Raw genomic sequence first — 266,955 nt, 5'->3', positions numbered from 1 at the left:
TTTTAAAAAAAAAGGCAACAAATTGCTAGGACACATGTTTTGTCTGACTTGGCTTGCTCATTATTTGGTAACTGTACCCTACATGGTAATCTATGGTTGGCTGGAGAGATTTGGAGCTGAAGGAGCTGGAGGTAGAGTCCTCTATGGGCCTGCTTCCTCAAAAGTAAATGGAACTTGCACCCCCTCCACCCTCTATTTCTCAGACCCATGACAGGGATTAACAGGGTAGTGAATGTGGCCACTGTGCCAAGTCATAAGGCATCAGTAAACACCAATGTCAGGAATTTACTCCCCACATATTTCTTTTGTCTCTTGAAAATAGTAACATCCCTGCAAGTTGGAAAGCCCTGATCTTCCAAGGAAGCAAGGTTCTTTTCCAGAGAATTCTGGTGTTGAAAAACTTCAATAGTTTAACAAATTCAACACTTTCCTCTTAGTCTAATGGTGCATTGTGCCTATGGTAATCTGCTAGCCACACGGTGTGGTCTTCAGTAGCCACATGTGGATAGTGAGCACTGGAAACATGTTAGTTCAAACTGACATGTGCTATAAGTATGAAATACATGCTGGAATTTAAAAATATAATACAAAATTAGAATGTAAAATATATCATTAATAATTTATATATTTTACTTGTTGAATAAAAATATTTTGGACATATTGGGTTAAATAATGTATATTATTAAATGAATTTCACCTATTTCTTTTTATTTTTTAATGTGGCTATTAGAAAAATTTAAATTACATATGTGGTTTATGTAATATCTCAATTGGGCAGTGCTGGTCTAATGAATCCTCATCAGGTAGCAAAGATCTTTGTCTTAAGCACAGTATAAAACACCAAAAGAATTGTTAAGTGCCTTGACAGTTGGTATATGGCCAGCCAATGAAAGAATCATGAATTCTGGGTGCAAAATTCTGTGACACAACAACAAAAGGTTAATATGTCAAAAATCCAAGTTCTTAATTTGTAGGAGTATTTTAATGTAGGTCTTCAAAAACCATTTCCCTCTGTCCTCTTGTGCATGTTCTTCTTCCAATATCAATAATACAGAAGCTTGGAAAATAAAGGACATTCTCGGGCAATTATAAATATTTCTATCTTCTTCAGTCCTTAAGGCCACCTTTACGGCAACCAAGAAAAGATCTTCATCCTTACAACATGTCCCATTTTTTACTTAAAAGTATAACTTATTTATACATACACACATATGTACATGGAAATTAACTCAATCTTTTTTTAAAAAAATATATTTTATTGATTTTTTACAGAGAGGAAGAGAGAAGGATAGAGAGTTAGAAACATCGATGAGAGAGAAACATCGATCAGCTGCCTCCTGCACACCTCCTACTGGGGATGTGCCCGCAACCAAGCTACATGCCCCTGACCAGAATCGAACCTGGGACCCTTCAGTCCGCAGGCCGACACTCTATCCACTGAGCCAAACCGGTTAGGGCAATTAACTCAATCTTAATCCAATATATTTTAAATAAAATATTATTAAGAAAATACTCTTTGGAGTATATTGACTAACTTCTGTTATTTAATGTAAACAATACAAATGCATGGTTCAAGATGTGATATAACATTATAACATCTTTCATATTTTGCATATATAACATGGAAAAATGTACACTTGAGACTTTTTTATTTCGCTGAAAAGAAATTTACATGCTAATGTGTAACAAGATTTAACCTCCCCCCACCCTTAATCTTCTATTTGTACATATTCATTACCATAGCAACACTACATCATGACTCCTAGATTCTCATAATCAAAAGAAAGCTTCAACAACAAATAATCGAGGAGTTCATAACCCATCAGCAAAACAGACTTTGGGTGAGTAACTCTTACATAAGCAAGGGAATCAAAAATAGGGACCTGAGATTAAAAAGATCTGATACATTTGCAGAATAGCATTCCAAAACAATAAGGCAAATAAGTGTGTGTGATAATTGAACTTTGAAAATGACTAATCTTTGGATGTGGTTGTTTGGGAATTTTTTTTATCATGCAGGTTTCTTTTATTATTCATTTCTAACTTTATTTTTCAGTTACAATACATTCAATATAATTTTGTATTAATTTCAGTGTACAGAGTAGTGGTTGGATAATCATATATGTTATAAAGGGAACCTTCCAATATTTCCAGTACCCACCTGGGACCATACATAGTCATTAAAATAGTACTGACTCTTTGCTCTAAGCTGTACGTTACATCCTTGTGACCATTTTGCAGCTACTAATTTGTACTTCTTAATTCCTTCAGCTTTTTCACCTAGCCCCTTCACCTTCCTCACCTCTGGGCAACCATTGATCTCTGTATCTATGAGTCTGTTTCTATTTTCTTTGTTCATTTATTTATTATTATTCTTTCCAAAAACCCAAATGTCATGCATCTTACTTTCTTATTTCACTTTGGCATATAAACTTACCATGGAATGAGCATATGGTGAGGAGGCATACTATGATAATTTTCTATATACAATCAAGGTCTAATCTTTCATCGTGTTACTGCATTTTTCCTTCCCTAAACTACAGTCTCCCTGAAGAAGTGCATGACACATTCATCTCCACTCAGCTTATTAGGAAATCTTGGCCTCTTCTTTTCTTTCTCCTTCTTCTTCTTTTGTTAATTCTTTTTCATAAACATAGTCACGTGTTCAGGGACCTTTATTGAGATGCTACCATATGTGCCTTCAATGTGCCTGTATTATGGGACAGCTCGGGTCTCACATAGGGGAAAATAATGATCGCTCTGTGGACATGAGTAATGGGAAATATCAAAGCAGTTTCTTAGCTCATCAGCCACTGTCAAGAGCTTAGTTTTTTTTTTTAGTACTTAAATTATCTTTTTTCCCTACCTTCCAAAATGGCTGCCCCCTTCATTGATTGTCATATCCTTTTAAAACTATTAATATGGTCTTTTCACATTACTCAAACTTTATGTTTTCCCTTCCACTAACCAATGTCAATGTGCTGGGCTGATTAGCTGCATTCAATAGGGGCTCTCTCTGTAAAAGGCAGGTCAGAGAATCAGTTCCAAGTAAGCAAGCCACCACTATTGGATCATCCCTTTAGAATGCGCCTATAATTATGTTGTACCAGAGTGAGGTCACAAAGAGGTAAGAGAGTTAGATGACTCAATACAAAGCTATCCCTTTCTGGATAAGTAACTCAGAAAGGATTTTTTTTTCAACCACAGACAAATCGACATTAGGATTCTGATCATATTGACTCAAGCAAAAGAGTAGCCTAAAGCGGCTGTGTCTAAAACGAGCCACTTGTGGCTATTGAGCACCTGAAATGTGACTAGTCTGGATTGACATGTACTGTAAGTGTAAGATATGCACTGGATTTCAGACTTAGTAACCCCCCTAAAAAAACCAACTCTGTTTTTATGTTAATTACATATTGAAATTATACTATTTGGATATATTGGGTTAAATAAAATATATTATTAAATTTCACCTTTTTACATTTTTAATGCAGCTAGAAGGAAATTTAGAATTACATATGTAGCTCTTATTATATTTCTGTTGGATAATGCTCATCTCATGAATCCTCATCAGATGTTAGGAATCATTTTTTCTGGGCTTAAAATTGTAGGAAAAGCAAGACCTTTCTTCCCGCACATAGGTCCAACTTCAGTTATCTTTACTCCTTTCACCTCTTCAGCAGCAACCATATTCAGTTCATAATAAAGTCAGATTTACTTTCCTTTTGTGCTGTCCATTGTCATTCATACTCTTATTTCCATAGTCCAAGTCCATAATAACGTCATACCTGAGGTGTAATTCCAGCTAACCAAATCACCTTCACAACTTCGTGTTATCCCTATCAAAATGTAACCTCAAGACTGCCATCAGAACAATTTTCTAACATGACTCTGATTATGTTCTTCCTGCCCACACATCTTTAATGGTCACCCTTGTCTGTAGAATCAGTGCGAAATTCTCTAGCACACAGGTTCTCAAATTTTCTGATAGCATCACCCCTTTATACTTTACAAATTCTGAGGACCCCAAAGAGTTTATGTTCCGGTGGGTTATATCTATCAACATTTACCCTATTAGAAATATAAATTGAAAAATCCGTAAAATGCAGGAATATACAAGCACACAATCCATTAATTAGCCTTCAAAGTGATCACATAATGACACCTCATGTAGCTTCTGAAAAACTCCATTGGACATTTGTACCAGAATGAGAGTGGAAAAGACAAATTACATCTTAGTATTACTTATGGAAGTGCTTTTCACCTTTTTGGCCCCTGCAATGGTCTTGAGCACCCACAGGGTCCCTGAACCACACCTTGAGAACTACTACACTATCTCATTTCTCTACATTATTCCCAGGTGTTCTCATCCATGACCATGATTTTCGTTTATTTTTGTGATATGTGCTCAAGACACCTAAATCTTTGTTTATAGCCCTGACCTTGCTCCTGAACTCTGGATTCATATGTCCTACTGTCATCTCTACCTATGTAGCCTGCTCCGCAATCCTGCTTCTCCTCCTGTCTCATGTATCTCAGTAATTGTCACCACTCAAGCCAGATGCCTTGTTTTTCCCCACCCTCATCTCTTCTTTTTCCCTTATCTTTCGCATCCAATTAAGTAGCATTTACTATAGAGTCCAACTTTTATAAAAAGTGCTCATTTTTTTTCACTTCTTTCTACTTTACTGCCACCCTTCTATTCAGATCACCATTTTCTTCTATTTGAAAGTAGAGGCCCAGTGATGAGATTGGTGCACTCGGGAGGGTCCCTCAGCCCCCCCCCCCCCCCCCAGCCTGCACCCTCTCACAGTCAGGAAGCCCTCGGAGGGGAGCGGGCCTAAGCCGTCAGTCGGACATCCTTAGTGTTGCCATGGAGGTAGGAGAGGCTCCGTCATCACCGCTGTGCTCGCCAGCCCTGACTTCTGGCTGAGTGGCGCTCCCCCTGTGGGAGTGCACTGACCACCAGGGGACAGCTCCTGTGTTGAGCATTTGCCCCCTGGTGGTCAGTGTGCATCATAGTGACTGGTCGTTCTGCTGTTTGGTCAATTTGCATATTAGCCTTTTATTATATAGGATGTCAAATGGTGCATAACTGGTCTCTTTCTCTTGAGATTCACTCCTCTCAACCTTTCCACCCAACCCTTCAGCCAGAAGGATCTTTTTATAGCACAAACGTGGTCCTATCACTGAAAACTATCTAAGACATATTGCCAGTTCTAGCACTGGCAGTTCTAATATCAGCATCTGAAATCAGCTTGGCACATAATAGGCACTCAATAAATACTTGTTGAATAAATGACATTTAAGACCCTCAATCACATGACCCCAATTCTGCTTTTCCTAGCATGAAATTTGTTGAATAAATAAGTTAGCTCAACACAGCAGCATTCTTATAACTAAAGATTCATCCCCCGTTGTATTCATATTGCTAAACCAGAGACAGTGGTTTGGGTAGAAAGTGAATGATAAGGGAGAGAGTATAGCTTAAAAGTGACCAAACAGTGTTGGTTAAGGAGCTGTCTGGCTGGACAGTGGATGATTCTGCTAGAACCTCCCAACTGCCGCATCTGAACACTAGCTCTGGCTCTCTTCACCTTCACGGCAGCTTCCAGGGAGGCTTGGGAGCTGAGCACCAGGCTTTTATAGAGAGAGGTAGGGATTTATACAGTAGGTAATTGTCTCCAAATGGGATCAATGTTCAAAGGGTGGGTGGTCAAAAAGGAATGACAAGCTGGGATACAGAAGCCCAGGATTCTATTCAGTTTCCAAAATTTAAGCAAGTTGATTAATTTTTCTAAAGTTACAATTAGAAAGTGAGGTTTCAGACCTCCTCTAGCCTGATTTAGCTACAACTTCACCACATTTTATATTCTTCATTTATAAAATGGGGAAATTATCCTCAAGGCTTATTTTGTGAATGGAATGCTTTTAAATAATTGTGCAAATATAATGTTAATACTATAAATATCACAAAATGGGGATAATAATATTTTGCCATGACAAAATCTTTGATAATATGAAATATGATAAAGATGACATAAAAGTCCTTTCAATTTTGTAAAAAGTAAAACAAATATAAGGAGCAGAATTTTAATCACTGTGTGAGAAAGAAAGAAGTTGAATGCTTAAATATAATTACAATTTACAAGGATTTACTATTGCTGATGAAATTCTTTGGAGAATGCAGGATCTTTGTTTTCCTCTTCTGTCATGATGATGAATGAAATTTATGTACGGATGTTGGTTGCCATGAGAGACCTGTTTCCTACTGGAAGAGACCACATGATTGTTTGTTTCTTTCTATTTGCCTGTTTATTTGTCTGGCCAGGCCTTGGTTCCCCAAATTTTTCAAAAGCAAAATATAAAACATAAAATGTACAAAATAAAAAAGACTGCAAATGACAAAGCCCTGAAAAATGTTTATCAAAAAGTATTATTTTTGCTCACTGTCGTGGCTCAGTAGTTGAGCATTGACCTATGAACCAGGAGGTCACGGTTGGATTCCCAGTCAGGACACATGCCCCAGTTTCAGGCTGGATCCCCAGTGGGGCGTGTGCAGGAGGCAGCCAATCAATGACGCTTTCTCTTCATTGATGTTTCCATCTCTCTCTCCCTTCCCCTTCCTCTGTAAAATCAATAAAAACATCTTTTAAAAGTCTTACTTTCTACCCTTAGGAGCAAGCCACCTGTTTCTAAACTCAGAAGTCAGGGGTTCTTCTAGGACAGCGGTTCTCAACCTGTGGGTCGCGACCCCTTTGGGAGTCGAACAACCCTTTCACAGGGGTTGCCTAAGACCATCAGAAAACATATATATATATAATTACATATTGTTTTTGTGATTAATAACTATGCTTTAATTATGTTCAATTTGTAACAATGAAATTGGGGGTCACCACAACATGAGGAACTGTATTAAAGTGTCACGGCATTAGGAAGGTTGAGAACCACTGTTCTAGAACATAACAAGACAAGAAACTGAAGGGAACAATGATGAAAGCACTGCTGCCGGAAGCTCCAGAGGTACCAATTGGAGAGTGAAGACATATGCTGGAAGATCTCAATAAAACCCAAACTCAATTATTACCTGCTGGATTGTCTGTGACCCAATAGCTTTGACTATCCTGTTGCCAGGTGAGGTACGTATGATAAGGGTCCCCTAAAGTGTCTCTGCTCTTAAAAGTTCATAATCAGCCCTATCAAACCTCCCATTTTCTTTGAGATGATCTCCACATTAGAATTATTAACTATACAGCAAACCACAACATCTTGGGAGATGTGGTAAATTATTTCCTTGTCTATCTACTTATCTACTGTGTTGAGGGTGGTAAAAACCACAGATACTTCTACTTACGAATTGTCTGGGTTCAGATTCTTCCTAAGAAACTTTCCTCATGTTGGAGGAAAAGTCACCCAATACTTGATCCATCACTCAAGACCAAGTTAGCTTACAGCTTATCACTTCCCACACACAGCAAACAGACTCAGAACAGGGCCCGCTGGCCCACATTTAGCTGAAAGTAAATATGCTTTGCTCCAGGAAAAAAAGGCAAAGTGACCCCAGCTCATCTTTGATATTTCTAGTTTCTCTTATTTCTCACCCTTTTGCTCCCTGTCTCCTACACAAAGTGTTCCTTGTCCCTCACCCCTTCCTCCCATTCCAAGAAGAAAGGTTATGAAATCATGGCTTTATTTGTTGATAAATTATATTTCAGACTGAATACAATTCTATCAGGCTGCTACAATAGCTGACTATTTAAGTATTGTGTCAACTAATTATACATTGTACCTTTAAGGTTTTTTCTTTCTTTTTTGAAGAAAAACTTTTTCTTCTTAAATCACTTTCAGATAACAGCAATATGATTAGAAAGAAATCTGAAAGCTATAGAGAAACTCAATTTCTCAATAGATCCTACAGCTATTCCTCTAAGACGACCAGAGCCTGGCTTTATCCATCAAGTCTGATAATTTCTGAGGTTTCAATGGAGAGAATATTGTCATGAGGGAAAGAAGTGAATGGATAACCTTCTCAATAATTAATTCTGACACCACCACATGGGAGTGGGGACATGAGGAGCACATAGAAGAGAATGTTCACCCTATAATATTCCCGTTCAAATGTAAAACACAACTGTTCTCTAAATTCCTAGAACTGGTGTTGACACAGGGTTGGAGAATTGAAGCAAACTCCATTGAAAGCTCAGATATAATGAAAAAGGAAACAAAACCAAATAGGAACATACAACCAAGCAGCATAGTTCATAAAATATCATTTGCTCATTTAACTTGTGGTCTCTTAAAAAGGTATTTCCCTCCAGCTCCAGGCATATTACCCTGTGGACTATTGGGCAGAAATTTTCTTTAACAATGGGCGGGGGCTGACCCAGGAGAACAGTAGACATTTGCTCTTAGACCTTTTCAAAGTCCGTCTTCTAAATGTTCTATTTTTCCCCTCAAGAATCTTCCTCTTCTACCACGTTATTATGAGACCCCCTCTTCCCACCCATATAGATGTGGATTTACCACTTCACAAGGGAGTCATATCAGAATCCAAAGCAAAAAACAAAGACATGCCCAAAACACATGCATATACATGTGCGCGCGCGCGCACACACACACACACACACACACACACACACACACACACACAGTGGTGAGAAATCCAATCACTGCACTACCAGGTTTATCTTTATGGATGATTGACAGTCAAGTCTTCAATTAAAAGCACCAAAGATGAATTTCTCTGAAGAGATTGGCCTGTCCCATTACCCTGGTGCCACTATGCCTTAAAAGACAAAGCCCAGAAAATAAGGTAGAAACAGAGAAGTGAACAACCAGTTGTCATGTCATCTCCTCTTCAAGGTCCTGGAACATGTCATGCTATAGTATAGACACTCTAGCAAGCTCTTATGTTTTTAGGACAAATGAAATGGAGAACAAGGACTTCTTTATACTCTTTCATAAACTTCAAAGGTCAAAGTAGCTGATGGCACAAGCTATAGAAGCAGATAGAAAACTTGCATTTTCTATCTTGATTGGTAAGACTACTTCCACAAAGCCCCAAAGTTTCACTTAAATTTTATATTTTCTGAGTCATTAATATATCCTCAGTGTGTATGTTAAAACACTACTACTAATATCTGTCTTTGCTTCACTCATTCTTTCAATGGAGTGACCATTATGTGAAGAAAATGGTTCCTTGACACTTGAGTCAAACAGACCTAGATCTCAGCATCTTTTTTTGTTAATAAAAATATAAATAAATCAACATAATTATTCCGAATATATTTACTAAATGCCTACAACACAGAATGTATTATTCCACATTCCTATAATACACGAAAAGTTAAATTTGTTCCTGTTGTTTCAAAAAAGTGGAATTATTTTGTTGAGACCTTTGAATTATTGTCATATCGGCCATTTGATAACTGTGTAACTATGATCAAGTTAGTCCTTGTTTCTCCATTTCCTTTCTTATAAGTACCGCGCGCTAACCGATTGCACAACTGGAGCTCCTCCATTTCCTTTCTAATGAATTCTCACTGTGAGGATTACACAAGAATTAATGTCATTTGATGATTTAAAGTACTTGTACATTGTAAACCTATCCTCTGCTACAGATGAGTCCAAAGTCTTCAGATCAGGACAGTGTCTTTTAGGCCACATTAAGGATTTGGGTCCTAATTTTTAAAGTAATGGGAAGTCACTGAAAAATTTCAATAAAGGGAATGGCATAATCATACTGAAGTGCTAAAATATCACTGGCGCATCTAATGTGGAGAGTGGGCTGTGCCTAGGCAAGAGTAAAATCTAGGTCAGTAGCTCGGAGAATTATTCAGTCACCTGGGTGATGAAAATATTTTTGGCAGAAACCAATTTTGGTGGGGAAGATGGAAGGGAGAGAACTGTTTTGAGAGAGAAGGATACAGGAAAGGAAATAAATTATTCATGGTGTTACTCAGGCTTCTGAGGTCTGCACTGGGTGGCCAAAGATGCCATTCACTCAGAGGGAACACTGAGAAGAGTCAGGTTGTATGTATAGGAATTCCATCTCGGATATTGAATTTGAAATGACTGAAACACCAAGTAGAGCTGAGGAGCCTGTAGTTAGATATATAGTTCCAGGGTTTATAAGATTGATCTTGACTAGAAGAAAAAAAAATAAGTTTTCTTGGTGTGCAGGAGGTAATTAAAACCAAGACTATGGGTAAGATGTTATGGATACATGCTTTCAAGCAGACATCCACTGAAGCTGTCTTCAGATCTTTCCGGATGTTTATATAGTCTGCCAGCAAAACTCACAATTGGTTCAACTGACTTAAATGTTTTTAAGAACCATGCTCAAAGGCACGGAGGCTCTTACCAATCACTTATTGCAAGTGCTTAAGAAAATCCAAAGTTCTTTCCTGAGAAATAGTTGACTCTATGTATGAATTTTAGCCTGCTATATTCCCCTAACTGGAAACCATTTCCTTGTATCTTTGAAGGTGAAGGTATTAAAGAACAAATTATGCAAGATTTCAAGGCTCCGCCTCTTTTTAAGCATAGAGTGATTAAAAGAAGGAAGAAGAGAAAGTTACGTTTTTGTTTATATTCTTCCATGTTCCATAAAACATCAGAGATACCTTACAAAAATGCATGGAAATATATACAGATATATTCCAAACAAGGGAAAATACAAGTTAGAGTAAATGGCCATAACTTAGGAAAAGGTAAAATGCAAATATGTAGCCCAAAACCCCCTACACAGATACTAAAGTTGGTGTAGATTTGAATCTGACATTTTTAAATAAAGGGATACACTATTATGTTCTTTATTACTCATAAGGAAGATAATTTTTTCGTCTAAAAGCAATTTATTGCTTGGGGTTTTGTTTAGAAGACACCGAAAGATAAATTTTAAAATACACTTAAAATATTCCTAAAGTAAATGCAGTGGTAGATTTTATTCAGCTATTTTTGCTAGCATTCTTCAATTTAAGACTAGGACATAATTCCAAAAACTACTCAATAGCAGCAATTTTGTGGGGTGACAGAAGTGGAGGAAAGATGGTCAGTGTGGCCCAAATATGTGGCTCTGTGATGGCCTGACTTAATCCTTAACTAAAATCTGGCAGAGTTAAATGACCAACACTTTAGTTTTAAATGAGATAGCCTGAGGGAATCAGAGTAAAGGTCTGGACCTCCAGGATAAACAAATATTGTGTGCACACACACACTCTCACACACACAATGTAGCATATCAGTTCAGAATGTTGTTCACTAGTCCTTTAGAGCCTATGTTGAGCTATGGGATCTTAAATGCTTATTAAAAATTATATACATAAATTAGAGGTGGTACAAAGGATTGCTTAAGAATATATGCTCTGGCATCAAACAGACCTAAGTCTGATTGCAGGCTGTACCACTTGCTAGCTGTAGAGCTTTAAGCAAGCTACTTAACCCCGCTAAAGCCCTCAGATTTCTCATCTATAAAATGGGGTCAATTATTATTTATTTCATAGGTTCAAACTGAAGATTCAATGATATAAAGGGCTTAACACAATGTCTTCAACATAATAAAGGATTAATAATAGCTACTAGCCAATATTAGCTTAATTTAAAAAATAAATAATTGAAACTATTATTACCAGGTATGTTGTTTCCATTTCCCTAGATGAGCAAGAACATTAGAAAAGTCATGATCAATCCATAAAATACTATGCTTATATGTGAATGCAAACTATTTCTCTAGGAAGGGTATATACAATCTTTTTCAGATTTTTAATGAAGTCCATGAATGAAAAATGTAAAGACCACTACAAAAAGGCAAATGTAAGTTGGCTCTGTCCTTTGTGAAGGTACTGATTCCCAGACAGTTCCCCACACTCCATTTTGAGAGAATACTCAGGAGCTAAGAACACATATATATGTTATATGTGGTTTTTCTAAGAATAATAATGGGTCACTAAATGTCAGTAAGCTCTTTTATTGATCTGAAACTATTCTGAACACTCCATCATTGATCTTAATGCTCCAGATCTACCACACGCCCATACCCCCCCCCACCCCCCCCACCACCACCTCTGTAGCCTTATCCCCCCACCCCCACCTCCGGATCCTCGGATGAGTCAAAGATTCATTAACATAAGAACTAATAGAAAACTTCCAGGTAAATTAGCTTAAAATCCCTCCCAAAATGCCAGCAAGCATCACTGCTTCCCCAGTTTTGGGCCACTCTCTCCTTTTCCATTAAGTATGTCACTTAATGCCTCTACTATTGTTTTTGTTTTGTTTTTGTGTAGGGTTTTTTCCTAACCCAGACTCCCCATTTTTGTCCTTTTCAAAGCTAGCATTTGCAATAAGAATTTTTGTTGTTGTTCACCAAATAAAACAATCAGAGTAAATATCCCAATCTTAACTCTTCTCCATGATGCCTATTGCATCATGTTCAAAGAATCCTTTTTGTTTGTTGCTACACATAAGACATTGTTTTATCCTTTTCCCAATTCAGGACTATTTTGGACTCGAAATTGTCTCTTTCCACACCAACAAGAATTTATTGATTGGCATGGAAATTTAAAAGCTTTAGGAATTGGAAACCTTCCAAAAGCCTTGTAAAATTGGGGCTAAAGATGAGACCTGTGGGTATCGGGGTCAGTGAGCTTTGTTTTCTGAAGGTGTGGCTTGCTAATGTATTTGTACATTTTGTGCTTCAAATAAGAGCCATCTCTAGCTGATGTCATTGCTATTTTATCTTTGTTTTAGTATCATAATTTCTGTTTTTAACATTTCATGTAAATGTTATAACCACGAATTTCTTGGTTCAAATAGTTACTGACTATTTGGACAATATTCTCACTGCAGACAAACCAAGCCTCCTATGAGTGCCTACCGTAAAGCACAGATGTGATAGTGCTTACCATCTGCTCGGGATGCGCTCTGATGCTGCTGTACATTATCTCATTTTATCTTTCCCATACTCTTATAAGAACAGCTACCCTTCCCATTTTAAAGGTGAGGTAAACTAAGGCTCAGAGATTTTAACTGACTTGCCCCTGCTCCTGAGTGTAAAGTTTTGATTTTTAACTCGTTTGTCTGACTCTAAAGCCCTTGTTTCTCTGACTAATCAAGAGGGATTCAATTAATTTCATCAGAAACAACAATGGAACTTTATCAAATTTGTGTGTTTGTGAGCCCCCGAAGCTTCTAATTCAGTAGTTTCAAGTGGAACTTGGAAAACTGGCAAGGACTCCATTAACAGTATCTATTGTTATTAGTTATGCTGCTTCAGTTTTTCTAATAGGACCAAGAACATTAGAGAACAAGCTATTGATATTCAAAACATTGTGTGAATATGCAAATGTGAATCTCTCTGGGAAATGTTCCATAACCTTGTTTAGATTCTCAATGAGGCCCTTGAATCAAGAAAGTTAAAAACCACCGGATAAAGGCAAACACAAGTCAGTGTGTTCAATTTTTAACAATTTTTTTACGCACACCTGACTATATTTTACCCCCCATTTAAGAACACCAGCGTGCTCAGAGCAGAGGTGTTTACATTATATATTGTTACTCTAAACTCCATAGGTCACAAAATGTCTCTAACTGTTCAAATTATAAATACTTGGAACCATTCATTCCATTTTTCACACAAATGCTCTTCAACTATCCCATAACCCCTTGGAATTTCAAAGCCCATATGATTCGGATTTATAGCCAGGTTTGGGAACAACTAGTATTACTGAACTTCTTGTTGTAACATTAGTCTTACTGATTAATTCAAACCTCTTTATTAATGAGCACCAGTTACTAGCCTGAAATCATAAAAGTTTTCCGAAATACATATCATTTGTGAATAGACACTAAAGCAGTAATAAGGAATCTCAGAGGGAATTGGGAGGGGGGTGAAGAGATTAACCTGGGAATTTATACGCATCTATGCATACCTATGGACACAGACAATAGTTGGTGAAGACCTGGGGGGATAGGGGAAGAGGAGAATCAATGGGGAAAAGGGGGGACATCGGTAATACTTTCAGCAATTAAGATAAAATTTTTTGAAAGAACACATTTTTACAGCCATTAAAAAGAGCTGAAGTTATGATGGCATAGAATTTGTAAACGAATCCCTTTATCAATTTCATTAATTTAGTAACTATTTTCTTGGGATGTATGGCTTTAATACCTAACACCCACCTTCAGAGAGGGTTCTGGAATCACTGCACCATGTAGTTCCCCACCCCCTCCAACAACAAAAAATAAAATTAAGTAAATAGGATACAGCTTACTACTACAACTAAATCCACAATAGTTACTGTTTTTGTGCACCTTCTATCCTCTTAACTGTCTATGAACATGAATGCCTGATCATTGGGAATGCCATCCTTAGTCTGAGATAACACATCTTCTAAGTACTAAGTCTTTCTTTGAATAGATTTTTTAGATATGATATAGCACAGACTGTTGGTTTCTTCTCCATCACTCATTATCTCCTGCCTTCTGATTTGTTGGGTTGCAATGACTCTGACCCCACAGCATGAATTCTCGTTGGTTTAAGTCACTCCACTTTGCCAATGATGGGTCAGCCGGTGGCCTATGGCATAGTTCTTACTCATTAACAAGGAAATTGCAGGTGAGCAATCTCAGTTTGGGGTTTGATCACAATGTCATAAAGAACCGAGGTCCCATGCTAGTTTAAACTCTATAAATAACATCTACCCCTTCTTTTGTGTTTCTTTTTTGTACCCCTTCTTAAAAGAACTTAGTTTCCTACCATACACTAATCTAAATCTATAATTTTGCATTATTGTTTTCAGTAAAAGCAGAATTATTGTGTCTTCTTCAAAGCTGGAATTATTCAAAGACATTTGATGATACCTAGTAAAACTGGTTAACTTTTTAAAATAGCTATTAAAAACTGGTATCTTTAAAAAACTGATTAATTTGATCATATACATATTATTAGTTTTTAGTGAGTATGGTTAATATGAAATAATATTTGTTAGTCTTGATAGCTGATATTGTAGGCAAGGCAAGGTAATAGGTGTTCTGTTACAGCAAACAGAACATTCTACATAGAGCTGAAGGGATGCACAATTGGTTGCACCACAGCAATGGTAAAAAAATATATATTTTTTTATTTCTCCAGATTAATGAGAATCCTGAACAATTGATTTAAAAACAAGAACCTCAAGAAAATGAAATGCTACAAACAATGTTTAGAAGAATAATTTATTCGCACTATTCACAGTGGTTGTATTGTTCAAATAGTGATTTTAGCAATGACTTGCAAAAGCTTGTCATTTTATACACACACAGTCATTGAGAAGACACAGCCAGGCATGTTTCCCCATGACTCACCCTGGATGGTTTTTTTTAAAACGACTGTAAGCAAACTTGACTCTAAATGTATTCAATGACTAATATAAATGCTTTACATAATCTATCACGTGTGAGGAATAGAATTTGTCTATTCACTTAGTCCAAAATATTTTGTTATTATTCTCATTTTGTTTTGTTTTTGCTGTAGAACACATTCCCTTTATCTAACACATATTTTTTTTACTTTAATTTTATTTTTTCAGATGTTCCCCCCTCCCCTTTGCCCACCTCCACCCAGCCCCCCCTTCCTCTTCCCTCTGGCAATCACCTCACTGTTGTCTGTGTCTATGGGTTATGCATATATGTTCTTTGGGCTAATCTCTTCACCTAACACTTACTTTTAAAGGCTCTAGCAAAAAGTCCTCATCTGAGAAAACATGCTATGTATTAGGCAGTTGGGGACTGAGCCAATTCGAGAACTAGGAACACCTAGCCTGCCATAGAAATTGAACAATTAAACTCTTCAAGTGTCTGCAATGGAAGTCAGAAAACAGATTCTCCTGACTCTTGCACTAACTCCTGTGTTCAGGGGAAAACTGCTTAAACTATTACAGCAGCTAACATTTATTTAGTCCTTGCAACATGATGGGAATGTTACCAAGCATTAAAAAGGGGTTTTCTCACTGAACAAACATACGTATAGTTCCTATTAGGGACCTAACATTATTGACCTCATTCTCGCATCAGAAAACTGAAGCTCATAATTTACATCTAAGTTCACACAGCTAGGAAGTGTGGAGCCAGGCTTTGAACCCAGACAGTCTGATTCCAGAAATCAAGCTTAACCACATAATCTTCCCTCCTCTCCTAACCTCATTTTCCTCTTGTATATAATTGCAGGAGAAATATAGGGTGTCCTGAAACATGCATACATTTCATTTCCAAAATTGAACTATCAGCTGTTATATAGTTTTGGGGACACTTTGTATATTAACAAGATAATGTCTAAAGCACTTTTATGCTTTAACTTATTTTTTTAAGCCTCACGCGAGGATACGTTTATTAATTTTAGAGAGAAAGGGAGAGAGACAGAAACATCAATATAGGTTGCCTCCCATATGCACACTGACGGGAGGTCGAACCTACAACCTAGAATATATGCCCCAATGGGGAATCAAACCCACAACCTTTCTGGTGTATGGAACAACACTCCAACCAACTGAGCCATGTGGCCAGGGCAGCTTTAACTTATTTTTAATATCTATGTTTCCAGGTACCTTGCCCTTAAGGAAGATATAATTCAGCCAGAAAGCTGTCTTCAATACAAATATTTATATATACTACAAGGTTATACATAATTAAAATGGCAAAGTTCAACTAAATAAATATTAATTCAGCACCATGGATGTACCAGATGCAGTTTAGTTATATAATCCGATAACATATTGTATATTTATACGTACATGAATAAAATATTCAAAATGGGAAAGCTTCCGGTTTAGAGAGGAAATGGCAAGTGCAAACTGATCATTTTAATAACAGGAAACACATGTTATGAAGGAAATATTCTTAGGACACTTTGAGGAGGAAGCACAAGGCACTGAATCCATTCTGAAATAACAAGGGGAGAAAGAAAAGGTCAGACAAATCACCCTCTCTAGAAGATGTCAAGCTGAGCCTTAAACCGAAAGTAGGAGGCAGCCAGCAAGGGAGGGGGTGGGGGTGAAAGTTCCACAGAACAAGGAACAGAATGGCCTGTGTGGGAAGCAACAAATACTGTGACGTCGCTGAAGCCTCACATATGAAGTAGAACATAATGGAAAACGAGACTAGAGAAGGGGAGGTCTCACATCATGGAGAGATTTAAATACCTATTACTTTCTACAACATAGATCCTAACCAATGGGTCATGGTCAGCAAAGAAACAACACATGCATCCCATTTCCCCTGGCCTATGCCCAAGGTAGGCATCACTCATCACTAAAAGATGACCGATCTTCTCCCGACAAATCTCATCACAGTCTCATAGTCTCCTCAAACCAGTGCTCTAGGCATTCACCATCATGGGTTGGAATGTGGGTCCACGTTGGATTCCATCTGTGCTTCCAGTTGTAGCTGATGGACAACTGGCCAGAAGCTCTTGTTGGACTCGCTGTAGATTGGACCCTTGCCATTGTCAAAAACAGGAAAACAATGAACAGAAGGCCAATCTTAGAGGCAGATAATTCAGGAAGATTAGAGTACAAATCTCTTTTTCATGAAATTTCAAGGAAGATTAACGATGTCCTTGTGCAATGGCTTTGCCAAACAACTGCAAGACGGTTTCCCAATCCTAATGATACCAGGGACGTTGTATTCTGCCATTGTTTTTCTTATATGCTAAAGAGTCAAAGTTCAGCAGGATTGCAGCAGGGAAAGTCCATCCCAGAGGCTGACAGTACTTGCTGCAGTGCAGAATTTAGCAGGATGAGGCTGGGCGCAGTTTGTCAGCAAAATCACCTCATTATAACTCAGCTCCAATTCTAATGAGGACCACGGCATTTTCTTAAAACACGTGCTGTGGTGAAGCCAGTCTTCAACTTTTGTAGTTTGTGAACAATCCTGTTACACGCCCTGATTATTTGTGATCTCATAAGTGGTCTTCCAACTGTATTCTGAAAATATAAATTTTCTTAAGTGAGGTTTTTGAAGTAATCACTTCATTAAGTTTCACCATTAAATGTGACAGAGTTTATACAAATTTTTAGTTACATAATTATTCAAATACATTCTAATCATAAATCTTTTAAACAACAAAGGGGTAGAGACACACCTCGTTCTATTGCTCTTCACTTTATGGTGCCTCACAGACATTGCATTTTTTACACATTGCAAAAAGATTGCGACTGGCTTTGCTGCAATGCTCGCTTTATTGCGGTTGTCTGGAAAGAAACCTGCAGTATCTCCGAGGCATGCCTGTGGGGAGAATGAGAAGTGAAAATCTCCCACGCTCTCTCTCCTACCTATCGCCCACTGTGCCCACCTTATCAAAGGATCCCATTCTTCTTATCAGAAGCACTCTAAATTAACATTTAGGTGTGCAAACTTCCGGACGTTTTTTCTACATAGGTGTATGTACACTACATACTTTTGTCTGGAGGACTTCTTATCACTATATAACTTGTTCTACAACTTGCTTTTCCATATAATATGTTTGGGAAATCTTTCCTTGTCAGAATTTATGTGATGTTTAGGAGCTGGGAGGCTGGGTGAAAAAGGTGAAGGTATTAGGAAGTACAAATTGATAGGCACAAAATAGTCACAGGGATATGAAGTACAGCATAGGCAATATAATTAACTAGAGGCCTGGTGCACAAAATTCATGCATGGTGAGGGTGGGTGTCCCTCAGCCCGGCCTGCACCCTCTCCCAATCTGGGATCCCTCACGGGATCAGGCCTAACCTGGCCGTCGAACATCCCTCTCACAATCCGGGACCGCTGGCTCCTAACTGCTGGCCTTCCTGTCTGCCTGCCTGCCTGCCTGCCTGATTGCCCCTAACCACTTGCCTGCCTGCCTTCCTGATCACCCCTAATCACCTCTGCCTCGGCCCCCACCAGTGTGACTTCGTCCAGAAGGATGTCCAGAAGGTCGTTCAGCTGTCCCATCTAATTAGCATATTATTCTTTTATTACTATAAATAATATTGTAATAACTATTACAGTGCCAAGTGGAAGGATCACTTCATAAATTATATAAATGCCTAACCACTATGCTGCACACTTGAAACTAATATAAAATACCATTGAATGTTAGCTGTAATTGAAAAATAAAAATAAACAGTGTATTTGATTTTAACCATTATTTAGGATTCCATATTCACATTCCTCTACTAATGGATATTTAGGGTATTTTCACTTTTTCTTTATGATGTGACAATTGATTCCCTTAATCATATATCTCAGTGCACACATGTATGTAGAAAACGTATTTAGACGTGGCATTTGCCTGTTCAAAGTGTAGGTAGAGTATCATTTTCAAGTACTCCCAAATTGCATTCTACCTGCCATGTACCTTGCTTTTGGCTATTATAAATATTTTAAATGTTTGTCTAGCTGAAAGGCAAAAATATATCTGTTTTAATATGCATTTGAACATCTCCACATGTTTATTAACTATTTGTAACTTTTGAATTTCAATTAGGTTTTCTTCCTTTTTAATTTTTATGAAGTCTTTTATACATTTTTTTTTGTCAGGTTGACAATTGTCTTTTAATTTTGCCTTTAACATCTATTGTACAGAAATTCTGGAACTTTTAAACACTAAAATCAATTGATGCTTTCCTTTATGACTTCTAAATTTTCTGAATCCCTGGGGTAATAAATATGCTCACTTTTATTTTTTATACCTGTTACTCACAAGGCCTAATGGCCTGTATTTCAATCTCCTAATGAGATAAGTGTGGGTCTGCAGCCTTCTTGAAAAGCATGGTGAACATAAGCAAGGCTCTTTAGGGCGCAGGTGGCAATGCACAGTGCACAATCAGGGGACAGGCTCTTTCCCGACCTTTCAACATAATCCAGCTTTGAAATCTTGTGGCTTTGGGAGTGTGGGCTGGCCAGAGACAGCCCCTTAGACAGGGACATTTCCACTAGGTGTACCTTTGACATCACTTAGGCTCTTCTTGAGATCAGCAGGAGAAGCCATCTCAATGGGACTCTACCTTCCCAATGGACTTTGATAATAATAATAATCACAACATTATTATTCAACTAGAAGCCTGGTGCACTAAGTTCGTGCGGGGGGGGTGGGTGTCCCCTCAGCCCAGCCTGCACCCTCTCCAATCTGTGACCCCTTGGGGGATGTTCGACTGCTGGTTTAAGCCCGACCAGGATCGGGCCTAAACCAGCAGTTAGACATCCCTCTCACAATACAGGACCTCTGGCTCCTAACTGCTCACCTGCCTGCCAGCCTGATAACCCCTTACTGCCCCCCCTGCCGGCCTGGTCTCCCCACGCAGCCTGCTGTTCTGTCATCTGTCTGATTGTTTCAGTCGTGATGGCCCCTGGATTTTTATATATTAGGATATTAACATCTACATAATAATGATGGTGATAAACATGCCTAACATTGGCAAGAAGTTACTGTGTACCAGGATCTCATGTACCATCTCACTTAATACCCCCACCAAACTTAAGATGTAGGCATTATTGCTACTATGACTATCAGCTACTCACATCTTTTGAAGGTGCCACAGCTTATAAATAGCAGAGCCAGGATTATATCAAAGTCTGTCTCATTCCAGAAACTATGAGTATATGCAAGGGATTATCCTGCCTCATACTCAGATGGTTATGAAATAAGCCTTTCAGAATATCCAAAAAACAACTGGGGGAAATGGGTGAAGTGAGTAAGGCTCTCAAATCTGTAAAGGTTTGTGTCATGTAAATTGAGTGTTAAATCACTATACGGAGAGTCAAAAATTGATACAGAAAAAGAAATAGAATAATTTCAAGATGAATCTAAGATGGAAATGTGAAAAAAAATTAATCCATAAAAGTACTAAAAAGATCAAATGATCTTTTTAAACAACTTGGAAAAGGAAATAAACTTTTTAAATGTCAAACAAAACTCAGAAACCATTAAAAATAGATGATAAATTTTACTATATATATAAAAAAACTTTTAGCATTGCTAAAAGACCAAAGTCAAATGACAAATGACAACTTTGAGGAGGAGAGGGGTGGAAATTTTCAACCAACTCCACTAATTAAAAAAAAAAAGCTAATAAATAGCATTTAATGTAAACTGTTCACATAACTCAGTAAGAAAAGTCCAAGAGTAAAATTGAGAAAAATGAAAAATAAATATTAATAGAAAATATAATACAAATGGTTCTTAAACACATGAATATGCCTCACTGATAATCTTTTAAAATAGTAAACAGAATCCTAATGAGGTGAGAGTTTCATCTACCATTTTGCCATGATAAAATCGAGAGAGGAAGAGGAACAATGTTAGACTTGAAGGGAAAATGCATTATGCAAAATGAATTATAAAAAATGTGTATTCCTTTATACATTGTTGGTTGAAAAGTATATTGGTACAACTTCTCTAAAAAAAAGATTGAGATTAAAAGTTTTTCAAAATAAAGTTTCACATACTCTTTGTTCCAACAATTCCACACTTAAGATGCTACAGATATATGATCACTTATGAAAATGATATGCATATAAAGATATTCACTTTATTGTAATAATCAAAATGAGAAACAAGTTAATAAGGAATTATTTACCACTCAATAGGGTAAATAAATTACAGCACACCAATACAGAAGAATACTCCAAAGTCAATAAAAAGAAATAGGCAGTTTGAATAGACTGATCTATTATTAAGTTAAAAAGCAAGGTACAGAGAAGCATATAGATTATGGCAGCATATGTGGGGAAAATTTTTTAAATAAATTTTTATTTTTCAATTACAGTTGGCATTCAATATTGTATTAGTTTCAGGTGTACAACTCAGTGATTAGACATTTATATAACTTATAAAGTGATCACCTCAATAAATCTAGTAGCCATCTGACACTATACATAGTTATTATAATCTTTTTTGATTATATTCTCTATGCTGTACTTTACAACCCTATGACTATTTTGTAACTACCAATCTGTACTTCTTAATCCCTTCACCTTTTTCACCCAACCCTCCCCTTGCCCCTCCCATCTGGCAACTGTCAAAATGGAAAACTTTATACACACACATACACACAGAAAATCTCTGGAAGGATTTACAATTAAAGGAAGAAAACTGAATGATCCTGAAATAAGGGTGAGAGAGATATTTATTTTTGTCATATATTCATGTATCTTTTAAATTTTGAGTCAAGTATAAATGTAACCTATTAAAATAGCAATAATTAATGTTATTGGAAAATTTACAAGTATGTCTTCAATAGGAAGTATGTTTATTTAAAAAAATAAAGATAATTTCAATGCCTATCAACAAGGGAATGATTTTTTTAAAGGGGATACATGGCGTAATGTGCTGCTGTTAAAAATTAGTGTATTCTTTATACAGGGCTGTTAACTTTTAAGATTTAAAAACATGAGTTATCATAGAATAACTATAATCTGGTGTCAATGTTTTTTTTAAAACAATTACATACATGTATGTATATGCATATATCTAGGTATGCTTGTGAAAGGGCCTGGAAGTTTATGAATATCCAAAAAATAGGAGGAAGCAGTGGATAATCCTCCTTGTTTTTTATTCACTCTGTTGTTAGGTGTTATACTTATCACTAATCATTAAATATATGAATATACTCTTCATAATTAAAATCATTGACACCTTATTTGTATTTAGAGTAGTGGTTCTCAACCTTCCTAATGCCGTGACCCTTTAATACAGTTCCTCATGTTGTGGTGACCCCCAATTTCATTGTTACAAATTGAACATAATTAAAGCATAGTGATTAATCACAAAAACAATATGTAATTATATATGTGTTTTCCGATGGCCTTAGGAGACCCCTGTGAAAGGGCCGTTCGACCCCAAAGGGGTCGCGACCCACAGGTTGAGAACCACTGATTTAGAGAATGGAGAAGTGGTTATATAATATTATTACTTTCTTAGTTTTCTCTGAGTTTCCCAGACATGTATATTGTCTTTTTGGTATACTCAATATACTCAAACATTAGGAAATGTATGCAAAATAAATGAGAAATCTTTACTGAATTACCCTATGTTAATGTTGATATGCTGAAATTAACCTACAGTCCACTCTTAGACTTTAATGAAGTGTTTTATATAAAGAGCTTTAAATAAAAGCTATTTGACTGGGTTAAAAATAAAAACACTAAAGCACTTTTCAAATTAAATTAAGAAAACAGCCTCAATTCTAACTCAGAATTTTTTACTATGTATTTATTCTTTTGAAGCCCGGTGGCAGGACAACTTACAGATGGTCTGATGAGCCACAGGAAAATAACCTCGCTTAGCTCATGAATCATAAACAGTTACTCTAAATAGTCATTAATGCAACTTTTCAAGGCATCTGCCTCACCCCAAGGGATATTTTACCTAAGTTTGCATCTTGCTCAAAAGCAAAATAGGTGGATTGATGCCCTGTTTATAAATGAAGCTGCCTCATAATGAAGTCCTTTGGGTACTTCATAATCTAAATTCCTCACCACAAAGGATTAAAATTAATTTAATTTCATACAGAAATTCTCTTCTGCAATTAACAGAGTTTATAAGAAGGATCATATTTAGTTTTTACAATTAAATACCACTGAGCACCCTAAAATACTAGAAGACCTATACAGCCATATTTTTTAGAATACCAGCCATTAATGGACAGAAAGCATGTTTTCTACACATTCCTTAGTGTACTTGAATGTTTAATTGTTTTTAACACTTATTAATCAACAATGAATTTTCCATTTTAAGCCATGCATTTTTAGTTGACTTTATTGGGGTGACATTGGTACACAAAACCATACAGGTTTCAAGTCTACAACTCAATAAAACATCATCTGCACACTGCATCATGTGTCCATCACCCTTTGCCCACCTCCACCTACTCCCCACCTCCTTTTCCCTCAAAAGAAGTAACTTATCTTACATTGGCCTGAAGAACTAGTCCTGAGTAGGAATAAAATTCTCTAAGGACTGAAGAGGTGAATCAAGTAATATTCAAAGTTGCTCAAGTATTGCTCAACTTGTTCTAAGTATGTGATATTTAACTTTATTTTTTTAGATACAAGGAATGTATACTATATGTTTTTGCAATATAACTCAATGAGACTCATTTATAAATAATATTAAAGAGAGTGAGTGTAATAATACTAGACTATGTCCTTTCATAATTAAAGACACTGGTAATGAAGTGGCTTCTATAAAGGTTAAAAATGGTTGCTATTCTATGCTACCCATGAAATATCCAGTTTAACAGGGCCTGGCAGGTAGCAATGAATATAAAAATATCCTAAGAATCCTACCTCTAGGCTGTCTCCATTCCTACCAAACATTTTATGGAAGAGTAAAAAAGCTTTGGTTTCTGCATTTATTTTTCTCCTGTGAAGTGGACATTCTGGAGAAGATTGCATTACCTAGAAAATAAGGGCCATGAGTACTATTAGAAAGATCAATGTACTGGAAATCAGGAAATGTGAGTTCTAATCAAAGCTCTGTCAAGTATTGGCTGAGTGTCAAAGGAGTGTCATTTCTTCTATGTGATCCTTAGTGCCCTCATTTTGCAAAATAAAGGGCTAAAATTAAAAATTCCCTAAGGTCTCACTCACCAGGTCAAGGCAATGGAGAAAAATGTGTAAAAGAATGTCCTCTTCAGTGATATAAACAAGTTGAGAAAATACAGGCAAATTGTGAACTTTTTGTGCCCTGGTTTCCAGCTCAGGATAATAATAAGATCTACCTCATCAGATAATTGGGAGTTATCAGGGAGTTCATATGTGTCAAGAGCTTAACACATTTTCAATAATAATGATGAAAATGTTGAAGTGACGTTAGTAGTGTTAGTTAGTGAGGATGAGCTTATGAACTGGACGTTATGAGATAAGAAGGTAAGATAAAAATATTTGGATAATCTAAAAACTGTATAAAACCTAGAAAATACAAAATGTGATTATATAGTAGTCAGAGGAGAAATTCAGTTGAGGAATTTTTTAATGTGTCATTTATGTTTATCTTTTTTAGGTGCCTTAGATACTTGATCACTGGGAAAATAAATCTCAAATTCTTTTCATTGCTTTAAGCACATAATTACATTAAACCTAAACATTAGATTTCAAGTACAGGCATTAAAAAAACATCAAATGTAAGGTTTTGCAAAATTAGGCAAAAGGACTTACTGAGAGTGATACCAGATTATTCCTTGTCTTGCTCTCATCCAGGGATTTCCTTCACAGCACGCTTCTCTCACCATCATGACCCAGAGATCGATGTTTTTCAGTCATCTGGCTATAAAATATCAATCTTTGAAGAGCGGGCACCTTATCCAAATGAGTTATAAAAACGGGAGACGAGCATGTAGAACATGTAAGTTCAAGTCAAGACATCTGCATTGTATTTCTAACTCTTCCTAATCTGTCTTACTCTGCTACCCCAGGTTCAGATCCTGAATTGCTCTGTGTCTACATATGTGACTCTTTAAAATGACAAGAACACTACGAATCTCTTGCGTACCTCATTCAAAGAAAAAGAAATTTAGAGTTGCTATCTCACCTTCAGATTTAAAGAGCAACTTCTCCTGAGGTAACTAACACATTATAGTTATTTAAAATATTGAACGTAAGTCCTCCTAGTGCCCTTTTTTTTACTTCTTCTTTTCCCCCCTCAAGCCATCATTGCATGCAATTTTATAACTCTGCTCTCAAAAATAGTCACATGCTTCTTCAAAAACAGATTCTTTACAGGTTAACAAAGTAACCCATGTGCCAACTGGAAATGGAAGTTCTTAAGCAAAGATCCACAACCCCCCTGCCAAGATGGCTAGCAATTTCACACTTGAATTCAGTGTGCCCATTGGTTCCCTTCTGATTCATGGGGCCTTCTTTATCATTAGTGTGGGTGTTCCTTGGAGAAGCTTCATCTAGTGACTGACAGCACGAAGCAACTTAGGCAGGCTTCCAGGAAGTACTGTTTTGCCAAAAGATAACGAAACTCTAGCTTGATGTTTTCCAACTCAAGTCCATGTCCCTGTTAAACTGTGAGGGTGTGAGACTGAAAGCCACTCTCTTTTGGTTTGCAGAAACTTTATAGTTAATGATTGGCTGGTATAATCAACACACTAGCGCCAATGAGAGACGAGAGGAGATGGAGCAAAAGGGTAAAGGGTGCAGTTATTTTCAATAAAATGGATGGTGGTTCTGAAAACAGACTGTTAAACTCAATCGCTCTCTTTAGGGGAGAGTCAAATCAGATGCACATGATTTAAACTCCTCTGTGTTGCTAAAAACACTTTTTGCACTATCCCCCAGATCAGGTGGACAAAATTAGCCCTTAGCAAAATTAGTATGGTTGTGGTTGTTTTGTTTGTTTGTTTGTTTTATAAACTAATTTCTTCTTTTGTCCACCTAATGGCCAAGGATTAATTTCTTTCTTTTTTTTGTTTTTTTAAATTACTGTTGGCTGCAAGTAGATAACCAATCATTTTCAAATTCTGTGTGAGATAAGACTAAATTGGCTCAAAGTGAGGGCGTGAATGTTTCTCCTGCAAATAAGGTAAATAGATGTGGTGTATGTTGGGTTCTTCAAAGGTTCATTTTTACTTATTGGGTGAATTTTATTTTTCAAAATTTGAGATTCTCGGATCCATGCGCTGTTGTAGCTCAAATCAGGTTGCCATTGCCTGACCATTGTTCTGTGATGTCCATGTCTGCTTGTCTGTCATGGGCAAAGCCCATCCCCACAGGTCCTGCTCGGCCTGGGCCATATAGCAAGTATGCTCTTAAAGCCAAGTACAAACAATACAGGAGATTTAAAACGACAAGAAACACAGCAACTCAAATTTATAATGAAAAATAAAATCCACATCGTCCTATTTGGCATAAAGCCCCCTGAGGGCAAAAATAGTGACTCCTCTATCTTTGCATCCCCAACACTGAATACGATGTCTGGCATTTTATACATTAGTTGCCTGAAACATTACTTGTTAGCAATGAATAAATAAAGGAGGTCTTTCCAAGTCACCCATAACACCATGCAGCTTGGTGCAGGGGCTACAGCAGCCTCTGTGAGTCCGTGTCCTCATCAGTAAATTGATGGATAATATCTATCCTCCAGGGTGGCTGGAAGGAGTAACTGAAAGAAAAGGTGCTGACACAGAACCTGGCCCAGAGCAGGTACTATTTGCTGAACTAGGACCTCGGATACTTTTAAATGAACTAATAGGCAAGAAAAGAGCATCAATCCCACTCATTCACAGAGATTATTTGGATAAGGAAGAGAAAGTGGGCATTCCCTAAATATGGGAAATATTTATAGTCTCCAGTCCCTAGATATAGAAACTGCATTTATAACAGCAAAGGATTTCACAAGAACAACTTGCAACAGTCCAGAATCTTACATCTATGTATATGCTCCCTGAGCTACTGGACACCGAGTCATTCAGGGGAACTAGGGAACATGACTGAAATCTAAGTCTGTAAACCTCCGTGGGCAGCGTCGCCAACTCTGCCCAGCTCAGAGACTACTTCAAAGAATCTATACAGACAGCTTCATGTTTCAAGGGCCTGAATATCCATCTTGAGTACCCAAGTCTCATCTCTTTCTCTTTGTTCTTTTAGACGCTATTTTTACTTTAACTAACTCATTCCAATCTGCATTAGGGAAACGGTAAAGTGAGATAAAGAAACGTTTATCAAAATTAGTCGAATTTATTAACTATAGAAATGGGTTTAATCAAGGCAGAAAACCATGGTTGTTAAACCATCTCTGTGCCCTCTTACAGCTGTGCATTGAGAGTGACTAGGACTATTCTTCTCAGGTTGCAAAAAATACAAAGTGTACTTTTATCCAAATGAATAAGCTAATCAATTTAGAGCGTTCTTTCCTCCTTGATAAAGGAATCTGAGGCCAAGGTTAGTAAAATAAAAAATCTTGAGCAAAGCAACAACAACTAAAACAGACAAACAGAATCAGGACAATGTGTGACAGTGATGGACCCACTGATGAGATTTATTAAATTTTCCACGTTGACACACTGGAACTGCTCATTTACCACAAAAGACAGCACACTGTGTCCATGGCTCCAGATTCTATTTTGGATTGTTTGGGGAGGGAAAACACATCTCCTGCTCTGAAGAGGAACACCATGTGCTAGTGGAGACATTTACTGCCTTCCCAACTAAGTAGCTTACAGTAGGCTCTTGCTGGTATTCACATAAAAGCATTGTTTGATGGCAATCGACTTATTTCTGATGTTGGAACAAGCGCTCTCACGTCGTCCCACTGCTCAATATGATTTTACAGGGTTCCAGGAACTGTCCCCAGTGTGATGTCTCAAGAGCAATAGGAAAATAGCCTTGGTTTGCATCACAATTTTTCTTTTCATTGTAGAGCCACCAAAACAAATTATGGATTGCAAATAACTTTCCTTTTAATTAACCAAACTTATCCCCCTCTAAACTATTAGTACCAACTGCAGACATAGGATCAAACAACTCAGAAGCCTTGAGGTGGACAAAAAAGGGTGGGTATTTTTGTCATTGCCATAAAATGGAGCACGACACAGGTAATAAAAGAGCAACTGCTTCTGACCAGCAGCACTAACTCCCATAGCCATCCTTGGGCTCAAAAAATGTTCAAGGTTGGCTTCCTTCATAGTCAAAGTATGTGTATGCCTAATAGTGTGATTTGCACAGAATTTGGAGTGTCCCTGATCCCAAAATATTCACCTTGTCCTAAAATATTCTCTATAGTCCTAAAATTCACTTATTAAGATTCTATTCTTTGAGGTTAAGAAGTATGGTTTGCCCTCGCTGGGTAACTCAGTACGGTACACTAAAAGGTTGTGGGTTTGAGTCCTGGTGAGGGCACATGCCTGAGTTGTGGGTTCAATGCCAGTTAGGGTGTGTGTGGGAGGCAAAGAATTGATGTTCCTCTCTCTCCTCTCCCCCCCCCCCCCCCCCGTCTCTCTAAATCAATAAAAAACATATCCTCAGGTAAGGAAAAATTAAAAAAAGAAGTAAGGCTTGTTTTCAATAGTGATACCCCTAAAATGCATAAATCTCAGGCCACCAACAAACTTTGCATACATGTTAGAGGCAATGCTTTCTTAAGAGTGAGTTCTTTGGTGAGGGTTCTCCTCAGTCTCCTGAGGCTCCTAGGTCAGCACTCTCCGACTTTGTCGTGCACACATATCACCTGAAGATCTTGTTAAGGTACAGTGTCTGATTCAGTAGGACTGTGGCTGGGCTCAAGTATTCTAATAAGTTCCTTGATGCTGTTGCTGCTGGTCTACAGGCCACACTGAAGCAGCAAACTCCTAGACTCTTCCCAAGATCTCCTAGGTTGGGACGCAAGACCAAAGGTCAGCAAACCTTTACTGTAAAAGGTCAGATTGTCAATATTTTAGGTTTTGCAGGCTACAGGGTCTTCCTTCCAAACATTCAACTCTGCCATCACAGAAGGACAGTTTCCATAGACAGTATGTAAGCGAATAGTCATAGCTGTGTTCCAATAAAACTTTTACAAAATCAGGCAGCAGACTAGATTTGGCCCACAGGCCACAGTTTGTGGATCCCTGCATTTCTCACGCCTAATCAAGGCAAAGAAAAATATGTTCAGGTCCTAGCTGGTTTTGCTCAGTGGATAGAACATTGGCCTACAGACCAAAGGATCCAGGGATCGATTCCAGTCAAGGGAATATACCTTGGTTGCAGGCTCCTCCCTGGCCCAGGCCCTGGTCGGGGCTCATGCAGACGGCAACCAATCACTGTGTTCTTTTCACATTGCTCTCTCTTTCACTTTCCCTAAAATATCAATGAAAAAAATATCCTCAGGTGAGGATTAACAATAAAAAAAAGAAAGAAAGAAAATAAAAGAAAAATATGTTCAGAATATAACCAAGAGAGCGGCAACTGGGAAGCAAAACTATGGGTTTGGACATCCTCATGGAAGATGTGGAATTCCCTTTAGAAGCCTTGCTGGTGCTCTAGAGAGACATGAGAGGTGGAGGTGCAAAATCACCAAACCACTTACCTCCTCGCAACTTGCCATGAGCTCATGCTAGGTTTTGCTAGCAGAGTAAGGGACCTAGGAATTGGAAGGAACAAGGCAAGTTTACATCCTGAGATCTCATGCCTCAACCGCCAACCCTTTGTAGATACAGGTAAAATCACACTTTAACAATTTATTGTGGCTGCCAGGAGGAGAAAAGTTATTCCTGACAGGCACTGTGATGTCCATTGTACAGATAACACAGGTGGGCCTCCCCTTTGTCTTCCTATTAAGCTCCTTGTACCTATCTACTTTACACGTGAGAACCTAGATATGTGTTCCCAGAGCAGCACAAATTTAATTCCATCCTGGCACTTGCCACTTTGCACTGTACCGTCTGTTTCCTTGCCTCCTTCTCCACTGGATTGGAAGCCTTTGGTGGCAGGGACTAGTCACTAGATCTTGCTCATTGCTGTGGCTCAGGACCACACGTATAGTGACTGATAGATAATAGACTTCTTAAATATTTATTGAATAAAAAGAGGATGGATGGAAGAAAAGGAGATGTTTAAGGTATTTTCCTCTTCACTGTTCTTCCTGGTATGCTTTTAACACTGTACTTACTGCTTGTAGAAAAGAACAACTCTGCTAAGTGAAAGGAACCTTTGGATTCCAAGTGCTGTGTTGATATTCTGTATAGGTCATAGTATCTGGTATCAGGAACTCTGAAAACTTTTAATTGGCCAAAAAAATTGACTTATAAGAGAAGCCCAGTGGGAACTGAATATTAAATGCTACTCAGAAAGAAATACCTCGAGCAACAAAACTACTCCTTTGGTATCAGATATCATAAGCAAGGACTCTCAGGCAAGTTTCTAGCTTATAACCTTGGCACATTGAATAACCTCTCAGTGCCTCAATTTCCTAATTATAAAATAAACATTTTTTTGGGTGATAGGAATGGCTAGAAGAGATTTGTGTAAAGTACCATCACATGATGGCATAGTCTTCCTCTGTGCCACATCATGGCAATACCCAGTGTAGATAAGGTACCTAATAAATGGTAATTCATAATGTGGACTATGCTTTTAAAATGTGAGCATTACACCCAATGCTCATGTTTTATTTGTTTAGAAAATAATGGCTAGTTGCTCAGTGCTGATAAAATGTGGCATGGACTTTGCCAAAAAAAGGAATAAGAGAAGAGAGGAAATAGAAGTAAAAGAGAAAAAAGAGAGAGTAAGTGTGCTCAAAGTATATTACTAATATCATAAAATGGATTATCGGTGGTTCTCCATTGCAGAAATGTAGATCCCAAGAGGTTAGCAGATTTTCTAGAGGCTACCAAGGCATCCTAGAGAGCGAGGAACTCGAGAGTAGAATGTGAGCTTTCATCCTTTGTGCATGAAGAGGTTCTCATAGAGAATGGACATGATAAGACTGCTACGTTTGACAAGGAAACATCTGGCGCTTGTCTTACAGATCTTTTGTGTTAATTCATGTGTAGCTATTGAGCAGCTCCCCATAGCCTGGGCATTAGATGACAGATTCTAGAGGCAATTAAATTAGCAATTTACTAGGTAAGATGCTGGGGCTGACTGGCAGACCAGGAGCAACGGATGAATAGATTACTCGGACACATGTTTCTATGAAAGAGAGGCTAAGGAGCTGTTTTGCTTTAGGAGCAAATAGCCTTGACTAGGCTTTTATTGTCACAACAGCTTGAACTAAGATTAACTATTAGATACTATCAGTAGGGTAAGCATCCTTGAGAAAGCACATGCGTCGTTTAAACGGGGACATGTCTAAGTAAACACTCGGGGGCTCAGACTTGTTTGGAAAAGTCAAGGCAGGGGCAGCCACCTTCTGCAAGGTCTCCCCAGGGGCCCCCAACCTTTTGGAGAATTCTCCTTACAGAAATTCTAACTAAGTCCTGTGCTTCCCCACAGTAAGGGATATTAGAACAGGAAATGGAAACAATTTTTTATTTGTTTTTATAAGGCATTTAAAAAATATTTTTATTGATTTTTTTTTTAGAAAGAGGGGAAGAGAGACGGAGAGGGAGGGGGAGGGGAGGGAGAGAGAGGGGGAAGGGGAGAACGAGAGGGAGAGGGAGAGAAACATCAGTGTGAGAGTGCAACATTGATCTGTTGCCTCCTGCAACCCTCTACCAGGGTTTGAGCCCCCAATCTGGGTATGTGCCCTGACCAGGAATGGAACCAGCAACCTTTCAATGCACAGGACAATGCCCAACCGACTGAGCCACACCAGCCAGGGTGTACTTCTACTAAAGAACTTGGGCTAGTGTTTTCTTCTAATTACTCGTATTTTAGAAGGAAAGAGAGACTGCATCTGAAGTGCTTCAATCTACCAATTCAGCAAGCTCCAGTCTGAACAACCTTCTTCAGCCACTAGAGTAGCCTCCTTTGACATACAGGAAAGGTGGGCACTCCCACAGAGGTAACCTCACTCATACGGAAGATTAAGAAGCCCCCAATTCCAAGAATATGTCCTTCAAATTTTAGGGGAGTTAAAACATCCCCCACCTATTAAACTTGTAAAGATCTTTCTCAGAAAACAGAATGACATAGAATAGGCACTTAACCATATATTCACTGAATAAACAAATATAACAAATGGGACAGACCGACTGAATAAATAAATGAAGAGATAAATGAGTGAATAAAAGGTGAAAAGATTTTGTGTCCAAAGTACAGAGAGTGTAACAGAATATTAGTTGTCCCAAGCTCCATTTACTCCTCTTCTTGCACACATGGCCGAGAAGCTAGGCAATACATTGTCCAGCCTTCCTGGCCACAGCCACATGTGACCAAGTTTGGGTCAGCTTCTGTGGCCTGTGCCACTTCCAAGTGATCTTTAATTTGAAGAAGACTGTGTTCTTGCTTTTTGGCTTTTCCTCTTCCCATGAAGACACAACATGTGACTCAGCTTCAACCTCCCAGATGCGGACCACACCCAGGGGCTGGAGGAGAAGAAACATGAATCCCTGAATATCTTCGCAAACCGTAACTGCCCAGCCAACCAACACTGACCAGCCTGTCACAGGAGAGAGGGATAAACCAACATCTTATTTAATCCACTGTATTCTTGGGGTCTCTTTGTTATACTAAGCTTTTACTGTAGCTAATACAACTAGCAGCAACATCAGTTAAAGTATAGAAGGCGCTAAGGAGCATTGATGAGAACCTTGACCTTCACAAGTAAAGCATCTTTCTAAGGTTCAAGGGAGAACCAAAATTAATTTATTGCAATCTTTTCCTTCAAGTCCTCTAAAGCTTCTATGGTAAATAGAGGGACTGGATGAGGACATAGCACATTTTGAGGAATTTTGAAGAATCAGTAGCAATTTTGTAAGAGACTTTATATAAGGAATGAAAATGAGACGGAGAAAGTAATTTTATCATATTGGAAAACTTAGGGAAGGAAGTAATGAGTTCAATTTTCTAAATGTTAAGTTGGAAATGGCAGTTTAAAAAATGAACACAGTCCAGGGTTAAGTTCCTTTTGGTAATATGCGGTCAATGGGTTTCTTAACACAGGACTTCTCAGTACCTTTAATACACTTATGTGCAAAGGGAATCCCAAGAGGGAAGACATAGCATATTATCCAACTTAGTGATGGCAAATTATCTTCTAAGAGAAACTGTGTTTGATGTTTGTTCTCTTATTCTATGTTACAGTTTCTACTCAGGTTCATATTTCAGATGCTATGGCAGTGCCATTCAAAAGGAGTGGAGCCTGGCTTTGAAAGTGATTTGATTAATTTCAACTCAGTCAAATGATGGAGAATATTCTAAGATTCCAAAATCTCGGTCCTGACTGAGAGAGACCTACCACTTTGTAAAGATCAGTCCTGACATAAAGATAGCTGCACTCCAGTGTTCATTGCATCTTTGTTCACAATAGCCAAGCTCTGGGAACAGTGTGAATGTTCATCGATGGATGACTGGATAAAGAAAATGTGGCAAATACATACAATAGAATACAATTCAGCCTTTAAAGAGAATGCAATCCTGCCATATGCAACAACATGGGTAAACCTGAACGACATTATGCTAAGTGACATGTCAGTCACAGAAGGACAGTTATTTCATAATTCCATTTATATAAAGTACATAAAATAGTTAAACTCATAGAAACAGAGGGTAGAATGGTAGCTGCTGGGGTCTCAGAGAAGAAGAAAATAAGGAATTGTTGTACAAAGTGTATAAAGTTTTAATTACACAAACAAGTAAGTTCTTGAAATCTGCTATACAACATTGTGCCTATAGTTACAATACTGTATTGCACAGTTCAAGCATGTTAAGAGGAGAGATTTCATCTGTGTTCTTTCTTCAGTAATTAAAAAAAGAAAGAAAAGAGGAGCTGTCACCACATAATAAATAATTAGATTATTTCATTTACTCAAAGTTTCATAACTCTTACTTTGATGTTCAACACTCTGTTAAACTAGGCAAATTCTCTTTTTATCCCATTCTTCCTTGACTTGGCTTCTTGCTATATCTTATCTATAAAAATCTCAAAATTAAAAGAAAAATAATTTAAAGCCCACTGGTGAACCAGGGAAAATATGGAGTCAACAGCATTTACTCAACCCTTATAAGCTGGTCTCAAATGGGACCTTCTCAATGAAGTTTTCTCAAGGCAGGGTGAATCTCTCCTTCCTCTCTGTTCTTGTAGTTCTGTGGCCATGAGTTATGTTAGCATTTACTACACTGAAATATTTGCAGCTCCACATAGGGAAAAATTGTGTCATAATCAACCTTGTTTTCCAGAGCCTCGCACACTTGGCATATAGTAGAAACTCAATAGATATTTTATTGCTGAAGGAAGGAAAATATTTTAAGAGGTGCTTGGAAACTTTGTGTTATTTCATATATTAGAGGCCCAGTGCACAAATTTGTGCACCAGTGGAGTCCCTCAGCCTGGCCTGCAGGATCAGGCTGAAATCAGCTCTCCAACATCCCCTGAGGGGTCCCGGATTACAAGAGGGTGCAGGCGAAGCCAAGGAACCCTACTGGTGCACGATCGGGGCCTGGGAGGGACATGGGAGGTTGGCCAGCTGGGGAAGGACCAAGGGAGGGCTCCAGGGTGTGTCCAGCCCATCTCACTCAGTCCAGATTGGCTGGACCCCAGCAGCAAGCTAAACTACCTGTTGGAGCATCTGCGCCCTGGTGGTCAGTGCACGTCATAGCAAGCGGTTGAGCGGCCTTAGCATATACCTTTTGATTGGTTGACTGGATGACTGGATGACTAGACACTTAGCATATTAGGCTTTTATTATATAGGATAAAGTAGAATCCTTGAGTTGATTAAGTGGCAACTGAAACTGACAAATATATAAAAATTTGTGCACTCTGGGGGAGGGGGCGGGTCCCTCAGCCCGGCCTGTGCCCTCTTGCAGTCTGGGACCCCTCGGGGGATGACCACCTGCTGGCTTAGGCCTGCTCCCAGGGGGATTGGGCTTAAGCTGGCAGTCAGACATCCCTCTGGCAGCCCGGCAGCCCTTGGGGGATGTCCACTTGCCAGTGGGGAGCAGGCCTAAACTGCAGTCGGACATCCTTAGCGCTGCTGAGGAGGCAGGAGAGGCTCCCACCACCACCGCTGTACTGGCAGCCATCAGCCTGGCTTGTGGCTGAGCAGAGCTCCCCATGTGAGAGCGCACTGACCACCAGAGGGCAGCTCCTGCATTGAGCGTCTGCCCCCTGGTGGTCAGTGTGTGTCATAGTGACCAGTCATTCCCAGTCTTTCTGCTTTTAGGGTCAGTTTGCATATTACCCTTTTACTATATAGGATAGAGGCGTGGTGCATGGGTGGCGGCCAGCTGGTTTGCCCTGAAGGGTGTCCCGGATCAGGGTGGGGGTCCCACTTGGTTGCCTGGCCAGCCTGGATGAGGGGCTGATAGCTGTTTGCATCTGGTCACACCCCCTTCAGGGTGGGGGTCCCCACTGGGGTGCCTGGCCAGTCTGGGTGAGGGGCTGAGGGGCGTTTTCAGGCTGGCGGGCAACTGAAGCTCCCAACCTCTCCTTTTTTTTCTTTTTCTTTTTTTTATTCTGGGATTTATTCACCTTCTATAGCTGTCACTGGAGCTGAGAGCCGGCTCCAGCTCTCAGGCCCGGCTCCAGCTTGAGGTCTCGGCTGCTGAAAGCAGGTATCTGGGGTTTGTTTGGCTTCTATAATTGACACACTGTTGCAGCTCCAGCTCTGAGACCTCGGCTGGCTGAAAGCAGGTATCTGGGGTTTGTTTAGCTTCTATAATTGAAATATAGTTGCTTTCGGAGCTGTTGCTTTCAGGCTCAGAGCCCGAACGCGGCAGGCGGGGAACCTTGGCTTCCTCCATCACTGGAGCAAGCAAGCCTCCTGTTCACTTCAGCTGCATGGCTGCCGGCCGCCATCTTGGTTGGCAGTTAATTTGCATATTGCCCTGATTAGCCAATGGGAAGTGTATTGGAGGTAAGATTAATTACCCTATTTGTCTTTTATTAGATAGGATTAGGCAATGGCTGATTGCTAAAGAGCAGTCTGCTTTAATAGTCCTTGTATTTGTTTGGTTACCAAGCACAAATTCTCTCCAAAAAACTCACAAGTGATTTTTGAACTCACTGACATAACCCTTTTAATGTATTTCTTCATGGCTTCCCCCAAGTTCCACCTCAACTAAAATACCTGAGGAATCTACTAATGTGCTTCTCATTTTATTTCCTACAGTACTTGACAGATTAGAGCATTTTATAATTCTGGTTTCCTGCTCCATGAAGCAATCAAAATATTTTTGTTTAGTTTTGAGTTCTGAATATTTCCTTAGACCATTCTATCAAACGCCCTTCAGGGAATCATTGGGCTGTACATCTGCTACGGTGCTCAAGCTCCTGGATGATCTTCTGAGCTAATTACAGCATCCTTCTCCGAGACTTCTGAAACCTTCTCAACACATGTCTCACTACTAAATAGCCAGGGGAAGCCTAAGTAGTATTTCTAATGCTGGAGATTTACATCCATCTACCTTCCAAGTCATGTTTTCCCAATCACTACTTCTCTCTCTCATTGTTTTACCTATGCCTGAGCCACAAACAAACAAACAAACAAACAAAAAACTTGAATCTGGTTATCAAGGTCTTACTTGTTCTGGAATCTTCACCTTTTCCCTGCCCTTTCATCTCTTGCAAGTTTCAATGCCTTGGGTTTTTTGCCTGGACTTTGAAACATTTGCATTCCTCTATCCATGAATATGCTTTTCCTCCTGACATGGGATTCAGAATATTTGATTCTTCAACTCAGGCTACCAAGGTCTTATAGATTGGACTTCAGCTGCTGGGGTCCAACCCCAGCAGGTCCAGGGGTCCCCAAAGGTGTGGACAGAGTCGGCGAGGAAGGAATGACACGGGGACAGTGTTCAGTTGATCAGCAGCCTAGCCAGGATCTCCAGCCAGGATCTCCAGCCAAGTTCTGGTCTGGATCTCCAGAGAGGTTCTGCTTAGGATCTCCAGCCAGGTTCTGTGTCCATGTCCTCTTGCTAGGTTCTCCAGGTTCTCCAGCCAGGTTCTGTAGCCATGTTCCCTCGCTAGGTTCTCCAGCCAGGTTCTGTCCAGGTTCTCCAGCCAGGTTCAGTCACCAGGTTCTAGTCAGGTTCTCTTGCCAATTTCTGTAGTCAGGTTCAGTCCAGGATCTTTTGCCATGTTCTCTCCAGCGAAGTTCTTCTGTCTCTAGGTTCTGTGTAGGTTCTGTCTTCTAAGTTCTGTCTTCTAAGTTCTGTGTGTAGGTTCTGCCTTCTGAGTTCTGTGTTCTAAGTTCTGTCTTCTTACATCTGTATTTATACCAGTTGATTCCAATCCTATCACTCTCTATTCCAAAGGTTAGGGCGTTTTTTATCTCCATTCCAGGGAGTAAAGATTATGTAGCTTAAGCATGATTGTTCATAGTTAAAGTGATGAATTACCCGCCTGGCACTTAGTTAAGAGGTTTTATTCCCCCCCTAACTTCAGGGGAAAATCCCTACCTGGGGAAACAACCTTTCTCAGAGACCTTGATTAAAACACATAGTGCCAAGAAGGTGAGCAAACATATTAAGAACAGTATGCCATATATGCCAGGTCCCTTGAAACAGCAAGCATTGACCGGCTCCCGGCATACAGCATCATCATGAGTCCCGATTTGTTAATGGTCATGATAGGAGCTGGGTCCCCAAGGTGTAATAAATTAAGAGACAATACAAATTCTATTATGCAACAAACACATTGAGGAAACCTAAATTTTCCAAGACACAAAGAATAGTAGAATTACCCCTAGACTCAATTTGGTCAGCACCTCTATTTATTAGAGTTGGTGGAAGAACAGACTTTCAAGTGTACATTTATCTTCCTTGAGAAAGATATTTGGAAAAGAATACCACAAAGAGAACAACAGAAAAGATTGCAGTCAAAATGTTCCAGAAGCTTGAAAAAGATGGACGACATAGTAGGACCAAGAAGTAAAATCCTAAATTTTCAGTGAGGAGAGATGAGAAGGGATTCATTTCACTCTGCAGAACCCCCAATGACTCGGAAATTATTGGGGCTGTACATCTGCTATGATGGTGCTAGGTATTTCCAGAGATGGTGTGAAGGTGGGGTTAAAATCAGGATGTCTGGTTCCAACTCTGTTCAAGAAACAGTCTCCAAGTTCCCCTCTTCAGCTCGGGAGAAGATCAAATGACATCATATAACAAATTCATTTCAGAAATGCATAACATTTTAAATATCAATTGATACAGATCATTATCTTAACAGAATAAGAGAAAAAACAGGAGTGGTCGGGAAGATGGCGGCGGTATAGGCAGACGCGTCCCAGGTCGTGTCCCGGAGCAAATGGAGTGAGCAGCTGAAACTAGTAACATCCACCCCAAATTGGCGAAATTGCTCAGCTGGTGAGATGGTTTGCAGCCAGGAAGAGCAGAACTCCCCTGGAAAGCAGATCCAAGCAACAGCAACCTCCTGAGCACCACACCCTCTGCTGAGGAACAACAGCTGTACGTGAAACCTCGCCCCAACAGGCAGAAGAGTCACCACAGCTGTGAACAGCACCCACCAGAGGAGCTGCTGCCAACTGTAGAGCAGCTGCTACCGCAACCGCCCGAAGAGCAACCATAGACCAAGGAGTCACTGCCACCAAGGGAGCAACCACTGAACGACTCAACATCTAGATATGTCAGTGAGATCAAACATGGGTAGACAAAGAAACCCCCAAAGGAAAGAGAAGGAGGACTCTCCAGAAAAGCAGCTAAGTAATACAGAGGCATGCAACATGACAGAAAAAGAATTCAGAATAAGGGTCCTAGAGTGCATAAACCGGATGGAGGGAAAAATCGACAACCTCTGCAAGAAGCAAGAAGAAACAGATGAAAAAATCGATAACATATGGAAGAAGCTAGAAGAAACTGATGAAAAAAATCAACAACTTAAGTAAGACCCAAGAAGAAATGAAGAGTGATATAGCTGCAATGAAAAACTCCATTGAAAGTATCAACAGTAGACTAGGAGAAGTGGAGGACCGAATTAGTGAATTAGAAGACAAGGAAGCAAAACACACCCAAAATGTACTGCAATTGGAGAAAAAAATTAAAAGACAGGAGGAGAGCCTAAGGGAGCTTTGGGACAACATGAAACGAAACAACATACGAATAATAGGGGTACCAGAACAACAGACGGATGAACAAGGATTAGAAAACCTATTAGAAGAAATAATATCAGAAAACTTCCCTGAGGTGGGGAAGAAAAAAGTCACACAAGCCCAGAGAGTCCCAAACAAGGTGAACCCAAAAAGACCCACACCAAGACACATCATAATTACCATGGCAAATGTTCAGGACAAAGAGAGAATCTTACAGGCTGCAAGAGAGAGACGGAAAGTTACATACAAGGGATCTCCCATTAGATTGTCAAATGATTTCTCAACAGAAACACATCAGGCCAGAAAAGAATGGACAGAAATTTACAAAGTCATGCAAAGCAAAGGACTGAATCCAAGAATACTCTATCCAGCAAGGCTATCATTCAAACTTGAAGGGGAAATAAGAAGCTTCACAGCCAAAAAAAGGCTAAGGGAGTTTATCACCACCAAGCCAGCAATGCAAGGAATGCTAAAGGGACTGGTATAAAAATAAGAAATAAAAAGCTCAGAAAGAAAACAGCACACAAAAACAGAAATGGCTACAAACAAGTACCTTTCAATAATAACTTTAAACGTAAACGGACTAAATGCTCCAAACAAAAGACATCGAGTGGCTGAATGGATAAAAAAACATGACCCATACATCTGCTGTCTACAAGAAACCCACCTCATTAGAAGGGACTCACACAGACTGAAAGTGAAAGGATGGAAAAATATCTTTCAGGCAAATGGAAAGGAAAAGAAAGCTGGGGTAGCAATACTTATATCGGACAAAATAGACCTCAAAGTGAAGGCCATAACAAGAGATAAAGAAGGCCACTTCATAATACTAAAGGGATCAATACAACAAGAAGATATAACCCTGGTAAACATATATGCACCCAATGCAGGAGCACCCAAATTCATAAAAAAACTCCTGGAAGATATCAAAGGAGAGATCGACAACAATACAATCATAGTAGGGCACTTTAATACACCACTGACAACACTGGATAAGCCCTCTAGATAAACAATCAGCAAAGATACAGCAAGCCTAAATGACTCACTAGATCAGATGGACTTAATAGAGATCTTCAGAACACTTCACCCCAAAGCCAGGGAATATACATTCTACTCAAATGCTCATAAGACATATTCAAAACTAGACCATATATTGGGTCACAAGCAAAGTATCCCCAAATTCAAGAAGATTGAAATCATAAAAAGCGTCTTCGCAGACCATGATGGCATAATATTAGAAATAAACTACAATAAAAACAACCCAAAATACTCAAACACCTGGAAGCTGAATAGCATGCTATTAAATATTGATTGGGTTACCAATGAAATCAAAGAAGAAATTCGAAACATCCTGGAAACTAATGACAATGAAAACACAACAATCCAAAACCTATGGGACACAATGAAAGCAGTCCTGAGAGGGAAGTTTATAGCTCTACAGGCCTATCTCAAAAAACAAGAAAAAATGGTAGTAAATCATCTAACTCTACAACTCAAAGAATTAGAAAGAGAGCAACAAGAAAACCCCAGAGTGAGCAGAAGGAAGGAGATAATAAAGATTAGAGCAGAAATAAATGACATAGAGACCAAAAAAACAATACAGAAAATCAATGAAACCAAGAGCTGGTTCTTTGAAAGGATAAACAAGATTGACAAACCTCTAGCCAGACTCACCAAGAAGCAAAGAGAGAGGACCCAAATAAACAAAATCAGAAACGATAGAGGCAAAATAACAACAGACCCCACAGAAATACAAATGATTGTTAAAAAATACTATGGACAGCTCTACTCCAACAAACTAGACAACCTGGAGGAAATGGACAAATTCCTAGAAAAATACAACATTCCAAAACTCAATCAGGAAGAATCTAATAATCTCAACAGGCCAATAACTATGGAAGAAATTGAAGCAGTCATCAAAAAGCTTCCATCAAACAAAAGCCCAGGACCAGACGGCTTCACAGGGGAGTTTTACCAAACATTCAAGGAAGAACTAAAACCTATCCTCCTCAGACTACTACAAAAAATTCAAGAGGAAGGAACACTTTCAAGCTCATTCTATGAAGCCAGCATCACCCTAATACCAAAACCAGGTAAAGACAACACAATGAAAGAGAATTACAGGCCAATATCCCTCATGAACATAGATGCCAAAATCCTCAACAAAATCTTAGCAAATCGGATCCAGCAGTACATCAGAAAAATCATACACCATGACCAAGTAGGATTTATCCCAGGGATGCAAGGATGGTACAATATCTGCAAATCAATAAACGTGATACATCACATAAACAAATTGAAAGAAAAAAACCACATGGTCATATCAATTGATGCAGAAAAAGCATTTGACAAAATTCAACACCCATTTTTGATAAAAGCTCTCAGCAAGGTGGGAGTAGAAGGATCATACCTCAACATAATAAGAGCCATATATGACAGGCCCACAGCCAACATCATACTCAATGGACAAAAACTAACACCATTTCCCCTAAGAACAGGAACAAGACAGGGATGCCCCCTCTCACCACTCCTGTTCAACATAGTACTGGAAGTGTTATCCATTGCAATTCGGCAAGAAGAAGAAATAAAAGGCATCCAAATTGGAAAAGAGGAAGTAAAACTGTCTTTATTTGCAGACGACATGATATTATACATACAAAACCCTAGAGACTCCATCAAAAAGCTACTAGACTTAATACATGAATTTGTCAATGTAGCAGGATACAAAATTAACCCCAAGAAATCTGAGGCATTTCTATACACCAATAGTGAACTTTCAGAAAGAGAGATTATAAAAACAATCCCGTTTACCATCGCACCAAAAAAATTAAGCTACCTAGGAATAAACTTAACTAAAGAGGTAAAAGACCTCTACTCAGAAAACTACAGGACGTTGAAAAAAGATATAGAGGAAGACATAAACAGATGGAAGAACATACCGTGTTCATGGATTGGTAGAATCAACATCATTAAAATGTCCATACTACCCAAAGCAATCTATAAATTCAACGCGCTTCCCATTAAAATACCAACGGCATACTTCAGAGATCTAGAACGAACTCTCCAAAAATTCATCTGGAATAAAAAAAGACCCCGAATAGCTGCAGCAATCCTGAAAAAGAACAAAGTAGGTGGGATCTCAATACCAGATATCAAGTTGTATTACAAAGCCACTGTTCTCAAAACTGCCTGGTACTGGCACAAGAATAGGCATATAGATCAATGGAATAGAATAGAGAGCCCAGAAATCGGCACGAACCAATATGCTCAATTAATATTTGACAAAGGAGGCAAGAACATACAATGGAGCCAAGATAGTCTCTTCAATAAATGGTGTTGGGAAAATTGGACAGATATATGCAAGAAAATGAAACTAGACCACCAACTTACACCATACACAAAAATAAACTCAAAATGGATAAAGGACTTAAATGTACAACAGGAAACCATAAAAATTCTAGAAGAATCCAAAGGCAACAAAATCTCAGACATATGCCGAAGCAATTTCTTCACTGATACAGCTCCTAGGGCACTTGAAACTAAAGAGAAAATGAACAAATGGGACTACATCAAAATAAAAAGCTTCTGCACAGCAAAAGAAACCATCAACAAAACAACAAGAAAACCCACTGTGTGGGAAAACATATTTGCCAATGTCATATCTGATAAGGGCCTAATCTCCAAAATTTATAGGGAACTCATACAATTTAACAAAAGGAAGATAAACAATCCAATCAAAAAATGGGCAAAGGACCTAAATAGACACCTTTCAAAAGAGGACATTCAGAAAGCCAAGAGACATATGAAAACATGCTCAAAGTCACTAATCATCCGAGAGATGCAAATCAAAACAACAATGAGGTACCATCTCACACCTGTCAGACTGGCTATCATCAACAAATCAACAAACGACAAGTGCTGGAGAGGATGTGGAGAAAAAGGAACACTTGTGCACTGCTGGTGGGAATGCAGACTGGTGCAGCCACTATGGAAGACAGTATGGAGTTTCCTTAAAAAACTGAAAATGGAACTCCCATTTGAGCCTGTGATCCCACTTCTAGGAATATATCCCAAGAAACCAGGAACACCAGTCAGAAAGGATATATGCACCCCTATGTTCATAGCAGCACAATTCACCATAGCTAAGATCTGGAAACAGCCTAAGTGCCCATCAGTAGATGAATGGATTAGAAAACTGTGGTACATCTACACGATGGAATACTATGCTGCTCTAAAAAGGAAGGAACTCTTACCATTTGCAACGGCATGGATGGAACTGGAGAGCATTATGCTAAGTGAAATAAGCCAGTCAATGAAGAAAAAATACCACATGATCTCACTCATTCATGGATAATAGAGACCATTATAAACTTTTGAACAATAATAGATACAGAGGCAGAGCTGCCTCAAACAGATTGTCAAACTGCAGCGGGAAGGCCGGGGAAGGTTGGGGGGCAGGACGTAGGGGGGTAAGAGATCAACTAAAGGACTTGTATGCATGCATATAAGCATAACCAATGGACATAAGACACTGGGGGATAGGGGAGGCTAGGGGACTGTCTAGGGCGGGGGGATAAAATGGACACATATGTAATACCCTTTGTAATACTTTAAGCAATAAATTAAAAAAGAGAGAGAGAGAAAACATATGATCATATTAATGGATGTAAAAGCAAACATTTGACAAATTTTAATATTTATTCACAATAAAAATTCAGCAATAGAAAGATACTTTTTCAGCCAAATAAAAGGCATCTCCAAACAACATACAGCTAACAACAGTAAGATACTAAATGCTTTTTCTCTAAGATTGGGAATATGATAGTAGCACCTTACCAGTTTTCTTTAATTGTTGTACTAGAGGTCATAGTCACTGCAATAGGCAAGAAAAACAAATAAAAGCATACATATTAGAAAATGAAAAGTAAAATTGCCTTTGTTTGTAGATGAATCATTGTCTATGTACACATACTGAAAATTCCACATAAAAAAATCTCCTGGGAGCAATAAGTGAATTCAGCAAGGTCTCAAGAAACAATAATAATACACACAAAAACAATTGTATTTAAACATTCTAGCAATCAGCAATTAGGAGGCGAAATTCTAACAAAAATTAAACCATTTAAAGTAACATATAAAACATTTTGGAACAAATCTTTCATGAGTTTATGTCACATATATCTACACTAAAAACTGAATTATATCACTAAGGAAATTAATAAGGTCTAAATAAATGAAGAGATATGTCATGCTTGGATAGGAAAACAATATTTTTAAGATGCCAATTTTTCCTAAATAGATTCAATGTAATCCCAATGAAAATCACAGCAGGCATTTTTGTAGAAATTGGCAAGCAGATTCTAAAATTTATATAGAAATACAACGGACTTAAGGTAGCCAAAAGATTATATTGGACGAAGAAAAAAGTCTGAGGTCTTACACACTCCTGATTTTAAGAATTATTATACAGTCACAATAATTAAGAGAGTACATTGTTGGCATAACATACAGATAATGGAACAGACATAGAGCACATATATATGGTCATACAATTTTTTACAAAGGTGCCAAAGTAATTCAATGGGGGAAAGAAAGACTTTCTAACAGATGGTACTAGAATTGGGTATCTATATGGGGGAAAATGAACTTGTACCTTACATCATGTGAAAGAATTAACTTGACATGGACTACAATCCTAAATGTGAAACAAAATATATGAGAAAATCTTTGCAACCTTGGAGTTGCAAACGCATCATAAATAATAATAACAATAATCATAATAGATTTGCCTTCATCAAAATTTAAAACTTCTCTTTGAAAAATCATCTAAAGAAAATGTATGGCAAGATACAAATTGGGAGAAAATATTCATAATTCATATATCTAAGAAAAAAGCTTACATCCAAAATACACATGAAACTTATAAAATTCAGTAATAGGAAAACAAGCAATGCAATTAAAAATGGCCAAAATAATGTTACACCTCTGCGTGATCTCTACTAATGAAACTTTGAATTGTTTTAGCTAAGTAATTTTAGACATAACATTTATTATCACTGCGGATCCAGTATCAGTTATCAGTCTTTGAAGAAATCCATTTTGATTAGGTGTGGGAGGAAGGAATACATTTTGTAAAATCTTACAATGAAGCTCACAGCTAACCTTTGAATAGCAGGAGTTTGGGGTATGATATTAAAAATCTGTAATGGACTGTTAAGGGAATTACCAGACAAAGAAACATGTGAGTTTGCCAAGCAAGGTTCTCAATGTAGATTTTGACTTTATTCAATGATCTTAAAGGAACAAGTTATAGTCAAAGATCAAGTGGAAGATCCTGGCATTGTTGTTCCAAGATTGGTTGTTGCTGTTTCGATTGCTATGTTGAGCTTTATCTTCATAAGCTTTTTAGCAGGTACATGTCATACACTTCTCTTTTATGGTCAAGACCATGGATACTGACAACTGATTTGTCTGTTTTATTCTATCTTTTTTATGACCATGTCTATTGTCTCATCTTGATTTATAAGCAAAACCTAAAAAATGTACAAAAATGTGTTTTGTGGTTGTTTAGGAATAATACAGAAAATAGTGCTATTATTTTTGGTGAAGAAAGTTAATTTTATATAGTTTATTTCAACATAAATAAAATGTGAATTTTGTTTTTAAAAATGGGCAAAATATTTTAAGAATTCTACAAAAAAAATGCAAAAGGCCATTAAAGCATAAAACAATGCTTAACAAGTTAGTCATTGGGGAAATGCAAATTAAATCACAATGAGACTTTTCCTTCACACCTTCTAGGATAGCTAAAACAAAATACTGGCAATGCCCAGTGTTGCAGAAAATGTGGGACAACTGAAACTTGCATACTATTTAGGTGGAATACAACATGATATTGGCGTTATCTTATAAACCTAAATATACACTTAACATCTGACTCAGCGGTTCTTCTTCTAAATAAATGAAGGCATATATCCATACACAGACTTGTACATAAATGTTCATAGCAGACTTATCACAATAGCTGACATTTAGAAACAACCAATGTCCGACACCTGGTAACTAGAGAAACAAATTGTAATACATTCATACATAGAATACTGCATAGCAATAAAAGTACTGCACACAACATAGATAATCTCAGAAATATTACATTGAGAGAGAAAAAGCCAGATCCAGAAGAGTACATACTATAGGATTACATTCATATGAAATTCTAGAAAAACACACACAATCCAATCTATGGTGATACAGAAAGCAGACCAATGGCTACCTATGCTAGGAGCACAGGGTGAGGATTCACTGGGAAGAAATACAAGGGCAAGGCTATCTTTTATGGTGATGAAAATGTCCTATATCTTGATTGTAGTGGTGGATCCACATGTGTATACATTTTTCAGAACCCATCTCCTGCACAGTTAAAGTGCATCCACTTAATTACATATAAGTTATACTTTAACAACTTTGATTAAAAGACTAAGTTAAAATTAAAAGGAGGTGACAAATGGAGAGACAGAAAAGGAAGAGGGAAAGGAACATGTGAAATGAAAGAAAAGACCATTAAACCCAGCTTAGGAAGATGAAGAAGAAAAAGAACTGGAAGGAAACAAAAAGGTAACATAGAGAGAACCTCAAATGACCTCTTACAAGGATCATTGCTATGGGGTTAGCATTTTACTATTTCCCTTACTCCTCACAACAACCTCGCTCGTTAAAGATAATTGCCCTTATTTTATTGTTATGGAAACTGAGACCCCAAGAGATCAAACGCTTTTCCAAATGTTTATATTTGTCAATGGCTCCCAAACTCTTTCTACTACATGTTACTAACTCCCTTTGGAAGTCAATTTTCATAGGGTGGATTCTCTAGACGCTGAGGTGGAGTTTATGTGCGGAGTACTTATCATAGATCAACCTCTGCAGGAGGGAGAAGGAAGAAGCAGGAATAGGCAGAGGCAGAAGTCAAACTAAAGTTCAAGCCCAACAAAGTTTCTGCCAATACCAGGGGCGTCACGAAAGAGTGTATGACCCTCAGAGTGTTCCATGTGGCATCGGCTGCCATGCAGGTCCATGTGGGGGAAATTCTCTCCAGAGGTGACCCACCTTTCACTGAAATCATTCTGAAAGGAAAGGAGAAGGAATCCTATCGATAACTACAGTAACAAAAACAGTCACTGATATGTCTTATGTGCCAGGAATGGTCCAAAGCACAGTACATGTTTTAATTCATTTAAAACTCATAACAACCCTCTGAGGTAGACATTATTTATTATCTCCACTTGACATCATAGAAACCAAGGCAGAGAGATATTTAGCTTCTAAACCAAGGCCACATAGCTGGAAACTAGAGATACTCGGACAGGATTCCACAGTCTGGCTCTAGACTATGCTTTCCCAGCATCAAAAAACACCTGGTCCTTTTATTGACATCCTCTAGATATGCCCGATCCAGTGCCACGTGGGCTCCCATAGCTCCTTCTCAAAGAAAAGCCACCCACCAAAGTCCTCAGGTTGTTCCTCCATTTGAAATAAGAACCTTCTAGTTAAATGTATCTTCCTCCTCAGGCAGTTGGTTCTGACACACTTGGCCTTGAAGACAACAGTAATGGTTTTGCACATAGTAGCTTCCTGCAGTAGTGAGGGAGAAGCTCTAGCTAAAGCAAAGAGCCACCTTGAGGGAAACTAGAGTGAATTTACTTTGAATTTGAAATGAAGGATTTGGGGTGCTGATGCCTTGATTTCACCAAGCCCAGATTGGTCTGGAACGCAATCTGACTCTTGAATACTTAAAAATAGAGATAATTGAACACCCCACGCTGTGATGTGGGGCCTTGAAATTCAGTGCTAAATTCAGTGGTGGGAGTGCTGATTTGCATTAATGTAGTCATGCCTACCTCATCAACTTAGGTAACTGATGAACATCCTAGGTACCTAAGTGTTCCTAGTAACACACTAGACTAGGACTCAAGTCAGGATCTTATTACTAGTTCTGCATTTAACTAGATTTATAACCATAGACAATTTACCCAGTTTCTCTGGGCTTCAGTTCTTCATCCATGGTCTTTGTGGCTTGGATTGAGTAACATCTCTTACAGTGATCCTGGAATTCTGAGAAATAAGTTAAGAAACTTAAAGAAGACTTGAATAGAAGCTAAGAGGCTTCCATTGGCAAACTGTTCTTCCCTAAAATGTTTTTCTGGGGCTTGATTTATAACTACAGGGACACAATTCACTCTTCCACTTCATAATAAGCTTCTTAAAGCAAACAGTATCCTCAACATTCCTATGTGGAGACAAATGACAAACCCCAAAGAGTCAACATGTGGTAGAGAGGCAGCATGAATTTTAGGAAGAATCAGGGTTGGAAAAGAACTCTAACATAATCCTGCCATAACTCAACTTAGTTCCCTCATTATTAAACAGGCTTGAAGGTAACTGTGTCCTCCAAGTAGAAAGGATCACAGAACAAAAAGAAAGAAGAGATGAAGAACTCTTAGAAAATACATTTTGACTATGAAATGATTTGAGTTCCAGAACAAGCTTAGGGAAGTCCAATAAAGTCCAGAGAGAACCCTCCCCGCTCTGCCTTAATGGAGCAATTAAGAGAATGCCTTCAAAAACATACCTCCTGGAGGAGGAAGAAGGAGGGAAAGGAGTGCTAGGTACCTATTTCATTACTTAGAGCACAAACAGCAGGAAGGAACTCCAAAAATTGGCAATAGGGCTGAAAACAAACCCAAGATGATAGAAACCATCTCTTCAATGTTCAATAATAGAGATGTGGCAGAAGAAAAAAAAAGATATGAAGATGAAGAAGCGGGCAGCTTTGTTGGTGGTAACCCTTTCTTCAGGACTGGGTAATCCTGGAAAAGAGAAGATGTGTCAGGTGAGTAACCAGCCCCCAAAGGTCCACAGGCCCCTAAGCTAGGGCAGAACCAATGTCATACATCAACCAGCAAGGGCACTGGAAGAGGAAATGCCCCAATGGCCCCCAAAGATGGAAGATGGGAGGTGACACCGGTCTCCAAATGTGCCCTGAAGATGAAAATTGATGGGGCCAAGGGATACCAGAAAGGCTCTGGGGAACAAGATCATTGTCTTCCCTGAGGAGCCTCCAGTTACTTTAGAAATTGAGAGAATTGGTAGAATTTCTGCTGGACATTGGAGTCAGTTATTCTGTATTGACCACTAAAATGGGCACCCTGTCTGGCAGGTGTTGTGATCAGGAAAAGGAAGGGCAAAATGATTTCTGGAACCTTTTACTTGTGAAATAGGTTCCCAATCACTCACCCAGTCTCTCCTATAGGTCCCAGAATGTCCTGTCGCTTTACTAGGAAGATACTTATTAACTAAGTTAGGAGCATCAGTCAGTCTATTTGGACATATCGTTAAATATGGAAGTCCCTAGAAACAAGGGAGTAGATCTCCTGATGCTCCTTCAGACCCAAAAGCTACAGAAAAGTCAGCGGCTTGGGCAAGCCAACAGCCAGGAGGGGAGGCTCTGGTCCAGCCGTCTCTGTTACTTCTACCTAATAGCACTGGCATTAAGAAACAGCCCCTCAGCCCCCGACCCTACCCACTATGGGCAACAGATCTACAGTTTCTCTTGACATTTCCGTTTTTTCCAAATAACTTCTAAGGCTGGTGGAATCCTGTCTGTCACAATCTCATTCCCAAGAAAACTTTGAGAAAGTGTGGGTCAGCAGGAAGTTGGTGCCAGCACAGCTTCCATCTGACCTCTGGAAGTTGACTTTGGAGGAACACTACACCTTGTCTCCACTCCACTGGGAAGTACCCAACAGCGCTTGAGCCAGCCAGATGTGATGCCCTTCCTCTTTGACCTTTAACTCCAAGAAGTAAGAGTCAGCCTTTATTAAATTTACCTTCACTAACACAACAAAACAAAACACCCTCATAACTGATCGATTACTATTGTAGAGCAAATGCTACCATACCTGAGTATCCTATTAGGAATGAATGTGTTCCAATATGTCTTCAGTGCACCATATTTGGCTTGCCTTCCCTTTATCTAAACCTTTCCTGGCCTCATAGCAGCTCTGTGACCCTACCAGTGATGGCAAACCTTTTGAGCTCGGCGTGTCAGCATTTTGAAAAACCATAACTTAACTCTGGTGCCATGTCACATATAGAAATTTTTTGATATTGGCAACCATAGTAAAATAAGATTTATATTTTTGATATTTATGTATATATTTAAATGCCATTTAACAAAGAAAAATCTACCAAAAAATGAGTTCATGTGTCACCTCTGACACGCATGTCATAGGTTCACCATCACTGCGCCTAGGCCCTAGGGGAAGTCATTTAAACATTATGAACCCCACTTCCTTCATCAGTAAATATGAAGATACTGCTACCATCTCCACTTGTAAATATGATAAGGAAGAATCCAATTAAATAATTTACATGAAATCACTTTGTGAACTGCCTAGTGCCAGAATAATTATTTAATAATTAGTACACAAACGTTAAGGCTTAACCAACTAATATTGGGCAAATTTTTCAAACTACCACCTTTGTTTTCTTTTCTTCTACCCCTCCACCCAATTAATCCCTATTCATAATCCCTCCTACACAGACACACAGACACCCCCCCCCCACACACACACACACACACACTGAAGCACCACATGAATAGCATAATTTTCTTATCTGCTTGGCCCTCTTTTCCCACTCACACCCACCAGGCTTGATCTTTGCATGCTCCCTCTCAGCTGTCCCTATTCAGATTAGACCACTAATGACAGAATAAATATCATGACTAGCCCAACCTTCTTTCTTGAAGGAGTGATGTGTTGATAAATGGCTTGCTCAAAGATATCCTTGGAGCATCTCACAGTCTAAAAATTCAAGTGAAGTATGTGATTCTTTGTAGGGTACGTTAAATTATTTCCGAGAAACTCATAGCCCCAAAATAACAACTCAGATCTAGGAAACCAAGAGAAGTTTGTGTTCAGAGGATGCCATGTGAAGCTACTTGTACACACAGAGTTGCATTTACACAGTGGGAGCCATTGACATTGTGCAAAGCTGAGTCTGGGCCCAGAATACCACCTGTCAGTTGCTGAAGTGAACAAATTAAAAGAAACAGTGGGTTTGTGGCTGGCAAACTGGCTCCCTAGAGGAAAGCAAGAAAGCAAGCCAGCCCTGTTTGTAGCATTTATCAATCTCCACAGTATAAATACTCCAACCACAGATGATATCAAGCGCCTAATGATTTAATAACCAGCTCACAAAATTGGTGATAACTTTCTAATCACTTGTTCCTGCTAGGTCTGATACATCACTGGCTCCTTGGCAATGTGGATAAATTTACCTCTCATAGTCCCTAGAAGAATAAAGCCCCCCCCAATTTTCCAACGAAGACCAGAGAAGTTCACGGGCAGTCTTTCTTCCATTTCTGGATCCTTGGTTCTAAGAAAATACACAAATATTAAGCTCTTTCTTCTTCTGAATGAACTAGTTAATAAACTATTTCATCTACACACACACACACACACACACACACACACACACACACACCTTACTACATTCTTCATGAGCTAATGACTTGTTTCTCCCCTAAGTTACACACTCCATCTGTTCTTTTGTGCATGCCAGGAGGATTTTTGACAAAAATCTTGGTCCTTGCTATTCAATGGGTAACCCTCAGCTAAGCACCACATCACCAGAGAGCAGATTAGAAATCAGAATTTCAGATTGTACCCATGACCTAAAAAATCAGAATCTTTATTTTAACCAGATTTGGCATGCATATTAAAGTTTGCAAAGTGCTGCTCTACACTCTATCAATTTACACTTAGGAGAAAGACAAAATCCCAGAAGAGATTTGCTATTTCCCATGCCACAAAAACAAATAACTATCTTGTCCCTTTGCAGTGATAATTTGAAAAATTCTACATAGATTTTTTTCACTTAAGACATAAAAATATTCCAGAATTAGTCTGACTTAAAACATGAAAACAAACGGACCTTTGCAGAGTTGTGACAGTGTACTTACTCTTGGGTAACTACTGAAAATAAGGCAAGGTAGAGAGATGCTCTCATCTTTGTTCCAACCTTCCTCTTCAGTCTTATGATCGTCATTTAATTATATTCTGTGATAGAAAGAATAGTGACACTTCTCCATGACCACGTCCTAATTCCCCAAACCTGTGAATATGTAGCCTTGTACAGAAAAAAAGAACTTTACAGATTAAGTTAATTAAGGATTTTGAGAGAGAGAGAGTACTCAGGTGTGCCCAGTAGAATCACAAGTTTCTTGAAAGAGAAAAAGGAAGGCAGGAGAGTCAGAGATGTGAACATGGGAGCAGGGGTCAGAGCAATGCAGGAGCACAAACTTAGGAATGTGGTCTCTAAACACTGAAAGATGGAAAAACAGCAATTCTTCCTTACGATCCTGCCAGCACCTTGATTTTGGCCCAGTGAAACCTGTTTCAGACTTCTGACCTCCAGATCTGTAAGTTAACAGATTTGTGTTGTTTTAAACCCTAAACTTGTGGTCATTTGTTAGACAAACACACATGGCTTTCTCCTCAATTAGACTGTGAGCCTGTCAAGGGCGTGACTCTTTCCTCTATATTGTGGTTGACTGCAGTGCCTGGCCATTAGGTTCTTCATAAAGATTTGGAGAAGAAATAAGTGTATGAGGTAGCTAAACCTGATCTTGTTTTTCAGTATCCGAAACCTTTCAGTACTGGAAAGCTATGACTTCCAGGACCATGTTGAATCGGAGTTGTCTTGTTTCTAGTCTTGGAAGAAAAGCTTTTAACCTTTCACCATTAAGCGGGGTGCTGACAGTGAGATTGTCATATATGACCATTATCATGTTGAGATATGTTTCTTCTATACCTAATTTAGGAACTTTTATCATGAATAGATTTGAAATTTTGTCAAATGATATTTCTGCATCTCTTGAGATGATCAAGATGTTTTCTTTATTCTCTTAAGGTAATGTATTGTGTTAGTTTTTTGCATGTTGCACCATCCTTGCATCCCAAGGATAAGTCTCACTTTATTTTGGTAAATGATCCTATTAATGTACTGCTGCATTCTGTTTGCTAGTATTTTATTGATAATTTTTGCTTCTATAGTCATCAGAAATATTGCTCTGTAGTTTTCTTGCCTTGTGGTGTCCTTTTCTGGCTTCGGTATTGTAGGATTGTTGACCTTATGAAATAAATATTGGAGTGTTTCCCCCTTTTATATTTTATTTGGAGAATTTGCAAAGGACTGGTGCTATTCTTTAAATGTTTGGTAAAATTTGCCAATGAAAACATCTAGTCCTGGGTTCTTTTTTAATTGGAAAAGTTTTGATTGCTCATTCAGTTTTATTACTGGTAATTAGTCTGTACAGATTTTTTTATTTATTCCCGGTTGAATCTTGGTAGGTTGTATGTTTTAAGAATTTATCCATTTCTCAAAGGTTGCCCAGTTTGTTGGCATAGAGTTGTTCATAGCAGCCTCTTATATTTCTTTGCATATCTGTGGCATTGGCTGTAATGTCTCCTTTCACATTTACTAGTATAATCTGGTGATTTGGGACCTCTCTCTTTTTTCCTTGATTAGTCTAGCTAAAGATTTGTCAATTTAAAAAAAATATTTTCAAAGAACCAACTCAGGTTTATTGATTTTTTTTTCAGTTTTCCTGTTCTCTGCTTCATTTATTTCTGTACTAATCTTTGTTTTCTCCCTTTTGCTAACATTACAGGGTATACTCTGTTTTTGTTCTTTATCTAGTTTCTTGAGGTGTACAGTTGAGATATTTTTGTTTTTAAAGTAGGCATTTATTCCTATAAACTTCCCTCTTAGAACCATAAGTTTTATGTTATGTGTCCATGCTCATTTGTTTTAAGATAATAGTACATTCTTATTTACCCTTTATTTTTTTCTTTGATCCATTGGTTGTTCATGAGGGTATTGTTTAATTTTCATGTGTTTGTGAATTTTCCAGTTTTCTTTCTGTTATTTATGTCTATTTTCATATCACTGTGGTCAGAGAAGATACTTGGAACAATTTCACTTTTTGAAATTGCTAAGACTTGTTCTGTGGTCTAATATATGGTCTATCCTAGAAAAAGTTCCATGTGCACTTGAGAAAATGTATTCTGCTGTTGTGGGATAGAATGTTCTGCACATGTCTGTTAGGCCCATTTCATCTATAGTGTTGTTTAAATCATCTGCTTCTTATTGATTCTGTCTATCCATTGTTGAGAATAGAGTATTAAATTCCCCAGCTATTATTGTATTGTTGTTTAATTCTCCTTTTAACTCTGTTGGTTTTTGCTTTATATATTTACTTGCTTTAATATTGTGCATAAATATTTACAGTATATATATACTGAGTGGCCAGACTATTATGACCACCTGACGTTTGTAGGAAAATTAGCTATAATTTCGAGCTGAAGTTGCTAGAGGGCAGACGATTACAAATAGGGAAGCAGGTTGTTTACCACGACAGTAGAAGTGATTTTTTTCTGAAGATATGGGTAAACAATGGGATTTAACAGCCTTTGAATGTGGGATGATTGTTGGCGCTCGGAGCCATTGAGCGAGTATCAGCAAAACAGCCGAAGGCCTGTTCAAATACCTTTGCTGTCTGCAGTTACCAAGATAAAACGACTCCAATTCACACAGGAACACAAGGATTGGACAGTTGAACACTGGAAAAAAGTCATGTGGTCCGATGAATCACGTTTCCAGTTGCATCATGCAGGTGGCAGAATGAGAATTTGGCGGAAACAGCATGAAAGCATGCACCCCACATGCATGAGTACAACCCTTCAAGCTGGTGGGGGCAGTGTTATGGTTTGGGGCATATTTTCCTGGCATGATTTGGGCCCTTTAATTCGTGTGGAACCACATCTGAATAGCACAACATACCTAAGTATCGTTGCTGATCAGGTTCATTCTATCATGTTGATGGCATATCCAATGGAGATGGCTTCTTCCAACAGAACAATGCGCCATGCCACTGTGTTTGTATTGTGTAGGCGTGTTTTCAAGAACATGAGGGAGACTTTACCTTGCTTAGGTGGCCCCCACAATCACCAGATCTCAATCCAATTGAGCATTTGTGGGATGAAATTAAAAGAGCCATCAGGCAGCTGGTTCCACAACCATCAAATCTCACAGAACTGGACAGTGCTATTCATCAGGCATGGTGTCAGATTCCCTGCATCACCTTTCAACATCTCGTGGAATCAATGCCAAGAAGAATCGCCACAGTATTGAAGGCAAAATGTGGCCCAATGAAGTACTGATGGGGTGGTCATAATAATCTGGCCACTCAGTATATATATATATATATATCCCATGTTCAAAGTCTGTTAAATCGTGTTGTTTACCCATATCTGCAAAAAAAAATCACTTCTACTGTCGTAGTAAACAACCTGCTTCCCTATTTATAATGGTCTGGCCCTCTAGCAACTTCAGCGTGAAATTATAGCTAATTTGCCTACAAACATCAGGTGGTCATAATAATCTGGCCACTCTGTGTGTGTGTGTGTGTGTGTGTGTGTGTGTGTATGCCTGCATATGCAAATTAACCTCCATCTTTGTTGGATTAATTTGCATAGTCACTCTGATTGGCTGGTGGGTGTAGCAGAGTGACACCAATTTGCATCTTTCTCTTTTATTAGTGTAGAAGATATATATATAATTTTCTTGAAATAATGTTTCTATCCCTTTGCTCCTGGTCTATGTGTGCTATTAAGGCTAATGTGAATATCTTGTAGGTATCATAATGTTGGATCATGTTCTTTCATTACTCAGCCACTTATGTCTTTTGACTGGAGAATTTAGTCTATTTACATTTAAAATAATTATTTCTAGGTAAGGAATTACTATTGCCATTTTATTAGTTGTTTCTGGCTGGTTTGTAGTTCTATTGTTTCTTGATCCTTATCTACCTCTCTTTGTTGTGTTTTGATGTATTTTGCTATCAGGATGCTTTGACATCTCTATCATGCTCTTTTGTGTAATAAATACACGTTTTCCCCTTTGCTTATCATGAAACTTACATAAAATATCTAAATTAAAACACACCATTTTAAACTGATAACACCTTAACTTTATTAGCATTCCTAAGTTTTACACTTTTACTTCTCCCCATCACACTTTAGGTTATTGATGTTACATATTTTTATATTGTATAAGTAATAACAGTTTATTGTTGTCATTGTTATTTTTACCACATTTTAAACTAAAGTGGTAAATGAATTATGCATCATTATTACCATACTACAAACTTAAATTTTGACTATATACTTATCATTACCAGTGAGCTTTATTCAACCTTCTTATTCTTTTATGATGTTTATAATTGTTCTTTTACTTCTACTCAAGGAATACCCTTTAGCATTCCTTGTAAGACATATCTAGTGATAATGAACTCCCTCGATTTTTGTTTGTTTGGGAAACTCTTTAGCTCTCCTTCATATCCAAAGGATAGCTTTGTCACATATAGAATTGTTGTTTGATGGTTTAAATATATATATATTATTGTTTGGTGGTTTTTTTTAATATATATTAATTATCCCATTCTCTCCTGGCCTGAAACATTTCTGTTGATAAATCCTCTGATATGTTTTTATTTAAATATATGATTTCAGAGAGGAAGGGAGAGAGAAATCGAAACATCAATGATGAGAGAGAATCATTGATCAGCTGTTTCCTGCACACCCCCTACTGGAGATTGATCCCACAACCCTGGCATGTTCCTTGACCAGGAATCAAACCATGACCTCCTGGTTCTTAGGTCAATGCTCAACCACTGAGCCACACTGGCTGGACTCCTCTGTTATTCTTTTTTTTTTTTTTTTTTTTTTTATTGCTTAAAGTATTACAAAGGGTATTACATATGTGTCCATTTTATCCCCCCGCCCTACACAGTCCCCTAGCCTCCCCTATCCCCCAATGTCTTATGTCCACTGGTTATGCTTCTATGCATGCATACAAGTCCTTTAGTTGATCTCTTACCCCCCTACCTCCTGCCCCGCAACCCACCCCGGCCTTCCTGCTGCAGTTTGACAATCTGTTTGAGGCAGCTCTGCCTCTGTATCTATTATTGTTCAAAAGTTTATAATGGTCTCTATTATCCATGAATGAGTGAGATCATGTGGTATTTTTCCTTCATTGACTGGCTTATTTCACTTAGCATAATGCTCTCCAGTTCCATCCATGACGTTGCAAATGGTAAGAGTTCCTTCCTTTTTAGAGCAGCATAGTATTCCATCGTGTAGATGTACCACAATTTTCTAATCCATTCATCTACTGATGGGCACTTAGGCTGTTTCCAGATCTTAGCTATGGTGAATTGTGCTGCTATGAACATAGGGGTGCATATATCCTTTCTGATTGGTGTTTCTGGTTTCTTGGGATATATTCCTAGAAGTGGGATCACAGGGTCAAATGGGAGTTCCATTTTCAGTTTTTTAAGGAAACTCCATACTGTCTTCCATAGTGGCTGCACCAGTCTGCATTCCCACCAGCAGTGCACAAGTGTTCCTTTTTCTCCACATCCTCTCCAGCACTTGTCGTTTGTTGATTTGTTGATGATAGCCAGTCTGACAGGTGTGAGATGGTACCTCATTGTTGTTTTGATTTGCATCTCTCGGATGATTAGTGACTTTGAGCATGTTTTCATATGTCTCTTGGCTTTCTGAATGTCCTCTTTTGAAAGGTGTCTATTTAGGTCCTTTGCCCATTTTTTGATTGGATTGTTTATCTTCCTTTTGTTAAGTTGTATGAGTTCCCTATAAATTTTGGAGATTAGGCCCTTATCAGATATGACATTGGCAAATATGTTTTCCCACACAGTGGGTTTTCTCGTTGTTTTGTTCATGGTTTCTTTTGCTGTGCAGAAGCTTTTTATTTTGATGTAGTCCCATTTGTTCATTTTCTCTTTCGTTTCAAGTGCCCTAGGAGCTGTATCAGTGAAGAAATTGCTTCGGCATATGTCTGAGATTTTGTTGCCTTTGGATTCTTCTAGAATTTTTATGGTTTCCTGTCGTACATTTAAGTCCTTTATCCATTTTGAGTTTATTTTTGTGTATGGTGTAAGTTGGTGGTCTAGTTTCATTTTCTTGCATATATCTGTCCAATTTTCCCAGCACCATTTATTGAAGAGACTATCTTGGCTCCATTGTATGTTCTTGCCTCCTTTGTCAAATATTAATTGAGCATATTGGTTCGGGCCGATTTCTGGGCTCTCTATTCTATTCCATTGATCTATATGCCTATTCTTGTGCCAGTACCAGGCAGTTTTGAGAACAGTGGCTTTGTAATACATCTTGATATCTGGTATTGAGATCCCACCTACTTTGGTCTTTTTCAGGATTGCTGCAGCTATTCGAGGTCTTTTTTTATTCCAGATGAATTTTTGGAGAGTTCGTTCTAGATCTCGGAAGTATGCCGTTGGTATTTTAATGGGAAGTGCGTTGAATTTATAGATTGCTTTGGGTAGTATGGACATTTTAATGATGTTGATTCTACCAATCCATGAACACGGTATGTTCTTCCATCTGTTTATGTCTTCCTCTATATCTTTTTTCAACGTCCTGTAGTTTTCTGAGTAGAGGTCTTTTACCTCTTTAGTTAAGTTTATCCCTAGGTAGCTTAATTTTTTTGGTGCGATGGTAAACGGGATTGTTTTTATAATCTCTCTTTCTGAAAGTTCACTATTGGTGTATAGAAATGCCTCGGATTTCTTGGGGTTAATTTTGTATCCTGCTACATTGCCAAATTCATGTATTAAGTCCAGTAGCTTTTTGATGGAGTCTCTAGGGTTTTGTATGTATAATATCATGTCGTCTGCAAATAAGGACAGCTTTACTTCCTCTTTTCCAATTTGGATGCCTTTTATTTCTTCTTCTTGCCAAATTGCAATGGCTAACACTTCCAGTACTATGTTGAACAGGAGTGGTGAGAGGGGGCATCCCTGTCTCGTTCCTGTTCTTAGGGGAAATGGTGTTAGTTTTTGTCCATTGAGTATGATGTTGGCTGTGGGCCTGTCATATATGGCTTTTATTATGTTGAGGTATGATCCTTCTACTCCCACCTTGCTGAGAGCTTTTATCAAAAATGGGTGTTGAATTTTGTCAAATGCTTTTTCTGCATCAATTGATATGACCATGTGGTTTTTTTCTTTCAATTTGTTTATGTGATGTATCACGTTTATTGATTTGCGGATATTGTACCATCCTTGCATCCCTGGGATAAATCCTACTTGGTCATGGTGTATGATCTTTCTGATGTACTGCTGGATCCGATTTGCTAAGATTTTGTTGAGGATTTTGGCATCTATGTTCATGAGGGATATTGGCCTGTAATTCTCTTTCATTGTGTTGTCTTTACCTGGTTTGGGTATTAGGGTGATGCTGGCTTCATAGAATGAGCTTGGAAGTGTTCCTTCCTCTTGAATTTTTTGTAGTAGTCTGAGGAGGATAGGTTTTAGTTCTTCCTTGAATGTTTGGTAAAACTCCCCTGTGAAGCCGTCTGGTCCTGGGCTTTTGTTTGCTGGAAGCTTTTTGATGACTGCTTCAATTTCTTCCATAGTTATTGGCCTGTTGAGATTTTTAGATTCTTCCTGATTGAGTTTTGGAATGTTGTATTTTTCTAGGAATTTGTCCATTTCCTCCAGGTTGTCTAGTTTGTTGGAGTAGAGCTGTCCATAGTATTTTTTAACAATCATTTGTATTTCTGTGGGGTCTGTTGTTATTTCGCCTCTATCGTTTCTGATTTTGTTTATTTGGGTCCTCTCTCTTTGCTTCTTGGTGAGTCTGGCTAGAGGTTTGTCAATCTTGTTTATCCTTTCAAAGAACCAGCTCTTGGTTTCATTGATTTTCTGTATTGTTTTTTTGGTCTCTATGTCATTTATTTCTGCTCTAATCTTTATTATCTCCTTCCTTCTGCTCACTCTGGGGTTTTCTTGTTGCTCTCTTTCTAATTCTTTGAGTTGTAGAGTTAGATGATTTACTACCATTTTTTCTTGTTTGTTGAGATAGGCCTGTAGAGCTATAAACTTCCCTCTCAGGACTGCTTTCATTGTGTCCCATAGGTTTTGGATTGTTGTGTTTTCATTGTCATTAGTTTCCAGGATGTTTCGAATTTCTTCTTTGATTTCATTGGTAACCCAATCAATATTTAATAGCATGCTATTCAGCTTCCAGGTGTTTGAGTATTTTGGGTTGTTTTTATTGTAGTTTATTTCTAATATTATGCCATCGTGGTCTGCGAAGACGCTTTTTATGATTTCAATTTTCTTGAATTTGGGGATACTTTGCTTGTGACCCAATATATGGTCTATTTTTGAATATGTCCTATGAGCATTTGAGTAGAATGTATATTCCCTGGCTTTCGGGTGAAGTGTTCTGAAGATGTCTATTAAGTCCATCTGATCTAGTGAGTCATTTAGGATTGCTGTATCTTTGCTGATTATTTGTCTAGAGGACTTATCCAGTGCTGTCAGTGGTGTATTAAAGTCCCCTACTATGATTGTATTGTTGTCGATGTCTCCTTTGATATCTTCCAGGAGTTTTTTTATGAATTTGGGTGCTCCTGCATTGGGTGCATATATGTTTACCAGGATTATATCTTCTTGTTGTATTGATCCCTTTAGTATTATGAAGTGGCCTTCCTTATCTCTTGTTATGGCCTTCACTTTGAGGTCTATTTTGTCCGATATAAGTATTGCTACCCAGCTTTCTTTTCCTTTCCATTTGCCTGAAAGATATTTTTCCATCCTTTCACTTTCAGTCTGTGTGAGTCCCTTCTAATGAGGTGGGTTTCTTGTAGACAGCAGATGTATGGGTCCTGTTTTTTTATCCATTCAGCCACTCGATGTCTTTTGTTTGGAGCATTTAGTCCGTTTACGTTTAAAGTTATTATTGAAAGGTACTTGTTTGTAGGCATTTCTGTTTTTGTGTGGCTGTTTTCTTTCTGAGCTTTTTATTTCTTATTTTTATACCAGTCCCTTTAGCATTCCTTGCATTGCTGGCTTGGTGGTGATAAACTCCCTTAGCCTTTTTTTGTCTGTGAAGCTTCTTATTTCCCCTTCAAGTTTGAATGATAGCCTTGCTGGATAGAGTATTCTTGGATTCAGTCCTTTGCTTTGCATCACTTTGTAAATTTCCGTCCATTCTTTTCTGGCCTGATGTGTTTCTGTTGAGAAATCATTTGACAATCTAATGGGAGATCCCTTGTATGTAACTTTCCGTCTCTCTCTTGCAGCCTGTAAGATTCTCTCTTTGTCCTGAACATTTGCCATGGTAATTATGATGTGTCTTGGTGTGGGTCTTTTTGGGTTCACCTTGTTTGGGACTCTCTGGGCTTGTGTGACTTTTTTCTTCCCCACCTCAGGGAAGTTTTCTGATATTATTTCTTCTAATAGGTTTTCTAATCCTTGTTCATCCTTCTGTTGTTCTGGTACCCCTATTATTCGTATGTTGTTTCGTTTCATGTTGTCCCAAAGCTCCCTTAGGCTCTCCTCCTGTCTTTTCATTTTTTTCTCCAATTGCAGTACATTTTGGGTGTGTTTTGCTTCCTTGTCTTCTAAATCACTAATTCGGTCCTCCGCTTCTCCTAGTCTACTGTTGATACTTTCAATGGAGTTTTTCATTGCAGCTATATCACTCTTCATATCTTCTTGGGTCTTACTTAAGTTGTTGATTTTTTCATCTGTTTCTTCTAGCTTCTTCCATATGTTATCGATTTTTTCATCTGTTTCTTCTAGCTTCTTCCATATGTTATCGATTTTTTCATCTGTTTCTTCTTGCTTCTTGCTGAGGTTGTCGATTTTTTCCTCCATCCGGTTTATGCACTCTAGGACCCTTATTCTGAATTCTTTTTCTGTCATGTTGCATGCCTCTGTATTACTTAGCTGCTTTTCTGGAGAGTCCTCCTTCTCTTTCCTTTGGGGGTTTCTTTGTCTACCCATGTTTGATCTCACTGACATACCTAGACGTTGAGTCGTTCAGTGGCTGCTCCCTTGGTGGCAGTGACTCCTTGGTCTGCGGTTGCTCTTCGGGCGGTTGCGGTAGCAGCTGCTCTTCAGTTGGCAGCAACTCCTCTGGTGGGTGCTGTTCACAGCTGTGGTGGCTCTTCTGGCTGGTGGGGCGAGGTTTCACGTACAGCTGCTGTTCCTCAGCAGAGGGTGTGGTGCTCAGGAGGTTGCTGTTGCTTGGATCTGCTGTGTTGATTTAAAGGCACAAAATACAACACAACAAGGCACCACGTACCAGGCACTATACACAAATATATTCACGATATTAATAACCCCAAATAAAGGTGACCACCTGAATTAAGAGAATTAGGGGATAAGGAAGAAGGAAGAGAAAAAGAGAAAAAAGAAAAGAAAATTAGGGACCAAAAAAAGGAGTGCAAAAATGAAATTGGGAAAAAGGAGGGGGGGAAATAAAAGCGAGAAAAGAAAAGAAAAGAAAAAAAAAGAGCGAAAAGAGAGAATGAAGTGGAAGAGGGGAAGAGACTTTTTTATATGAGGAGAATACTCCTATAGAACAGCCATTAATCCCAACAAATTCCAGCAACAGCTCCCTGGAGATGAATGCAAACTAGAAACAACCAATAATATAACGATGAAAATAGAATGGAGAACACTAATCCCAAAATAAAATAAAGAGAAAATAAAATGGCACTTTAAAAAAAAATGGTAAAATGGTAGCAGTAATAATACTGGTTAAAAATAAGAAGGTAGTAATTAAAAGGGTAAAATCAGGTGATGGAAAAAAGAAGAAAAAAAAAAAGAAGAGGAAAAGAAAAAAAAAGGAAAAAAAGAAAAAAAATTGGTTTCTTAGTTAAAAGGTGAAAAAAGAAAAAAAAAATATTGCAGTAGTGAAGGTCCTTCGGTTCTTCTATTCTTCAGTGTGGCTCGCCTTAGACCTGCCAGGTATTCAGGAGAGTGTTGAGTTTCCCTGCGATACACTGTTCCTCTGTGTTGTAAACCACAGTCCTTATTTTAAAGCAAGCCGCATTTGTTTCCCAGACTGCCTTATTTTGTGTTTAGCAAAGAGTCAGTTTGTGGGTCAGCCTCTGGGTGGCAGTGTTCTGGGGTTGGCCTCTGAGGCTACAGGGCCTCTCTGTCCAGTGGAAGTTCACTGCCCAGAGCTGGCTGCGTAAGAGTTACCAGTGCTGTGTTGTTGCTGGGATTGAAAATCCCTCTATAGGCCAGACCCTGTTAACTCCCAGGGACTGATCAGGTTATTTTAATCCTTGATCTCCTACAGGGTGGAATCTGGGTGTGGCTGTGCTCCTTGCCTGGGGGCTGGGGGGAGGAGTCTCACTCTCTGGAGAGAATGGCTGCCTCAGTCCTGGGCTCAGGGGTGTCTCAGCACTCAACTCGCTGCCACCTCTCCCGGCCCCCCCTCTCTCCTCAGTCTCTCCCCAGATTCCACTCCTCCGCACACTCTCCCTCTCTTCAGCACAGTTGAGTGTCTGTATCCGAAATGTCCCATGAACAGGGTTCAGTGAAAACAAACAAACAAACGCCGGCCGCGGTAACGGGGAAGGCTTGGTTTCTGTAAGCTTCTTCTCTTACCGGGACTGAATGGTCTGGTCAGCTCTTCAGGCTGCCCCCTTTAGGCTCAGTCCTCTGTGATCACAGAACCCAGCTCTCAACTCCCCCGGCGGCGCCAGGAATCCCGCGGTTCTCCTTTCCCCAGTCAGGGGCTGTGCCTGTCCCAAGGGACGCGGCTGTCTGCCACTCGGTCTCCCTCCGACTCTCTGGGCTCAGAGATCTGGCAAACTTTCCTGTCCAAAACCCTGGTTTTTTTTTTACCTTTCCAGGGGAGTTCTGCTCTTCCCGGCTGCAAACCGTCTCGCCAGCTGAGGAATTTCGCCAATTCAGGGTGGATGTTACTAGTTTCAGCTGCTCACTCCATTTGCTCAGGGACACGACCTGGGACGCGTCTGCCTATACCGCCGCCATCTTTCCTCTCGAGAACTTTTCAGAATGTAGATGGTATTCAAAGTTTTAAGCTGAGTTGAATTCTTTAAGAAGGAGGACACTGAGAATGCTGCAGGCCAACATTTTGAAGCAAGCAAATGGGATTGGGAAGGACTAGCCTGAAAGTCCTCCGAGCCTGGTCCTTCTGGGTTTAGCCAGAGCTTCATCAGGTGGTCATATTTGTTTAAACCAACGAATGATTAATTCTCCTCTGTTATTCTTATGTGAGTTCCCATCTGTGGAATTTCTCTCTCTTGCTGCTTTCAAAATTTGTCTTTGACTTTGGACAACTTAATTACAATGCATCTCAGTGTAGTCCTACTCAGGTTCAACCTATTTGGGTCTTTGGGTTTCATGGTTTGGGGTGTCCATTTTTCTCCCCAGGTTTGGGAAGTTTTCAGTTATTATTGCTTTGATTATACCTTCTGTCCCTTTCTCTTTCTATTCTCTTTCTGGATTCTACATTGTGGATATTGTTTCTTTTGATTATCACTCATAACATTTTTAGGTTTTCTTCATGGTTTTTCTTTTTTCCTTTCTATTTCTCTCACTGGGTAACTTCAAATGTCCTGTTTTCTGGGTCACTGATTCTTACTAATGCATGGTCAAGTTTTCTTTTGAAGCTCTCTATTGAGTTATTCAACTCAGTCATTGTATTTTTTAGCTCCAGAATTTGTTTCTTTTTCTTTGACTTTTTCATTTTGTTCATTCATTTTTTAGTATTTTTGTTTAGTTGTTTGTGTGTTCTTGTCATTCACTAAACTTCAAGATGATTATTCTAAATTCTTAGACATTTTATAGGCCATTTATTGGAGCTTTATTAGTTTTCTTTGCTGTCATGTTTACCAGATTTTTTTATGATCTTTGATTCCTTATGTTGTTTATCTGTGAATTTGAGTAATCAGTTACTCTTCTAGACTTTAAAGGTTCAATCTAGCAGAGACAATTCTGAACCAGCATGCTCAGTTTGATTCTGGACATGTCCACTAATAACATCCTTGGGAGCATATGGGGCTTTATCGGGGTCTGCTATTGGATAAAGCCACTGCCTGGGCTCTCAGGTTGAGTCAGGTGCTGCTGGGAAGTGTTGGATACAACTACTTTCTTGATTCTGTGCTCAAACCAGGCTGTAGAATGGAAACCTGGCTGCTTGGATTTTCTGGTTATAACCAGGTAATATACTCAGTAGTAGGTGGGGCTATGAATTAGCTTCCTTGCCCTGGCATATGCCCCAGGGCCTGCATGATTTGTTGCTGAGGAACCACATCAGGCAAGAATATACACCGAACTCATTGGACAGATGGGGCCACTGGTTTTGCTCTGTTGATGGGGAAAGCAACAGGCTTTGCTATCTTTTCAAGTGCCACTGTGTAGGGCCATTTGATAGGCTAAACAGCTTTCTGTGTGCTGTGCTCAGGTCCCCTGTTTGGCGGTGGAAGGCTGTATTCCACAATGGATAAGTCTAAAAATTAGTTTGCCTATCCAGGCAGAGCAGGATAACCAACTCTAAGCCTAGAATGGCATTTTTTTAATGGGCTTGATTCAAGCTGACCCGTGTCCCAATGTCCCTGGCTAAGCAAGTCCACTGGCTTTGCTCTGTGCATGATCAGCTGTGCCTGCCAGACTCTGTTCAAGTGCTGCCAGGCTTTGCAACTTTTAGATGTTCTGGCCAGTCTTTCTGGTCAGGACGGGCTAAGAGTAATACTCAGCGGTGGACCAGGCTACCACTCAGCTTTCCAGAGACATAGAAGCATCGAACAGACTGTACAAACTCAGAGGGAAAGGAGGGGAGGGGTAAGAGAGCAACCAAAGGATTTGTATGCATGCATGTAAGCATAACCCATGGACACAGACAGTAGAAGCGTGAGGGCATGTGCTGGGGGGTCGGGGGGGGGGGGGTTGGGGAATAGCCAGGGAGAGGTGAATGAGGTAAAAAGGAGACATATGTAATACTTTAAACAATAAAGAATTTTTTAAAAAGAAAGCAGATTAAACCTAAAATAAATTAATTAATTAAAAGGGAAAGAAATCTGACTTTGTTTTGAAATATTGCAAGAGTATATAAAGTAAATAATAAGCCTTGGTGTGTGAGGAGAAATTGGCAGAGAGGCTCTCAGTCAAAAGTCAGAATATTTGTTTTCTTCTGATTCTCTCCCCTCCTTTTTCTCATTTTGCAACTCCCTTGAACGTACTCCCCTGTGGCTGGCTCCATTTTCTTTCCAAGCCAATTGTACTTTTCTGAAAAGATAGGCATCACAGCTTGTATTCCTTGTTATCCATTAGTTCTCAGCAAAAATTGCTTTACAACTACACCTGCTGCATAACAGACATTGAAGATACATTCATAAAATCAGAAAATGCTTCTGACCCTACTAAAGATGGGGTCATCTTCCATGAAATACTTAACACATTCCATATGAACCTATGGTATTTTTTAAATCATGTGGGTTTTGTGTGAGAAAAATTATGTTCCCAGGCCTTGTGTTGTTATGGGGCTTGCTGATAACCTAAATTAATAATGATTATGGATATGACAGGCAAAGGAGTTTCTAGAAAACTCTTCCACAAAGCAACAGATTCTCAAACAAGCAATGCAGCAAAGACATTCCCCAGAAATCCGAAACAGATTTAGTCACCACCCGGTCTCATCGATACCACAATGGCAAAGTATCACAGCGTTTTAGCTCTATCCTATGAACTGCAACTTTATTGAGAACAGATTTTCTAAAAACCCTATTGGGACCAGTGATTAGATTTTCTACATTTTGCCTTTATCCCAAAGCTGTTCCCATTGGTTTTCATTATTCCCCACCTTTCTTGTCCCTCATTTTGCAATCTTTACCTTTACCTACTAGCTTCATGACTGCTTCACCTGGGTTGGTTCTATTTCTGGACATGTTCATAAACTACCATTTTCTGAGTGTTCATATGAGTGTCTGTGTCTTTGTATGCTAAGCAAGTCATTTGAAAAGCAATTATTTAGCTTCTTACAAAAGAAAAACATGTGGAACTCATGTAGACAATTTGGACCTCTGAGAAATTTTCTTGATTTGGCAGATTTTTTAAAAATTATCAAATCTTGCCGAAACCGGTTTGGCTCAGTGGATAGAGTGTCGGCCTGCGGACTGAAGGGTCCCAGGTTCGATTCCGGTCAAGGGCATGTACCTGGGTTGCGGGCACATCCCTAGTGGGAGATGTGCAGGAGGCAGCTGATCGATGTTTCTCTCTCATCGATGTTTCTAACTCTCTCTCTCCCTTCCTCTCTGTAAAAAATCAATAAAATATATTAAAAAAAAATTATCAAATCTTTATATAACAATTCAGTATTCCAACTTAAATAACTGGAAAATGTCGCTACACAAGTCATCATTCTTGTGTGGCAGCAATTAGCTGGAAGTGAGTAATAGTTGCCTCCATTGATTGGACCCATGCTTCCCCATATGTCTCAGTCCCCCATTACTCTCTCTTGTGTTACTCTCAACCTACCTAATGCATTTAAGTAAGAGCCCTGTACTATATGAAGCTGCCAAGCAAGGCAGGCACTATACAAAGAGCCAGCATCACTTATAGCACATCTACTGTAAAAGAAGGAGAAAAAATAACATTTATTACGTATCAAGTGTGTTCCAAGTGATCCCTGTCATCAAATAGCTCACATTTGAGAAGAGAGGAGACAAAGCGTTTGAGGCCCAGGAAACAAAGACCCCAAGTCCAACAAGATACACGCAGTCTTAGTAAAAAATGGCTTCTTGTTTGCAGTGAGCATTCCCGTCGGCACGCAGTGACAGTGATTGCGGCAGCAAGTCTAAACGCAGACACCAGAATCTGTATTCAGGACTGAACTCCAGAAACGAGAGGAAACTGTCACTACAAGGCAGGGGTGGAAACGACCTCATTTCCCCGCACCTCAATTTCCTCATCCTTAAATGGGGCTGCTAATAGCCTCGTAGATGGCTAAGCTGATATATTAGACGAGTAAATGTTAAGTCCTCAGAGAGTGTTGGTACATATTAAATGGCTTACAATACTAGTGATTATTGCGACTCTTGTAACTTTTATAACTTTTAAGACAAGGCTCTGAAGTAGGAACCGGATAATGGTGGTGATGGTGAGGTGAAGGACTGTGGGGACAGGAGACCAAGAAAGGTTTAATGACAGGAAACATACACAGGGCTCAGTGACTGCACCCAGACTGAAGAAATGATACAGACCTCGCAGCAATGAAAACCCCTGGCGCAGGACTCCTGGTACACTGAGAGTGCCCACCGCACGTTTGCATGGCTGTCTTCATTGAACGCAGAATGGCACCTGTTGTTTGATGCTGCCTAGACTGGTTCCAGGTTGCCTCCTGGTAGATCATCAGTAAAAAATTACCAAAAGAAGTACATATTTTAAAAGTATATGAATAATTCAGGACACCTTGAACTGGACTGATCCCAGAACTTTGGGACTGGCAGGGCTGAGCCTAGAGGGAAGGAGAAAGCGGCCCAGCTGGAGGTCTGAATCGGTCTAGGGGCAAAGAAAATGTGGTACCAATCGAAAACAGTTCCTTACTACTCACAATTTGGGGGCAATTGTGTCAACTGTGTATCTTGTTCAGCCCTTAGCAATATCCACATCTTTTTCCTTAATAGATACGATCACTTTTTCACACAACCCAAGGTGCTGCTCAGGCTAATGAACAATCTTTCCTCCTAAAATTATATCTGTGTAAGATCCTGACCATCTAAATACGAATGCACTTACTCTACGGCAAAGAAGAGACAAGCCACTTACAGAAACAAAGACAACAGCAAATTTTGTCTCCTCTTCTTTGTCCTTGTCCCATTTTTGACGGGCAGAGAGGAGAGGCAGGGCCATCATGTGGCTGAGAGAGAGAGTGAGAGGCCAGAGCGAGTCTTCAGGACAAGCAACTGTGCCGGTCTGGGAACCTAGCCCACTGCTGTCAAAAGGCCATTTTTCTCCATATAAACGCTTTTGCTCAACACTGCTGCAACTCTTCTCCAATACACGCTGTCCTATGACATGAACTCCTCTCCCCTTTTTTGAGGCTGCCAACTTCCCCTCTGGAGCCTATTTACCAGACATGGCATCAGAGACCAAGAAATCCCAAAAGCTGGTGGTGGCATGGTCTCTGTGCACAGTCCCTTAGCACATTTCCCTTAAAAACTTTATGTACAATAGGATTACTTACTGCCAGAGCCCAATCTCTGCCAGTGCCCAACCCGCTCATCTTCCAAACTCCCTCTGCTATGAGGAAAGAGGGAATTTGGAACAAATTTTCTTCAAGAACATTTCTAAGAGGAAATGTCAGATACAGGTATTGGCATAAAACCAGACACATAGAAGCACTGGGGCAAAATAGCCCAGATATAACCCTTGTATATATAGTCAATTAACTTATAACAAAAGAACCAAGAATATACAATGGGGAAAGGACAGTCTCTTTAATAAATGGTGTGGGGAAAAGTGGACAGGCACATACAAAAATATTACATACATAAAAATTAACTCAAAATGTGTTAAAGACTTGAATGTAAGACTTGAAACCATCAAAGAACTCATAGAGGGTAAACTCCTTGTTATTGGTCTTGGCTATGCTTTTTTGGATTCAACATCAAAAACAAAAGCAAAAATAAATGGGTAGGACTATATCAAACTAAAAAGCTTCTATATGGCAAAAGAAACCACCAACAAAATGAAAAGGCAACATTCTAAATGGGAGAAAATATTTGTATATTATATATCTGATAAGGGTTGAATATATAAAATACACAAAGTAGCAAAAAACAGTCCTATTAAAAAATACGCAGAGGATCTGAATAGACATTTTTCCAAAGAAGACATATGGGTGACCAATAGGTACATGAAAAGGTGCTCAACATCACTATCTGGGGAATGCAAATCAATACCATTATGAGATATCACCTCCCACCTGTTAGAATGGCTATTTTCAAAAAGATAAGAAATGTGTCGGCGAGGATGTAGAGAAATAGAACCTTGTGTACTGTTGATTAGGGTATAAATTGGTACAGCCACTATGGGAAAGTGTGACAGCACTTCAAAAATTTAAAGATTAATTTACCGTATGATCCCAAAATTTTACTTCTGGGTATTTCTCTAAAGAAAATGAAAACGCTATCTTGAAATGTACCTCCATTTTCATTTTAGCACTATTCACAATAGTCAAGATATGGAAACAACCTAAGGAACATCCCATCCTATCCATGAATAAATGAATAAAGGAATTGTGAGATTATATATATCCTGCTGAGGATTTATGTGTCTGTTTGCTAATTTTTTGTTGAGGATTTTTATAGTGTATATATCTAATTCAGCCATAAAAAAAGAAGGAATTCCTGTCATTTCAACAATATGAATGAACCTTGACTGATCATGCTAAGTGAAATAAGTCAGAGAAAGAGAAATATATGATCTCAATTATACGTAGAATCTAAAAAATCATAAAACAAAAACCATACAACTGGGCTAACAGATACCGAAAAGAGATTGTTGGTTGCCAGAGGTGGGGGATGAAGGGTGGGTGAAATGGATGAAGAAGTCAAAAGGTACAAATTTCCAATTATAAAGTAAATCATGGGGATATATTGTATAGCATGGTGGTATTGCATATTTGAAAATTACTGAGAGTAGACTATGTTGAATACAAACATATTTTTACCATTGAGTATGTTAGTTATGGGTTTGTCATATATGGTTTTTATTATGTTGAGGTATGTTCCCTCTATTCCCACTTCGCTGAGAGTTTTTATCATAAATGGGTGCTGGATTTTGTCAAATGCTGTTTCCACATCTATTGATATGATCATATGATTTTTATCCTTCATTTTGTTTATGTGATGTATCATGGTAATTGAATTGTCTATATTGTACCAACTTTGCATCCCAGAAATAACTCTTACTTATTCACAGTGTATGATCTTTTTAATGTATTGCTAATTTTTTGTTGAGGATTTTTGAATCTGTGTTCATCAGGAGTATTGGCCTATAATTTTCTTTCTTTCTTCCTTCCTTCCTTCCTTCCTTCCTTCCTTCCTTCCTTCCTTCCTTCCTTCCTTCCTTCCTTCCTTTTCTCTCTCTCTCTCTCTCTCTCTCTCTCTCTCTCTCTCTCTCTCTCTCTCTCTCTCTTTCTCTTTCTTTCTTTCTTTCTTTCTTTCTTTCTTTCTTTCTTTCTTTCGTGTTTTTGTCTGATTTTGGTATCAGAGTAATGCTGGCCTCATCAAATGAGTTTGGGAGTCTTCTCCTCATCAGTTTTTTGGAAAGGTTTGAGAATAGGTATTAATTCTTCTTTGAATGTTTGCTAAAATTCACCTGTAAAGCCATCTGGCCCAGGACTTTTGTTTATTTATTTTGTATTACTGATTTAGTTTTGTTAGTAGTCATCAGTCTGTTCAGATTGTGTTTCTTCTTGAGTTAGTCTTGGAAGATTGTATGTTTCTAGAAATTCATCCATTTCTTACAAATTATATTATTTCTCGTAGCATTTTCTTATATTTCTGTTGTGTCTATTGTCATTTCCCCTTTTTCATTTCTGGTTTTTTATTTGAGCACTCCCTCTTTTTTCAGTGAGGTGTCTGGTGATTTATCAGTTCTGTTTATATTTCCGAAGAAACAGCTTTGATATTTTTTTTAGACTCTGTTTCACTTATTTCTGCTCTGATCTTTATTATTTAATTTCTTTTACTCACTTTGGGCTTTAATTGTTCTTTTTCTAGTTTTTGTTTGTTTGCTTGTTTGTTTAGGTATAAGTATAGTTTGTTTGCAACTTTTGTTTTTTCCTGAGGTAGGCCTGCACTGCTATGAATTTCTCTCCTAGAAATGGTTTGGCCATGTCCCATAGATTTTATTTAAATGTGCTTTTATTTTCATTTGACTGAAGGCATCTTTTGATTTCTTCCTTGAGCTTGTTGTTCACCCATTTATTGTTTCTTAGCCCATTATTTAGCCTCCATGTGTTTATTTTGTCATGTTCCTTACTGTAATTGACTTTAGTTTCATACCATCGTGATTGGAGTAGATGCTTGATAGGATTTCAATCTTAAATTTAAAACTGTTTTTGTGGCCAAACATGTGATCTACCCTGGAAAATTTTTTAAATGCACTTGAAAAGAATGTATATTCTGCTGCTTTGGGGTAAAATGGTCTAAAAATATCTAAGACCATAGCTCTACGTGTCATTTAAGGCAATGTTTCCTTGTTGATTTTCAGTCTGGATGATCTATCCATTGATGTCAATATGGTATTTACGTCCTCTAATATGACTGTATTACAGTCTATCTCTCCCTTTATGTTCATCAGTATTTGCTTTGTATATTTAGGTGCTCCTTCATTGGGTGTGCAACTGTTTGTAAGAGTTATGTACTTTTGCCCTAACTGGTTTGGCTCAGTGGATAGAGCGTCAGCCTGCAGACTGAAAGGTCCCAGGTTCGATTCCAGTCAAGGGCATGTACCTTGGTTGAGGGCACATCCCCAGTTGGAGGTGTGCAGGAGGCAGCTGATTGATGTTTCTCTCTCATCGATGTTTCTAACTCTCTATCCCTCTCTCTTCCTCTCTGTAAAAATTCAATAAAATATTTTTTTTTTAAAAAAAGTTATGTACTTTTGTTGGGTTGATTCCTTTAACATTATAAAATGCCCTTGTCTCCTGTTACAGCCTTTGTTCTTAAGTCTATTTTGTCTGATATAAGTTTTACTACCTCACCTTTTCCTTCATTTCCATTTGCATAAAATATATTTTTCATCCCTTTACTTTTAGTCTAGGTGTGTCATTATCTGAAGTGGGTCTCTTCTAAGCAGCATATGTAAAGCTTTTTTAAAAAAAACCATTCAGTCACTCTATGTGTTTTGATTGGAGCATTTAGTCCACCTATATTTACAATTATTTCTATGTAAGTAGTTATTGCCACTTTACTGTTTTCTGATTGTGTAGTTTTTGTTCCTTTCTTATTCTTTTGCTCTTTCCTCTTCTATGTTGATTAGTTTCCATAGCGCTGTTACCATGTGCTTCATATATATACCAAGCTATGTTTATAAGTCTATTTAAGTTGATGGTCACTTAAGTTTGAGATATTCTAAAATCACTACTGTTTTTACTCACTCTCTCCATGCTTGTTTTTGACATTATTTTTTACTTCTTTTATGTGTGTTTGTGTGCATTCCTTATTGTTTTGATGGTACACATAATCATCCTACTTTTGCCTTTTAACTTTAGCACCAGCTTTACTGGTATAGTTGGTTGATCCACTATAAACGGGAATTTTCAGTTATTATTTATCAAGGAGATTTTACTGTTTGTCTTTGTCAGTGAGATTTTTTTTCTTTCCTATATTTTCTTGTTCATATTTCTGATCTTTTCTACTTAAAGAAAACCTTTAACATTTCTTGTAACACTAGTTTAGTATTTATGAATTACTTAGCTTTTTCTTGTCGGGCAAATGTTTTCTTTCTCTCTCTTTTGATCCTAAATGATAGCCTTGCTGGGTAATCTTGGTTCTAGCTCTTTTTGTCACTTTGAATATTTTGTGCCAATCTCCTCTGGCCTGCAATGTTTCTGTTGAAGAATCAGCTGATAGTTTTATGGGAGCTCCCTTGTAATTACCGTTCTTCTCTTGCTAATTTTTGTCTTTAACTTTTGGCATTTTAATTATGATGTACCTTGGTGTGGGCCTCTTTGGGTTCACCTTGTTTGGGACTCTCTGCAATTCCAGGACTTGTATGTCTATTTCCTTCACCAAATTAGGGGAGTTTTCAGTCATTATTTCTTAAATAGGTTTTCAATTCCTTTCTTTCTTCTCCTTCTAGTACCCCTATGATGCTAATGTTACACCTGGTGTTATCCCAGAGGTCCCTTAAACTACCATTATTATTATTATTATTATTATTATTACTATTTTCTTTTTCTGGCTTTCTGATAGTGTATTTTCCACTACTTTGTCTTTCACATTGCTAATTTGATCCTCTGCTTCATTTAATATGCTATTCATTCCCTCTAATGTATTCTTCATTCCAATTGTTCTTCATTTCTAAATAGTTTTTTTAAAAATATATTTTATTGATTTTTTACAGAGAGGAAGGGAGAGGGATAGAGAGTTAGAAACATCGATGAGAGAGAAACATCGATCAGCTGCCTCCTGCACGCTCCCTACTGGGGATGTGCCCTCAACCAAGGCACATGCCCTTGACCAGAATCGAACCTGGGACCCTTCAGTCCACAGGCCAACGCTCTATCCACTGAGCCAAACCGATTAGGGCTGAATAGTTTTGTTTTTGTTTTTTTTGTGTGTGTGTGCGTGTTTTTTAATGTTTTGTCTTTGTTGAAGTTCTCAGTGAGTTCCTCTCTTCTCCTAAGTTCATGCGTATCCTTAAAACCAGGGTTTTGAACTCTGTATCTGGTTGATTGCTTCTCTGCATTTCACTTACTTTTTTTCCTGGAGCTTTGTCATGTTATTTCATTTGGAACATGTTTATCTCATTTTGGCTGAATCCCTGTGTGTGTTGTTTCTATGTACTAGGCAAATCTATATCTCCCAGTCTTATCTTTGTGATCTTAGGTAGTAGGTGTCCTGTGGGGCCTGGTGGTACAGTCTCCCATGTCACCTGAGCCAGGTGCTCCGGAGGTGTCCTTTGTGTGGGGGTAAGTGGACTGGCCCTCAGGCTGACTGGCTGTGAGGACTTGCTGTGACTATAGCAGAAGAGCTCTCTGGTGCCAACCTAGTCTGCCCTCAAGTGTGTCATTTGTGGTTTGTTGGGTGGTGCTCTTATTGTATAGGCTACCCACTAGGTGTGTTGGTTCTGGAGCCTCTTTGGAGGGGCTCCAGAGCAAGTCAAGATCAGCCACAGCTTTTAACTAGTTTGGGGTTACCTGGCAGTAGATACAAAGTGACATGTAATTTATTGCTGCTTATGCTGGGCTTGAAGGCACTAAGGAGAGGCTATGCTGCAAACCAAGGCTGCTGCTACTAGTGCTAGGCTTGGGACCCTTTGGTAGGCACCACAATGTGAGCTGAGGCCGGCTGCGACTTGTGCCGGGCTTTGGACAATTATTTGAAGCTACGTTCCAAGTCAAGACTGGCTGCTGATTATGCCAGCCTTGTGGCCAACTGATGGGAGTTACAATGTAAGTTAAGACAGGTCACCACTTGTGCCAGGGTTGGGGCCACTTAGAGAGAGGTACAGGGGATGCTGAGGCCAGCCACTATTTGTTGGGGGTTTGTGGCCTTTGAGACATTTTGAGACAGTCCACAGTATGAAGCAAGGCAAGCAGCTTTTGTGGAGCTGCTATCAGCAGAGGTTTGGGCCAGGTGCACAAGTTAGGTGGGACGGGATCTCAGAGAATCCAAGTAAGAAAGCATTAGCCAGGTGAATGAGGAGCTCAGATTTGGCACCAGTTGATCCTTCAGAGTGAGTGGAAGGAGCATTCAACAAGGGAACAATGGCGTCTGCCAGCACTTCCATCCCAGAGAGCTGCCTTGACCACTGTCCCGCCAGCCCTTGTCTTGTAGCCCTTGTCAGTCCCCATATGTCCCTGGTACCTTCTGAGCTGTTGCTCCTGTGCTGGAGCCCAGAGGATGTGAGTTCATGTGCAAGTCCATGAATGGGCCCTCAAGAGAATCCCTAGGTCTCCAGCAGCCCTCTGTCTCCCAGACGCAATGACCACTGGTTTTCACATCCAAGTTATGAGGACTCCTCTTCCTGGCACTGGTGTTCCAGCCTGGAGTTGGGACCCCTCAGTCCTCAGGGGAGACCTCTGTAGCCAAGATATCCCTCCAGATTCTTAATTGCCACGCAATGGGTGTGAGACCCGCCCATTCTGCGTCTGCTCCCCTACCAATCTGGATGTGGCTTCTTTATATCCTTAGTTACAGGACTTCTGTAACTACCCACAGACTACCCTATTCAGCTAGTCTTCATGAGGTTCTCAGTGGTAGTTGTTCTATAATTTAGCTGTAATTTCGATGTGGTTGTGGGAAGAGGTGAGCACAATGTTTACCTACCCTGCCACCTAGACCGAAAGTCATGCTTTGATATTTTTCATAGTGTCATGCACTTCTGCTTTCACATTTCAAGTAGCATGCATTTTCCTTAGTGAAGGATTTGTTTACTTTGGCTGTTACAGCTCAACAGGTTGGTAATTAAAAACCGCTTTTTGTATTCCAGAAGGTGGTGCTATAACTCAAGGTTTTGGTTTCTCTTACCTAAGCAGGCTCTCCGGGCCGCCCTCCTCTGACAGGGCACAAAGAGAGCTGGCAGCAGCATGTTGGGAGGTGTAGACTTTATTTCTGAGGCTTTGGGGGTACCCATAGCCCAACAGAACGACCCATGAGTTGGGTAGTCCCAGAGGTCTGTGGGTAGACCTCCTGCTGAAGTCCCAAATTTCCTTCCACCCCCTCAACCCCCTCTCAGAGAGCCCTCCTCAGTAATTCAGGTATTGCTAGAGAGAAACAGGTTCCTCCAGCTGCAACCCATGCAGCCAAGCAGCCTGTCACTCGCTACCTCCTATGGCAGAGAGGTGGATGCTGTGCTTTGCAATGTCTCCTGGGGGACGGGGGCACCTCAGTGAGCTCCCCCACCTCCAAGCTAATTTCCATCTCCCTCCTATGGCATGCCAGACTCTCCTGCCAGGTTGGTGGATCTCTACAAAATTTCTATCGCCCAAGAGTGTCTGCCCAGTTTGGCATTCTCCCTTTTCCAATCATGGCACATGGGTGTTGGGTAGGCTCACTAAATCCTTTGTATCCACAGCAAATCTCCCTCCTCTGAGGTCTGATCCACCCACATGCAGGTGCATGGGTGGGTCAAAGTTGCCAGGAGTCCTGGTGTAATGTGCAGAGGCACTTCTGTTCTGTAATGGATGTCCAGTTACTTATAAACCAAAAAGAAATGACTCATGCTGCCATGAGGCTGACACTCTAGAGAAGCCAATGTTCTGCTGCTTGATCTGGTGCAACCGATATATAAAATTGATAAAAATGCATCAAGCTGTACACTTCTATATATATATAGTCTTACATATGTAATACTTCAATGAAAGTTAAATGCGACTTCATCCTACTTTTGGGTATACAGCCAAAAGAATTGACAGCAAGAACTCAAAGAAATATTTATACACCCAATGTTCATGGCAGCATTTTCAGAATAGCTAAAAAAGTGGAAGAAACCCAACTGCCCATCAACAGATGAATGGATAAACAAAATGTTGTATATACATACAAATGGGATATTATCAGCCATAAAAAGAAGTAAATTTTAATATATGCTACAATAAGAATGAACCTTGAAGACATTATGCTAAATGAAAAAGCCAGTCTCCCATGAAAGGAAAAATACTGTGATTGCACTCATATGAAGTATTTAGAGTAAACTCATAGAGACAGAAAATAGGTTGAGAGTTGCCAGAGACTAAGGAACAGGGACCTATTGTTTAATCAGTACAGTTTTAGTTTTGCAAGAAGAAGAGTTCTGGGGATGGATAGTGAGACGGCAGCACAACCCTTAAGCTGTGCATTTAAATGATTAAGATGATCAATTTTATATCTGTGTTTTACCACAATTTTTTAAATACAAGAGAGGCCCGGTGCATGACATTCATGCATTCTTGCAGACCAGGACCTCTAGCTCCTTACCGCCTGTCTGCCTGCCACGGCAGGAGAGGTTCCTGCCAGCCGTGAGCCCAGCTTCTGGCTGAGCGGCGCTCCCCCTGTGGGAGCACACTGACTACCAAGGGGCAGCTCCTGCATTGAGCGTCTGCCCCCTGGTGGTCAGTGCAAGTCATAGTGACTGGTTGTTCCACCTTTGGGTCAATTTGCATATTAGGGTTTTATTATATAGGATAATAATACAGGTAAATGTATTGGTAACTTACCTCTGGTGAACTTTTCAGAATCTTCACACTTCTTCCCCTTTGGGGATACTCTAAACCCAATCTTTTCAATCTTGTTGAACAGAGTTAAGTGAAAAAAGCCAACAATGGACTCCCCTCAAACATATGATGAGATGGGTAAGACTGCTTTCCACTTGCATATGGCCACATACTAAACAAAATGCTTTCACATACTCCCTCCCATATCTACTCACAACCATCTTGTTAGGAAGGCGGGTCAGTTATTTTTTGAGCAATAAAAAAAGTCACAGCCAAAAAAAGAAACAAACAATGTTCAAATTATCTTGATACCAAATTCAAGCTGGAAACATCCTCATAGAAGAATCCCTCAAGTTCATTACTGGACTTGAAAAGCAAATTCGATTTATGATGTTTTTCTATTGTTCCCATAAGAAAATGCTCTACATTATCTAGATCTTTTTTATACACTCAATATAATTCACTTCTTGACTTGAAAACATTTTATTTAATTTATACAAATAACTACTAAATACAAAAAGTAGATTAAAACAAAATAGTTATTTTTTTTTCTGGCAGAGTTTAAATGCACATAATGGATAATTCCGAAGAAAATGCATTTTCCCCACAGCGTTCAGGACTAAAATTCTACTGAAATCTTTGCTTCTAAATCAGTAATATATTCAGTGGTGTCACATGGGTAATGGCTAAATACGTTCTGCATATGAACTGAAAAAAAGTTACAGTCTACACACATACAAATGTGAAGCACTTAAAATGTGAATTTAACTGAGGATAAAAGAAAATGTCCATTTCAGAGTATAGTGTTAAAAACATTTCGGTAATAAAATCATAAGACCACATAAAAATAAGCTTTAACGTATGCACAGAACAGTTTTGTAAAAACTGCTCTGTGCACAAGTAATAAATAATTTGCAAAGTTGTGTATAAACAATTCCTAATGTTCAGCATCATTGTAAACATCAGCACATGTGTAAAATGCAGCAAAGTCTGACATTACATTTTGTTTTGCCAAATTGAATTCCTATTATCCAAAGACAGACCAATGGAGTATGCAGCCAATGTTTTGGCAAGTTGGATCTTTAAAATTAAGAGTAACAGTGCAAGTAAGGAATGCAAAGAATTCCTAGTGCAATACAGAAGAGAAGCACAGGCAATATTGCTGATTAAAAATTCACCACCTCCTTGAATTTCCCGTGGGGAGTGTCTAGGAGACTTGTGAAAGATAGGCAAAGCCACTGTCTTAATGCCCAGATCTCTCTTAGGATTTCTCTGTGTTCCTCCAGTTCCCTACCTTTGCAACAGTGTCCGTCCAACATCAGTCTCTGCGGTGTGAACAGTTGTGAAATGCCCAGTTCACAGTCATTGAGCGAGGTTAGGGTGGTTTTGGTGTCTCCCCAACACGTGGCTGGGTGAGATGTCTGCCTTGTCGAAGCAGCCACCTGGGGAGGGAGACAGACGGATTCGGTCTGACAACCAGTCAGGCCAGCATTAGGTCCCAGCTGGACAATGACGACAACGTCAAATCTTCCTTCTTGACACCATGAAAACGTCAACAGTCAGTTTTCAATTTGTCTAGGGAATTATCAATTTTGGTCAAAGTCTTTTTGATACGCAGAGCTGTGAGTCTTGCGGACGGATTTTGATACCAGCATTCTTTCATCAGCTTGGCCAGAGAAGTTAATGTCTGCGGAGAGAAGGAGCAAACAACACAATGAAAAAGTGGTCTTGCGGGGTCCGAGAAGCTGGGCAGATGTATTAGTTATGCTGCAGAGCTCTAGGTCTTGTGAAGTGAAAGTGGTGTCACTGCCATCTTTTTAAAACCAATAATCGAGGCCTTGACCACTAATAAAAAAGCCACTCTTGAGTTTCATGGCATCTGTCCTTTGGACGGCCTAGAATACCCAATGACTTTATCAAGTCAGTTACACAGGTCAGGCTAAATCCCTTGATGGTTTTATGGGTGCTACAAATGGCAATACTAACCCAGAGTTAAAACTGAAATGCGCAGAAAGGGTGACTTCTCAATGTCTTAGATTTGCTACTACAGAGCGGACATAAGGACTTCCAGCATTGAATAACTTATGTTTGCAATTTCAGATATGCAGAGATGGAAAAAACAAAAGTTAAAAGCATCACTCAGTGTCTTGGTTTACACATGAAACTACAGTCCTAGGGCCAGTGGTATAGTAATGAGACTCCCAATTTCTGAAGCTCATCAGTAATATAAATTTTTGTGAATACTGTCAGTCGTTAGCAAGATCTATCAGCTATGGCTCTTTAAAGAAAGAGACAATTTTCTGTACCTACTTAACTAGATCTAAGGCCTTCTGCATAAAATCGGGAGAGAAAGCAATAGGTAGTTGAGGCAGATCACTTAAGAACCATACCAGATGAAACACAAGAGCAAGCAAACAGCTGAGGACAGCTGTAAAACGAAGAAAAGTGGTTCTTACCGGGTCTGAGAACCATCTGTTGGGTATGTTTGGCCTCTGTTGATCCACACAGACCACCTTCCTCATATCTTCAAAACTTGGGTCATTGGGAACCACATCATAGAATGGTGGCTTGTAATCTTCCACAATACCTGCACACATGGACAAGAATTATTGGCTTAGCAAGAGAGTAGAGGTTCCCTCAGGGTTTTTATTGATGGTATCACATTATAATGTGACAGGAAAAGTACTGCTCACCCTCCTCATCACCCTTCTCGCACTTCAAGGAGATTCTGAAACCTACAGGTAGGTCTTAAAATAAGTGGAGAACAAGGCAATAAATAGATGCCCTGCAGAGAAACTGGAGGAAAAATAATTGTTACAAGAAATTGTGACTACTTCTCATGTAATTACAATTAACAGAATGCTCCGAGAGTGTATATAAACAGCTCTGTAAGATCTAAGACAAAAATTCCTTTGGTGATCAAAAAAAGACACAACATTTTTTGACATGAATCTAGTAGTTTCAGACCATAATAGAAATAAAAAGTTACCCACAAACTAGAGCTACAGGCAAATAATCCAAGAACATTGTCAAAACACATCTTTTCATTATGATTAGGAAAAAAGTCCTTGCTATAAAATAATTCCTCCTATTGAGAGGATGCAGATAATTAATACAAATTATAAATTTCCTTATTCATTCATTGTACGTGGACTGAGTACATGCTAATTGCCAGATATAGCTCACTGATGGCTCAATTATTTACTCTCAGATTGGAGCACAAAATGTAGAGAAGGGTAGTCATTTGAGAAAAACAAGAATGACTGAGAAGGATAAACTCTTCCCTTTTTCCCAAGCAAATATGAAAGAGGTTAATTTCAGCAAAATTACACCAACTGCTTATTTTTCAGAAGAAAGAGTAATTCCACAAATAGAAAATTTTTTTACTTTATCATGTGGGGATGGGGGATCCAAGACAGTAGCATAGGAAGACCCCAAATTCACCTCATCCGAGGGACACACCAAACATACACCTACATATAGAGCAATTCCTCCTGAAGAACAACCGAGGGCTGATTAAACAGCTCTACACAACAAACGAGAGAGGAACCACAAAAGGAAGAGTAGGAGAGATGGAGACGTGGTCCCCGTGGGAACCCTACCAGAGAGGGTGCTCTGCAGTAGGAAGAGATATCACTGAGGGGCCAACATGGGAGATTCACCTGGTCTGGGCATAGCAATAAAGCAGCGATTAAAAAGGTACCTTACCATTTGCAACAACATGGATGGACCTACAGGGTATTATGCTAAATAAATAAGCAGACAGAGAAAGACAAATACCATATGATTTCAATTATATGTGGACTCCAGAAGAAAAAACTGAAAGACTCAAAGATACAGAGAACAAACTGATGGTTGCCAGAGAAAAGGTGGGTGGGTGGATGGGTGAAGGGGAATAAGAGGTACAAACTTCCAGTTATAAAATAAATGAGTCACATGGTTATAGCAATGTGCAGCACAGGGAATACAGTCAGTAACATCATCACTTTGTACGGTGACAGATGGTTACTAGGCAGATCGTGGTGGACACGTTGTAAGGTATATAAATGTATCACTAAGTTGTACACCTGATACTAATACAACATTGTATGTCAACTATTTGTTTAATTTTAAAAACTTCATTTGGAATTAGGAAATTGGTTCTTCCCCTTATACAAATAAAAGGAAAAAAATCCTTCTATCATCAAAGGTTTCAACCATGAGGACAGTGGATTGCTTGATTTTCTGCCCTTTTCCCTTCCTCTAAGTAGCTTTCTTCTATTCCTCCATACTGAACAGGTTGTTGGGGGAGACAGGAGGAGGCTGTGAAGAAAGTTATGATTAAGTTTTGCTAGTTCCTACAAGCCACCTGAATAGCTTCAATTCCCTTTTCATTTATCAAAGAAATTAAACTACTTAAGAAAGAGTATCCATTCTTATAAATCCCATATGAATACAAATTGTTTACACAAAAGATTAGCTATGATAAAGAGCCTCTGTTAAAGAAATACTAGATTTTTTCCTTAAACTTCACAAATCCAACAGTTTATTTTTAAAAAAAAAAAATAGAATGTATTCTAGTTATGTAAAAATAAATTTCTAGTTGATACTATTTTCTAATTAACTTTTCCACACTACAAAACCGCACTGTAATATTTCAGTCCACGGATTAAAAACCTTTCCTGGTAAATCATAAAGAGCTCATATTAGGCTTAACCCCTGCTCAGAGAAGACGCCTGGAGCCAGCTCACCTCCAAGGCCCTACCTACTTCTCTTGTAAGGATCCCTAGAAGCATTCAAACAAAAATGGTTTAATTCTTTTCATTACTAACAGACACCCCTTAAAATAACCCTGGAGATGGGCCTGCAAGATAATTTATAACTGTTCAAGGACCACATTAATTAATAGGAAACATAAGAGATATACCCTTCCCCATCTCTCAATTTTTCTGAAAGAGAATATATTTAATAACCTGGTTTAATTCTTTTTAAAAATCTAGCATAATAGCTAGCTATTTGTGGTAATTTGCCTGGCTAGTTTGGAAAGGGTTATGTGATTGTGAACAATAACACCAGTTGGATTTTCCTACTATTTAAATGCAAAAGAAAAAAGCATGGCAGGATATTTAAAAGTGATACCCAACAATGAATTCCACCTTATAAAGCTGAGGTTTCCCCTTATGTTTATATTTACCATATTTTAACTTTATTAAATGCCCCCATGTTTTAACAAAAGGAATCAAGTTTAAAAACAAAGACCATCTAATTGATTATGCCTGGGACTTAGTCGTGCCTCTTTCTTCAAATATCGGTCAACTGTTGATTGTTTCCATCTGACACTGGCCATGCTTCTCCAGAATAAAATACACCTGGGATTAAACTCTGGCCACCATGTGAAATTCCCTCTGGTGAAGGAAAGCAATTATTTCAAGCAATACAAAGTACATTCTGTACCTACTAAGTGTGGAACACCACGTTAAATAGTGAGGGTGATAAAAGTGTAAGACATGCTCTTGGTTTTCAGGGAACTCAATGTCTAGTGAGGAGGAGGAGGAGGACTAGCCCTGTTCTTTGTGGTGTTGTTTTTTAAAGTCTGAATTTTTTTCCCCTTCACTAATTACTTTATATCTTAAGAGGCAAAGATAGATTAGAAACCATCACTATATTTTTACCTGTTGGTTCCTAACTTTACTCATACCATTCTGATCCATTAAACTGTGTGTATCAGAGGTTTTGTTTGGCCCTAGGGATACAAAAATGAAAAAGATGCAATGTGGGTGATGAGGAGCAGGAAGAGAGAAAAGGGAGATGAGAAAGTAAATAAAGCAAACTAGCGTTAGAGGTAGGGGCAGGGAGAGGGGGCAGGGACATGGTATTCAGAGAAGAAAACACCTGTGTGGTTTATTAAGAACCTGATAATTGGATGTTACTGAAGTATAAGTAACCTTTCCAGAAGGCTTGGGAAGGCTAGGGCTTGGGAAGACATAATAATGAGTTTTCAAGGCAGAGAAAAGGATGAGGAAGAGAAAAAACCAAGGAAAGGGGGCATTCCAGGTGTGGGGGTCAGGAGGAGTGGGGCAAAGATAAGGAGTTACAAAGGACACTCATCCACATAGCTGGAGAGATGGAAGGAAGTCTCTGTGGCTGAAATCGGGGGCACATGGGTAGTGAAGAGAACAGGCCAAGCTCCACCGGTGTGATTCAGTGGTTGAGCATCCACCCACGAACCAGGAGGTCACGGGTCAAATCCTGGTCAGGGAACATGCCAGGTTGCTGGCTGGATCCCTAGCGTGCAGGAGGCAGCTGATCAATGATTCTCATCACTGATGTTTCTATCGCTCTCTACCTCTCCCTTCCTCTCTCTGAAATCAATAAAAACATTTTTTTTAAAATCATTCTTATAAAATAAGAGAGTGAGAGAGAACAGGTCAAGGCCAGACTGTGAAATGATTTGTGTTGTTAAGATAGGAAGTCGGGTACAACTGTTCCTCGCTTCTGCCAGAAAGTGACAAACAATCTGGTAGCCAGGCAAAGAAAAGAGTGAACTTGATGTCCTTTAAAGACAACACCCAATGAACAATCTGCCAAACCGTGAGCCAGCATGAATTCTGGAAAAGTGACTAAAAATACAAAGCACTTCAAGTGCCAAATGTGTGGTACAAACAACAAAAGGCACAAAAATGCAGGGAAGAGGAGCTCTTGCATGGGGGTCAAGGAAGGGGGAGCTGAGCCAAGCCTTGCTTTCCCATGTCAAGTTGTTGGTGTGACTCAAAGGGCCACATGAAAGAAATCAGAGGCATTATTCATTACCAACTCCCCCACAACCTTTGGCTTGTGTATCTCAATTATACAATCATTTGTTCCTGGGCGTATGTCTAGTGGAAAGTTTTCTCTTTTCTGGGACAAATATATCTTTACCAACCAATATCCCTACCATTAATTTGCTGCTTGGCTCTGGCTAAACCCCTTACTGCCATGACTCAGTTCCAACACTTCTAAAGTACAAATCTCGAAGCTGATGTTCAGATAAACAAGGAAGTCCACAGTACTTCAAAAAGCATGACATGCCACTGAGAGGTCTTCCCAAAATGCTCATCTCCAGAAACAAGGCTTTCCTGGTGACGCTCCCCAAGGCCTGAGACCCTCCCCAGGGCCCCCATCTCCTACCCCCTTGAAAGCTGCATCTGGGACCTACAGGTCTCTCTGCTTCAGGTCCTCACCTCCACCATATGCCTCTGCCCCCAGCAATATATCTTTAGGAGAAAACTAAGGGAAAAGCTCATTGGGTCCCTCCTCTACGTGTAAGCCATCAGCGTTGCCCATGGGATGGTTGGTGCTCATTGCCCAGTAACAACCATTCCACACCACTGCCTTCCTTCATGTACCTGGGCATCAGCCTCAGGAATTACTTACAGTTGCATCAATAGGACACCTTTACGACTCCCCACAGCTCTTCCTTTTGCCTGGGATACCAATCGTCATCATTGTCTGATGTTATTTCTCATTTCCACCTACACATGCTCCCAAGCTGGTCCACCTGAGTAGGTCCTACTATCTCATTTATGACTCAGTTCATGCTTCTGTCTTCAGAGACCCTCCCACCTTGCTGCCAATACTCCAGGCCTTTGGCCAAGTTCACTGTCCACCCTGCACTCAGTCATCACCTTGTGTACTTCAACCATAGTGGCTTATACTATTAATTTATAATAATGTGTTTGACCAAAATGTGCGTACCTTTAAATTGGATATTTCTATTTTTTTGCTCAACTGTTTCCCAGAGTGTAATACTCTACCAAGCATATTATAGACACTAAATACATATTAGTTAAATGAATATTGATTATATGTCCACAATCCTCTATCCAAACCCTTGAGGTTAGATATGCTTTCAGAAATTGGAGCTTTTTACATTTTACAATGGTAGTAAGAGGCACACGCTATCTTTATGTGCTACCCTAGCAGAGTCAGAAGAATACCCCACTGCCAAACACATTCCTGCAGTGAAATATATGAACAGTCATATTACATAAAATAAAGGCTACAGACGGACACATGGCAATTCAGGTCAGGCCTAACTCCTAAATGAGTTCAGCTCATGTGTTCTGCCAAATAAGTTATAAAAAAGTTTTGGGGTTTCAAAGCTTTGAGGATTTCTAAATTGCCAAACATAAGCTTATTAGTATTTTCTAGTCCCCACCCCATACAGTTTAGCCACGCAACATTTTTTTCTATGAGACACAAATATTTTTTGACTCATTTTAACAATGGATTCCATCACAAAATAAAGCCAGTAACAGTGAAACAAGAGTGGGTCCACACAGCCCCGCTGTGGGCACTGAGAGAAACAAATGGAGTATCAGAAGGATTAGCTCAAGGAAAGGTGGGGAAAGGGCAACCGAGCTCTGCCAGCACACGTGTGACCTCCGCCACTCACCCGTTCCCAGTGGAACAGTAACGATGCCAGTGGAGCACTTACCATATGCCAGACACGCACCGGGTGCTTTACACATGTTATCTCATTTAACCATGAGAACTATCTCATTTAATCATGAGAACTCATTAAAGTGGATACTATTGTTATATTTTTTTAAATATATTTTTTATTGATTAAGATATTACATATGTGTCCTTGTCCCCACGTTACCCTCTACCCCCCACCCCCGCTCGTGCCCTCACCCCCCCGTTGTCCATGTCCATTGATTAGGCCTATATGCTTGCATGTAAGTCCTTTGGTTGATCTTTCCCCCTTACCCCCACCCTCCCCTACCTTCCCTCCAAGTCCCGACAGTCCAATCAATGCCTCTCCGTCTCTGGATCAGTCCTTGTTCATCAGCTTATGTTGTTCATTATATTCCACAAATGAGTGAGATCATGTGGTATTTATCCGCTCTCCAGTTCCATCCATGCTGTGGCAAATGGTAAGAGTTCCTTTTTCTTCTTCCTCTTCTTAAAGAATACCTTTCAGCATTTCATATAATGCTGGTTTGGTGGTGATGAACTCCTTTAGCTTTTTCTTATCCGTGAAGCTCTTTATCTGACCTTCTATTCTGAATGATAGCTTTGCTGGATAAAGTAATCTTGGTTGCAGGTTCTTGCTATTCATCACTTTGAATATTTCTTGCCAGTCTCTTCTGGCCTGCATGGTTTCTGTTGAGAAATCAGCTGACAGTCGTATGGGTACTCCCTTGTAGGTAACTGACTGTCTTTCTCTTGCTGCTTTTAAGATTCTCTCTTTATCTTTTGCTCTTGGCATTTTAATTATGATGTGTCTTGGTGTGGTCCTCCTTGGATTCCTTTTGTTTGGGGTTCTCTGCGCTTCCTGGACTTGTAAGTCCATTTCTTTCACCAGGTAGGGGAAGTTTTCTGTCATTATTTCTTCAAAAAGGTTTTCAATATCTTGCCCTCTCTCTCCTTCTGGTACCCCTATAATTCTGATGTTGGTACGCTTGAAGTTGTCCCAGAGGTTCCTTACACTATCTTCATATTTTTGGAATCTCTTTTCTTTTTTCTTTTTCGGTTGGGTATTTTTTGTTTCTTTGTATTTCAAATCTTTGACTTGATTCTTGGGATCCTCTTGTCTGCTGCTGGATCTCTGTAAATTATTCTTTATTTCAGTCAGTGTATGCTTAATTTCTAGTTGGTCCTTTTTCATGTCCTCCATGGTCTCACTATACTTATTGAGGGATTCATTAAATTTATCGGCGGTTTCCATAAAATTCTTGAAAAACCTTATAAACGTGGCCTTGAACTCTATATCCAATCGTTTGCTTTCCTCCATTTCTGCCATTTGTGACCTGTTTCTTTGTCTCCGCATTTTGGCAGCTTCCCTGTGTTGATAGAGTGGCCCTGCGCGCCAGGTGTCCTGTAGGGCCCAGTAGCTCAGCCTCCCCAGTTACCTGTGGTGGACACTCTTGGTGCACTCTTGGTGCCTTGGTTGTTGTAGGATCACTGGGAGGAATTGACCTCCAGGCCAGTTGGCTGTGAGAATCAGCTGTGTCTAAAGTGGGAGAACTTCTGTGCTGAAGACACCCTTCTGGGGCAAGACTTGCTTCAGTGGGGCTTTGGTGCTCACTGAGTCTGCTCCCTGAGTGTGTCCCTTATGGATCTGAGGAGTTGCAATCTGGATGGTCCCCCTCTGACCACTGGGTACAGTGGCTCCTGGATCTAAGGAGGTGCTAATTCAGCCTCTGCCTGAGGCCACACAGCAGGAGCCACGAAGAGGCTCAGCTGTGAAGCAATGCAAGCCGCTGCGGGGCCTTGGGCCTTCTCTTGGAAGTTCCGGGTCTGCCTGGTTCGGCTGCAGTTAGGTACATTCACATGCAAAAGCCTCTGCCGCAGCCTGAGTGGGGCGGGGTCTCAGGGAGTCAAAGGGCGGAGAAAGCAGCTATGGCCGATTCTCCGCCCGGAGTCGCGCGTCTCAGTGTCCCGGTAGCGGCTGCAAGCACCTCTGAGGGAAAGCCGCCCTCAAGTTCGCCCGCTGCCGAACAGACCAGCCTCTCCCCGTATGCGTCCTGGGTCCCCAGAGACTTCCCGGAACCGGAGTTCAGAGCCGTCGGGAGCTTGTGATTCAAAAAGACAGCCGCGTCCTCAGGCGCCACCCCCTTTCCTCGCGCGCGCGAGCCGCCGTACCTCTGCACTTGTACCTCTGCACTTCACCTCCGCAGCGCCTCTGGCTCTCAGCGTGCTTTTCTTTCCTTCTAGTTGTAGAATTTACACTCAGCCAGGCTTCCTGTTGTTCTGGATGATGTTTGCTCAGTCCTTTGCAGTAATTTTCAATTGTTGTGTGAGGCGACAATTTCCCGGTGTTTACCTATGCCGCCATCTTAGTTTTCTATCAATATTTTTTGGATGATGAAACTTATGTTATCAAGTCAGAGAGTATAATTTCAGAGCCAGTTAATGACTGTATTTCTCTCCCTCTGGTGGGCCCGGGAGAATCTGCACAACTGTACAGAGGGTGCCACCTCAGAGGTGTCCATGTGCCGAGCTTTGGCCCTGAGGGGAAACACAGCAAGGAGAGACAGAAACACACCACAGTGTGTGTGGCAAACAAACACAATAAAGGAACGGATAGGTCCTATTTTTAAAAGTGTGTGCCTGTACCATCTAGGGACACCGCCTTTTCAAAAATTCCACTGTACATTCTGATGGGAACCCTAGCACCGGATTTCCTCTGGGTCCTTTGAAGAATCACTGCGTTATTGATAACAGTGAGGTGCATCGGTCACAGAAATGACAAATTTATATGGCATGTAAATCACAATGAAACTTTGTGTTAAAACACACAGGAGACTGTGTGCTAAGGAGATGCTGTAGGGAAATATGTGCTGGACAGTAAAGATTATTGTATTTAGATTTTAAATCCATGAGCAGACAACCACAGTATCAGAGCAACAGAACTATGGAGTTTCTGTACACAAAGGCCCACCGAAGGCCGAAGCTCCAGAGGAAGGACTTCTAAACTCAAGAGGGCACATGCTGAGGGGTGCCTGGAAGACCTTCTGATCACCACAGCTAAAAGGCACTAATCCAGTTACAACGTCCCCATGTATCTATTCAATCCCTACATAAGGCCCTCTCCTCACACTGCACTGAACTCGGGTAACCAGAAACAAATGTACCTGCAGGACTATAAACAGAGGAAAAGAAGAATACCAGCAGAGATATGCAAAAATCTAGAAAGAAAAGCTAAGACTCTTAAGGGAGAAATAAACCCCTTAGATAGAAGCTTGAAAGGGAACGCAAGTTTCATCTAAAGCAGTGGTTGGCAAACCGCGGCTCACGAGCCACATGCGGCTCTTTGGCCCCTCAAGTGTGGCTCTTCCACAAAATACCACCTGCGGGCGCGCACGTACAGTGCGATTGAAACTTCGTGGCCCATGCGCAGAAGTCGGTTTTTGGCCTGGGCGAGTCTATTTTGAAGAAGTGGCGTTAGAAGAAGTGGGGGGTGTCAGTCGGGCGACTGGAGACGCGGCACAGGCGGGGCCGGGGATACAGCTCGGGGAGGCGCGCGTGATTCAACACAAGTTGAGTGAGCCAGTCAGTCAGCAGACTCATTGTGCAGTGGTTAGTGCTAGTCGCGTCCGCAAATCGAGCGCGGGTGACAAAAGTACCTACTCAAAGCATAAAGTTACCTGTATTTTTCCAACCAGCTGCAAACCCTACAGGTATTTTTGTCATCAATTTAAGAATTGTAATTATTTTGTGTTGGTGGCTTTATTATTATAAAATGAGGACTTTTTTTTAGCAAAGGCCAGCTTAGGAGTACCCTAATTAAGTTAATAACAATGTGCCTACCTATATAGTTTAAGTTTAAAAAATTTGGCTCTCAAAAGAAATTTCAATCGTTGTACTGTTGATATTTGGGTCTGTTACTGAGTTTGCCAACCACTGACCTAAAGTATCAGGACAAGGCACGGACATCTGCTCGGACAGGATCCAACGGCATCCTGGGGCAACTGATCTACTGCATTCCATTTAACACGAGATCTCAAGAGTACAGTCCCTGATCCAGCAGCATCGGCATACCCGGGGCCCTGTTGGAAAGGGAAACTCTCCATCCAAGCCTAGACCGACTAAGTCAGGAACTCTGGGGTGGGCCAGTCCTCTGTGCTTTAGGTGATTCTGATGTTCACTCCAGCTTAAGAACCACTGATCCGAGCAAACCCTGCCTTAAATTTCTATAAAACATTCACACGGTCAAGGTGAGAAGACTGTTTTTTCCTGCCTACCAATTCCAAATTCAGTGTCACACTAAACACGGAAAGTAGAATCCAAGCAATGCCACTGAGCAATTTGCAGATGTGAGACGGACTGAACTCTCATTTCCTGTGCAGAAACAGCATGAGGCTTACCAGGCGTAGCAAGCAGATGTAAAACCCCAGGAAAATCACTAACTGCAATGCAGTTTTATATTCATGGTCCACTTGGGGGTCCCAGTGCTCCAGGAGCGCTATCTGGCCATCAGTTTTTACAACGGACTCAGGAGCTCAAAGGACGCATAATTATAATGACCTTCTGAAGATAAGATATTCATATATTTAAATGAGGTATATTTTATAGGCTGTAATTTCAAAAATATATACTTTTAATGACAGTTCCTAAAGCTGGTAAGAAAGTGAAATACGTACATCACACCCTGGGGTGAGTGGGATATTGTGAATTAGTACAACTCTTATGGAAAGCAATTTGGCAATATATAAAAACATCCATAGTCTGACCTATTAAGGCTACTTTTTTCAGAATAAGAATTAATTCCCCAAATGAAAAGTTATATGAACAGAGAGTCTACTACAGGCCCCAAAGGGAGGAAACAGGATGTGTAACAATATGGAAATGGCTAAAAAAAAAATCACGTGACCATTTAAAATAAAAACAGGCTATTTAACAACATTAAAACACACATATAAATGAAAGAGAAGATATAGAATTGCATCTAGACTATGATTACAAAAATATATACATAAAGAAGTGAAAAGAAACATAAAGAAGTGAAAAGAAACATGAATTTTATAATACAAGGGCAATTTTTTTTTCTTTTTTTTGTTTATTTTCTACTCTACTCAGTTCTTTCTATTTTGGTAGTAATAACTAGATGTTAATATTAACAAAACAGGTTTGCAAGCAGCATGGAAGACTATCAAGTTTCAGTTTAAGCATTTCTCTGTATGTGCATGTATGTGTGGTGTGCATGTGAGCACATGAATATTTATGGAGAAGAGGGACTAGGGCAAAAGGAAGGAAAATATCAAATTAGTCATGGTCAAAGGACAGTAGCTGATTTCCAATGAGACACGACATACCCTTACCCGCCACCCCCCCCTAAAAATCAAACCATACCACAGAACAGAAGCTTAAGCCCCAACATTTTAGGAACCAGAAAAAACACCTAAATAATGACATAAAGGGGAGATCAAAAAGCAACCAAAATATTCTCTTCTTTTCTTCATCTTTTTTCCCCAGAGGTAATGTTAAACATGGGACAGATCAAGCAAACCACCATTTGTCGAGCTACACTTTAAACTGATGATGTTAATTTCACACCAAACATTAATCGCAGCTGATCTTTAAAAGCCCTTTGGGCCTATGCCTGTGACACAGGGACCTGGTTTGCAACATAAGTTCTGACATAGCCCTAATCCCACGTTTCTGCCGCACTAGGCTTCCAGCTCACAGGCTGGCCTGGCACCGCTCCAGCACCCCTCCCGCCCCCCAGCTGGACTGCCCCCATCCTGGCCCTGGAATATTAGCTCTCTCTTAGTCGGGGCAAGTTCCCCATCACCTGGTTTATTATGACACCGATCCTTCTCTAAAATGTCTGTTAAGAGAAACTAATTAGAATTCGATTTTCAGTTCGAAGGAGCTCAAGAGGGGGAGGGGTAAATAAAGTCGATGTGCAATTTCAGGCAAAGTTCAGAACATTATAAATCAGCAAAACAGTCTCTCTGTTGCAAACAATTCTCAAGGCGCTCGAATGGCACAAAATGCAAGTCAGAGCTCCCAAGGATTGAGAAATAATTACCAAAAAAATGTTCAAGATCCTATTTTCTTTAAAGCACTTTAAAAGAACTGTCAGGTTATAATGCATGTGTGTTTATGTTTGATCTGAAACATTAGCTTTGATATCCTTAGAGAGTTTGTTAAAAGCAAATACTCTGCTGCTGGGGCAGGGGGGGGGGGAGGGGGGCAGGGAAGCTATCATGAAGACATGCCTATGTTAATTACTGCACACTAAAACTACATTAAGTTATCCAGATCCACTTCCCTCTCAGAACCTCCCATTCTCTGGCTGTCGGTTCATGAAAATTATGATTGCCACAGGAATCTCGATCCTTGCAAGAAAATATCAGTGGAAGGTGGGATGGAGCACAGATGTTACAGACTTCATGTATTATTTCTTTCATACTTCAAATCCAAGATTCCAACAGGTCACAGGAGGGTGAAGTATCTTTTGGAAAGAAATATTAATCTAAATACATGGCACTGTCTTCTGTTTTCCTGGAACAATTTCAGACACATCCTCAGTGAAATAAGATTTCCAGTTGTGAAGGTATTTCAAGTTGTGAAGTGGTTGATTTAGTCGACATAAAAGATTCTGCTATAATAACCACTTTGTGGGTAGATGGGGCATGTGCAATTTGAAAGAGTATACTTAGGGCTTTCAGAATAAAATGTAGTTGAAGTTAAGTTCAACACTATATTTGTGGTTGATCTGGATACATGAAAGACAAGAGTAAGAGTTTATTGTAGGGGACGCAGGTAAAAATGATTGGCATATGCTTCCCTAACTGCCAAGGCGACACCATTTCATAAAACTTAACTTACAAGAGTACCAGCATAACCACCTACTCAGGGCTTCCTGAAGATGAGCTTCACTTATACAGCCTGCTTCTTACAAAGGAGTGGATTCCAAATGCATCACCTGAGCCTTTTCTCAATAATCTAAAACTTAAGTAAAAATACCTAAAATAGCAGAATTCATTTACCCTTAGATTTACTTGTGCATTCTCCTCACATTAAACTTCACTTGTGAGGCGAGCAAAGAAGAAGGGAAAGTGGAAAGAAAGGCAGAATAGGAAGAAGGAAGGAAGGAAGGAAGGAAGGAAGGAAGGAAGGAAGGAAGGAAGGAAGGAAGGAAGGAAGGAAGGGCTAATCAAAAGAAAAAAACAAGGAATGACTAGTCTCTTCCAGAAAGCCATTATTTCCTCTTTAAAATACAATGCAGTTAAAATACAATGCCATTGCATGACACCTACCAGTTAAAATATAAATGCCAGCCGCATGACAAGGAACCATGTGGACTTAAATATCCCTTTTGCCCTTTTAAGGGCAGCAGAATCAACAGGGCTTGAAAATGGACATTACATTAGATCAGATACCTACCGTTGCTCACCATCCGCCTGGCCACTTCCCACAAGACAAGTCCGAAAGCCCAAATATCGACTCTCTTGTAAGAATCAAAGCAGTCCACCTGGATGGTTTCATCCAGGACTTCAGGGGCCATGTAGCGCTTGGTGCCTACGCGTGGGTTGTTCCCCACGTCCAGCTGATTGGTGCTCTGGGAATGCATGACTGCCAGGCCTGAAAGGAAGAAGACAACAGTGTCCATCAGCTCACGTCCTTTCTCAGAGAGAGCTGCTGGCCAAGTTTCAACCCGTCCCAATCCTAGCAGAGAAAATGGTAAATTGGTTCAGGGATTTTCTTCCCTCATGCTTGATTGATAATTTTGCTGTGGTTATAGAAGAACAACTTTAGAAACCATTTTTAAGACAAACTCACTTCATATGCTATGTATGTGTACCTACTTTGTGTAAAGAGCTGTGAAATCAGAATGGCCTCTGAGGGTGGGCTGGGGCAGGGTCTGACTGAACAAGCATGAAGTGATGGTCTGGGATAATGGGAAAGTCTGTCTCTCAATAGGGATTTTGGTTTTACAACATTTGTCAAAACCCTTGGATTGTATACTTAAGATTTGTGTATTTCCCATGATATTTAAATTTTACCTATTAAGAAAATAAATAATGAACTCTAGTGAGTGATACACTGGTGTCTTTGGACAGAAGAGCTCTTTTGTCTGCAATTTACATTGAAATGTGTCAACGATTAAGAAGGATTGGTGAATAGGGGACAGACAGATATGTGATAAAGCTTCAGAATAGTAAAATATTAATGGGAGAATCTAGTGGTTGTGATACAGTTGTTTACTATCTTCAATTTGTCTGCATGCTTGAAACTTTTCACAACAAAAAGTAAAAAAAGTAATTTAAAAATATTTCTAAAAATTTACCCAAATCTGCTATGCAACACTGTCCATTCTTCTTCACCAGGATGTTTTTGCTTTTCAAATCTCGATGAGCAATGGCTGGTTTCCCTTGGGTCCCAAATATCTCTATGTGCAAATGTGCGAGACCACTAGCAATGGACAGCACTATTCTCAGGCAGCTAACCGTATCCAGAGTAGTAAGCTGGAGATAGTCATACAGTGACCCCATTTCATGGTAATGTGTGATCAACCACAACTGGGTACTGGAGTGTCTTGATGTCATGTCTGAAGCAATGAAACCTGGAGCGAGCAAGAACAAAATGAACAGACATGTGAGAATTCCACACTGTAATTTTTAGTATGCAGAAATAGTGACCCATGCAGTAGACATCGTCTGTAACAAGATATAATTAATCTAACCAACTACCATGGAAGAAGGTTTACAGAATCATCAACAAAGAAACATTATAGTATTGATCGCTTAAAGGGTACTGTCAATGAATAGAAAAATTTCATATTAATTTCTATGGTAAAATAACCCTTTAAAAATATTTTACACTGCATGAACATTTAAATAGAAATATTTTTTGTGCTTACCCATAATAACAGTGCCAAATTCTTTATCACACTGATATTCCAAGCACAGATTATTCATCAACTACCCAAAAAGAACAGGAAACTGGAACCTAGACATCTGTGTTCTAGTCCTGACTCTGCCTGTGATTTGCTGTGTAATATTGACAACTCATTTAGGCTCTTTGGAGTCTCTCTGCTCAGTTATAAAATAAAAGGATCAGTTTATGTTAAATGACTGACAGATTCATCAAATAAAAAAAGGAGCCAATGAAATATAACAAGCAAATGATGCTCTCTGTCAGTCACACAGGAAAACCAAGATGATAATGTTTGTTAGCTACAAAAGAAGACAGATATGAAAAGGAAAAAATTACAACATAATGTAAAAAGTATTATAATATTATCTCCAAAGGGCACCAGGAGCCCGGAGAAGGGAATCATAATAATTCAGACCAGATGTTCCAATAGGCTTCCATCAAAAGTAACCACTGGTCTTGAAGAGAAATGAAATACTGACAGATGTAGATAAAGAGGTAGGAAGAAGTTTTTCTAGATATACTGTGGGGACTTTTTGGGCATAATGAAGGAACTATAGAAGTCTGAGGCACTTCCTAACCTAGGGAATAAATTGTGATATGTATGCTTGTTATTTTGCTAAAGAAGTGCTTTTCTAGCATTGCTTTTCTATATATATTATATTATCTATCTATCTATCTATCTATCTATCTATCTATCTATCTATATATATATATATATATAAACTGTTAAGTGACCGACCGTCCGTCTGTCCTACCAACTGACCAGCAGGTACACATGACATGCACTGGCAATTTAAAAATAAATGTTGACTTGCGCATGCACGATACATTTAAAGCTCTCACTGGCACCAATCGCATGCGTGTGCACGAATCCACGCATCAGGCCATCTATACATATAAAAGGCTAAATGACCGACCGTTTGTCCATCCAACGACCGGTACATATGATGCACTGGCAATTTAAAAATAAATGTTGACTTGCTCATGCGTGATATTTGTCCCCGTCTGACACTGGCCTCCCATTTAAATTAATTTGAAGACAGTTTCACATGATGCCAGCATTTGTGATGACTATTAATCAATCACAAGGACAAAGTCTAGACAGAGCAGGAATATTCCTACCTGAACCCGTTTTCAGACATGGTCAGTTATACGTTGCTATCTCTCGAGTTTGACAAGCGTGTGACATTAAAGTTAAAGTTGTAAATATTTCATCACAAGGGAAAATAGTCAAGCACTCTGAAAGAGTTTTTACTCTTAATGTGGTATACAGGGAGATATTAGAATAAGTTTAATCCATTTATCAGTCATTGTTTTTATCAGTGTTGTTTTATATCATGTTTGTTTTTATATCATGTTTTTGTTTTTATATCATGCCTTTGTTATATCATGTTGTTATTTATTAATCAATTTATATATTATTTTCTTATACATTTTACTAATTTTCTTTCATCTCTGACACTTCTATTATAGAGAAAGGGTGAATAGCAATATTAAAATATTTCTTCTAATTAACTTCCTTTTAATGTGCATGAATCCGTGCACTGGGCCACTAGTATAATAATATTCTTCTATATATTATATAAAGAAGAATGCTAGAAAAGCACTTCTGGGCTTTTAATATATATTTATATGTAACATATAATGTACATTACATATCTGTATACTATAATATACAGGGTTGATTTACAATTGCTCATATGCAAAAACTACAATAATTAATAATAATAATAATAATAATAATAATAATACAAGAATACACTGTGTCGCGTACTCACAACTGTAAGCCTACTTTTGCCCTGCCCTGTGTATTATAATATATTTTATAATATACTGGCAGTCCAGTGCATGAATTCGTGCATGGGTGTGGTCCCTCAGCCTGGTCAGCAATCAGGTGGATAGGGGCCGGCAGGCCCAGGAGAGGGACCATGGGAGGTTGGCTGGCCACAGGAGGTTGGCTGTGGGAGCATACTGACCACCAGGGGACAGCTCCTGCATTAAGTGTCTGCCCCCTGGTGGTCAGTGAGTGTCATAGCTACCGGCTGATCATCCGTCATCCCGTTGTAATGGTCACTTAGGCTTTTATATAGAGAGTTGTATTTATTAGAATATATGTTACATATATCATATATATGAACTTTATGGATAGTAAAGTTTGGGACATATAAATAGAAGATAAAAATTTTTTTAAAGACAGATATGGCTTGAGGAAGAATTAAATATCTTGCAAAAGTATAAAGTAAGAGAAATTGCATAAAACGCCTTACCATCACATAGTACATTGTGTAAAATTTACTCACTTTCACATATATTTTTTTCATGGGATTTTCCTCAATAGAACAGTGAGATAGATATATATCATTATAGTCACTTTAGAAATAATGAAGTTGCTGCTGGGAGATGCCAAGAATCACAAAGCTATTAAATTGCAGCCAACCCCAGGTTTGGAGCTGGCTGCCCTGGTACACCCTACCTCGCATAGGAAGCTCTAGGAACAAAGAAAGGTCTTCTATTTGATCAGCAGCATCAACAATAGAAGCAGCTATTATTATTGAGTGCTAACAACGCACCAAGCACTTGACACACAGTCCTCCAACAACCGCATGAAGTAGGTAGATTACATCCCTGACATGAGGTGTGCTGCAAAAATTTTTAAAACATTCAATTCCTGACTATTGAGTCAGAGGCACTGACCTCTTTCCCCTTAAATTGTCACATTTTTTAAAAAAAGTGACAACAGGCAACAGTATGCTGTGAATACCCTGCCTTGAACCATAAATACATAGGCCATATAATAGTGTTACATCTTATTGGTCACATCGCATAATAAGGTTGTGTTTGATTGGTTAATTTCTGGTACCAAAAATCCTTATATACAAGTGTATGAAACTGATTTTTTTTTTTTTAGTTATTTTGGAGCAAAAAGGGTAGGTAATTACTATTATTGTTGTTATTATTTTGTAAATCAATAAAAATCATACCTATTTTTTTGTCAGATTGGCAAAAAAATACATTTTTTGGTATGCTACAGAATTTTAGTAATTAGTTTTTGTGTGCCATGAGATGAAAAAGGTTGAAAATCGCTGCTCTAGACCTTCAGGAAAAGTAACTTTTAAATAAGCAAGGTTTTAAAAAGCTGTATTTCAGGTGTGAATTATATTACTCCACTTTCTTCAAAAGGCTAGAGCATTTTTATAAGATAACTAGAGGCCCGGTGCACGAATGCTTGCACTGGTGGGGTCCAGCCGGCCCACCCCAATGGGGGCCATCAGGGGCGGGCCGGCTGGGGCTAGGGGCCACAGGCGGTTTGCCAGCTGGCCCCACCCCCACTCAGGGTCCAGCTGCCTGCTCAAGGGGCGGGGCTGGCCGGGGTGAGTGGCCAGGCGCATTCCGGTGGTTCTGCTGTTCAGTCAATTTGCATATTACCCTTTTATTATATAGGACTGCATTTTGAGTCAAAGTTCTTCTGTTTGTGGAGAATGAACAGGTGCCTGTAGGTTGGAACTCTGGCACAGCCCTGGATGTGTTCATAACAGGGACAGAAGGTGACCAGGGCAAAAGCCTCTTAAACAACGAAAGGCATCCTCCAGGTTTCTTGAGAGCTAAAATAAAACCCCAAATCTTGAGGGAAGTAATCAGTGCTCCTTGGGAGCCGCTCCCTGGCGATCTCCCAGGAACCAGGCATGGGCAGCTCTGACGGCTGCAGAGGGAGACAACCACACAGTAGAGTGAGGTGCTGAGTGTTGGGCCCCAGAAATGAACTCCTGGGTTCCCATACTGGTTCCATCATTCCCAAGCTGCGTGATCTAGCACAGCTCACATAAAATCTCTTCCTTCTAAGACATCGGTAACATCATCATCTACCTTAAAGGGCTACTGTGAGAATAAGAGTTATTAGAAACAAAATACTTCAGATGATGCCTAACACATAGTAAGTGTTCAAGAACAGTTGTTTATTATTATATGTTAAAATAGCCCAAGATTCAATGACAACCACAATGATTTTGTAATGTAGTATCTTTTGTGGACAGTTTCCTTTACTTCCCATTGATCTCCAGAAATGATGACTGATGAAAATCTTAGGCAGTACCTTTTAAGAGTATGAGAAGGTTCTGGAGATGGAGGGTGGTGACTGCCACATGACGTGCACGTGCTCTGTTACACTGAGCTGTACACGATGGTAAATTTCGTGTTATGTATATTTAAAACAATTTTTTTTTAAAAAAAAAACAAAAAACAGTGTAAGGTAATTCTCAACCTCTTTGGTTTTAGCAGTGAAGAAAAGAATGTGCCGAAATATAGAACTTTGGCCCCAACTCACAAAGTGGGCCTCCAATGGTGCTGAGAGTAGAAACCGGTTTTCCAAATTTCCACTACACACCAGGGCTTCCCATTACTCACTCAGCTGTTGACTTCTACACCAGTCACAGCAAAAGGAAGAGTTGAAGTCCAAACTAGTCCATTTGAAAGATACTGTTTTACAAGTTTAATTGGGAGGATAAACAATGAGGGCCCAGAGTTTTACATGTATGCATGTGTATACTGTATATATGTATGTATTTGTGTGTGTAATTTAATTATGTATTTGGGGAGCTAGAGTTCGTAATACTCAAGGATGGGAGGAAATCATGGTCTGATATTCAAAACACAATATGCTCTTTCAATGGAGGAGAAAATGATCACAAAAAGCCTTAACTCTCTACATCCAGAAAACTTGTAAAGCAGGAAAAGAAGTTTAACAAAAAAGTTTGTGCATTTCTACAAGCTTTCTCAATGAAAAGGCTACCCAGTAAGATCAGTCCATTGGCTGTAATTATGATGAGGGTGGCAAGAGCTCATGAATTCAGAATTTCCGTGAATCGTTGGTAATAATAAATGGACAATGTTTTTCCCTCTGTGATCACACTACGGAAACTTAAGTTCTCTCACAGAAATCATACTGCAAATGTGACCTTCAAATTTTCCTTGTGATTAAACCCAACCTAATAAATATTTACCGAGCACCTTCCATGGGTAGTGTACTGTCCTCAGTGTTGAATGTGAAAGCCAAAACAATGGAAATAATTCTTGTCCTCATTGCAATGAAGTGGTATCATAGGTCGTTTAACTTAAGTGCATGGGTAAAGTGAGTATTTGCATAGCACAGTGATATCCAGAGCACTTTGCTCAATGAGGCTGCGGGCCCCAGAGAATGAGAGGGGATGCCCAAATATGTCCTTCCTTCAATAAGTCTCAGACCTGCATGCTTCTTAGCAATGTGCATCTGCCCAGTAAGAGTAATTCTAGTGTTTAAAGCTAAGTACTTCTTGTACCTCACAGCTTCTAACACAACCAATGCTCTATCTGTTGCACAACTGCAATCTGTTCCAGTTTCAGAGGAAAAATTGGTACACTAGAGGGTAATTTTGACGGTTGATGAATTTTCACTTCATACCCTGACTAAGAAACACCTCTATTAGTCTATGACCATCTAGCCAACTACAGTGTAGAGTACACACCTGCGGTTAAGTGTTAGAGTTCCCAGTGTGATTTTCAGTTCTACTATTTCGTCGTCTGCTGGGTGATGTTAACCTCTGTGTACCTCAGTCATCTCATCAGTTAAAAGTGAGAAACAAGAGTACCTAGCCTCTTATGGTTGTGATGAAGCTTAAATGAGAAAACACACATAACTGCTAGTAACTAGTCATCATTATTGCTATTGCCACCATTACTGTTGTTACACACATGCATCCAACCACAACACAAGACAATGTGTGATAAGACTTACAGCAGAGGTTCAATGTGAGGAGTGCAGAAAAGCACAATTAAATCTACTGGGAGATACTGGAAGGGCACTGAGATGTTCTGATGGAGGAAGGGGTGGTTGGAGGGTGGGACAGGAAGAGTGGGTGATCAAAAACAATGTGAACAAAAGCAGAGAGACTTGACTGTTCATGGCAATCCCAGGAAGGGCAAACATCAGAAGTGGCTGCATGTGGGTACATTTGTACAGGATGCTTCAGAGAATCCTTGGAGCCCAAAATAGGGAGTCTGTCATGTCAGGCCCAGAAGTCACGATTGCTGCAAGCAATGTGAAAGTCAGCAGACACATAGAGCAGAAGTATCTCAGCTCCCCAGGGGAAGATATCTCATTATAGAGAGAAGCATTGGAAAGGGAAGACCAAGAACCACAATACAAGGGAGGAGGATTAGGTGATGACTAGGGAAGGGCAAAAGTCAACAGCAGAAACTGAGATAATTCTGAGATGGAACATACCACTGTACTGATGAAGCAAAGCTTTGGACAACTGTCAAACCATTATTTGCAGACACCCTGGCTCAGGTTTAATACTAAATTGGCAGTACAGTCAAACACTGCTTAACGATGGGGATACATTCTGATAAATGTGTTGGTAGGCAATTCTGTCACTGTGAGAACATCATACAGTGTACTTAGATGGTATAGACTACCACACACCCAGGCTATAAACCTGTACAGCATGCTACTGTATTGAATACTGTCGGCAATTATAACACAATAGTATTTGTGTGTCTAAACATAGAACAGGTACAGTAAAAAATGTGTTGTCAAAGATAAAATATGGTCCACCTGTATAGGGTACTTACCATGAATGCAGTTTGCAGGAGAGGAAGTTGCTCTGGGTGAGTCAATGAGTAAGTAAATGATGAGTGAATGTGAAGGCCTAGGGCATGACTGCACACTACTGTAGACTTTATAAACACTATACACTTAAGCGACACTAAATTTATAAAATGAGATTAAATCAAGCGCAAGAAAAAAATGATGCAATCAAGAGACATGGTAAACACGGAAACTATGAGGCTGTTGCTTGCATAACACGGCATACTGTTTTACAGTAAACTTTCTTTTTATAAGTAGAAAGAGTATACTCTAAAATAATGACAAAGTATAGCATAGTAAACACATAAACCAGTAACACAGCCATTCATTATCAAGTATTATGTACTGTGCATTACCGTTTGTGCTATACTTTTATACGACTGGCAGCACAGATTTGATTACACCAGCATCACCACAAAAATATGAGTAATGTGTTGTACTACAACATTTCCATAGCTACAATGTCCTGGGCGACAGGAATTTTCCAGCCATTATCATCTTATGGGACCACTGTTGTATAGGTTGTCCGTCACTGACTGAAATTTATACTGCGTATGACTGTACCGGAATAGAAATAAATTCTGCAAATAGCTTTGTGTATGCCAAACCTAATGCAATAGTCACAACGTGTCCAACACTACCTTCTACAGGTCAAATTCTATATGAACTTTATATCCATCAGTTAAAAAGCACACCATGCAGCATTCGTCAAGGATGTATTAGTATAAACACATTTACAGAAACGTTTCAAAAAACATATACGCTAATGGACGCAAGGAATAGTCTCACCCTTTATAATTCCATAGCAGTATTTTCAATGAGCTCTCCACATATTTCACAAATGTTTTTAAGCTTTAGTTTCCAAATTAAAATGTATGCTAAATCCCTCTATAAATCTGGGCTTTAAAAAACGACGCCTAGTTTGAGGGAATGTGCATTTAATTACGATGTCCCTGGGAGCTGTGAATCTCTAGGAAATCATCCAAAGAGCCTTCTTAGTTTGATTCATGTAATAAATATTCAACAAGGGTGTGGGATAAGTAGAACCACCGAGGAAGCCTTGAAGTGAACAATAAGGGGCAAATTTCTGTTGTTTAAATGACAACCTGCAGAATGAGAGGGAGCAATAACTATTTCCTTTTCATCATTGGGAGAACCTTCCAATTTCACTTCTCTGCAGATATAAACAAGAAATTAGTTTTAAAAAATTAAATAGTATATAAATGCGCAAGATCCCTATATCGCTTTTCAGGAGAGACTGGAAAATTCACAGGCACCCCATCAGAGAGGGCAAAGGCAAGCAAATGATTTCTTTCTAGACAGAAATCATAAGGGGAATTACCCTGGTACTTACCTAAAATATTTTCTTGCCTCAGCATCACAGTGTTGTACAATTCTGTTTCCCTGAACCACGACTTCTCATCCCGGGAGGAGAAGATCTTCACAGCAACATTCTCCCCTTGCCAGCTGCCCCTCCACACCTCACCATACCTGCCTTTCCCTGTGGAAAGCAGCACAGAGGTGACATTAGACAGGACAGAAGAGGTTGCCAATAAAGTGCATACCTGCAACTCTTAACCATGCCCACTGTTTACTGGGAAAACAATTTAGGGGATATAAATACCAGGACCTTTTGCCTGCAAAGGCAGAACCTGCCCCTCCCAGCCACTCCACTGTGATAACAAGTTAAACACTCTCAGTATCTGCACGGTACAATTAGCTGCACACGATAAAGTTTTACATTTGAATTCCTCTATTAAAGGGTCTGAAACACATAGTTTTTAAAAGCACATGAAAATTAGCGAAACTTAGAAAATGGTACCGATCACTAGATTTCAGTGTGGTGTGGAAGGACAAAAACATGTATACGGCTTTACATAGACATTTATATGTTTCAAAAAGGAGACTGTTGAGTTTGAGATGTGTTGTTCTGAAGGGTTAAAAGGCAATCACACACAAGCACACAAAAAACAATGCTGAGAAGGGGATCCACAAGCAGCCACTGCCATCCCTAAAGGATTTCTTGGTGGAGGATATAGTTCAAAAGAGGATTTGCAAAGTCTTAAACACGTAATCCCAGAACAGTCCTGATTTCTGACATTGGTCATGGGTATTTGCTTGTGAGACAGCCCCTGCAATGCCGCCCTGGGCCACACGGAAAAGGCCAAATGGAGAAGACATTCTGCAGAATGTGGTGACTGGCTGTGATGATTCTGCTGGGTGCCTGTCCTCTCCGGCAGCAGCAACACAACTATCGGCTTGTCAACTCCATGCGCCCTCTGCCACCCTTCTCCTTAATTATAGGAAGGGGTGAGCAGGGAGGTTGGGAGGAGGAGGTAATTACCACAAGACTCTGGGGATCAACACGGGGTATAATCAAGGGGTACGTGTGCGGCACCTAGATAATCATGCAGCAGGAGATACAAGTTGCAGCGCAGTGGGGCTTTCTACCCAGGCAAGTGCTGCTGGGAGTCGCAGCTGGTAATAAGCAGCTGTGGCACCACCTGCACAGACAGGAAGACAGCTCTTTGCTGAACAACTAAGCCGCCAAAAACCCAAACAAGGAGAGAGAAAGCATGTCTGTCCGGGTGACTCACCTGAAACATGATCAAAACCACTCAATTTAGATTTCCTTAGAACAAACAATGTCCCTACTAAATAGCAATTACTAATCTGAAAGGATGTCAAATGTGGTCAGTAAGTGGTCACTGGGAACCCTTGTCAGGTCACACAAAATAGCACAAGATTAATTTTAATAAAATCAGATAATAAAGTCAACTGCCCAGCATTTGTAGCTCAAGATGAAGGCTGGGGGGAAGATATTACAAATCAGCTGCTAGGAAATGATAGGCTAATCTTTTCCTGCCTTAGTTCCCTTCCTTATCTTTAGTTGCCCTTTGTCCTCAGAGTCTCATCAGGAAGTAGAGAAAATTTTCCCAGAGAATTGTGGCCATTACTAAAAAGTTCCCTTAAAGTCTTTTTTTTTTTTTTTTTTTTAAAGAAAACAGAGATGAATGTCAGGATAAGTAGAGAGAATTAAAATAGAAACCTATTTCAATGGTTCTCAAACTCTTTTATGTTGTCAAATGCTTTCTACAAATGCATCCTTATGAATATATCCCTGAAAACAGAAGCAGAGCTGCCTGCAAAGGGGATCCCTAAGGCCTCTGAAATTTAGGGGTTCACTGGTCATCGCCTGGAAAAGAAATGATCTAGTTCAGCTTCTTTGCTTTTGAACCAATCATGATAACATACTATCATTATTAATTAATTATATACATTTTTATTTAAACTATAGCATATAAAGACGATAAGCTACTAAAAAAGGTATTGCTTTTACTCAAGTCTTCAGCACTAAACCAACAAAATGCTATATCTGAATTTACATTATTTCAAAAATGACTGAAGAATATCTCTATAACCAGAAACAGTATATATGTTTAAAGGTGCAACATTATTTTGCCCTTTGACCTCTGGGATCGATCTCTGAGGACTGACCTTGAGACCTACTGTCCTGTGAATGGTGAGGATGGGGGTGAGACAGGCACATGTCTCCCTTCACTGCCTTCTCACCACTAGCCAGAATCCCTGGTTCATAATCCAGTAAGATGTTAACTGGTCCAAAAGGACAATGCTGGCTGGATGCAATGAGCACATTTGGGACATTTTTATTTCCTCCACTGCGGAGAAGTAGAGTGAGGTGGTGTTTGGAAACAGTTGAGTAGCTGCAGACTTAGAGAAAAGGCAACAGGCTCCAGCTGACCGCCTGTGTGCCTGAGTTGGGACTTGCTGCTCTTACTATCCCTGTCCGTCCCCCCTTCTACTACTGGGTTTGAGGGTGTCCTGGTTTCCCGGAAAACAGCGAGAAAAGCCAGAGCACAGCAGTCAAGTGGTGGAGGGAGCCACCTCCCCCAAAGCTGCCGAGTCCAGCCCAGAGGAACCAGGAGAATCAAGAGGAGAGGACAGAGATATTGCCAACCCACTAGCACTACTGTGGTCATCCCTGCATGGCGTCTAAAGGAGAAATTAATGAAAACTATCATGTGGCTGGCAAATATCCACCACAACTAATAAAAAATGAAACTTTGAGATAAAAACATTAGGGCCTTAGCCAATGTGGCTCAGTTCATTGGACATCATCCCCTGCACTGAAAGGTTGCCAGTTCAATTCCTGGTCAGGGCACATGCTCAATCCCAGTAGGGGCACGGGGGAGGTGTGTGCAAAGGCAGCTGATCAATGTTCTGCTCTCATATCGATGTTTCTCTCTCTCTCCCTCTCCCTTCCTCTCTCTCTAAAAATCAACTTAAAAATCTTTTAAATTTTTTAAAAAATAAATAAAAGCATTTGGCACCATCTTTATAGGGGGAAATCCAGTAATATATAAAACAAGCAAAAAAAAAGTCATAAATTTTGACCCAGAAATCCTAATTCCTAGGAATTTATTCTGAGGACTCAAAAGAGTGAAGCAGTGTGTGCAAAATCTTTCTCAAGTAGTACTGTTACAGAAAAATGAACATTCAATAGATGATTATTACACAGTCTTTAAAAATATTTACGATGTGTACAAAAAGGGGAAATGTGTGAGCTTAAAACTAAAAAAAGGGGGCACAAATTGTACACACACTATGATTACATCTATGTGTAAATATGTTTCTATATGGAAAAACTGTGAGTGGCCATAGAGAAATACATATATCTTGTTTAAACAGATTACTTCACTATTTTTAAAGGCAGGGGAAGAGTGAGAGGGGTTAGAAACTTGCAATAAGCAAGTTTATGGTCCTAAAGCCTACTTACCTCGGATCACCCAATACCGACAATGAGGAGCAGCCCTATTCATTCATGTTGCAAGCATTTCCGTCATCCCAAAGGGTGGACTTGCAACTGAAAGCTTCTGACTAAGCATGGTCTCTACTAACTAGTGACGGACTCCTTGGACAAGGACTTGTGCAAGTTTAGGTGCTCCCACACAAGTCACACAGAGAACAGAGACAAAGCCACACCACATAGCTACCCCCCATCTCCCGATGTTAGGAAACAAGAAACAGATTTTTCCAAGTGCCATCCTACTTCCAGAACCACAACTAACACTGCACATAACCCGCAAAGGAAGAGAAAATGCATTACCAACACACTCCAGCAGTGTGATCTGACGAGCCACTGTTCTCTGAACCAGAAAAGGAAGGCCAGAGCCGCTTCCCGACGTACACGAGTGATCCAGTAAATCCTGTGGTTCGAGACAAGGAGAAAAGACACTGATGAGAAAGAGCCCTCGAATTAGAGCACGAGCATGCATCGCGTTATCACTCACACAGTAGCAGCACCCTGGCCGCCACGAGTGTGCGTGAACAGCCGCCATCAGAAGCACTGGTTTTGTTAGAAAAACCAGAAGCCCATCCTCTCCCTAATACAGGATAGGTTTTCCTGAGGATCACATGGTCCTTTCATGCACCCACAGTTTTAGAATTAAATATATAAAGAAGCTGAGTGGACAAAATCGAAGACGGGAATTAGCAAGTCCAGGCTGAGCACAGGGAAAGTAGCAGAACAAAGACCAAGTGGAGCAAAGAGAAGAGAAAAGAGCTTCAAGTCCCAGGCTGGGCCCAACTGACCATATTCTACTCTGCTTGTCATTCATTATCTAGCAGAGGATCCCCTCTAGCTGACATGCCAACTAAGGGGCTCTCATGAGAAACGTACGAATTAGGAATAAGGAACAGATGGCGCTCATGTAGTAGAAAGACACACCAGTGGCCACCTGGGTCATCCAACTGGCCCACTCCAGCAGAGAGGGGCTACCTGGATGGAGGTGTTACCCTTTTTAAGTGAGTGAGGAGCAAAGGGGTAAAAAAATTAACACCTATGTGTCATCTCTTGATGGGAGTTAGCCACGACTCAGAAAAGCTAAAGCTTTCATTGGAAACATAAAACCATGCCCCAAAATCTACTTCTAACAAATAACATATTATGAAAAAGATTCCCCATGAGTTCATTCATAAATTTTTCCTTCTTAGGAAAAGAAGAAAGCAGTCAAGAAGCAGAGGTCTTTCTGTATGGATTGTCTGCAATATACATTATTGTGCCCCCGTGTGATGGTGGTAAGGGTGCAGTCACAGTGAGCTGACATTCCTCATCCTTTCCCAAACATTTTAGCTGGCCTGTTAATACGATACACTGATTTGTTTGAATTTCACCTTTTTTTTTCTTATTCTGAGTTCCACTGTGACATACTGTTGATCAGCAAAATTACCAAAAGCTGAATATCCAAAAGAAAAAAATTTAGAATCCTTAAAACCACAAAATGGATAATCAACAGGAATTGAGTAAGATGAAGGGAACTTCCACATCCCCCTAACCATCTATTTGATGTTCTTTTTTTCTCTTTATTTATTCAATATTTTGAGAGAATAATCCAGAAAATTAAACTAATATGTTATTTTTGCCATAATATATAACCCTGGTCCCCAGGATGGGGGTGGGGAGGAAATCAACCAAAGATATCCAAACATCTACTTCAACTCTGGGACCCCAAGGCTGCTTTTCAACGTGGGGGAGCTGTTTAGTAAGATGTGCTTGGTTGAATCATACATGAGCATATTGCTTAAATGAACAAGTATGAAGACCAATAAGGACAAACTTGTTTTAAATAATGTTGTTTACTGTGTTGTTATATCGCACTATACTGTCATCTAACATGGTTGAGTTGGGAAGTATTTTAGCATATACTCCCATCCCTCTTTCAAAATTATAAAAACTATTTAAACAGTAATTTGCACAAGATATTCCTATTATTGTCCATGGTGATTAGTTATGTTAGCTGTTCTGAGGAATGAAGTTCTGACAAATCTATTTCTGAATCTTGCTTTGTTAAATCTTTGTCAGGATTTATCCTTCTATCTTCTTTTTTAAAAAAAGATGTTTTATTGATTTTAAGAGAGGGGGGAAGAGAAGGAGAGGGAGAGAGAAACATCCATGTGAGAGCATAACATGGGTCAGTTTCCACACACTCCCTTCTAGAGATCAAGCCAGTAACTCAGGCATGTGCCCTGACTGGGAATCGAACCAGTAACCTTTTGGTACACGGGACAATGCCCAATCAACCAAGCCACACCAGCCTGGCAGCCTTGTATGTTCTTGCTGCTAATTCAATAAACTTATTTAATGTTCCTCAAAATGTGAAATTAACCTGTAAGTACTTTTTAACAAAAAACTGCAATCCTCTACTTTTTGAAATAAAACGTCCTCTCTTTTTTCCCAGTTTTGCTGTACTACAATTTAAACAGGTAGGTAACAGGAAGCTCAACAAGGGTCTTCCCCCTTTTTCATACCAAAAAGTACATCTGACGGGTGGCCCAGTACTGGGGAAGGCAGCAGGATGGGGTATTTTCCAGCCTGGCTCTGCTCGTACCCAATGTTTGAACAGCTCACCAAAAACAGTCCAGGTGCAGGACCTGCGCTGCAAAGATTGTCAAGGGCACGTCTTCTCCAGTAAAAAGGAAGTGGCAGGTCAGGCTTAACTACAGAAATGTCAGACACTTTTAAGCATATTGTCTAGAAGATTTAACACAGAGGATCTTAAGTGACACATGATCATGGCATTAAATAACATCGACTCCCATTACAAAATGATTACCTTGATTATCTTTCAAGGTAGCCCCTTGCAGACAGACATTATGCTCTACTATCCCTAGGAGATAGTGCTGAGTTAAGACCAAATTGCCCAATCTCTCCAACGTATCCTAGATGTTTGTTGCTGAATTCTCATTGATCTTTTTATCTCATGTTTTCACCTAGGAACCTATTCCTTCATCTGTTCTTTTACTCAATGTCTTCAACATCCATTCATTCCAGATTATGAAAAGGAATCTTGATTTGGTACGAGTAGGTTTTTAACACCTCTCTAACACTCACCAGTGTGATGCCTTTTTTAGAGTAGGCACCAGTCTCACTCAGCATAGGATCCTTTTAGAACATTAATGCTTTTCTTTTTTGCACTTTACGATAACCCTTTTATAGCAAATAATTCCCGTTTCCATTTTTTAAAGTCTCTTTAAAATTAACACTTGAGCCCAGCTGGCATGGCTCAGTGGTTGAGCATCGACCCATAGGAGGTCATGGTTCGATTCCCCATCAGGGCATATGCCCAGGTTGTGGGCTCGATCCCCAGTGAGGGGTGTGGGTCAATAATTCTCTCTCATTATTGATGTTTCTATCTCTCTTTCCCTCTCCCTTCCTCTCTGAAATCAATAAAAATATATATTTTTAAAAACAATAACACTTGAAAAACAAATTTAAATTGTAAAAAAAAAAAAAGGAAGACAGTCACTTTTTACTGTGATTTCCTCATTTAAAAATTCACAAGAGTACTTTTAATGCATATAAATACAATAGTTTCAACCCTGTGCCATTCACTAGGGTAGCTGCTAGTCACATGCTGACACTGAGCAAGTGAACTGTGCTAGTCTGAACTATTGTAGGCTGTATGTGTAAAATACATACCAGATTTTGAAATCTTAGTTTTAAAAAGGAGTAAAATATCTTATTAGTAATCCTTTATGATTATATGTGGAAATTATAACTACATATATTAGGTTAAATATATTGTTGAAATTAATATCATCTGGGGTGTTGTTTTGTTTTTACTTTTTTTAAGGTAGCTACTAGAAAATTTAAAATTACATACACAATATGATGCACATATTTCTCCTGGGCATCACTGGGTTTAGCCACATGACTGCACTCCACAAGGGGGCAGCACAGGAGCGTGAAAAATTTAATAGCTTCTTTTTTGAATGTCAAATTTTAAAGTCTTAAATTACAGGGTGTTAAAATAATCTAGAAGGAAGAGTGATTTTTAATACTAAGCAAAAGGTGCTTGTTATAAAAGCACTTTTATTGCTAAAAGGAAAAAGTAACTGAGTACCATAAATTCCAAGGCTCTCCTCTCACCCCCACCGCCTACAGGGCACTTTTCCCTTACTCCCCCAAAATCTGCTAAAGTAAACCACATCTCTCATTTAATATAAACACTGTCTAAAATGAATGTTCTCCAATAGGGGAGACCAGACAGGTGCCAGCACATGCTTGCTTAGGATGTGCATGGCCAGTGCTATTTGTGCACACTGTCCAGTAACCAGTTACTATTAGCTCAAAATAAGAAGGCATCCTCAGCCATCTTCCTTATGCTTGGGATGCTAGGGTGACAACTCACTGCTAAAGTGCTGTCTCCAACATTGGTGGTGATGAGCCCTTCGATGGTGCCGTACTCCACATCTCTGGGATTGAGGCGTTCTTGGTTGCGCCTTTTAAATTTTCGGAGAGCGACTCCCAGTAGGCAAGCTAGAAGGCATACTGCGAACACTACAGACAGAATGATGAGGCCGACCTCCAAGTGAAAATTCTGTGTTCCAGAAAAGGATTTCCCTGGAAATGGGGGTGAAAACGGTTGTAAGGATCAATGTTTACTTATTATTTAATATTGATGACCAATACCCTAACAGGTAGCTCCAGATCCTGACCACAAAGTCTCACAAGTCACAAAGTGTTAAAACTAGCATACTTCCTAACACCTGGCCAATAGCCCAGTCATTTCAGCTAGTATTCATTTAGACCCAACTGGAAAAATTCCATTGAGAACCAACTGTATTAATGCACATATATGAGAGTGCTTTTAAAATATAGAGTACTATACAAATCTCTGGTGCTACTCTTATTAACTTGGATTTGATTTGTAAGGATATTTTATCATCAGCCCCTTGCAGACAGACATTATGCTCTACTATCCCTAGGAGATAGTGCTGAGTTAAGACCAAATTGCCCAATCTCTCCAACGTATCCTAGATGTTTGTTGCTGAATTCTCATTGATCTTTTTATCTCATGTTTTCACCTAGGAACCTATTCCTTCATCTGTTCTTTTACTCAATGTCTTCAACATCCATTCACTCATTGAAAACATCCATTCACTGACTCTTCGGGCGTTCTTACATTATCCATCCAAATGTTCATGACTCAACACTTATACGCCACTAAAGCAAACATTCTCAAAGACTTTCTACCTGCCTAGTGAGTTCAATCAAATTTTCTTACTTGGATAGTGAAGGTCCATAATTAAAAGATCACAAAACAATAATTCTCTCTGAATTTCAGATGCCTTCATGACATTGTCACCAAGCCCCGTTCTTCCCAACATATGACTTACTATTTTCCACGTCCCTGGCCCCTTCGGCGATCCAATCTCAAGCCTAGTTTCCTTTATACATTTCTTTTAACTTTCCGAATCCAACTAATTTAATCAACCACTTGGCAATATACCCCATGGCACGTATCACTTGTACTATAAAGTGTAAAACTAATTATATACAACATTAAATTATAAATATTACACCTCTCTAATTAAATTAGAAATTCCTTAAGTAAAGAAAATAACTTTCCTATTACAACTCAGAGGCTAGGAACTTTTCAAACTAGAGATATAATTTTTGTGTGAATGCAGACATTTCTTCATGTCTCCCCACTCTATTAATAGCATGTAAACTCACAAAGTTTAAGAGTACAATTGTATTCCATCAGGTAAGCGTTTTAGCTGTAACCATTTAAGTACCTAATCTCTCTTTTAAAAACTGTCTTTTATTATTCAAGCCTATTTGCTTATCAGAATTTAACCTTTTCTGTATGCCTGAAGGTCATCACCATGTTTTCAACAATTACTGTAACGTGACCATGCATCAGTCTTTTTCATTTTTTGAGTCTCCTCCCTTGCTGGCTGACATTTCCAGCAGTGGATGCTCCCACTAGCTTCTCCTACTCCATTTTTTGGGTTGATTCTCCTTTTGTGAGAGCAAAATTAAATAACCATGCCTATTAAAAATGTACGATATTATTAAAAGTAAATTTGCCTTAGAGTGAATCTACACAGACTAAGATACTTTAATATTTGTAGGAACTCTGAGCTAGCAAGTTCAGGCTCATTCCATGGGGAAACAATTTCAGAGGAGGACTGACTTTCATTGGCTTTAGAATCCACATTGAATATGACACAGAGAAGATTCCACATCAACTCCAAGGTTCATGGGAAGTCTCACACAGCTTCATGATTCAGTGGTCATAGGACATGAGCTTTTAGTGAGCCTTTCTTTGTCTCCTTCCTTATAAAGAAGAGGTTTTCCACTCAGGCACCTACGTCTTAGGTTCCATTTTCCTCCCTACACACTCAACTCTTTACTAAGCAGAATGTTTTCTGAAATGTCGAATGGCATCCTGGCTCATTAACTGAAAGGACATCAGGAACTGTTGTCCACCTGCGTGTGACTGCTGAGAGAGACCTGGCCGGCCAAGATGTCCCTGAGGTGGACATCGCCTTGTTGACTTTCCCCCCAAATGTCCATCCTTCCACCCTCCTCCTTTTAGATTCTACAGGTTGTGCCTTTCTCTTCTTCACCCAGAACCACCTTCCCTGTCACCCACTGCCTCTGGTTCAAAGAGTTGGAGGAAAGCCTTGGAGCCACTCCCATCTTTAACCCACAGAGAATCAGCCCGACACTAACAAAAACCCTTGATCTAAAAGCAGACAAGTGCGTGAGAACCTTTAGTGGGCAGCTGGGCCGTGATGTTCCTGTTGCACCAGTCCCCCTGGCAGCACTCCACGGCCTGGCCAGGCGATGGCGGGGTCTTACAGGTCATCTTCCCCTGCTCGTAGACCTGGAAGCAGCCTTTCTGGTAGACGTGGAAACCATCGTTTATGCTCAGTGAGGAGAAGCACTGCTGGCCTTCGCAGTGGTCCTCGTTCCCACAGGAGCGGCCTTCACACACACACATGTACAGTTTGGGGTTCACCTTGGGCTTCTCATCTGTAGAAGGATAGAGAGGAAGAGGGGGAGTCACTGAATGGATTATACACCCATGGGGGGAATAAGAGTTTCTCCAAGACCATTGTCCACATTCTGTGGTCTTGTATCTCTCACTTGACCAAGTACCAAATGATAGTCACTACTCAGTATATAAACTCATTTATATAAGCTGTGTACTCTTTTAGATTCTACTAGGCCAAAGAGTGGTTATCATTTGTCCACAGGCTCCAGAAAATGAGTTTCTCCCACTGTGGTTTACGTGTTATCTTCAGCCCAATGGGCTCGCATCTCCTAATTCCTTCATCAAAATAAAATGTTTTACCAGAACATAATGCTCATCTCTTTTATTTTGTGTAAGAAAAAGGATGGTTCCTAAATATCGTGTGTGCCAAAAAATGAATACACACTTTGAATAATTATAAAGGCAGTGTTTATTAAATTACATTTCATTTTGAACCTGGAGAATATTATGCTAGGCAAGGTAAGCCAGTCAGAGAAAGACAAGTATCCCATGATCTCTCTCATACATGGAATCTAGTGAACAAAATAACCTGATGAACAAAACAGATCCAGAGACATGGAAGCATGGAACAAACTTCTGAACCTCAGAGGGAAGGCAGGAGGGGAGGGTGAGTGGGAAGAGATCAGCCAATGAACTTGTATGCATATATGCATAACCCATGGACACAGACAATAGGATGGTGAAAGTCTGGGGTGGGGGGTCAGGGGTGGGCTAGGAGAGATCAAGGGGGGAAAAGGGGGCATTTATAATACTTTCAACAATAAAGCTTTAAAAAAGTACATTTCGTTTTCAAAATTGAGCTATTAGCTGTTAAAGTGTGTATACGTTTTTTGGGGACAACCTATTTATGGCAGCTGTTAATGCCCATTCCTGCTAGTTCCATACAAATCTTCATCAACCAGTAATACAAGAAATGGTCACAGTCCTGCTGTTACCGGTCTGCTTCAGCAATATACCACATGGTAAGAGTTTACAAGTCTAAAATTACAAACCCATATTATCAATACTTTAAGCTAGATGCCTAGACTAATTTTTTAACAGTAATAATACTGAATTTTTACATTAATTACAACGGAAATTCATAGCTGCTTACATATTTTCAAGTGGCAGAAAAAAAGTTTGGCAGCACTTATTGAGGATGAGGGCACAAGAAGACAAAGGGAGCAGAACAATGTCTGAACAATAAGGTCACAGATGGGATCCAAGGCACAGCCCGCACCTGGTGGGTCTACGACGCAATGGAAAGAGGCAGAAATGTATCATCAGGGAAGCAGACCTCAGCAGACTCCTGTCTCTTTCTGAAACCCTCATTTGCAGTTTCATTTTTCATATGCTCTTTCGCCCCTGGGCCCTCTTGTTAGAACGATTAGTTCAGACTTGCTGGTCACAACAGTTTCCACTAGTTACTAGCGGGGAAGGAAAGTGAAGATATAATATAAACAGCCACGTCCTAGAAGCCACTGATTAGTTAGCTGTGGCCACATTCACCCTAGCACTGTTCATATAAGGACATTCCAAGCTCCCTGGGATGGTCGAAGGCACAGACCGTCTGCCTTCTCATCCTGAACCCTCTGCCACAGGTCTGCGAGATAACTGCTTCTTTCTTAAAATAACCGGTCGGGTGGCTGTGCTTTTAAGAGACCTTAAGGTAAGGTCTTTGAAAATGTCAAGTTCATTTACACAGATTTGTGTGGGTGCGCGCAGAGATGTGGGTTATCTCAAAAAGAGGGAAAAATGGCATTCTTAATCTTTCTTCTTCCCTCTTCAAAGTGAAAATAGTTCACTGCCCACTGAAATGTGGGTGCCTCGTCCCACAGAGTAAGTGCATGCAGACACAGACACAAGGCCTTCTATTTATAATTGACTTGCTAGTTCTTTTGAAAACCACAAGGGGCTTATCCAAGAGCAAAGACATGCCTGGAAGCAGAAAATCCAAAATAGCCGCTGACAGTATATGTATGTCACCAACTCACCCCCGAGACTCAAAAGCCCTCAGACATTTTTAATGAGCAAAAACTGTAATGAGCCAAGAGATGGTCTTTATTTTCCCTGCCTAGAGAAATCCAAGAGAAATTCCAACACCAATTTATTTCGATGAGGATGAGAAACATATATATATATCTGTTGACATAATCCAGCAAAAAGTTTACACTTGCCAAAAGCGAGTTGAAAGATAATATTTCTAGGGAGTCTAGACATGCTTGCCACTCTCGAACGGCACAAAGCTGGCTGAGGGCTGCCAACAATGTTGCCCGACAGGTGATGATTCTTTGGAGGGAAACGGATGGGCAGAGGGAGGAGGGTGCTAGTAGGTCGTATTGACCTGTTTGTCATCTACAGCAGGGAATTAGAAAGGCTATATTTAAAAACGGTGCAATAACGCAATTTCTGTAAATTCAAACATAAGCATCTATTTTAAAACCCTAAGTATTTTTTAAAGACTACATATATCCAAGAATACATACCTAACACATTGAAGAGGTTGTGTCTGTTGACAGTAAGTTGGAGTTGAGGGGTTAGAGTTGGGATGAAGAGGTAAAATAAAATAGGAGAGTGATTAGCTGTTCATAGACTGATAATGGATTAAAGAGTACAAATTACTTAACTCGCTGTACCTACGGTGCACTAGGAACAGCTATAAACAAGCACCGCTGGCCCTCTATACCCGCGGGTTCCACATGTACAGATTCAATTAACCTCAGAGAGAGATATTTGGAAAAAAAATGTTATGTTGTTGCTGATGTGTCTATACCAGTGATGGCGAACCTATGACACGCGTGTAGAGGTGACACGCAAACTCATTTTTTTGGTTGATTTTTCTTTCTTAAATGGCATTTAAATATATAAAATAAATATCAAAAATATAAATCTTTGTTTTACCATGGCTGCAAATATCAAAACGTGTTAGGTCAGGATTTTTCAAAATGCTGACACGCTGAGCTCAAAGGGTTCACCATCACTGGTCTATGCTATGTAGTTAAGCATACAATGATTGTACAGACTTTTTTCTTGTCATTATTCCCTAAACCCGTGGTCGGCAAACTGTGGCTCATGAGCCACATGCGGCTTTTTGGCCCCTTGAGTGTGGCTCTTCCACAAAATACCATGTGCGGGCGCACATACAGTGCGATTGAAACTTCATGGCCCACGCGCAGAAGTCGGTTTTCGGCCTGAGCGAGTCTATTTTGAAGAAGTACTGTTGATATTTGGCTCTGTTGACTAATGAGTTTGCCTACCACTGCCCTAAACAATACAACTATTTACATAGCATTTACATTGTATTACGTATTGTAATCGAGAGAAGACTTAAAGTGTATAGTGGGATGCGCATAGGTTGATAGGTTGTATGTAAATACTTTGCCATTTTATATAACAGACCTGGGCATACACAGACTTGGGGGGTGGTCCTGGAACCAATCTCCAGAGGGTACCGAGGGGCAGCTGTAACTCTAGACAACAGAGGGCTCACTGATCATTGATCCTATGGAAACGGATGGTCCAGAGGACCAAGGAATTAATGACACTTTGTGGTTCTAGTAAAAACTGTCAAATTTTTAAACACACAATAATAATAATTCTTCTAATGTGCTCTCAGAGCGAAGTCTACTTTTAAAGTTCCAGCCCAGACTGAACTCTGCATCCACAGATGCAAGACCTTTCCAAGGTCGGTGGTTTCTAACAGGACGAGGGGACTATCAGAGGTTTGGACTGTAACCTAAAGAATTTTGCCAGAATTGAACAGCCTCGAGTAAATATGGTCTTTAGTGAAATTCAACCCACTGTACTCACTATGGGGTCATAAACTAAGACAAAGGGGTTCATTCATTTCTCAAACAGTCTCCGTGAGTCTTTATATTCCTATGGTGGCGGAGTAAAGATGATCAGGGTTAACTACTTCTAAGTTAGTGATTCTTTTCAGTAAGATGTCAAAAAAACAGAGTTTTCATATCCTCCCCTCCACAATCAAGGGAAAAAAAGGGAAGAAAGACAGCTGTTAATGATATGTAATAATGAACTCAAACTCGGATATAGAGGAGCCCTGAGCTCAGTCCAGCAGTTAGCTCATGGGAAAATATAAAACTTGCACCAACTTTGTCCTATTTTGTTTCTCATCCACATTTCACCCCTGAATTTGTACATTCCCACATAACTAATGAGCAGAGCCCTTCATGTATCTCTTTTTCATATACAGACAAATATAAAGACCCTAGATTCTTAGGAACAGAAAAGTGACCACATGCGCACGCCTGCGCACACGCATACACGTTGGTTAAATGCCACTTTGGCAACTTGATCCGGCAAAGTGGATTAGTCAAAGAGATGCCAAAAGGATTTTCCGAGCTAGGATTACTAATTCAACAAAGTTAAAAGCAAGGTAGCAGCACTTTCAGATCTTAATATTCACAATTCTAAGGAACACAGCTGGCCCTAGAATGCCCATGACTCACTGTTTTATAAAGTCCTGTCAAATTTTGGGAATAACCATAACATGTGTGGGCCTGTGATATTTCACTTGGGGCGGGATTGTGGTGGGAGGGGAGTAAGGGTCCGAGAATGATCACAAAACCCCTCTTAGGGCCAAAGGCAAGTGTCTGCAGACCTCTCACCTCCCAGATTGTGATATCAATACCGTGCACAGCAAAAATAATCGCCTTCTCTGACTGATCTCCCACCGTACTGACAGGAGGCGCCACATCTGATAGGAAGTATTTCACACTTGCCTATTAAATAACCAGGAAGTGTCCTGGCAGAAGGCAAGCCTACTCCACCTAACCGACAATCATTTCAATAATTTAGTCATTTAAAAGTCAAGCCAGAGGTATTCCCTCTCTGAGGAGCTCGCCCACATTGTCTGTTCTAGAAGGCACCTCCCGGCATTACTCAGTGTTATGGCTGGCACCGCGCGCCCTTTGTATCCTGAGCAAGGCCCCGGAGCACACTTGCAGCCTGCGTCTGGCTGGGAGCAGCAGAGTTCAATGCCCCTTGGGAGGATCCAGGGCTGGCTCCCCAACCAGAGGTGCAGGCTCAGGATCCAGGGGTTCTCCACAGCCAAATCTTTGAAAAGATCTGCTTTGTTCTGGGTAATACCTCGCCGTCTGGGCACACCTAGTCGCATGGCCCTGGCAGAGGAAGAGGCAGAGCAAAGAGCGCCATGAACTTTTCAAACTTGTCCACAGTCTGGGATAATCTTGTACCTCATAGTAAAAGCGTTCACCTGTGCGTTTTGAGTGGGACTTGAGCAATCCAGGCACAACAGGACGAACTTGGACTTCTTCTCCCCAATGTTCTCCCTCTCTCCCTCACACCTGTCTAGTCATGCACTCCCTGATGCTTTAAGGCATTTAAACTGATCATCATTCTAAATGGTGCACAAAACCCCACATTTCCCACTAACATCTGTGACACAACAAACAAATGAGGAAATGCTACAAGGAAACCAGCCTCTAACTGTGATCCCAGGAACAGCCTCAATTTCTTAATGGCTCACCTCAAAGTAGCACAAAAAAAAAACACAACACACGTGGTTATTGGAGGATGGTTATAAAAGTCCAACAGCTCAGAACTTTATAGGCTAAAAAAGGAACGCCAAACATCCCTGGACTCCTTCCAACAGTATCAATGATTCATTCATTCAAAATGACGGCTTATATGAGGGCTTATAGATATGGGAGTCCTTCCATGGTCTCCTAATCCGAGAGTACAGTTTGGCACCTCTCCAGAATCTAAAAGCATTTGAGGTCTCTGGCATTAAACAAAGGCTTAAGGAAGGATTTTGCAATGCCAGGTAGCACTGCCAGCAAGCCAGCTCGTACGGCAGAAACACAGAGGTCCGTCCCGAACGCCTCGTGAAGGGCATCTGACGGTCTGGCAGCCGGCAGGCAGGCGATGTGCTCAGGGCTCAAATACACCAAGTGCCCAAATGCTCTGATGAGAAAACACTCATGATAAATCACTCTTTTTTTTTTTCCTGATCAGAGAAGTTGATACTTGGTGAAGTTGGAAAGCCAAGAAGAAAATGTGTTCTAGGAGTTAAGAGAGAGAAGAGAAAAATTTGAATGAGATCATATTATATTCAAAGAATAACAAAATAATGGTGTTAGGATTTCCAAGATTTTGAACTCATGATGCCTCCACTACAGGTGTGTTCTTCCTCAAGGTTCCCTAAGTCAGCCAATACCACCCTTATTCAGATGTACAAGCCTGATGCTCTCTGGCTTCCACTACTCTCAAAATTGGCAAAATCATTCATCTGGCCTACAAAAGTCCTGGTGGACATGACCTCTGCCTCTTCAGCCTTCCCCCAGATCCCTTCAGTTCTTGGAAGGCCTCTTCCTGCCTCAGGGTCTCAGGCCCTTTAGGTACGGAATTCCCTCCACCTGGATGCTTAGTTCCCTTCCTGCCGACACCCCCAACCCCCTAGTTAGTTCTTATGCTCCCCTCAGATTTTCCTTACACATCATTTCCTCAAAGAGCCTTTGCTCACACAGCCAAATTTAAAGTAGAAACCACCTGTCCACACTCACAAACATGTGTGTACGCCTGTTCAATGTCTAAGTCTTTCCTCACTGTGAGCCCCATGAGGGTGGGAACCGAGCCTCCTGTGCTCACCATTCCAGACCCCTCAACGGCCTCAGTACTTGGCAGGAGTACCACCAGCCTGAGGACTATCGGCTTCAGAATGAATTTTCTCTTCACAGAAAGGATTCAGAGGTGGGAAGAGACATGATGCTGGTTTTCAGAGCAGACTGAGCCCATAAAGTCTTTAAATGTCAGCAGAGATCTTAAGGCAAGGCTTAGTCACCTAGCCAGCATGTCTGTGCAAACCACTCCCTCTGAGAGCAGCTTGCCACGGCCTCACATCTGCTCTCCTACCCGGGCTCACAAGTGTGGCAAATCCATCCTTCTTGGGGTGTGCTGGGTTTTTTGTTTGCTTGTTTGTTTGCTAGGAGAAAGAGGTAAAACACAGGAGTTCCTAAAACGGGGAATTAATACATTATAGAGCAGCAGGGCTGTTACAAGTGGTCCTTCCTTGGATGGTTGATTTGAGGACTTTTAGCTGCTACGGTCAAAACACAGTAAGTGCCTGACTCCAGTGGGCTGAGAGGGGTCATGCAGGGCTCGCTGCACGGCAGTGAAAACCATGCCCCTGGTCTTTGCTGCCATTTCTCTCCTATTGGGAAAAGAACGGCGTGCTCAGCAGGCAGTGGGGAAGAGCGAATTACATCATTTTCCCCCTCTTGCTTTGCTGAAGGTGATAAGGATTCCGAAGTCATACTGCACTTGAACTGCTAGAGCTGAGAGAGGGAAAAAGTGCCATCTGTTTATTTTGTGTCTGGCTGACTCCCTGTCTGTGAAATAATCCCTGTAAATGAAGCCTATTGCAGCAGCCACACCTTCCATTTCAAAGCCAAAAACGCAGTCTGTGTTTAAGTGACTAACATTATGGGGCACTGACCTAAGACAATATGGGTCTGTCTTTTCCATGTTTTTTATGATCCCCTGAATGGATCAAAGACTTGCCTTTCACCCAGATGCCGTGTCTGTGAAGCAACTCCTGAAGAGCTATGAACATGGAGAAAAGAATGACCCCTTTCTTCATTTGTGTTTTCAAACTTCTCGAATCTGCTTCAGAAAAGCAAACAATGGCAAGGCCTAATGGAAATGACCTACTGAGGAATTCTTGTGGCGAGAACATACCCCCACCCCATCCCGCATACTGACAATGCCCGTGTCTGAGGGACGCTCCAGCCAAGGGAAGTAATTGTACCGCAGTCTGAAGGAGGAGGGGAAATGTCCTGGTGGGTTATACACATTTCATAAAGTCACTCCCTGTTCAGATTTAGGAGAGAGCCGGGGATATGGCACCATCTACAGAATGCTCCTGGCTAGGTCTGTTCTCAGTGTGGAGAGGTGTTCCTGACCCTCTGGATGTTCCTGCTCCAGAGAAGACTGCCTACCCAGGGTCTACATGGAAAGTTTTGGTTTTAAAGGAAGCCTTAAACAAGGGCTAGATGGGAAAGGACAGTGGAGAAGGAACTCGGGGGCAGCCTCAGCACCCAGCGCCCACCTCTACTTCCCCTCGGGTGCCCTCCTCTAGACCTTTTTCTCGGGGACTCAGGGAACAGGCCTCCAAGGTAGCCAGTCTTTGCTCTGCTTAGCATCTGTAAGCCGCCACCCCACTGCCACACCCTTTCCGGAAGCTTTCAAACCACAGAGATAAACCCTTCAAAAGATGGGCACTGCGCCAATTTGTTGAACAACTGTCTTACAGAACCAGCCTCCAGGCATTATGGAACCCAAAAGCTAAAGGTGAAAACTGCAGAATTCCTTCAATTTCTCCTTCCTGGCTCCCTACCCTACCTGACTCCAGAGAAAAGCACAGAGGGAACAAGGTAATTTCTAGACTGTTTTCTCTCCTGCCCAGATGAGGCCACAGACAGTAAGATACTCAAGGATGAGAAACTGGGCAGAGCCCAAGCATCTCTCATAGTGCTATTCCCTATCTCCCGATTTCCCAATTCATGTCCCAGGGCCCTAGCAGAACTCCATGAAAGGTTAATGCAGAAATGAACCCCATGCCTTCCATCCCATGAATATAAGCCTTGTGCATCTGCATTCATTGTATATCTTCTCTCCCCTATCGGTCTAATTAATAGGATTCACAAGAATTCGTTAACTCCTAAATTTAAGACCCTTAAGGAGGCTTATTTGCCATAAACTTAAGATCCAACAGTCACCATGAGCGGGTAGAGTTTGGGTCATTCTCCCTGAGCCCACAGAAAGGCTCCAAGTGTTGACCCTGAAGGTAGAAACCGAAATATTTCTTTGTGGTTCTGTGAACCAGAACTGGCTTTTCAAACACACACTCCCTCCCCCGCCCTCTCTGTGGCAGAGCACACCATTCCCAGCTTCCACAGTCATCGTGGGCCTGGGCAGAAGAAAGGCAGCTGAAGCCGAGACGTGTCACGAGGCCACTGGCAGGAGAGCAAGAATATCTAAACACAAACCACGGCGACAGCCACAGGCCAGCGTTTCCGCAGATTCTCTTGGGCTCCTGGAGCTGCAGAGCACTGACGGCCTAAAGATAACCCAAGTATCTACGAAGGGTCACTTTTAAATAGTAGCTTTAATACCACCAGTCATTTCAGAAGTATTTCCTTCCAGAGTCTGCTTCCATCCACACTGGCGTGCCAAGCATGCCCAACAATGGCAACCCGCTGAAGAGATGAAAGCCCAGAAGTAAATGGAAGGAGTCCCAAAGGGGAACAGACAGCTCCCAACATGCTGGGACTCTATTCTGTGCCCAAATTTGGACTGCTGAGAAAGAATAATTTAGCTCAGAGACACCTTGTAGAAGTGATTGGCTGACAATCATTGGGGATTAAAGAGCAAATAGGAAATTAGTTTATCTCAACTCGTTTCTAAGCGGAGGCAGCATAAACCATGGATGGCTACTATCCAGGAGTGCTTGTAGGAAAGCCTTTCCCTCCAAGAGAAAACTCTACTTCTCAGTCTAGTGGACCACAGTTTGGCTGAGCAAAGAGAACTGTGTGGATTCTTCACCACATACTGTACATACACAGCCACTGTGGCCACCCACTAACCACAGAACCGCCAAATAGAACAGCTCCGAAGAGCCTACTGATTTTTTTTTTTCTTCCTTTTAAGCCATAGCCAAGGTTCCCAAGATCTTCCTAAACACCATTAAAATCTACCCAGCCCCTCACCTATCCACCAAGTGAGTCCACACTGTCCTCAATGGCAGTGAGCCAGGGGCTGGTGTACAAGGGACAGGTGCTCAGTGAGCTATTTTCAGTTGCTATCAGATCAATCTGGAGCTGCACATGCTCAGTAGGCAGGCAAGTTTTGGTTGCATTTCAAACTCTGGGCAGCCAAGAGACATGCACCTTTCACAGCTGCCAGGGCAACCAGCTGCCCGGTGCTCCTCCCAAGATGGGAGCAATGAAAACAGTGTAACCTGGCCAGCCAACATGCCAGTGAGCAAGCTGTACTCCCGTCTCACTGCCCGGGTTATTCTGAGCTGGGCTTATTGACACTCCATGGCAACACAGGAACAAAGGGCCAGCGAGAGGGATTTAAATGTCTCCCAAAAGTTGCTAGAAAAGTCAGCAGCTCAGACATCTGCTTTCATAATAAAAGTAGCCGTGGAGTTATTACTAGATGAGCGTTGTTTGCCGCCGCTGTTATTGTTTGTGAACTGCCTGGATCAAAGGTCTACTCTTTGAACTAAGGTTTGGTTTGTTTTCTTGCTTCTTTTTGTTGTTTGCCATCATTGAATTGGAGGCCTTTGAAAATGCAGCGTGTGGGCTTCCCTGACGCACACTGCAGGGGGACCACATTTTCTCATCCCTTTACCTCTCATCTTGCCATGGCCTGTGATCCACTTTCACCCACAACTCTTCCAGAACACACCAACTGCCCCTACTTAATCTTTCAAGAGCTCTCACTGCCCCCACGCACAAGACCCTGCCAAGCTAGTAAGGCCTCAGCTCTCAACCGGAATCCCTTCTCCAGGCGGCTCAGCCGGTGGGACTTCCCAGGCAATATCCAACATCGCCTCACTTCTCTGGGCTCGATCCCTGCCCTGCCTAACAAGTCCTTCTCTGTCATTCCTTCACTGGACTCATGCCTGTTCATCCTTCCGGACCTCATCTCCCTGGGCTGGTGTCCCCAGCCCAGCCCAGTGTGATATGGAGGCCCTTTCTGCCGATGTTCCTTGTGCCGTCCTGTGACCTTTGCCTTATCCAACAAGACTGTGACTCCTTGTCATCAGGAACCACTTCTAGTTATGCTGACATCACCAGTGCCTGCCAGTGTACTCATGCTGATTTATCAATTAAAACAAACTGTCTTAAGAAATAACAAGTGTGGGAGAGGTAGTGAAGAAAAAGGAACCTCATGCACTGTTGGTGGGAATGGAAATTAATACAACCACTACGGAAAATTAGCATGGAGGTTCCTCCAAAAAACTAAGAGAGCTACCATATGGCCCAGCAATGCCTCTTCTGGGTACCTACCTGAAAATCTTGAAAAACATGGTAGAAGAGGGTAAAGAGGGTCAAATATGTGGTGATTAAAAGAGACTTGACTTTGGGTGGTGGGCACACAGTGCAGTAGACAGATGACATATTATAGAATTGTATACTTAAAACCTATATAATCCTATGTCACCCCAATAAGTTTAATAAAATTTTTTTTAAAAATGTAAGATTGTCTTTTAACTGAGTCTCTGCCCCCAAATTCAGAATAAATGCTTTGAAAGGATGTACTCTCTTAACTCCTCAGCCCAGATCAGATCCTGTCTCATAATATTATCTTTTTTTATGTTACAATAATAATTATCATAGCCAACATCATTTATTCATTTGTCTGTCAAATATTCACTGCACACCAACTACATGCCAGGCACTGTCTTAGATATTGGGAATAAAGCAATGGACACCACAAAGTCCCAGCCTCTTATACTCCGGGGCTCACTTGGCATGTATTCCCCATGTCTCCTCACAACCACCCTGTCCTGTCTCCGCAGGCCACAGCGGTAACAGACCCTGAGGGGTGGAGTAACACATACACAGAGAGACACAGTAAAGAAGACAATAGCTCATGTGTTTGACTTTGTCTCTCCTGAAAAGGGCCTGATTCTTATGCATGACCAAGAGCCCTCCCTTCAGAAGACACTCTTTGAGTAGCAACACCATTTAACCATCAAAAATTTACCCTAATCCTCTGCAAATCTGACATTATGAAGCACATGAACGAGGACATGATAGGAAAAATAAAGAGAAGCCACGGCCGTGTAACTCTATATGGCATCTGTGTGGTCTTCATCAATAAGTCAACTTCTACACTGGATTGTGGGCATTTTTCCCTGTTTTTTAATTTATAACTTTCCTGAATAAATTGGATTTTTTTTTTTTCATTCAAACAGACTTAGTGTAGGTACCAGAATTCAGGAAGTAAAACAAGGTCAGCAAAAAAATAAATAAAAGAGCCCATTTCATACTCCAAATCACCATTTGAATAAAAAATATGGAGTTGTGTTGTGTGTGTGTGGTTTTTTTAAGGTGAATTTCACCACCCCATTCCCAAGAGGACTTCCGTGTTCTTCCTCCTATTCCTTCTCTCCTTCCCACATCCCCCACATGCACAGATCCTAGGAAAGTCCATGCTCTGCTCTAACCCATAACAAAGAATTAGAAGCAGCATTACCATGGATCTGCGAAACACCGCTCTGCAGAGCTCAGATTCAGCCGATTAGAACAGCCAGCAGCTGCTGCGGTGTTATGACCAAGGCTGAGAAGGCACAAAGGTAAACTTCCCTCTTCCCGTCAAATCCCCAGCTTCAAGAGAGAGGATTGTCAGGCCACAGGAAGTTATGAAAAAATAAAAGGTCCTAGGCCAGCTGTCTCAGAAAATATACCAGTGAGCTGTCAGAACCCTCACCTGCAGGGAGTGGGGACTTCTGGGCAGTGAGTTCTTGGGAGGAGACTGGAGTAATCTTTTTAAAACTATGGGTAACGACCCATTTGTGGGTAGTGAAATCCGATCTAGTGGTTCAAGACAAGGTTTCTTCCTTCTTTTTAAATGAAATAAAATGGAATAGAACAAAAAAGAGAAGTAATAGGAGAGGACCTTAAACTTAGCAAGTGATTACTTGTTTCATGAAATTTTTGTTTCATGCGTGTGCGGGTCCTACTCTAAGATGTTTCTAAATGTAGATGCACTGGATCTAACTCTAAAATGCTTCCTACTGTGAGTCACTGTGAAGAGTTTGAAAGCCACCCTGCCCTGTGTCTCACACTATTTTGGAACTGACATGCGATCTGAGTAATTATGACTATTTCACATAATCATTATCTGTGGAAGCTTGCCTGAGGTCATGCAGGCAGCAGAGGCAAGTTTTGGAGGACAGTTAGCAGTGTTTTGAAAGCTAGAAATTAATTTTCAATATCTTTTATTTTCCTTGCTGTTTATTCCTTTTGCTGTTTATTTCTTTTTAAAAGTTAAAGTTGCTTAAAAGTTCCTGGACCCAATTTGTGTGTGTGTGTGTGTGTGTGTGTGTGTGTGTGTGTGTGTGTGAGAGAGAGAGAGAGAGAGAGAGAGAGAGAGAGAGAGAGAGAGAGAGAGGAAGAGGAGGGGAGGGGGGGAGGGGGGGGGGGGGGGGGGGGGGGGGGGGGGGGGGGGGGGGGGGGGGGGGGGGGGGGGGGGAGGGGAGGGAAGGGAAGGGAAGGGAAGGGAAGGGAAGGGAAGGGAAGGGAAGGGAAGGGAAGGGAAGGGAAGGGAAGGGAAGGGAAGGGAAGGGAAGGGAGAATTGCCTCACATCAACAAGCAATTCTCAAACACCAGCAAAGTATCTGAGAATTCAATCCTGGCACTATCTATCCGGAGACAGAATCAGATTCCACAGGTGAAGAGCTCTGTCCCACAAGACCACTTTCCACTTCAGAAGCCAGTCTCAATCAGAGATTCCCACCACCCCCTCCCTGGGTTCAATTAATTTGCTAGAATAGCTCACAGAACTCAGGAAAACCCATATACTCACTAGATTACCGATTTACTACAAAGAATATTAAAAGATATGAGTCAATAGCCAGATGAAAATATACATAGGGTAAGGTCCCAAACCAAGGAGCTTCTACCTGCCTGAAGTTGAGGGCCCACCAGGGTGACACACAGAAACAATCTAGTTCCCCAACATAGAAAGTTTCCAAAAAGGAACTGACAAACTGTCCTTTTTAGGTTTTTATGGAGGCTGCATTACATAATTATGATTGACTAAGTCACTGACCATTGGCAATTGATTCAACCTCAATTTCCCTCTTCCTTCCCCAGAAATCAGGGAGTGAGACCAAAAGTTCCAATAGTCTAACCACATGGTTGGCACCTACCCCTTAGGTGGGTGGGATCCAAAAGTTATCTCATTAACATAACAAGAAATGCCATTCTTGCTCTCATCACTTAGGAAATTCTAAGGGGTTTCGGTTCTGAATATGAAGACCAAATATACCTGAGAAATATATTCTGGTCATCTGAATGATTATAAATCACAGTACCACAGTTGAATGTATGACTACAAATCTCCTGCTGTGCTAGCTTTTCCATAGAGAGAAAATGGCATCCTTCCTTTCGCTCTTGATGCCAAACTTTATAAAGGAAAAAGCTTAGAAGCTATTGCACTGCCCACTCACTGTTGACTATAAAGAAATCATTTAATGAGCTAGGGTCCTGGATTTGTCTTCCCTTCTATTCAATACTTGACTTGATTAAATTTTTAGAGTCCTACCCACACCCCACTGCTACTTCCTCTTACATAAATCTGCATTGAATATGAACATTTTCTAAGGTCCACTGGGGGGAGAAAACTGGATGTGGCTTTAGTTTAACTACCCACAGAAGAAACAAACATTTCCCAGGAAGGAAAGCTAAAAGGAAGCTTTGTCACAACTCACCTTGCATCAAATAATACACCATCATTCTATTAGATAAGAAAATGTGACAATAAAGAAGTATCTTTAAATAGTACAGCTTCATTAGATATTTACATTTTAGGTCCTAGTAGTGGCAAATAGCTCAGTACATCTCAATTATCTCCCCCCAAAAAGTCTCATTTGATGATGAGTCAATGAAAAAGATTTTGTTCTGAATAAAAGGGATAAATTATAGCAATGAGAAATGAGAGCAACAAATTTAATACTGACACATTTTTCTTACATTCACTCACCCCTTCAAGAACTTTCAGAATCCTCAATCATGAGAAATTCAAAGAAAGGCTCATTATATTCTTCCTCGACCAGTGGCAAAGAGGGGTACCTTTATGGTCCCTAACAAAAAGTCCATTGAAGTTATCCCCGTCCTCCCCTCCTTGGGTAATTGGGCTGGAAAGTCTGAGTGGTGATAGCTTTGGAAATACTAAAATCTGTAAAAATTAACCAATTTTCAAGTCAGCACTGAAAATTATTTAGGCCAAAATCTCTTGCTCAAAATTCCGCAAAGTCCAGGCTCCTTTAGTGTAATAAAATCTAACGACGGCTCACAAATTTAATAAAATGTGGGTCATCTTAGCTCTGAAATATTTCTGACGAAGCAATATTGCATTTGAAGCACTTGTGTTGTGGTCACCACCTGCAAATGCTCACAGGGACAACGGGAAAGCCAAACGTGGAGGTGCTGGAACAAAGATGGACTTCTCGCTGGAGGCATAATAGCGGTGTTAGAGCATGATTAGTCTTATTAATGGGAAGGGAAAGGAAGGCTATATGGGTAATTAGGCCTCAAGTGCTCTTCTCTGTGAGAGCAAATAAAACTCTTCCTGCAGCTAGAGTTGTATATATAATGAGCATGAAAAATGAATAGTGGTATGAGAGACAAGACGAAAAACACAAACTCAGGTGAAGCAGCCTCACCGTTTGCTATTACAAGATGTCATCTCAACCTTTCCAGCAGACTGGATTACACTGGATTCTAGCATGCACCAGATACAACGTGAATGTGGGTGTAGCTAATTTAAGGTACCTGAAAAATGCAAAATTCTGAAGAAGGCTGATAATGGTTGAAACTCCTACACACTATTCCTCAAAGTATATCAGACCTTTCATTGGCTCTAGCCTTAAGCAAGAGTTTTAACCAATTCAAAAGCACATCGCTCAAAACCTACCTCATTAGGGTCATCATGAGGATTATGGGAAATAATGCATACAAAGAAGTTAGTCCAACATTTAACACATATTAACCACTCCCTAAATATTACTTCTAGTCATCAGAGGGGCAGTTATAGTAAAGAGTATTTTCCAAACTTATTTGGTCTTTATGGCCCCAGAGCATTTAGGATTGCATAGAATGTGAGAAATGTTCTAAAGTACACTGATACTAGCCAAATTCTACCAAAATCACTGTTTGGGGCCTATTATTTGAAGAGATAAAACTATTTCTAGCCAGTATTTAAGAGACATTTGGGAGTCACTGGGAGACAAAGGAGAAAAAGCTTGTTGTTGTTGTTTTAAAAGGCAACGAAGAGTAACTACCACACAAAGTATATTAGAACAAAATCTCTATGAGTTTCTTACTTATTCCCCAAGAATGCCATCAGCTTCAATGAAGCACAGTTAATAAGGACCATCATAGCTGCTCTGTAAATATCAAACATAGTTCTGCTTCCTTTTAAACTTGGTAGTCTAAAGCTCTTCACTAGACAATGGGGCTTGTATAAAGATTTTCTGTATCTGCCCTATTATTTACCTCTTTTGGTTAAGTATTTTGTACTTAAGATTTGCTTTATGGCTAATGTTGAGTATATTAGAGTGTATTACAATTAGGGGTTCTCAGTGGCTTTAAAAAAATTCCTAGTAAATATACAAAAACAAAGAGTCTTTTCATAGACTATGTGTTTGACAGTTAACAAGTTGAGTTATGGAGCGAAGACAGGACTAAGGCAACTGCAATTATGATCAGAGCCCTCTCGGTTGTAGCACTCACTGGATATTCTGTTTTAAAAAAAATAAAATAAAAAGCTACTGCAACTAAAGAATGTGTGTTCTTTTCCTTGTTTGTAAACATCCTAGAGGTGGTGGTAGATAAAATGGCAAAACCTTGGTGGTAATCTGTTTCCATTTCAGCCAGACTAACTCGTGTCATTGTATACGAGAGTCCTGGTGCATGGATTGGTGCACATGGAAAGGAAATTAATTAGAAGAAATATTTTAGAGGCCAGGGAGGGACAGCAGGAAAGATTGGCCGGTCAGGGAGGGACCACGGGAGGTCTCCAGGGCATGTCCACCCCGTCTCGCTCAGTCCCCATCGGCCAGACCCCAGCAGCAAGCTAACCTACCGGTCGGAGCATCTGCCCCATGGTGGACAGTGCGCGTCATAGTGACTGGTCGAATGGTTGAACGAACAGTCGGACACTTAGCATATTAGGCTTTTATTATATAGGATTGTTACTGTGGCATTAAAAAGACATTTGCTAGATTCTTTGGGCAACTTAAGAGCTAAAAGCAAGAAAAAGAAACCAATGTTGTGGTCGATAATATTGATCCATAAATGCCCTTTCCCCTTCTCTTTTCCTCATTCCTTCACTACTTCTTCTCTATTCATACTACATTCCCACCTCAATTTCTCTTCCACATTCTTTTTCTTTTGACCATGCCACATCCATGAAATCAAATGAAATCCAAAGGAACTTCTTGATATCACACAGAACTAAAGGCATAGAATTTGGAGGAACTTCATTCCACGACATTCTTTAGTTTTTATTGTAGTGATCAGTGTTTAGCAATTAAAAAGAGAAGGAAAATTTCTAGAAACTTGGCTGTCATATCTCCAGACATTGTCAAATGTCCCTGGGAAGGTCATATAATTGAGCTGAGAACTACTGTTAACCCATCAAATCTTTCCATCCCATTTCTTCTTCTTAATCCCTTCAACCTAGGACCCAACCTCTCTTCTGGTTAAAACACCTCTAATTCCTTTAAACTTGCCATGCAGGATCTTTATTTCATACCCTCTTGGCACTAATTAAAATCACTGCAATATTAGTAAGATGTTTTTAACAGCATTGCTTAGCACCGGAACCTACACTATACTAGTAGACACCCAAATTATTTACAACACAATGTCCAACAGAAATTTAATGTAACCCACATTATGTAATCTTGCATAATGTAATATTATTGGGTAACAAGAGAAAACCTAGATGACCTTGGGCATGGCAATAACTTTTTAGAGGCACGATCCATGAAAAAATAATTAAGGTAGACATTTCATTACAATTAAAAACTTTGTTCCGTGAAAGACAATATCAAGAGAATGAGAAGAGAAGCAAAAGACTGAGAGAAAATATATGCAAAAGGCACATCTCATAAAGGACTGTTTTCCAAAATATATAAAAACTCAAAAATAAAGAAACAACCAACCTGATTTAAAAAATGAGCCAAAGACTTCAACAGATACATCATCAAAAAAGATACACAGATGACAAATAAGCACATGAAAAGATGCTCCACACCATATGTCATCAGGGAAATGAAAATTAAACCAACTCCTATTTGAATGGCCAAAATCCAGAACGCTGACCATGCCAAATAGTGGCCGGAAGTGGAGCAGCAAGAACTCTCATTCATTGCTGGTAGGGATGCATAATGGCACTACTACTTTGGAAGACAGGTTGTAATTTCTTACAAAACTAAACCTACTCTACCACACAATGTCGCAATCATAATCCTTGGTGTTTACCCAAAGGAGCTGAAAACTAATCCCACACAAAAATCCACCTACCAATATTCATAGCAACTTTATTCGTAACTGCCAAAACCTGGAAGTAACCGAGATGTTTCTTTAATAGGTCAATGAATAAACTGGTACATCCGGACAATGGAATATTATTCAGTGCTTAAAAAAAAAAAAAAAAGAAGCCATGAAAATATGTGGAGGAACATTAAATGCCTATCAGTAAGTTAAAGAAGTCAATCTGAAAAGACGATACACTGCATGATTCCAACAATACGTCATTCTAGAAAAGGCAAAACTATGGAGGCTGAAAAGATCAGTGGTGGCTAGTGCTTAAGGGTAGCAGGGGAAAGGGAGGAACAGGTGGAGCACATAAAATTTTTAGAGCAGTGAAATAGTGTGTATGATACTATAATGATGGATACATGTCGTTATACATCTGTCCAAACCCATAGAATGTGCACCATGAAGAGTGAACCCTAATGTAGACTATGGACTTTGGGTGATTATAATGTATCAATATAGGTTCATCAATTATAACAAATGTACCACTTTAATGGAGGATATTAATAATGGGAGAGGCTATGCATGTGGAGGTGTAGGGGTATGAGAAATCTCTGTTCATTCCTTTCAATTTTGCTCTGAACCTAAAAAACAGCTTTAAAAAGAAATAATAAAGGGAGGGAGGAGAGGAGTGCTAAATCTGATAGGATTAAGAACAAACAACTTGTTTGGAGTAAGCCAAACCATACACAGAACATTCATGCACCACTTACAGATGGGGGTTTGTTCTGAGAAACGCATCCTTAAGTGAGTTCATCATTGTGCCAATATCATCGAGTGCATGCACACACACACATAGATGGCATAGCCTACTACACAACTCGGCTACGTGGTATAGCCGATTGCTCCCAGGCTACCCGCCTGTACAGCGTGTTACTGTAAAAAACAATACGAGGTTAAGTCAAGTGAAAGAGAAAATGATGCAATGAAAAGATGTGGTAAAGACAAGGTATATGGTTTTACAGCAAACTTTTTTTAATAAGTAGAAAGAGTACACTCTACAATAATGATAAAAAGTATAGTAAATTCATAAACCAGTAACAGAGTGTCATTTATTATCATTATCAAGTACCATGTACCGTACATAATTGTATGTGCTAACTTTTTTACGACTGACAGTGCAGGATTGTTTACACCAGCATCTCCACAAACATGTGAGTAATGTGTTGTACTATGACCTTTCGGTGGCTATGATGTCACCAGGTGATACGAATCTTTCATCTCCATTATAATCTTATAGAACCACCATTGCATATGTTTATCTGTCCTTGACCGAAACGTCATCATGTGGCACACGACTGTACACTTTGAGCTACCCAAACAGCTGTGAGCCTCTTACCTTCCATACTTGGGGAAGGGAAAGCCATCATCATTAGCACAGGAAGAATCATCACTCCATCTACCATTGTACAACTGTGGAGGAAAAAGAGAGATATAAGTAAGACAAAAAATTTAACTGCAGGATGACAAGTTAAATTAAGCATACCATTTTCAAACTGCCATTCAAGGCCTTTCTTACAAATCCCCCTCACATATGTTGCCTTTTTTCTTAGTATATTTAAACACATACCCTTTACATAGATCTAAACAAATCATCTTAAGAAGTTAATCAGATGTACCTCCTGCTGGTGGCCACTCTAAGGTGATTTTCTCTGAGTCTACCCTCTTACAAAGAACTCAACAGGGGCAGGAAAAGTTCTCAGCTATATAAAGCTAGGCATTCCCAAAGGATCTTAGATTTGAATTTTATCTTACCCTATTGAATGCAGAATTGGCATTAAATTAAAACCTCTGAGAAGCATGAATAGACTGCTCTTACAATATGATAAAGATTAAGTGACTGAATCATTCAAGCCAAATTACTGTGTTTGAGCCTTACTTCTCCTTGCTCTTCATACTGCCCCAAGGGGAAAAAAGCAAACCTACAACATATCCCTCATCTATGGCAAAACAATGCTTTCCTTTATCAACCTCAAATTTAACAGAGGACAGACATAACCAAGACAGGAAGAAATCATGTAAATGTGCAATATGTAAAACTATAACTGAGAGAAAATAAGATACCTGATAAAAATTTCAAGTTGATACTGCTCTGAAACTACATTGGCAAAAGATCAATGTTATGGGGTAAAAGACTACAAAAGAGAACTTTTCCATTTGAATAAACTTGAAAAGCTTCAGGAATAGGATGACCGTTTGGTTATATGAGTTCTTTATTACAAGAAATAATTTTTAAAAATTAAACCTTTGTCTAGTTGTGATTTTCTGGAAAGGAGAAGGAGAAGGAGAAGGAGAAGGAGAAGGAGAAGGAGAAGGAGAAGGAGAAGGAGAAGGAGAAGGAGGAGAAGAAGGAGAAGGAGGAGGAGGAGGAGGAGGAGGAGGAGGAGGAGGAGGAGGAAGGGGAAGAAGAAGAAGAAAATGGGTAAAGTTCTTTAATAAATAGGTTAGTGTGCTATCTCACTCTTACAGCTTCAAAGCAAAGAGCAAAAGCCTGTTGCTATGTAAGCAGTTTAGAGTGGATTCCTGACTCATCTTCTGAAGATCACATTCTGAGGTTGGTAGTCTGATTGTTCATTCCCCACATCTCCATCCTCTGTTACCAGCCTTCATTCCAATTTGTTCATAATTGTATTTCAACCTCTCCCTTCTCTATTAACAAGATGAGGAAGGGGAGAAAAGGAGATGTGTTTGTGTACCTTCCTTTTATACTAAAAGAACATGAAATTTGAGTGAGCCCCTTTTACTGCTGTTATTATTCCCATGCTCACGTAGATCTTGTCTATAGTGAGCCCTTATTTGTGACATACAAACTACCTCATCTTGGCCCTCACAACCAGATTCCTCCAACACCATATCATGAACATGAACACTGTGTTGGTTCCGTCTGCCTCAAATGCCCTGAGTCTTCTCCTCCACCCCTCTCCTACCCAACTGCCTCCTCCTGCATTCATAATCTAGCTCAAAAGGCAAACACTTGGTGGAACAGCTCTCTGTCAGCAGATTTTAACCCCCCAGTGGTCTAACACCACTTGGAATGAATTCATTGTTTATGTCTGTCTCCAGCACAAGACCACTTGTCTCCAAAAGGGTACATGTATCCAATGGTCATGTAAGACAACTCACTGACTTGTGGAATTAACGTTCAAAAATTTTTACCTTACAGCCCTGGCCGGGTAGATCAGTTGGTTAGAGTGTTGTCCCAATACACCAAGGTTGCGGGTTCGATACCCGGTCAGGACACATACAAGAATCAACCAATGAATATATAAATAAGTGGAACAACAAATCAGTGTCTCTCTCTCTACAATCAGTCAATAAATTTTAAAAATATTATCTTATATTAAATGTGTTTATCTAATAGAGCCATAAATAACTTGGGCCTTTATTTGGTCTCTGTCACAATTCCTGTTGACAGTCTAGTATAAGAGGTATCTTTCAGAAAGAGTGGGAGACATAATGTGAAAGTGTGGAGACTACACCCCCGTACTATCCTTTTAAGGTTCCATTTAAGTAGAATTACAGGTTGAATTGGCTAGTTATAATGAAATGAGCCCTCCTCCAATGGGAAGGGTTCTAAAAACATTAAAGAAACTACAGATTAAATATGGTATTAATTAATATGGTAGAGAAGAGTAAGAAAATGTGAAGCTGATTTCTCTCATCCAAGTAGTTTTTCCATTAATCACATTACTAGAACAAAGCAGTTAACATTCAGTTGAATCTGACATAAAGTTGTCTCCCCTCCTGGCTAGTGTGGCTCAATGATTGAGCATTGACCCATGAATCAGCAGGTCATGGTTAGATTCCGGGTCAGGGCACATGCCCAGGCTGTGGGCTCAATCTCCGGTGGGGAGCATGCAGGAGGCAGCTGATCAATGATTCTCTCTCATCATTGATGTTTCTATCCTCTGTCCCTCTCCCTTCCCCTCTCTAAAATCAATAAAAACGTATTTTTTAAGAAAAAGAGAATGCCCAACTTCAAAATAAAAAAAATACTTAAAAACTGATTTACATCCAGTATCATAAACAATAAGCATTACCCTGAGTGATCTGAGATTTTCATTAATAAGGTGTCATCACCATTAGCAGTCCCTTAAATATTTCATCTTTAATCTTTTTAAAATTTCTATCTTATGTATGTTTTATAATAGTTTTTATTTTACATAAAACTTATAACCAACATACATATTGAGGGTGCCTGCTCAAAACACTTTTTAACCAATGGGACATGTTATCAAAACCTTTTTAAAACTATTGGACTATCTTAGTTTTATCTATGAATTCCAGCCCTCCTTTCCTTCCTGCTTTTTTTCCTTCCTTCCTTCCTTCCACAACTAATGAGAGACTACTGTTTACTAGACTTTAGAAACTTAGAGTAATCTATATATATAAAAGCCTAAGCAACCAAACAACCGTTTCACTTGTCACTATGAAATGCACTGACCACCAGGGAGCAGACGCTCAATGCAGGAGCTGCCCCCTGGTGGTCAGTGCACTCCCACAGCGGGAGCGCCACTCAGCTGACTGAGGGGCACCAGACACCAGGCTCACAGCTGGCGAGCGCAGCTGCAGCCGCACAAGCCTCTCCAGCCTCCATGGCAGCGTGCTACCGAGTGGTGGTGGCGGCAGCAGGAGCAGAGGGGCCAGCATGAGTGAGAGCGGAGCGTAACCCAGCAGAACGACATCCCCCCAAGGGTCCTGGATTGCAAGAGGGCGCAGGCCAGGCTGAGGGACCCCACTGGTCACAGATGCACCAGGCCTTCTAGTAAAGATATAAGCATGGTTCTTACTATCACTAAGCTTACTCTCTATGTTGGTAATCAAATAATCATCCAAAAGATTGTATAATTAAATACTGGATTAAATGTAAAAAAAAAACAACACAAAAAACCATGGTTAAACATGAGCGCTAACAAAACAACTTGAGACTTCCTGAAGGATGGAGGAACTTCCCTGGGAAGGTTATATCCAAATAAAAACCAGACTAGAAAAAGGATAAGCCTGGGTGTGTGTGTGAGAGAGAAAGAGAGGTTAAAGAGAGAGAGAATTGGGGTGGGTACACCCTGTGTTGGAGACAGGTAGCATTTAAGGAAATAGATACAGCTTGTCAGTTTCCATAGAGACCCTATGGCCAGGGCAAGCAAGGTGTGTCCTCAGGACTTAAGATATATTGAGAAGTACACACACACACACACCAGGCTAGGATGCAGAGAGCCTAGAGAAAAGAGTTATAAAGAAAGAGGAGAAAACCCAAGAAGACTGGAGGTAGGCCAGCATCAAACCTCGGTAATATCCGGGTAAGCCCTAGCAAGCCTTCTCCTCACCTCTCTATATTCATTGCCTTCAAGGCCCCTTACCCTTAGTTCTCACAACTGGCCCCTCACCACCCCATTTTCCCAGGCACTGCAGCCAGCTTCCTGCCTATCTCGGGACCTTTGTGTACAAGACACTCCTGTGCTTGGGCCCTTCTTTCAGGATCCAACCTGGCAAATTCCTACTCATCCCTCAAGTCTCACCTTAAATTCACTTCCTTCCAGAAGCTTGCCTACACTCAGATGCCCTCTTTACACTCTCATGTACCACTGTTAACTTTCACCCACTGCATTTATCATAATTAATAATTACTTATTCATACCCGTGTGCTTTTGGATATCTGCTTGCCTCACTAGACTGTAATCTTTCTTTCTTTTTTTTTTTTTTTTAATATATTTTATTGATATTTTTTACAGAGAGGAAGGGAGAGAGATAGAGAGTTAGAAACATCGATGAGAGAGAAACATCGACCAGCTGCCTCCTGCACATCTCCTACTGGGGATGTGCCCGCAACCAAGGTACATGCCCTTGACCGGAATCGAACCTGGGACCTTTCAGTCCACAGACCGATGCTCTATCCACTGAGCCAAACCGGTTTTGGCTAGACTGTAATCATGATGGTAGCAAAATCTATAGTCTATTTTGCTCATTGCTAACAGAGCCAAGGAGGTGCACATTTAATACTTGTTGAATCTGAATTTCCTCTAAATTAATGAGTTCAATTTAAATTTAAATTCTAAAGACACAGCAATCTCTTCCAGCCCTTTCCTACGCATAGGCACATATACACCTGCAAAGAAATGGTGGGATTAAGACATTTACCATCTCTCTAACATTAATCTGTAAAATTTGTTCAGTTAATAGTAAAAGTTAGAAGTTAACAAGCTTCAAATTTCAAAATCAAGAATCCTTTCACTATTAAAAAAATCTAAAAGACAATCACTATTGGCATTTTTTCCTGGGACAAAGCCAAGAAAAGCCCATGCCTCAAAATATCCCTTAACAGATCATAATTGTACAAGCAAAACTAAAATATTAATTTAGGCTCATAAGTATAAAACAGAAAAAAAAGAGTTAGAAATTCATTCCCCAAGATAATCTATTGTTTATAGACAGAAAACTCAAAATCTGCCAGAAATCTCTGGGGAAGAAATATCATCATCATTGCCTGGTTGCCATTTTGCTATGTTTGGAGTGTCTGTGCTGCTCAGTTCATTCCGCTATTAAATACAGACGGGAAAAGGGGGAAAGAATGTAGAAAGAATATTCTGGAATAAATGTCCTCATCATATTTTAATTATTAAGAAATATCAATATGCTACCATCCCAACTTTAAGCCCCAAGGATCTATTTCTGATTTTAAAATATACTAAAAAGATAATACTGTCTTTAAAAGTAAAAAAAGAAAATGTTAAAGTAAAAAATGTGGGTTGGCAAAAAAAGAAGTGCTGGTAGTGGAAAAAGAGAGTGGTAATAATTCCACAGTTCAGAGATGCCCTACTCCAGTGGTTTACAAACGTTTTGGTCTCAGAATCTTTTTATACTCTTGAAAAATATTGAGGCCCATAAGGAGCTTATCTCTGTGGGCTATGTCTATCAACATTTACTCTATTAGAAAGCAAAAGAGAATTTTTAAAATATTGTATTTCTCTTAAAATAATAAGCATACTAGCTTATATTTTATAAATTAAAAAAACAACTATACCCCCCCCAAACAATAAAGAAATAAATATACTGAAAAAAGTAGCACTGTTTTGCATTTTTGCAAATTTCAATAATGTTTGGCTTAATAGAAAACAACTGGACTCTCGTATATGATTCTACATTCAATCTGCTATAACATGTATCGGTTGAAGTACATATAGTGAATCCAGCCTTGAACATGTCACTGGAAGAAGGAGGATCTCACGGAACCCCTGAGGAAGTCATGGGAGCTCCACTTGGACCACACTTTGAGAACCATCATCTTATTCTTTATTTGATCAGTTCTTCTACCATACAGATAACCACACGGTACATTTTAGGCTGAGCATTTACCCACTACCTGAGAAAAATGCTACTGTTCCACAGGTTTAAAAATCTCATTAGCCTCCCAATTAACATCAAGGAAGTCAACAAAATCTATGGTCAAGAAATAAGACATTAGATTTTTTTTAAATATAGGAATATTTTATGTACACAACTAAATATTTTTTAAATGAGACATAAACTTGTCATAAGGAAATACTCAACTGCTCATCTTGTTTAGGTTCAACCAAATCCTTATGTAATGTTCTAAGGCCAAAATCCCTAACTGAAAAATCATAGGCTACTTACTGGGGACTACAGAATATTATCTGAAAGGTTCAGAGCATGAATTTTTGCCTGCAGTATATAAATCTCCTTTCTGCTCTTGGATAAGGCCCTATATCCCTAGTAACTGATCTTGATACTTCAGACATAAGGACCTTCTGACTCAACTAAGCTACCCCCTTTAGGTCAGTACCATCTCTTTCAATGTTCAGGACTACAATCTAGGGCAGTGATGGCGAACCTTTTGAGCTCGGCTTGTCAGCATTTTGAAAAACCCTAACTTAACTCTGGTGCCGTGTCACATATAGAAATTTTTTGATATTTGCAACCATAGTAAAACACTTATATTTTTGATATTTATTTTATATATTTAAATGCCATTTAAAAAAGAAAAATCAACCAAAAAATGAGTTCGTGTGTCACCTTTGACATGCGTGTCATAGGTTCGCCATCACTGATCTAGGGAAATAGTGTATTCCCATGATAATTCTACTAAAAACAGGCATATCACCAGGGCAGAACAGAACTGCTTTCCAAATCCCATGGTACTTTTCAAACTCCATTTATAGATCAGACTGATATCCAGTTAAGGAGCTAGTGTTTAGCTCAATTTTTAACATGTGTGGGCTTGAGACCAAGTTTGGCACTTCTTTTGCTCATCACAATTTTACAGCTGGATAAAACCACAGATACACTCCAATACATTACCCCCACAAAAAAATCACAAAGCATTTTGATATTGGTCACAAAGTAATCCAGAGTGTAAATGTACTTTTATTGTCAACTTTTAGTACTCGTATTAAGCAATCTAATTAATAATCTATCTACGGCAAAAAATAAAGGCTATTTCTAAAACCTATACTTATGAACAGCATACAATTTGTTATCCATAATATTGTAGATGAAGAGAAAGTTGTAAGATGAACCCTATGATTTTTTCCCCTTCATAAAATTCTACCAAATATTCATTTGTCAGGGCTGGTAACCTAAACTCATTTGGTTTGTCCATTGGTTCAAGATATAATTTACTTACTTGTACCTACTCATATGATAAGGACTTTCTTTTTTTTTTTTTTAAATATATTTTATTGATTTTTTACAGAGAAGAAGGGAGAGGGATAGAGAGTTAGAAACATCGATGAGAGAGATCAATCAGCTGCCTCCTGCACGCCCCCCACTGGGGATGTGCCCGCAACCAAGGTACATGCCCTTGACCGGAATCGAACCCGGGACCCCTCAGTCCGCAGGCCGACGCTCTATCCACTGAGCCAAACCGGTTCGGCAGATAAGGACTTTCTTGATACTCTTAATTCAACATCTAACATTCTCCGAATTAGAAAGAATCTTCAAAGACAGGTTGTACATTCACCCATCCATGCTTTGAATGACACTATCCAGCTGAAGTCCCTCACCACTGGTGGGGGTTGTCACTACTCTGCCAGGACAATTTTTCCTTTATATCTCTTTATACAGTCTATGCTATACCTTCAGTAAGAGATGGGGGGGGGGGGGGACCTCATAACCTCATTCTTTTTAAATGTCAATGATAGAGGCAAAGCAGAAATGAGAGTAATTCTGCTTTCTCCTAGTTATCTGTCAAAAATACATCCTTATCACCCTAAAGATAGCAGCACTAACTAACCAGCCAGGCACTATGCTTAGGGATCATGTGTATCATATCATTCAATCTCTCCCCATAATGCTCTAAAATAAATATTCACATTCACCTCATTTTACACATATAGAACATCTATAAAATTTTCAGGGGGTAGAATTTTCAGTGGGTGGGTAGGAATAATCAGAGTTCAGCTCTTAACCAACCACCACTCTCACACCTTCACGACACTAGTTCAGCTGCTTTCGTCTGCTTTTGTCATCCTTAACATTTTATCCATGCCTCAACACATTCACTTTAACCACCTTGATTTTCTTCTTAGAAAACAATCTTTATTCATGGTTATTTGGGTCACTTTTCAATCATGACCTCTTTCCATCTCTCTAAATTCAAAATTAATTTCATATACTCTGAAAAGATCTTGGTGTGGAGAAAAAATAAACCACCTTGACAATATAGCATTTCTATATCACACCCCCCACCCCCACATTTCAGTTCTCTTATAACTCACATCTCAAAATAAAAACAGAAATTAGTGTATGTCAGGCACATTTTAGAACAAAGTTAGATCCAGTAAGACAAATTCTAGACAGGAAACTTTGAGGGAAGGTATACTTACAATAACCACCTCCAAGTGGGACAAAAATCAGCCATTATGTGAGAACAGTTATGCCTCTTCTATGCTCAAAGGCAGAGAGAGAGAGAGAGAAAGGGGGAGAAAGAGAAAGAGAGAGAGAGAGAGAGACCGACCGACCAAGGGCAGCTTGCTCCACACTACCTGGGCCTTAACAGGGGTGAAAATGACATGGGCTGTCAGTTATAGCTGCAAAGAAAGGCTAAACCGAAGCCATCATACCATATAAGTTAAGTCAGGGTCTTTTCTCCAGTTCACAAATGACCTGTGAAATATTTTTAACACCACACTCTGTCTGAACTGGTGATGTGCAAGTTGCCAGGGCTCGGTTTTATATAGACTTCACTGCTGCTGGAGGGTTCCGGTGGGTGTTACTTTCAGAATATTAGCATGTAATTTGATCTTTGGTGATAGATGAATACAAATAGCTTCTTGGACAAGTCCTATAGAACTGAAATCCAGTCCCTGGATCGGTTCATCCCATAGTTAGAGGAACTAATTACAGATTATTTCAGGGGGAAAAAAGGTTTTGACTGAAAGAGTTACACTGCAAACATTCCAGCTGTGACAAGACATGGTTTGGAAAGGAGAGGGAAAGACTGATTTTATCTGTGAAGGGCTCGGGGGAGATCAGGCTTAACTGAATGAAAGCAAGTGAACGATTTAAGTTAGGCTACCATGTAAGAAACCTTGAATCCCCAGTAAATTTACTTTAATTGTCTACAGAATGAAAGTGACTTTATACACTACCAGATACATAGATATTAATGTTAACTACGCTAAGCTTCTGAGATTCCAATGTTTTGGTCACCCACTCCATGCCTTACTGGTATCTCAAGGCGGGTTTTATTTCTACACGCTTGACTACATGGAAACTGTCCCTCGTTTTCCACTTCATTCCCTCTGTATCAAATAGCCATGGCTCTCCTGCTTTGTTTCAACTGATAGGACCCCATCATCTCCCAGCTGTTTGGTGATATTCTCCTCGGCAGCTCAGGGCTCACTCCTTGCCCTCCAGTTTTCCAACTGTGGCTGGAACCATTTTTTTAACCTACTGGTAGGAAGGAGCCTGCTATCCCCCCCCCCCCATGCCCCCCCCCACACACACACACAAAACTCTTAGACATGTAACTGTACAGTCCATTTAAAATCCCACTTCCTCCCAAAATCCTCAGAATCGGTCTCAGCCCACTAGCTCCTTTCTAACTATGCCTCAACTTTCCCCTTTTATCAAATAGTGCAGACTTTTCTAGTCCTCCCATTATCAGACAAATGGCGTTTCAGGCACCTACCATCTGACACAACTGTCCCACTTCTAAGGCTACTAGGATTAACCTATCATAATTTGAAGGGTGATAAATGTGAAAGGGACATCAGCACCAGGGAGGTATATTTCTTTTCTCTCCTTTTCTCTCTCTCTCTTCCCCCCAAACCCACTCTCTCTTTTATTTATTTTTTTTAAATGGGAGACACTAGAGCATATTTCTGTGGAGGTGAGAAAAGCACCCTTTCTGCACCAGCCTCGCCAGGGCCGTCCTTCCCATCCACACTCCACCTCCCCAGCCTCGCCCCTGCATTCTTCATAGCACTTACCTCGGTGTGAAATGGGTTGTTTGTCAGTTGATTTTGATGGTGTTTCCCCACCACCTTCCTCCATGCACCAACATATAAGCAGCATGGAAGTAAGAGCTCAGCCTTGCTCATGGCTCCACACCCAGGCCTGGCACATACTAGGCACTCGATGTAAATTAAAATGCATATGTCTTAACTTCTTAGTCTATGCTACACTTTGGTTTGGGTAGAAAGAGGAAGGTGAGGTTTAAGGAATTTTGTACAGCTTGGCAAGGAAATTACCTTGGGGGGGAGGGGGAGAAGAGGGGGTTGCTCCATCTCCTCAATTTAATATAGTAGCAACCAGGTATTTGAGATAAATTAAAACATATCATCTGTAACTTGGATTTCGGTTTTCAAGGGTGTCATCCAAGAGAAGCAGCCAAACAAAAAGACGGCTGGCAGACTCCGGGCAGAGCAGACAACTCCCTGGTGGACAATATCCCATTTGGAAAGGACTCCTTGGATCTCTAGTTGCAGACACCAGCTGATCCGCCCAGAGCCACCCCCAGTGACCTCTGAGACAGCTTCTGTAGCTTGAAAATATATCTCCTACAAGTCAGAAATTGACACATTATCTCCCCACCCCCTGTCTTCTAACAGTTATTGACGTTATTTGGAAAGCCATACTTCCATGCCTATTAATAACCCTCAGAAAGAACCCCGAGGAAGTGTCAAGAGAAAAATAGACTGGCTGATGGGAGCCAAAGACTCAATCAAGGCTACCACTAGCAATTAATACATTTGAAGAAAAAGAAAGTTGTAACATCTTCTGTATCACATGTTATGTATTCAGGAGACTTCAAACAAAATACTTAGCCGATGAATTCAAAGAATGCTGAGTCAAGAACACTAGACTTTACAGAAAGGAACTCTTTTACAGACCCTTTATCTATTTAAATAGAGCAGCACTAGCAACGATGCCAGGGATTTATGCCTACCAAGCTACCATTAAATCTTTATGGTTATTTACACCTTTATAAGGCTTCTCCAGGTGACACCTTTTTTAAAAAAAGTTTAATATATTTTATTGATTTCAGAGAGGGAGGGAGGGAAGGAGAGAGAGAGAGAGAGAGAGAGAGAGAGAGAGAGAGAGAGAGAGAGAGAGAGGAGAGAGAGAGAAATATCAATGATGAAAGAGAATCATTGATTGGCTGCCTCCTGCATGCCCCACACTGGGGATCGAGCCTGAAACCCAGGCATGTGCCCTTGACCAGAATCGAACCCGGGACCCTTCAGTCCACAGGCCAACGCTCTATCCACTGAGCCAAATCAGCCAGGGCTCCACGTGACATCTTAAATAGCATCCAAATCAATCTACTCTAACATCATGGAATAATGAATTAACATTAATCTTTAAAAAGACTTTTCTTTTTTTAAATTTATCTTTATTGTCGAAAGTATTACAGATGTCTGCTTTGTTTTTTTTTGTTGTTTTTTCCCCACTGACCCTCTCCTCCCCTCTCCCCGCTCCCTGCCCCACCTTCCCTCTGAGATTCCATAGTCTGTTCCTGGTTCTATGTCTCTGGATCTATTTTGTTCATCAGTTTATTTTGTTCATTACATTCCACATATGAGTGAGATCATGTGATACTTATCTTTCTCTGACTGGCTTAGTTCACTTAGCATAATGCTCTCCAGGTCCATCTATCTGTAGCAAATGGTAAGAGTTCCTTTTAAAGAAGGAACTCTTAAACTGACTTCTCACCGTGGTCTTTCTCCTCTCCCCTCCCCCATCTAGAATGTGATTAATGGAATTCTCTCACAACTTAGCCTAAAATATGTTTTTGCCAGTTGAGCAGCTAAAGCAGAATCAGATAATTGTGGTATGACTCAACAAACGCACAGCTGTTCATTTAAATATATCCATCGAAAGTATAAATACAATCGTGAGAAAGAAAATGGCCATGTCCACAGGGCCAGTGCAAAGTTGAACAAGCTAGCATCGAAGTGACCACCCACCTAAAACCACCCACCCCAACCCAAACACTAAATAACAATGACAAGGTAAAAGTGAAAAGAAATGCACTCTACTAAGTGGGGAGAAAGAAACAAAATTTAGGAAATAGATGATGCTCCCAAGAGGCAGACATATTAGAGGGTAGAACTGATGAATTCGATCTGTTATTAAAAACACAAGTAGCCTTGGCTTGTTTGGCTCAGTAGTTAAGAGCACAGGCCCATGAACTGAAGGGTCGTTGGTTCAATTCCCCATCAAGGGCACATACCTCAGTTGCAGGTTCAACCCCAGTCGGTGAGCATGCAGGAGGCAACCAATTGATGTGTCTCTCTCACATTCTCACATTGATGTCTGCTTCTCTCTCTTCTCTCTTCTCTCTCTCTCTCTCTCTCTCTCTCCCCACATCCCATACACACAAAAAAAAAAAAAAAAAAAAAAAAAAAAAAAATCCTCAAGTGAGGATTAATTAAAAAACTAAAACTAAACAAAGACCCCGAGGCAGAGGACAACAAAAGGAGCAGTATTCTCACCTCAGTCCTCTCTCCACCACCTTCCAACTCGGGGATTATGAAATCATGAAAACATGAGAATCCCTCCAATAGTCCCAAAGCTAATAACTGAAACACACCACCCCGTACCAGGCAACCCTTTCAGAGTTGTGAGAGTAACATAAAGAAGAGGAAACGCAAAGAGAAGACAGAGAATGTGAGGAGGAGCAGGGAGCACTGATGAAGGAGAGTGGCTAGGTCAGCACTCCAGACCCCACCTGCCTTCTCTGCAGGGAACGCGGAGGCCCTGTCAGGACAGGAGAAGCAGAGGCATTGAAAAGACTCGGTGGCTTTCTTCTTTTAATATGGGATTCAAAATAATAACAAATAAAAAGAACATCTAATTCATGATGACAGTTTCCAAGCTCCCTGAGCCATCAAGTTCTTCCCCCAAAATAATCTCTCTGGTAGGGGTTGGGAGGAAGTGGACTTAAGCTCATGCTTAGCCTGACTACTCAGTCTTCCTACATGGAGACCATTCACATTCTCCACATTTACAGGCAAATCTGTCTTATATTATTATGAGCAACAACTATTTCAACAACCACCACCTCCTCAGCCCCAAGTCCTCCCATCTCTCTCTCTTCATCCTTTCACAGAAAACTTGCTAGAAAGAGCAATCTACACAGCTCCCTTCATGGACTCCCTCTACTCCTCCTCTCCATCACTGAAACACCTCTTGCTAAGGTATCTGACTCACTGTAGATGCTACCTTATCTTTCACATTTACACGGGAGCTTCCTCAGAACTGATTCCCAAGCCTCAAGCCCAGAAATTTGATGCGATTGACCTGAGATGAGGCCTAGAAATGCCCCAGTATGACAGCCCCTCAGTAATTCAGGCGATGCTGGGAATGCCGAGGGTGGTCTCACGCGTCCGCTCTGCAGGATGGCAGTGCCGATAACCCCCTTCGTACCCCGCATTCTTCCCTGGCTGGGGTTCAGAGGCCCCACTCTCTCTCTGGTGTCTACTTTTAGGGTTTGGATCTTCTCAGTGTCCTTGGATGGCAGTTTCCTCTTCGGCCAATCACCCCTTAAACCTTATTCTCACTCAAGATGTTACCTGGTTTTTAGCTTCAGGGTCACCAAGGTAAGACAAAACAAGCAGGTTAAGAATGGAATCACCCATTCAGGATAATTTTCCTGCCTCCCTGTCTACTCCTTCCTTATTGCCATCTTTCCCTACTGTTTATAAAATAGATTTTTTAAATTTTTTATTCCAGATATTTCATTACATAGAAACAGAGAGAAAAGTATAATAAACCCTATTTTTGACCTCCTAGTTTCAAAAATAAACAACATCCTACCACCCAGTTTCAAAAATGAGTAATCTTATTTCCTCTATTCTGCCCATTTTCTCCTGGGGTATTTTAACAAGAATCCCAAATGTCACGTCATCTCACCCACAAAGTCTCTAACAAATAAGGATTTTTTTCTAAACATAAATATAAAATCAACATGTCACCTAACAAAATTAAAAGCATTCCTCTTCCAAATATCATCTAAAAGCTGATCAGCATTTTAATTTGCCCAATTTTCAACAATCATATACACCTCCCCCCCCCAAAAAAAAAATAAATAAATGTGGGGACAATGGGATAGCCTACCAGAGCGAAATTGTTTTTATTGCTTTTCAGGTATCATAACTAGCATTGTGTGGTAGCCCTGTGGCAGTGTTGAGAATACTGTGTGTATCCCATGGAAGAAAGCAAATGAGTAACTAAGACATACTCGAAGTCTATCATCCCCTGCTGTTCCGGAGAAGCAGAACTCTGTGTGAATTAAGGAGATACAGATGTAATACAGAAAAGGGTAAGTGAGAGCCTTATCAACTGAATTGGAATTGGAAGTGTTTAAATCCTCTCTCATTAAAAAGGCCTAGAAACAATGATCTACCAGCAGCAAACACACCCAGCCCAAACTGTAATGTAAAAATACTATTTCCTACTAAAAGAAAAGGTATTGGCCCAGCCGGTGTGGCTCAATGGTTCACCTATGAACCAGGAGGTCACGGTTTGATTCTCAGGGCACATGCTGGGTTATGAATTTGATCGCCAGTGTAGGGTGTGCAGGAGGCAGCGAGTCAATGATTCTCTCATCATTGTTGTTTCTATCTCTGTCTACCTCTCCCTTCCTCTCTGAAATCAATAAAATAAAAACTTAAAAAATGTATTGGACTATGAGGTTGCAATCATTGAATCCAGCCAGTGGGAACACAGAGATCAAATGATTAGGTTCTTCAACAAACTGTAAGGAAAGTAAAGGAGTGGAAGAGGAATCTGAGGTTTAAGAGACTTAAAGACATAAAAAGATGGGCAAGACTAAGCTACAGTAGCTAGATATGTGCACGTGGGAAATAAAACCATAAAGAAAGGCCAGGAGGCAGTTACTATGGAAATCAGGAAAGTGGTTACTAACCGGGGGAGAGGGGTATGAGTGGCGTGGAATATGCCAATGGACTAAGGAGGCTGCTAGCATTCTGTTTATTGACCTGCCTGGTGGTCACAAAAATGTTCACCCTTTTATAATTTCACTAAGTTATGTATGCTTTGTGTGGATATCCGTATGTGCATTTTATTTTACAAGAAAAATAGAAAAGGAGAACGAAGCTGTTGTCTTAAAAAGGTACAGATTAGCACACATACACACACACACAATGAGGAAATAACAGTATTCCGTATCATAAACAAATGCAAAAAATTGACAGATCTGTGTTACAAAGAAGTTTATGTAAAAAACTCCTGAAATATCAATTTTTTTACTTTCAAAGAGAAAAGCTGTTTTTTCAAGTTCCAAGTTTATTAAATTTTAAGAAAGAAATAGGCATCAGTCATAATCAGAAGTCAAAATAAACTTAACACAACATCATATGATACAATGGTCCTCCCTCTCACCAACTTCAATTATATAAGTTTCCTGGCTCAAAGATATAGAAAGACTGGAAAGTCCAGATAATTTTTCCCAAACACTGTGCACCATTATCATCAAATAAGAAAAATTAGCACCATAAAGATGTGAGCCCTTTCTCACAAAGTACATCTACACATTTTACACCCAATCCCAATAATAATATTAACAGGTTTTAAGGAGGAGGAAGTGATGACTAGATATGTTTATTTAAATGAATATGATTTTTTTGAACACACATACACAAATAAATATTAAAATTCTATAAAATGGAACTACCCCATCAAAAATAAAAAAAATCATATTGAGCGCCAATAATTAAAAAAAAACAAACAAAAAAAAGTGTGATCTTGGTACACACATAGGCATAGAGATCAATGAAAGTAAATGGAGATTCCCAGAAATAGACCAAAATGTGTTTGGGAATTTATAATTCAAAAAGAAACCAAAGGAGAAAATTGTTGGGACTATTCAGTAAAATCAGTTTGACTAGTCAATGACAGACTGCTAATTTTCTACTAAAATTCCCTCTTTGTTTTTTTTCTTGGGCCCACGCTGACCAGCAGAGCCTGCAGGCCCCACCCTCCCTGGCAGCCAGAAGTGCCCACATGACTTAGTTCTCACCAACAGCGATAGAAGTGATGTGCGCAACTTCTGATCACTTGACCCGGACTTTCTCCTCTGTCCTTCGCAATGAGGGAACCCAGATATGGTAGCAAGCCAGCTATGACCATGCAGATAACTACAGTGACAATTAAAGGGGCCTGGGAATATTGGCTATTTTGCTGACCTGCTCTGCTCCCACTGGGACTGTTAAATGAGGAAAAACTCAACATCCATGTTCTTTGAACCATAGCATATTTTAGTCCCTTGGTTACAGCAGCTCAGCCTTCCCTTAATTATTAGAGCACCTGGAGAAAAATTAAGTTGCATTCATACCTAACATGCAGATGGATCAAAGAATTAAAACTAAAAAATAAACACACCCCCAAAACACATGACACTATAAGGAACCATGAGGTAGGTTTTTAACTGTAGGAATGGAAAAGGTCTTTTAACTGTGATTCAAAATCCTGAAGCCACAAAAAGTTTGATTACATATTTATCTCTATAATCCTTGTTGAACATCTTTTTTTTTTTTAAATCTTTAAATTCTTTATTAGTTAAGGAATTACAAGGAGCAAGAATTGGGATCTGTTTTCTTTACTACTGTATAGCCTGCTGCCTAGAACAAGTGCCATGACAGTATCCAATAAATACTTGTTAAATTAATAAATTGGTAAACTTAAGGATACAAAATTTTAAATAATCTGCACAGCAAAATAATGTTTATACAAAATGCCACATGAATGTCATATATCACAAGAACAAAAGACCTGGCACTAATTTTGTTAATACGTAGGAGCCCCCATGAACGGAAAATAAAAAGCTTAAAAACCCAATAGGAAAATAGACAAAGGACACAAGCATAAAGGGAACAGAACAGGAAATAAAAATTGCATTCAACTTATGAAAAGATATTCTATGTCAACCGAAATAAGAAAAATGCAAATCGAAGCTACCTTAAACTGTTATTTTTCACCTCTCCATTTGGCAAAGAAAAAAACAAAAACCTATCAGTTTGACAACTGTACTGTGACCGGCACGGGTGTGAGGAGGCAGTGTTCTCATCCACTGCTGGTGAAATCTGAAACTTTGCAAGCTCTATGGCTAGAGCATCTTGGCAATAAATTTCTACCAAAATTAAAATGTCCATACCCTTTAACCTATCAATTCCACCACTAGAAATGGATCCTACAGATATGCCCATGAACGTGTTTGAAATGATATATGTACAAGGTTATTCCCTACAGGCTTGTTAATGAAAATAAAACTGAAAATGACCTACATGGCCATCAATATAGTACTGGTTAAGTAAATCACAGTGCAGCTCCAGCCAGTTTGCCTCAGTGGATAGAGCATCAGCCCTCAGACTAAAGGGTCCCGGGTTCGATTCTGGTCAAGGGCGCGTAACTCGGTTGCAAGCTCTACCACTGGCCCGGGTCAGGGTGCATGTGGGAGGTAACCAATCCATGTGTCTCTCTCACATTGATGTTTCTCTCTCTCTGTCTCTCCCGCTCTCTTCCACTCTCTGTAAAACTCAATGGAAAAATATCCTTAGAGGAGGATTAACATAAATCACGGTGCATCCACACAGTGGAATACTAGACATCCATACAAAAAGAATGCAGTATTAATGAGGAATAACTTCCAAGAAATAGTATTTCAATGAAAAAAGGGGTACAAAACAGTGTATATCATTACTATTTGCGTTTAGAAAAATTGCAATAATCTATAGGTTACATGCTGGTATATGATGTATGACCTGAAATCTCTGAAAGAATACACAAGAAACTGGTAACAGTGGTTGCCTCTAGGAAGGGGAACTGGGCACTTGGGAGACTTATATTTCACTCCTGTCCCTTTCTAATCTTTTTTTTTAAAATATATTTTTTATTGAGTTTTTACAGAGAGGAAGGGAGAGGGAGAGAGATAGAGAGTTAGAAACATCGATGAGAGAGAAACATTGATCAGCTGGCTTCCTGCACACCTCCTACTGGGGATGTGCCCGCAACCAAGGTACATGCCCTTGACCGGAATCAAACCTGGGACCTTTCAGTCCACAGGCCGACTTCTCTATCCACTAAGCCAAACTGGTTAGGGCTCCCTTTCTAATCTTATAAATATTGATTATATTACTTTCCTAAAAATAAATATTTTATAAAATAACAACACCACAAACATTCATTTCCAGCCCCAGATATCTGAAAACTTCTCTGGTAAGTCCAACCATCAATTACCTCATAAAACTACTGAGCTGGACAATTTTAACCCTGTTTCATAATTAAGAATCAAAGGGTTAATTGCAATTAACTACCACCACCATCTCCTCCTCCTCCCGCAAATAAGCATATATGCAAAATATAAGTCAGTTTCTTAATTCTATCCCTATTATTCATTACTTCCTCTTAAAACTAATTCAACCTCATGCCACCTTAAATGGGCATGAAAATATCTCAAAACGCTCCAAGGATGGTAGCCAAAACTAACAACTATGGTAATATATTAATGCAGCCCAGTGCCAAAAAACTTCCTTCCAAACTCCCGAGATGAAAATTTGACATAAGTGACACCTCAGCAACAGCCCCAAAGCTGTGTAACATCTGCCTTTGAAAATAAAAGCTCACATCCTTAACGACTAAAAGGCCAATGTCAACAGTCATGACTTTTGTTTTTTCCTTAACGTGAGGTCTCCCCCCACCCATATCCCCCTTTAAATTACAGGCTAACGTCTCACTTGAGGACTGGTTATTATTATGTTACAGCCATATAAAGAGCATTAAGCAGTCATTACTTAGACTGAGACTCCACTAAAAGGAAAAATTCTCCTTAAAAGGGAAAATATCCACAACGTATGAAATAGAAGGAAAAACCAAGTCATAAAATAAAATGTACAGTCACCATCGATTTTTAAACATAATTAATATGCCCAGTTTGTTTGTAGAGGAAAAGATCTGTATGTGAAAAAATGTGTCTTCAAAATTATTAGCTACAGGTAAAAGAGAGAAGGAATGGAGAAAATTATATATATGTAAATACAGGCACTTATATATAGTATATGCCTTACTTTACACTGTTTTGTGATATTTGAAATTAAATAATCAAAAATAAACTTTTATATAAAGAACAAGGTTTTTTAAAACAATGAATTAGACTTCCCTTAAAAAGAAAGCACTTGACAGCTACTACAGTCCTTCTCCAAACAATGACAAACTAGGGAGGCTGCATAGAGCAAACCTGAGTTCCTTGCTTCTGTCTACACAAGTTTCAAATCTTATCTGAGCAATCTCAACATTTAACTCAGAGAGGCACACACGTTTAGCACTTAAGGCCTCCCCTCAGAAACATTTTAGACTCTAGTCTAAAGCATGTATTTGTATTACCTCCATAGCTTAACACAACCTAAATGGCATTTCATCCTGATGGCAAGACTTCTGTCCATAGATTTCAAAAGACTCCACAGGGAGCATAATATTAAAATGTAGTTCAGGAAAGGTAAAAGTATGGAGATAACACAAAGATCAGTGGTTGCCAGGGGCTGGGGTGCGGACTGAGAAAAAGGTGGAGCACAGAGGATTTTCAAGGCAGTGAAACTATTCTGTATGATACAACAATGGTGGATACATGTCATTATACACTTGCCCAAACCCATCGAATGCACACCACCAAGAGCAAACCCTAATATAAACTATGGCTTTGGCTGATGATGTGTCAATGTAGGTTCATTTGTTGTAATTAATGCACCATTCTGATGTGGTCATTAATAGTGGGAGAGGTTGTGCATGTATGGGGACAGGGTATATGAGAACTCTCTATACTCTTTGCTCAATTTTGCTATGAACCTAAAATTACTGTAAAACATAAAGTTTCTTTAAAAGGGCAGGGGAGGGAAGAAGAGTGGACCTATAAGGTGAAAAGAATGGCAGAAGCATTTTACATGTAGGGAAATGGTAGTAGTTGAACAACTTGGCCAAAGTTGAAGAATAACTGTGCAGCTCCATTAAAAAAAAAAAAAAAAAAAAGCCTACCTTCAAGGCCATGCAAGAATTAAGGCTGATTCTAAACTTTTTTATATTACATTCATATAAACCGAAGAAATGATCATTGTGGCTAAGAAATTACCGTGTAGATTTGATCTCTGCCGAAGAGCATTAAAAGAGGTGATTTGTTGAAATGGCTCTACTGCTGGTTCCAGCAATGCTGCTCTGAGCTCCTGGGGAAGCTGACGCAGCTACCTTAGAGCTGGTTCCAGGTCATATCTTCCTGCCGCCCTTCAAGCGCTGTGCTCTTGTGCAGAGCTTCGCTCATTAGTTCACCAGGGACGTGGGGAGGGAGGCGCGCGCCTGGAATCTCCTGGAACAATGAGAAATCCCCAGGAGCTCCAAGGCGAGGCTCACAAGTGACTCGGCGCTGCAGAGGGGAAGAAGAAAGAAAAACCGTCTAAGCAAAATAAAATTCTGCAATTGGGAATGTACTGGCTAAAGGAAGTGCATACTTGACAAGCCTTTCAATTGGGACCACAAAACTAAAGCTGATTTATAGTTAAAGCAAGTACGGGGAGGGTTGAAAAACACCGGCATGCAGTATGTTGAGGTCATAGATCAGTGATGGCGAACCTATGACACGTTTTTTGGTTAATTTTTCTTTGTTAAATGGCATTTAAATATATAAAATAAATATCAAAAATACAAATCTTTGTTTTACTATGGTTGCAAAGATCAAAAAATTTCTGTATGTGGCACGGCACCAGAGTTAAGTTAGGGTTTTTCAAAACGCTGACACGCCGAGCTCAAAAGGTTCGCCATCACTGTCCTAGATCCATACTGCTCTCAAATAATTTTCCACATGACACAAAACCAAGTAAGGCCTGCCGTTGGTGAATTTCAAGATCATGTTCTTTTAAATCCCATATATCATTACAAAACAAACAAACAAATAAAACCAAGGGCTTTGCATATATTAATTGTTATATGTAGTTGGTTTGAAAATATAAAGTTCAAGCGGTGCAGAGAATGGAGTGAAAGTCTCTTTTGGACGCCCGGCCGCTTGAGAGGCACCCCGTGTGCCCGAGCAACTCGCCTCTTGTTGTCCACCCACAAACAATCTGGTTGGGTCCGTTTTCAGGCACCATTCTCAGCTGCTGGTAGATCTAGTTCAAAGGCTCATAAAACAATGAAGGAAAAGGAGCACAGAGCGGAAGGGAAGGGGCTCTAGATAACTGACAAAAAACAAAAAGCCTCCCGAGCTCCCTTTTCCTTTAGGAGGACTTTCAAAACATCAACAGTGGCCAAAGGAAGAGGAAATTTTTATTAGAACCAAACTTTCCCATTCGAATAGTTAAGTGACACAAAACACTGAGAAAACTTACTCCTTTCGGAAAACAGTGTGTTTTTTTTTAACCTCAAGGAACACGTTGCCAAGAAAAATTTCACGTAAATACATCTAAGCAGAAAACAAGCCCAAAACACAGCATTCCTCAATAATTATTTGGAAGGAAAATCACATCAACCTTGAAATTCAAGGAAATGCTTTTACAAATAATGTCAAACCTGTCCTCGCTTCGGTTCAAATTGAAGCTCGTGATCAATTTGATTTTAAAATTGTAAGGTGCAATAAAAATAAGGCATACAAACCCCCCCGCCACACACACACACACACCTCTATAGAAAGGTCAACCAGGAATATGACATTTTCAACAATCATTTAGTGAAGTTAAAGAGTAGAAATTCACTTACAGAATGGACATCCTTAAAAACAAATTCATCAGCTAAGCAGCATTCACAAACCTTGAGTTTCAGAACAAACTGTTGAAATCCTGGTATTTTCCAAGATGCTGGGCCAGGGAAATTTGGCAGATTCACACTGAAGTTGCTTTTCCCGCTGCCAAAGACCAACTGCATTTTAGGAGAGGGCCAGTGCTAAGCTGCCCTGCCCAGGGCTCTCCGTGTCTAATTTATAGGTACGTACTGTTTAGGAGCAGGTTGAGATAAGCAAGAAAATAAGAAAATGCTGGTGCATATTTTTCTGATTCTGTTTTTAAAACCCAGATATGGACTTTTAAAAAAGTTACAAAGGTGCGTATACTTCCCTAGCCCTACCACCTTCTCATTCTTCAAAACTATGTCCAGGTTCTCCTGCCTCTGTTCAGCTTTCTCTAGTGATTCTTCTACTTTCCAGATCTTTCCACTCTAATTCTGCTGGTACTTATAGTGTATATGACTTAACCTGGCATTTAACCCTCTGCCTTGACCTGAGTTTATCTCAATTTATCTACTTTATACTAGATGAGGGTCACATATTCTTCTGCTGCTGCTATATCCTTTCTCCACAGAACATAGCATCTAGCATATAGTTGATGTTCAAGAGCTACCGAATAAATATCATGTCTCCAAATTAAACATAATTTCATATCTTTTTTAAAATTCATCAGCTCTCACCCCATGAATGGAAGTCAAAACCGTGGTGTCCTGCAAGGAAGAACTCAAGTTGGTAACGTGGGAGCTCAAGTTGAGAGGAAATTCTGGACACTTAACTCTTCAAACGTCCTAGTGAGAACCAGTCTCCCCACAAACACCCTTGATGCCAGTAAGCAAGCTTGGCAGAGCCTGAAAGGTAGTGTAGAGCAGTCATGTTCAAACCCCCAAGTGTGATTTTTCAAATAATTTTTTTAAAGACATCAATGTACCAATTAAAATCAGTGCTATAAAATAAGTATCTATATAGCAAACTCCAGCAACATGTCACAAAACTTTCACTGAGCTGAGTTTTTTCCAAAACCTTAGCCAACTCATGTGTTTGGCTCTGGAGGTTTAATTATTGGCAGCTAATCATGCCTCGTGCCCTGTGAAAATGTGACCCATAAAGGTCAGAGGCACATTCCTGGGAAGTGGTGGAGGCTGAGTGTGAGGAGGGGGAAAAGGAGAAATCCAACTCCAATTGCAGGCTTACCACAGCACTACGTTTTTGTGTAATACAATTTAAAAGAATATGCCTTGAGTCATTGTCAAATGATGGGAGCTGACTAACAGGCAAGCATAAAAGGCACTTAAAATCAAACGAGTTTTTGGCACTCAACATAGCAGCTAAGCAACAGGAAGAGAAAAAAATCCAGGGCAAGTTCTTTCAACTTTTTAGCCACAACTGTATCCTTGGCCTCTAGAAATCATGGCTTCCAAATATTGAAAATCCTTGGCCTTTCAAGACATCACCCCTCGTATGGTGACAGATGTTAACTAGACGTATGGTGGTGATCATTTTACAATATATACAAGTATCAAATCATAATGTACACCTGACACCATACTTTCTCTTCTAGCCACTCAGACCCCACAACCCAAATCAATCCTGGTGTATCTTGCTGTAGGATTACTACTAACAGACACTACTATGGGCAGCAGCACATGCTAGCAAGCGCAGGGACTGAGGAAACAGCCACACCCAGTTTTCCAACCTCCTAAATATGAGCTTCCACAAATCATTTCACCTCTGTGTTTCATTTTCCTTTCCCAGGGACACACAAAATACCTCCTATCTTCCAGTGTTACTCATAATGCCAGCTATCATTTAGTGAGCCTTTGGTTCTAGAACTGTGCTTAACCTCATTTGTTTTATCCGATTTAATCCTAACAACACAAAAATTGAGAGGAAGATAATATATTCCCATTTGAAAGATAAACCCAGCCGTTGTGATTCAGTGGTTGAGCGCCAACCCATGAACCAAGAGGTCACTGGTTCGATTCCCAGCCAGGGTACATGCCCTAGTTGCGGGCTTGATCCCCATTAGCGGGTGTGCAGGAGGCAGCCTATGGATGATGTTTCTATCTCTCTAACTCTCTCCCTCCCTCTCTCTCTAAAAATCAATAAAAACATATTTTTTTTAAAAAAGATAAGAGCCCTGGTGAGGTCGGGACGGCCCCAGTGAGGTCGTGACGGCCCCGGTGAGGTTGAAACGGCCCTGGTGAGGTTGAAAGGGCCCCGGTGAGGTAGGGATGGCCCCGGTGAGGTTGGGACAGATAATGGGGACCAGTATAGACTGATGAACAGGGGTAGATGCAGAGGCAGAGCAACATTGAACAGACTGTCAAACTACAGTGGGAAGCCTGGGGAGGGTTTGGGTGGGGGATTAAGAGATCAACCGAAGGACTTATATGCATGCATATAAGATTAACCAATGGACACAAGACACGGGGGGGGGGGGGGGGGGGGAGGGAATGTCAAGGGGGGAAAAAAAAGGAGACATATGTAATACTCTTTGTAATACTTTAAGACATAAAAATTATTTAAAAAAAAGAGTTAGATATTGGATAAGCTACTTAAAAAATAAATAAATAAATAAATAAATAAATAAATAAATAAATAAATAAAAAAAAAGATAAGAAAGCAATGTTAGATGGGTTAGGTAAAACTGTCCAAGATCACACTTTTTAAGTAAGTGGCAAATCCAAGAATCCAAGTTTTACTGACTCTCAAATCTGTGTTATTAATTACCAGTAAGTTAACTTCCACCTTGACTGTTTGCAAGAACTGAACTGCATGCTCATAGCAGACATTCTTTTTTTAAAAATATATTTTTTATTGATTTCAGAGAGGAAGGGAGAGGAAGAGAGACATAGAAACATCAATGATGAGAGAGAATCATTGATCAGCTGCCTCCTGCACAGCCCCTTCTGGGGATCAAGACTGCAACCCAGGCATGTGCCCTTGACTGAAATTGAACCCGGGACCCTTCAGTGCACAGGCCGACGCTCTATCCACTGAGCCAAACCATCCAGAGCCATAGCAGACATTCTTAGTTCCCGTTCCTGTTTTCTACCCCTGAGAGAATAAGAGAAGTGCTAAAACCGTGGCAGAAAAACATAAATCCCAAACAATAACACAAATCACCTGCACGATACTACAAATATCCTCTTGTTCTGGCTCTAATATAATATCGTCACAACAAAGAGTATAAAATGTTGTGTATCCTTGAAGAATAATCTACTCCAGGCACCTGGATTTGGGGGGGAAAACAGGTTTGATCTACTAGTAATTCTGGAGAATTCAGCTGGTTTCCAAGCTGCCCAATCTCCCAGTGGGAAAGAAAGTAGGTCATATGCCGAAGACAACTGATAAACTCAGGGGACACCACACAGCACAAAGAACAGGGAGCGCCACTTAACGTTGGGAAAAGATAACTGCTGATTGAACCAGGAAGTACGGAGGAGCAGGGAGATACCGCAGATCCTGTTCTCTGGGTGCTTCCAAATCAGAAATATAAATACAACAGGCATTAACCTTTGGGACTTGGGAATGAGAAGTGAGAATTCCCAGGAATTTCTCTGGAATCCCTCCAATTATAAGTTATTCTTAAAATACTTCCCAATATTTCTTACTCATTATTATGGATATCTAAACATAATTGTTAAATAAGTAAGAAAAAACTTAATAGAATTTACAAAGAATTGTAGCCTATAACAAATATTCGAATGCCAGAAAATGCCAGTGAACAGCCCTGGGTAGTAGTCCAACAGCGGGCCCCATCCAGCCCTCAGTCTGTTTGGTAAATAAAACTTTTATGGGAACACAGCCCACTTGTGTATTTTATGTATAGTCTATAGCTGCTTTCACACTGAAACGGCAGAGCGGATAGTTGTGACAAAGTCCATATGGCTTGCAAAGCCTAAAATATTTACTCTCTGACCCTTTAGAGAAAAAGTGTGTTGACCCCTGCAATAACCTGCATTTAGATGTACAAGCAAAGTTAATAGCACTACCCAGAATCACATGTTGAAAAGGCCATTTTAAAGACTTATTTTGTTTTGGAAACGTATTTCTTGGAATACTACTCATAGGATTTGTGTACTCTATGCTGTACATATAAACATATTATTTTATTTGCATGGATGACTCACCAGGAGCAGCAGACGGGGCCACGTAATCTACAACATAGCAACATCAACATCTACCAGTAATCATGACCGATTCTCTCCTCTGGGCTCCCATCCTGTCCTGGGTCTGGGAAATGTCAGTCTTATCCTTCAACTCCATAGGTTAGCTTTCAACTTGACCTCAGTGGATTCCTCAGCTCTACAAATGACTCTGTTGATTGTTTAATTCTCACGGGAGAATTACAACACTTTTCCCTATTTACCTGATTAACTGTTTTTTGTGTGTGTTTTTTTCAGAATTTAGAAACGCTCAAAGGAACCCTGGGAAGGAGTTCTGCATTGGAAACACTATTTTCTCAGGTATACACACACACACACACACACACACACACGCACGCACGCACGCACGCACGCACACATGCCTAAGCGACCATTCGACCAATAGCTATGACATGCACTGACCACCAGGGGGCAGACACTCAATGCACAGGCATGGAAACATGGAACAGACTGATGAATCTCAGAGGGAAGGGGGAAGGGGGGGTGGGAAGAGATTAACCAAAGATCTTATATGCATACTAAAGGCCCAGTGCATGGATTCGTGCACCAGTGGGGTCCCTCAGCCTGGCCTGCAGGATCGGGCCAAAACCAGCAGTCAGACATCCCCTGAGGGGTCCCAGATTGTGAGAGGGCACAGGCCAGGCCGAGGGACCCCACTGGTGCATGAATCCATGCACTGGGCCTCTAATATGTATAATCTCAAACATCCTCATCTGAATCCATTCATCTGTCCAGCCAAAGACTCATTTATTTGTGCTAGAAAGATGAAGCACAAGGATCCAGGAGAAAACCTAAGGGAACAATGGCTGTGGGATTCTATAGCACTAAGAGGGTTCTAGGCTTGAACCAAAAAGTCCTGGATTGATCCCAGCACTGCCAATCACTACACATGTAATCTTGGGCCAACTGTGGGAGCCAAGTCTCTCACAGGCCAGATGGGCACCATGACTTTCTTGTAGAGTTGCCACATGTGACATACATCACATACAGTGGGTGCTAATAAGTGGGAACTATTACTATAAACGCAATAGTTAAGGAGCAATGATGAAAACTGAGAATCACGAGAATTGAATTATTAGGTTGAGTCATAGAAAGGTCAAAATTTGACCACTTTGTCTCATAAAAAATAGCAGTTTTTAAATAAATATAAAGGTCTGTGCAAGAGAAGAACATGAAGAAATAATGCCCCATACTCACCACCCCACTAGTGGCAACTTAGAAGAAATCCAGACACCAGATGGGAAGGCTCGAGTCTAAAATAGAATTCCCTTTTGTCAACTCCCACTAGACAGGAGGTGTGACTTCAGGGAAAAGATTCAACAAAAGACAGACAGGGAGACAAAGAAACACACACCTCACTCCTAAGTATCCCACATAATTCACGCATTCTCTCCCTTCTCCCTTCCTGCCTTCTCCTTTTCTTTTCTTATTTCTTTCCCTACACAATGCCCAATGGTGTCTTCTGTTAATCAGTTTGGAAAGGAAGGAGCATTTCTGGTCAGCTAACGTCACCAATTGCATAGTAGACCTTGTAGAGCAGTTAGTAGCTCAATAAAGAAATTCAATGGATCTGTCACATTTCCCCCCTTATTTTCCTATCTTCCCTCATCCCATAGGTGTTAATTTTTCAAATCCTGTTAGTCCTCACCCAGTTCATGAGTCTGTGGCTGCTCCATGGAGTCATGTCAACTCCTGGATGAGTTCTGAGTTTCAAGACACCCCACCAGCCCAAACCCAAGTGGCTCTACCCCAGCTGTATCTAAGCCTCAAAAAGGTTCTGAATGAGGAATTAGCACACCTTACGTAGAGAGGGATGGAGAATAGGCAGAGGTAACAGAGGAGGAACAAGCCATTTCTTCCATCCTCCCAACCCACTCCTCCCAAAACAGATCCAGATTTCCCTGGTAACTGGCTGGTCTTTCTCAGTGTACCGGGTGCAGCTTGTGTGTGTGTGGATCCCACTCCCACTCCGCAGTACTCCCACGCTCTCATCACCGGGAGACACCACTTTTTATCTGTGGTCTCTCAGTAGCGTGTAATCCTTGATGATTACCCTCACACAGAATGCTGTAAAGGCTTTCATCATCTAATGATCTCAAAGCACTCTGTAAGCATTCACAGGGATGCCACCCACAGGGCCAGACCAGATGTTCTGGTTTTCTAAAGGGGTGTCTGCATTGTTACTCCTAACCTTTGCGCTGGGGTTCCTGCGTATACATACCTTCACTAGACCACTAGACCAATAGATATTAGCAAAGCTTCTATGGGGAGCTTCTTCACAGTAGGGACCCCTGCATCCAACATCCTCCTGTATGCCCAAAGCCGGCTCTGGCGTCATACCAAACTTATTTAGGTATCTGTGGTGTGAACGAAGCTTAAAATTACAGAAGAAAACAAAAGCATTAACAAATTCAAGCTCATAAATTTGGTCAAGAAAACTTCTTTGTCAGTAAATGGCTAAGTTTCTACCCTGGACTTAAATTCAAAACAGTACACAAAGTTCCAAATACTCTTATTTGAGTGAAACAGGTTAACACAAGAAACATAAAAAAATATATCAAGCCTTATAGAAAAAGTACTACTTCATAAAGGCAGTCTTTACTTTAGAATGGCAATACGTTTTCTTAATACATTTGTCCACTAAACAACTACTCCAAATTAAAGTTAAGTTTTTCAAAACTGTACCTACAGAAATTTCCAGAAATATTGAAGAGGGATGCTACAAAAGAGGGGGTACCAAAACAAATGAACAGAAAACTAAAGCTTTTAAAAACCATTCCTCCAATGCCCTCTTGCAAATATTTATGCCCCTTAGCAATCTAAATAAAATTTTCACCAGAGCACTTTCCCTAATTAGGTTCAATGAGAAGAAACTGAATTAAAGACATCAGCATTCTTTTTCTAATTGTTTGGTCCAATATATTTAATCTGTCCACAGGCATAAAGACATTTCCAGACTAGGAATGAAACTGCTTGCCTCCCATGCAGAGAAAACAAGGTAACAAACAAACAAAAACGGCTAAGTAAAGTAAAAATAAATAAATAAATAAATAAATAAATAAATAAATAGTAAACAATATATTGTATGGCTTTATTTTCTTGTTGTTATTGTGTGTCTGTGTTCAGACTACACCTCCATAATCATGTCAGACAAGCTACACATTTTATATAACATAATTGCCAGTCCTGTAGTGAGTGATCTGAAAAGTTAACCTGCAAGTTTGTTGAAGAGAAAAACAGTCTCTTATTTATCTTTTTGGTTTTATAATAACATCTCTCTCATACTAGATAGTCAACAAGTATTTGCTGACTGATGAACAGTGATGTTGATTTAAAATAAGATTAAAGTCAAGAAGTCAGGAGATTCTGAGTCTACACGGAGGGAGCAGCCTTGAGTTCCTCATACTCTGCCCTATAATCTTGATGGTATTCTCGCAGGGATTCGTCAAGGTACGATGGAGAGAACACTGAGCTAATGAGTTAGACATACCCTGTTACTACAGTTCTGTGACTGGGAAGTCGCTTATCCTCTCTGGCATTCATTTTTTCTGAACTATAAACTGAGAATGGTGGCCCAACTTGCTAAGCTTCCCTCCAGCTCAAAGATCCTCTGTTTAGATATGTCTTTTACAATTTCTAGCAGGATTCCTTAAAAATTATGCTAACAGGAAAGGCTACCTCTTTAATTAGAGATGGTTTTTCCACCTACTCTTCAACTAAGACGGCATCCAACCCATTCATTAAGAAAAAAAGTAAGAGTAACATTTCTCATTTTATTTAGCAATTTAGTTAGTAACTCACAGTAGGTTGCTTTCAATCTGATTTGTGTATCAATAATTTATAATTGAATAAGAAAACACACAAAAAGGAATAGAATAACTGTGGGGTCTATTGATACAGCCTCTCAAGGGGCATGAGAATACATCCAGTTCCCAAAGCAGGGAAACTTGATGAACAAAACTAAAGTGAGCATGTCCACCTCACCCACCACCTCAAACCTGCTCATCTTCCTTTATGTTCTATCTCAGGCAATGGAACCACCGATGACCAATCCTACGACGGAGACATTTACCTTCCAAAGCCCACCCCTGCCTTTGTCCCAGCCCTACCTTTTGCCACCAGCAGCACTCCAACTGCCTCTCCCATGATCTCCTCCGTGTACCTGCCACAGGGCAGTCAATGTCCCTTGAGCTGCCTGTCCTCAGCTCAGCTGTCAATGGCTCTCCTTAGTATGTGCAAATTCCCTGATTTCCATGACCCGGCCCAAGACCTCTCCAACTTCATCTAGCCATCACCCCACAGGTACCCTGACCCTAATCACACCTTACAGCTCCCTGAGGACACCACAATCTTGTTTACCTCCTGCCTCTGCACTTGCTTGCCTGAAATGCTTGCTTCCCTCTGACAAACTGCTATGTTTCAGGATCAACTCAAGAATCACCTCCTGATGGAAGCCTTCCCTGAAATCCCCAGGCTCACACCCTGTCTGAGTTACATGTACCCTCATCTATAATCCCAAAACTGAATGATCACAGAATCTAAATGGTACATTTCATTTTTTTTATTTATTTCACTGCCTAGTGAATCTGCGGGTTCCTCAAAGTAGTATTTTTTCATCTCTGAAACATCAGGTATAGTCTTGTAAGCATAAGGTCCTTAATAAATGTTGATGGATGGGTGGGTGAACCATGATAATGAATTCAAAGCATAAGAGAAACCCTCCACGGGAAATGAACAATAAAAATTATGCTAATGGGGGAAAAGGAGGCAGGCTTACCAGAATCCACTCTCAGTGTTGTCATAGCTTTTAATTCAAAGCAAAAAAAACACACACACACACACACAAAAACTCCCTCAAATCCTAAATTATAAAGACTAAGAGAGAAGTAAAGTGTTTCTTACAAAAAACAATGTGTAAACAAAACGTGTACTCTAAACCCTAGCTTCCTAATGACTTACATATAGAAACTAGGAAGTATTCCCACTCTGATACTATAGGCACAATCTTTTTCTAAATTACATATACAGAGAAGTAACTTGAGAACAACACTCAATGCCATGCTAACACTGTAATATTACTGGAAATTTCAATGTTGTCAATAAAATGTAAGAAAGAAGATGCCTCATCTTATAAGAAAAATGTTAATTTTTTTCCCAGAAAATTATCCCCAAGATTGTCACTTGGCACCAGGCCCTGATACAATTCCCGTGGCTGGGCTCTAACTCACTGGCTTCCTTCCAGATGTCATCAGTCAAGGTGCCAGGGACCAGAGTGGGGAAAAGATGAGTTCTTCTCATGACAATGCTATCTTCTTAATGGTCTTCCCCACCCCACCAGCCCTTCTCCCAACCCCAACCTTTTTATACCACACAGTGAAAAGAACAAACGTATAAATTGCTATATAATGTAATTCAACTTAATTTAATAAGAAGGTAACAGAAAGGAGGCAATGGACCAAGTTAAATATTAAGTAGGAAGATCCGCGGAATAAACTTGCCTGTTATTAGCACTCACTGGCTGGGATCACTAAGCTTACACATGGAATTGCTCAATGCATGAGTCATTTCAAATCATGACTGTACTGATTCATTTAATATGTCCAAGCAAACCTGCAATAAAATGACCTAGAAGTCTTGAGATGCAGCTGATTCTCCAATCAAAATAATGGGGGTAGCAGATATATTTTAGAAAAATCCAAAACATAAATGTGTTTAGAAAAAAAAGTCAAAATCCTATTGTTTTCACAGTAGAAATGGGCAGAAGAATGTGAGATTTTTGAGTTTATCAAAATTGGGCATGTTTTTAAGAAAATGGTTGAGAATTTACTGCTCTGGAGGATTCCTTTATGGGCAATCAACACTGGTATCCACTGTGGGGCTGGTCCAGGAACTCAGCTTCTGTCCCATTCACGTCACAGGATGATTGGGAGCCCAACCTTTGACTTCAACTTGAGTGATTTTAGCTTTAAAAATCAGTCTTACATGCTGATAGATTCTTTTGGGGGTGATGAAAATGTTCTAACAGATAGTGATGACAGTGGCACAACTCTGGATTACTAAAAGCCACTGAACTGCACACCATACAAGGGGAGTTTTGGTAAATGAACTAACTCAATAAAACTATTATTTTAAAAACTAGTCAGAAAGCTCTTCTACCTTTTTTCTGTACAACTTTAGCCCTTGAGTCTATGCTGTGCTGTGCCTGTTAATGGCAGGGACATACTGTATCCAGATTCATTTTTGTGGGAAGAGCCGGAGGCTTGGAATCACAGTTTGGAAGCTGGACCTATGTCTGTCACTTCCCAGGCTCTGGAATCTTGAGCGCGTTACTGTCTGAACTCCAGTCCCCAACTATAAAACAGGCAACCACCACCCACCTAGCAGATGAGGAGATGGAGAATCTGCAAATCACCACCCAGCTCAGACAGAGGGTAACATGGCAGAAAATTAAAATGGAGCAGGCTCTAAGATGGGAAATGTTAGGTGTCGGGAGAAAATAAAAGGGAAGGTGCAAAAGCAGGAAGGATGTAGCAAGTGAAGATCACGGCAGAAGCCAGCCTACCTAGAATCAGGGCAAACCCCTGTAGAATCCTCCTTTAGGTCCCAGGATCCTTTGGGGTGGGAGTGATGAGGAGTGGGAAGGTGGGGATGAGTCCACTCCCAGGAGCATGTACTAGTATCAAGACTACATTATCTATCATACTTAAATCTTTGGATTCCTTACTTCAGTAATTTACGCGAGTAACCACAAAGTAGAGACATTTTCTATATTTTTAATCTCAAGTATCATTAAGCACTCAGTCCACTAATGGAATTACAGCTTCTTGATTTGAGTTGCTATTAATTAGAGCACATAGTTTTGCACCAAGATTCATTTTTATAGATTAATTCTATACAATAAAACATGCCTGAAGTTGATCCTTAGCAGTCTTTTCATCACAAGCCTCAAGATTCCACACCTGTGATTAATTTACAACAGCACAAGTTGAAACATCAGCTTTTCGATCATTTTGTGATATTGCAACTCTTAAGAAGCCACTTCCCTGACAATTAATACAATCTATATTTACCATCAAAACCCAAATTCCCAACTGACCCAGAATTTAATGTGAAATTAAATCTTCATCATGGTTTTAATAACACTACTCTCACTTAAAATGTGCTCTATTTGTCCAAGCAACAATAAAGGGGGGGGGGGACACAAACCTTAAAAAAATACATATAATGTGTGTCTATGAACATGTGTATGTACACACACACACACACACACACACACACTGATCGGGCAGGGCCAGCCCCACCCCCTGGTCAAACTCCCGATTGAACCCCCAGTCGAACTCCTGGTTGAGGGAACAATTTGCATATTACTCTTTTATTATATAGGATATAAAGATATAAACTTTATGCCACACATTGCTTGCCTTGAAAAGCAATTCAAGACACGCTAAGAAGACGAGCAAGTTACCAGCCCTGTCCTCCCCAACGTGGAACACGACAGCCCAGCAGAATCCTGTCACTCCAAGTTCTTCCAGAGACAAGATGGGTTAACTAACCAGTCTTCCTCAACTGCATGATAAAGCGCCTGGAAACTGCTCTCCATTGGAGCTGGGAAGTGAGCTGAATATCGCTGAGATGGGATTCTTTCAGTCAGAAGACAGGACGCTGAAAGTGCGACATGAGTATAAAAAGGAAATAAAAACATTCGCAAGTGCCTGTATTTACCCTTCACGCTGTCAACAACTCTGAGAAAAATTCCACTGAGTTTCAGGTCACTAAACTCTCATCCATTTCATAAGCACTTGTCTCCCTGATTCTGCTTTTTAATTTCATAAATCCCAGAGGGAAATGATACTGTTCTGGAAGTTTAAGAATGGCTTATTTTCTAAAATTGGCAGGAAGGAAAAAGCTAGCTTCTGTTAGTTCTAATTTTGAACGCATTAAGTATTGGAGAAGGGAACTCTTCGATAATAACCTTTTTTTTTTTTTAACATTTTAGTTGTTTCATGTGCAGCATTTTTGTTGGTTCTACCAGCATTGCTGTGCAGTCAAGTTTATTTTAAGACAACACATCCTGGCATAAATTCAACTGTGTCTCCTAGACTCCTAGAACTTTTAACCAAATTTAGACTGGTTTAACACAACCGTGAGGTGTCCTTCCCAAGTTTTTCCACTTTGGACATATGAAGAGTGGGTCAGATACATGTCTATAAGTTATTTTATTTTAAATATCATTTTACATAAGCTTTTAGAGCGCGCGCGCACACACACACACACACACACACACACTTCAACTCCTCCTTCAGAGTCACAGTCAATACCTAATGCCTTCAGTTAAGGCAAGATCCAATATGGAAGGTAATTTGGGGGGGGGGGGGGGAGCAAACAAATATGAATATTCCAAGGAAGTAGGGGCACGCCAGGGTTGGAAAAAGCTTGCATAGCTTCCATATGTGAATATGTCTCTCTCTAGCAGGAGACGTGAGGTTCCCAAATGTAAGGTTTATTATACATCCAACAGCAAGAATAGTAAAGAAACTATCTTATACACGTTTACTGCCATTTCTCAAATACAGTATGAATTCATGGATACAGTACATACACACACATATGTAACACATATTTATGAATATATATTCAATCCACATACTATACTAAAAATGTAGCTACAACCTTCAGTGAAGGCCCTAATTTTCTTTATTTTTTAAAGAAATTATCAGCACTCCATGCCCTACCCCATGCCAAGGTGTCCTCAATCAGTATCATCTTACTGCCCTATGCTGTAGTTAAACCCAGAATTGGGCCCTGGCCAGTGTGGCTCACTTCGCTGAGCGTTGTCCAGTGCACCCAAAGGTTGCCAGTTCGATTCCCAGTCAAGGTACGTGAGGGAGTGCAACTGATCAATGTTTCTATCTCACATAGAGTTAGGATTCAGGCCCTGCCATTTGCTACCCTTAGAGCCTTAGGTGCATAACTTAATGTGCCCCCATTGATTTCATCTGCAAAATCAAGATTTTAAAAAGTGTGCTTGTCTCCCAGACTAATTATAAGAATTGAATGAGTGAATATATGTAAAGCACTTAGAATAGAACATGATATATAACCACCTTTAAAGGGTAAGCCCTAACTATTATTGATGTTGCTCTTAATATCAGAAACATAATCTTGACTTTTGTGATACACATTTCCTTCCTTTTCTTAATAGCTCTTACATTGTAACAACTACAAAATACAGTCACTTTGTCATGCCTTTAAATTCAATTCTTTTCTCACTCTGGAAGGCATAATAAAAGGCAAAGGAGAGTGTATTGCGGAATTGGATTTGAAGTGTGTCAAACTTCTTTACTTCCATAACGAACAATAAATCACTTGTAATAGTCACAATGGACTGCAATCCAGCTCTGCCCCACAGCAGGACTGAAAACCAATGGTGAAAGCAAGGATCCTTCAACCAGTAAAGTTTATGGATAGACTAAAGGGAAAATTTCACATTGATGACAAGTATATAGACTCCATCCCCCTAAGGGTTATCTATAATGCAGAGAAAACTGAACACAAGTCACCACCAACCAATCAGCCAATAACACCTTTAATTTAATATAATGTATCTATTCTTTATCAATATGGATGTATATGTGAATATCTATCAAGAATACTATGGAGTCCTGGCTGGTTTGGCTCAGTGGATGGAGCGTCGGCCTGCGGACTGAGGGGTCCCGGGTTCGATTCCAGTCAAAGGCACATGCCTGCATTGTGGGCTCAATCTCCAGTGGGGGGTGTGCAGGAGGCAGCCAATCAGTGATTCTCTCTCATCATTGATGTTTCTGTCTCTGTCTCCCTCTCCTTTCCTCTCTGAAATCAATAAAAATGTATTTTTTTTAAAAAAGAATACTATGGAATAATTTATACTATAAAACCCAAGAGTCACATCTAGAACTCACTCAAGTCCTTTAAACACATGAAATTAACACAGTGATGCCCTGACATTTAGAAAAAGACAAGCTGGCACCGTAGCGCAAGCAGGACATGTCAAAGGCCATTCGGTATCTACTATGAATCGCCGAGGAATTGTATTTCCACAGAACAGCCTCTCAAGTTGGCCATCTAAAGAAAAACTACAACTAATACTTTTTTTAAAAAAAATGACTAACATAAAGGCTCTATCTAAAAACACAGTTTTTGCCTGGATCTCACTTTGCCATCTTTAGTCACAAGAGAGAAGAAACCACACTTGAGATACTGTGGCCACTGGCCACGTGGTGCGGCCGGAAGTGGCCTGCGAGAGAGAGGTCTGCAGCTAGGATCCTTGAGATCGCTCACAATCCACAGGTAGTTTCTAAAGGGAAACACGGGTTACACTAAAATCATGACTCATTGCTCTGCCCTGCTCTTGTATCCACTGTTTTCACTTTGAGCTCCAAGCCCTCCATTTCTGGATGGTAACCTGGACAAGCCTCCCTCCCAGCCAGGCCAGCACCAGGGACTCTTCTCAAGATTCACACCCATCCTTCTTCCCTCTGCCCCCAGCTTTGCCCACCAGGAAATGCTGTGACCCTCTGACAGCAAGACTTTGTCCTCTTCAGTTCTGAGTCCCCACCCCCAGTCGTGTGCATGACGAAGGGCACGTACTCGAGGGAGTATGCTGAAAAATAAAGGACTGTCTCTCCCCCTCCGCAGAGACCTTCCAGGATTTAAAAGCAATGTGTGGCCAGGCCAGCATGGCTCAGTGGTTGAGCATCAACCCATGAACCAAAAGGTCATTGGTTCAATTCCTGCTCAGGGCTCAGTCCCCAATGGGATGCATGCAGGAGGCAGCCTATCCATGATGATGCTTCTCTCTCATTGATGTTTCTATCTCTCTAACACTCTGCTTTCCTCTCTCTCTACAAATTAATAAAAACATATTTAAATACATAAATAAAATAAAAGCAGTGTGTGCCCCTACCCCGACCACTAGCATTCTGATGGGTCTAGATCAGTGGTCGGCAAACTGCAGCTCAGCAAACTGCGGCTCGCGAGCCACATGCAGCTCTTTGGCCCCTTGAATGTGGCTCTTCCACAAAATACCGACTTCTGCGCATGGGCCACGGAGTTTCAATCGCTCTGTACATGCACACCCACACATGGTATTTTGTGGAAGAGCCACATTCAAGGGGCCAAAGAGCCGCATGTGGCTCACGAGCCGGGGTTTGCCAACCACTGGATAAAGCCCCACAGCTCCTCTTTGGATGTCCACTGCAATTATGGGCAATGAATAACATACTGTTGGTTCATATCACTTGTTTCATTCCAGCTGCACCCAAGCATGGGAGGAACAGACTCTACAGCCTTGAGAAACTTAATTCCTCAAGATTTCTGTCCCTTTTACCTGAAAAAGGAAGGCTGCAGGTACCAACTTTCTCATACAGTGAGGCCTTGACTTACGAGTGTCCCGACTAACGAGTTTTTCGAGATACGAGCCGTCTCTCCACCGATTTTTTGCTTTGAGTTGCGGGCTAAAATTCAGGTTACGAGCCAGCTTCAGATACCCCACCGCTAGCTGGCGCAGCGAACGTCACAGTGAACGCCACAACATCAGCCCAGCATCACGTGTCTCACTCGTTCACTTTTTGATTTGACATACGAATAATTTGAGTTACGAGCTCCGTCACAGAACGAATTAAACTTGTAAGTCAAGGCCCCACTGTATATGGAAAATCTGTGGCACAGGACATGGCAGAAAAGTAAACACTCAAATATGTATCTACTCTCTCCCCCTCATACACCAAAAAGTAAAAAGTCAGAGTGATAGATTTTAACTCACAGGAAATGAGTACAGGACTTAGGTCGACAGGTCACCTCTCTTGAATTTTCAGAGCTGCCTTTCTATTCCTCTCAACTAGCGCCTCTTTCCTTCCCTCTTCTAGTGACCTGAGGCTCACCTGGCCAGAAGAGAGAGTAAGTTCCCCAAGTTAGAGTGGCTTTGCTGGCCGAGGGTCTGAGCAGAAGGCTTTACTCAGAAGTACATGCAGAATAAACATGACTTAACCCAGCCTTTGGCCACTCTCCAAAATGAGATATGACCAAAAATAAAAAAAATAAAAATTTTGTTACTAATTTTAAGCATAGAAATTCAAAGATATTTGGAGGGAACTACAGTGTTACATCTTTGACAAGTGACTATTCTCCTGGTTCTTAACTAGAACTATCAAACTTTGACAGTAACTCTTGTATACATTTTATATAAATTAACAATTTCTGCTGTCATAAAATCAAACTAACCCAAAAAGATAGGCTTGGAAACCACCAGCCAGCCAACTTCATTCTGCAAGTAACCATTAAGCTTTAATCAGATGTGGTTCAGTTTCTGGAACCTCGAGCATTAAGAAGGGCTCATCAGGAAAAGGGGGAAAAAGTAGGAAAAGGAGGAGGACGAAGGAGGAAGAGGAGGAGAACAAAAGAACCGCCCCCAAGCCAGTCACTTAACACAGACTCTTGACTGAATACTTCTGCCCCTCTTTGCAGCTGTTGTCTCCTGCAGTTGGCACGGGCGCTGCCAGTCTGGAACCGGTTTCCAGTGAGGACAGCATTGTTTTATTGGCTACTTAGGCAGTGCACACACCATTAATGGAGTTTTTATCTCTCCATTTTCCTGTCAGTACAGAACCAGCCAGTCTGACTCTGTTATTATCATTAAGAAAGCTTTTTTTTTTTCCCCCTCCCCACATACACACTCGTTAATCCAAACAACATCTGGGAACTTCAGCCTCTATCATATAAAAGGGAAACAGATTTAGAGGGAACAGGGGAAATGCAGCTCCAGCCACACTGAACAACAACTAAATTCCAATAGCCAAATTTATCTTGCGCCACCAATATCTCTGAAATGCTGTTCACTTCAAAAAGGCAAAATGCTTCCCACCACATTTCTTTAGACTTCCTCTAGACATTTGCTGTGTGTGTGTATGGCAGGGATGGGGGAGGGGGGGGAGGGGAGCCTATTTTGACATGTAGCTTAAAAAAAAAAGGAAAAAATATTACTGCATCCTAGATGGGAAGTTCAGTTGTGAAATAAGTCAAGCATATTTAGATGATTGTTAAAAGAATGCTTTTTTTTTTTCAAAAAGGAAAATAAAAAAGACCCTTTATGGGACAATACCAGTGAGTGAGTACATCTCTAGTTTACAAACTAATAGGAAAAAAATTGGCGCCACCGAACCCAGAAAACATGTCCTCCTGTAACAGACAGCTGTCTCCTCTGTAGTTTAAGTGTGCTTTCTGCTGAGATCATGCTCCGTGAGTCATGGAATCAATACAGGAAAATGCACTGAGCCAGCCACACTGCAGATTCACAAGGCAGAGCTGTGTGGCTCAAGCCACCCAGCAACCCTGTCCCTTTCCTGCCCCCAGCACATGCAGTGGGGACAGTATATATGGGCTTTCTACTTCATGCTTGAACATGGCTCCATGGGCCCTCAATGTGGGTCCTTCCAGCATTGCTTCTATATCAGTAGAACCTAAAGGTTGCAGACCTCAAATGTGCTGATGTCAGGCAACGCCTTAGGCACTTTATCCCCACTCCTTTTTCCAGGTTTCTAAAATGCACCTATAGCTGCTATACCTAAGTTAGAAGGGACTGACTTTCCCACAAAAGCTCCTGACCAAGTAGAAGGCACAATCAGAACATTTAGGGAACGCCAAAATGGGAGAGTCCGTGAAGGTTAATAGTTTATTTTTAATTTATCTTTTTGTTCCATTCAGCAAAAAAATAAATAAATAAAAAGGGAAAATCACTAACTGTCTGAGCCACAGGCTCCTGCTCCCTGGAAGTTCGCCTCGCAGCCCCTGGCAGTCTGTTGTTAATGACAGTCTCCGAAACCTGATCCTCTCACAGTGGGAGATTTGAGTAAGCACTGGCCTCTCTCTGGTCTCGCCTTTCCATTGTCCCACCCTGCAGGGCCAGCTGTTTCTGACAGCCAAATTGCTGCGTGCTAAGCAATGAAGGCTGTCAGAGAAGGAATTTTCATTTCTATAATGCATAGGCCTCTGTGGACAAATTATACAGCTTATGGTGCTGGCTGCAGGATGCTGCTCCAGGCTTGAAGCGCTGCCAAAATGCAGCCTTCCCTCCCCTCTCCTCAGCCCCAAGCCGACAGGACAGTCACCCAAAATGAATCTGAATGGCCAGAGAGAAACAGAACACGTGTTTTCCGCGACATACAAAATATATGTCCAGAATGGCTGTCCAGCCACAATCTTTGATGTAATGGCAAATGGTGGAGGCTAACAGCTAATGTCACACCATGGAGCTACCTAGCAGGGCAGCCATTAAGACCTCCTGCAATTTGATATCCTGCAGTGAACATCCCTGGGGCATCAGCAAAATCACTGGCCCTCAGCTTCTAGGGGACACCAGGCTTACCTAGAAAACACACCCAGAAGGTATCCCTTCCTGAAAGCCCAGGTGATAACCATTATGCAACAATGCAGGAGGTCCAAGAGCAAGAGACTCTATCAGGAGGACAAAGCCTCCAATATGTACTTCATAGAATCGTTTTGTAGGCACTGCTTGCCTCCCCGGCTTGGGTACTCACCACTCCTACCACCACCCATTCCTACCACCACTGACTTTGGACTGGGGATATGCCCCCTCCTAGTCTGCCTGAACACTGGGGCTACACCAATCAGCACACTGCATTCGACTGTGGGGTAGGATGTAGCCTCGGCTGGTCAAACCAGATTGGACCTCTCTGGATTTTACAGGAACTGCTAAAAAAAAAACAAAGTTTGATTTTTCTCATTATACTTGAACCTGAGAGAATATGCCATAGCCACTTCGCTACCACAAGGGAGAGGCTGCATGAGAAAAGAGCTGACAGAGAAAGAATAATAAGGAAGGAAGAACAGGGTCCCAGGGACACTGCTTGAGTCCTGGGTCAACCCAGATCAGAAACCTACCCTGCCCAGGCCTCCCCAGAATGGCAGCCATTAGTGTCTTCGTCTTATTAAGGCTAGTCTAGGCTGCATTTTCTGTCACTTGCACATGCGAACTAACAGATGAACCATCACGCCACCCACAAAACACCCACCGGTTCATACAAATGCGCATGTTATACTTTATCACATAAACAACAACAAAACGTTGCATTCTGGGTTCTTCCCTGTTAGAACTTACTCTTTCACTTTTCTCCTCTAATCCTTCTATGCCAATGGGAGCTAAAATATGCAAACCGTCACCTGATTTTGGCTCCTTTTGCAAGGCAAGTCTAAATATCTGACCTGAATTCAAGGAGAAATGAGCTAAATTCATGACCCACGTTTTCTTTCGGTGTCATAAATCTCAACCCCACCTGGACCTTGTGGCACAGGGAAAGTGGACTCTGGGCAGTGAGTGGTCCGTCAGCACCATGTCAATGGAGCCAACTCAGGGAAAGGCCAGGCCACCACTGCAGCCCTGCACAGAGGTGGGGGAGGGGGGGACACCTGCTCTTCCGCTGGAGGTTCAGGTCAGACAAAGCACAAGCACCTGCAGGCCGACAGCCGCCAAGGCGATCACGCGGGCCACATCCTGCAGTCCTCCCGGCTTCATCATTAACTACTGTCTGGCCAACAAGGGCAGGGTTTGGTTGAAGAACACCGGGGACTTTAAGGCGGGCGGCATATCCAGAACCAGGGTGGGCTCTCAGCCACTCACTACAACTATAAATATCCTCCTGGCTGCTGGCCTGACAGCAACCACAATTCCTGCTCCCCTGTGGGGAATAGAACTGCAGGCCGTTTCCCCCAAGAGAGTCAGCACAAGCACGCATGGCAAAAATGACGGAATGTGCCTACGAGCTCACTCCATGCTCTGGCAAGCCATGCTTCTCACCCTCCTCTTGTCCATACTTGGCTTCCAATCCTCAAAGATCAAAGGGAGACTTCAAAGATGCAAACCACAAGAATGAGATCCCAGTTTGGTCCTTAGGAAAAACTGCAGAGCACAAAGGCTCAAGATTGTGATAGAAGGGAGGGAGGGAAAGAACAAGGGAGGGCATGAGATCAACTCACTCTCAACTCCTTTCAAGCATGACAATTAGGAGGAATATCAAACCTTCATATTAATTCTTTAATACCAGGAATTTAGGACATAGGATGGGGGTGGAGGGAGCTTGCCCTGTCTCCTTATGTGGGGAAAACAGAAAGAAGGACAAGAAGAGCACTGAGACTGCTTAGACAAGGAAGTCATGTAAATAAATAAATGACCATATTTAGCTGGATGCTTCTGAGAGACACTGAAGTACACCAAAATTCTCAGGACTGGCTTAGGCTTAATGTCTGAAAATCCACCCTATCCTCTGAACCCAGAGGTCACCCCACCACTTTGGGAAAAGTCATTCTAAAATAGCCCTTGTTCCAGCCACTGTTGAAACTACCACGATCCAAATACTGAAGAGGGCCCTGGATTAAGGTCTGGTGTACCATTCATCTCTGGGCAGTGAGTGGTCTGTCAGGGCTAGCATACAGTTGGTGTCCCAACATATAAACTGCCCCACCTGCATAGAGCACAGAGGGTATTCTGAACTGAGTTCACTGCCTTTTCTTCCTATCATCATCCATGTACTTAACCATTAAGTACTGAGCACCCACAACTAGCCAGGCACTGTTTCGGCCATAGAGGTACAACAGCACATGCAATGCAAGTCTACATGCAGCCAGAAAACTCCACCTGGAAGTTATTTCTTTCATTCATCTAACCACGTCTTCCTGCTATAAGGCCCCAAATCTGAGAAGATTCCCTCCATTGTAAGAACATATGCCCTTAAGTAAGGAATTCAACTCATAAACCAATTAACTCTAGAAAGTCTTCAACAGCCACTCACACCACCAATATTCCAGGTCACATGATGACCCTTTCTCCTCAATTTCTAGCACTTTGTACCCTGACTTTTATTTTCCCCCTGAAAATCCCAGAAATGATCTCATATACAGAGCAGCTTAGGAGAAGTCATTTTAATTCAAAATATTGATTCTGGGCAGGGGACTGTTCTAAGGTTCATCTACTATGATTTTTTTTTCCTTTATCTGAAAACTAGCAAGGCAGTGTATGAATTCAAGGTTTCTTAATACAAAGAATAATATATCTAATTACATCTCTATTATAAAAGCCAAGTGATATTGAATAAACCTCTCAGATTTTAACGGTCATGAAATTATTCCTATAAATACAAATTTAAAACTAATTAAACCATAGTCTAAATTATATCCTTCCTTTGAGTTTGGAGGTACAGACCTTGAACTAATGGGAAGTGTAGCTTTAAGGAGCTGAAAAATGATGAATGCTCAGGCTCAGTAATATAGTCAGTAAGTGTGTTTTTATTCATGTCATTTTCCTATCTTTCTACAAACTAATCCAATAAATACCATACAGCCAGATTGTAATGACCGGTGTAGTCAGCACTGCCTAACACAACACACTCATGTTCTGCTGACTAAATCCTGCAAGTTAGATACTTACTGTGGGAGACTTGGAAACATTCCTAAATACTGCTAGTGCCCTGGTTTTTCCTGCAAAATAAATAGTAATAGCAGCCACAATTTTTTGAACACTTCCCAGGTACCAGATACTGCTACGCTAGAGATCTGCATACATATTACCACACTCAATCCTCCCCACATGGATAGTAATACAATAGGAATTATTATCTACATTTTGGAAGCTCAGAGAGGCTAAGTAACTTTCCTAGTGTCACCAAGCTGGAAAGTGGCAGAATGAAATTGAAACCCACACTTGCCTGACACCATCACCCATTATGATACAGTCTCTGCATTCCTTTCCAGCCACAATATTATGGGAGAGGATTAACGCGCCTTGTGGAGCAACCTTGCTATAGAATGCTGCCCCTGTAAGTGATGCTCACATTTCACAGGCTTCTGCAGTGATACTAGGACTCGTGGACGTAAAAAAGAAACTCCAAAGGAAGGTATCACCAGCTTGAAAACACCACAAGGGCTGAACTCAACCACCTTCAAAATGCTTAGTAAAAAACACATCAGAGCACAACTTAAACTATTATAGGGCTAGACGCGCCAGCATCCATTCAAAGGCTGAAGCTAAAAGAAAAAGATATAATCTGATAACCTTGAAATTCAGCCAAATGAAGAAGAGAAAATGGTTGGGGAAGCAGCCTCAGACCTGTGCTGACTGCTGAGCTTTAAAGAGCACCTGTGCCCAGGGCAGGCCAAGCAGCACCAGCCGGCAGGGCAGGTGAAGCTCTGAGGCATCTCCGCAGGGACAGCGAGGTCAGGGGCTGCCCTTGGCACGGCCCTCCATTGTGCTGAGGGGGATCCAGTTCAGGCGCCTACAAGGACTGTCTTCTAGGTTTGTAAAACCCACTGGAAAGGATCCCAGTGAAGCTAAAGGCTCCCGGGAGACCGGGCACGACCAATTTCCAGCTAACAGTGACGGATCTGCCCATCAGCCTGGGCCTCTCGGCTTCACCTGGCAGCCCTCCAAGCCCATGGTCCCTGCCGGGCCGGCCCTTCCCTGCAGAGGCTTCGTGCTGCTGTTTCAGCTCCGCAGTGCCCATCAGCTCTGCTCCCTCCCAACCACTCACTTATCTTCCTGAGGAAGATACAGCTCCCAAAAGAAAACGGCCAGAAATTAATAAACAAAAGCCTTGCAGGGAGAAAGACCACTTCCTGTCTTTTAAAATAGCACCCTCACAATCACCATGCCAGCACTTTTACATCCCATCTTTTGTTTCATTTTTCAGCTTCTTAAGCACCATGTGGCTAGCCAGGAGCTCGGGGCTGCAGAGCAAAAGAAACCTCTGGCCCTCAAGGGCTTATCGTCTATAACAGTGGTCGGCAAACTCATTAGTCAACAGAGCCAAATATCAACAGTACAACGATTGAAATTTCTTTTGAGAGCCAAATTTTTTAAACTTAAACTATATAGGTAGGGACATTGTTATTAACTTAGTTAGGGTGCTCCTAAGCTGGCCTTTGCTAAAAACGTCCTCAATGTGATTGAGTTACGTTCGCTGAGGTCGACCCCTTCCAACTCTCCCATCCACACTCGTCTTGTATACTTGTTTCGTCTATCTCCTTTCCAAAAACTGACTTCTGCACAATGGGCCACGAAGTTTCAATTGCACTGTATGTGTATGCCTGCACGTGGTATTTTGTGGAAGAGCCACACTCCAGGGGCCAAAGAGCCGCATGTGGCTCACGAGCCGAGGTTTGCTGACCACTGGTCTAGAAGACGAGGCAGGAGTTATCCACTAAAAGGGCAGAAGAATGGGACAGAGATGAGGTGTGTCAAATCATGTAGTGATGCCAGTCATGTCAAAAGGTCAAAGAAAGACTCTATGGCTGCGGGCTGAGGTGGTGTAGTTTGTTGAATGGTGCCCCCCCACCGCCCGCCAAAAAAAAAAGATATATCCATACCTAACTGCTAGAACCTGTGAATGGGGTTTTATTTGGCAAAAAGGTCTTTGCAGATGTAATTAAATATGGATCTCAAGATGAGATTGTCCTGGATTATCCGGGTGGGCCCCAAAACCAATGACAAGTGTCCTTATAAAGGACACACAAAGGAAAACAGGAGAAGGCCATGTGACAATGGAAGCAGGGAAGGGTTGGTCATGCAGCCACAAACCAAGAAACACCAGGAGCCACCCAAAGCTGGGAGAGGCTGGGAAGGACTAGAAGGACTGTCCCCTGGAGCCCTCCGAGAAGCGCGGAGCCCTACAGCTTGACTGGAGACGTCTGTTCTCCCAACTGTGAAAGAAAACGGCTCTGTTGCTCCCAGCCACCAAGTATGTGTTCATTTGCTATCCAAGCCCAAGGAAACTAGTAGAGATGGTGAGAAAAACGCCGCTGGGGGGAAGGTCTACGAAGGTGGGCCCAGGCAGGAGGAAGACACCACACCAGGAGAGAGACAAGCTGGTGGTGGAAGAACAGTGAGGAAATGCAAGCTGCTACATTAGAGATGAGAGAAAGAAAAGCTTGGAATGTAACTTGGGGTGAAATAGCGACTTGAATGTGTATCTAGGTCATATTAATTTTATTAGCTAATAGAGGAGTCACCAAAGACATTTGAGCAAGGGAATAAAATGTACAATGTGGCATTTAAGAAAAATTAATCTAATATTTAAAAGGAAAGGGAATCCGAAGCAAATATTCAGCAGACCTTCCTTTTGTGAGGAAAGATTGGGGAAGAACAGAAACCAAGTATCCAGAGTCTAATGCCCAGAATCTGTGACTGTTACCTTAGGTGACAAAGGCATTTTGCAGAGGTGATTAAACTAAGGGTCTTGAGACAGGGATGATCCGGGTGGGTGGGCCATAAACTAAAGTGTCCTTTTAAAAGGAAGGCGGGGAGGGGGGGAGGGGGGGGTTAACTACATAGAGAAGGCCATGTGACTAATGCAAACAGAGAGAAGGGCTGGGCTTTGAAGATGGAGGAGGGGGCCACAAGCCAAAGGAAGTGGTCTTTCCTCTCAAGAGTCTCCAGAACTACAAGAGAATTAATCTGTGTTGTTTCCAGATACTAAGTTTTTCATAGCGTGTCACAGTGGGAATAGCAAACCACGTTTTATGTCTTCTCCTCTGAAATTCAGATAAATCTTTCATCCCCTAAATTCTTTCAGGAAGGATTCTTGGTTGGTTTTCCCCTTGGCTCACCCTAGCTGCTCCTGTTGTATTCTTCCAAAGTTCACGTTCAACATCCTCTGTTTCAACAATTCCTAACTCAGTTGCTTTAAACCTTTGTGCTTCTTAAAACTCAACATGATCACCTACATATGCCCATACAAGGAAGGTGGAGAGAATCTTCTAACTTACCCACCCACCTCACTCCAGAAAGGGTTTAAGAATAAGCTGTTTCCTTCTGGGGTGATGAAATGTTTTAGATTGTCATCTGTGTGATCCTTACATAGATGAATACAGATGTAAAAATGCATTCAGCTGTGTGCTTAGGATTTCTGTATTTTGTTGTATCTGTGCTCTACCCCAATAAAAGCACAAAAGAGGAAAAGGGAATAAGCTGATTCCATCTCTTCTCCTCTTGAGAACAGGAAATTAGGCTTAAAGTCTACAAAGGAGAAGAAGGAAAACAACATATGTCACACTGGGGCACTGAGGTTTGTGATAAAAAGAGGTTAGATGGGCGAAGAGAAGACTGAGTATAAAGGATTTATATATATGGTCCCCAGGAGGATTTGCAGTTAAGCCCTGAGAAAGGCCACCAAAGGAATAAACTAAAAATACAGAAACATAACAAACGAACTAGCATACTAAGACTTTAGAGGGGGTTCCATAGGAGAGTGCCTTTCAAAGTTTTTTAACTCCAACTATAATTTAAAAAAATCTTACATTTCAATTTATTACATGCATACATGTATAAAATTAAAAACTTTCATAAAGCAATTCTTACTCTTACAACATGGTGAGGGGTTTTTAATCCTCACTCAAGGATATGTTTTTACTGACTTTTTTTTCCCCCGAGGGAGAGGGGAGAGGGGAGAGGGGAGAGGGGGGGAGGGGGAGGGAGAAACCGATGTGAGAAACATCAATCAGTTGCCTCCTGTACCAGGGATGGAACCCACAACCAGGGTTTGTGCCCTGACTGGTAATTGAACCCCAGACCCTTTAGTGCACAGAACGACACTCAACCAACTCAGCCACAGTGGCTAAGGCATAACATGTGAGTTTTCATTCCCAACTTTTATTTCCTTTTATTTCCTTTTACTTCTAATGGTGATGGTGACTCACTAAATTGACCCAGTAAATCATGGATAGAGATTAAACTGAACAGGAAGAAGATGTTGATAATATTAAAAGGGCTAATCTCCCCTAATTTTATGACTACAGGGGAGAAAAATATAGAAATTTTACTTTACAACAGAGAGTTTGGAAACCATCTGTATTAAAAGGAAAGTTTTTAATTTTCTCATTAAAAATTTCTACTTAACCACTGCCAAGTCCCAACCCATCTGGGTCCCAAATTTGAGACTCAGTTAGATACTGAATGTTCAATTCACGGAACCTATCTGCTATGAGCTATGCAAAGGAAAACAAGATATGGTCCTTACTTTCAAAGAGTTTACAATCTATTCATATAAAAAGAAAGAAAAATAACTTCAGAAGAATATAAATAGTGATGAGTGCTATGGAAACACGGAGGAAGGAGAAATTGGTTTGGGCCAGTGGAGGAGCTATGAGAAAGGCTGTGTGGAAGAGAAATGGCATTTGAACTGGGAGGGGATCACGGAAAGAGGAACTCAAACACAGTTGAGTACAGAGGAAGTCTGGCGAACAGGAGGCGGTGGCAGACTTAAAACATGGCCCCAAAATTAGTCTCTCTTCCCCCTTGAGATGGATGTATATCCTCTCTTCTTGAGTCTGGGCTCTGTAACAGCATGACCAAAAGATTATGGTAGAAGTGACACCGTAACAGTTTCTAGGATCAAGCCTTAAGAAATGAGCCGCTTCTGTTTCCGGTCTCCTGAGACACTTACCCTTGGAACTCAGCGGCCATGCTCTGAGGAAGCTCAAAATAGCCTACGCAGAGACCACATGTTGGTGTTCCGGCTGACAGCCCCAGCTGAGCTCCCAGCCGACTGCCAGCATCACCTGCCAGCCATGTGAGTGAATCAACCTTCAGATGGTTCTAGCCCCCAACCTTCAAGCACTCCCAGCTGAGGCCCCAGGCATTGCGGAACACAGACCAGCTGTCCTTACTGCGCACTTTCCAAATCCCTGACTCACTAAACTGTGAGCATAATAAAATGGTTGTCGTTTTATGCCACTACATTTGGGATGGTGTACTGTGCAGTTGTAGATTGACTAGAACTGTATAGTTAGTAGAAGAGGACATGGAGAAGCTAACCCTGAAGAAAAGTCAGAAGGAAGATGCCACATGTCTTAAAAGCCAACCTAAGTGGTCTTCTCTATACAAGGGTGAGAATTGATGGGTTGAAGGTCAAGTCAATTATATGATTAGGTTGGAAGGTAATATTAGCAGCAGCATTCAAGGAAATTTCCAGCAAGCTTAGAGAAGCACTTGAGGTAGATACAACACTCTTGAGTGCAGATCTCGTAACTGTCCAAACAAAATGCTTAAGAGGGAAAGATAATCTAAAATAATCTGACATTTAATCTAGTAGCAAATCCCACTGGCTCTATCTTCAAAGTACATCCTGATTCCAACCAACCTCTTCTCATACCTCCAAGCCTGGTCTAAGCCATCAGCATCTCTCACCTAGGCCAGTGCTTATCCAACTAAATTTACCTTCCAAAACCAACCAGAGCTTTTGTAAAACACTGTCCTGTGAGTTGGGTCCACTGATCACATGTTCAGTCATGGCAACGTCAAAGTGCCGTAACAGTGTCTAAACACTTCATCTCAATGTCTGTACCTATCACATTACAGATCAGGAACAAACTGTACTTGGGACAAGCACTATGGACCATTGTTTCCAAATTCCCTACACACATCAAACATTGAGATTTGGGAACAAGAAATTGAATTCCTAGAAATTTTGAAAATCAAACATTATTTTTAAATACTTCCAACGTTCTTCATTCTTTACTATTATGAATATCTTTTAAAGGTTGCTTAGTAAATAAGAAACATTTAGAAGTGCTTACAAAAACTGAAGCACATAAAAATTACTCCAACACTGGAAAATGACAATAAAAGTTAATGTGTAGTAGTCAAATAACCTAGCACTATTCAAATAACATCACTTTGCAGAATCACAAGTCAAAACTTAAGGACTTGTTTTGCTTCCAAAGCTTATTTATTAACTCTTGGCACACAAAACATAGGATTTTTATTTTTAAAATACTCTACACACAAATTTATTAATACTTATTTGTAAAGTGACTCCCTGTTAACAGTAGACAGGGCCACAAATAATCATGTATAACCTGGCAACAGCAACAAGCAAGTTAAATCGTGACCACTTACTTCTCCGTGTTCCTCTCTTGAGTCCCAGAATAGTCAACCTTAACCTTCTACTCCATGTGTCAGCGATTCCTGCTCTGGCTTTCAATTTGAAGTCAGTAGATTCCTTAGAGGCAATTACATCTCTATGTAAATTGTGACTAGTGGCTACCATAATGGACAATTCAGGTATGAAGAATCTTAGAGTAGGAAGACTAAAAAGAGAGGAACAAGCTATCTCGGAAAAGCCCAGAATTGGGGGGTGGGGGGAGGGAATGGTCCCCAGGGAAAGGAACAAGGAAGTCGAAGTCGGCAGAGAACCAAGTCTGAAAGGACTAAGCGATCAATAGATGCTTTGAAAAATAAAAATGAGGAAATAATGAAAACAGATGAGAGACACAGGGCAAAGTCCCAGACAAATTTTGAGACTCGATTTTAAACATTTAAAAAGTAATAATCCCTGGGGACCCGAATACTAAGAGCAGGTCATATAAGATTAACCTAATTTCCTTTTTCAATAAGCTTCGGAAACTAGAAGTTCAAGGAAACACACCCTTCTAGATTTTAGTGAGGCATTTGATGAAGTCTCTTATGAAAGATCCAGATGGACAAAAAAGATAAGCAGATGTATCTGTAAGTTACTGCTCTCTGAGGGCGCTGTATGTAAAGAACTCGTGTCTTCCCAAAGTTATGGAAATGGAACCCAGCGTGTGCAACTGGCTATTGGTGTAGGTGAGACCTGACAAACTGAAAACCAGTCAAGTTAAATTTAAGGTCCTACATGTTGTAAAGGGAATAAAAGACAAGGGCACAAGTAGACAAGAAGAATGCAAGGGAAGCGAGACCTAGCAGCAGCATCTGTAATAAAGACTTTGAGATTTTTGTTGGTAGTCAACTCAGCAAGTATCACAATGTAGCTATCTGAAATGCAGCACTTTGGCAAGCCTGTATGTCAAAAAATTAGAGGAGAGAAAAATCCAGTCAGGAATATGGCAATAGGTCTAGACACCAATTTTAAAAGACTTTCAATGAAACAGAAGCACGAGGGACTGTGGGCAGGATGGTGAGGACCACTTGGAAGCTCTGGAGAGATTTTTGCTTGGATAACAGAAAATTGGGGTGTATATTATTACAGCTTAAATCAGATAAATATAGCATTATACTCTAGTCTGTATAGCTTAAAAAGAACTATAACCAAAAAGGATAAGCTCAGTTGGTTGAGCTTATTCCATGCACTGAGAGGTCACAGGTTTGATTCCCAGTCAGGGAACATGCCCGGGCTGTGGGGGATCAATTCCTAGTGGGGGGCATGCAGGAGGCAGCTGATCTATATTTCTCTCACATCTATGTTTTTCTTTCTTTCTTTCTTTCTTTCTTTCTTTCTTTCTTTCTTTCTTTCTTTCCTTCTTTCTCCCTCTCACTCTCCTCCCTCCCTCTCCTTCCTCTCTCTAAAATCAATAAAAACACATTTTTAAAAAGGATAAATAGAAGTTGCATGCATTGCAGACAAAATAAATTTTAAATAATAAAATAATAACCACCTTATAACAGTCAGAGTTGTCCAAAGGCTGAGTGAGGTCTTAATAGATAGATACTGCATCTCCTAACTTTGCAGAATTTCAACAAAGCCTAGGGGTTCACTCAGAGGGTACATATAATGCAGGGCAACTGCAGGCCCTGGATGGTGGGACTAAATAACTCCTCCCAGCCCTATGAGTCTACCACTAAGAAGAGACCCCCACAGAAATCAAGGACACACCTAAGACGCGTGCATCGGGTCCAGCCCATCTCTCAGAAACATTTCATGAACGGAGCAACTTTGAAGGATATGGGCAGAGAAAGAACGATGACCACAGGCTGAAGAGGTGGCAGTAGCAATGAACGTGGACTCGTTTCTAGGAATGCTTCCTTAGGAAGCATCGCTTTAATGATACAGAAGATATAAGCCTGTTTCTAAGCGCAAGAGGAAAAACAACAAAGAGTAAATTGGAGAAGGTTGAGGGAGAAGGGCAGAGAAAAAATAAGGAGCAAGCAAGGCCTAGGGAAAGGAGACGAGACTCGACCTGAAAATGCTGGCACAGAGCAAGTGCCGGAGAGCATGTTGAAGACACATCCCCACGTGTACAAACACCAAGTACTTAAAAGTATTCTCTTTAATAATTATGCAAACACACAGAAGACAGGGACCGATTTTATGACAAATATCACTGTCTGCCTAGTTCAGTGATGGGGAACCTTTTGAGCTTGGCGTGTCAGCATTTTGAAAAACCCTAACTTAACTCTGGTGCCGTGTCACATATAGAAATTTTTTGATATTTGCAACCATAGAAAAACAAAGACTTATATTTTTGATATTTATTTTATATATTTAAATTCCATTTAACAAAGAAAAATCAACCAAAAAATGAGTTCGCGTGTCACCTCTGACACACGTGTCATAGGTTCACCATCACTGCTCTAAATGGTATTAATTCCCAGTAATACAGTTTACATGGAATCCCTTAAAATCACACAAACGTCAATTCCTTTGAAACAGTCAAAATGTCATAGTGCCAAAACTAGACAAAGCAGGGAAGGACTGCCTAACAGATTTAACCCTGAGGTACATTAGGTAATGATAATCCGGCCGTACCAAGATGCAGAATAAAAGACAATAAAAAGACTGGGCATTCATAGATTACTTTAATAAATAGCATGTCACGATGTTTGAGAAAGTTCTCCCACAGACTTATCATAGCAGTGACATTTTAACAATAATAACTCAAAACTAGTGTTTAAGCTACAATGAATAGTTCCATGCTCCAATATTTTTCCAAACAGACCACAGCAGCCAAATGATTGTTACTTATTTGAATTACTGTAATATCCTTCCTGTTCCTAGTTTCACAATTACCCAGATAATAAAATAGATTGTATTTAGTCTGCTCAGAATGCCCTAACAGAATAACATAGGCTGAGTGGCTTAAATAACAGAGATTTATTTTCTCACAGTTCTGGAGGCTGGGAAGTGGGAGGTCCAAGACCAAGGTGCCGGCCAGTTCAGCTCCTGAGAAGGACTCTCTTCCTGGTTCACCTTCTGGCTGTGTCTTCCATGGCAGAGAGAGGCAAGCTTTCTGGTATCTCTTCTTATAAGGGCCCTACTCCTATTATGAGGATCCCATGCTCAACACCTCATCTAAACCTAATTATCTCCCCGAGACCTCATCTTCAAATACCATCCCATTGGGGGTTAGTACGGTACTTCAACACATGAATGTGAGGAGAACACACACCACTCAGTCCACAGGATGGATAGATAGGAAACTTTAAAGATCATGCTCAAAAACTGCCAGCGTTTGTTTCAAAATCCAAATCCAATCAGATCTTTCTCCTACCTCAACTTCCCTACTGGCTAGCATAGTTTGGTAGTATCATGTAGCCTTCGTCCACCTTTCACATTGATCCCCATACGTATCCTAAACTGTAATTAAACTAAACTATGTGCCTTCAGCCCTACCCAGTTTGGCTCAGTGGATACAGCATCAGCCTGCAGACCAAAGGGTCCTGGGTTCGATTCCAGTCAAGGGCACGTACCTTGATTGCAGGCTCCTCCTGGCCCGGGCCCTGGTCAGGGCTCGTGTAGGAGGCAACCAATTGATGTGTTTCTCTCACATCAAAGTTTCTCTCTGTCTTTCCCTCTCTCTTCCATTTTCCCTAAAAAAATCAATGGAAAAATATCCTCTGGTGAGGATTAACATAAAAATAAATAAATAAATAAATAAATAAACAAACAAACAAACTACGTGCCTTTGACCTTTACACCAAACGTTCCCTACGCTAGAATACCCTGCCCTGACATTGCCAGGATAATTTGCAGTGAATCTTAAAGTGTGCATTTAATACCTCCTTAGGTCAGAACCTTCCCTACATCCTCCTCACCACACCAGATTAGGTGTTCCACCTCTGACCTCACGGCTGCACCTGCCACAGGCCATGGTGATAGCATGTGGTGAGCTATACTGTAACCGCTGATTCACGTGTCTCCCTCACCAAGCTGTGAATTCTCCTTGACGCTAGCAATAGCACCTTTGGCCCCTGTTTCGCCATCACATATCAGCACAGGGCCTAAAACAGCATTGGTAATAAAAATAAAAAAAGTAGGTAAAAGCATGAATCAAATAGACCACAGAAGAGTTTGAAGAAAGAAAAAGAAGATGGAAGCATTTTTTATTCCTCACATTTCATATCCATCTCTCTTAGATACTTCTAGTTAGTTAGAAATCTGCACCACATTTTGACTTACCTCCATCACCAGGAAAATGGGACACAATGTAGAAATAGCTGGAAGAGCAAAGAGAAAGGAAGAGAAGGGTGGCACTTTGCCACAGAACTGGCAAATACAAAATGCACAGCAGTGTTTATCCATACAACAAGCTATATACCTGCCCAATGTTATGGAGGTTACCACCTTCTAACGGGCTTCATAAATGCCACTGTCCAACTTTGGCACCCCCCTCACAAAAAACTCTGACCCACTCAGCTCGCAGATGGCTGCAAACTGACTAAAGCCCCTTCCCCAGAAAAACAGCTCTAACCTGTGCCCGCTCATCAGAAGCACCAACTTTATATACAAGAGTCAGAGCAAAACTCTGAGTGGCCTTGGGGAAAGGCTTTAGAAGCTGTAAAGTCCCCGCCATGAAAGCCAGCGGTCATTACCATCTCACTTACCCTTGTGAGCTGATGGGCCTTCGGCAGGAGGGTGGCTGAATTAAGTGCAGGGAAATGACTTTATGCTCTGTCTGACTCATATTTTGCCTTTCTCTCCTCTCAAGAGAAACAAGCTCCTAATGGTACATTTTGTGATGACCAAACATTAACTCATCTGCCTAAATCTCAATGACTAAAAAGTTCCTTGCTTCATAATGAGAAAGTGACTTGACATTTTAATGTAAATACAAGAAAGGGAGTCAAATTTTCATTCCTCTTCCTCAACTCACCGCACCCTAAAAAAACAGTAAGTTTTAATGTAGGCTGAAGCACAGATTCTTAGATATGACTCTACAAAAGCGATGACATACCAACAGCCCTAAGAACAGGAAGAAAAGAGTGCTGTAACATGCTTTTGTCCTGTGGCTATAATTAAGGTTGAAGAAGCCCTCTGTTTTCCCCTCTAATACAGCACCAGATTTGAATGACTTCTGTGTTATCCTCATCTCCCCTGTCTGTGCTCTGTTAAGTGTCTCCATATCTTTCCAGTTTCCCCCGAGGGACTCCTTCCTGCTTTCAACTTTTCACACTCACTCAAAACCTCTCGGTCTCCTGTCCTAAAACTTGCTGATTCCATCTCTTTATTCTCTTTCATCATTCCCCTTCCCCATACCCTAACACCGTATCTTCAATGATTCACAGGAAAGATCGTGTGTGTTTTTTTAAATCGACAGTGGTCCACTAGGATAATAAGGAGAATATGTAACCCCAAATAACATCTCCCTTGATTCAAAATAAGAAGTATTTACTGCGTGTCCATTGTGTGCCATGTAGGGGCTACAAAACAACATCAGCTTTACTGGACTGCGAGCTCCATGAGAGGCGCGGACTCAGCTTCACATCCCCGCACACACGCACCAGTGTCTCAGTCACCAAGGAGGGCCCCTGTGAGTCCAGAGGGGTCTGAGACTCTTTGCTGGTAGATGCCATCTGGTATCTATATATATAAAAGCCTAAGCAACCGAACGACCGGTCACTATGATGTGCACTGACCACCCAGGGGACAGATGCTCAACACACAGGATTGGGCTCCCTCCGTCTGGATTGGGCCTGTGGGGATCAGGCTCCCTCCTGTCTGGATCGGGCCTGAGGGGATCAGGCCAAAACCGGCTATCCGACATCCTCTGAGAGGTCCCGGATTGTGAGAGGACACAGGCCAGGCCTCTAGTCTATAATAATAAAAGAGTAATATGCTAATTAGACCAGACAGCTGAACGACCTTCTAGACGTCCTTCCAGATAAAGCCACCATGGCGGGGGCCAAGGCAGAGACGGTTAGGGGCAATCAGGCAGGCAGGTGAATGGTTAGGGTGATCAGGCAAGCAGGCAGAGTGCTTAGGGGTGGCCAGGCAGGCAGGTGAGCAGTTAGGGGTGATCAGGCAGGCAGGCAGCGGGGTTAGGGGTGATCAGGAAAACAGGCAGAGTAGTTAGGGGTGATCAGGTAGGCAGGCAGAGTAGTTAGGGGTGATCAGGCAGGCAGGCAGGTGAGTGGTTAGGAGCCAGCAGTCCCGGATTGCAAGAGGGATTTCTAACTGCCGGTTTAGGCCCAATCCCACAGGGGTCCTGGATTGCAAGAGGGTGCAGGCCGTGCTGAGGGACACACATCCCTGCAGGAATTTTGTGTACCAGGCCTCTAGTTAAAATATAAAGAAATGCCAAAACAGAGCGACAAAAACCGTGTATGATTCAAATATCTGTAGAATGTAACAGGCAATATGATTAGGCTAGTCTCAAGATAGTTATATGGTCCAATAATGAGACACAAGTTCATAGTTGTATGATCCGCCTTCTTTCAGCCCTGTTGGTGTATTTCTAGGCCAGGGGTCCTCAAACTTTTTAAACAGGGGGCCAGTTCACTGTCCCTCAGACCGTTGGAGGGCCGGGCTATAGTTTAAAAAAAAACTATGAACAAATTCCTATGCACACAGCGGCGGCAAAAGCACCCAGCGGGCCAGATAAATGTTTCCGGCAGGCCGCATGTGGCCTGCGGGCCGTAGTTTGAGGACCCCAGTTCTAGGCCTTAACATTCACAAGTAATGGCAAGACCCATGGGAAGCCCCTTGCGAGTGGGAAGCCTGGGCCAATGGACCCTCCTGCCCGCCACCACCTCCCAAGGCCTCCACATAGCAGTGAGTAAAGGAGTCAAGAAACAACTCCACCATGAACACTTGGTCTCAGCCCTCAAGTAATTGACAAACTAACGGGGGGGGGGGGGGGGGGGTGCAGAAGGACATGCTGTCCACCCACACCCTCCCCAAATATAAGGGAAGTACATATAAGGGAAGTACTATTGTGCCAGGAGACCAGGATTCCATGCTGGATCCATCACTAAGTCATTCATCATAGGCAAGGCCTTTTGCATATATTTAAACATCAAGGTCTTTCCTTTTTTTTTTTTTTTTCTGTAAAATGGAATAATACTATTTTCAGCCCTGTCTACTGTAAAAGGTTAAGAGGCTCACATAAGGATTTGGAGTTGCTCTGGAAAACTGAAAAGCCTACCACAGAGGTGAGCTGCATAAGAACAAAGGTTGAATACTGAATCACATGCTGACTTATCGCCATTAAAAAAAAATTTTAATGACATTTATAAACATATAAATTCAGAACATGACACTGTTGTGTCCAGGGAATAATAAGGGAAAAAGGGGACAAAAGGTGAATGGCTATGATTTGAAAGTAAAGCAACTTTATGGAGCCCCATAGGACTCTGGCAATTTTTCTGTGAATATAGGACTGTGGATGGTACTGTTTATTCCTTGTTGAAATAATTTCCACGAGTAACGAAAAGATGACTACTCTACAAACCTTATTCCCTAAGGTCCCACACTATCCCAGGCTTTTTCTTCAATTAAAACTTTCTAAGCAAGAGTCACTTGCTCTAGCCACCTCCTTCCTCGACCCACTATAACCTTGTTTCCTCCCTCCTGCTAAACTTACGCAAACATGACTAATGACAGCCTAAGTTACCCAAACAAACTGCCCTCTAGACTAGAGCTTATCTATTTGGTTCACGGACGACCATGGAACAGCTTTCCCTTTCTCTGGGTGAGTGAAGGAAGACATACTCTCTTTAGCATCCCTCCTACTCCTAGGGTTGCTCCCACTCTTCTCTTAGGGGACTTCTGCCTGCACTCATCCTGTGGACCCGGGGGGGATCCCCTTCTCCCCCTTCTCCCAGGCAATCCAATCCCCACCTTGAACTTCACTGCCACAACTGGGAGTGACTCTCATCAGTCTCCAGCCCTTTCTTCTGAGCTGTAACTCTTCTTCTGATTACCCATCACACAGCTCTACCTGGACATCCCACAGCCCCTCAAACAGGACTTGTCAAATTGAGCCCCTCACTTCCCTGCATTCACCACTCCTCCTTCTTCTGTCATGTGATCACCATCCATCGCTCAATTCTCCTCCTGCCACCCCAGCTCAGATCAGTTACCACAACTCTGAAACTTCCACCAGCCTCTCCAGCCACATTTCTCACTATTTCTTGGCCAAAATGTTGCTCCCCCCGGCCTCTCCATGAGTGTTTTTCAAAGTGTGGAGCACGTACTACTGATGATCCCCCAAAGTGATGTTACATGGTTGTAAAACATTTTCTTTTCCTTTCAATGATTAATGCTTTCTTCTGATGTATATTAAAATAAATTGGCAAGGTGCACATTGAGGCTGCATTGGACAAAATTTCACGCACATTAGAATAACCTGGGGACCTTTAAACATGCCACCAACTAGGGGACATCCCAGACCAACTAAAGCAGAGCCTTGTGGGGTGGGGATGGGCCTCAGCTCTGTAACTGCCCACGTGCTTCCAAAGTGCGGACATTAGAATAAACCTGAGACGGGCATTTAAGGGAAAAGGCTGATCCCTTCTAAAGAAAGTAAATACACAGCTATACGTATGGTGAGCAGAAAGGGTGCCCCAGTCACCCTGGTCTGCCCAGGACATTAGCACTGAAAGTCTGTCATCCTGGGATACCCCTCCGTCCCAGGCAAATGGGGCAGCTGGTCACCCTACTCAGAGAAGACAGTGTTGGAAGTTCAGACATGAGTGCCAGCATTTCCAAAATGTGTTCAGCAAAATGCTATCCACACTCCCCAGGGCATTAACAGCTGTGTGGCTACAAATGGTTCTACTACGGAATGAACTTGAGAGACCCCAGGGATATCCCAGGATAAATGATTACGTTAATGGTTTTCCTCAATGCCCGCTTCTCAGAACGTCCAATACACTATGGTCTTTTACACTGTCTGAGAGAAAGATAGACTGTCCTGCAATCCTCAAAATATTTGAAGCCGGATTTTTTGTGAAGCACTTAATTATTTAGGTTTTGAGAAATTTCTTGTAAATGTTGCCTTCCCATACTTTTAGACAATTTCAGGAAAATATAAATCTGATCATGTTACTTCTTCATTATCAAATCCCATGCTTTAAAATAGTCCAGACTCCTTAGCAGGAGGCCCGTCCACTTTCCCAGCTCTCCTATCTTTTGTCCCTTCTTGTGCTTCAGTCCAATGTTTCTCAAACTTGTAGAAGCATTTCAGTCACCGGGGGAGAGTGCTGCAATACTGGCTCTGATTCAGGACTGGGCTAGACCTGAGACCTGCCATTTCTAGTGATGCTTGCTCCCAAACGATGCTGTCACTAGGGATCCAGGATCACACTTTTGAGTAGCAGGGCTCTGGTCATGTTCAAGGACGCTGTCTTGCCCTAGCTGGTATGGCTCAGTGAACAGAATGAGGACCGAAGGGTCCTGGGTTCAATTCTGGGTCAAGGGCACATACCTCGGTTGCAGGCTCAATCCCCATGCGGGAGGCAACCAATGGATGTGTCTCTCTCACATTGATGTTTCTCTCTCTGTGTGTCTCTCCTCCTTTCCACTCTGTCTAAAAATCAAGGTATATACATTTTGTGTATTTAAAAATGTGTCAATAATTATAATTGGACACTTGTGCTAGACATCATATACATTCACTACCCTTTAACTCCAAAATATCCTTGAATGAAGATTAGTGGTACATTGTGGTTTTCCTTTAAAAAATAAATTACATAAAGGACGCTATCTTTCCTGTAAGCCACTGTGCCTCAAAGGTGCTTTTCCCAGCGGATAACTTCCTACTTACCCTTCCAGGTGGTCAAGAGCATCATTCCCCAGAGAAGGTGGCAGCTCTGTTTTATGTTTAGAGCTCTGTTTTGCTGCTCTGCTCTGTTGCAGCTTGATTGCCTATTTCTCTGCCTCTCCCTAGGCAGCTGTCTGACAGCCATCCTGTGCCCAGTGCCTGGCACACTGTAACTACTCAGCAAATCTACATCAAAGGAGGCCGTGGCCACGCAAAGGAGGTAACGCATGGACTTGGCATAGCAAAGACTTTTCAAAAATAAGGCTGTTCTGCAGAATCAAATCTGCTGGTTGGAGTTCTGTGGTTGGGGACTTCAACCAGAGTCATAAGTAGAATCTATGTTCACATTGCAGAGTTCAGATCAGAAGGGAATAGCATCATCTGTTATTTACACACAAAAAATAAAATTTCCCTGGTTTCTTGCAATGAAAATGAAACCCAGATAATCTTCTGATTAACATTTAACAGACTAAAATCACCAGGCACAGTGGGAAATCAAACACCATTTGACCTCTAAACCTGTGTTCGTCTACTTTGTAGAGAATCCTTCTGACAATTTTAAGTTTAAACAAACCTTTGTGAAAAGAGTACTCCAGCAGGTTTAATGTGGTCACAGCTGTCAAAATCATAGGCAATGCATCACACTCAAAAGAGCATTTGAAAATGTGTCAATAATTATAATTAGACACTTGTACTAGATCTAATATACTTTCACTACCCTTTAACTCCAACTGATGTGAAATTAAAACCAGTTTCTTAAAAGTGCAACTCGCAGATCATAATTTAATTCTAAAGCAGATATAAAACCTGTCACACTACAGAGATACAGTACATTTTACGCAGGAGGAGAAAAGGGCATGATATTGTAATACATCATTTTAGGTAAGGTGACCACCTTTAATACTGAAAGGGCAAAATACATTACCGAGGTGACATAATCTTCCAATATTTACTTCACTCCTTTGTATTTAAACATTTCTCTTCAAAATTATGTACGACTCACAGCCCAGAGGTGATAGCTGTTAATATGTTAGTATTCTTTCCTATCGGTCTTTTTCCTCCTCTCTATATCCATTTGCATATAACTACAAATCTGGACTTGTACTATGTTTTATGTCTGTTTATGTTTATGGAATTGTACTATGAAACTATACATAACTTATGTATATGAAGTTGTACTGTTTGAGTGTCCTGCTTTTTCTACGGAACGTCGTCTTGTATACTTCCCATCATCATTCATTCATTCCAAAAATTTCTGCATGCCTAAGGTAGTATATACAAGGCACAGGACACACACACACACACACACACACACACACACACACAAACATAGTCCCTGGTCTTGGTATTTATCTACAGATATACTGCCAGCATATATAGAAGAACTAATATATGCAAGATAAATATACAAAAAAAAGAATCAAACTAGATAAAAATGCCAACAAAATCCTCTTTGCGAAGGTAATTTTAAGGTAAGATCTGTCCCTGAAAATTCATGTAAAATAATATTTTAGTAATTACATAATGTTACATGTTATAAATATATAACATAAGTTATATATGTAGGTTACTGTAGAAAAATTGTTTCCATTTTTCTTTGCTACTCTACAGCTAGATGAATAAATTTGTATACTTAAAGAACTTAAGTGATTTTTTTCTAAATGAGTAACCAAGAACTCAAAATATTTTCAGGAAAATTACATTTACATTAGCAGCCCCAAATTTCCAAGTCTTTCAAATGAAAATATCCAGGACATTGCTTAATTTTGAGGGGCCAATTCTAAAGAAAAAAATGCAGTACAGGGAATAAACATGAATGCTACATTAAATTTTATTTACTTGGGTTTGAATATTTAAGTACATCTAATTTGGTAACTGCCAGAAACGCCAACCATCTTATTAAACCATACCAGGTAAATACCTCAGATTTTCCAATAATCCCCATTTGCCCTCTTCATATTACAAAATACTGTGAAAGATCAAAAGCTGACTGCTCTGGTCTACTCCAAAGTCATAAATAAAATGTTGCTGTTTCTTAAAGACTGTCTATCATTTGCCTATTGCTTTTTTTTTTTTGGGGGGGGGGGCTATTATAAAAATAAAATTTTTCTCTAAGTCTAAAAATCCATTGCCTCTATTCTTGATCAATAATAAAATGCTGACAATATGAGTTTCTTGGCCCACTTACAACTCACTGTATTAAAAAAAAAAAAAAAAGGAAAAAAGATAATCAGCCATATAAGGTCTGCTTTTAACTCAAAGCACAAACCAGACAGAGTGCTTTAAAACAATCAAAGTAAAGCTGTGGTTAGCAAGGCTTCTGAAGCCCAGGGCTCTTCGCAGACTCAAAACTTTCACAAGGGAAAAAAAACCCATCAAGCTCCATTTACTGGAAGGACCAAAAAGAAGGGAGATTGAAAGTGAACCAACAAATTCTCAAACTTCAGAAATAGCTGAGCCTATGCCCTTCTTGACAGATAAGAAAAAGATAACAAATAAAGAGTTTAAGAAAGTGACTTTCTTGGGCCACAAAACTGGTTTACACCAGAGATCAAACTAGTGGTTGAGTCGTATTGCTTTCTCATTTCCATCAGGCCACGCTGCTTCACTAATACAACTCCAAACCCCTAGTCATAGCACAACCTGTTACTGTAATGAAAAATGTAAATGGCCTTTGCTTCAGCAATTTCAATTCTTGATATTTACCCCAAGATATATAAGAGAAAGACAGATAGATCCACATCTACATCAATATATAAATCAGTAAGAAGGTGGAGTAGTGCATGTAAGAACAGTCACTGCAACACTGTAACATAATATTACCTAAAATAGCAAGTAAAAGACTAGTTAAATAAATTGTGATACATTCACACAATGGAGTCCCTTTTAAAAGAATAAAGGAAATGTTTATACTGATAGGAAAAAATTTCCCAGATACATTGTTAAGTGAAAACAGCCAGGTACAGAACTGAAATGTGTACAATATGTATAGGAAAAATACATTAGTATATGTTTGCAAATGTAGAGAGCACCACAGGAAAACTATATTAATTTTAGTAATGGTTTTTCTCCAGGAAGGCAAAGGGAAAGACCGGAGGACAAAAGTTACCTTTCACTATATACTTTTCCTATCTTTTAAATCTCTTATTGAGCACACGTAACATAACATAAATATCTTTCCTAAAATGTAAAATATCACAATGAATAAAAATATATGATTTGAAGGAAAAAAAATCATAGAAACCCATGTTAGCATGCACATGTAATGAAATAAAGCTATCTATGAATTAGAAATAAAACCACCAATTTGAATTTTTCTTTTAAAAAAAGTTGTATGGTCCTGGCCAGTGTGTTAAGTGGTTAGAGCATTGGCCCACGCACAGAAGGGTCGTGGGTTCAATTTCCAGTCTAGGGCACGTACCTGGGTTGTAGGTTCGATCTCCGGCCTCAGCTGGGGTGCGTGTGGGAGGCAACCAATCGATGTGTGTGTGTGTGTGTGTGTGTGTGTGTGTGTGTGTGTGTGTGTGTATATATATATATATATAGAGAGAGAGAGAGAGAGAGATATCTCAACCCCCCTACCTTCCTTCCACTCTCTCTAAAAATCAATGGGGAAAATATCCTTGGGTGAGCATTAACAGGGGAAAAAAAAAGGTATGTGGCCCAAAAAGACCAACATTCAAGACAAAAAATGTCCCTGAGAACAAATGAAATGCCCTCCTGGAAGATTTCCATGCTCAATACCCACATCTGAGAAGGATTCACTCCACCTGTGCTGAGAATGGCCTAAAACAATAAGCCCTTTAAGGATCAAAACAGAACCAAGTGGGAGAAGGGGAGCAACTGGGGTGGACCTCACTGATTAAGTAACAATGAGTTGGAGAGAATCCCAAATAAACACTCCAAGATAAAGAAGAAAATCATCTGAAGTTTAAAAGGACATTCCATTCTAAACTGGCTAAAGGCAAAAATAAATGCCAGGCAGTCATTCCCCATCTCCGGGCTACAGCAACCACTTTGTCTAGCACCTGTGACACAAAAAACATCATTGTTAGAATCCCTTTCACCTAAATAGGTAAGGCTCTTCGAAATAGGCATAAACGTAAGGTACAGATGTCACCCATCAAACAGGAGACCTGTCTTTGATTCTGTAGCAGATGTTTATCAGTTCCCATGTTCAAATGTCGCAGACTGGTATTGCACTCCTTTATTCAGATAAACATTTGATTATTTGCAAGATAGGGCACTTGACCCAAAAAAGTCAATAAGAGACTTTGAACTGTTTGTAGCTGGTTCATTTTATCGTTCAAACTTTAGCCCACTTCTTCCCATTTCCAAAAGGGACCTCTCCCCTAGATCCGATGCCCCAGTATATATGGCCCTTTTTTTGCATCCTCTCTCACAAAACTAACTGCTAATACAAAGCCACAGCTCCCATCCTTATCCACCAGGGCTCCAGTGCCACATTTTCCACGCCTCACTAGACTCAGCAAGCCCTTTTCTTTGTACTTATTCCACCAGAAGCTCAAGCTCAACACCATGCCCTATCCCAAACCAACTCCTCCTAACAACCTACTGGTTTTGTTTTGTTTTTTTGTTTGTTTTTTAAGATCAATACCATTCTCCCAATCATCCAGGTTCCAAAGTCAGATACGTTTGCTCCCCACCCATCCTTCCGTCTTTGCAACAACAACAACAAAAAATGATTTATTCACCCTATGGCTTCTGCAGCCCAAGGCCAAAACCCTGATTCTACCCACTCTCTTGTACCTTTAGCTCCTGGGCATCCACTCTCCACTAGACTAATTCATCTGAGACCAACAGAAGGCTATCAATCTGGGGTCTCAAACTCATATGCCTATAGGGACAATGCAGTTAGCACGCAGGAGTAAGGCAGGCTAGGAAAGAAGGAAGAGAGCGAAGCAGGGAGGGAGGGAGGGGGGTAGGGTTGTTTGTGATGCTGGGGCCTCCGTGTCTGGGAGAAAACAGGAATGAGCTGGGGCTGTGGTGAACACAGCATACATGTCTCCTCAGACAGACATAATTACAAGGAGCTTCGGCAGGTTTCTGCAGGAATACGGGCCTGGTGCTGCCAGAGCTTTCAACTTTGCAGGAGCAGGTGGAAATTTGGACTTTTAGTGGGAAACTTCCCCATATTCAAATGTTGGGAACCATTTCAAAATTAAAGTTTTAAATGCATTATCAAACAGGACACGGCCATGAGGTATAGTCAGCCCTGGCACCACCAGCTATAGAGCATGATGACTTGGGAATGTACGGCCTGGGTTATAAGTTCAGACATGTGACCTTCAACATTTTCCATCACCCTTCTGCGTCTCAGTTTCTCCTGTAAAATAGGCATAAAAAGAGTAGGTACCTCAAGGAGTGGGTGTGAGCATTCAAAGGAGAATGCAAGGGGCCTGACCAGAGCCTCCTTCAGATGTATTAGGTATTATTATTGTTGCTAGCTTTAGAATCAAGTCTAAAAACATTAGCCTAGCATTCAAAATCAACCATAATTTGGCTCTAAATCTCCATTGCTAAGCTTTCTTTTACAGTGCTCCCCTTAAGATATTCTATACAGTCTTGTCACATCACAAAGAACTTCCAGGAGTTACCATCTATGTTTGGGGGTGGGGTGGAGAAGGTGGGAAGGATGTGCAACCTAATGACTTAAAAAGTATTGGTCACCCTACTCAGTATACTTGGCCCCTGGAATTAGTGCAAATCAGAGACATCAATCTGCTGTTCCTTCCAGTTGTCTCAAGTCTTGATGTCTTTCCAAGAAGCTGCACCTCAAGGCACTGTGTCTGATTCTACTGATTAAAAATATGTGCAACTATGTTTTGTACAACTTGGCTCCTATACAAAAGCCAACTACTCATGCTTACTTGCCCCATTCCCTTGTTTTGGAATGTTGCCTATTCCGCAACCTACACACATAGAGATAACTCTCAAAACGATAACATCAAAATGGTATCTTTCCGAGGCCGGCCAGACAGCCACTTCCTCAAAGGTGTTGGTTGATCTTTATCTCTGTATCTTGTGACCAAGGTACTCAGCATCCTGCCACACATAGATGTGTGATCCTTCAATCTCTTACTCAAGTGTATCTGAAGTTCGATTCAGTTTTACTCAACTTGATAAATGCTTAAGACAGGAAGGACAAAGAGGGGAAAAGATGAAGGGGCAGCGGCAAGGCAGGGAAACCTTAATAAGGACCATGACGATGATGACTGCTGCCACCAACTAAGCTCTTAGTTACATCTTTCAATGCAAAGAGCTGTTTGCCTTTCTGAACGGCAGGTGTCTGGGGTCATCTTCGCCAACTCTCTGCTATCCTTTCGGTGTACCTGGCCTGTACAGGCACTCTCGCTGCCCCCGCATTACTGAAAGCCACCATCCCATTAAAATATCATCTAAATAAACACCAGCTTAAATTAATTAGCCCCACCTTTGATGCTGATTGGGATCAAGATGAGAATGAACTCTTGGAGCTGGTCCAAAGCACATATTAGTCACTTTAATCTGATTTAGAGAAACAAGCAGAGACCCCTACACAGAGAAAAGAACAATGGGGTGGGGGGTGGGGGGGGAGCACTGGGGTGTGGACCTTCTGTAGAACGACTGAGACTCATACAAAAAGAAAAACAAATTAGCAACTGTTCAATAAAAAAAAATTAAGGCTGATTTCCACAATACCTAGAATAGTTTTGTTTTGTTTTGTTTTGTATAGTTTTGGGGAGAGGAGTTCAAACTGCTGGTTAGAACCCATTAGCTAGTTGTAAAATCAATTCAGTAGACAGAGACCAAAAATTTTTTAATAAAAAATTGAGTAGAAATTGGGAAGTACTGCATTATTAAAATTGCAATTCTGCTTTATTTTTAATATGTATGTATGTGTGTACTCAGTCATGATGAAAAATGAATTGCTGAGAGTCAAAAATGTTTTCAAAACACTGAAATTGAACATTCATGTTTATATAATCGAGACTGAGATTTTCCATTTTTTACTAGGCCATACTCATAAAGTCGGAGAATAGTTGTTCTTGCCACCTGTTGTGCACAACGGTTCAGTTCTTCAAGTTCAAAAGTGCATAAAAAGAATTCCGTTTGGCACACTAGTCCCTTACCATTTGCCTTATTCCCAAAAAGGAAGGTAGGGGTCACTCTAGAAAACCACCCACTTTTTCTTCCTACATATATTTCTATTTTGTACAAGTCCCCAACATCAAGTTACAAGTGCAAAAGCTTCAGCTTTCGGGTGGCATCTCCTAAGAAGCATTCACATACCACTTAAGGAGAGTGACAAGTACATTGTATTTTCACCCAGAGTGCAACAGCATTCAGTCATAGCTCCAATAGTGGTGGATGCAGAACTTGGTTTAAAATATCTCCTCATGCCCGGCTGGTATGCTCAGTGGTTGAGTGTAGACCTATGAACCAGGAGGTCAGGGTTTGATTCCCCGTCAGGGCACATGCCCAAGTTGCGGGCTTGATCCCCAGTGCGGGGTGTGCATGAGGCAGCCGATTAATGATAATGGTTTTCTCTCATCATTGATGTTTCTCTCTCTCTTTCTCCCTCTCCCTTCTTTGCTGAAATCAATAAAAATATCATAATATTCATACATACATACACACACACACACACACACACACACACACACACACATACTCAATCCGGCCCCTGTACACCAAAAATGCTTTTTCTCAAGTTCTTTTTATTGCACATTTTTCTCAGTACCCTCTCTCTAATCACCAGGTATCATCCCATATCGAATATCCAGTTTTGTCCAAGATCACTCCTACCTTCCTTAATATCCTCAGTGCATTTCTCATCAAAGTCAAGGTTACTTTTTAGAACTTGGATCAGTAAATGTTCCATAATTGGCTAAAAAAAGAGCAAAAACTAGAGCAATCTTATTTTCACTGGCATCCATGCTGCATGGTGGCTAGCAAAGGCCCATCCTGCTTTCACAGATGAGCAAGTCTCCCGGCCACCCAGTATTCAAGATCTTGGTTGCATGCCCACTCAAATTAGCCCTTAAAACCTATCAAAAGAGGAGTTCACTTTGGTTCTCAACCATTTCCAGAGAGGTTGCCCACATTCCACCCCTCACATGAGCTCTGTCTGCTTCACTGTTTTCACTGTCAACTGTGTGAGAACATGCACAACAGGAGAAAGTCAGTGAAAGGGAGTCAATGCACCAGGTGTGTCGGTCCCAGCCGTACACCTCGGTGGCTTGCTCGGTGGGACATAAAACATTAGTTGAGGTATTCTTCCTAAGACAGGAGGTATCACCCTTAAATCCAAATACAATCAGAAAAGGAAACACATACATATAGATCTTTGTTGAATTCACCAAGTACAAGTTACAATGTTTTGTTTTAAAAGGGCCGTATAAAAAAAAACAGTTCCTTCTACCTAGAATGTCTTTTGTCCCTGCTTCCTAAACTCATTCCTAAGGACCACTGTGTCTGGTATCATCTTCTCTGAGACGGATTCCCTAGAGGACTGGGTTCCTATACTCCCCTAACGTGCAACCATCCATTCATTCTCCCCACAATTAAAAAACGATTTATTGACTGCGTGGTCTAGGCCAGACGTTGTGTTAGGTGCAAGAGATAGACAAAAGATGAATAAGACACAGTCCTTGCCCTCAAGGAGCCCAGTGCGAGAATTTAAAAGGTTTTAAATTGGTGAAGGGGAATGAATTGCGTGGAACAAATAAATGGAGGAATAAATAACTTGAAGTCCTTGCCCTCAAAGAGATCAATCCTGTCCCAGAATAAGCCGTGAAGATGATAAAATGCTAGAAAAAAAAAAAAAAGTCAAAAAGGCAAAATCCGGGCAGCATTCTTGCTTGCAATGAGATTATTCCGAGCCCTGAAGAATTGGGCTCTCCCCAAAAGTGGGGGGAAGGGCAACGCAGAGGAACAGCAATGCCAAGCTGGGCCTTGTGACGAGGGAACTAAACTATCGGAGACACGTCAGGGCCTGTGCTAAATGGGACCACTGACCTTGCCCCATCCTCCAAAAAAGCAACCTTCTCACAAATTGGAAAGACTGAAATGTAAAGTCACTTTCCCAGTCACAGAAATAAAAGCCAAATACCCAGAGCAAACAATGAAGCAACCATAATGGGCAGAGTGGAATGTTGGTCAGAGACGAAAACCCCAAAATCAAACAACTGAGTGGTGGTGGCTCTGGAAAACAAAGTTCTCCTGGATCCCAGAAGAGGCTTCCGACGTACAAACAAGCTCGGATTTCCAGAAACGCATATAAGAACACAGGAATACTATTCAGCAGGGCCGTCGGTTTGAGCACTGGGGGCAGGGAGGTATTTGCTTTAACTCTGAAAAGGAAGCCGCTGGGTCTCTTATTAATTTTGAGAGCGTAAGTTCAAGCAAAACTACATCCCATCTGAACCAAAGGCCACGGAGTGCCAAGCACAACAACTTGATGAAGCTCTTTCAAAAGGCGTCTTTAATTGGAATGCCCTTTCCAACAGCCAGATCCTGGTTTGGAACTTCTGATTCTTAAACGAGCATGGCAAGCGAGAGCAGTCCATGGCCAACTGCTAACACGAAGAGGCGAACCTTCCACTCGGTTCTCCCGAGCGCTGGAACTGGCCGCAGAAAGAAACACAGGGTTTTCACTCCAGGAGATCAAAGAAGGCATTCTGTACCAGGAAACCCAGTTCAAATCCTCATTTCCAGGAATAAGGCCACCGTGCCCAATACTTGCTTTGGCAAAATAAAACAAGAGACTATGTGAACTCCAGTTAAAATCGCCAATGGCTTCATTTCCCAGCCTCACCAGTTGAATGCTGTTAACAGTTGACCCAGGCACTGCTTTAACTTAAATACCAGCTCCCAGGTCTGAATAGTCACCCTTACCACTGGGTAAAAGCCAAAGCATTTGAACATGTCATGACAGCATTCTTTGTCCCATCCGGAGCACTGGATGTGTAAGACAAGGTGATGCTGAGAAGTGCCAGCTCTCCCATAACCACAGTCAGAAGCCCCGCTGCAGCACATGCTATTATTTTAGTCTCAATCCAGGAATCCCCGGCTTTTCAAAGTTCATGTTACGCCACTTTGCTTTTACAAAAGACCTACATTGGTACCTGTTTTTACTAACAGGAAGAAATCAAAAGAGGATTTTTGCTTTTATTAAAAAAAAAAAAAAAGCCCAAAAGAAAACTAGCATTTTCTTTTCAGGGAGCCCTTATAGAGGCAGCAGCACCCCGAGCGGCGATGAGTGGTACCCCCACGCTCCTTTCCCAGGAACCAAGCTCAGCATCCCAGCACGGGCTGCCTGAGCTCTGAACTGTGTCTATGAGCATCTATGCTTTATCTCCATTTATTCTGTGCATTCCTGCTTTTAGTAGATGATAATGTTATTTTTGGTTTTATGTGTTATTTGGTATGATTTAGTAGGTTATTTTGGGGGCCTGGTGATGTTCAAAAATTTTTCCATATAAATGAATGGTAATTGCTTTTTTGCTTTATGCCATTTCAGCTTAGGAAAGCTTTCATAGGAACGCTCCAATTCAGAGAGCAGGGAAAACCTGTATTGGAAGTGAGAGTAGAAGCAGGAGAAAATAGAGGGGATATGCCTCAGTCTTACTTGTATAACAACAATCATCTTTGCTTTAAATTATCACCTAGGGTCTTGTCAATCAGCCATTTGTTCTTATGTGCCTACTTCACACAGGCACCACGCTAAGTCAGAACAGTGCAGTGAAGTATTCCCCAAGTAATCATTATGTTAATGGTTATGTTTAATTATCTTCTATAAAAATTATGTATCATGTATGTAGGTGATAAAGTCTAAAGTCAAATTGGCACCCATGAACCTATTACTGAACCCCAAACCAGAATATCACCAATACTGTGTCATCTATCTACCTCCTCCACATTATCCCCATGTTTCAACACACACCAGATAATTATCCTGAATTTGGGGGTTCAATAGGAGTAAATGCATCTTTATAATTATCTCCTGTTCCTAATAAGTGAGTTGGCTTTCCAATATGACTATGATATAGTTTCCTCTTAAAAGATGTCTTTGAAAAGGTGCTTGCTATTTAAAAAAAAACAAAAACAAAAAAAAACACAAAAAACAACTTACAATAGAGTAAGTGAGACTTAACATAGCTATGGTAAACTCCTGAAGACAATGCATGAATGAATGAAATGTGGCAAACACTGGAGAAAGTGGCAAGATCATGGGTTCAAGAATCCCACCAACTCCCAATTCAAACCCCTAGTCCCCATTCACTAGTTCTACAACACTGGGCAACTCAATGTTGCCCAGCCTCAATTTGTTATTGGAAAGGAGTAAAGTAATAATAAAACATATGGTTATTGTAAAATGTAATTAAAAAGTACATGCAGAGAGCTAAGCACTGTGCCTAGTACTACATACCTAGTCCCCCTTCCCCAATCATCCCCTCTGTCATCAAGTTCACTCAAAACATATCAAGGGGCTTTGCCACTGTCAATAGTTTACATCTCCCTAAATTCTAACAAGTTGTGTGCTGATGCCTTCCCGTAAAAATCAATCCAGATGTAGGGATCCAACAGAACAAGCACAGAGGACAGTTCCCAGGTCCCAGCTCCTTTTTGCCTAAAACTCCCTATAAGTGCATTGATTCCATCTTCACCTCATGACCTTGAATAGCAGGATCCTTTTTCAAGTCCATTTCTGCCCAGTCCCTCCCTCTCCCAAAAGGCTTCACTACTCAGTCTAGCCTTACCTAGAAGCCTATCATGATCCTCAGGGGACTAGCTCAGTGCAATCTAGGGTGAGATAGAGACCTAGTCTCTCTGTACTAATTCAATCGCTGTTATCTGTTCCATGGACAGGTGCAAAAATTTTGGAAAATCATTACTTTGTGGGGAAAAAATCACTGTTACTGGAATTAAGTTCCTCATGTCTGAAATTTACAGGCATACCTCGTTTACTGTGCTTCGCTTTACTGCGTTTCATAGCTGCTGGCTTTTTCACAAAGCGAAGGCAAGACCCTCCTCCTCCACCTTATTGTGATACTGGCTTTGTGATGGTCTGGGAAAGAACTTGCAACAGCTCCAAGTTATGCCTGTAATTACATTCCTCAGTGTGGCATACTCCTCCATCTTTACTCCACATCCTTACTATTCTTAGAGATAACGTGAAACTTACTGGATCCAAATGATCACTCTCTCCCAAGGTACAAAAGTTGTACAACTACTACCTCAATCAAATTTTATTTAAAACCACTCTCACCATTTCAAGTAAAACTCACCTGTGTACTACTGGAAAAGAAGAGCATGAACCTAATCTATACCCATCCCAGCCCTTGATTTGGGGCATCTCTACAATTTATTGCAACATCATTCACCACCTTGGAGTATCTGCATGAGTAACAGTACAAATGCTATTATTCAATGCGCAATTCCACCAATTTAAGGCGTACACATTTCAGCTTCAAAGGACTTCTGTTGTTGTTTTTTAATTCCAGGACAGAAACTGAATCACACATAAAAAGCGATTTCGTGTGAGAAACCAGATGACCCAAGCCCTGTCTAGGCCCAAGATATCTTCCTGACCCCTGTGTCCCCATCAGTGAAATGGGTGAGGCCCATATTTCACACTTAAGCATACTGTAAAGCTGGATGGCAAGCCCAGTGTCTGAGGTCAGCACAAGTCTAGTGTCTGCTGGCTGCCCAACCCTGGGCCCCTAGCCAGCCACCCACCTCCAGAGACAAGTGCCAGGGCATACTATAGTGTTTCCATTTAAGGCCTGCCACTTGGATCAGCCCATCTCTGAAATTTCTTACCACCACCTTTCCAGGAAGAATTTTTTTGGGGGGAAAGGGAGGTGGTGTCTATTTTTTGGGCTGTCTGCATCTCTCCAGCAGGGTTCTTTAAAACCACTGGGTCATGTCTCAATTTGAAGCCTTTTTTCAAAAAATCTACAAAATATATACGAGATCAGTCCTTTCTTCTCATGTAACTCCCAATTAACACAACTCAAAAAAAAGAAAGAAAGAAAAGAAAACCCAATAAAAGTAAAAAACCCATTGTATGACTTGGCTACCTCTTTCCAGAGCCAAATTAAGCACAACTTTTTAACCAAGGCTTTTCTTCTTCTACTAAGTGGAATGTCTTCTTCCCTAAGTTGCTTCCTCTCAGAGAGTCTAGAGAGCTTTTCTCCCATGCAAGGGGCGTTCAAACCTCCAGGGACATGGGGGTGGGAGACTTTTCTGGCACAAACTGGACAGAGCCGAGCCAGTCTAGAAGCAGACGGAAGTTAGGGGATCAGGCGGCCCCAGAGGCCCACATCTCTCCCCAGCGCGCCCCGGGTTCTAGCCTCACTGTTTTGGTTACAGTGTTGAAGGCAGGGTTTTAAACTTGGCGAAGTACCGTACAACATCTGTAACCACATTTGCCTTCTGGGGATCCGAAGATGAATCCCACATTCCTGGCTTTGAAGCTTTTTGAAACTGCAGCTAGGAAGAACGGAGGGAGGGAGGGAGTTGAGCAGAGTTTATTGGCTGTCTCTCCAACAGAAAATTCTTCTTGGAAGAGACGGATATTTTGAGGGTGGGGGTGTTTCGCCCATCCCTTCACTCCCTACCCAGATCAGCTAGGAAGGTGAGCCCCGCGGCGCGGAGAGACAGATCAACTTACAAGTCACAGGCGCTCAGCCTGGAGGAGTTCACCACATACATCTACATACACCCAGACACACAGACACAGACACACTGCACGCCAGCGACCCCCCGCTCCATGCCTCTGCCCTCTCCCACACCCCAGCAGCAGTTCAGGCCCAAAGCCAGGCAGTTTTGCTCCGAGGCTGCTTCCCCCACCGAGAGGGGATCGAGCTTCGGGGAGAAAAGAATGAAAGCGAGGGGGAGGCACCGCAGACGCCCACCCTCCCACCCCCAATCCCTGCCCCTTCTCCCGCCAGGCTCCCTCCTCCCGCGATCCCCCCGGCTCCCGGCGCGGCCGGCGACCTGCCCTCACCTCTGGTCCCGCCGCGGCTCGGGGCTGAGCCGGGGGAGGCGGAGCGCGAGCCAGCCGGGCGCTGCAGGTCGGCGCGGCGCGGCGCGGGGCGCGCTGCCCCGGCGGGCGCGGGGCGGGGCGGTGCAGCCGGCGAGGGAGCCCGGAACTCTGCGGGGCCGAGGGCCGGCGGCGGCCCCGAGCGGCGGCTGCAGCGGCGCGGGGCGCGGAGCCAGGCGCTTTCCAGCCCGCGGACCGGCGCGGCTGGCCGAGGAGCAGCGCGGCAGCGGCGGCGGCGGCAGCGGCAGCCACCGCGGGGACAGAGCCGAGGGAGGGCGGGGAGGCGGGGTGAAGAGGAGAAGGAGGCGGAGGAGGAAGGGGAGGAGGGCGGGCGGAATAAACTTCCCGAGGCGCCGCGGCACGAGCTGGGAGGACGGCCGCGGGCGGGGCGGGCCGGCGCTGGGGGCCGGCCCGGGAGTCGGTGGGGGAGGCGATCGCCGAGAGCAGCGTAGTTCCCCCGTGCGGAGCGGGAGGCTGCGGCGGCGGCGGCGGCTGCACGGAGCAGGAGCCGGAGCGGGAGGAGCGGGAGGAGGAGAAGGAAGTGGCTGCGGAGCGCTCGGCCAATGAGTGTCTGGAGCTGTGATTAACCAGGCAGCAACACATCATTTCCTCCCGGCGCAGATCCAGGGAGCCGGGAGGGAGAGGGAAGGCGCGGGGCGGGGCGGGGCCGTCCCCGCGCCCCCTGCAGGCGCCCGGCCAGGGGCAGCCCGCCGAGCCCCGCCGAGCCTGACCCCGCCGCCCCCGGCGCACCCCGCGCTGTCTCGCCGGCCGGGAGGAGGCTGCGAGCGCACCGCCCACCGGGCTCCTCGGAGGCGGGGAAGCTGCGGGGCAGGCCGGAGCCGGGCTCCCGCGGCCGGGGTGGGCGGAGGAGAGGCGCGCGGCGCGGGCGAGTGCCCAGGTAGGCGCGGGCGGGGCCGTCTGGACAGCTCCCGGGGCGGCGGGCGGGCGGGCTGCCTCCCCGGCCCGGCACTGCGGGCGGCGCTCTGCGGACGGCGCTCGGCTGGATCCTGCCTGTCAGCCTTAGGCTGGATTCTCAGAGAAGCCTCGGCATTCTCACCCAGGCCCTTTCCGATCTGCCTTCAGATGCCCTTCCACTCTGCTCATTTCCTCGGAGCTTGCCATTTTCCCAGTCCGCCTCATTAGTAATAAAGATATGCGGGGTTGAGAGGAGGGGTGGTATGGGGGGTCTGCAGTCATCGAGCCCTGTCCTAGTCGCCATGGGAGCTTACAGTGGAAAGGAAGGAACATTCCCCGCCGAAGAGAGGCTGACAACCCCGGTCCTGAGGAACACAAAAACACTCCAGTGGGCTAATATTATCCAGAGCATCAGAAAGGCAGGCAAGGGTCAAATTTTGCATGATGCCTGCGAGTGTAAAGAAAGCACCAAGCCATTTTCTCTACCCTCTAGACTAGCGTCTCTAGAAGCTTACAATGTACAGTCCGATCTCAAAGCAAAATAAGAGCAGGAAAGCCATAAATGGAAATACCATAAAGTATTTTTATTTCTAGATTCATGTATGCAGCAGGCATTTATTGGGTGACTGCAGTGCTGCAAAAGGTTGCAAAGGAAATGGAAGATCTGGGCCCTGCCGGTCAGGAGTTTACAATCTAATTAGGAACACAAGGCACATATACATGGAACAGCTAGAAAAGAATCCCAGGTGTTACAGAAGCAAGAAGATGGAGAAGGCCGGGCACATTTTTTTTTCATAAGGGGAGGGCTTTGTTCCTATGTGATTGGTGCAGATCAGGGGAGAAGATTCCAGGTCAGATCAAGCAAGAGTACCTCTCTGTATCCTTGCTCTTTAGAAAAATATAACAGGGACTGCAGTGTTACTTGGCCAGTTAGAAACTGTATGACCTTGGGCCCATTTTTTACCTCTCTAAGAAGGGAATAGAGCCTGTCTCACGAGACTTGTTGTGTGGTGCCAATGAGATTACACATGTGGGGAGGTTTTTCCAGCTGCTGTGTAAATGTTCCTCAGTCCTGTGCATTATAGTCTTCATTTTACTGGCTTCTTGTTGGTAGCCTTCTCTATAGTCTCCTCTCTGCTGTAAGCCCCATGAGGGCAAGGGCCAGGTTTGACTGCGTTCGCCGTGTATCATCTTGCCTAGCAGTGGCACATGTGGGTGCTCAATAAAGTTTTGCTGAATAAATGAACTAGTGAATCCTGTTTAAACTTACTTTTATCTGTTCCTTCAGCACTGGTTCCTTCTTATTTGTGGCTGGCTCAATGCAGAAAATCCTTTAACTCACCCTTTTGTGACTAACTTGTATTCCAGGAATCTATCTGGGAAAATTCTGGGTAGTTCTTCTGGCCTTGTAACATAAATTGATTGAAGGATGGATGGAGTGTGTGTGTGTGTGTGTGTGTGTGTGTGTGTGTGTGTGTAGCTGGAGGATACAGCCCTCCACACAAGCCTCATCTACACAAGGACACAGTCCTTTGGCTTTGGACACCTTTAATGCAGGGTTTCTCAACCTTGGTACCATTGACATCTTTGGCTGAATGATTGTTGGGGCTGTCTGGTGCATGGTAAGATATTTTGCAGCATCCTTAACCTCCATTCATTAGATGCAAGTGGGATGCCTTTTTTCCATAGTTCTGACAACCGAAAATGTCTCTAGACATTGCCAAATGCCTTCTGGGGGCAAAATAGTCCCCTATTGAGAACCACTGCCTTACCCTAACATATAATCCATTGATTTAACTCAGGTGGAAAACACGCCACTAAAGAAACTTGGAAGAACTGCATCTTCTGTTATTCTAAGAGTCTCAGATCTCCGTCATATGTTTCAAGGAGCAGGACTCTTGTTAATTAATTGCCTGCTGCATTGTGAGTTGGCATCTCTTCTGTTTTCTGCATATCCTCCTCCTTTACGCCCAGATCAACATGTTCATTTCTAAAAGTCAACAGCTTTCCAAAACTATTGGGAAATGGGGTCTTGAGCAACCTAAAAGTCCCGTACAGTATTTTCCTATAAAATTTAGGGAATTTATTTTGTAGAATTTTGCAGAGAGCTTCCTTGTTATGGCTAAGCTCTTAGACTTACAGACAATAACTATGGCTTCTCTGCACTTAGATGTGATACAGAATATAAATTGTAATTTTAAAAAATGATTTCACTTAAAGTATTTAAGCAGGCAACTACATTGAGTGATTTTCTTTCATCCTGAAGCTATTTTATTTTTGGTTCTAGAGAGTTTTTCTTTTACAGTGGTAGAAGAAAGCATGGTTTATTAACACCCATAAAGCAAAACTTAGCTTAGTTGTACATATCAACTTCCATCAGCAATTTGGTAGGGTGTTTGAGAGCTGTTGTTGTTGATGAGAATCCTGATTGATTAATGTACTGCTATTCAATTTCTAAAGGTTTCTTGAAGAAAAATAAAGATTAATGGTTGAAGAAATGAACAAATTCTGATTAAGTCTGTTCCTCAGTATGGGCACAGAGAACTAAAAAGCCCTGCTCCTAGCAGGCATTAGTACTGTGTTTATGATGTGAGCAGACACTTTTGTTCAGCAAAACAAAATCATCTATCTCATTAAATAAAGTTATTTGAAGCATGGGTTTTATAGTTGCTGTTTATATTCAGTTTTTGTATAGTGGCGTAATGGTCACAAGGATATGGAGATTAGTTTACGTCTAGTTTAGTGATTGTTCACATTTAAGTTAAACACTGAAGACTAGGTAGGCAATCAAACTACTTAAAAAACGGAGAGAGTTTGAGGGTTGGATGTAGTTTATGGTAAACTGATTCTACTAGTGCAGTGGTTGGCAAGCTGCAGCTCGCGAGCCACATGCGGTTCTTTGGCCCCTTGAGTGTGTCTCTTCCTAAGCCTTAGGAGTACCCTAATTAAGTTAATGACAATGTACCTACCTATATAGTTTAAGTTTAAAAAATTTGGCTCTCAAAAGAAATTTCAATCATTGTACTGTTTATATTTGGCTCTGTTGACTAATGAGTTTGCCGATCACTGTACTAGTGGCCCAGTACACAAATTTGTGCACATTGAAAGGAAATTAGTTAGAAGAAATATTTTAATATCACTATTCACCCTTTCTCTATAGTAGAAGTATCAGAGATGAAAGAAAATTAGTAAAATGTACGTGAAAATAACATAAATTGATTAATAAATAAACAATAACAACATGATATAACAACAAATATTTTCCATGAAATTTTTACTGTCAGATCTTTATCATTAATTTTAAAAAATATGCTGAGTATTCTGGAAAATTTATATCATTTGGACAAATTTCGCCTTTGCTACAACATCGAGTAAATTTCCCATCAGATGGTTTTTCATTGGAGAAATTTAGAGATAGGCAAAATTGACATGTAACAGTCTTTCCACCACAACTGTGTTCGATAATTGCATCCTCATTTACCTCATTTTTGCTATGAAGGCAGTTCCTACCAGTATTGGTAGTACTTGTCAATGACTGTTCTTCAGACATATTCTGTCGCCGACGTCGCTTTCTTTCAGCTTCAGAGGTAGGTTGTGCCAATAGTTGGTCTTCAGATACATTCTGTCAACGACGATGACGGCCTCTTTCGGCTTCAGAGGTATGTTGTGGCAATAGTTGGTCTTCAGACATATTCTGTCGACAATTTTGGCTTCAGAATGTCAACAAAAACATTACATCATTACCCACTGACCACAGCCACCGTTTCCGGGCTGGGCGGAGCTGTGGGCCACATTTTGTGCCATGGTAGCATCGGCTGCTATTTGGTGGGCTGTTGTTCTGGGGTAGTGGCGGGGCCTGTGTCATACTTGGGGGAAGCCGAGTGTTGCTTTGTGGGCACCAGGTCCGTGGTGCCATTTTTCTGTGCGCATCACAGCAGCTCCTGCATTAAACGTCTGCCCCCTGGTGTTCAGTGCGCATCATAGCGACTGGTCAGACACTTAGCATATTAGCCTTTTAGATATATATACATATTTTTAGACTGAAACTAAGACCCAGACCCTTAGGAGATCTCCATGTTCTTAAAGAAATCTATGAAATTTGTGCTTCTGCTTTAGTTATTATATTTTTCAAAGAAATTAATATCATATTGGAGAAATTAATGACATTCTGGATCATATGACTATCATGCAACTATGACCCTAGTACTCTTTTTTGCTATGTATCTATAAGAAATGCAATTTATTCAAATGCTCTATAATAATAAAAGCATAATATGCTAATTAGACCGGACATCCTTCTGGATGACCTTCCAGACAAAGCCGGGGCTGCAAGGGACGCCTGGGTCCTGGGAGCACGAGGGCCAGTGCCGGCAGCCCTAAGAAGGAAGGCCTACTCTTGCACAAATTTCGTGCATCGGGCCTTTAGTATTATCATAAAAATAATTGAAGGCATCACTGAGGGTCTGTGGGAATTTTTTTGCCTTTTAAAGATGTCTGTTCATTATTCAAGCATGAGAAATACTGACCCAGCTGCATCATAACTTTTCTTGGAGAAGATGAATTAAAAGGCCTTGACATCTGGAATTTGTCCTAATCCCGAGGCCCATAACAAAACCAATACTATGTTCCAAAGATCAAAGTGACTGGATCAGAATAGTAGGGGGTGGAAGAGAAAATCATAACCTGAAGGGGTCACTAAAAATCCTATCAGACCTAGCACCCTTTCCCCCAAACGGTAAACATTTAACCAGTCAGGACAGACACTTATTTATCTTCCAGTTAAACTTTCCCAGGTGTATGAATGACTCATTAATTGTTTATTTTATACAAGACTTTATTGGCCATCTACCATATTCAAGGAACTGTGGGAGCTACACTACACAGGGAGTCCTCAAGCTGCCTACAGTTACTAACCACTTGGGAAAGTTAAGCCAGTCACTCCTGGCACAGAAGGTTACATGCAAACCAATGTGTGGCTATGGGCCAACCATGTGTTAAAAGAGTCGTTACAAAACCATTGCAGAGAGGAAAGATTATTCATTAAAACGACGTTGAAGTACTTGGGGGAAAAAATCCTCTCACATCTTTTCTGAAAATATTTCCAGGAGGAAAAAAAGAGTCAAAAAATGTTTTAATTATAAAATTAATGCAAAGCAAATATAGGTAAATACTTATCTTTGGATGAGAAAAGGACTTTCTAAATAAAAGCTATAGAAAAAAATTAAAAAGATTGGCCGGCTCAATTATGTAAAATTTTTTTCCTAAAAATTTTTTAAAGAAACAATCAAAAGAAGGGCTGGGCAGGGTGGTTCAGTTGGTTGGAATGCTGTCCCATACACAAAAAGGTTGCAGTTTGATTCCCGGTCAGGGCACATACCTAGTTTGCGGGTTCTATCCCTGATCCAGGCGCCTATGGGAGACAACTGATTGATGTTGCTCTCTCACATCAGTATTTCTCTCTCCTTCCCTTCCTCTCTCCCTAAAATCAATAAAACTGTTTTTCTAAAAAAGAGAAAGGGGGGAAAGCCAAGTAGTGAAGCTACTTACAACATACACAGAGTGGCCAGATTATTATGACCACCTGACGTTTGTAGGCAAGTTAGCCGTACACTGCATCGTATGGGATATGGAAGCTGAAGGCCTATACGAACACCTTTGCTGTCTGCAGTTACCAAGATAAAACGTCTCCAATTCACACAGGAACACAAAGACTGGATAGTCAAGCATTGGAAAAAAGTCATGTGGTCCGATGAATCACGTTTCCAGTTGCATCATGCAGATGGCAGAGTGAGAATTTGGCAGAAACAGCATGAAAGCATGCACCCCACATGCATGAGTATCACCCTTCAAGCTGGTGGGGCAGTGTTATGGTTTGGGGCATGTTTTCCTGACATGATTTGGGCCCTTTAATTCGTGTGGAACAACGTCTGAATAGCACTACATACCTAAGTATCGTTGCTGATCAAGTTCATCCTATCATGTTGATGGCGTATCCCAATGTAGATGGCTTCTTCCAACAAGACAATGCGCCATGCCACAGTGCTCGTATTGTGCAGGAGTGCTTTCAAGAACATGAGGGAGACTTTACCTTGCTTAGGTGGCCCCCACAATCACCAGATCTCAATCCAATTGAACATTTGTGGGACGAAGTTAAAAGAGCCATCAGGCAGCTGGTTCCACAACCATCAAATCTCACAGAACTGGACAGTGCTATTCATCAGGCATGGTGTCAGATTCCTTGCATCACCTTTCAACATCTTGTGGAGTCAGTGCCAAGAAGAATCGCCGCAGTACTGACGGCAAAAGATAGCCCAACGAAGTACTGATGGGGTGGTCATAATAATCTGGCCACTCAGTGTATACTCAAAAGGTTAAAATATTTTAGTTTTTTTTTAAAAAAAAACTTGTACAAATCAACAAAATGCACACTTAAATAGAAAATTGAGCAGATGTTATGAATAGCCAAAGACAAAAGTATTACATATGAACATTAGGAAAAAGTTTACAAATTGAAGAAAAGGTAATGCAAACAAAACTGAGATAAAATATTTCACACAATTTGTCAGCAACTGAACATATTCTCTATTGGTAAGACTGATTTTATAAAGGACACTCCATTGCTATAGAGAATGTAAACTGGAAAACAATTTCTTGAAAATAATTAGGTAATATGTATCAAATGTCTTAAAATGTCTATACCGTGGTATACTTTAATCCCATTTTAGGAATTTGTGCTGTGAAAATAGTCATCAATTACACAAAAATTTGTATAAAAGAATAATTAACAATTTTGGAAATGCCAACAATAAAGCATAAGTTGAAAAGAATAAAATTTGAATGTAATATTCCAGTTCCGTAACCCGCATAAACACATGAATCCCTCCCCTCACATATACATACACAAAGATGAAAGACTATAAGAAAATATTCCAGGATGTGCTGTAATTATCTTTGGATCATGGATATGGTTGACACTTACTTTCTTTACACATGTCTGTGTGTTCCAACTTTTCTATAACATTACTTTTATAAATAGAAATAATAAACATTATAAAAATAGAAATTCACCTATTTTTAAAGGGTCTGACAATCATGGAACAAAACCTAATTAGTGAAGAATGTTTATGGATTTATATTTGTGAAGTGGGAGGTAAGGTGTAGAGAATGAAATTCTTATTTGATATGTTTGTGCTCTGCTGTTAGGTCCATTTTGTTCTGAAGAACATTTCCCAGAGGATTCAGCCTTCTCATCCTCTGCCAGCATCTTTGTGAGCATTTCCTTGTAACCTTGATGGCTAGATGGCCACCAGGCCTGATCATGGTCTTGCTCACATTCTGAAGGTGTTTGAGTTTCTAATATACTAACTATGGTTAATTTGTGGATTTTTTAAATTTTAAATACATTTTTATTTATTTCAGAGAGGAACGGAGAGGGAGATAGAAACATCAGTGATGAGAGAGAATCATTGATTGGCTGCCTCCTGCACGCCCCCCACTGGGGACTGAGCCCACAACCCAGGCATGTGCCCTCGACTGGAATGGAACCTGGGACCCTTCAATCCGCAGGCCAACGCTCTATCCATTAAGCCAAACCGGCTAGGGCTAATTTGTGGATTTTTAAAAGCTAGTCCATGTATGAATGCCCAAGTATGATCAAATTAATTTCTTCCTCAAATTAAGCAAATATACTTCAAATATAATCTCAGTAAATCCAGCATTACAGTGGCTTTTCATTTTTAGGGAACATTCTTTTGCCTGATGGGTCCCTCCTGAGCATTGGCATCATAAAGACATTTTCATGGAGAAGAAATCAAATTAATTTTCCAAATTTTTGTGTAGCGCCACTCTACCAATATCCAAAATCCAAAGGCTGCCTTTTTATTAACCTACTTTTTAAAATAAATTACTTTTGCTATTATTTAAAAAGTGTGTTTTTATTGATCCTTTAGAGAGAGAGGAAGTGAGAGGGACAGAGGTAGAAACATCCATGAGAGAGAAACATCAACATGAATTGGCTGCCTCCTTCATGCCCCTTACTGGGAATCGAGCCACAACTTGGCCATGTGCCTTGACCAGGAATTAAACCGGTGATCTCTTGGTGCATGGGACAATGTTAATCCACTGAGCCACACCGGCCAAGCTTATTAACCTACTTTTGTTTAATGAAACTCCAGGGAGCAGCTGCTAAGATTAATTACATATGGCGGAGGACTTGCTGTATGACCTTAGGCAGATAACTTCAAGTTATAGAGCCTAGCTTCTCCACAGGTATGAAGTGAGGAGTGGGTTGCATTTCAGAGGTCTTTCAGTTTTGAAATTCCGCGAGTTGAGTTGGAATTCTTAAGAAACTTGTTTTCTGAAGTTGCTGATACTGCACTGGACGCGGAGCTTAAGATTTCAAGGAACTGACAGGAGGCTAGCGTGACTGGAATGAAAGGGACATGTGGAGAAATGGCCATAGAAGAGGACTGAGGTGGCTGGCCCAATCACAAGGGTCTCACAAGGACTGGGCAAGGGTAGGGATTAAAAGGTCTTAAGCAAGGGAGTGAGTGACAGCTTTGCTTAGGATCATTTATCATTACAATTTATCATGATCCTTTACCCAAGACCTCCACATTCCTTTGTTAACAAAATTTTTTTCCTAATAATTATTTCATACTTCAAATATAATCTTGGTAGAATCCAGCATTACAAAATACACAAGTACTAAAGGATATATTGCATAGTGGAAAGTAAGTTCCAGAAGGACCTGTTGCCCAGCCACCCAGTTCCCTCTCCCTAATGCAAGCTTCTAAGTATGTGTCCCTACAGAAATTTGTAGACATATGAATGCATATGTGTATTCTCTTTTGCTTTAGCAAAGATTAGTAGCATACTGTACACTCTCCTTAGCTTTTCTTTTTTTTAAATCAGCATAACAGTGTATCTTAAAGATTACCAGTCCCTATTGATAAATAGTCTTTGCTATTACAACGAAGTTATTACACGCAAGTTTTGACTACTGTTATTGTGTCCCCACTCAGGGAAGCAAAGACTCACAAAACTTGAAATTTGAAAGCTACCAAAATCTCATGTAGTCCCAGCCATTCTTTTTACATGTGAAAACGTTTGTCCCAAAAAGATCTCCTCAAGGTCTCCCAGGTGGCTCTGACGCTGGATCTGGAGAGCCATTTCTCCACATGCCCCTTTCACTCCAGTCACGCTGGCCTCCCGTCAGTTCCTTGAAATCTTAAGCTCCTCATCCAATGCAGTATCAGCAACTTCAGAAAACAAGTTTCTTAAGAATTCCAACTCAACTCGCAGAATTTCAAAACTTAAAGACCTCTGAAATGCAACCCACTCCTCACTTCAGCTGGGTTCTCCTAAGTACCCTTCAGCCCGATTATACTTTCTGATCATAAAGTTATACACGTTGTAATTAAACACACGTTTTAAACAGTATGCATGGTATGATCCGATCTGTATTCTTTAAACCAGCGTGTATGATGCACAGAAATGAGTTTGGAAGGCTGACAGTGGTAATCTGTGGATGTGGCAATGCGGAGATCATTATACTCTTCCCTTTTTTATAGCTGCTTCATTGAGATATAATTCATACCACACAATTCACTCATTTAAAGTGGAAATTCAGTGGGGAAAGAGAGGAACTTTTTACTGAATATAGTTTTGTAGTTTTTTAGTTTGAAACATGTGAATGTATTGCCTAATACAAACTTTTAATTTAAAAAATAAAATAGAGTGAAAATTCAATGGCATTTAGTAGATTCACAGAGTTGTCCAACTATTTCTGTAATCAATTTTAAAGCATCACCCACCCCAAATAAAACACTATAGACATTAGCAGTCTGTCATCATAATTATGCTTTTTATTCTTAAGTTGTATTTTTCTAGAAGTTTTGCAGCAATTGTTATTTTTATAATAAAAATAAACAAATATAAATTAGAAGTAAAATTCAAATAAACCAATGTTTACTATAAAAATAAATATACAGAGGTAATAGAGAAAAGTATTTCAAAGATGGTAAAATCGCAATTTTACTATTTCTAATAAGTAAGTAGGCATATGTACTTTAGATAATGTCCTATTGGTCTTTTCTATGCGTAGTCATATATATCAATAACATAGTTTTCTTATACTCTTCTTAGTTATATTGTTAACATTTTCAAGGCATTACATATTCTCTGAGAGTATGATTTTTATTTTACTGATTTAAACCTATAGATATACCACAACTTTTAGCACCATCTCATTATTTCCTTAGGATAGATTTCTAAAAGTAGGAAACTATATCCTATTTTCAATTACCAAGTAATTTAAATTGTTTCCAATGGCTTGTCCAGTTCACCACACCCTTTACTCTCTTTGTCACTATACCTCTTATCCTTGCCAATGTGGAAATTTAAAAAATTCTATCTTTTAATTTGCATTTATTTGATTGCTAATGAGGCTCTCCCTTACTCATACATATATCAACTGCTTGTATTTTTCTAATTTTCTTCTCAGTTAATGACCTTTACCTCTTTTTCCATTAGAATATTAGTGTTATTTTTATTGATAAGAGTATAAAGAGCTTTTTTTCTTTTTCTTTCCTGCTGAGCACTGAAGGTAGGAATTCCAATCTATACACACTTTTAAAGATTAACTTGATTTCACTTATTATTTCCCTCATTTTTGCAGTGGAACTGACTCCCTTTCTCAAGGGGACTCTTCAAGTCTGTGGTACCAAAGAAATTCCTAAGGATGAAGGAGGGGGCAGTCTGTAAAATTCCTTATATTTTCATCAAACACTTGTTTGCCAGTTTCATTCTAAAGCTCCCAAAATTGTACTGTATTTATTATCAATAATATAAAACCTGCCTTTGATTTTCCTAAGTAGCCAGATAAGTTGTATTCCCCCAAATTCATCCATCCCTATGAAGGGTAATGTCAACCCCGGGCCAAATGGTACGAGGGTATATGTAAAATGCACCAAGCCTCACTCCACGTCTCTCTTTGACAGACAGGAGTTTTTAAGCCAGTGAACAGTCTGAACTTTAACTATGACTCAGTTCCTCCTAGTGCTCCACCGCAGAGCACAAAAGGTTACCAAATCCTCCAGTTTCCAACACAGAGATCCAATTTGGAACTAAGGTCATAAATGTCTCACTTTTTAACAGCTAAAGATGTTATACTGATCACATCTAAGAAACGAGTTTCTAAATGTGAAAACACTTTAACCTCTTTCTAATGGAAAGGACCTTGAGAGGGAAAAGAAATACAAAAACAGCCAGGAAAAAAGTGTTGATGACAGTGATTATTTCTGGATTTAAAAAAAAAAAAAATGTCCACATAACCTATTTGGTGAAAAGAGTGAGAGGAAAAGGCAATTTATTGATCTCAGTGAAGACACAGCAAAGGTGGTTACACACAACCCCTCATAGAGCTGAGATGCGCCTTCAGTTTGGAAAAGCTTACTCCTGCTGCTAGAGATCTAGGTTCCCTGTTGACAAAAATAAAAATATTTTAAAAGTGTAGATTTGTTGACAAATCAAGTATTCATCAGAAATTCTTCCACTGTGAATTGTCTGCTTCCACTTGATTTTCAGTTATGTTTCAGGCACCAGTAACACTGAATAATCAAACACAGCCTGAATTAGGTACTATTTGATTGTGAAAAATTTTTAAATTGCTTTATATATTAACAGTCATCACTCTTCAGCCATTGAAGTACAGTGGTGGGGTTTTCTGTTCTGAATGCAGGGATACTATTTAAAAATAAACTTCAGCCCTGACTGGTTTGGCTCAGTGGATAGAGTGTTGGCCTGCAGAAGCAAGGGTCCCAGGTTCAATTCCGGTCAGGGGCATGTGCCTTGGTTGCGGGCACATCTCCAGTGGGGGGTGTGCGGGAGGCAGCTGATTGATGTTTCTCTCTCATCGATGTTTCTAACTCTCTATCTCTCTCCCTTCCTCTCTGTAAAAAATCATTAAAATATATATTTTTTAAAAAAAATAAATAAATAAAAATAAACTTCAGCCATTATGTTGTTCAATTCCTTCATATTTCAACAAGCATCTCTAAAACAATGGGCATTTGCTTACCCAATCATAACGTCGTTATCACACCTAACAAAATTAATGGATTCCTAACAAAATTAATGATTACTTGGTATGTCCAATCCCCAGGTCAGATTCTAATTGCCTAGATTTTCTCAGAAAAGTCTTTTATCAAATGAGAATCTGGATAATGGTTACCTATATCATTTGGTTGTATGGCCTTTTAGTAAGTCTCCTTTAGTTTTTGGATCAGTTCATCCTCCCCGTCTACCCAACCCTCTTATTTTTGTTTCTGTTGTTGTTGATGATGATGGTTCCATTCCAGTCAGGGCATATGCCCAGGTTTCAGTCCCTGGTAAGGTAGGAAGGAGGAGAGAGAAAAAGGAACATTGATGTGAAGGTGTAACATCCCTACCTTACAAGGTTATGCTTTCAGAATCAATGTTTCTCTCTTTCTCTCCCTTCCTCTCTCTCTAAAAATCAATTAAATATATATATAAATAAATATAAATATAAATACACACACACACACACACACACACATAGAGGCTTAAAGAATTTGAGTGAATTCCCACAAAAGAGGTAGTTAATCAGTACAATGTAGAATTCAGGTCTTTTAATCCCATTCTAGCACACTCCTTCCCATATATCATGTTGTCATGCCATCATTTTACAGTATTTATGATTTTAGCAATCTGGTGGTTCAGAAAATGTTTTTTTTAAAAAAAAAAAAAAAAAAAACACTTATACCCTACTTCTTCGATGTTTGTTTACATTTAAAATTCTTCGTATTTTCATAGTCAGAATTTAGAATTTGTAGCTTGCTTTTCCTCATTGCCTGCCCCATTGAAGTTACTCTATAAATGTTACTTTCTGAAAATATACCAAAATTAATTGAAAATCTCAAGTTTTTCAAGAATAAAACAAAGCATAAAATCTTATAGCAGATCAATAAAAAGTTCTAGTGCTTCCACTAGAATTTGAAGCAAAACTAATAAAAATGCACATTCAGCAAAAATTAGGATCAACTATTAAAAACTTAGAAGACCTCAAAAACAAATTCACTTGCTGTAACCTATTTTAGTTAAGCAGAGCTTATACTAGTATCTTTCTATTGGTGATAAAATTAGTACAGGAAATAAAGTGTGGCCATTGGTAATCTAGATGTTCCCAGGAAGCACAAAGGTGGAGAAGACACAGGGGAAAAGAGAGTGGAAAACACATCCTTTCTCCTCTATTTCTTACAGGCTCCAGAGAAAGAACCAAAAGTTAAAGCCATTTCAATAGCTCCAGCTTTGTCCTTTTTATTATTTTTTAATAGATTTTTAAAAATATGTTTTTATTGGAGAGAGAGAGAGAGAGGGAGGGAGAGAGAAACACTGATGTGAGATTGGCTGCCTCCAGTACTCACCCCAACTGGGGTCCTAACCCAAAACCTGGGCATGTGCCCTGACCAGGAATCCAACTGGTGACCTTTCGGTGCATGGGATGATGCTCAACCAACTGAGCCACACCAGCCAGGGTGAGCTTTGTCCTTTCTAAAAAGTCAACCAACAAAGCATTTTTTAAAACCAGTTTTAGCTCATAGGGACTCATTATTCAAATGTGCTATATGCAAACTTCCTGTCTTCTAGAATTCTGATGAGAAATAGTTGCTTTCAAACAACACAACTTCCTCACATAAAAATGACAAATTCTTGGCCACATTTTCCCCACAGCCCTTATAAGGTTGTTAAACCAGAGGTCACAAACTCTTGGGAGTTTATTTCAGTCCTTAATCTATCTGAAGAGATTTAAAAAATATTATTTGTTACCGTGGAATATCTGCAGGATTGCTGCTGATTTTTTTTTTTTAAAGAAAGAGAAAAAGCCACTTGTTTTGAAAAACGTGTTTTTAAAATAATTTTATAGATTGCAGATTTTGTAAATGATCCTGTTAATTGTTGGGAGGGGGTTCTCAACCTTGTTAATGTCCCCTTAGCATTAGGCTTTTGTTCCCCCGCATTGGAATATGTCATTTTCTCCAGCAGACTGCATTTCTAGGGTATAATTGCTGTCTCGATGTAAAAGACAACTCATGTGCATAAATTTCCACTCATGAAAACAAGCCTCCGCCGCCCCTACTTTTAATGCAGATGTGATCGGGGGGGGGGGGGGGGGTAGGTAGAGTTGCCCTTCCTTCCCCAAGCAAAAGGAACAGATTACACATTAAATATTGTCTTTGGAACCAGGTGCACAGAAACAACCAATTACCTAGACAGCTCATCAAGTCCTGATATGTTTACCACATTGTTTTTGTTTTCTCTTTAAACATTTGGGGAATTATTCTGAGGCTTTCATTTCTCTTTAATGAACAAAATATGCTTGTTAATAAAGGCCCCTTTTGTGTGACTCACTAACAGTTGACTCACAAAAGCCTTTTAAAACCATGTTTGAAAGTTTCTGAACTGAACTGGATAGAGTTCCTGAGAAGACGAAGCCTTCTTACTACAAAGAAGGACCCTGCTTCTGGTTCTTCTCTTTGCTAAATAATCAATATCTCGAGACTACTTGAAGGAGGAGAAGGGACATGAATTTGTGAAGAAGGGAGGGGGAGGGAGGGTGCTTCTGTCCCTCCTTTTCATATGTTTTGATTGTGCATCCTTAAAGGACTTGTATACATGGGAATGTATCAGATTTCGGTCCCTGGTCATTAGATCATCTTGAATTTTTATGCATGTCATTACTTCTTAGGGTTTTTAATGGAAAATGCTGATGCATCCAAGACCTCTTTTAAGACTTGTTTCTGTTATTCCAAGAGACTTTTACCACTTCCTGAGGAGGGGCTGTTTTAGATTTCCACAAAGCCATTAACCTCCCAAAGAATGTGAAGCATAAATAGAGTGGCGTGGCAGCAGAGATGTAACTGGTGCAAACTATTCGGAAGGTTGGAGGCAGGAGGCTTTGTGGCGGGCATGCTTGACAGTGGAAGGAGATGTTTTTGGAAACCCCGTGGAAAGGCTCAGTGGTAAATGGCCTGGCGATGGATCATCTGCTGGTGGAGTGGGGAAGCAGGCCCCCCTTGCTGAGAGTATCCCAGCCATTAAACTGTTTACCCTCCAACCTTCCGTTGGAAGCTAGGGGGAGCTTTAAGCAAAGTAGGTGAAAAAAGCAGGGAAAAAAATCTGTGTGTGTGTGTGTGTGTGTGTGTGTGTGTGTGTATGGGACCACGGGGCAGAAACAAACTGTAAGTCTTATGTTTTTCTTTTTAATAAAACAATGTGAGACATTTTAGAGAAAGTGAAACTTTCAGACGCAGGAGTAGAAAAAGAACTTGAAATCGTCAAGAATACTGCAAGTTATTCCCATACATTATAGTCGAATTGGAACTGTGGAAGGCAACTTGATATTATAGTGCAGAATTACAAGTGCACATGCCCTTTGACCTTGCAATTCCATTCTAGGAATATTTCCTGCACATATCCTCACCCAATGTGCAATGATGTACATACACGGTTTTCATTCTAGCACTATATGTAAAAGGCAAAGGTTGAAAACAACCTAAATGTATTAATAGGATACTGAGTCCCTAATGTATGATACATCCTTACAATGGAACACTATGAAGCTTTTTTTTTTTAAAGGAAGTTCTTAATATATTGATATGAGCTCCTCAATATAGTAGAAACTGGATTGAGGGGAGCAAAGCTCAAGAAATTGGGTCATATGCTACCATTTGAGTTTTAAAAAGAAGAGTCATACAACTATACTGGCTGGTATAATTGGACAAAAATTCTTGGAGTGGTAGGTGGTGGGGGAGTGGGTGATGGAAGCAACTGAAAGACGGAGACGGGAATAAGATGTTTCACTACTCTGAGTAGCAAAGAAGCTCAAAGTTTAAAAAAAACAAGTTGCTAGGTCTGAAGTGAGGCAGTCCTGGTGCTGTGCATGGGTTCTAGCACTTTCTGACTCTATAACCTCGGTCTTCTTTTCTTTAAGTGGAGGAGATACTGCTACCTGCCTCCTGAGGGAGCTGAGGATATTAGACACGAGCACATAGGGCATGCAGGGGAGGTGGTACCGGGCCTGGGTATGTGCGGTTACCACCACGCTTCTTATTAATCTTACCACCACCTTTCTCACAAATAACTGGGTATTTGGGGGAGACGGGGGAAGTGACAGTGGGAGTTATGGAAGTGATTACTATCCCAGAGCGTCTTCAGTTCCAAAGGGGCTGCTGGAGGAGTCAATGCAGATCACCTCTCTGCACCTGGCACTCTTAACAGCAGAATTAACAAATAAGGACCCTGTCCTGAGTTTTATATCTCGCACCTCTCCTTCCAAGCTCTGATGGGAAACGGAAAGACACTGATGGGTCTGGCTTTGGGGCAGGAGCCCTTCGAGAATGAGGACAGCACACTGTGGCCCAGGGATGATGGTTCATCCAACATTGGAGTCAGAGGCCCATCCAAGAAAGCTTTCCACTAAGGAGCCACAGAGAAGAATCGAACCACTGCTCTGCTACAGTCCTCCCACTCCTGTTTTTGTTCTGCCATATTCACTTTTATTGTTACTGAATTTTTTTCTTTAAACTTGTTCACTTTTTAAAGGCAAATGCCTCATTTAGCCTCATCCCATGCAAAAATGTCTGTGAAATCATGGGTATATTGTGTCATTTGTACTTTCCCCCCTAATACATTAGAAGAAATTTCTTGCTTTTAAAATTTAAAGATTCCAAAATCATTCATACATACACAGAGGTGGGCTTATGGCACTTTGGCAAACCCTGTCTCTAAGGATTCTAAAATTCACATCACACATTCCATTTCATAGAGAACGAACTGGAGGCGTGAGGCAATTAACGAAACTTATTAGAGATTCTAAGCAAATGTGGAAAAACTTTAAGTCAGGTACTGGGCAACGCTGTGTCTGCTAATGACTGGGCCAGGCTGTCGATCTTATTGTTATGCAGGCAGTTTAAAGAGATTTTCAAATGCGCTCATATTTCTACACATACAGAGAATCAACTAGACCAGAGTAAAAACTTGATCGATTTAATACTCTGGTAATGATCCCAGTAACTGAGGAGGGGGTGGGGGGGGCGGGGGTGGGGGAAGCCAATGAGTTTCTTTCTACTCAAATTCCATCTCATTTTTATTTTCTCTTAATGTTTTTTTGAATCCCAAGTTCCAAAACCTGTCTCCTATTATGCAGTGCAAACGAGAACAGATGGGGAAAAGTTATGTTGGAAAGGGCTTTGGAGGGCCACGGGGAAGAGAAATATGACTACCCAATGTGTCACACACCAACGTGCAGCTGCCACCAGGCCCTCCGCAGGACGCGCTGCGTATGGAGCCCGGGTGGGGCTCAGGAGGCGCAGGCAGACTGCAGGGAGGGGGCACACTTACGGAACAGTCACTTTACTTGTGTTTCCTTGAAAATATGAATAAAGAGCACAGCAGCCGCACAGCCAACAAAAGAGATCAGTCCAAAGGCCAGCCTGGAAAATGGTTAGCTGTTACCACCCTCCCCTGCACCGCCCCTCGAGTTTCCTAAATGTTAACCAATAATCAATCAGCTTTATGCCTTAGCATTTCTCAAAGTCAGCATTCAGGCCTTCTCTCCGTCCATGAGTTATTCTTCTAGAAAGGTCTTACCAGCTTACATGCATAATGTAACCTTCCAACAAGTATTTTTAATACTCACAGGGTGCCCGTGCGTTCACTAAATTTTTCAAGGGCAAGACAGCGGACCTACCTGGTTTCAGGTCTGCAGTTACTGACTGTGAGACTTTGGGCAAGTCACTAATTCTATGAACCTGTGGCCCATCATCTATAAAACAGAGCTAACGTGACTTACTTTGTGGGTTTGGGGGTTCAAGGTAATGTATATGAATGCCTGGCACAAGAACATTGCTCAATGTATGGCAACTATTATTACTGCAATTATCAGAAAGCATGGAAATTTGGTTCTCTCTTTTCTTTGAATTCAATATAAAAATACTGAAAGTGTGTGTGTATGTGTATTTGTGTCTAAGACTCCCTGAATCTATGTTGAAAGTAATTATAAGGTTAACATGGTTTAAATTATTTGATTTAAATGGTGATTCAGGTAATACAGATGGTATCTGGGAGCAAATCTTCATGTTGTAAGCAGTTGTGTTATTAAGTCCTGCAGGGAATTCCTCTGAAATTGCGCTTGTCTTTGTAGAGTAAGTATGCAAAGTCTTCTTATCATAAAACACTGTTTTCCTTCCCAGAGTAGTTCATAACTTACTATGGGGGGCTTTAAAATGCAGGTTCCTCAGCCTACCTCGGACTATATTTTCAATATCTCTATGGTATGGAGGTCAGGGATCCTCATCTACTGGTATAAAAGGCTAAGTGACTGTCTGACCATCGGACCGGTAGCTATGATGCACACTGACCACCAGGGGGCAGACGCTCTACGCAGGAGCTGCCAAGCTGCAGTGACTTGGTAGCTGTGGTTCTTGGGTGACACACCCGAAATCGAAGAGGAGGGAGCCTGATTCCGAGGTGTGTCATCCAAGAACCGACCTCTTGCGATCCGGGATCCCTCAGGTAATGTCGGAGAACCAGTTTCGGCCGAATCCCCTCAGGCCAGGCTGAGGGACCCCACCAGCTGGAGGAACCACACTCACTCCGCAGATGCCCTTCAAGCTATGGCACCACCCCAGGTGTGACCGATCCGGGGAGTTTGGCTCCAGGGCTTGTCTGGCCCATCTTGCCTAGTCCCACCCTGCAGGCCACCTTCTAATTAATTTCCTTTCAATGTGCACGAATCTGTGCACCGGGGAACTAGTTTTAAATAAAAATGATGGCTCTGACCTGAGTGGCTCAGTTGTTCGGAGCATTATCCCATACACTGAAAGGTGGTGGGTTCAATTCCTGGTCAGAGCACATACCCAGGTTGCAGGTTTGATCCCAGGTTGGGACCGAGTACAGAAGGCAACCAATTGATGTTTTTCTCATTTCTCTCTCTCTCTCTCCCTCCCTCCCTCCTCCTTCCTTGCTCTAAAATCAATAAAAACACAACTGTTATAAAAATAAGTAAATTTTAAAAAATGATGATTCCTAAGCAAACTGAAGCTTGAGAACCACTTCCTTAAGGAGTAGGGACAACGATCATTCTAATTTTGAGTTATTTCCAGCTTTCCTTGCTCTCCCATTACACACAGCCAGGCCCAAAAATGCAGCAATTGCTTGTGAGACAGAGGTTTGGGTCTGGTAATTCTAGCTTCCCTCCCTACACCCTTTCTTCTCTTGTGTTGCTTAGTGTCTAGTTAAGGCTGGACTATCCATACTCTCTTTGTCCATAGGAGGCATTAGCTTGATTATAGTTTGTCCTATGAGGGTGGACATATATCCCAGAGTGCCTGGGACAACCCTGGGTTACCCAGAATAGTTATTAATAGCACTCTTTTTCATTATCAAAAGTTCCAAGTTTTTTATATCAATCATACCATTACATTAGATCTACAGAAACTTTGATTACACATGTAGGACATGAATGAAGATTGGCAAAATGTCTAAGATATGTTATTCACTAATGTGCAAAAAAACCCTCCTAAATACCATCGGAAACAATGAGGGCATGCTTTGGGTTGAAGTGACATGGGAATGATCAAAGGAAATTATACTCTTTCAAGTTGCTCCATAAACTGGCATCTAGAAATGAAGGGCATGGGAACACTAAGAATTCAGGACTGATTAATATCTTCTCTCTCCTCCAAGTAGTTGAGCAAAAGGCATGGGTGTTGGTATCATATAGAGTTAGCTATTGTTCTCCTTCCTGCTTATTAGCTGTGACCTTGGGCAAATTATTCAATATCTCTGAACCTCACTTTTCTCATGTATAAAAAAGATACTAAGGCTTATTTTAGTTATGAGAATTTAGTGAAATGTGTGTATAAAGCACCTGGCACTTTGGTTGGGTGATGAATAATGGTAGTTCTGCCATTATTCTTTTTTAAAAAATATGTTTTTATTGATTTCAGAGAGAGAAACAAAGAGGGAGAGAGGGACAGAAACATCAATGATGAGAGGGAATCCTTGATCAGCTGCCTCCTGCATGTCCCCTACTGAGGATTGAGACCAAAACCTGGGCATGTGACCTGATAGGGAATTGAACTGCCACCTCCTGGTTCGCAGGCCAATGCTCACCCACTGAGCCACATCGGCCAGGCCTGCATTATACTTTTCATCAGGACAACTCTGCACTGCAGTTCTTCCAAAGGCACATGACTTTTAAAATAAAGAGTCCTTGCAAGAAGAATCGTAAGGATTCTGCTGTGGAAATGGGAAGAGATTCTTTCTCTTTTCTTTCCTTCCTTCCTTCCTTCCTTCCTTCCTTCCTTCCTTCCTTCCCTTCTTCCTTCCTCCCTTCCTTCCCATCTTTGTTTTTCTATTTTCCCCCCTTTGTTTGACAAATTCAAAGTCAAAAACTCACTTTTGGATAGAAAAAAAAAATAAAGGATTAAAGGGACAATAGTAACTGAAGACTGATCAAGAAAAGCATAATTATATTCCTAGGTGAGGCAAAAAGAAAGAAAGAAGAAATGAAAGAAAAGAAGAAAAAAAGGAAGAAGGGAGGGAGGCAAAGAGTGGGAAGGGAGGAGGGAAGGAAGGAAGAAAGAAGGAAAAAAAGAAGGAGGAAAGGAAGGAAAAAAAGAAAGAAAATAATTTCACCTGAAAATAGGGGAGGAGGAGTGCATGGTGGGGTGGCATAGTCCATTTTATGGAAACGATGTTACTGTTCATCTAACCATTGCCTCTCACCAGACTGCCGTTTGGGTGGGCGGGATGAAGAAATACTATTCTGTTAAAACTAAAAGCTTTGAAGTGGAGACAAACACAATCTGGTAGTATTACAGAGGTATTATTCACCCTGATGACTCACTCTCTTTGGCTCCCACACAGCAGAGGCAAATAACATCAGTGACCTTGAAGATGTTGGCCAAGTATAGATCCAGCATTAAGGCCTGATTTTTCAAATGAGTGTGTGTGTGTGTGTGTGTGTGTGTGTGTGTGTGTGTGTGTGTGTAGAGAGAGAGAGAAAGAGAGAGAGAGAGAGAGAGAGAGAGAGAGAGAGAGAGAGAGAGAGAAAGAGAGAGAGAGAGAGAGAGAATGAATAGGGGAATACATGTCAAAAAGTAAGAATATAGGGTGAGCAATTCTAAAGGGCCTAAATAAAAACTCAATGCTTAAACAGCTAACTTAACTAGCAAGTACTTATAAGGAAATAACCATTGTGTGAGTAGGTTTCAGATCAAAGCATTGAAAGGTGGGAACATTTAAAATAGTCATTCTTAGCTAGGAGTTGAATATGGAATTCAGTACCTATTCCCGGACTCAAATTCCACTCATCATTTTAATTTATCATGACTCCCTGAATCCAGTTTTCTGAGAGTAATGTTGTCAGTGTTCCAAGCTACACACTGCTCTGTACTCAGAGACCCACAAACCACATTCAAGCAGATGCAGTCCCCAGGCCTTTGCCAGCATGCAATGGGCAGCAGACCATAATCAAAGGGTAAACCAGAACATGCAGATGTGCAGGCAGCTGCAGAAATGGTAAGCAGAGTCATGGCCTTAGACTAGATGGTCCTTGTGGTCTAGTGAAAAATTATCAGCATGGAACACAGCGACAATGTCAGGTTGATGGAGAGAGTGAGTTCTCAGAATTGTACGTGAAAGCCTCAGTAAAACAAAAATAAAAGCATGAGCATGCAGTGATTTGAAGCTAATACCCCCATAAAAGAACCGCAAGAGTTAAATACAGAACAGCTAAAAGCAGAAAGGGTCTTCAGTTATGGAGTCTGCCACCTGGAATAACCAGGGATGGTGGCAGAGCACAGCACTGTAACTCTGGAAGAATCTCAGGTTAGCCCTCACCTTTGTATGAACAAAGAAAGGGGTGGATTGGAAAGGCTGTAAAAGATGGACACAACCTGGCCTCATATAGCTTGTTCATGGTGTAAGTTTCCAATGGTTTACGGTTATGTTTGGGGTCATATTTGTCCCTCTGTGTTTCCACTTTATAAAAATGTTTTCATCTACAGAGATACATATGAGTTCTAGGAAGTAAGGAGTAGTTTGCTCAGAATTCATAGCTATAATTTTTAAAACTCAGAATCTTCTCTCTGTAAGTAGCAGGGACCCAATTCAAAATCCCTAAGGAAAAAGGGGACTGGATTATTTTAAAAATCGCTGTGCTTCCCGGATCCCAAAGACTGAAATGTAGGTGGGTGTCAGAAACAACTGGAACCACACTTAAGTATTATGAGCAGTCTGTCTCTTCCTGGTCTTTGTCCTCCATTCATCTGCTCCGGCCTGTCCTCGTGCCGACTGCTAACCTGTGTGTGGTGCTCCTGAGTACAGCCAGGAAATACAACTGCCAACGGGTCGCACGTTCATATTCCTCCTATTTCAAAAAGCAGCAAGACTGAGCTTGAATCTCTTAGTCTAACTCCAAATTCCTGGAGAAAGACTATGATCGGCCCAGTGTGAGTCAGGTACTCAGCCCTGAATGAATTAACTGTGGCCCTAGGCAGTGATGGTGAACCTTTTGAGCTCTGCGTGTCAGCATTTTGAAAACCCTAACTTAACTCTGGTGCCATGTCACATATAGAAACTTTTTGATATTTGCAACATAGTAAAACAAAGATTTATATTTTTGATATTTATTTTATATATTTAAATGCCATTTAACAAAGAAAAATCAACCAAAAAAATGAGTTCGCGTGTCACCTCTGACACACGTATCATAGGTTCGCAATCACAGCCCTAGAGTCACACTGTATTAACTTAGTTCCTATCACAGCTATGGTTGTTTAGGTGTGAGGGATTAGGAAAAGGATGGCATTGTCCATACACATGGTATCTGTACACCAAGATGCTTTTGGCTACAAGTAAAGATTTTCATTGCCTCATCTAACAAAAAGTCTTGTCTGAAATTTGGTGAGTCTGGGATTCAAGTCAACTCAATTCAATCCATATTTACTGAATACCTACAATATGCCAGACACTGCCTTAGGTGCTGGAGATGTTTGAGTGAATAAAACAGAAAAAAAAAAACCCTGCCTTCAGGGAGCTTATGTACTAAGCTTTGCAAATTTAGTGACTCAACGACATTAACAAATTCCCAGGTTCTTTGTTCTTTTAAACTCTGCCAAACCCAGTGTGTCAGCTATAACCATCTCTGACAAGAAGGCTCAAGCTGAGACCCGGCGTTTTTGCAATTTACCTGAAGTCACACAGCTGCTAGATGAAGGAATCATGAGCCCAGGTTCTGGCCCAGTGTGCAGTGCTCCTCCTTGCTGTAGGCGTGGGGAGGGGCCTGACCTCCCTGAAGCACATGGCTACCTGCTGCCTGGGTAAAAGCAGGGTTTTAAGAGCCAGGAATCAGTGGGGTATGGCTTCTAGAGAGGGAACTGCCAGGATTTCTGCACCTGCTGCATTGGGGCTTCTTGGGTCAAATGGCTCTCCAAGGCTTAGAACTGACCTCTTTATAGTCTGGTTAGACCTTCTCCCTGGGGTCATGGTTAGGAGATCAGGAGAGAACCTCAGTCAGTGTGCCTGTAAGTCAAGGCTTCCAGTTGCAAAGGCCTTGATCAGCACAGAAGGAAAGAGGCTGATGGCCATGTCAGTAGGCAGCTTTCCTAAACTGCAGAAGAGGAAGGTTGGGCAGAAAGCATAAAAAGGCTGGAATTTAGAGATTCTGGGCTCAGTCCCTACTATAGAACAGCCAGAAAGTTCCTAAGGTGTGTTAGGGCATCATTTTGACAGTGGTTCAGTGGTTGAGGAAAACTGTCTTCATTTCACTTTAACCAAGAAAAGTACCTTTGAATCTCAAGTTCCCAACTTTGATATAGGTGACTACTGTTCAGTGGTAGTACCTAGAAACCTGGGGGGGGGGGGGGAAGCATAAATTTAAACAGAATTTAGATAAACTTTAATAATGTAGAAGGGAGAAGTAATCATAGATAATCTATATAATAAAAGCCTAAGTGACCGTTACAGCAAAATGACCAGAATGACTGGTTGCTATGATGCGCACTGACCACCAGGGGGCAGACGCTCAATGCAGGAGCTGCCCCCTCTTAGTCAGTGCGCTCCCACAGGGGAAGCAGCGCTCAGCCAGAAGCTGGGCTCACAGCTGGTGAGTGCAGTGGCAGTGGCGGGAGCCTCTCCTGCCTCCACAGCAGCGCTAAGGAGCAACAAGCAGGCGGGCAGTAAGGAGTGAGTGCTACAGGACTGCGAGAGGGATGTCTGACTGCCAGCTTAGGAGAGCGGGCCTAAGCTGGCAGCCGGACATCCCCCAAGGGGTCCTGGACTGTAAGAGGGTTCAGGCCGGGCTGCGGGGACCCCCCTCCTACACAAATTTTGTGCACTGGGCCTCTAGTTACTTCTATAAAATACAAACTGGAGACATATTCTATATAAAGAGACAACAATAAACATTCATATTAAGAGACAAGGAAATCATCAAAAAAGGTGATAAACACATGCAGGAGATTTCAATTGTGTTTGTAGTGTTTTATTTCATATACTGAGTGATGGGTACATAGGTATGTGATATATTATTCTCTATGCCTTCCTTTAATTTTCTGAAATATTTCATTAAAAAAATAAGTTTGGCCCAGCCAACATGTCTCAGTGGTTGAGCGTTAACCTATGAAACAGGAGATCATGGTTAAATTCCCAGGTTGTGGGCTTGATCCCCTGTGTGGGGCATGCAGGAAGAAGCGGATCAATGATTCTCTCTCATCATTGATGTTTCTATCTCTCTCTCCCTCTCCCTTCCTCTCTGAAATCAATAAAAATATGTTTTAAAAAAATAAGTTTGGTGTCATTCTATTTTGGGTTGTTGTTTTTTTTTTTTACTCTATCACTTGTAATTGGATGAGTTGTCATTAGTGAGCAGGGGAGGGAGGAGGGAAACTCAGTTCTGATGTCTTATTCCTTCCAGAAGAAAGAACCAGATCCTGGGTCCCTGAGCTTAGATCACCAGCAATATTCCTCAAATCTTTACAATCGTGGTGCCGCCTTCCTCTCCCTGTCTCCTGCCCCCTTGCCATTTTCCCCTTTACATTTGGGAGCTCAGTTGCCTCCTACAATTTGCCACTGCCCCGTTTGCACATATCCATTGGTATGTGTCATTGTTCCTGACTCAACTTTGCTTTTTCAAAACATAATATGTTATTAAACAAAACCTTTCCTCTGTTCTGAACAGCAGACGAGTGGTTGGGGTTTTTAATATAGACTGAAGAAAATAGTATACATGCTTAGTCCATTCAAAGGCTAATCACCTGCTAGGGTTTCTTGAGTCCTGCTAGTGTGGGTTCCCCCCACCCCCACCCCAGGACCCGCTTCTGAGTCACATAATGGTAACACATTGCTATAAAAATGCTAACTTCTCTTCTGTTGTGCTTCTGCTGTTATTCAAAAACAGCCAAATGGATGTTATTGAAATCCGGTCCCAAAAAAAGGTTGAAATTGCTCCCCAGCTGGGCCTAAGACCCTGTGTGCCAAATTTCAGCCTAAAGAGAATTCTTATATTTGAGTCACTGAGCAGCTGAAAATATGAGGTTTGAGGTGGAAATGCTAACAGACTCTTTAACTATCATTTTGCAAACCATGTGATTATAGCACAATGCAAACCTCCTCTGGAGCAACTCCCTGGCAAAGGCGACTGAAACAAGACGTCTGGGCCCTGCAGTTCTGCCTTTACAAGCTTCTGCTGGGCTAGCAGCAGGCAGGGAAGCCTGGCGATGACACCGCCGACATTCCTATTCTTGCTGAGGTTAAAGGATGGGCCCCGTGGTGAATTTCTGTTAGCTGATGGAAGTGTGTGCAGTTCATTCCTTCACAGGGCTCCTTGGAACACGGGCTCATGGTCACCCTTGCTTGCTCTGGAAGTGTTATCGCCAACACAGTGCGTGCTTCCAACCAGACACGAATTGTTTGCCACCTCTAGTCCCATTGGCTTAGTCACACTTGCTCCCATTCCAACTTGGCAAAAATGCCCGCACTGCTTTGCCACTTGCTTCTATCATCTGGCATTTAAATGTGGGCTGAATCGCTCCTCAGTAATGTCCGGGCCACAGAGATGCTCTGGTTCCAGGCTTCAAACACAAGTTTCAGGCGGCGAGTACCCAAATGTAGGTGGTCCCCACAGGCTGACCCATTCATGAACCCTTCTCAGGGTGGAAAGGCCATCGGAGCTTCTTGAGGTCAGGCCCCCAGAGTGCTGTTTCCAGAAGAGTTCCTCATCACACCTCCCACAACTCAGCCCTCCCTAGGTGCTGACAAAAAGCTTTGCTCCCAAAGCCCAGTCACAATGTGGCTAACCTGTTTCTACCACTCACCAGATGGTCTACTGTAGGCAAGACATTAACCACACTGGGCCTCAGTGTCTTCATCTATAAAATGGGGAGGCATCTGCCTTCTGTCCAGTGGTAAGAATCATAGACTGTGTTTCCTACACTGCAATGCATCGTACACCTTTTGGGCAGTGTTATTAGCTCCAGAATCACATTATAACTTCAAAATTCTAATCTGAGTTAAAACTACTACTGCTGAAGTCCATAGGAATGGATGTAAAAGATCTGCTCGCATTAGAAATAGCAGGCCACAGATTCTAAGAATCAGTAAGTATTTAGCAGATGCCTCAAATGTCCTTGATTCTCTGTTAGGGGTTACAAAGGGTACACAGAAAGTGAAGACATGATCCCTAAGTTTAAGAAGAATATAAGTTAGCATGAAACACACAATACGTGATAGATAATCCAGATACAGTATCAGTTCAGAAGTGAAGAGGAAAGGTGAGGGCTGGAGGAAGAAGGGTGGCCTCCCGGACCAGGCATGCGGTGGATAACACTGCTTGTCCTAATCAAAGATCCCTTCTTTAGGGGATTTGATCTTCTGCCTTCCATGTGGTTTTAGCAGGTTTGCCAGTCACAATATCATGTGGTTATAACAATGCAAAAACCTCCTGTGAAGCAACTTTCTGTCTACACATGCGAGTATATGCCCCAGGCTTGGCTATCACTGCATCATATCCTTCTAGCCGGAATGACTGAACAAAGGAATGGTGTTTGACCCAAATTATGCCAATGAGTCATCCTCCCCACCCCCCCACTCCCGGCCCCCAACCAGAGATTACAAATAGCGGAGGAGGGAAGCTCTTTCTTGTGGGTTATGCATTAGAGGGATGATGTAAGCTTGGAGCTTTCTGGGGCCCTTTGTCACCCCCTTTAGTCTAGAAGAAGGATGTCTGTAGAAGGAGAGATTAAGTTCAAGGCAGGGTGAGGTAGAGACTGGACATGAAGAGAGGGACCTAGTAGCACTGTTGGGCCTCTGGCATCCCTGAGACAACAAGCTCTTCTGTTCTTCCTGAAACCAGACTTCCATTTTGTGCCTACAGAGGTTGGGCTTGGATTTTCTTCCATTTGAACCAGGAGTCATAACTCTTAGTGGAATTTGCATTGTGTATTTAAAAATAGGTAGAATTTGGATGTGCTTAGGGGGAAAGACAGGGTATTCTGGTCAAGGTCCGGAGATGAGAATGAACATGGTTATGTTTGAGGAATCTGAGACAATCAGCCCCAGATCAGCAGAGGGAATAGTTGGGAAAGAAGTGAATAGGTGAATCATTAAGGGAAAGGCTAGTTTGGGAGTTTCTTCGAACTAGATAATAGTTGTGGTTTGATTAAGAGGAAACAAAGAGTTTCTAAAAATAAGATAAAGGAAAACTGCATCTGTTTAAAGGCAAAAATTAAAGTCTGTTTATTAGTCTTCCTGGGCTGCCATAATAAAGAAACCACAGACTGGGTGGTTTAAACCACAAGCATTTATTTTCCCACGGTTTTGTCAGCTAGAAGTCCATGATCAAGGTACCAGCAAATCTGACTTCTGGTGAGAACTCACTGCCTTGTAGATGGTCACCTCTCACCATGTCCTCCTGTTCACCAATGGAAAAAGCAAAAGCGAGTTCTGTTGTCTCTTCCTCTTGTCTTAAGGTCACCCATTCTACCAGATTAAGACTTCACCTTGATGACCTCATTTAACCTTAATTTCCTTCTTAAAGACTCTATCTCCAAATACAGTCACATTGGGGAATGGAGCTTCACATATGAGTTTTAGGGGAACAAAATTCAGTCCATAACATACGTCAAAACTAAGAATAGGAGAAAGTGAGAGTAATGAGACTCTCCTCCAGTACTAACGGGAGGGTAAATCGTTGCAGCTACTTAGGAGAAAAATCTGGCAAAATCTTGTCATGGTGTCTCATTGAATAGCTAAGACCCAAGCAGTTTCACTTTGAGATTTGGAGTCCTTTGTGCCAGTGCACCAAGAAGTGCATTCAAAAATGATTTTTTTTAAAAAAAATGATTTTAAGATTCCTATGTATTATTTTTAAGAGTCCAAAAAATGGGAGCAACATAATGTCCATCAAAAGGAAAATGAGCCCTAACCAGTTTGGCTCAGTGGATAGAGTGTCGGCCTGCGGACTGAAAGGTCCCAGGTTCGATTCTGGTCAAGGGCATGTACCTTGGTTGCGGGCACATCTCCAGTGGGAGGTGCGCAGGAGGCAGCTGATTGATGTTTATCTCTCATCGATGTTTCTAGCTCTCTATCCATCTCCCTTCCTCTCTGTAAAAAAATCAATAAAATATATTTAAAAGAAAAAGAAAAATAAATTTTAATACAATTAATCCTATATAGAAGAAGTGAAAAATCTTAGAAATATATGTACCGATATGAATACATCTCAAATATAATAATGTTGAGAGAAAAATCAAGTTACTGCAGGATGTATAGAAGAGTATAACGAATCAGTCAGTTGCTGGAGCTCACCAAGTCCTTGTTCACTGGCATCACATGTAGCTTGAAAGTGGCCATGGTGGGAGTATTTACACCATGGAAATTGGCACATATTTTAAATCAGGGTTTTGTTTTGGTTTTTTTCCTCCTTGGAGAGCCAGTTATTAACATTTACCATGATACCATTGGATAACATTTTTATAAAATATTTAAAACATGACATACCATAATAACTACATAAAGACAAGTATTTGGTATAAGAAACAGCACATTTAGGACAGTGATCACTTCTTGAAAGGAAGGAAAGGAATGTGGTTATGGAGAGATATGACAGAAGCTGCAATTGATTGTTAAATGTTTTTGTTTGTTTTTTTCCCACCTAAAGGTAGGAGCAGATACATGAATATTAGTTATTTTATACTCTGAACTTTTGCGTTTTTCTGAAATATTTAGTAAATCAATGAGAAATGGAAGCCAGTCCTCCCATATCGTCAGGTTCTGGGGACCAGGCAAGGGGAGGCACCAAGTCTCTGACCTTAAGCTCAGCAGCCAGGGGGAGATCTGAGGCTCTCAGATGTGGCCATGAGGTGAGACCAGATGAATCTGTAGCATCTTTGGGGGCTACACACATTTGATCCTGAGGTTCTAGATGATTTCTGAATAACCCTTCAGCTCTAACTGACCTCTGCAGTCCACCCAGCAGGTAGGGCACATGAGCTACGGGCAGCAAAACAGAGCTTGTATTTGATAGGTGCTTGTTTCTAGTCCACGGGGGTCATAAAAGAACTTGGTACTCCTAGAAAGGGGCATGTATAGGAAATGTTAAGGGCAGATTTACAGCAGACATCGGTGAGGAGATGCTTGGGGGGGGGGGGGGGGGATGACTTGGTTCCCAGGGCAAAAATTTTTAGCTTTTGTGTTTAGATTTCTGGCGTGTTTTCATTCCTAGGTGAGGTGAACTAAAGTGCCCCACTTTAATGACGTCCCCCTCGCTCTTGAAAGCAAGTTAATAAAGCATTTATAGGCTGGTCTGGATTGAGTACCTCTGCCTGACCTCCCTCCTCCCCTTCACATTTAGCGATACAGTTTGCTCAACACACCATGCTGTTTCTGCACATGCTGTTCTCTCTTCCTGGAATCCACTCTCCCACCCACAGTCCTTCTCTTTCTTTAAGCTCCTCCCGTGTGAAAACTTTCCTCCCACCCCTCCACATGAGCCGGGTGTATCTCTGTCTCCTCAGGACCCTCCTCTTCCTAGGAGTACGGTAGCTGCTGCTCATCTGGCCCTCTCCCCCGCGGCAGTGCTGAGCCCTTGGTGACAAGGAGCCTGTGTATTTTAACTTCCTATCCCAGGGCCTACCATCTTCTCCTTGGCTCCTTTTTTTTCTCTTTAAAACTACCTGTTAACACCCGTGCAGAATTCACTGGTAGGCAAAGAAGCAAGGCAAGAGGGGTGAGGATGCCAAAGGCTAGGAAACAGACACTCGCTGGCACAAAAGGCGTATTTCCATTCACTTATGGAACTTCATTTGACCTAGTGCTGTTTGTAGAAAATAAACCACCCAAAACACAAAGGCTTGAGGTGCATAGATGGCAGGGGTCAGGGGTGATAAAAAAGCTCCTAACACCTCCTTCCCCTTCTGCTGGAAACCTCTCCTCCTTTTCTTATGTCTCCGGACCTGGTCTGCAATCTCCTGAATTGTCAATAGCTAGCTAGTTCATGTGTGTTATGCCCTGAGTTCTGTTCTGAATACAACACTAGTAGGTTCTACTAATTAATTAAATTGTACTTCATAGACTTGGAGTCAGGGCTCTTGAATACAAGATGCAAATTTATGCAACATATGCAAATCACTCATGTTCTCAAATTCCATGAACAGAATCTGGTAGCCTTGAGATTAAAAAAAAAAAAAAAAAAGCCCCTGCCAAGCATCATCTCTTCTAATTATTACTTAATTCCCCTCACCCCCACCCTTTAACATTGAACTAACACTTTCAGGCTTGGCAGAAACTGGTAGTAATACAATTGAAAATTGGTTATAAATGGGGAGTTCCTTAAGGGCAAAGATCCTGCACTCTATTTTGATGTTCTCCAGTGGCTCCTAATATACTATTGAGCACACATATTCTTTTTATTCCCTATATTTTATTGATTTTTTTTTTACAGAGAGGCAGAGAGAGGGATAGAAAGTTAGAAACATCGATGAGAGAGAAACATCGATCAGCTGTCTCCTGCACACCCCACACTGGGGGTGTGCCCACAACCAAGGCACATGCCCTTGACTGGAATCGAACCTTTAGTCCACAGGTTGACGCTCTATCCACTGAGCCAAACTGGTTAGGGCTGAGCACACATATTCTTGCATAGGGCACACCACCACCAGTCCTGACTGCTAAATTACAAATAATTCAGGTAAACAAAAGTTGAGAGCCTTGAAAGCTTTGTAAAACATGGCATTTAAGTGTAGGAGCAAGGAGATGATGCCCTGTACTAATACCCAGGCTATATAAAATTAAATTAATTAAAATTAAATAAAACTTAAAAATTCAGTTCTCAGAATAGCAACATTTCAAGCGCCTAATAGCTACATGTGCCTAGTGCCTTTCGTGCTGGACAGCATAGAACATTTCCATCCCTGTAGAAAGTTCAACTGGACAGTTCTGGTCCAGATACTTGCTACTCAAAGTCTGGTCCTTGGGCCAGCAGTTTGGCATCATATGGGAGCTCCTTGGAAATGCAGGATCCCAGGCTCTACCACAGATCTGCTGCTTCGGAAACTACCTTCTACCAAAATCCCAGTTCATTCACATGCTCATCAGAGTGAGAGGCATTGTTTTAACTCTAGAATGGAAATCAGGTTCTTAAATTTTAGCACGCATCAGAATCACCTGGCGGGCTTATTCAACACAGATTGCTGGGCATCAATATGAGTTTCTGATTCAGTAGGTGTGTTAGGTTCCTAGGGCTGCCATAACAAATTACCACAAACTGGGTGGTTTAAAACAAGAGAAAAGTATTCTCTCTCTCAGTTCTGGAGGCTAACAGTCTGAAATCAAGGTGCTGGCAAGGCCATGCTCCCTCTGAAACCTTCCTTAGGTAGGGAAAATTCTTCCTTGCCTCTTCTAGCTTCTGTGGTTTGCTGGCAATCTTTGGTGATTCTTTTTTTTTTTTTTTTTTTAAATCCTCACCCAGGGATATTTTTCCCATAGGTTTTCAGAGAGACTGGGAAGGGAGGTGGAAGTGCGGGGAGAAAATGTGGAGGGGGGGAGGGGAGAGAGGGGAGGAGAGAGAGAGAGAAAGAAACATCAATGTGAGAGAGACATATTAATTGGTTGCCTCCTGCACATATACCAACCAGAGCTGTGGATCAAACCTGCAACACAGGTATGTGCCTTTGAGTGGAATTGAGCCAGTGAACCTTTGGTGTGCAGGCTGATGCTCTAACCACTGATCACACTGGCCAGGGCTATTTGGTGATTCTTGACTCGAAGCTGCTTAACTCCAGTCTCTGCCTCCATCACCATATAGCATTTTCCACTTGTGTATCTGTGTCTGTGTATCTGACTCTTCTTCTTGTAAGGACACTAGTCATATTGCATGAATGGCCCACCCCACTCCAGTGTGACCTCATCTTAACTTAGCTAATAACATCGGCAATGACTCTATTTCACATTTTCATGTACTGGCATTTAAGACTTTATTTATTTTAAATATATTTTATTGATCTTTCTACAGAGAGGAAGGGAGAGGGACAGAAAGTTAGAAACATCAATGAGAGAGAAACATCGATCAGCTGCCCCCTGCATACCCCCCACTGGGGATGTGCCCGCAACCAAGGTACATGCCCTTGACCGGAATCGAACCCTGGACCCTTCAGTCCACAGGCCGACGCTCCATCCACTGAGCCAAACCGGCTACGGCAGCATTTAAGACTTAACACAGCTTTTTGAGAGGGACACAATTCAATTCATAAGGAAAGGTCTAGGGTGGCACCTGGTAATTTGCATTTCTCACAACTTCCCAGTTGACACGGATGCTGCCCCAGGGACCACACATTGAAAACCACAAGTCTAAAATATCTACAAAACAGGACTCCATAGAACTTAATGTTGGATTATACTATAGAAATAACGGTGTTCAACTTCCCAAAGGTGCAGAATTCCATTTTAAAGCCTGCATGAAAGATTGTCATCCAGTCTTTGTGTGGATATATTCGATGACAGGGTTCTTATTACTAGCAGAGCAGCCTTCACAGCTATGCCTGGGAAAATTTGCACCCTTTGAACTTTTAGAAAGCCTGCTACATCTAGGCATCTGATGGCAGCTGATGTCTCAATATTGAACTCTTCCCTTCCTTTGTGTGACAGAGTTCTCAGAATCCTAGATGCTGGCTTGCTCCTGAGGGCATACTTGTTGAGATTTTTTTTAGGAATGATAATTATGCCTTCCATTGGTTATGAATTAATTAAAAGTAGACATAAGAATCCAACAGATGAAGAGCAAAAGGTCATCCTTATGCACAATCAGCCTTCCCACTAACCCGGCCTCACTGAATTTATCGACACAGTCAGACATAGAGAAGCAGGACCATTGAATCTACGCCACTGTGCAAGGCTCTGAGGGTAAGAGTTACCGCTACTACCACAGAAAGCCAGGCACCACCACCAGGAGAAGACAGGTTTTCCTGAAATAGAGAAAGGAAAGCTGTCTAGTGTCTCTTCCCCACGCTAACCAATCCAATGAGATCTTTCTCCTCTGGTTCCCTGTTTAGCATCTGTTCCCACAATTTCCCTTCTTTCAAACAGAACCTGAATAGTATTTACACAAGTCCTCCTCTTCCATGTTGCCCAAACATCTCAGAAAGCTGACCCAATTCTCAACTCCAGCCAATCATAGTGACTCTGATCCCCTTGCAAGTGATTGGTTCCAGCATGTAGGCTTCAGCCAATCAGTGCATTATTCTAGAGCCTGCTGTTGGACCAGGGATGAGCATGTGATACACATTAGCCTAATCAGACTAAAGGTGAGCACTTTTGTTCAGTCGTTGGAAGAGAGACTTTCTAATGTAGAAGCATTTTGTCCCAGGACAGATGGTAGCCATTTTCTGACCATAAGAGGAGTCAGTCTGAAAAAAGCCTCCACTGAGAGGCTGAAAGAGTTTAAAGAAGAGCAGAAAAATAGATTCCCAGCTCCAATGGCAGCGTGTTTGCTCTACATTCATATTTTTTAATTACAAAAGATACTAAATTGTCTACTTGTCTAAGCTAGTTATGTCGGTATTTTTGTCATTTCCAAGTAAAATAATTCTTGCCAATAAAATACTCATATATTGTTCTCATGGGTTAGTACAAGTGGCCTATTGGAAACTTGAAGAAATAGAACTAAGTCCTTCCCCCCCCACCCCCAGTTCTCCATTTTAGGTCATTAAGTATGTGCACTTCACTGGAGAGATAACTCCAGACACTGTGCCACCACCAACTCCCCGGACTCCACACACACAGTACCTGCCACGGAACACACTCTCAGCGATCATATACTGTACTGAACAAATGCAGCTGGAGACTGCATTAACATTTTTATCAGACACATAATTGTTGTCATGTTAAGTTCAGATGAACTAAAGCCCCTAGAACATTTTTATATAAATTGATGTCAAAGCTGTCTGTCTCTACCCTGTATCTGAGCGATTGCATTGTATATGGAGTTTCCTTTTTAAAACTTTTTAACCTCAATAAAGGCCGTGATATGTATTGCTATTCAGCTGTATCTGGACAATTCCAACCAGGTTGCATTCAGTTGATGTAATTTTTAATTAATTGTGGTTCCATCATTTGTCATATCAGCTATTCTTCCTATTTTGATATCATCTTCAATAAAAAGATATACATTCCTTCTATATCTTCACATAGCAAAATGTTGGCTGAAACTGCAGCAAGAAGAGAAGACTGACTCTAGCTTCCCTCACAGTTTGCCAAAGCAGCCACTCTATCCCTCTTCTTCCTAACTTGGCCGGTAAAGTAAGAACATCTGCTCTTCCAGAAATGCCGGGATCATAACTTCTACCACTTCTGGTTCACTTCCTCTATCTCCAACCAAGCTTGGTGATTGGTGAATTTTGGAGAAGGCACTTAACATGCCTGACCAAGTTCTCTCTGAGTTCTTTGAAGTTGTCTTTGTTCAGGAGCATGAACTGTCCTCCTCTACCAAGCACTGAGGTGCCCCCTAGAGGGTGGCCCACAGTAGTGCAGCTGTGCCCATGACCAGATGGGGAAGTTTCACTGTGTGAAGGATGGAATATAGAATAGAGGACAGATTGTGGGCACATAATCAACCGTATTCTCCCATCAGTTTTACCCAATGCTGAGATATATTTTTTCTCTGTTGGGTTGATTCTTTAGTTTACTTATTCAATATTTCAGAATTTAGACACATAAGAGCAATGTATTATTAATTAACTCTTCCCACAATTCAAACTTAAACAACACTCTGATTGTTCAATGGCTTCAAATCCATAAAAATGTATTACTATTGAAGCCTTCCACACAATCAAAATTAAAGCAGGTCTAGAATATTCCCCTAATCTGATAACTTAATAGTAAAACTAAAAAGGGACAATAAATGAGTTGGGTATGACTTATTTTCAGCAAACTGAAAATATAATTTGAGGTGATTATTGTTTTAATGCAGATTGCTATAACAAATTATCATAATCTGGTGGCATAAGCAACAGACATTTATTTCTCACAGTACTGGAGGCTGGGCAGTCTGAGATCAAGGTGCCAACATGGTCAGGACCTGGTGAGCTCTTTTTCTGGTTTGCCATCTTCTCCTTACGTCCTCACATGGGGTGACACAGAGAGAGAAACAGTGAGTGCATGCTGCCTTTGATGTCTCTTCTTATAAAAGCACTAATCCCATCATCGTGGCTGCACTCTCGTGACCTAATCACCACCCAAAGGCCCAATCTCCACATACTATCACATTGAGAATTATGGTTTCAACATCTATGCATTTTGGTGGGAACACAAGCATTCAGTCCATAACAATTGTTATGTCCTTTTAAGAAGTTATATATTATCTATTAGTAAAATCTAGGTGAGCACTACAATGGATCAGCCTCCAAGTTACACATTTGTGGTTTCCATGATTCTCACTTTCCCCCTTCTGAAAATCAGGCTCCTTCTCCTTATCTTGTCTTTTGAATCCACTCCCATGATCCACAATGCCTCTGAGATTTCTGTGGTTATTTAATGACACTTGAATTCCCTTGGGAATGTAATTCCCAAGGTCCAAAGACTTGAACTCATTGAAACCACCAGGTCAACTACTACCAAGTCTTATTTCTTGAAAAATTAAAACAAACAACGGCAATTGTCACTCCAAATTTTCAACTATGTATAAGAGATTCAGAGACCCACAGTCAGTAATAACTTGTTATTTTGCTGAGGCATTAGGCTCTGGCCCACTTTCAGAATTATAAGTGGCATCACCTTTCTTAGCTAGTGACAGACTAGTCAACTGGCCCACATCCCCATCTCAATTTTTTTAAATTGCTTTTAGAGAGAGGGGGGGTGGGTGGGTGGGAGAGACAGAGAGAGAAAAACATTGATTCGTTGTTCCACCTAGTCATGCGTTCATTGGTTGATTCTTGTATGTGCCCTGACCAGGGACCAAACCTCCGACCTTGGAGTAATGGAATGACCTTCCAACCAAATGAGCTACCCAGCCAGGGCATGTTCTGTGTTCTTACTCTTTATACCATCATGGTGATTATGACTTCTTTGTCTTTATGAAAATAATGCTGAAAAATAGGGCTATTTCCTTTTCTTGTAACTGAAGTAAAAAAACATCTAAAAAAAAGATGACTTTCTTGAATTTGAAAGTTTGAGTCAAATGTCTCATGAATGCACTTTGGTGGCATGGGGGGCTCGTGCACTTTGGTGGCATGATGATTAATTGAAATATTGATTTGCATTGTGCTGTCTGTATTTTTATCTTCCATTCATTCCAAGAAGGTGGTTGAGTCATCAATTGACTGAAGCTGAAGTTGTTTCAAGGTATCTTTCCTTCTTACCTTATGTGAAAGGCTGAGCATGTTGAAAAGCTTGTGCTAGGAGTTCTAGAGCAGCGGTTCTCAACCTGTGGGTCGCGATCCTTTTAGGGGTCGAACGACCCTTTCACAGGGGTCGCCTAAGACATATATAATTACATATTGTTTTTGTGATTAATCACTATGCTTTAATTATGTTCAATTTGTAACAATGAAATTGGGGGTCACCACAACATGAGGAACTGTATTAAAGGGTCTCGGCATTAGGAAGGTTGAGAACCACTGTTCTAGAGGAAGATCAGAGAGAGAGAAGGAGAAACAGATTTTTTTCTAAACAGAGAAGGGTTAGAATTTGGTGGGTCCATGATGCCCCAGAGCAGGGGAAGCAGAAAGACCACAGCGGGTACAGCCTCCAGCCTCACTGAATCCCATTGCAACAGAGAACACCAGGCTTCTGTGAACCAATGGAGTGAGCAGAGATAACAGGAAAAGACCATGTGACCTGAAGATTAGCTATGTGGTAGAAATTGCTAAGTTTCATCAATAGCTACTTTACCTCCCCTTCCTGGGCACACAGGTCAGCTCTATTTCTCTGCATCTAAGTGGAGCTAAGTGACTGAGCCTGGCTGAGGAAATTGGGCTGCAGTAATGTGCACCACTTCCATGCCTGGCTCTTCAGGATGCCTCATGCTCTTCCCATCGCCACCTCCAATCTCTCTCTGGTCTGAGGGGCATGAACAAAGGATTGTGGTGCACAGAACCTGGCTGGAAGAGCCGTGCTGGATGGAACCCAGATTCCTGAGTTAACACTTGAGGAGAGCTGCCCTGGATGGCTCCCTGACCAGGACGGTCGCGTTACACTTGGTGTGAGTAAGAAATAAACTGATCTTAAGACACTGCGATTTGGAGTTTTCTGTCTAATAACTAGCTTTGGTTACCCTGCTCCATTCAGATGTTTTACCCCCACTTTCCCAGGCAACACAGATGCCCCCCCTCCCCCCCCCTCCCCTGCTCATATCAGGAGTAGAGGAAAGAAGGGACCCAGAGAATAGCTCAGATTGAATTTCTTGCCAGCTCACCGGGATCCTGCTAGTTGCATTTCATTTGATTTAAAGAAAATACATTATTTTGAAACAAGACTTGACATTGTAGACTAAGAGCTTCACCTCATTTCTCTATCCGAACTCCTTTTTCTTTCTGGGAAAGGCATAAATTGAGGAATCTGTCTTCTCTGACAAATGAGGTTCCTCGGTACACACCTTCCCACCCAGGCACTAGCTCCCTGATCCCCCACTCCCATCCTTTTGCTTCCAGCCCTCCTCGGACCTTCCAGGGGATGGTGCAAGCCTTAGGGAACTGGAGAGCAAAGAGGAAGCCTTTATTTTTCTTTCTTTCTTTTCTTCCCCCCAGGTCTTTTGCTTCTTTCGTCCATTAATTAGATTGAAATTTCACCGTCAGGCTGCTCTGCTGGTCTCTAGCTAGTGCTGTCACCTGAAAAGAAACGCTGCCCGCCACACGCACGCTTCTGACAGCAAGAGCCGCTCAAAGCCTCTCCACGCCTCTATTCCAGGAATAATCCGAGGAGAGGGCTGAGGCCCGTGAAAGCTGAGTGCTGCGGCCCTCTCTGTCCGCGCTTCAAAAGAGGAACTGCCCTCCGTCTGTCTCCGTTTTGTGTTAGAGCTCTTCTTTTTCCGTGAAAAGCCCCTGCTCTCTATTCATTATCAAGAATAAAGAGCTTTTCAAGTGCGAGTGGCTAAACCCAGAAAGGCACCGAGCTATTTTTAAGAGGGTTTCAACCCTGAGCGGTTGCACCAGGCCAGCCTGCGGGCAGCCAGGTCCGCCAGGGAGGCCCGGGGCCATCTCAGCCTCTCCTCGGGAGGCCACCTTCAGGCAGGAAGCTCCTGGGGCAGAACCATTCTAGTCTCTGGCCCGCAGACAGCCCTGCTGCCTTCCTACCTGGCTTCTCCAGGCAGAACCTCGCCAGGGAGTGGGGGGAGTGGTTTTTCTTCTCACCCGTTTGAGGTTTGCCTGCTGCCTTAGGTTTCTCACATCCACTTCCTCCAAATAGGAAACAATCTGCTTGATTCCCATCGGGGCGCAGAGAGAGGAGGGGGGCCGTCTCTATGTCCTCTCCTATCTTCGTCAAGCCATATGCAACTGGCAGCCGCCGCGCTTCTCTCTGTGGGAACAGGATAAGCAGGGCTGGATTCCCGAGTGCGAGGAGGCACATGCAGAGTCACCTGCCTCCTGTCCATCGGGACTGGAATCGCTGTGGCCGGGTCAGTCTAGAGTTCTCCTGGACCCCGTGCACCTTAGGGGTGAGGGTGGGCTTTCGGATTCAGAGTGAGAGGATCCGAGTTCAAGTCTCACCTCCCGGAGCCTCTGCTCCCTTAGTTTAACATGAGGATAATACTCCATCCTGTCAGAGGTGCTGTGGGGAGGATGCCCTTCTCGTGTGGGTCTGGAAAGGTTGGTCATCCCTGTGGTGCCACATGCATGCTCACTCACCATTGATTTGAGGGCTGGTGAGATATGTGTTCTAACTCTTCCCAGAGCAGAAAGTGGTGGTGCTGAATGACGGAGGGGATATTGATAATTTGATAGAAACTATTAATGATTCAGGAAGATGAGATTATTTTTCCATCCTCCCATTCTGTTAAGCTTCTCCACCAGAAACAAAACAAAAAAAGGGGAGGGGGGGGCGTAGAATTAAAATGATTCCATTGTTTTCGTAGCTTTGGTGAGTAAAAGACATGCATGTATAATGAAATGGTGAGAGGGAAGAAAAATGATTAATGTCATACAAAGAATGGCTAAAGGAAATAGAAAAACAATAAACCCTGTGCTATGGAGTATAGAGGTACAGAGCTTACAGGGATATACTTCATTAAAAAAAAATTTAGGAGAAAATAATATCCAGGAAAAATATAGGCAAAACATAATGATCAGATCTAAGGGAAGAGATTGTGCACATATATGCAGCCGATAAGGTTATACTGTTACACAGATGAGGCAACCAACTAGGCTCTGAGCTTCCAGGAGGCCAAAGCAAAAAGGGATATATGATGTTACTAAATATATATCTTTCATGAGGAACCCCCTACTGCTACCAATTCCTCATCCTTTTTTATCATAAGCCTCATAAGCATGGGTATTTATCTTCAGGAAGAGAATACTTAGGGAGTTTTATTATGGCATTCTTCAAGTATTTGATGGGCTGCCAAATAGAAAAAGGAAAGACTGCTTTGGGTAATTCCAGATCACAAAACTAGAATCAACGAGTGTAAGTTAAGAGGAACAGATTTTGGTTAAAAATAAAGAACTTTCTAACAATTAGAGTTGTCCATAAATGGAATGAGCTGTCTGGCAAAGAAGTGAGCTCCCTGTTACTGGAAGTGATCAAACAGAGGCTGGCTTACCATCTGTTAAGGATAAAAAGGATTTGTGCATAATGAGGGAATTATGCAACAACATAATACTAGGCTCTTTGTGACAGTTTTATTTATAATAGTAGGAAAGAAAATAGAACCAAGCTAAGTGTCCAACAAGAGGGTAGTCAGATTATTTATGGTACTCTCATATGATTTATCTTTTTACAGATGTTAAAAATAAAAAAAAAAGACATGGGAAATGCTTAAAATCTATTACTAAGTTTAAAAAAACAGGCTACTAAAACAGCATATACAGTATATAGTATAAAGGAAATGTATGTATGGAAAAATAACACTACAGAGGACATTCAAGAAACATTAATAGTGATTACTAATCGTGTTGAACTATGGGTGATTTTCATCCTCTGGGCTTCTCAGGGTTTTACAGGTTTTCTACTTCGAGTACTTACCACTAGGTAATTAGGAAAAAAAGTAGTAAAAAGAAAAAACTCCAAAAGAGTCTCTTATTAACTTGTAGATTAAACTAGATGATCCCTATAGTTTTTCAAACCTAAGATTCTAGAATTTTTATTTTAAATTCAGGTTGATTATTTTTCTCTTATAAAATAATGTTTTTTAAAAAGATTTTAATCAAATATAAACACCTCTCCACTAAAAAATACTAGTTTAAATAATAAGGTTTTAGTATAATCTAATGCATTTCTGACTGTTATAGCCATTTTCACCTGAAGTCTCTTATGGAAACACTAGAGGCCCAAAGCACGAAAATTCTTGCAAGAGTAGGCCTTCCTTCCCCCTGCTGCCAGCACCGGCTTCCCTCTGGTCCCCAGGACCCAGGCAGCTTCCCTCCAGGCCCCGCTTCGTCCGGAATGGTGTCCAGGAGGAGGTCCGGTCTAATTAGCAAAGTACCCTTTCATTTTTATAGATGTGGGATATGAATTTAAAAGTTAGCACATTAGCCTGGCTAGTGTGCATCGATGGTTGAACGTTGATTTATAAACCAGGAGATCACGGTTTGATGCCCAGTTAGGACACATGCCAACGTTGAAGGCTCAATCCCTGATAGGGGGTATGCAGGAGGCAGCCAATCAATGATTCTCTCTCATCATTGATGTTTCTCTCTCTCTCTTCCTCTCTGAAATTAATAAAAATATGTTTAAAAATAAATAAGTAAAAGTTAGCACAGCAGAGTAGAAAGAGCTTAAGAATTGGAATCAGAAGCCCCTGGGTCTCAAATTTTGGCTCTACTGCATACCAGTTTCCTCAAGTTGGTTATGGAATAATAACAACAGTAAATTTTGTACATGATCCACTATGTGCCAGTCAGTGTTTACATGCTTTATATGCAATGGGATCCTTAAAGCAATTTCTGAGGTGAATTCGATTCTCTTTATTTTTAAGATGATAAAACTAAAGCACAGGGAACTACAATATTTTGTCAAGGTCAGACAGCTCTAAAGGATGGCAACCTTAGGCAGTACAGACATCCAACCTCAGGATCCATGGTGTTAACCACTGTACTGTACTGCCTTAGAGAGCTATGGACGGATTGATTCAATTAACACACACAGAGTACCTAACAGAAAAGTGGGCAGTCAGTGTGTTAGGTTTCTCCCTAACCTTTTCCACAGCTATGGGAAAGACTTGTGGTTATCTTCCCTAGAATTGCAAGCAACCAGCAGGGCAGTGTGGCTCTGTGGTGGGTCGTCTTTGTTATCCACGGCACTCATGTCAAACTTGGGGTATTAGAACTCATGTCCCACAGAACTCCATTCTGGAACCGGTTCTTTAATATTTCATCAATGATTTACATGGGGAGAACAGAAAATAAGCTTCTAAAGCTGACAGATGATACATGCTGTTAGCAGATGACACCCATCGTCAGTTAGGAAGGCTAGCATCCAGGACAGGATTAGAATTCCACATGGCCTGGCAAGATGGAGAAGAGGTGGAGGCAAGAAGAATGAACTTCATTAGTGACTAGCACAGAGTAATACATTTATTAAGAGGGACACTTTATACCGGCACAGGAAGGCCAGTGACTAACAATGAATGATTGTTGCTGGAGAGAGTTAACGGTTAAAGTTTCTCATAAGGTGGAAATAAGACAGAAAGTCAAGTATGATTCTGGAAATGTACTAAAAAGAAAAGACTATTTGGGGAAAATCAGTTTTTCCATTATATGTCATATTTTAAAAAGTCTTTTTTGGATGCTGTGTTTTTTTCCTGGACATCTTGGAAAAGACACATGGAAAACAAAAGAAATCTTTATGATTGCGACATACAACCTGAGGAGATAGTGAAAGAACTGAGATCGTTCATTGAAGAAGACAAGTCAATTGCTGGCAATTCTTTTAAGAATTGTGTTCTTTGCAGCATCTATGTGCCAGCGTTTGTGGTTTGTGCCGGATGCCAGGAAACAGAGAACCAAGACCTGGTGTCTGCCCTTGAGAAGCTCAGAGATAAGAGGATAATCACTTTTAAATTTATAGAGGCTGTTATTTAGATCTCTGGTATATGTGTCATTCCTGGCTAATTCCTATACATCCTTCTCTTATCTCCTCTTCCTTCCCTTCTTCCCTCATTTCTTCTTTTCTTTCTCTTCCTTTCTCTAAACGTTAGGTCTGTGATTGGAGCCCACTAGCATGGCAGGGTTAGCCAGGTATATTCAGTGAAGTCCCCTTTGAGATTTTGCCAGTATACCAAGCCCCTCTCTTCTATTATGGATGATATAATAGATTTCAAGGCAATTCTATAAACATACCTTTCATCCTCTATATACTCCAATAAAATTGCAGGCAATGAAGCAAGGCTGGGAGCGAGAAAATAGGTTTTTAGATGCTAAATAGATCAGTTTCATTGGAGGGAATGCTGGAGTAGATATATTCTAAATTTTTAATATTAAGGAATTTGAACTTTCTCTGGTTGATGACAGAGAGTCAATAAAAGTTTATGAGAAAGGAAGTGATGAGATCAATGTAGGGTTGTAGGAAGAGTAACCTGGTGGTAGGTTGTTAGGGAATGACTGGAGGCAAGGATCCTGTTGGACGGTGGTTATTAAGCTATAAATAATAAGAACCAGCATTAGGCAGTAGAGCTCGAAGAGGCAGAAGATATGTGGAAGTGAGAGACACTGTAAAGGAAAAATCAATAAGACTTGGTGCCTAACTAAACCCAAGCATCAAAGGAAAGAGAGGAATTGAAAACAACCCACAGGTATTAGAAGAGGTGTTTTGGAAATGAAAATGTCATTAACCAAAATGGAGCTGTGGGAAAGTGAAGGTAGTTTGTGGTAAGGGATCATGATGGGTTCAGGACTAGACAGGTTGTCTTTCTGTTGATGAAATATACACATAAAAGCCACATATCCAACTGGAAGCTGGAAATTGATTTCCTAGGAGATCTTCGTCACAGAAGTAATAGTGTATTTTGGGCACCTCCACCTGTATATCCCACTGACACAACACACTCCACATCCCTAAGAATGAACTCTACTGTCACTCACAAACACAAATTAAGCATTGGTTAATTTTCTTTTAAACTCCCGGGCTACCAAACTCAAAGTCATTTCTAGTACCTTCATCTCCCACCCTTCCTGCTCCCACAAGCAACTAGTCACTGAAACCATTGATTCTAAGTGCAAATATGTTGTGTATCAATTCCTATGGCCCTCGTTAATGCTTGCATGCTTTGTTCCTTTAACTACCACACAGGTGTTTTTAAACAGGTTTTCTCATAACATAAGTCTATATTTTTCTACTGCTTACAGAATGAAATTCGAGGTCTTCCAGGAATAAACATACCTGTCCAGCATAATCACTGGCACTATCTAGACACACCCACCCTGAAAGCGCCACCTGCTTCCTTGCCCTTCTTTAATGATACCAGGCATTTTTGCACCTGTGGTGCCTTTAATGATGCTGTACCATTATTTTGAAGTAACTTTTTCCACTTAAGGAGAATATCTTTCAAGTTCTGAGTCACATGCTAGTCCCATTGTGAGGGCTTTGAGGGCTTCTCTGACTTTCTATTGCTTGTCTCTCTTCACTCATGATACTTTTCTTTTTTTAAAGCAAGTGCCTGAACCAGAGAGATGGGAGTAGACATGGGAAGATGCAAATGTTGTAATAAAAATATAGGCAAAGGATTATGGGGGAAGAGGGACACAGAGAAGGGACAAGTTAAGATAAAGGGATGGTCTTGGCCAGCCCTGGTTGGGAAGAATTATGATGTACAAACAAACAAACAAACAGATTAATTTGGTGTTGAGCATGTTTGGGTTGAGATACCAGCAATGAACCCAAATTGAGCTCATAATTGAAAAGTCTTACAGAAATGAAAAGGATGGCTGGGGCTAGAAAAATGTATTTGGAGATTATATGCCAATGATGCATGGAGACGGAAGAAGAGAGGGGGTCTCCTAGAGGAGGTCTCCACACAAGACCTGTCTGAAGACAGAGCTGGAAACGTGACCAATTTCTGAGGTGCGAGGAGGAAGTCCGACTAGCAAAAGCACCAAAGGCTGGCTACCGAGCTGAAACTCCATAGTTTAGTTTTCCTAAAGTACATTTTTGTCTTTAAACTTTAGTGGGAAACTTCCCATTTCTGAGATGTTATTTCTGATTTGAGGAAACTGCTGATTCTCTGCTCAAATTGGTTCCCTTTTGATTGTAACTCTTGATAACCAGCAGTGTGAGAATCAGTCATTGCTCTTTCAAAAGAGGCATCCCATTCTTGTGCATGAGTATCTAACCCAAACCAACAACAGCCTAATATGAGGCTGTAGAATTTAAAGGGATGTAGTTTAGTAGGGGCTGGTTTTCACATGATCTGATAACATATTAGGGGGGAGGGGGGAAGGGCCTGGAATAAGATGTGTTAAAATGGATTCAATTTGACCAAATCACAGCTTTTAAAAAAAGGGGTTCTTTGTTGTTTTTGGAGAAATTTATTGAAATAAAAATATTATTTAAAAAAAGACATGTTTGTTGCAAAAGTACTTCAAGCAATCTACAAGTACAGAAGTAAGTATAAAAGCCCACCACAGTAAACATTTTGACATATATCCTTTTAGACTTTTTAGAATAGATACACAATCATATCTGCACATATCTTTTCTGTTCGTGACTTGCCCAACTTCCACCATCTCATTCCCTCTAAAAATAACAAGCTATAGCAATTAACAGTTACATTAATAAGGTTACATTTGTCAGCCCTTCCACACATATGCCATTTCACACGACTTATATCCTGGATCCTCATTCTGCTGTTCAGATGTAGGCAGGGTGGGATAGTTTGTGTCATTTTATAGAGCATTTCATTTGTCCAAACTCTCAAAGCTACTTGTGCTGAAGACGTTTCAACTGCACATGGTTCCTGCATACCAAACAACAAGTTTATTTCCTACACCACACTGTTTCCCACGGGGGATTCCACATCCAGGTCTCCCCAGCCTCAGCTAAAGTGCCCTACAGAGTAGTTAGTTCAAAACTGAAATTAGGAGGCAATTTTGGATACCATGATGCACTTGCCTAGTAGTTTTCTTTCGAAGAGAAAAGGGTGGTTTTCCAGCTTGATCTGCCAAGTATCTGGATCACATCATGAAGTAATGAAAATGGAAAGTAAAAAAACAAAAACAAAAAAAGTGCCAATGGAACCCCACAATGACATCTTTATATATAATCTAGATAATAAATAATGCTGGCAATGGGCACATCCATTATTGGACAACATGCTGTTAAAAAAGAAAAAGAAAAAAGAAAAAAGACAACAGGCCCCAAATGGAGGTGCTCCTGCTGAGTCCCATGGCACCAAACTGACACCTAACAATTTAGGTACCGTTCTGACTTGCCCAGAAATGCATTAAACCAGTCGATCAGGAGCCATCTGATCAGCAGTAGTTAGGTGACCTGCTGGAGAGACCCTTGCCATCCCCTAAAAGGAAAGTAACCTTGCACAAAAAGTCTTTCATTTTGTTCAGCTCTTCAGCGCTCCTTTCTATCTGCTAGATTGGATTGCCAGATTAAATTATTTTTGCTCAAATGAACTCAAAATTTGTAATATTACCCCAGCCACATGGCTGGATTGGTTGCAGTGGTTCTCAACCTTCCTAATGCCTCGACCCTTTAATACAGTTCCTCATGTTGTGGTGACCCCCAACCATAAAACTATTTTCGTTGCTACTTCATAACTGTAATTTTGCTACTGTTATGAATGGTAATGTAAATATCTGATACGCTATATGTGTTTTCCGATGGTCACGACCCACAGGTTGAGAACCGCTGGGTTAGAGCATCATCCTGTATACCAAAAATGTTGTGTGTTTAATTCCGGTCAGGGCACATACCTAGGGTACGGGCTCGATTCCTAGTTCGGGTGCAAATGGAAGGCAACTGATTGTTGTTTCTCTCTCACATTGATGTTTCTCTCTTTCTCCTTTCCTCTCTGTCTAAAAACAATAAATATATCCTCAATTGACATTTAAAAAAGTTTAAAAATGTTTTTAATATTATGACAGTTTTAATAAAGGAAAATTTGAGGGAGAGCTCCAAGTTATAGTGTATTGGAATCAGCATTACCACATTTCCCTTCTGAGAAATACATTTCCCCCCACATTTTAATACTTGGAAATAGGCATTCATCTTGCAAATCCATGGGTCTTTGATTTGGTAAAGAGCAGTAAGTGGACATTCATTGAAACAAGATTCTTGTCTAAACTCCTGCGTTTCCCCATCTTGGGCAGATCATTTAACCTTCCAGTGTCGTGAACACGAGGCAACACATATAAAGCTCACTACAGATTACACAGGAGGTGCTCTTAATAATAAGTAATGTTTTCTGAGGGTTTACCTAGTTCCAGTTACTGTTCTTAGCATATTGAGAGAATTGTCTTATTTAATCCTCACAGTGAATCTCTGAGGAAAGTCCTATAAAAACTCTAGTTTTATAGCTGAGATTTAGAAAGGTCAGATAAAAATAGTTATAGGTTAAAAACTGGTCATGGCAAAGCTGGGAGTTAAACAAGGAAGTACAAGGCCAGAGGCTTCCCAACTACCCCCAATACTGTTGACCTACTTGTTACCTATAATTTCACATCATCATCTTTTCCTTCTTCCTTTTCCATTCCTTTATGGATTATTAGCTGATTTTGAATTTTTATAAACTCAGGTATTTTCAGGATTATAAACACTGAAACTGGTGAGGTATGGCAAACATTAGGAATGGTAAGTAATATGATTCTCAGCCTGTACACACACATACACAGACACATGCACACACACATATACCACCAGATTGACCTTTGGCTACCTTATGCACAGTGGCAAAACAATTAAACAACACATCAATGAATCCAAAAAAAGAAAAAGAAAAGAAAATCCCAACAACCTTATATGGACTCTTTAAAAAGTAAAGCAAATTAAATTTATTAGAAATTGTTGTGGTGTCCAAAAAAAATGGGTTAACTTGAGCTATCAGTTTAGGGGACTTCCATTAAGTTTCCAAGTAATAATATACATTCAGGTAGATTTCAGAAATACCTGTACAAACTTTAAAAGAGCTGAAGGACATACTGAAGAGGGGGGAAGGTAGCCTGGAATGTAGCTATAACTTTGTAGAGAGCAGGTGTTTTGTTGCTTTGAGAAGAGGTGGCAAAGTTATACTCCGAAATTGATTTTGTCTTTGTCAGCGCTTTATTTAACACAGGTTTGTTTTGAGAATTATACAACTTTCATAAGACAGTAGCATACAAGATAATATCTCTTAATAAGCCAAATTAAAAAAAATACTCCATGGCAAAAATGGATTAATTATGCCATTTTCCCAGGCGGTGGTGGTAGAGGAATAAAGTCCAAATTTAGAGGTGTACCTTCTATACAAGTTTGGTTTCTTGGAGAACTGGCTTAACCAATGAGGAGCTGAGTATCAGCTGCCACACAAAAACTAAAATCCCTTGTTGCTAAAATATGACGCAAGAAAACACAGCTGCCGGATTGACGGCAGAATGAGTCCTTGAAGGGGCCACGTTCAGCTTACCTTACTGAAACTGTCTCTGAGGAGTACGCAGACAGGGGCTAATGACCCAAGGTTCCTCACAGAAGTAGGTCAGCCAAGTGTGCCTTGCCGAGACCCAAACTCTTGAATAGTCCTCACAAACTCTGTGTTTAAGTTATAGGTACAAGTTGTGTGTGCTTGATGCTTCAAAGGGAAGGGCGATATTCAATAATTCAGAGTTTGGAACAAGGAAAGACTTATTTAAGGAGAAGGTCCAGCTCAAGAAGATGAAAGAACTAATTCTCAGATCCATCTTGAGAGAACTCAAATTCGGGAATCTTGATGGTCAAAGGAAGGGAGGATGAGTGAGGCAAGAGGTGGGGACTGTAAACAGCCTGCCCCAAAAATGAGCCAAGGAAAAGCTCAGAATTCCTAAACCCCTTTGTTTCTGGCCCACCAGTGGACCACCACATCTGAGTCCAGTTCTGGAGACTCCTGGACTTTGTGCATATTTCCCCACCTATCCTAACAAAGGGGTGTTTGAGCCTCAAGCAGAATTCCTCTGCTTAATTAGCATTCTGTAGCAGGAGCTAGTAATCTGATGGCCATCAGAAAAAGTAAGCATTTCACTGTGTTACAATAGCCTTGCCATAGCTGCTTTTCTCCACATGTTCTTACCAATGAGCCTGCTGCAGGGCTCCTAGGCAGCTGAGCTGCTTCGTGCTTATCAATGACATCATATGATGACATCCTCACAGAGCTTACTTCATCCTTATATTAAAACTAGAGGCCTGATGCACGAAATTTGTGCAAGGGGCTGGGCCTTTGCAGCCACAGCTTTGTCCAGAAGGTCATCCGGATGGCCACTCAGCTGTTGGGTCTAATTAGCATATTAGCTCTTTATTATATAGGATAACTTTACTTCTGAAAACAACATTTTTTGTCTTTGTCATAAACAAGAGAATTAAAACAATTTCACTTAAATCATAAACAAATTGATATGGGATTTTTTGGACTGGAACAAGCAGTGTTCCCCTGGGCAAGATGGCTTCCCCAGGCTCTTTGTCTGTCGGAGTCGAAGAATGAAACCATGGGTGGAAGATGGTATAGCAAAGGTGGGAACTTACTGACGAATAAGCACAGACCCCCACAGGGTGAGGGGGAAAGAGTCCCACAGCACAGACTCCCACGTGGGGTGGGGAGAAGAGTCCCACTGAGTTCCTTTTTCCCCAGTTTATAAAGGCTGCAGTTTTTGTGCCTTGATAACCCCTCTGATTGGCTACTGTTCCGCTTTGATTTGGTCACTATAGCAACTCCTGAGCTCAAAGGTCAAACCTCACATGGGACATGTGATACCCTCCTCCCTCATTGTTCTCCCATTCCCTCTGGGCTTTCTTCCTCCTTCTTTATTTTGTAAATATAGACCTTTTGCTACTCCCAGTTCCCTTATCTTCTGGAAATGTAACTGCAGCCTCTCCCAACTTCCCTGTACTATGGAAATGTAACCTTTTGCAACTCTGTAGCCCTGTGTTTTTTCCATGGACCCCTTAATTTTAAAAATTCCCTAAACCTGCCAATTTCACCCCTAAAAATTCCTGTTTCAAAGTGGATTTGAAATCATATTAAAACAATACACAACAGGAGGTCTCCAATATGAGATTTGTATTGAGCACCTCCTATCAAAGATATTATCTCTTGGTACACACCTTGGTACACAACAGCAACAAACTGATGGTATATTTTCCATCTGTGATTGTGAGATAGGGTATGTGGCGAAATGCCTGTAACTGATAAGGGCTACAGGGAATGTGAAGGATAGTAAGACCAACCCAAAACGGATTTATGGCTTAGAATCCCCAGGGACCAGCTCAATCCAACGCGGCTACTAATTTCACTTTATGGTAACCCCTAGCCTCATTATATGCTCCTTGTAAGACATTAGCATACTAAATGACACACCCCTCAGGCCATGGTAGGAGAGAGAAAGCCCATGTATGGAAACAAAATCACCAATGGGGCTGGGGCTCTTAGGAGAAGTCTTCCCAGAAAAATTCTAAATATTGCTCCTTCTTATTGAATGCCCTGCCCCTCAATTAAATGAGCCTCAATTAAAGAAGTAAACCCCACTCGGCAGGGGCTACCCTGTCTGTGGAGTAGCCCTTTCTCTGTCTCGCTGTTTCACTTTAAACTCTATGCTGGCTCACTTCCAATTCTTCTGGCGAGAAGCCAAGAACCCACAGTGAGTCACGGACACTCGGGTCCCCAGAACCCCTGAACTCCCGCGTCAGCTCCTTGAATTCACAGATTTGAAATTTGCGAATTATGATGGGCTCACTGGAGTAGTACCTGCTCTTGTCTCGTGCATCTTTCTTCTCCTCACAGCATTCTGTGGAGGAGGGATGAGGTCCCATTTCCTGATTAGCTAGTTAGACTCTGCAGATGGAATGACTTGTCCAAGCCTCCAGAGCCTCAGTGTTTCCAGTGCATTCTGCTGGCCCGGAGGTAGATGTATCACGAAGCCAAAGAGGAACCCCAGCTTTGACCAAAAGCTCCGAATCTCACTTTATTCAGAGTTTTGTGGTCTCTCTCCCTTTTTAAAGTACTTTTTAAAATATATTTTTATTGATTTCAGAAAGGAAGGCAGAGAGACAGAGAAAGAGAGAGAGAGAGAGTTCTGAGAAATCAGACAGAGGCCGAAAACCAGGACTACAGGCTTTATTAGAGGAGAAGCACCTGCCGGGCTGTCCCGCAAGGGGAGGACAGCAGCACATGCAGGGGTGGGCACGCCTTTTGAGGGGCGGAATGGGAAGGGGTGGGAGGCTTAGTGTACTCAGCGCACACTGATTGGTGGCTTACTGCATTGTCCATATAGGACAAGGGCTTAGGGTATTTGGCAGGTGTGGATTGGTGGTCCAATGTATAGTCCATATAAGGTAACTGGTTAGTCACTCAGGTATTTCTGGGCTGCAGGTTACATCATATCCAGCCCACCAGTTGGGGGAAGGGAGGATCTATCAAGTTCAATGATGAGAGAATCATTGATTGGCTGCCTCCTGCACAACCCCTACTGGGGATTGAGCCCACAACCCAAGCAGGTGCCCTGACCAGGAATTGAACTGTGACCTCCTGCTTCATAGGTCAACACCCAACCTCTGAGACACGCTGGCTGGGATGTGCTTTCTTTCTTAAAGAATTCTTTCCAAATTTTATAAATGTCATGCTCCTCCAAAACCTGGATGGGAGTCAACACTGAATAGCAGTCAACTTGATCAAGTCAACCTCTGACTCCAGCCCCCTCCAGGGGTGGAGAACACCACACACTAGGATCTCTGGCCAACCCCAGACCTGGGGACTTCACACAGCCTGCACTTCGCCTGGGGGCCCTCCCAGTAAACTCAGCATTTAACTTCTGCACTCGCTCACCAGGAGCAAATGCTTGGAGGGCAAAGTTGTCAACATTTTTACAACTTCGGTTTTTCTATTAATTGTAGAGTTGCCCCTAGCCAGCAGGAAATGAGATTCAAAAGAAAGGAGAGTGGATCCCTTCCAGACCTCTACAACTCTCAGATTATGCTAAACCAGGAGCAAAAACCCTCTTTAGCATTTCAAAGGGAAGGCAATTGTATTACTAAGCCTCACTCAACCGCCTCCAGACTTTTCTCAGCCAGAGAACAAAGGGAATAAAGCAAACAGCACTTCACACCCTTATTCACTGGAGGTTGAAAGGGACCTCCCACTATATAAAAGTCCTTCTAAAGGTCAGTTTGGAAGTGCATTGAGGAGGTGGGCACCAGCCCAGGGAACACAATGTTTACCACCACCCTCTGGTGGGCTGCTTCTGTTTTCCTTTCAGCACGTGCATGGGGTACATCTGTCACAATTGGACATTTTCATCTCTGATTAGTTTTTGCTGGTGGTCAAATTATACTTTCTTGGCCCTCCTCAGTAGTTTTTCATATTTTTTCTTAATATTTTTATTGATTTAGGAGAGGAAGGGAGAGGGAGAGATAGAAACATCAGAGATGAGAGAGAATCATTGATCAGTTGCCTCCTGCATGCCCCCACCCTGGGGATTGAGCCCGCAACTTGGGCATGTGCCCTGACCAGGAATCAAACCCTGGCCTCCTGGTTCATAGGTCGATGCTCAACTACTGAGCCATGTTGGCCGGGCTATTTTTTATTCCATTTGAACTAAGAAAGGAGGGCTACCCTGAGCCAGGACAAATCCCTGGAGATGATTATTCATTCATACTCATCATGCTGATAGCGACTCTTTGAGTGTATAACATGTATCAAGCTCTGTGCTGGCACTGGGCTGGGCCCTGGAAGGATGTGACAATACTAGCTGATGTGGTCTCAGAGCTTCACTTCAATGAGGGGAGACTGACATTGAACAATGAAACACACACTCCATTATTTAAATACAACCATGAAGGGGCTCAGTGTGCAAAGAGAGAATAGTATGACAGTGGGTGTAAAAGAGGGGACTTCTTTGAGAAAGTGAAGGAGTGGGAGTTAGCCTGTGCCAGGGCAGATAAGATCATGCCGGGTATAGGGGGGCAGGAAGTAAAAGGACACTGACCTGGGAAAAATATGGCCTGGCACAGGAACTGGAAGAAAACTAATGTGGCTGGAACCCAGAGGGGAAGCTAGAATGGAGCTGGGCACTATGCAGAAGTGTTAGGGGCAGGAAAAGAATGTTGGGAACTATCTACGATTATAAGAAATATTAATATGCTTTGTTAACCATGATTGTTTTGTTCTAATTAAAGAAAGCATATTCTGACCTGGCTGGGAGCTGGGAGTTAACCTTGGAATGCAGTCTATTCTCATCTAAAAACTGCCTATTATCATGGAATGATTAACAACCTTGTTGCAGCTCTTTGCAACCCCTTTCTTATTTCTTGGCCCTACTGAGGAGGGCCAAGAAAGTATAAGATACATGTTATACACTACTTCCCCATGTAATCTTTGTCCTTCAATCTATCCCATATAAACAGCTGGCTTATGGGTGGGTGGAGAGCATACTTTTGTGAATGACCCTCTGCTCTCCCATTCTGCCGGCATTATTGGAATAAACACTCATACATGTTCTAGCCAGTCTCTGCTTAACTGGCTCAAGCAGTGACAGGCAGCCAGGGCCCATTTGTTGTCTGGTTTCAAGAGGGGAACTTCCATAGGTCTGTTTGTATTCGGTAGGCTTTTGTCTGCTATCTCTAAAGCAGTGAAGAGTTTGTTATAGGAATTTAATGAAGGAAGTGACTTAGGAGTTTTCCTGTGTAGAGAAAGAGTTTTAGAATTCAAGAGTCTGATGTAAGAAGATGAGTTAATAAGACCTATCAAAAGCCAAGATGAGATGGTCTCAAATTATAATGAGCTAGAGGCCCATTATAGAGGGGGGGCGGTCCCTGAGCCCAGCCTGCCTCCTCTCACAGTCCAGGAGCCCTCAGGGGTGGGAAGCGACTGGCCATCAGGGGAAGGTGACTCCCCATCACACCTCTGCTGCTGCCACTGACAGCAGCGCAAGCCTCAGCCGGCCCTGGTTACCTGAGCCTCAGTGGCCCTGGGCAGCTGGGCAGCCACCATCCAAGGCTTGCCTGCACCTCAGGCCAGCCCTGGGCGGCTGGGGGGCTGAGGACAGGTCTGGCTGCACCATGCGCCTGCCACCCCCCCGGTGGGGCTGAAAGGACTGGGGGACTCCAGTGGAGCTGAGGGTACTGGATGCCACCATTGTTTGTGATGGTGTGACGGTCAATTTGCATATTCCCTCTTTATTAGATAGGATTGCCTGGGGATCTATCAAAATGCAGATTCTCATTGAGAAGTAGGGCCTGAGATCTGCACTTAAAATCCCACACAGCCCGGCCAGCATAGCTCAGTGGTTGAGCGTCGACCTATGAATCAGGAGGTCACAGTTCAATTACCAGTCAGGGCATATGCCCAGGTGTGGGGGGTGCAGGAGGCAGCTGATCAGTGATTCTCTCTCATCATTGATATTTCTCTCTCTCTCTCTTCTTCTCCCTTCCTCTCTGAAAGCAATAAAAATATATTTTTAAAATATTCCACACGGCTGGCCCACACCACAAACACTTTTGTAACAGAGTTTTAAATCAAGGTGTTTGCAATGGAGATGAAGAAAAGCAGACAAATTTGAGAACTATTGTGTTGAAAGTCTCACAGGTCTCTGACATGAGCAACTCGGTGAAAGGGGTTGGTGTCCACTGTGACAGGAGGCAACAGAAAAGAAAGCAAGTTTGGGTGGGAAGTGAAAAGCTCAGCTTGGACATGTTGAGTTTGATATGTCTTAGGAATTTCTAAGTAGGCTATGGTACATATGGATCTGAAGCTCAAGAAAGAGGAAGGAAGCTGGAGACACAATTTTAGGAGTTATCAATATGTAAATGATAGCAGAAGCTATGAAAATGGATGCTATCAGCCTAAGGAGAGAGTAGGGGACACGAACAGCAGGGGATACTAACTCAAATTTGTCCTGTTGGCCATCTGTTGGTCTTCTCTTAAGTATCCTGGGAAGAGAAGTGGCCCAAGATGAAAGGAGTATGTAACAACTGAATGGGGAGGAGAAGCCAGCAAGAGAGAGAGAGAGAGAGAGAGAGAGAGAGAGAGAGAGAGAGAAAGAGAGAGAGAGAGAGAGAGAAGGGAAGGTCAGAGAGATAGAAGAAAAAACAAAACAGAAAACAAGTTGCTACCCAATACACGGTGCCTTTTTTTTCTTGCTGACAGAGCAGCTTTTAGACACAGAGATGGCTGAGATGAAGGAAGGCAAACCCTCCCTGTAGCCCCCAGATGAGTTGTGGTTGATCTAAACCACAGATAATAACCTCACTCCACTCTGCTTGAAGATTGGGCCAATAGTGGGCTCTGAACAATGAGACATAAAAGGGCAAAGGTTGGGTTGAGTGGGGATTCAAAGAAGACTTTTTTCTTTCCTATAAAAAGGGACAAAAACAGAAGCTTCATGGCACTACTATGTATGTCCCCTCCATCCCCTCCCCGCCCCTTTTTCTTTTCCTGCTCTGAACTGAGACATGGTGTCAGAGCAACGTCAGCCATCCTAGGGTTGAGATGAAGTGAAATAAGGGTGAAAACTCAACAGCTAAGAATAGTGAAATTAAAAATGGAAAATGTCCATGTTGCTGACAACACAGCTGAGCCACTGAACTGCTCTGCAATCCCTTCCTCTATTAAATGAGGTGATAAATGCCCATACTGCTTAAGTCACCTGAAGGGATTCTGTCACTTGAAGCTGAATGTATTTCTAATGGTTTATTAGTATGTATTGTACAGCAGCATTGTATGATGTAGATATGGCCTTAAGTAGACATGGTTCAGATAGTGTTTTTGTGCTTTTTGAGTATTTCCTCATCTGTAAAATGGAGATAATAATTGCATCTGTTCCAAGAACTCTCATGTACTTTTGGTGGGAGTGTAAATTAATAAAGGTGCTTTGTAATTTGGCAGGATTTACCAAAACTGAAAATGAATGAAGCCTAAGGCCCAGCAATTCCACTTCTAGGTAAGTCTTAGAGACTCTTAGTACCCAATGCATTGAAAGACATATACAAAATTATTCATGGAAGCACTTTTTTGTAGAAAACAATTAGCAACAGTCTAGATATCCACCAGAGTTGAAAATACGTAGTAAGCTATAGTATATCAATATGATAGTATACAATGGAACAGTTTAAACAGATGAACTAGCTCTTGCTATATATATCAACATGGGTGGATCTCAGAAACATAATGCTGAATAAAAAAAGCAAATTGCAGAGTGGGACATGCAGTATGATCCATTTATATATATTTTAAAAGCAGACACTACACTGAATATTTTTGTGGATCTGTAAGTCTATGGAAAATAGATTGGAAGAGCAGACATGAGATACACTCAGGAATGAGGGATAAAGAAGGTAAGAAAAAATAGAGGTCATGTCTAGACAGATGATTATATCATGCCAGTAACAGAAAAGAATGACTGATTGAACCAATTCAGTTCTGTGCATCTGCAGCTCAGCCTTAAAAACCAAATAAAACAAAATATAATGGTATCACTCTTCCAGGATTAAGTGACATAATAGCCCAGTGTCTGGCACATAGTAAGGGCTTAACAAATGGTGGTCATCATCATTATTGCTATGCCCACCTGCTGGGTTCTGCCTTTTGCTTTCTGTAAGCTCCTTCTAGTACAATAATCTTAGAAAGATGGGCAGTTTGGTTGGGTACTTTTCTCTGCACCTAAGTTTCCAATTCTCCTTTATTGATTTGAGGGCTGTAAAAGCAAATGGCTTGGTTTGGGCCAGGTCTTGGCTACTCTAATGGGTTTTTTAAAAAAATGCTCCAATGCATGCCCAGTGGCAGCCCCAACCTACGATTCCCCCAATAAGCACAAAGAGAGGAAACCTTACTAGTGTAAGCCCTTGCATTTTACATAAGAAGCTTATTTAATCTGGACAAGATGGAGCAAAAAGGGAAATTTATTGGAGCATGTGAACATTGGCGAATTTCAAGAAAAAGAACTGGCTTCAATCAACTTTTTCAACTGGCTCAGGGAATTTTCTGCAGTGCACCTACCTACTTCTCTTCCACAGCTGAGGGTCTGTGGCTTGCAGGGTTCACTTCCAGGTACCAATTTTTGAACTGGTTCCTCAGGTAACTGAAAGAAGCTCTGACTCACCTGAGTGGAAAGAGAAATTTATGGGAAGCATCCTCTATAGCTCACAGAGTTCAAGGAAATGCTGAGAGCCACGTCTTGGGAAGAAAGGGAAGCAGGAAGCTATAGGATCTTAGTAAAAAATACATCCTCTTTCTTTAGGTCATGCCATGGGAATTATCCAGCACCATCCACATAGAGTCCCTCTGTCATTCTCCCTGAAGAAGTGTCTGATTGGCTTAGTTGGGACAGAGGAAGAGTCCCTATGACTGACAGTCTTATTAAGACGACATAGAGTGGGGAACGAGCAGTTCCCCCAAAGACAAACTGCTTCCAATATAAGGGGTAGGATGCTGGCCCAGCAAAACCAACACTACTACACAGCTAAAGATAGTTTGCATCTTATTAGAGTTCCAAAGGTCACAGATGAAAAAATATGATATTATAGCTTCACTATTCATTTGTTTAGTGACTTGAGGAGCTTAAATTCATGATTCTATCTTTTTCCTCTTCCATATTTGCAAAATGGGGTTCATGGCACATACTCCTTTCTTATGTCTGCAGATATGTTTCAATAAATCAATAATAGCCCTAACCAGTTTGGCTCAGTGGATAGAACGTCGGCCTGTGGACTGAAGGGTCCCAGGTTCGATTCCGGTCAAGGGCATGTACCTTGGTTGTGGGCACATCCCCAGTGGGGGGTGTGCAAGAGGCAGCTGATCGATGTTTCTCATCAATGTTTCTGACTATCCCTCTCCCTTTCTCTCTGTAAAAAATCAATAAAAATATATTAAAAAAATAAATCAATAATAACTTTGAGCTCGAAAGGGTCTCAGATCTCTTAAGGGAGCGATTCTCAACTTTGCCTTGGCTGCACATTAAAGTACTTGGGATACTATTTTAAAATGAGCACACCCGGAGATCCTGATTTAATTGGTCTGGGAGGGAGAGCTTTGGCATCAGTATTTTTAAAAAAGTTTCCCAGGTGGCCCAGCCAGTGTGACTCAGTGGTTGAGTGTCAACCTATGAGCTAGGAGGTCAGGGTTTGATTCTCAGTCAGGGCACATGCCTGGGTTTTGGGCTCAATCCCCTGTGGGAGCCATGCAGGAGGCAGCTGATCAATGATTCTCTCATCATTGAAGTTTCTATCATTCCCTCTCCAGGTGATTCTAATGGGATAGACTTATAGGGTTAGTT

General features: G+C 41.0%; 1 protein-coding gene and 1 long non-coding RNA gene across 11 annotated transcripts; both read right to left on the bottom strand.

The window, feature by feature from the left end:
* Window positions 1-16,522: 16,522 nt before the first annotated feature.
* Window positions 16,523-25,797, bottom strand: LOC118661860. Its single transcript, XR_004969503.1, has 3 exons — window positions 25,156-25,797; window positions 18,116-18,258; window positions 16,523-17,957 (listed from the first exon to the last, which is right to left on the bottom strand). It is a non-coding gene; the product is annotated as an uncharacterized LOC118661860 (long non-coding RNA).
* Window positions 25,798-78,959: 53,162 nt separating this feature from the next.
* ACVR1 (activin A receptor type 1) lies at window positions 78,960-208,424 on the bottom strand. Of its 10 annotated transcripts, XM_036319147.1 has the most exons (15): window positions 207,845-208,413; window positions 167,604-167,712; window positions 162,272-162,424; window positions 154,247-154,534; window positions 135,802-135,810; window positions 133,985-134,058; window positions 116,805-116,827; window positions 114,054-114,317; window positions 111,682-111,893; window positions 107,598-107,697; window positions 103,824-103,970; window positions 95,258-95,533; window positions 94,354-94,551; window positions 80,949-81,079; window positions 78,960-80,179 (listed from the first exon to the last, which is right to left on the bottom strand). In XM_036319147.1, exons 4-15 carry the CDS (start codon window positions 154,274-154,276, stop codon window positions 80,045-80,047), a joined length of 1,599 nt encoding a protein of 532 aa, XP_036175040.1. In that variant the 5' UTR covers window positions 154,277-154,534; window positions 162,272-162,424; window positions 167,604-167,712; window positions 207,845-208,413; the 3' UTR covers window positions 78,960-80,044. The 10 variants fall into 10 exon arrangements, with proteins under 10 accessions (XP_036175040.1, XP_036175041.1, XP_036175039.1 ...); XM_036319148.1 differs by lacking the exon at window positions 162,272-162,424; XM_036319146.1 differs by lacking the exons at window positions 162,272-162,424; window positions 167,604-167,712.
* Between the last annotated feature and the right edge of the window lie 58,531 nt (window positions 208,425-266,955).

This window comes from Myotis myotis, unplaced genomic scaffold (genome assembly GCF_014108235.1).
Source record: "Myotis myotis isolate mMyoMyo1 unplaced genomic scaffold, mMyoMyo1.p scaffold_m19_p_8, whole genome shotgun sequence".
NCBI lineage: Eukaryota > Metazoa > Chordata > Mammalia > Chiroptera > Vespertilionidae > Myotis > Myotis myotis.
This window is presented reverse-complemented; position numbering and strand designations above follow the sequence as displayed.

Bases quoted from the DNA above. Each gene is read 5' to 3' on its own strand.
- ACVR1 (XM_036319147.1), bottom strand. From the start codon at position 154,276: ATGCTCTTCGGCAGAGATCAAATCTACACG. The intron at 116,828-133,984 runs GTAAGAGGCTCA...TACTGTCAACAG, and splicing joins CCCTTCCCCAAGTATGGAAG to ACACAACCTCTTCAATGTGT. The intron at 103,971-107,597 runs GTAATGCATTTT...TGCTTTCCACAG, and splicing joins CACACTGCTGGAGTGTGTTG to GGAAAGGCAGGTATGGTGAG.